Here is a 288358-nt window from a genome sequence, read left to right as displayed (position 1 = left end):
TGCTGGAGGGCAGGAAGGATCTGCAGAGGGATCTGGACAGGGTGGATTGACGGGCTGAGGCCAACTGTATGAGGTTTAATAAGGCCAAGTGCAGGGTCCTGCACTTCGGTCACAACAACCCCATGCAACGCTATAGGCTTGGGGAAGAGTGGCTGGAGAGCTGCCCAGCGGAAAAGAACCTGGGGGTGCTGGTTGACAGCCGGCTGAACATGAGCCGGCAGTGTGCCCAGGTGGCCAAGAAGGCCAATAGCATCCTGGCCTGTATCAGAAATAGTGTGGCCAGCAGGAGTAGGGAAGTGATTGTACCCCTGTACTCAGCACTGGTGAGGTCACACCTTGAATCTTGTGCTCAGTTTTGGGCCTCTCACTACAAGGATGTTGAGATGCTGGAGTGTGTCCAGAGAAGGGCAACAAAGCTGGTGAGGGATCTGAACAAGTCTTATGAGGAGCAGCTGAGAGAACTGGGGTTGGTCAGTCTGGAGCAGAGAAGGCTGAAGGGAGACCTTATCGCTCTCTATAACTACCTGAAAGGGAGTTGTGGCGAGGTGGGTGTTGGTCTCTTCTCCCAAGTAACTAGTGATAGAACAAGAGGAAATGGCCTCAAGTTATGCCAGGGGAGGTTTAGACTGGATATTAGGAAAAATTTCTTTATGGAGAGAGTGGTTAAGCATTGGAACAGGCTGCCCAGGGAGGTGGTGGAGTCACCATCGCTGGAAGTGTTCAAAAAACTTGTAGAAATGGCACTTCAGGACACGGTTTAGTGGGCATGGTGGTGTTGCATTGATGGTTGGACTTGATAGTTTTAGATGTCTTTTCCAACCTTAATGACTCAGTGATCTCAGTTTTTGACTGGGCCCATCACAGGTCTGTCCAAGTGCCTGGAGAAGACATTGAAGTGATGATATTTTTAATAGTGAGGGTATTTAACCCCTGGCCTGCGGGAGAAGGATGGACTTCACAACTCTATGAGAGTTATATTCCGAAGCCGTTTATTGTCTTGTCTGACTCCAATATATATCATAATCTTTGTTTAGTCACTGCGCACACACTCATGATTGGTTACAGCTTGTTACACACACTATTGCAATTGGCTATATACAAAATATCACGCGCTGTCCACGCTCCCCTCACACAGTCAGGATTCGCTGCCTGCAGGTGTTCCTGTGCTCCTTTGCTTCCTCTTAGTTGTTTACCACAGCTCCTTCTCCTCAAGGCTGAGCTGTGCAGATGTCCAGCTGTTTACCAGCTTCTCAATGCCACAGCTCCTTCTCCTTAAGGCCGAGCCATGCAGGGTAATCCCAACACTGGCCCAGCTTACCAGAAGGTGATGGAGAGTCTCTGCCTAAAGGCAGTATCTTTCCGAATCATACATAATTCTTCAAGTAAACCTTCATGGGTTTGCAGGATGGGTCAGGAGGAAAGAAGGTGCATGGGCTATTATCAGGGTTGTTTGACCTTCTCTCTCCTGGAAAGACACCGAGTTTGGCTATCTTCATTTAACCTCAGCTGGCAACTAAGCACTATGCAGCCGCTCGCTCACTCCCCCGCAGTGGGATGGGGGAGAGAATCAGAAGAGTAAAAATGAGAAAACTTATGGGTTAAGATAAAGACAGTTTAATAGGTAAAGCAAAAGCCACGCACGCAAGCAAAGTAAACCAAGGAATTCATTCACTACTTCTCATGGGCAGGCAGGTGTTCAGCCATCTCCAGGAAAACAGGGCTCCATCACACCTAGTGGTTACTTGGAAAGACAAACACCATAAGTCCAAACATGTGTGTGTGTGTCCCCTTCTTCGCCCCAGCTTTATACACTGAGCATGATATCATATGGTATGGAGTATCCCTTTGGCCAGTTTGAGTCAGCTGTGTCGCCTCCCAGCTTCCCGTGCACCTCCAGCCTTCTCGCTGGCAGGCCAGCATGAAAAGTCAGACAGTCCTTGACTGCTTAGCAACAAGTGAAAACATCAGTACCTTATAAATATTTTTTTCATCCCGAATCCAAAGTATAGCCTCATACTAGCTTATATGAACAAAATGAACTCTATCCCAGCTGAAACCAGGATATCAGGTTTCCCCTCTCTGTTCTGTTATGCTACACAAGGGCAGGTGCCTCGAATTACTGTGAACTGTATTGAACAATATTCTTCACTCACATGTTTTGGCAGCTAGAAGAAAGAGAGAAGTTATAAATATATAATGACATGAATATTGCAGACCATGGGATCTGACCCTTCAGGAAACCCTACTTGAAAGCAGAGACTAGTACCCAATGCATTGTTTATCCTCTCATGTGGTAATTCCCTTTTGTCTCCCTAAATAGCCTCAGCAGTTTCACTTGAAGAGGTTTCTTGAACCTCTTTACTTCCTGGACAAAAAAAAAAAATCTTGTGTTATGGACACAAATGGCTACTGTGTTTCCCTCCAGAATGGACTGTATTTCAGGGTGAGCAGGGAGCAGTGACCTCCCAGAACTGTTCTAATGTGGGTGCTGCAAGTTTCAGTGAGCTGCACACCACCATTCAGTGTTGCCAGTTCAGATCAGACAAGGAACTCACTCCAAGCAATGAAAAGCAAGGCCATCATGCCTAATGTTACTTATATGGAAAATCCTCCCAGGTGAATCATCAGCTGTCTAGAGGGTCTGGGTTGTATTTGTATAATGGATTCTGATGACTTATCATTTCAATATATTTCCTTCATGACTGTTTAGCAGAGCCTGCTTGTTGGAGACACTGAAAACTTCAGTCTGAGCATAACAGAAAATTCTCTCCATCTTTGCAGTTCAACTTAATAGGGATGAGAAAAAATCCCCTAACTGACTGGGCATCATCAGGCACCTGATAAGTCTTATGAACACTTTCAAGAGCCAGGCACAAGAGCTCAAGCATTTACTCATTTTTATTGCTTTGATATGAAAAGCAGAGAGTCACAGATATTAAAAACAGAGAGTCCCAGAGTACAGGGGAGATAGGATCCATTCTATGTATCAAAATAGCCTAGCTTCATGTTCTACATGGTGCTTCAGATTACAAAAAAAATCCTTGTAGAGTCCCATCTGTCTGGGAGCTTTTCTGCGAAATCAACTATGGAGCCAAAGCAATAGAAAAGCTTTCAGATTTCTCTATTCCAGGCTGAGACAAGTTTGTAAATACTTCCAGAAATTGCCAACATGCCTACAGGGCAAGGTCTCTAACATTCATCTATGAATGGAGGTGAATAGAATGAATGCTATGAAATGCAGAGCTCCTTAACTTCTTCAGCCCTCTCCCAGTCACAACGAGCTATAAATCCTGCCCTTTGGTTGCTGGAATATCTCATCATGAGGGATGCTTTTTTTAGGTTGAGAAATACAAATCCACCTTGACAGAGCCATAGTCAGGCATATACATGGGCTATGTTGCTGATATATTTGTACAAAGCACTCCTAGTGTGGAAATAACTTACAGTGACACTAAGCACATAACATTTTTGCACACTGACTTTTTGCCAGTATAGTTTATTCCAAAATTCCCACGCTTCCCCAAGAGAAACAAGCTGTACTGGCAGTAGCATTGTTTGGATGGTAATCCTGCATCTGTACTAGATGCCTTTGCAGGCACAACTCTCCTCCCTTAGCCAGCTAGTCTAAGTAACGTCCTTGCAAAGGGAAGAATTGAAACACCCAGCCCACATGGATGAGGGGCTCTGTGTGGGAGCTGCCCTTCTGCCAGGAGGCTGCAGGTTCAGGCAGCACAGAAGGGCAGCGTAAGGTGCTCCCACCGACAAGTAAGCTGGCACCAGAGAGGCTGCATCAGGAGGAACCTGTCATCAGCAGAAAAGGAGTGCTATAAATCAGCCAGTATAAGTTACTGGAATGTGGAGAGCTGATACTGCCCTGAGGGAAGGCTCCTGAGACCCACGTTTTCACAGATCCAGTGGCTCAAAACACAAAAAGAGGAAGTGTGGAGGAACAGGAACATGCAGCACTGAGGAAGCAGGGGCATCAATTCGCTACAGCCTGTCTGCAGCAGCTTTCACATCCCCAGGGCAGACCCCAGTTCCACAGGTGCAGGCACATTGCACCATGTGCTCAGTGCTCCTCTCCTGACAGCAATCTCAGATCATCCCAATCTGTATAAAAAGTTTAGGAGGGTGAAATCTAGAAAATTTATGCTGGACTGGAGTAAAGAGCCCCTATTCCCACTCCACGCAGGATTCTGAACCACAGTTCAGAATAAATGAAGGACTTCATGTGTTGTGCTACTGAGAGAGATCACCATGAAGCAATAGCTCAGGCTCACCCACCGCAGTCTCCAGGGAAGAAGCTCACAGCCCTGCTGGGGTTAATGTGGCAGTCACCAAGACTCAGTAACTTGGTGTTGAGGTGAGTTAGATCTGGCATTGGCTATACAGCAAAACCAATGACGTAGAGAGGTGTCTCTCAGCACTCAATGAAGGGAGAGAAATTTCCATGAGGCTGGGAAGGATTTCTGGGGGCTAATCTTGGTAGTCCAAAAAGGTCTGTACTGGGAAATAACTTCCATGGGAATGCTTCTGAGAGGTGGGGGTGGAGAGGCTGTACTGAAGCCTTGAGCTGTGGGAGAGTATCAGGTGAAGACACTCAATGCTACCACTGGTCAGAACTTGCCTGAGCCAGAGGGTGCCTATGTGTGGCTCGGGCAGTCGTCCCAAGCTGTCCTCCCTGCAGCAGGTTGTAGCTGCATCCCCTCTACCAGCTGCAGCTCCAGCCATGGGAGGAGGCTCCCTCTTGCCCCAGAAAGCACTGGTGGATCTCTAGGTGCTTTGAAGCTGTTGATAGTTTCGGGCTCTGGTGCAACGGAGATTTGCTCTGCACCTGCTTTGTCAGCCTTCCTTGCCCAGCAGAGATTGTTAGCAGAGGCAGGGCCCCTCAAGTCCAGCAAAGGCAAGCTGTGTCCAGAAGAGTAAAGCTCCCATCTGCTTCCCCGTGATCCTAATCCTATCAAAGCCCATTAGAGTTTGGCCTTTGACTTGAGTACGAAATAACTTTCACTGCAGGGGAGAAATCTTGAAGTCTCTGTTCAGTCCCCATTTCTTCTACCTTTGATGGGAGGAATTACTGCTGCCTGCAATGACAGCTACCCCTCATCACCAGGAAGCTGGGTACGGGGAGTCAGGAGAGGAATGAGAACAAAACCTTCACTAGGCTAAAATCAGTGCAAAACACTAGCAGCTAGGTATTCTATGAGCCTAACTTTGTCAGGCAGCTAAAGTCAAGTTAGTATAAGAAACAACGTAGGGAAGCCAGAAATTATTTTGTTATCTTTTTACTTGCTAGCATTCTGAGTTGGGACAGTGGCCAGCTCTCCCTTCCCCGGTATAGGGCTGAGAAGCCTGGAGACTGTTCTCCTTTATCTCCAAGCTGCTCATTACAATGTCTGCAAAGCAGAAACAAGACATCTGATTGACCCAAATATATCCGTGATCACAGTTTCAGGAATGCTTAACATGCTGTATATTGAACAGCCCATCAGCTTGGCTGCTATTTAACCTACTACCAATCATCTGGTTTTAAAAGCTTGTAAGCAGGACTATTAGCCAGTGGGATGGCTCAGAAAAAGTCTGGCTTGTTCTCATTCCAAAGAGTGTAGTTAGGAGGTTGAATATTTGGAGAAGATGCTGTTTTCCCAGCTATTGATTTAAGGGTGTAGTCAACAGTATACACTGTTGATTAGCTGCTTAGCTTACAAGAGGCAAGCTGTAATTGAAATGAATGTCATGCATAACTTGGAGCTTATATTCACCTTCATAACAGGAAATCCACGGCAATGGTACTTCTCCAGGGGGGGCTTCCCAGTGCAGGCACTGGCAGCTGGATGCTCACTATAAGCATAATTCACCCTGAAAGAAATGTGGAAATAATTCACTTAAATTAAAATGCATGTCCAACCTATGAATGGAATAAAATTCGTTTTCTGCTTTCAGTCCTTTTCCAACAACCTGTGAGTTTTCTTAAAGCTGCAAAGTGGCAAGAAAAGAGGCAATGCCACGCCATTTCTTTGATAAAAATATTCGGTCTACCATTGGATGAAAGCCTCCTGCTTAAGTGTAATGGTATTGTTCTTATTGGCTACTGTGAATTGTAGCAATCATCAGCTCCAAATCACACACCTGGTGTTCACCGTGCAGCTCATGTGGCTTCAAGGGTGGAAGTGTAAAGCATCATCTGGCAATAAGACTTCAGGGTCGGAATAGCATGAGACCTGAATTCATGGGTAACAAGAGGAATGATTACAGCTTGTATTACATTTGAGGGAAGCCAGGATGGTGACTATTTCTCATTATTTCAGCAAGTCCCTATGTGCATGACAAACCCAACAGCACTAGTGCTCCCAGTTGCAAGTGTCACAATTAGGTTTGAGGTCTTTTTGTTAGAAAAGCCATCAGCCACAATTTTTGACATGCACTGGCTGTCCCTTCTGTGCCTGGCACTCCTGTTTCTTGCCAAGAGACCCCTCCACGCAGGAGTGAGGCCTTCACCTCCGAAGGGCTTCTTACAAGTCGGTGTCCTCGGCCTGGGCCCTGCTGGAGTGCGGGGGGTGGGGGTGGCGGGGCCAGGCTGCCCGCCCGGTCCTGTCGGTGTCGCCGGCTGCAGCGCGGCGCCGGGACCGGTGGGAGGAGCTGGTGCGACACGACCGCTCGGCTCCTCGGTGGGGCGGGAGGAAGCGCTCAGTTTCGCACTTCCCGGGCTCGGGGGTGGCCGGGGCCGCCCTCCGCCATGTGACCGCAGGAGAAACGCTGCCGCCCGCGAACTCTGCGGTGCCGCGGCGCGCGCTGGAGGCAAGGTGGAACAAGGCATTGGTGTCTTACAGCCGGAGCTTCCCTAGGAAGGCTGTGGAGCCCCGGCTTAAAGGGGCGTTTGAGGCAAAAGACAGGGAATTGAGCTTCTGCTTTTTTTTTTGTTTGTTTTTAAGTTGTTAAGGTGGATTAGGAGAGTTTGAATGTTTTTAACAAAATCCTGGGAAAGAGAGAATTCCCTTTTTCTTATATTAAAAAAAAATAAATTGCATTCCATCTACCCTGGAAGACTGTGGTGTGGTTGGAAAACTGGGAGTTGTGTATCTCAAGAGAGCAGGAAGAGTTGAAGAGGTGAGAAAAAGGATGGGATTTTCTCTTTTGTAATGTTTAAGATTCTGTATGTGGTGGTTTTGGTTCGCTGATCCAACTCCAATTTTGGAGGATAGCCACGGCACTGATTGAAGTAAGGAGAGGTGTTTAATCTAACTTGGCTCACAAACATGTGTTCCCCGAGAGACGTGTCCAGTAAAATACAGAAAGAGCAGAGCTAAGCTTCCTGTCCTTGGGAAGGCAGGAAATTGGAAAGGGGCGGGGAGGGGGAGAAATAGCTGCTCTTCTAATCATCCAGGATACACCCTAAAGACCTCAAAGGGAGAAAATTTGAACAGAAGGGCTGGCGGTCGTTCCCTCGGGCAGGAAATCCCGCGGGGCGGGACCGTGCGCTGCCGCCGGCTCCGCAGGATTGAGACTTCCTCTCGGGGGTGTTTAAAATGCCAGGAAAAGCTGGTCCGCAGCGCACACGCGGTGACACACTTGTGAGCACGCCGCGCACACCGACGCGTAAGGACGCGAACTGCCCTCCCCTCCGTGCAGACAGGCCCCGCACCGGCTGTCCCCTGTCGTCGCCGCAGAGGGAGGAGGTGGAGGGGTAGGTGATGCTCCGTGATACTCTGACGACCGCGCCTCGCCCACGGTCAGCAGGCAGCCCTGTGTCCTGATGCCACAGCCTTGGCATCACGCCGCTGTGTCTCGGCTTGGTCCTGGGCGTTACGGTCCTCGGACAGGCAGCTCTCTGTGTCCGTACATGTACCCATACGTACACATGCTATACGGGCGCAGCTTGGCGCGTGTGTTTCGGACGATCCCCTTGTGCAACCGGCTGCCGGCCCCCGCTCCCGGCCTCCCGGGGCCCCGGGGGGAACGGAGAAAGGTGCCGATCCACGGGTGACCGCGGCGCGACGGGTCGCGGGAGTCGGCGCGGCTGCGCCCGGAGGCTCCACAGGAGCCCCACCACCGGCGTGGGGGGCGTCCCCACCGGCGTGCGCGCCGCCTTCCCCTTTCCCCTCCCTCCCCTGGTATGCAGGCTCCTTTGTGCTGCCTGCAGCGGAGAGGAGGAGACGGCGGAGCCGAGCGCTCCCGCCGCAGCGCTCTCCCTCCTCGCGGGCGGGTGGGCGGTGCGGCCCCCACGCCACCCCCACGCCCTTCTACGTCCTGGACGGGACGTCCCACCACCAGGAGGGCATCGCCGCTTTAAGCGGAGGGCTACGCCGGGAGACGGGGCGGGCCGGGCGCGCCTCCCCAGCTTCCCCACGTGGTGCGGGTGCCCGTGTTTCCCGGCCGCCGGCAGAGCTGGGCGCACACAGCGCGCGGCTGCCGCCGGGGCTCACCGGGCGCGCCTGCTCCCGCTGCCGCTCGCCGGGCGGCTGGTCCGGCCCGGCCCGGCCCGCGGCCATGCGCCAGCGCCGCGCCGAGCGGCCGAGCGGCGGGGCTGCACCGCCGCCGCGTCCCGCGGCAGCGGCGTGAAGTGGCGCGAGGATGAAGTGGGCAAGGCGGGCCGCGCCGGGCCCCGTGCTGGGGCTGCTGCTGCTGGGCGCCCTGCCGGGGCTCTGGACGGTGCTGCTGCGGCGGGAGGCGGCTGCGCAGCGGGAGTCGGAGCCGCGCCCGTCCGCGGGGCCGCTCCCGGGGCGATGGGGCTGGGGACGCTCCCCAGCGGAGCGCGGCGAGCTCGGCGGCGAAGGGCAGAAAACTTTCCGGTCTCTGCTGGCGGTGCCGGCGGTGGCGGGCTGGGAGGAGCGGGGCGGCGAAGGGCCGTTCGCTGTGGCCGGCTCCCCGCCGCCAGCCGGCGCCGCCTCTCCGGTGGAGAGGGGCATCTTCTGGAGCCGTGAGCTGGAGGAGCAGGTGCCGCCGGGCTTCGCGGCGGAGGAGGCGGCGGCATGGCTGTCGGCCGCCCGCGCCGCCCGCGTGGCCTCGCTGGAGCGGGGCGGCTGCGGGCGCAGTTCCAACCGGCTGGCGCGGCTATCGGACGGGAGCCGCGCCTGCGTCCGCTATGGCATCAACCCGGAGCAGATCCAGGGCGAGGCGCTCTCCTACCACCTGGCCGGGGTGCTGGGCATGCAGGAGCGGCTGCCGCCCATGGCTCTCGCCCTGGTGGAGGCCCGCGGACGGCAGTGGGAGCCGGTGCGGGAGGAGCTGCGCGGCTCTCACTGGGCCGAGGGCGCCGTGGTCAGCCTGACCCGCTGGGTGGACAACCTCACCACCGTGGTGGCCCCCGCGCCCTGGAGCGCCGAGGCGGGTGCCGGCCGGCGGCTGCAGCCGCTGTCGGCGGGGGAGCTGGGCGGCCTGCCGCCGTCGCAGCTGGTGGAGCTGGTGCAGTGGAGTGACCTGATCCTCTTCGACTACCTGACAGCCAACTTCGACCGCCTGGTCAGCAACCTCTTCAGCCTGCAGTGGGACCCGCGGGTTATGCGTCGCGCCACCAGCAACCTGCTCCGCGCTCCTGACGGCGGGCTCGTCTTCATGGACAACGAGGCGGGGCTCGTGCATGGCTACCGCCTCCTCGCCATGTGGGACCCCTACAATGAGCCGCTGCTCCGCTCCATCTGTGTCTTCCGCGAGGGAACAGCGCGTCGCGTCGCCGAGCTCCACCGCCGCCGCAGCGCCGCCGCCGAGCTGCGCCGCCGCTACCGGGCACGTGAGCCGCTCTGGGCACACCTTGGCTTCCTCTCAGAGCGGCAGGCCGAGCTGCTGCAGGCCCGTGTCGACTTCGTCCACCGCCACATCACCCACTGTCGCGCCCAGGCCTCTGTGCTCTGACGGCCCTGATGTGGGCGGAGGGTGACGGCGAGAGCCGGCTTCCCACATCGCTCTGGGTTTTCTCCCTTCCGAGGAAGCGGGATTTACTTGCCCCGGTGGCCGCTGAAGGCTGGGGAGAACCCTGTCCTGCCGCCACCTCCGTGCTCGGTGCCCCATAACCGCCGTGACTGCCGGGTCTGACCCTGCCGGGCAGGGGGCAGCCGCCAGGAGCGGGCAGTAACTGACTGCCTGCTGGGGCTGTCAAGAGGAGCAATTAATTTGCGTTTGTCGAGATCCCTGAAGATTCGGAGCGCGATTGGTATAATTATAGCCGAGTTCCACTCCGGGGCTCTGCTCCCAGAGCTTGAAAAAATTAGAAGATTCAGCATCTTGAGTGCTTTCCATAACACACTTGGTCCAACGCGCCCTCATAAGAGACCCTGTAGGAAGGCAGTTGTCTTTGTCTGGATTGGGGTCGACTACCTTTTTCTTCTAACAGACGCAGGCAAAAACATTTTTTATATATTCTTCCTTTTTCAACAGCGTATTTAAGTATGAATGTTGATATTCATAGACCAAGAACTGGTTGCACAATAGGAGACCCCCTAACTAACAAAACTGCCCTATTTATGAAGCTTGTGTTTTACTGATTAACGAGAGTGAACCTTTCTGATGATTGTTAAATCTTGTTGATGAGAAGTGTATTGGAAGCCCATATTCCATTAGCTCTTAGTCTTTGTTGTGGATATATCTGGTTAAACTGTTTTGATTCTTATGAGTTTGTTTGTAATCATCACGGTCATCGTTTCATCTGGGGAGTAAAGTAACTGACTAATGGGTGACACAAGAGGATCTCCCAGGTTTTAAAAACATTGCAATGTGCTAAGACTTGGACGCAGTACTTAAAGTGGAGGAAAAACTGTTTCATGCACTTTACTTTGACTTTTTAATTTTTTATAAAAGAAGACCTTTTTATTTTACAAAGTTTGCCTTTTATCTGCATTATATATGTTCATAAGCCTTTCTGTAACAAACTAAAGAAACTGATATTTCAGTAAAGTGTGTTAATGTTTTGCTGCCTTTGTCCTGAATGTGTGCCTGAGCTTTGACAGGGAAGCATGCACCTCCCTGGTCTTCCCTGATGGGTGACAGAGACCACCTCTTTCCAGCTTCTCACTCCACTGAACTGAAGGAACTTTTTCTTGTTCCCTCCAAGGCAAGGAGGGGTAGGGTTAAGTTTTCAAATGCTATCCTCCTCTCTCTCTCTGTCCTGGCTGTTGTTTCACTGATAGGGCAAAAACTCTTCAAGTGGCTAAAATAATGTGACTGTTACATACTTTAGCTCAATAGACTTTTGCCTAGTTTTTAAAGCCTGAAATGAGCTGCCTTGACTAGCACTAAGATAACTGAAGCAGTTAATTTCAGCAAACTGAAATGGATAGATGGTGTGAGCTTAGCTGCTGTCACCCTCTTTGGGTGCTGGGACCGGGTACCAACCTCTTAATACAGGTCACATCAAGTGTCACTGTACCAGAAACATCCCTGGAGGTGGCAGTTGGCTTTCAGTGGATGTTTATACTGATTCTCAGTCCTCTCTTCCCGTTTTGGTTATCTTTGCAAGGGGGGTTGAGGCAGAATTGAAGAACAGGAAAGCTTCCAATCTTGCTTGGTGGGTTTTGGTTTTTTTTCCCAAAAGTTTTGTTCTAGGTAGGGCAAAGCAGTGGCAGTGTGTGTACAAAATAAAATGTCTGCATTTCTTGGTTGCCTTTGTTACATGCACTGGTATTCATAGAAGACACCGTTGTATGGCTCAAAGTACAGCCAGAGTAAGGACAAAGGACAAACTAATTCTCTTTAAACCCCTAATGCCGGTATATATCCTGCTATAATCAAACAGCAGCATAATCTCTTCTGTATCTGGACAGGCACCAGGCATCTTCTCTTCATGAAAGCAGCAGAGTGCTCAGTGGCTGCAGTGCAACTAGGTGCTGTATTCATTAAGCCAAGTGCTAACCTTCCCCTGAACTGAGAGGGCTGCGCATTCATACCTGCAGGAGGTCTTTGGTCTGTTAATATTTATTTATTTAGATTAAACGTCACATAAAGACAATTTTCTTTGGCCATTACAGTGTTGGTTGAGGTTTTTTTTTTAATAGGACAAGAGTTTTACAAATAACAAAATTAATGGTTGATTAGTTAGCTATATTAGATACTGCAACTGTGTGTATGAGTATTTATTTTAAAATGTATCAGCAGCCTCCAAGACTGGCTTTCATTCAACTGCTTAACTGGCAAGGTTCTCTATTGAACTTGTATTTATAGTTCACTGCATTTATCTCTCCGAACAATGCACAGAATCCCATGTGACATTCATTTTCCATTTACATGATAATACACAATTTAACTGTGTAATTCTTAATTCTTCTTTAGCGTTGCTTTGTAACTTGAATGCAGCAACTCTGTCACATTCACCTAATGAAAATGCATTTAAATAATATACTGCTGGCATAAATTTTAAACCACTGTGAAGAGCAAACTGCAGTGCCACAAATATCTAAGGTTTCATTTCTGTTTAAGTATTTTTGTAAGTATGGCACAACTGTGGTTTTGACGGCTAGTGGGAAATAAATCTCCTTTGCAATGTCGTTAGAGCCAGAGCCTAGATAATTGCACCTTTTGAGAAGAAACATGGTTTTCTATTTGGTGACTGGTAACTACCTCGAGTTATATATAGGTTACGTGTTCAAAAATGGTGTAGTTGTAGGTTGGTGTGAAACTAGGGAAGCTGTGCCCTGCTGGGAAACGTGTTTATTTGAAGAGGACAGAGCAAGCTAGCTTGGACTGCATTTTATTCTTCTGGTGCACATCATCTGCTTCTGTGCCAGAGAAAGCTTTGAATTACCATCACGTTAAGGAAAACTTACCTTCTTCTGTGTGATTTCTTTAAAGCAAACAGTGCTTTGTACATTAGCGATCTGGTACACTTTTTGCATGCCATTTTAGCTGTATATGCTGTCTGATGTTTGACTATCTTCCTGGAGAACCAAGGGGTGAAACTCTGTAATTCCAATGGCACTAGTCTAACTCTGCTTTCTTCCAGTGGAGTTTCTTTTGAGTTACAGTAATCGGACAGGCAAGGAAGACTATTGCTTATTTGAGAACAAGAAGATAAGCAGGATCAGACAGTTCTGGCTGTGCATTGCTGGCAGCTCAGCAGAATTTTACCTGAGGCTCAAGGAATCAGCTGCACAACTTGTATCAGAATGGGGCTGTAGGGCTTTAGGCCTCATTCAGCGGAACACTTAAGGATGCACTTCCCACCGCTTTTCACAGGCTTTCAGTGAAGTATGTGCTTACAGGTTGGCTGTACTGGTGCGTCTGTCAGATGTGTGCTGTTGCACTGATCTGAGAAGGGTCTTGAAAAGTTTGGGTGGGGTTGGCAGCATGCTGTCGCTCCCAGATGCGAGACAGGAGTCTGGTTTTCAGCTCTGTGGACTCATGTGGTTAACTGATAACACTAACTTCAGAAAAAACCAGGAAAAAATATCTAGAAGATGTTGTAATTTGAATGCACTTCATCCAGTCCCACATTTCTGTATGTTTTCCTGATTAAATTCAGAATGCCTCCCCCAGATTTTTTCAATGGAATCTAAGGAGGCTGGTAGGGTAGGGGGTTGTTGCTGCTCCCAGCTTGAGTTCCTAGTCACTGAGATGTTACCTCCAAACTGTACTAGTGTGAAGGGAAGACCAAGTTCACAGTTTCTGAGAACTGCCCAAGGGGTATCAAAATTGTGCTTGCAGTGGCTACTGCACCCCCAGGGAGCAACAGACAGCAGAGCCTGACTGAATTCAGTGGGGTGAAAAAAGCAAGACTGCCATTTGAAGCACAAATCTCCTTTGCTTTTGTTTGCTTGCATCTGAAGTAATTTCCAATCTGGATTTATTTTCCTTGTGGGTTTCCCTTTGAGAATTTCCCTCGCGGCTTGGGAAGCTCTTCGCAGGAGCAGAGTCCCTCACCTCTCACACAAAAAGCCCCTGCCCTGGGGATGGAGCTGAGTTGCCGCTGGTGCTGCACTTTGCTGCCCGACTGAGGCCATGTCAGCCCATTCAAAAATTCAGGAAGTAACTCAGGGCCAGTGGAAGGCAGTGAAAATACAGTTAGTTACACTTTGACTTACTGAGCGTACAGCATGCTCTTAACATCAACACCATAGTTTTTGTGGTTTGCTTTCCCTTTGAAGTTCGGTGCATTTTTCTACTTAGAATTTTCTCACTGATGTTACTAGGTGGTCCAAAGCTACCTTGGAGATGAGATCATGTTAATAGTTAATCCCATTTTGCATGTTATTCCTACGTTGCAACGACAGCATAAAATTTAATCACTCCTTCAGAGCTGCACTCCCTGGGTTGAATGTGCTGAAGCTCCCATGAAAACCGGCTGGGCTGCAGGGTGAGCAGTGCCTGGCAGGTGCCTGCACAGCTCCTGTAACGCTCAGTGACCTAGAAAACCTTTTACCTTGCCATCTCAGGTGCTAATGTAGCTCTCCCCACTGAAGTAATGCTCACTCACCTGAGCAGAAGCTGTTTCCCAACATGGTGACTTGCATCCACAAAGAGTATTTTGTTATGCATCAACTGTTGTTTTATCAAACATTAGCAGTTCCACTCTCAGGAGCTGTTTAATCTGACTCGGTGTGTTTTGTGTATGGGACAGGAACAAGGTGTTATACAATGTTTTAACCCCCTCTTGTTCTGTGGTTTTCCATTGCCTGCTCCAGGTGGAGGTGCAAGATGAGTTTATGGGAAACATGCACACAGGCCCATGTGAATCGGGACCACTGCTGTGTGCAGATGTGAAAGGAGCTGTGCAGGGAAGGAGAGTAATCTCATCTGAAAGCAAGCCAGTGCTGCACTCAAGGAAAAGAGCTCTGGCTGGATTGTTGGAGGATGAACGACAGTAATAGGACAGCCAAGAGGATCTGACACTGCAATCGGACTGGCTATTTTTGAGTGATCCTGCTATTCAGCCTCTTCTTGTGAGTTTTGGGTTGTGGGGTTTTCTGTGTGTGGCACTCAGACCATTTCTGCAAGGAAACAAACCCAAGGCTAACTGCAAAACGCAGCTATATCCAACGCAGGGAAAATGGAGTAGGCATCCTGAAGATGCAGACCCCTTCAGTTCCTATCCCAGGAGGGAAACACAGGTAGGGGCATTTCAAGTGAGGTGCAAGCAGAATGCAAGCTGGGGAAGAGTGAGTTACAGCATACTGTAATACAATTAATACAGGCAGGTTTAAATTGCACCGTTACATGTACTGCCAGGATATCATCACGCTTGTCTACCCTCTGTCACCTGGGCTTTTTTAAGTGTCACAGTGTCAAGCCAGTCCTCGGTGCAAGCCAGCAGGAGGTGTTTTCAAAGAAATAGTCAAAGTCATGAAAGTTTAGAAAAAGATTTTGAGGCACTTAAAAGTAGTCAAATTCCACCCCAGCTATGTTTGCAGCAATGGGACGCAATGAATTCAAGTGTGCTACCTTGCAAGGTATAGAAAGACACAGGAATGGAGGAGAAAGCACTCCAGAAAAGAACAGAGAAACAGTTGAAACCTTGCGGATGCTGGGAATGGCAATCAGCAAACATCCTTTGAGGAAATTGCATGGGTGCAGAGGCAGCGTGTCCCCCGCAGCCCCTTTCTCCATCTTCTGTGACAGGTTTCCCGCAACAACCCCTGAAACAGGTCTTTTCTAGGCAGCATGTGTCACAGAAGAAGGAGAAAAATGTGCCTACCAGGAGGCCTTCAGCACATGAGTACAAGGGACCTGCCCTTCCCCTCTGTAGACTGCTGATAATTTGTGATCTTGAAAGCACAGGCTCATTTTCCAAACCCATCATTAAATGTTTTTTTTTATCGGATGGATTTCAGCCTGCATAACATTATGTATGTTCAATAAATCTTCCTGCTCTCAATATTTAATTGAACCCATTCAATATTATTTACCAAAACTTATGAAATGCTGAAAATGTTTTTACTTTCCCCGTTCTGAGTTGTGAGCAGTTCAGAAAAAGCTCCCTTTCCGTGCCATAAAATCCACATATGTAATTTAATATCCAAGTATGTAACAGTGCAGGGTTTCCCAAACTATTTGGACTAGGAGATGTTGTCAGCCTTAAGGCATCCTCAAAGCTTATACTTACAGCTGTGTGATGGTGAGGATTCACAGAGGTTTGGGGTCAGTGTGGTTTTGGGTGAGGAGTGAGGCCGGGAGAACACCCTCACTGCTGCTACTCGCTGCTCTTCGTGTTCCCCAAAAGCATGTGCAGGTGTTAAAATTGCTGTTGATCTGTATGGACTGAGTTGAAGTTGATTTTCCTCTTAGCTGAAATGTAGCTGAAGGGCTTTGTTCCCAAAGGTGTCTCACAGAAAGCAAAAGGCAGCTGTGAAAGTGTCTGTGTCCATTCCCCCCCACCCCCACAACTACCCCTCCCTTAAACTTAAGTCTTCTGCCAAAAGCCTTCTCTCCTCATGGCTGCGATCTTAAAAAAATGCCTTGTGGTAAGGACAGACAGGCATTTATCTCAAATGATAAATGCAACCTGGTAATGAGGTAAGGAATGAACAATTTTTATATCAGTGTCTTCAATGCCAGCACAAAAGATGAGGTGTGTATTTCTGTATATCATATGTTTCGGTCAGAGGAGTCATTATTTTTTAATGTGCCTGTCTTGCTGGTTTCCTTTTTGTGTCCTGCTTTGGGGAAAAGGGCATTAATAAACTATGGTTTAAAGCTGCTGTTGTGAATTTTTTTATCTATACATGATTTCTTGTAGACGAGCTAGGAATTGGCTCTTGGTATTTATTTGTTTAAGTGATTGTAGTTAGTCAATTTGCTTTAGTTTAGCTGGGTCACCTTCATCATCCCCAAAGTTTTCAATGCCCTCTAGTATGTTCAAGCTGAGGAAAAGTAATTGCTTCCTTTGTTTTCTTAAAAACATACAGAATTTGCTTATCTGACAGAGTTATTTTTTATTTTTTAACAGTGCAGTGCAAAATAAGATGGCATATGTTATGGATGAACCTGAATGCAAGGATCTGGAGGATATTAATGGTATTATTTCCTTTCACACCAGCTACCCAGCAAGGCAACTGCTCAGTGGAGATATTCCTGGTTTGATAGCCACCAGAGATCAAAACCAGGCTCTCCGTTTGCAATTTGTTAAATGCAAGTAATGGCCTAAATTCTTTTCTGATTTACAGCCCTGCAGGGGTAAGAGCATGAATTTGCCTGCAGTTTGGATGCAAAAGCTGGTGATGAGTATATCCATGATGAGCATTATTTAAGATACCGCTTCGTTCCGCTTTTAGAAATGATGAGGGGAGTGACAGTGATGCTTCTTGCTGCTTTCTTTGCCAACCGAGCCAGCAGACTGCCCGGAGCACAGTGAACCAGAGCCTGCTGTGACAGTGTCCTGGTTTCATTGGGGATAGAGTTACTTTTCTTCATAGAAGCTAGTAGGAGGCTGTGTTTTGGATTTGAGATGAAAATAATGTTGATAACGTGCTGATGGTTTCAGTTGTTGCTGAGCAGTCAAGGACAGTCCAGCTTCTCGTGCTGGGCTGCCAGTGAGCAGGCTGGGGGTGCATGGGGAGCTGGGAGGGGACACAGCCGGGACAGCTGACCCAGGCTGGCCAAAGGGATGTTCCATACCATACGATGTCACGCTCAGCATATAAAGCTGGGGGAAGAAGAAGGAAGGGGGGATGTGTGGAGTTATGGCATTTGTCTTCCCAAGTAACTGTTCCGCGTGATGCAGCCCTGCTTCCCTGGAGATGGCTGAACACCTGCCTGCCCATGGGGAGTGGTGAATGGATTCCTTGTTTTGCTCTGCTTGTGTGTGCGGCTTTTGCTTTACCTATTCAAGTGTCTTTACCTCAGCCCATGAGTTTTCTCACTTTTACTCTTCTGACTCTCTCCCCCATCCCACCAGGGGTGGGCGAGCAGCTGTGTGGTGCTTAGTTGCTGGCTGGGGTTAAACCATGACAGCGAGTCAGGATGACAGAAGGTTTTATGAACTCCTCTATCAAGGAATACTTCAGGTTGCACCAAAAATGAGGCAGTCATCTTCTGTATTATTAAAAAAATTACCTGTGTAGAAATTTATCAAAAGTAGCAGCAAAGAAGAGAAAAAAAAAGTATAATGTCACACAGAGTCCAGCTATATTACTTTCAAGGCTCATTAAAGTGGTTGGTAGATAGCATTGAGTCATTCCCTTCCCAACAACATGGCACAGTGCAGAGGGGGATGGAAACAGCCTGGGGACCAGCACAACACATTACGTTCAATGCTGTCCAGTGACAGAGTCTGAGGCTCCCAAAATCACAAATGACAGAGCCCAGTGCAGTCATTTATCCCTCCATTCAAACCAGCACAGAGGAGCTGCTAACCAGGCTCTTCGGGTGCCTGTCAGCTGTAGAGCAAAGGACCACAATCAATGACTGATAGTTTTCTAACCAGTTTATCATTTATTGTGAAGCTGATGAAATGTCTGACACTGTGAAGATGAGTGGTTGGAGCTGATACAGATTGGTTAAATGGATGCTTCTGGGTTGTCTCCTGTTTTTCTTTAAGAAGATAACCAAATCATTTCCCTTCCTTATGTTTCTGTTAGTGCTTCAGATGCCTGTGCTTGTCAGTGAATAGTCTAGATAGTTATTTTACTTGTATTTTGCTCCTCCTAGTCAAGGCACAAAAATGAGGCACTTTTCATCAATAATGAGTCTCCAGACAGTTTCCTTTTCTCGACCTCTCCAACATGATCAGGACACTGCACTAATTGTACTGTATACTCTATGACTGGTGTTCCTTGAAATTAAGCTATTCCCATAAAAATAATTAAAATTATTTTTCCTATATTTTGTAAAAGAGAATATTTAGGATTTTTTCCTTGTGAATCTTAATAAACCAGGCTACAATTTTTTCCTCTTTCAAACTGTCAGGTTTAGCTCCTTTATGCCAAAGGGAAAGCAGACAACTGCTTCATGTGGCAACATCTATTTGCTATAAAACAGCATGGCAATCCCATCTGTCTTAACAGTGCTTTTGGTGACATCAGGAAAGCTGTCTCTGATTAAAGTGGCATAGGACAGGTAGGTTACATACTGAAGTATGGATCTAAGGCTTGGTTGCTTCATGGGTGATGTGCTGATGCTTTGCGAAGGTATGGGCAGCTTGTGTTAGTACATAGATCACAGATGCATACACAGTGTCAGCACTGGTGAGTGCAAGTGTTAGACAGGCTTTGTGTGGCTCTGGGAGAGGAAAACCCTCAAGGATCAGCCCTAGTGCAACCATCTCCTCCTTTGCCTCCCACTCCCCATCTCCTCCTTTGCCTCCCACTCCCTTCAGTTGAAAATAGATGTTTAAGCCACAGAGTATCACAAAGCACATTCAGACAGGATCAAAACAAGTGCCCTGGGAAGCTACAAGATCTGTGCTAACCCCACTGATCTAAGTGTAACCCAGCATTGGCAGACTGGCAGCTGGCACAGGGGACAGATCCGGGCTCCTCCAGGAGCAGTCCACCCTGTCTGCCACAAGCACCGTGCCATGGCTCCGTGCGCCAGCTGGCCCCAGGCACAACCTGCCCCAAAGATCTGGGGCCACATGTGCCGTGTCACCGGCTGTGCTTGGGGCCAGGAGACAGGACAGGCACAGCTCTCATCTGACATAAGTAGGAAATCTGACATGTGATTTCTAATAGGTACCAAGTAGCAAAAAAAATTATGTTTCTGTATATTTGGTTCAACAAGGCCAAGTGCAGCATCCTGCACCTGGGTTGGGGCAACCCCCAGTATCAATACAGGCTGGGGGATGAAGAGATCAAGAGCAGCCCTGCCAAGAAGGACTTGGGGGTACTGGTGGATGAAAAGCTGGACATGAGCCAACAATGTGCGCTCACAGCACAGAAGACTAACTGTATCCTGGGCTGAATCTAAAGCAGTGTGGCCAGCAGGTCGAGGGAGATGATTCTGCCCCTCTGCTCTGGTGAGACCCCATGTGGAGTACTGTGTCCAGCTCTGGAACCCTCAGCACAGGAAAGACATGGACCTGTTGGAGCAAGTCCAGAGGAGGGCCACAAAAATGATCAGAAGGATGGAACACCTCTCCCATGAGGACAGGAAGGGGTCTTATGAAAAGGGTAGGGACAGGCTTTTTAGTAGGGCCTGTTGCGATAGGACAAGGGGTAACGGTTTTAAACTGAAAGAGGACAGATTTAGACCAGATATAAGGAAGAAATTGTTTACAATGAGGGTGGTGAAGCACTGTCACAGGTTGCCCAGAGAGGTGGTAGATGCCCCATCCCTGGAAACATTCAAGGTCAGCTTGGATGAGGCTCTGAGCAACTTGATCTAGCTGAAGATGTCCCTGCTCATTGCAGGGGGGCTGAACTAGATGACCTTTAAAGGTCTTTTCCAACCCAAAGCTTCTATGATTCTATGATTTGCTAATGAAAACTATTGCCTTGCTCCAGACTTGGTGCATCTCCTGCCAGGATCATCCTCAGCACTTCAGCAGCTAAGGCTGCTCTTGAGACATAGGGTTCAACCTCAGAGCTGGGGAGCAAAAGCAGAAGGATCCATCAGGAAACGGAGAGAGGCATCCTGCAAGTCAAGGCTGCAGCTGCAGGCTGCTCAGCTGAGGTTCATGGCCCCTCATCGTGGAAAGGCTGGGACAGGGGCACCGCCAAAACACGGGAGTGGGACAGCTGCTTCCACAACAGACTCAGCAGAATCTGGCCAGCAGGAAGGAACATGCTCCAGCGAACTTGTCTGTTCCAATGGCACTTAAAATGCTTAAATCCTTATTTACAACACCCTGGCAAATTTGAGTGCCTTGCCACGGGCTAAGTGGTAATGAGCAAATTCCATATCTGGAAAGGGAACTTGAGCATATTGACCTCTCGCTCTGTTCAAACTTCTCAACTCCTTTTCTTTACAGTCCAGATAATTTTTCCTTCTTTCAATGCTTTGCTGCAAGTTCTCAGACACCACTGACATTCGCACACGCTGGTACACGTTACACCATACACAGACAAGTCTGCCCTCCCCATGGGGCATGCTACCTCCTCTTTGCTACTCTGGGCTGGAAGGATCTACGCATGCTTACACATAGTACTGCAGAAACACCAGCTAGGGTGGTAAGAAACACATGACGTGTTTCAGCAGTGTTTCTTTCATTTTAGCAACTATTGGTATGTTGATAGTCATCAAGATAATTTATTTTCGGAAAGAAAAGTTCACTCATTGAAAAACTTTAAAAGTTATCCTGCCTGATACGAATTACTCACAAAGATCACTAACATTTCAGTTCTCAGTTTGCATAATAGCTGAAAAATATAGGTGTGCCAGATGGAGCTTTTTGTGCATTAGAAATGACAGAATTTTGACTTTTAACATTTCAGATGTGCATACATCTTCCTGAAATTGTTGGGAAAGGGTGAATGTAAGAAAAACATTTACAGCATCTCTGTACAGCTGCCAAGGAGCTGAGATATAGCATAGGTAGATAATAAATAATAATATTCATGTTTAATGATAATGACATGGACCATTCAGAGGTAGCAGTACAATAAACACTGTGGTAATGTTGTCAATGTTCCACTAGTGCTTTGGACTTTTGCAGAGCATTTCATTATCAATTTGAAGCACTTTACAAAAATGAGGTAGGCATCACAGTGCTCTTGTAGAGAGAGTCTTTTATTGCCCTCATTACAGAGAGGAATGCAGGAATGGAGAAGCCAAGGGCATGTTGCATAATGCTGGGAGAGCCAGAGCACCTAACTTAGCAGGAAGCAAAGCCAGTGATGGGTGACCTCTAGCAAATATTGCATTGAAGGTAAGCTAAGGCAAACCTCACACTAAAGCCACCAAGACTTCAGCACAGGTTTTCTTCTGCGCGGGCAGCAGCACGCTCTCACTTCAAACATGTTCTTGATGCTGCAGGCTGGCGGGACCCTTCACCATCTGCCATGGGCAGGAGGGGCCCCTGTTCATGGCCCCTCAGGGACCTGCTTCCCCCAAGCTGGCAGCTGGCAGCTCAGGCTGCCTGCGGTGCCGCCGGGAGCTTGCTCCCACTGCTTGGCTTCCCCCGCGCCTCTGCCCGATGCTGTGTTGTTGCCCTTGCAGGAGCAGCACAGCCACGTTGCAGAGCTCACCTTGTTTCCCAACAGCGTGAGGTAGGTGCTTTACTCTAAAGTAAAGAAAAGGTAACACAGTCCTGGGATTATAGTTACAAGCCTCAGGGTCATAATTGCAAGTAAAAGAAAGCTGTGACATGGTTATAGGCTGTATTTAATGTGACATCTTTGTCGGTCTCATATTTCTCCCAAAGTCCTTGTGTGACACATGCCTCAAAGGGCAGTAAAGTGGATTTAATGGAGTAACCGGACTGCAGACATTCCTCAGTATCCAGATTAATTATTTATCTCTTTTCCTACATTTACACTAGATCTTTCTGTTCTTAATGAGCACAAATGTGACATCAATAGCTCACATGCCTACATCTGTTGTCTTCTGGGATCCCCACCCTGGGGAGATGATTTAATATGCAACCTTAAAGTATGCTGAAAATCGGTAAGGTTTTACCCAACAGTGCTGTATTTACAGTACAAATTTTCTGTTGAGATTATGGTCTTTGTGCCTTCCTGCCTTTGCTAGCAATAAGCTAGAGCATCGTTGGATGCATTATTAAAAAGAGACCGGGAAACAGCTCTGTGCTGGTGAAGTCTTTCAGGCCAAGCTCCTGCTTGTTGACTCAGGAGTGTCAGGCTTGCAATGTGCAGGTATGAGTTTGCACAGTGGTTACTCTGATGCGACACACCGTCCTCTCTGGGGTTGTCTCTGGACTTGCTTGTAGCAAGTGGCACCCGCTACTACCTGCTGGCTGGTCCAACCCCACTTAGCAGGAGCACAGACAGCCTCACAGCACACCTGATTCAAAGGCATTCCTGGAAGAGCAGAGCTTTAAAATTGAAATTTGAAACTGTTTGCTTGGAGGAGTCAGTGTAGCACTATATATTAGCATAGGTATATGCACATACCGGGGCTACAGTAATGACTTTTAGAAAGATTTGGGATTTCAGTGTTGTTTTTTTGTGTGGATAGACACATCACTAGGAAATTATTTTTCCACTGTCTTGCTGTTGGCATAGGAATTTGCGCTTTTAAAAGCATGGATCATAATTATTGTAAAATTAAGCCATACAAGAAATGTATAGTTTTATGCATTTTATTCACTCTGTGGTTGTGTAAATAAAACCATAGGGACACTGCAGAAGAAAATCAGGCCATTGTATGCTGTTGACTATGTCATTTAATTCAATAATAAGTTAATTCAATAAGTTCAACCCAACTTCAGAATAACTGTGTTTGAAAAAAAGAAAATAAATAAAACTTTATTAAGACAGAAAAGTAATGAACTTAAATCATTAGACATAGGTAAGGCTTCTGTAGATCATCAGATATCAAACCAAATGTAATCACAAATGCCACCAAGTATTAGCAACACTTCTAGGGTTCAGGAAGAACTTTCTTTTGATTTAAACCACTGCAACTTGAAAACTGATTCTCTAGCTTTCTGCCAGTAGAAGTCAAATCAGAATCAGGTTTGGTATGTGATTAGTCCAAAAAGTAAACATTTGATCTTTCTTGGTGTGTTTTTTTGGGGGGGGGCTGGGTGTCTTTTTTCTATTATTACTTTTTGAGAATGACTTGTTTGCATATTTGTCTGTTGAGGGTTGGTGATATCTCTATTAGTTTGCTTTAGACTGCAAGGAGTGTCATCTGAAAGAAGTCTGGCATTCATATGCTTCTCACAGAGCCTCAAGTTTTGCTCTCAACAATTTTCTTAAGTGCATTGCATTAAGGATTGTGTATGACACATTTGCACCTGGAGGCAAAGCCTGTTCCTCCCCCTCCCCACTTCCCTGAAACCCCAAGTCTTTTCACATCAATTTTCCTTTGTTCAGAATAAAATAATATGTAAAGTATGTGTTGCCATGGATGCAAAACTGAGAGCCTATTGATCATCCCCTTATCCAGGTAGATTTCAAGCAGGATATTGAACATCAGAGGGCACTACAGCATGGATGGCAAGAGAGAGACAGATTGGGGCAGGGAGAAACAACTTTAAGATTTAAGTTCCCATAGCTCGAAAGTGTCTTGTTGAAATAAAACAAATCTTGTGCCCCCCAGGGGGTTGCTGGACTTGTTCTCCGTGTGCTCAGCAGCATGCCTCTGCCAGCATTTGGTTTTCTCCCTCCCCTCCTCAGTGTGCCTCCCACCATGCAAATGGCATGGATCATTCCCATTTTCCACCCAAACCCACTCAGATTTGAGCTGTGTCCCGGATAAGTAATTTTTTGTCTATGCCACAGATTAAGGAGCGATGGCATTTTAAATATTGCAGGAGATTGGTGTGAAGATGAATGTCTGAGAGTGCTCCGGGAGGACTCCTGACTGCTGAATTACCCAACAGGTTCAAGCTGCTCATCAATCTAGGGTAAGCAGGTAGGGAGAGGGGAACACACAGCTGCTCACATCTCAGGGACTTCTGGAGAAGACACCTCTGCCTCTGTGTTTTCCTCTTGCAGCAGGTGAGGGTGTGCACCCAGTTTTCATGAACAACACATGGGGTAATGTCAAGCCACAGGCGAGAAGCTATCATCTCACAAAAGTGCTCTAGTACCAGAGAGGGACTCAGAGGGGGTGTGGTATAAATAAATAAATTTCGAAAGTGGTTTACAATGTTCCCCAAACTTAATTTCAACCTTATTTTTTAACCTATTGTATTTGCCATGGCTTCATATCCTTTCCTTTCAGCAGCAACATGCTTATATCAGAACATCAGTTTGCCATTGTAATCACATTGGACTGTGGCCTCCATGGAACTCCACTAAAATTCTTTCATTTAATTTTGTCTAAAGAGTGTAGCATTGCCTCCATAGACTTGCACCAAAATTAGTTCATTTTGCTTCAGATTATCTTTTCCCCACAGGATTGCATTATTATGGCCTGCACTTGTGCCAAAAGCACACACTTTAATCCCGTTCAGGTCATGAGTTAAATGCCTTTTCAGGATTTTTTATATTATTTAGTGGGGTGACCTCTGCATACTTGTGGGCAGGGCACCACCAGACACCTGCTCAGCGGTGCCTGCCATGTAGCGGAGGGGGCCAGAGAAGCCTGCAATTGGGTGAGCATGAAGCTGAAATTAGCTTCTGGTTCAGGCAGCCCGATGTCTCTGTTTCTGGGTTGGGGAAAAGGTGAGGGCATCTGCAGAAACAGCAGAGACCATCGCTTCCCTTGTTTCCAGTAATCACCCTGTTGTAGGACCCTCTCTTCTTTGTCATTCATAAGAGCTACCGCAGCAGAAAGGCGCTTTCTTTTTTCTAACTGAAAAGGGCTTTAATAAAGCTATTGTATTTGATCACTGGCTAAGGAAATAATAATTCAGCATAATAGGAAAAAATCATTAATGTTCAATGAACCTAACATTCTGCTCCAGTTTTTGCTGCCCTAGAGAGATGGAATAAACTCTTCTTCCTTAATTGAAGACTAAATAGAGTGTGTTTCATTTTTCATTTCCAGCATTTTTTCCAATAGGCTTGTGATGTTCACTCATGCATGCTGAAAGGGGTGGACTGACTGGCAGCAGGGGAAAAATTTGGGTGGGAGTGTTTAGAGCACACAAAAACTTGCTTGCTCTTCATCAAATAGCTCTCTAGGGCCTTCAACTTCTTTCCTGACAAGCCTCATTTCAAAAGCCCCCAAGAACCGTGCCAAGGAGATGCGGTGGTCCACTCTATTATAAAAGAGAGAGGAGCAGAGAATGAGTCTCATGCCTCCTCTCCACTGCCATCCATCCACCTATGGCAGGGAACTGCACTGCTGATTTTTCTACCAAGGGATTCCCTGGGGCATAGAGGGGTTTTCTGAGCTGCCAGGTGAGTGACTTTCCTGCTGCCAGGTCAGATGGAGGACTAAGGGCTAAAATTGGTGTCTGGATGACATTTTGACTGCAACTGCAATTTTGTATGAAAGCAAGCTGATAAATGCTCACAGGCACGAGGATTGCACTGCTGCAGCTTGGGATTCGAATGCCACAGCCCACTCCTGTGTGAAGCGCAGCCAGTGTACTTTGCACGGGAGGAAGTTCAGGGCTGCATCTGCCTCCGCCGACCATTTCAAATGCTTCAGGGCCATCATTCCCAGTCACCTGCTGTCACCTCCCCTCCAGAGCCACAGCGCAGTGCCTGACCTGAGTGCTCCCCTCATGTGGGTGGGAAGGTGCTTCTGCATCCTTGGGTGTGAGGCTGGCTCTGGCTGCCATGGCTGGTGTGGGAGTGTGCTCTGGCCACATTCACCTGTGTAATACAAGGAGGTGAAACACACTGTTTCAGCTCTGCCCAAGGAGCCACTGGCTTGCTCACTGCCTGCAGGCAAAAGGTGAGCTGCTGGGAGCCTAAGTGCTGGGCCAACTGGATCTGATCGAATAAAATGCCTGAGCGCAGGTGTAATGAAACAAAGCGTTTCCACAGAAAAGCTGGGACACAGCTAATAGCATCACGTTAGCCTCCATTTGGTGCAATAAAAAAGGGCACTGCTAACAACTGTTTTTCCATAAGAGTTTTCCTTGATGGATTTTGCCATCGGAGGATGCACCATCCTCATGCTGTGCTGTTCAAGAGCAAAACTAGAGGACATGACGATCAGGGATAAGCATTTAGAAGCAAATGGGTAGCAGTGCTGCAGTGGCAATTTGCCTCAAGTAAATAATAAAAGATTTACAGTTCATATGGCCACAATGCCTAATGTTCGTGTCAGACATCACTGATAACAACCATGCCAACTGAAGTGATAATTAACAACAAGATTAAGGATAATAGCTTGTTCTGCAGCAACAGCGAGTCCCTAGTGATGTTGAGTGGATTCGCTGCCACTGAGGAAACTCTCCGTGTGCATTGCAGAACACCACGTGTTTAGGCCACCAATGGGCACCATTTCACAGGTGTTGGGCTCTGCCGGTCGGCGGCTCCGCACCGGTCGTGCGGCAGGTCCGCCTGCCGGCGCCCCACGGTCAGCATCGCCGCTTTAAGGCGCCGGAGGTCCGGCCCCGCCCTGCCGAGGCCGAGGGAAGCCGAGCAGTGCCGGAGCCGAGGCCCGCCGCGCTGCCTGGGTTGTGGGCTCGGGCGGGGGAGCCCTGCCTGTCCGGGCGCCGCTCGGTGTCGGCTGCGTCTGCGGTGCCGTCAGTGGTGCTGCCCAGGCGGTAACCGTAGTGAGGAAATCCCGGGCAATCAACCCCCCTGCTGACAAAATAGCCGGGAAACAACCAGGGGTCGCGCCGACCCGTTTGCGTCTTTGACAAGGCACAGCGGGAGCCGCCAGGACACACTTGGACCAGCTTACATACTGTTATGACTTAGCATATTTTGTATGTAAAGTTGGGATTTTAGTCTCCGGAGTTTATAAACGCAGCTTTTATAAAAATTTTGTGCCCGGGGGTCCACTGTAGCTTCAGTGGAAATTCGGCATGTTAAAGTTTCTGACAAATGAGGGCTACTATCTAGGGGAACGGAAGAAATGTAACTTCAAGTCGTCGTCTAGGGAGTAGCCTGTGATCTTTCTTTAATGCTTCAGGTTTGTCCTGAAGATCATGGCTTTCCTTTTTTGTAAAGGAAGTGTTGTACCACAGACCTGGTCATGCAACTAAGGTTGCTAGATAGCTGTGGTTGTTCTTGTTTGTCCATGTTTGTTTTCAGACATTAGGCAAAGCAAGAAATCCAGAAAATCATGAAGAGACATGGCTAGCTGAGTTTAGTTTGGTCTCGAGCATCCCTGCTTTTGGAGGAGGCAAGAATCCCTTCTTACATTTTGTGCTTTCGTTCAAGCTGCTACTAAAAGAAAGTACAGGTGCTTGAGCCCTTGACACAACTTCACCTTCTTAACATCTTCTCTGGACTCTGGTTTGGAGCGAAGTGGTCTCAGGCTGGCTTGGTGTTACAGTGAGATTACTGACAGTCCTTTCTGTCACTGCATGACCCACTCCCTGCAATTTGTGCAGAATCTGCCCTTGGTCCATGCTGACTCGTGTATATATCATAATGCACACAGGTGAAATTAATTGAATATTATTGGCTTACATTTACCCAAATCTAATCATGATGCTCCCATCTCCATCACTGACAAGATAAATACTTGGAAGCTAAAGCCTTAATTTCCATGGAGGACTACTTTTCTTGGGCTAGCAAGTTTGTATTCATTGTGTGTTCTGCTGTATGCCCTCCCAAGCACTTGGTACCTGACTGCACCATCTGTGTGAGGTGGACCTTGGCTGCGGACACCTGTACAGGTAAATTTTTTGTGCCTTGCAGGAGAGCATCCACATCTATGCATCGGTAAGCTTCCTGCTGCATGGAGGGATCTTGGGTCAGGTGAAGGCCGAATAAGATAGATTAGTATTTGTGTGTATTTCAAATTGTTGGCTTTGTCCCGACTGGAAAGGCTTTGATGGCTAATGTTTTTTGGCACTGGGATAGATCACATTGGCTATAATGTGTGTGTATAAGCCTAAGGACTCACCTCCTGCCCCTGCAGAAAAAGCTCCCTTGTGTGTTGCCATTGTGCCCACTTATTAGTTTATTAATGCTTCCTTAAAAGAGAACAGTAGGGCAAACCAGTTGGGACAGGACTCACCCTGCAGAAGAGCCATATAGCAAGGGAAACAAAAAGACTGCCCCACGCTGACCAGTGTTCAGAGCTGCGGAGCTGCCAAAGTGGAGTCAGGCCACGGCTGAAGCTGGAGTCAGATAGAACTTGTACATAAATCTCTGATTTTGTGTTCAGTGTCTGCTGTATCTCTTGAGAGAGGAAAAAAGTGTTCCTGTTTTCTGCCTTTAGCAGTTCACTTCAGAGGGATGCTAATGGACTACTGGGATGCTTTTTGGCTTAAGTCATTGTGCCTTCTGTCTTGAGTATTATTAGTCCCTCAGGACACTTAATGCTGATGCTGCTTGGAAAAAAGTTATGTGGAAGCAATCCTGCCAGCGTACCGTGTGAATTTACGGTTTCCTTGTTTGGCAACTTGGGGCACCTATGTGAAAACATTGTTGCTTTTGAGTTTTATCTCTTGCTGCTGTTTATACTTGTTATGTCACAAGCTGATTGCTCAAGAGATAATTGTGCTGTCCAAAGTGGAGGATGTAGTGATTGGCAGGAAGTCAGTGATTGGCACTCCATAAAAGCATCACGAGATTGAGAGCAAGAAAGGAGGATGACGAGCAGGGGAAATTCATTAACTTCCATGCACCAGAAACCAAATACATGTGAAATAGGATTTGGGTTTTTTTTGTGACAATCTGTTAAATGGAGTTTAGAGGGTATCTTCAGCCGTGGGATGAGTACCATGAAGTGAAAAAGTCTTGAGGTAGTGGTAGTTGGTGGTATGGCATTCACCTGCATCAGAAGGGATGCTGTTAGGGTCAATCAAGGTGCATCCAAAGAACCCACATTGTTGGTACTGTTGTTGGAAGCCATCGGTGCCCTTGGGAGGTAATGTCCTTTCCCACCTCCCCTTGTCTCCAGTGGTACAGTTAGTTTAGCCTGGTCTTTGCCCCATGCTCACTTTCGAAGGCTTCTGTACTAGCATTGACCACTTTCATGGTCCAGGGTCCATGTCCCTGGACCGGAAGGTTGAGATCATGGCTAGATGGGATATCTGCATCACTTCGTTTGCAGTTGGGAGTGGAGGTCAGACCCAAAGTGCCCGATAGTAGGTGGTGCCAGTTTGGTGTAGCTGTCTTTCCATCCCTGGTGGTCTGTGGTGAAGGGTGGGTATCAGGATAAAGCAAAAATAGCATCAACTTGGTGTCAAAATCCAGCAGTTTCACTAGTACATGGGGTGGATGTCTGGGCAGAAACACAGAGGGGACCTCCTGTATTCTTGCGACTCTTCAGTATGTGAGCAAGAAGGAGTTTGTCAAGAGGGGTGTCTGTGAGGGGCTAGATTTGGGAAAGAGCCTTAGCGTCACATCTCACAGATTTGGAGTCATCAGAAAACTACTGTAATACCAAATATTCCTCCTATTTAGGGCCTACGCTTCCCCTGTTATGTGTGAGAACAGTTACGGACTGAGAAGATGATTTAGGAAAGCCAGGATGCGTATCCATGACATCAACAGAGAGAAATGCTTAGGAGAAAAATATAGTTTAAGTTTCATCCTTTGTCTTCCATGCCAAGGACACCACCTATTTCAGCTTGGGATACACAGCAATGAATCTTCTCCTTTTTCTGTATTCTGAATTATATCTAATTATTTATGCAGAGAGGAGGAGGTATTGAGATACCAAATAATTGCACATCTAAAGAAATGTGGCCAGCAGGTCGAGGGAGGTGATTCTCCCCCTCTACTCCACGGTGGTGTGACCTTACCTGGAGTACTGTGTCCAGCTCTGGAGCCCTCAGCACAGGAAGGACATGGACCTGTTGAAGCAGGTTCAGAGGAGGGCCACAGAAATGATCAGAAGGATGGAACACCTCTCCCATGAGGACAGGCTGAGATAGTTGGGGTTGTTCAGCCTGGAGAAGAGAAGGCTCCGGGGAGACCTTATTGCAGCCTTTCAGTACTTAAAGGGGACCTATAAGAAAGTTTGGGACAGGCTTTTTAGCAGAGCCTGTTGCGATAGGACAAGGGGTAATGGTTTTAAACTGAAAGAGGATAGATTTAGACCAGATATAAGGGAGAAATTGTTTACAAAGAGGGTGGTGAAACACTGTCACAGGTTGCCCAGAGAGGGGGTAGATGCCCCATCCCTGGAAACATTCAAGGTCAGGTTGGATGGGGCTCTGAGCAGCCTGACCTATTTGAAGATGTCCCTGCTCACTGCAGGGGGGTTGGACTAGATGACCTTTAAAGGTCCCTTCCAACACAAACTATTCTATGATTCTATGAGTCTGTCCTGCCCCAGAAGGGGCAGCAGACCAAGAGTTGGAGCACATCTCTTGATAGGACCTGGCTTCAGGTCTATTAAGCAGACAGCATCACTGAGCCTGATCTTTGTTAGAAGGGTGCTGGCACAGGGTGTTGGTGCCTGTGGCACAGGCAGAATAATTGTAATTAGATGGGAAACAATGTGCAAGGCTGCTGCCAGGCTGTGTGGTCTTTGCGGCTTTGGTGGTCTCCATGTACTCCATGCTAGAGGTGGGGAAGTATTTTGTTGGCAGACACTCAAGTGTCTTTAGGATTAGGTGGGAGGTTGAGGATTGACATTCTGGATGTCAGCATTTGAGTCAGGTGTTAGTTATCTAAGCCTCCCTCTAGCAAGATGTCAGCACATTTTTTGGATTCTCTTCTGTTAAATGCCATAGATAAAATCAGAAAATGCTTCTCAAAAAAAGCCTCTATTAGACTCTGCCTCAACTCTTTCATTTGTCAGCGAGCTTCTGCCTCTCAAATAAGAGCAACAATTTTTTGCAGGGGGTAGTTGAAGTAAAGAAAACAAATATTTCAGGTATTCCTTAAGTGCCTCACAATTAACTTTTCCTCTCCTGAAGCATGCATCCTTGATTTCTTCCTTAATTAATACTTTTAAAATATCTCTCTATTCCCATTTATAAATAAATCAAAATAGAAGTTCAGAGTATTAATTTATCAGGCACTCAATGTGCCTTCTAGAGAGCAAATTTAACACCTGTACATGCAAGGACTGAGTGACCTCCACAAGCTCCTGAGCCACTGACGTTGGTGGTGGCTGTGGAGCATCCAGGAACATCTCATAGCCCAACTTCATTAACAAGGATGCAAAAAAGCCATGAATTGCCTGTGCAATTGCATTTAATTTTCATTCTAGCAGGTTTCCCGGTTCACTTGGCAACTATTTTTTTTTTCCAATTCATGCTTTTTTTTCTTTTTCTTCATTCTTTCTTGGTCCTTTTGACTGAACAAAAGCAGTCCCACAAGGGCAGGCTAAAGTATTCATAGTTTTGCTGCAACTTGTCTGATAGAATGAGCTGAAAAATTGCTGCCTCCCATTGTTTACTGAGAATCTTCGTTGTGCTTTGTAGAGTCGAAAAAAGTGCTGTCTAGTGCCCTCTGCTCCCCATCCTTACAGAATAGAGCCTGTTGCACTGAATCTGCTCAGGCTGGAGATGGTGGAAAGGCTAAAGTTCAAGTTCACAGGCCCAAAAGTAAGTTACAGCAGTGATTGCTTGTTTCAGTGTTCACTTGCTTGCTCTTGCATTTCACCCTCCTTGATCTAAGCACAGTGTATTGTTAATGCCTATCTGAACATTGCATTAAGCTCTAGTTAAGCCTGCCAATCAAAAAAACCCCCAGAAATCAGGCTTCTAATGTGCCTGGTAGTAAGTCATATTTTCCCCCTCAATTTTCTGACCAAAAATATGTAACTGGTAAGTGTGGGTTCGTTGTTGTTTTGGGTTTTTTTATTCTGAACAGCAGACAAGTGCTTAATGAACTTGTACCACAGTGTTTACCTTAAGGGCTAGCTTTCGTTATAAAATGCCTTTGGACAAGCATCACATGAAAGGTCCAGACTGTAGCTGCGGTCATACTGGAGCATCATAGAGAAGTCAAAGTTGTTCTCAGCTTTTCACGCAAGATCAGAAAATGTGATAGAAGTAACATCATCAGGATGAGTGAAGATAACAAAGCTGCCTGGGTGGTCTTTCTGGAAATAGGAGAGAAGGTGCAACATCTAGAGTACTGGATCCTCTATCTGGATCGATCTGGACATTGGAGCAAGAGCCACCAATGGTTACAGCTAATGTAAATCCTAATTTGCTAATCAAAATCCCGAAATGGTAGTATCAAATGATGTGGCTTTGGAGCTTCCACTGAGGCATCGGGAGTGAGGAAGCTAGAGGGCAAAGCCACAGTCTAGTATTTCCATTATATAAACAACCATAAACAACCATGTGTCTTCTAATCCACAGCGTATTTGTAGAATAAAGCATATTGTTAGGATTGAGATTACAGTGTTTTGTACAAGAAGCTTTTTATGACTATAAGGAAAAAAAATTGGGATCACACATTACAAACAAGTCGCAAACCTCAAAGTCAGTAATAATCTTCCTTTCAGGAAGACACCAGAAGTTTAGCTGCCTTATATTGATGTAAACTGAATGGAATAAAATAAGATCATAAACCAGAGACGAGAGTGACTAGCTGAGATACCCCAATAGGTCTTCCCATCTCTAACCTACAGCATTTATTTTCCTGTGGAGCATGATGATGGTTTCTGCCCTCCTGAGCTGCTGAGTCACATGCGTTAGCGCTTGTGAAGTTTGCATGAAATGTGGAAGTTGTATAGCAGTGGCAAGCCAATGCTAGACATCTGAAAGGCTGTGGAGGAAAGTTGTGACTGAAGACATGCAGCTCCTAGGTAGGCTATCTTGGCTTGTGGCTCTTAATAAGAGATCTCAGACTAATTAAGCTTTAATACTGTGGATAAGCAAGGCTGACAGCTCTGCTCTAGCCTGACTCACTTCTCAATGTGCTTTTGTGCCTGCTTGATTTTTTTCGCCTTCCTTCCCCTGCTGTAATCCTTATGGAACATCTGCCCCAGCCGGGAACAAATGGCAGCTTGTTCTCTGGACAGTACGCTCAGGTCCTGAAATCCTTCCGCCCTTTGTTCCTCTGCTGCTTTTTTCCCTCCTCTAACACTGCAAGTCTTGATTAATCTAAATGCTGAAAACCCGCAGGCACTGTAGTTATTTTTAGCATTAACGTTAGAGCTCTGCAAAGGGTGGATGAAGATTTATGATTTTGTTTCCTACAAATCTCATGGTCTTTCCTTTCTCTACTACAACTTGGATGGATTCCAACATTCCCCCCAATGCCCAAAATTGCCTTTTATTTCTTTAATTAAAAAGCTGTGAGGGCCAGCAGTCTTGCCTCGTGACTACGGGGCAGCAGGGGTCCTGCATCCCTTCTGAAGTTCAGCACATCTGGAATTTCTGCTCTTGTTTGTGGTCATTAAAACTTTATAAATCTTCATCCTGGAAGAAGCCTTTTTAGCACTTTCTGATGCAAGCTGGGAGAAAAAGGTTGCTTAAGCATGTGAGCACCCAAACGGAACTTTCTTGGTGGAAACTTGCTTTATTTTCTACTTTACTGTTTTCATCCAGTCTTCCATTTTGTCCTGCAGCTAACAAATCTGCGCTTGACTTCAGTGTGTTGTCTTCAAACTGCAATTAAGTGTCAAATGAACTGCAGTCATGTAGCCTTGAGAACCCCAAGAACAGTTTGGTAGGGATGATTAGTTGTAAAATATTGTAACCAGTTAGAAACTTGTATAAAAACTGAACTGTGAGCGACTTATCCTTATTAACACCTAATTAACATCTAACTGAACCTGCCCCTGGGCGGGGAAAGCCCCCTACTCACAAAAGCCCCTTCCTCACTGAGCATGTGCAATAAAAAAGAAGGATGCCGTGACTTTAATTGGAGACGAGGCTTGCGAGAACGAATGGGCACAAGGGCAACTGAGCAAACTCTTTAGAATACTGATAACTGTTGCTCGAAGTGTATAACTATTTTCTGTGTGTTAACTGAGGTATGCTAATTTCATCTAGCATCCAGACTTGCGCAACTCTAATAAATCAATATCTCATCTCAATGTGTGAGATCGGTCATTGCACGAACTCACATTTGTGACAAGTGGGCACCGAGCTGGCCTTGTGAGGGCATGGGGAAAGTTTTGTTTTGTTTTTTTTTTAAAGAAATGTCAAGAATTAATTTGGGTCTCTCTTCACTTGTGTCTCACGTGTTACTCTCCTTCCTGGGCTCAGCACATCCAAGCACGACAGCGGTGTTACAGACTAACCAGGATACAGTCGTTCCCACGGATTTTTTTTTCCCCAAGTCAGGCGTGCTGTACACCATATCTATTTCCTGGCACATCGAAGTCTAGTTTCCAGTTTAAACCCCAAAATCCCACTTAAAATTAATTCAAAGCATCAGGGAGGCATCTCTAATTACCATACATTTTCCAGCATGGGCTTAGGCATGAAAGTGTGCCCACTTCTGCCAGCTGTGTCCTCCTCCTGCTTGCAGTGTAGCTCCCCTACACTGTGAGGGCTGTGCTCTGGGTCTGTGAGGGCACAGAATGCTCCTTGTTGACAGAATCAGGTGCTTAGGAAAAGTTACTACTATCTAAATACTCTTTTCTGAAGGCAAAATTTATCTCTTTGGTGCAACATTTTCTAAAATCTGGATGATGATCAGCAATTCCTAGTGATGTGCCTTTGCAACAATGCTGTAGACATTGGGAAGTTGTTTTTTTTGTGGCTCTGGACACAGCAGCAGTTGCTGTGTTAGAGGATCCCACCTTTTCCTCCACCAAGCGCAGCAGTGAGTGAGCAGTGTGGCCATGGCACCAGCCACTGGGTGGCTAACCAGCTAGGGGTGTCTAGCTATATGTTTCCCCATACAAATGTGAAATCAATATGCTGATTAAGCAATTAACTGAACTTCATAAACTTCAGCTGGCAAGCTTTCTGGAGTCTATTCAAAAAGGCAGCAACAGTTCCTGGGTTGCCTAAGAAGGAAATAAGCTCAGGGCATTTCTTTTGTTTAACTAGAGGACATAAGCGAGCTGAAAGGGGAGAAGATTTAATGACTTTGTTTCAACCTCAACTTAAAAAAAAAATTAAAAAATTTAGACATTTCTATATCTTCTTCTGTCCCACTGCTACAAGTGGAGAAATCAATCTTTTCAACATCTGAATTGGATTAAAAAATTGCCCTTACTCACTACCATCACTAGCACCTCTTTTTGGTAGGCATTAGTGAGCAGATTCTTTTTGTTTGGCAAATGGTGGTTCATTTGCCCAAAGAGCTGAATGAGGCAACTGCTCTTTTGACTGGAAGAGCAAAGCTGTCAGGTTCCTTTTCCCTGTAGGTGACTATACTTCATATTGCTGATGCCAGATAATATTTGACATTTAATTTAAGACCCTCAGAGCCTGCATATTAAAACTTTACTATGATAATAGTGATAAAGCATCGGAGTGTTGTGTTTGACAGTCTTTTCTTCCTCTCTCCTGGTTCATCCCCATGCTCAGCTGAAGGATCTGACCTGAAGTAAGGAGAGGAGGACACTCAACCCTGAATTTTTATGAATTGAGGAGACCTGACTTACAGATAAAGATCTAATCGTGGATCTTATTCTGGCTGTGAGATCTTTCACTGGCTCACTCCTAAGACGCCAAGCAGAATTTATGCAGAGGAGAAGGAATGGGTAAGGGATAGTGTCAGCAGAAGAGAAGGGCCTTCTGTTTGTAATTCATCCAATTACTCATCTTCTCAGAAAGTAGCTCATACCGTATTGATCAGTAATGCATTTCCCACGAAAAAAAATAGCACTAATAGTATTGACAAGGCTGTGTTTGTACTGAGGAGAAGATAACTGGATTTTTCTGAAATCATGTTGAGCTGCATCTGCACTGATGGTGCTTTAGTCTATCCTGCAGGCAAAAGTAGGTCAGGCTGGTGGCTTCTGGGAGGAAAGATCAGGGATGGCATGGCAGCTTGTCCCCTTTGGGGAGCATGGCCTGCACTCTTCTGCACGGTGTCATGGGGTAGCAAATGACAGGGACAATATGTCTGTCTCTCATAAGCAGTCAAACTTGGTAAGAGCTGAGGTGATAATGCTGGGGCCCTGGCTGTGTCAAGTCAGTCGTGCTTTGTCCATGCAGTTTCCCTCCCCGGTGCACTTCCACAGGCTGGCGTATCCCACTGTGCCTCTCTGTGGCAGCAGGAGTTGGGCCTCACGGTGTCAGTGCCTCAGGATCTTAAATACATGTGTTATTTTTCATGCCTAACGTACAAGTGGTAGCTGTCCTGTCCTCTGACTGCACCATGAGTCCTGGAGAAGGCAGGCTGATTCACCCGGCAGTCTTTTGATCCTAGACAAGGTTGCAGAGAGACAATCCCTGTCTCAGCAGGGTGCGCAGTGGAAACTGAGCTAATATTTTTTTCTCCTTTTGCCTTCCCCCATTTAAAAAAATGCACCAATTCTTTGTCACTTGTGTTAGCTGAGTGGGGAGAAAGAGCCATTGTGAGTCATACTTTGAATATGGAGATTAAAATATTAGTCATAAGTATATGTTGAAGACAGTATTTGTGCTACTGCTGGTAGAAAAAAATGTTTTATAGAGTCTCTGAGATCTAATGTGCTTCCCATGAAGAAGATATGTACCCAGTCCTACAACAGAGACTAGAAAGAGTAGATGGATGGTGTTTGAAGTCTTTCAATTTAGAGTGGGCATGGCACAGTACGGGGGAATGGATGTCCTCTGAGTTGAACATTCCACATCAGGGTTTAAAAATAGTGCCTGCCTGCACAAAGGCCCCCAGCTCCTTGTGTCACTTCCAACCACCCACTTCCTCCGTAACTGTCTGGAGTGCACTTGTTTCTCTCCAGCTTTTAGCAGTTGATAAGACAGCTGTTTAAAAAAAGCCCAAACACCCCAAACCCAAAACAAAACAAAAAAACCCAACAAATAAACCCAAAATTGCCCTGTTATTCTTGGAGAGTCCTGGGGCTATATTAGGATATATGTGATGGAGAGGGTGTGCAGTTGTTTATGATGTAGTTAAAGCATGGCGAAGAGACAGCTCACATGGGGGATAAAAGTCCACTGATGAAATGTATCTCCAGTGCATACCGACATCCTTGCAATTGCGAAAAGCCAGTGAAGGCTAACCACAACCCCCACCGCCAGTCCACATGGTAACAGTCTGTGTCCATGCTGATGCTGCTTTTTTGTACATTTTCTGTGTCGAGATTGCTTAGCCTGGATTCCAGGGCTTTTCATATCTTAGCAGATAGAGTTGCCTGAGGGATGCCTGGCAGGGATTGCCCTGCCTCACTCAAACCACACTCAGGAGTTGGTTTTGACCCACCACCGCCTTTTTACTGAAGCTGTTGTACGGCATACTTTGCAGTGTTATGGAAGAGTAGCTCTTGACTGTGGCTTAGGCTTTTACACTTGAGAAATTAGCTCTGGTGATATCAGGAGCTTAGGCAGTGGGGCTCAGAAGGAGCTGTCGGCAGCAGGTTGCAGCCACTGCCACAGCCATCCCGTTGGTGCTGCCAGAGCAGAACATAGAAACCCACCAAAAAATGCTGATGGAAAGATGCTCCAGGGAGCATCAAAGTCTGCCCTTCCCTCAGGGCAGGATCATTTGTATCTGCCATTTCTAACAGATGTTTGTCTAACCTTGTAATGCAAACCTTCAGCAGTGGTATTCCACAGCCTGTTTGGCAAGTCAGTGCAAGCCTGTTACTACCCTGAGCATTAGAAGCTTTTCGTAACGTCTGTTTTAAATATTCCTTGCTGTAATTTAAACCCACTGTTATTAACTCTTGAGTACTCCTACCACTACCACCTTCCATTTTTCATTAAGAATAACTATTGCAAGTACTTGTTCCTTATTAATAAGTGGCTTGTTCAGTGTTCCTGCTTACAAAAATGGTTCATACCAGACGCTTTGACATGAATTTCAGACTAATACATTAAGTAAAATGGGGGAAGGTTGGCAGGATCTCGCTGAAGCAATCTAGAATAATCAGCTATGTTATTAGTTAGAAAATATGTCAGGCCATAACAGCACTGGATGATAGCACCATTCATGAAATAGGAAAGCAGAAAAAAGACATTTGCCAGTTTTTGGCATAATTGTGCAGACTGTTGTAAGATTTTTCATTGCTTAAGTGGGCAGCAAAAAGGAGGTGAAGGGGCTGATGAGTTGCAAGAAGAGGCAGTTTTGGGAGGGTTACCTTACTTCAGGTGCCTGCTGGTCACTCTGATATTCTGCTGCTAGAGGGGTCCTCCTGCATCACCTGCAAGCTGCGGGAATGCTAAGACGATGCTCTGCTGGAAGGCAGGGACTGCCAAGAGCAGATGATTCACATGCATCTTGCTTATTTCTGGCTCTGCAGCTGGGATAGCGTGCCAAAAATGAGTGAAACCAAAGATCACGTGAAGGGGTCTAGAAGGGTTTTTTACCACTTGATGCAGCCATTGGGAGCTATGCCTCATACAGTCAGAGATGATGCTTTAAAATTTGCTCTAGATCTATATAATTCTGCTGGTGTGACTGAATTACTAACAGCAGTATTTGAAGAGGTGCATTCAGCTGTCAACTTGCACCCCCACTCCCTTTTTCTTGACTGATATTTGAAACAACGATAATAAAATACATAGTTCTTAAGTTTTATTTATTTATATTATTACTTTACTTTTAGAATTATCTTGAACCCCTGTCTAGTGGGAAGAGTATGCAAAGAGGGAACAAAAGGGGATGTGTGGTATAGTTTATGTCCTCACTTGGAGCTAGACCTGGTTAGCAGGACGTAATGTACTCTGTAGCAATCACTGAATGTGTTATAGTATACAAATTTCATCTCTTTGCGACTGCTTCTGCTGCACTAATAGGCAAAATGGTGGAGGAGCCACTATTTTGGGCCTGTTCTCAGGCAGGATGGTTAAAGTGACACCCAAATATTCTGAGTTTACAGCTTTGTGAACTATGACTCCATCGTGTTATGCTGTAATCTCTTCTGCTGCTGTCTCTGGACTTTTCACCTTGTTCTCTAATCTGAAACAGCCAGTGTCTGTGTTCAGGATCTGATTATTCTGAAAATAACTCTCCTCATGGCCATAAAAGGACCTTATCTCAGCCATCAAAAGTAAGGGAAGTCACCAGAGTGCTGGCTCTTTAAGAAGCTTGAGGTGGGGGTGGATTGTATTGTTTTTCTAACTGATTTTTTCTATGTTAACCCGAAAAGTAAGTAGGAATCCATATGGGGCGGTCGCTCTCAAAGAGCAGGCTGGGGAGAAAGCAGCCTGCTTTTTAGTGAAGCTAAGGGTAAATGGTACCAGAAAATAAATTGGAATTTGGGGAACAAAGATTAAGTGTCACAGAACAATAAATACACTGAAAGCAGGTCTAAGGAGGCAGGAGATAACAAAGTAGTTACAGGGAGGTGCTGAGAGCACAGAAGTATAGGGACTGTGGTAAAGATGCTGGAGAGTTTCTCACTGCCAGCCCATGAGCCCATGCTTTTGCTGCAGCTGCTGTACAGCAGAGCAGGAAGGATTAGGTACAGCTAATCTCACACTGAACTCCAGACTGTTAAACTGCATTGGTTTGACATGTGCATTGCCATGTTTCAAGTGTTAATTATAAAATGGCTGGACAACATCACACTGCAAGCCTGCTGGGCAGGGTTGCTCTTGGTCCATGTGTTTCTATCATTTCCTTATAGGGGTTTATGACTTCACAGTGGAGAGACTAGCACCTGCTCCGGGATTTTAAATAAATAGATGTGCACTAGCAAGACACAAAGTGTTAACTGAGTATGTGTAGAAAATTAAGTACTCTTCAGCTGTGTTGAAGAACTGTTGTTCATTAACCCTCGTTTATACTGGCCAATGTATCTGGCACTCCAAGCAAGTGGCCATCAAAAGGTAAAGTGCACATTGTGCTAATGAAATGCTAAGCTATTATTAGAGGCATCATTTCTGAGGGAACTAAACTGCATGTTAAACAGATGAACTTGGATATTTGTGAAGGACTGTTCCTGAAATTGCTGAGAGGGGGAAATGTGGTTTTAATTGCCTGCTTTTTACGCTCATGAGTGTCTGGACTAGGAACAGAGAAGTGTGTTTGTCCTATCCTGTCAGCCGTCTGAAAGAGCAGGCGGGCTCACTCTGCCTTCCATCAAGGACTGCACGAGGTGCAAAGCAACAGAACAAAGTAGGAGAGTCAGGAGACATGAACTCAGTGTCTTGTCAGCCATAAACTTGATCTGACCCTGAGCAAGACATTCATACCAGGTGCCTGTGTCCCCCTTGGCTGCTCAGCACTGGTCATCTCACAGCACTGCTGATGAAGGAAGGGCCTGTGGATTAGTCCTCCCTAGTCTTGCAGTTGCTTATGCAGCTGCTCTATGCATCACTCCCTGTATTACGTGATCTGTTGTTCTCAAGTGAAAACTTTCCTTTTCGTAAAGTACAGTGGTGGAAATCTTACAGAGTTGCATCTTACAGAGATGCATGAGTATAAACCTCCCTTTGTACAGCCAGAATTTTTTTAGAACACTAAAGAACCGTTAAAGCAAGAACTGTTAAAGCTATGTTTAAAAAAACAAACCAAAACACCAAAACAGGATAAGTCAAATATCCATCTGGACTTTTTCTCTTTGAGCACCCAACAAGTGTCCTGCAAAAGGCAACGACAGTTTGAGAGCAAAGGAGAATTTGATGTCCTGATCCTTTGCCAGTGCTGGTATGTTTTCAGTAAGGCTTTACTGTATTTTCAGGGGCTTTTGGGAAAAGGCTGAGATCTTTCTCCCCTCATTAATTCCCTGATCCACTGAGGGGCTAAGACCTTTTTAAGAATTTTACCTGGTGTGTGGAGACTGTAGATCAAGGTGGCTGTAGCATTTGTTGTGGCATGTGGATTAAAATATCTGCTTATACCAGTGGGTATGGTTGTTACCCCGAGGGAAGAAAGGGAACCCTTGGCTCCAAGGGTCAGCACTCTGTTGCCACCCTTCACAGCAGGCTACTTTCTCCAACTGGAGATTCCCAATGTGCGTGGTCAATGAGGCCAGGTATGGATCTGGTGTAGAGGGGGCATCTCCTCACCCACTGCTGGCATCTGCCTGCCTTCCTGATGGTGGAGCACAGAACTGCTTTGGCAGGACAGACCCAGCACTTTCCAAATTTTTTTTTTTTTTTCTTTTTACGTTCAGTTATTATTTGACAGGCTGACATTGTTTTCTGAGGAACATGAACAGGGGAAAGGAAGTTGCTTTTTTTCCTGCTGTTTATAAAGCAATAAAACTTGGATGGTACTTCAAGGAGTAGGGAAAAGGCACTTTGCTAGCTTGAGGGCTTTCCTCCATGACATTAGAAAGATGGATCCTTTCCAGGGAGGCATCAGTGCCAGACTTTTCCTAACAAAGATTGAGTTAATCTCTCATTCTGGAAAGTCCCACTTAGCCAGCATAAAGGGGAAGACTGCCTGCCTTCTTTCTGTGAATTTTGTTTTAGGTGTAAATACTCTCTAATTTCCCAAGGCAGTGCTGAATTTAAGCATGCAACTGTTGATGAATAATGTGGCAGTCAAAAGTTGTTGAAAGTTGCAGCAGTTTGGCTATAGTGTTGGAAGTAGGTAGCTCTACAGTTAAGACATGGTGCTGTCATGTTGTTGCCATTTCCCTGACTCCGGAAGCTGCTTTACAGCAGTCTGCACACAGTGCCTCCTGCAAGAGAGACATTAAATTTAAATTCAGATTGGAAATGCGTAGTTATTCTGCTATCCCCCTGTGCAAAGAAAATTTCCAGGTAGGTGCTATATGGGCACCTGAAGCTTCAACAACAATTAGCTGATAAGCAGATACCCAGTAAGTGCCACAGAAATACCAGCATCTGAATGGTTTCTACTTGTTTTTCATCTTCCCAAATGAATGAAGAGAAAAGCTGGACTGAAAATAGTGTGAGGATTGCAAATTCTCTCAAGGCGTGGCCCTTACTTACAGTAATCAGGTTTTATTTTGGGAAGAACTCTGTGCAGAGGGTATTTTTGGCACTTGGTTCCAGTCACCTCATTAAAGTTCTCAAAACAACAACAACAACAAAGTGTATCACCCCTGGAGCACGTCAGAGCTTTGGAAAGCAGCCAGATAAGTCTGCTAAAAACAAAGGGAGAAATTCCCAGTCCAGGCTTATAAACTTCAAAACCCAGATGGGGTAGCGCTCCAGTGACTGTTGCTGCTGTACAGACAAGACAGGGCAGACCCTGGCAGGAGGAGGATGTCCCCTTGCTCTTTTCTTTTGCTTCTCTCCTTCTTCTTTTCAAAACAGCAACCACTCAGATAAGTACCTGATATGATGCTCCTGACCTGATTTTTATTATTAGCACTCCACTTCCAATTCCACCTTTTCAATCCTTGCCTCATAAGGTGAGGAGCAGAGCCTTTGTACCTGGCAGGATGGCTGGTAATAGGATAAGTGCATCTGCAATGAGCGTCCCGGTTTGGCTGCCTGCTTGTGCTGCTTCCTTCCCTTGACCCTTGCGAGATTTTGCTGGAGGATGCCCTCTGAGCAGTTTTGAAGAGAACTTTCCGCACAGGCTTCCACCGATATCTAACCAAGTTAATTAAAAGGAAAACTATAGCATAGAAAGCTACCTGCTGGCACCAGCTTTGCCTATCAATCAGGGTTAACCTGTGCCAGTTCAAAGATGCTGCCTGTGGATGGTATTCTAGCATGAGTTGTAAAGGATATATATTTTTTCTGTCTCTGTGCTAATTGCATAAGAAATTTTGACAGTACACCTATCACCTCAGCTCTCTGTCCTAAGCAGTTCTCAATTGATTATAGTGTTACCAAATCATTAAAATTTTGCCTGAAACTTTCTGTCTGGGCTATCTATCTCACCCAGTTATTATTTTTAGGTTTTCATCCAAAAAAAGTCCAACCTTTTGCAGGAACAAGACTAGGAGGAGAGCATTGCTTTACATTAAAACAAACGAGCAAACACATCCTGGCAGCTGCCTTCTCCCTGAGCTGGAGTGCCCCAAATGCTTGGAAGCCAGTTTTGGGATTTGGCAGAGGGGTGACCTTTGGGCTCATGAGTGAGCGTTTCCCTTTCTGTGAGAAGTTATCCAGTTTTAAGCCCTATCATGTGTATGCAGCAGTGACTTCAAAGTTTTCTTGCTGAACATTTAGGTTTTCTGTTCACTGGAAGGCTAAACCTGTCCCATCGCTTACAGCTGACCAGCCTGCTGGTGAGCAGAGCAAGTGAAGATGGATATGCCGTGCACTAGTTAGAGACAGGAGAAGAGACAGGTCAGGAGGAATCAAGCAAGTAGGAGGAAAGGCAGGAGGGTCTGTGCCCAAGAAAGTGTGCCATATCCTACACCGTCTGGAAGGGAACCCATGGTTGCTGTCAGCCAGGATCTTAGTCTACTCTGCTGCTAGAGGTGGCAGCCTGACTCTCCTTCTCTCCTTTGGCATGTTCCTACGGGGCAATCCAGGAAAAATAACCCAAGTTTTCCCCTGCATCTGCTGCCTGACCCAGCTCCCCATGAGGTGACAAGTGTTCATAGCATTTCAAAGGAAACAGGAGGATGGGATGAGGAGGGCTGCACTTCCCTGCAGACAGATGTTCTGCAGAACTTGCTGGCAGCTAGTACATCTGAACGCTGCTGGCAGTTTGCTTTGTTCCTTCTGAGGCCGAGAGGGTTATAGAGGGATGAAAGTTCATAGAATCATAGAATAGTTTGGGTTTGAAGGGGCCTTTAAAGGTCACCTAGTTCAAGTCCCCTGTAATGAACAGGGACATCTTCAACTAGATCAGGTTGCTCAGAGCCCTGTCCAACCTGATCTTGAATGTTTCCAGGGATGTGGCATCCCTTCTTGTTTGTTGCAGGGGCTGTACTGTATGGAGTGGATGGAGCATGCAGGGAGAAATAATATAATTATATGGTTAAAGCAATTAGATTGGTTAGTATAGTGATTTTTTTTGTGTACCCTTTCCCCCAAAAAACCCTATTGGATGCTTGAAGAATATATCCTCCTCTGATTAATCTTAATTGAAGCAATTCTATTATTATAAACATTGTAGTCCTCTTTTTAAATTTTCAAACTGCTCAGTGTTCTCAAGTAGCTTCTCAGAAGCTCACACAAAGATACTCCTTTCATTTGTGTCTCAGTTCTTAAAGTGAGAAGGGGACCCTGTTGGGAGGCGATGTCCTTTTGTCCAGAACACTGAGTCCTAATATTATTACTCCTTTGTCCTTCTGAATAGACTCTGAACAGATAAGATTTTACCTCATGTATTCTGCTCAGCTCAGGTGCATGTAGGTAAAGGAAGAAATTAGATCAAAGCTTCTGTTTTGCTAGGTCTATGTTCTTGGTATGTACAAGACATAAATAAAGACAGTATCTGCCCTGAGGAGCACTGAAAACTCCTCTGAAGCAAGGTCACAGTCCTTTTGTCTGTGAATTTTTCCCTGAATTCAAGTATCTTTTCAAAACACACAAAACACTGTAAGATTGCTGTGGTGTGCCCTTTGTGGTGTGACCCATGAAGGTAACTCAAACTTTATAGAGGGAGAATGGTGGTGCTTGCTTTGTTAGTGGTATTTCACGTGGAATATGCTGTACCAGAGCCTGGTAGTGACAGTTAGCTGAGTGTTTTTTCGATAAGAGGATGGTGTTGTCTTGACAGAGAAAGCCTTCTGGGGCTGGACTCCTGGGCTCTGAGATGACTTTTCTGATGATGATGATGACAAACAATAAGATGTCCATTTTGGTACTGTTGCATTGGAATTGCTCTAGTCATGCTACATTTCCGTGAAAGTTGCCCAGTTTTGGCCAGTGAAATACTGGTAAAACTACATATTGGCAAATCTGCTCCCACCACTTATCTGTGGATAATCATAGAATTGTTTGGGTTGGAAGGGACCTTTAAAGGTCATCTAGTCCAACCCCCCTGCAGTGAGCAGGGACATCTTCAAATAGATCAGGCTGCTCAGAGCCTCATCCAACCTGACCTTGAATGTTTCCAGGGATGGGGCATCTACCACCTCTCTGGGCAACCTGTGACAGTGTTTCACCACCCTCTTTGTAAACAATTTCTTCCCTATATCTGGCCTATATCTGGAAATCTACCCTCTTCCAATTTAAAAACATTACCCCTTGTCTTATCGCAACAGGCTCTGCTAAAAAGTCTGTCCCAAACATTCTTAATAGGCCCCTCTTTAAGTACTGGAAAGCTGCTCTCCCCGGAGCCTTCTCTTTTCTAGGCTGAATAACACCAACTCTCTCAGCCTGTCCTCACAGGAGAGGTGTTCTATCCCTCTGTTTTTGCGGCCCTCCTCTGGACCCTCTCCAACAGGTCCATGTCCTTCCTGTGCTGGGGGCTCCAGAGCTGGATGCAGTACTCCAGGTGGGGTCTCACCAGAGCAGGGTAGAGGGGCAGAATCACCTCACTCAACCTGCTGGCCATGCTGCTTTGGATGCAGCCCAGGATACGGCTGGCCTTCTGGGCTGCGAGGGCACATTGCTGGCTCATGTCCAGCTTTTCATCCACCAGTACCCCAAGTTCTTCTTGGCAGGGCTATTCTCAATACCTTCGTCCCCAGCCTGTATTAATACCGGGGTTTGCCCCGACCCAGGTGCAGGACTCTGCACTTGGCCTTGTTGAACCTCATGAGGTTCACATGGGCCCATTCTTTGAGCTTGTCCAGGTCCCTATGTCAACACCACCACTCAACTTAGTGTTTTCTGCAGACTTGCTGAAGGTGCACTTGATCCCACTGCCTATGTGGATAGCAGCCTCTCCAAGTTTGTCAAGGATATCTGATGTGAGAATCTTTTGACAGCGAATTCTGAGTTCACGGGGTTCAGAAGAAGTGCTGTTGCCTCTGCAAGCTCTTTCTCTTCTTACAGAGGAGAATCTGAGGCTGTGCCTTTCTAGGACATGTAATGCCTGCGGAAGGAAAGGTGGGCATTGTATATAGGTGCTGGGTGAAAACTCCCCTTCAGGGACTGGGATAAATGAAAAAAATTTCTGAGTGCTGGTCATGTTTTGTGCTAAACAATTTGAAAATCTGTCATTTGGAGGCATTACAAGAACATCTTGGCCAGAAAGTTTTACAAATAAGTGTTAAGTCACTTACTCAAAGTCATCCTGGTGTTTTACTTTAAAACCTGAACTATTCTTCAGATTTTCCTTTTGCTACCATTTCCTGGATGGATAAACCAAAAATGTTTGCTTTGACTGTTGTAAGGCACTTGTCACTTGTGTACTATTGGCATTTAATTAATGGTGGTGTTAATGGAATCTAGTCCTATTAAGTCACAACAAAATTAAAAACAGTGAGGTTAGATGTGAGGGGAAAAATAATAGCATCAGTTATCAATGAAACTTTCCTTGGAGGTTCAGAATAGGCCAGCTCCACAAAGGTCACCCTGCTTTGCAGGACCAGTATGTCTCTCAGATAACTGCTTGGTGGAAAGGTCGCCTTTTTGTGTGTTGTGGCAGAGTCCTGTAGATCATCTGTGGCAATTACTATTCTGTTACTCTTCCTGGTGATCCTATTTTCAGTTCCTACCTTCAGTGATTGGTATTTGGTGATCTTCTTCCTCTGGTAGGTTCTTCTTTCCACAAAGAAGAAAGTTTTGCAGTTTACCCCTAGGATCTTCTGGATCATGAGAATGTCTGTCTCTTCAGGCTTCCATGGTAACAGTGAAGACCCACAGCATTTTTGCTTTATTTTGTGGGCTACACCAATCCTTATGGGCTGGTACTGGCTACCCGTTAAAAATTGCGAATTATTTGCTTGTATTTCCACTAGAATGTTTGTTTTGCCATCAAATGCAATTAATTACAATATCTCAAGGAAGTGTTTTATGGTATGAACAGTATGTGTTAAGGGAAGAAAAATACTTTTTGTTCCTGTGTCAGTGGTATGTGTATGGCCTTAGTATTGAGGCCTGAACTTTGAGAACACAGTGGTTTTCTTTGCTATGTATATATAGCCATATGCAGGTAATATTTAATTAATTGAAATACAAAGGACAAGCCAAAGTTGAAAAATGAGTGGAGAATGTTGTATTTTGATGACTTCCAAAAGATGTCACGTTTAAGAGGTGTGAATTTATGCATTGTATTTCAGACTCCTGCTCAGAGGAGAGTGAATATTCATAGGGATTAGCAGCATATTCTGCATGAGAGGTGTCAAAACGGCCTGTCAGCATAATGAACACGTTCCTGTTATTCTCTAGTTTGAGATTCACTCTGTCAACTCAATGCACTTTTTAAAAACTTCTTATTTATTTATGTGATGCCAGTTACTGTTGAGGTCTGTAGAGACAGGCTAGATCCCAAAAAATGAACACTGTACTCAGGAGTGGTTCGATACTATAAAGAGCATTATTCCTAATTTGCCTCTGGCAGGGCAAATTCACCTCCATCAGTCTAGGGCAAAAGAGGTTTAGTTTGGTGTTGCCCCCGTGCTTTCATTTCCACAGATGTCAGGACCGAGACCTATGTCTCAAAGACAGACCTTTATTTAGAGATAAAGGCAATAAATTAAAAATATGTATACTAGTTTTGCATACTCTGTCTTTTATGGGGAGGGTAGAGATGATAACTAATTGATAAGAAAAACTGTTTGTTTATTCATATCAGTCACTGTGGTGAAACCAGAAAATCAGTCATGAAACTAAACTTCACGTCCCTGGTGACTTTGTGACCAGTATACTCTGTCCAGGAAGAAAATCAGTTTAACAGGCTTTAAATTTAGGAGCATGCTGAACCTGTAACTACTATCCAGTTTTTGTACATGATTTGTTTTTTTCTATTGATTATTTTTGTTTGACAAAATTTTGTGACAATCTAAGGACATAGGTAATCCAAGTTTTGTAGAGATAAGGTATTGTATTAAATCAGCAAAATAAGCTGGTGCTTTCAAACACACAGGCAGCACCTAATTACAATTTCTGTGCCCAAAAGCCTCTCTGCTTCTCCCAGCTCTACTGTTTGGTCTAATCTAAGATAGATAGTCTGACCAAAAAACCTGTCCTACCTGGTCCTTCACTGGTACCTACAGGCCACAGAAATGTTGCCAGGTTGTGCTGGTTAAGGTACACAGCTTGTCTCTGCTCACTTGCATATTTTTTTCCAGGAACAAACGAACAAAATGGATTGTTCACCAAACAATTTTTTTGTAGGTAAGGTAGGAAGCCTCAAAGCAATGAAGGAATGATACAGTTTTGTTGGAAAAATAGTCCTCCACCCTGCTGCTGTAGCTGTTTATAGCTACTTTTTAGTATGAGCCCATTTTTTAATATTAGTTTTTGAAACCATCCCAGTTAAAATCTGCTTCCAGGCAGAAGAAGGGGACCTAAGAGATGAGGGGAAATGGAAGCAGGTCCCTGCTCAGAGAGGCAGGCGAATCCCCTCCTGGCTTCCCTCACCGTCCCAGCTGCCCTTACACAACAGGTATGGGGCTCTGGAACGTGAGGGACAGGAATGTGAGGACCCTGATGAAGGTCCGTCCAAGGGGGTGCCTAGGGTGAGTCAGCCAGCCCCACGCATCAAGACATCCTCTGTTAAGAAAAAAAGGAGGGTAATTGTCATAGGTGACTCCCTTCTGAGGGCCCAGTACGTTGACCAGACCCAACCCACAGGGAAGTCTGCTGCCTCTCCGGGGCCTGGGTGAGAGATGTCACTAGGAAACTCCCTGGTCTGGTTCGGCTCACTGATAACTACCCACTGTTGGTCATGCAGGTTGGCAACGATGTGGTTGCACTAAGGCAACTAAAAGGGAATTCAGAGCACTGGGGCGACTGGTCGATGGAGTGGGAGCACAGGTAGTGTTCTCATCAATCTCTTCAGTAGCAGGGAAGAACACTGAAAGGAATAGGAAAGCACATCTGATCAACACATGGCTCAGGAGCTGGTGCCGTCAGCAGAATTTTGGTTTTTTTGACCATGGGGTAGTTTACAAGGCACCAGGCCTCCTGGCAACAGATGGAGTGCAACTGTCTCCAAGGGGCAAAAGGATTCTTGCTTACGAGCTGGCAGGCCTCATCGAGAGGGCTTTAAAGGGATTTGAAGGGGGAAGGGGATAAAACCAGGCTCACTAAAGATGAGCCTAGGGGTGCCGTGCCAGAGTTGGGGGTGAAATCGATAGCCCAGCTCAAGCGCACCTACATCAATGCATGCAGCATGGGTAGCAAACAGGAGGAGCTGGAAGCCACTGTGCAGTGGGACAGCTATGATGTATTTGCCATCACAGAAACATGGTGGGATGACTCTCATGACTGGAGTGCTGCAATGGATGGCTATAAGCTCTTCAGAAGGGATAGGCAAGGAAGGAGAGGTGGTGGGGTGGCTCTGCATGTTAGGGAGTGTTTTGTTTGTATAGAAATCAATGATTGTGAAGACCCACTCGAGTGCTTATGGGTAAGGATGAGGGGGAAGGCGAATGAGGCAGACATGCTGCTGGGTGTCTGTTATAGACCACCCAACCAGGACGAAGAGGCAGACAAAGCATTCTACAAGCAGCTGGCAGAAGCCTCCCATTCGCTGGCCCTTGTTCTTGTAGGGGACTTCAATTTACCGGACATCTGCTGGAAGTATAACACGGAAGAGAGTAAACAATCTTGGAAGTTCCTGGAGTGTGTGGAAGATAACTTCCTGACAGAGCTGGTGAGTGAGCCCACCAGGGGAGGTGCCCCGCTTGACCTGCTGTTTATGAACAGAGAAGGACTGGTGGGAGATGTGGTGGTCAGAGGCCGTCTTGGGCTTAGCGACCACAAAATGACAGAATTCTCAATTCTGAGTGAAGTAAGGAGGGTGTCAGCAAAACTGCTACCATGGACTTCCGGAGGGCAGACTTTGGCCTGTTCAGGATGCTGGTCAATGGAGTCCCTTGGGAGACTGTCGTGACTGGCAAAAGGGTCCAGGAAGGCTGGACATTCTTCAGGAAGGAAATCTTAAAGGCGCGGGAGCAGGCAGTCCCCATGTGCCGCAAGACGAGCTGGCGGGGAAGGCGACCAGCCTGGCTGAACAGGGAGATTTTGCTGGGACTCGGGGAAAAAAAGGAGAGTTTATCACCTTTGGAAGAAGGGGCAGGCAACTCAAGAAGAGTACAAGGATCTTGTTAGGTCATGCAGAGAGAAAGTTAGAAAGGCAAAAGCCCAGCTAGAACTCGGTCTGGTCACAGTTGTAAGGGATAACAAAAAATGTTTTTACAAATATATTAACAACAAAAAGAGAGGCAAGGAGAATCTCCATCCCTTACTGGATATGGCGGGGAACATTGTCACCAAGGATGAGGACAAGGCTGAGGTGCTTAATGCCTTCTTTACCTCAGGCTTTAATAGCCAGACCAGGTATCCTCAGGGTATTCAGCTCCCTGAGCTGGAAGACAGGGATGGAGAGCAGCATAAACTCCCCATACTCCAGGAGGAAGCAGTTAATGACCTGCTATGCCACCTGGACACCAAAAAGTCTATGGGCCCAAGAGTACTGAGAGAGCTGGTGGAGGAGCTTGCCAAGCCACTCTCCATCATTTATCAGCAGTCCTGGTTAACAGGGGAGGTCCCAGGTGACTGAAGTCTTGCCAGTGTGACAGCCATCTACAAGAAAGGCTGCAAAGAGGATCCAGGGAACTACAGGCCTGTCAGCCTGACCTCCATGCTGGGGAAGATTATGGAGCGGTTCATCTGGAGGGTGCTCACAGGGCATGTGCAGGGCAACCAAGGGATCAGGCCCAGCCAGCATGGGCTCATGAAGGGCAGGTCCTGCTTGACCAACCTGATCTCCTTCTATGACCAGGTGACCCTCCTAGTGGATGAGAGAAGCCTCTGGATGTTGTCTACCTGGACTTTAGCAAAGCCTTTTACAGTGTCTCCCACAACATTCTCCTGGAGAAGCTGGAGGCTCATGGCTTAGACGAGTTTACTCTTCACTGGGTAAAGAACTGTCTGGACGGCTGAGCTCAGAAGAGTTGTGGTGAATGGCATTAAATCTGGCTGGCAGCCAGTCACAAGCGGTGTTCCCCAGGGCTTGGTTCTGGGGCCGGTCTTGTTCAATATCTTTATTGATGATCTGGATGAGGGGATCGAGTGCTCCCTCAGTAAGTTTGCACATGACACCAAGCTGAGTGGGAGTGTTGATCCACTGGAGGGCAGGAAGGCTCTGCAGAGGGATTTGGCCAGGCTGGATGGGCCGAGATCAACTGTATGAGGCTTAATAAGGCCAAATGTTGGGTCCTGCACTTCGGTCACAACAACACCATGCAACGCTACAGGCTTGGGGAAGAGTGGCTGGAGGGCTGCCTGGCGGAAAAGGACCTGGGGATGCTGGTTGACAGCCAGCTGAACATGAGCCAGCAGTGTGCCCAGGTGGCCAACGCTGCCAACAACATCCTGGCCTGTATCAGAAATGGTGTGGCCAGCAGGAGTAGCAAAGTGATTGTACCCCTGTGCTTGCTTCTGGTGAGGCCACATCTTGAACCCTGTGTTCAGTTTTGGGCCCCTCACTACAAGAAGGACATTGAGGTGCTTGAGCGTGTCCAGAGAAGGGCAACAAAGCTGGTGAGGGGTCTGGAGCACAAGTCTGATGAGGAGCGGCTGAGGGAACTGGGGTTGTTCAGTCTGGAGAAGAGGAGGCTGAGGGGAGACCTTACTGCTTTCTACAACCATCTGAAAGGGGGTTGTGGTGAGGTGGGTGTTGGTCTCCCAAGTAACTAGTGATAGGATGAGAGGAAATGGCCTCAAGTTGTGCCAGGGGAGGTTTAGATTGGATATTAGGAAAAATTTCTTTATGGAGAGAGTGGTCAAGCATTGGAACAGGCTGCCTAGGGAGGTGGTGGAGTCACCATCACTGGAAGTATTCAAAAAATGTGTGGATGTGGCACTTCAGGACATGGTTTAGGGGGCATGGTGCTGTTGGGTTAACAGTTGGACTTGATGATCTTGAAGGTCCTTTCGAAACTTAATGATTCTGTGATTCTGTGATCCTGAAATTACTTTAATGAAGTTTCTTTTTACTGCTTGTAGCCTAACTGTTGGTAATTGAGATAAGATGTTTGGAAGTGGCCAATTTTCTGGTAATTGTCCACGTCAGTTTTGTTACGCCTCCGTAGCTTTAGCTTATCCCACCTCTATATCCACCAGTCTCAAGTCATACATTAATTCTTAAAGGGGATTTTGTTTTTCAGAATCTCTTCTTCACCAATACAGTGCTCATCACACTCTACATGTGGTGATGTTCTTCTCGGTAAGAACAGAGACTCAAAAGTATCCTGGAGCACAGGAATATTATGGATTCTATACAGATAATGGGTTTGCTGCCTTCTGGGTCTGGTAGCAGATCTGTGCTGTATCCCAGGAGCTGTAAATGCTGTATTTCTAGATCAGGATTCCCTCAAGAAAGGGGGGAATGAGTTTCAGGGTGAAACTCGCCCCTTCAAGACATGGCCGAGTACAGACCCTGTTCTGAGGCCATGTCCAGGAGTATAGTCAGAGTTCAATTATTGAGTGTTTTCTGAGTGTTTTCAGTTATACTCTCTCTGCATCCAGGCAGTCCTTTGAGGATGAACAGTGTAGACTTTGTAAAAAGATTTTTTTTCTCTCCTGAGATCTGCAGGTAACCAGGAGAAGCAATATGTGTATTCAACAGGAGTTTGATAAATCATGTCAGCTGGTCTGGCAGAAGCAGCAGAGTGCTCTCTGCCTCAAGGACTTGCAGGAAGCAGTGGCTGCGGCTTGTCTGTCTGTGGTGCTGGCAGAAATCCATGTCCACATGGCAAATCTGATCAGCAGAAACCTAAAGGCAATGGAACACCTGCCTTCAATGAGCTGGCCTTGCTCAAACCTGAAGTAAAACCTAAGAACAGGTAAAGTGGATTACTCTTCAGCTTACTCTTCTGTTGCTTATATCAGCATTAAGTATGTTCATAAATGCCACTAAGTATCCAGGGTGATAAGCCATGGTGTGAGCAATAATGTGGGACAAGTTGTGCGATTACATTTAGATGCCCACATATTTTCAGTGGCTATAAGGGGCAAAAAGCCAAATGTCTTCAGCCACTTAATAATGGATTTCTGGCATATTGTACATAAAATTGTTGAGAAATGCTGTTACTTCATAAAATGTGAAAGAGCGCTTTATCATTTTTATAACTCCGCTGACAAATAGGGACACCCAGCTATTCAAAGCCCCTTATAGACCAATCACTTCTCTGCAATAATGCTTTTTGAAAGCAAGAACTGTTGTAGATGCAATATTGTACGTGTGTCTCTCAAAAAAGAGACTGTTGTTACTATTACAGACACCGTTCTTAATTCATCTAGATCCCTAAGATGTGCATCTCTAAGCTTTCTCCTCATTGCCCGGGTCCTGGATGGCTGTGCATGGGGGGTATAACAGTGAAGGATTTCCCTTCTTGCCTGATACAAACCAGATTTTGGGTATAGATTTGGTCAGTTGTAGTTTGAAGTCTTTATATTCAAAATTCTGCTTAGGTACATTGTAGGCTCTTATTTGGACAAAGCAACCATGTTGTTGAACACCCTTAATGTTATAGCTCTTCACATGGAGGCTGTAAGTCATTTTGTGTAATTGCACGTTTAGAAACTCAGCTTTTGGCACAGATGCGCATATGGAGAAATTTCAACAAAGGCAAGAAAGACAAAAATGAAATCAGTCCCTTAGAAAACAGAGATAAACCAATAAGAGGGTGTATTAAGAGTGATAATCCCAATTGCATGGAGTTACAAGCTGCTTTTGATTTTTGGGAGGTCCGAGTCTGTGTTTTAAAGCCCTTGCTTCCTTGATTTGTTGTACTGAATGGTACTGATACTAGGCAGAGGTGAGTGAAGAATAGCTTAATTTTCTCTTCAACTCTGTACCACATAGGAGTACTGGCAGAGGTATATTGAATTTTCACTCAAAACAAAGAATTTTGTAGGGACCAGCAACACTAACAGCTGAAACAACTGGATTTCTTGTTACTCTGCAAATAGGCATATCTGCTAATCATCTTCCATTAGTAAACTTGTCCTTAGAGCTAGCAATATACAAACAAAAACCTCACATGTCCCAATGTTATCCTTAGTTATGTTAAGGTTTCTGCATATGTCCTAGAATGTATTTGTTTTTCTTTCTGTTTTCTGAAGGATAAATGTTATACTTTCATTCTTTTTTAGTGCCTGCCCACGTTGGTGCTAAGTGTCGGATAGCTAAGGTTTGGGTTGGATAAACTGCCATCCAAAATTCACTTATGGCCAAATTTCATAGTACATGCACCTGAAATAAGTCTCATATGACACCTCTGGTTCTACAGTCCTGTTCTGAATCCAAAACACAAATATGGTTAAGAGAAAGTGTGGTTGTCGAAGGAGAAGAAAAGCCTATCCAAACATTTGGAAAATGTACAGATTGTAATTTTTGTGTAAACTTTAGAAACCTGTGATGTCGTCTCTGTTTTTTCCCCAGACAGCTTTCACTTTTCCACTTTTTTTACTCATCACTTTGTTTTCCTTTGTCCTTCACTCAGCAATAGCTTCATAAAACCCTTGCTGTTTATAGTTTCAATATTTGTTGCAAGGTGAGGAAAATTGTTGTTCTTAGATCATAAAGTAACACAAGTGCTGGATTACACATGTATCAGTCAGGGCTTCAGGTTTCCAGCCAGAGATGTGGCGCCTGTTCTTCACATGGGACTCCTAAATAGATGCTGAAATTAGTGCTAAACCCATAAAATGACTGTTCACATGCTTGAACCTGTGGTGTCAGTATGGAATTTAAAAAAAATTTCATGCAGTCAATCAGAGCTCCATAGGTAAGGTGAGTACCTTGTGTGCTTAGCACTGCATAGGTGCTTGGTAAGAGACTAAGTGAGTTTGCAGTTCAATATTGGTATTTCCTGAAGGCTTATGTATTTCAACGGGAAGCCTATCACCTCAATATATACATTTTTAATTCACATAATTCTTTTAACTCAGTCCTCCAAAACTCAGCTCTGCTGAAATTCAGTTCATTGGACATTCAGTTCATTGGTGTTACAGCAGGGAGGAATTTTTAAGAAACTCAGATTTGAAAGAGCCCAGGAAGTCTGCACTGAAACTTTAATTTTTTTAATGCTCTAGGGAGAGATTAATTCTGCTCAATCACTTTTGATTCACCTGCAGCATAAAGGGAACTGCAGACACTTTAATAGCTAAATTGAAAGGTTGTTGAGTCACCATTATCTCTCTGTAGTCTTTGTTCTCTTGCTATTTTGCAGCTGCTTTTACCTTTATTCACTAAGTTGCCACAGAAATCTCTGATAGTGGTACTATGAGATTTTCATTTCCCTGGCAGTGGGAGAATCACAGTGCTAATCCAAATCATTACTGCTAGCACCAGGGGACTTCGCATTTAAAATGCAGGTTGTGCAGTGGAATGTGTAGCAGCAAGTGACTGTCTCCAAGTGTTAGGGAAGGGTATATTGGGTTTTGTGTATGAAGGTTCCTACACTTTTGAATCAGGCTTTAGAGAACTTACATGAAATGTGTCTCATCTGGGACTTGGGTCCTTGGGTACTACCATATTGTAAGTCATTAATAACTAAGTAAGTATGTCATCGTATCTCTGCATTTCAGCTATATGAACTGAACTGGATTCTCTCTTATGTTGAGGCTGTAATTTGTGAGTAGCACCAGATTAAGTTGCATGATCCTGCTCGTTTCTCAGGTTATCATGGAAGATGACTTCATGGGTCCTGAAGTACCTTCTAGACTTCAGAATGGTACACAGCATGGAGTGCCAAGGAAAAACAGAATTGGTGTTTGCTACCTTTACCTTACTACACCTGCGCAGAAACTGTAGGGGCATAGGTTTTGGGTCGTGAATGTGGGCCAAGAGGTTTGCAGTACAGAGGCATGGGCTCAGCTGTTCAGTGCATCAAGGCCCTTGTAACTTGTCATGCCATAAAGAAATGACTAAAATGAAATTCTGAGGGGAGTTTCCTGGTCTGACTGAAACAATGAGAAAAAGTTGATCCTTAATTCTGCTTTTCTACCCAGAGTGTATGAAGAGAGGAGCAAATCAGAGAAACTGTGTGCTACACAAGGTCTCCCAATTACCCATATGGCTGCAGGAAACCATAGCAGCAATGTTACACAGTAAGTTCAAAAGACACTTTAAGCAATTTTTTACTGTTCAGATGAGTAAAATTGGCTAAAAAAAGCCACCGTTCTGATCTAGGAGTTTGATAATTAGTCTATTTCATCATCACATGTCATTTCATAATCAGTTTGTGCAACTGAGAGCTTAAAGCATGTTGCATCAAGTCAGACAGACCTAGTGCAGCTTTCTGACAAAACACGTTGGTAAGCTTATACAGGAGCTGGCCTGCTCTTTCCAAAACCAATGGAGCAAATCAGTACATGCTTTAAATCTAGACACTTCAGAGTAGTTATACCAGTGTCACACTAACTGGCCTCAGATGTGTTAGGAGTTTGGATTTCCTTATGCTACACATACCCTTTGAACAGGTATTAAACACATTTCTACCTGGTGCCTCCTTTCTTTGGTGTGCAGTTGATGCACAGGATTACTCTTTTTACTGCTGAAGGGGAAAGGAAAATTATTTCAGAATGGTGTGTGTGTTTGGAGAGGAGGTAGAAGCAGCAAATATTTTGTATTTTTTTCCTTTTTGTTCAAATAAGTCCATCAATGTGATGATTGCAATGATGCTTATGACCCAGGCTTGAGTGTCTCTGTGTTAGCACAGGTGAAACAATGAAATGGTTTGCAAGCCTGGATCTCACTTGTGCTCTCCTCTGAGTTCAGAATTAAAATGAACTGTAAACAAAAATAACAGTGTTCCCCTTACCCATTGCTCCTGGGAGAAAGTGAAATAAGAAAGAGACTGCATAATAATGAAAAAATCCCCACATTTTTAGAATTGTGTCTCTCATAGCCAGCAGTCTGGTGAATAGTCTTGGAGAAGGGATTTGCTTTCTAAGAGCCTAACTGGTTCTTTTCTTGACCACAGCCTTTGTGTTTTACTCTGTATCTCAGGTCTTTTGCAAGCCTCTCTCTCATTGTTGACCGCAAGGGTGATAGACAAGGGTGAAAAATAGTAGTGTGTGTGAATATATCTGTTCCAGATTTCTGTCCTTGCCCTGATGGATGGTGAGGAATTAGCAGCAAGAGGAGAAAGCAATCTGCATTGCCATAGTTCATGTAAATGCCTAAATAACAATAAGAAAATTATCTGTAAGCAAAGGTGTCTTAATATAATGTCTTTCAAACTGTTATCCACAAGGCTTCAGTTGACCTACAAGGCAAATGCTTGAAGTGGTCTGTGGAGTGCTGAGGTATGCTGTAGATATTTAGTTGCTTGGTTATGCAAAGCATGTTAAATTTCATGACCACTTTGGTTTTTGTAACATAATTCCCTTCAAGATTGTCCAAGCAATTAGAAATCAAAGCTTGCTTAGTACAGTTTTGTCTGTCTGCTTTTCTCTGGCTGAAAGTAGTGGGGACGGGGAAAAGGTGTTTTTTACATGTGCCCATTGCAAAAACTCCAGTCTGCACAGATCTTGTGGGATTGATGTAGTTACGATCACCTGATAGAAGTAATCTTGATGCCTTCTGTAACATATATGGCTTTGAAGAATATTGATTCTCTTCTGATACGTGTTTTACACCTCTATTTTTGTTGACTTGACTGGAGTTCATTCTTATTGCAACGGTTTGTGAGAAGAAAGAATCTGTCCCTATGTGTTTTGCAGCATTTGCAGTTTAATTTAAATTCTGCTATGAAAAAGGAACAGGATCTGTGAAATGCTAGGTATCGTTAGGCTCCTGGTATTTACACACCATCTGCTTCAGTACACAATGCATAGCTGATCAGCTACTTTCTGTAGCAGGAGGTACCGTAGTGTTACTGTGAGTGGGTAATATTGGTCTCAGTTCTCTACTAGTATAAAAGGAGAGAAAACAGGTCTTAAAGAGGGTATACATGTATTTTAATCCTTCATAAACTGCTGTGAGCATATATTGTTGTGCTATCTAAATGCAGTAATAAAAGCATTTGGCCCATTAGCTTCTTCTTGACCCAGTCATATGTGAGGATGATGCCCTCAGCCATCAGACGGTAAGGTCTTGTCTCCCCTAATGACAGGAGGTGATAGACTCTCCTGTTGCTAAGTGTTTGGTTCAAAAAGGATGGCTTTGTAAAGTGCTGAACCTAACACCCTCGGGGTTTTTTTCTTTTTTGTTTTGGCCTGCACAGTCAAGATGAGGAATGCAGGCAAGTACACTTTTTCCCCCTGCTTTTCTAATCCTGCCTTCTTTGATATCTGAAATTCAGTCTTGAGAGCAGATGCTTTTAGAAATTTGTATGAGCCAGTGGGTACTGTTCACAGCATTAATGGTGAAAAACCTCCTTCTAATCCAGTTTGTGCCAAAAGGTGCTTGTTGTTAAAATGCTGAAACACATGTATCTAAAAGCGTGAGGAAATGGTTTGTTCTTAGCATGCATCCACAGCTCCCCTTAGCTTTGACTGGACCTGTACTTTGACTTTTGTTTATTTAGGAATGAATTTTAACACTACATTCTTTTATGTCTGTCAAGCACATTTAGTGCAGAAGAAAGCTTGTAACCATCAGATGAAGCAAGTTCTTGACCAAAAGAAGCAAGAGGAAAAGATACGAAAGAGTTCTAGTGGTGTTGTGTTTATTAAAGGAATTATGTGCTTGAATCAAGAAGGAGCTTGGGCTGCTGGCAGAGGGAAATATAAACTGGTGCACACGTAAGTTTTAAATAGCCATGGTGCAAAGGCAAAATTTAGCAAATAAGGTTATTCAAGTCTTAGGTGTTAGTGGATATGGGTTCTTCAGCTTACAGTATTATTTTCCTTTTTATAGCTATGAGCCAGAAGCTGGGTAAACTGTGGATGCTGACCAATTGGTTACTAGTATTATGTATAACCTATTCAGTCTGAAATATTTTCCCTTAAAAATGAGGAAATTAATGAGCACAGGAATGTGAGAAACAAGCATTGAATATGATGCTTCATACTACTTTCTATTTTTTATCTTATTTTTCAGCATCTCCGGCCTCTTAGTTATTTGCTTACAGAATTACTTGTGCACAAGTCTATCTGCTAGGTTGCATCTGTGAAAAAACGGGGATTCATTTGGGGAACATCTGATGCGACACTTAGGAAGCATTTTTTTTCTTGACTAATGTCAGCTAGTCAGCAGTATTTAAGCTGTAATCGTAAGGTGACATGCTGAATGGCTCTTTCTAGTTCTTCTTTTCCCGTTCCTGCTGGACTTTTAGAACGCCTTGCTGTTCTGCACTGAAGCTGTCTAGTTTAATGCTGCACCAACACCCAATGTTCTTAGATTCCCCAAGGAAACTGGTAGCATTTATAGACTGTCAGTCCAGCTGAGACTCAGGAGGGATGTGTACCTTTTTGAGGACCTACCCTCTCCAACCTGTATCAAGATCTTGAAGATCTTTGACTTTTTGGATAGACTGAGTTGAATGTTGTGGTGACAATGAGTTGATGAAGGTAACTGGGTGATGGAGAAAAAGCAGATCTTCCCATTATCTGGTTGTGGGACTCTTGGTCTGGTGGCATATGTTCTAATGTCATTTTGAGACTAAAGCCAGGAAACAAAAAAGAGTGCTAACTTCTTAGAAGCCAGTGATGGAGTGCTGCCTCTGCAGAGCTGTGCTGCTACACTTGTTGGTGCTAATTAGTTTGTGTCTATTGAGCTTCCTTGTGACTCAGTCTGTTCTAATTAACACTTCCCTGTAGATTGCTGCTGAACTCCAGAAATCTCATTCATTTGTGACCCACATTTCACCATCCCAGGGAGACAAATATATTTTGTTGACAAAGGTGCTGATAACACAATCGGACTGCAGTTTAATGTGTGTGTCTCAGAGATGGAGAGAAGTGACAAGACAGCCTGAGTGGTAGAACAGAGTTAAAAATAACACTGAGAATTGCAGCTGCAGTTTGTGTGATACTCTATCTGCTACAGACAATTATAGGCAATGTTTATTTCTTCTATCTCTGCCTCTTTATCCTATGTAGTAACATGAAAAGATACAATTGTTATAAAGAGAAGCTTAGGAATTATATATCTACTGTGTATATATTTATATATAAACACATATGTAGTCTGTCTTTCTATGTAGTCTATATGCATAGTTTGCTTTAAAAAATAAAAAATCAGGAGCTACTCTATTAGTTAAATATAAACCTTGCAAATAGAATATACCTGAAACTACTGCAAAATTTACATCAGAGGCTGTAGCACCCAGGGACCTTGCAACAGGTTTTAGAAATAATTTGCAACGGAGTATGTAAGACCTTTTTTCCTTGGGCTGTGGCAGCTGTCAGTGAGGCTGTGTGCTGCAGCAGAGAAAGGAGTAACTGCAAAAGGCAGTCTGACTCTCTAAGTACCAATGAAACAGCATTGGGCAAGGAGACCTGTGCTATTTCCATCCCAGCAAAGGACCCTGGAAATTCTGGAAAGTTTTCCTCTGCCACTATAACTCCTCCTGCACCCTCTCCATAGACACAGTGTATTGTCTATGGAGACCAAAACCTATCTGCAGTTGGGAAGTGCTGGCCCAAGAGCTGGGGCATTTGGTTCCGTCTAGTAGGAGGAGGCACCAACTAGAAAGCACCACCCTTCTACTCTGTGTAGAGATCTGTACCTTGTAGTTAAAACCTTTGAGGTCAGACATTTGTATGGATGTCCAAATGTGCCCTTTGTGAGATGGACTTTTCCCTGATGTTCTTGGTCTTTCCCTTTCTCTGCATCCAATATCGTTGCCTTCGGTGTGGGCTTTTTCTTTTACTGCTGCGTGAAGAATGCTCCTCTGGAAATGCAAAAGGCAGTTTTTCTGCCTTAACGTCTAACTCACAATTACTTTGCTTTTGCCATTTATCTTCAATTCTCTCTGCAACATAACAAATGGCTCATCTCATAGCATTGTTTCCTTTAGCCGTTTCTGAGTTGGCAATGCTAATATACTGTGGTATGCCAGAAACTATACTTTCTTTCCACATTGCTCATTGTCCCAGGTCCAGTTACTAGTTATTCTAAGCATCACTAAGAAAGCTGAAGAGACAGGCCTAAAATTGACAAGGACAAAATGAGCCTTGAACACTCTGGTAGAGCATGTAGTGTATGGAGCCTGCATAGAGTTCTCTGGATTTTGGTGATACTGGACTCTAATTCTGTTTTTTATGACCATGCGTTGCTTTTGCAGCCTTACTTACACGGAATCTTCAATTTTATGTATCAAGGATGATCTCTGTTGTTAAAATAACTTACAAAAGTGACTTTGGGCACCCATTCAACCCAGGACTGCCTTTGGGGAATCCAAGCTGAGTTAAAGCTGTCTCCATCACAGTAAAGAGATGTTAACAAGATCCCAGCAGAAGAATAAATTATGAACCAGAATAATCTGCTCACCTTACACAGATCAATACTGAGCTAATAACTTAGGTTTGCCATTGGGGGCTAGTTTTCCATTGTCTTTCCATCTGCCCTTCTTCTGTTTCAGCTTGATTAGAAATGGCTTGAGTGGGGGCATATTGGATGTGGCTGGAAATGGAGATTTAACTAATGTGTAGTCATTTAAAAAAGTTTTTTGTAAAGAATAGGTTTGAAGAGTGGATGTTTAAACAGGAAGCTTCCTGTTTTGAAGAAACATTTTTCTGTTCTCTTTCTACTCTTCCTGAGTTTTCTTTCTGTTCAGCTTGGCTTTACCATTACCCTGATTAATCTGAAGGGAAAATGTTAAACTATGGCAAATGTCGTGGAAAAGCCTACCAGCCCAAGCACAAAACCTTCCTGGGATGATGAAAAAGCAAGTGGTTTTCTTGATTTGACAGGCAAGTATTTACCCTATCTTTCATCTATCAAAAAGCTATATTATAGCTTGCAAGCTCCATATAATGCTCATGTCACTTTTCAAGTCCCTAGTATAAGCCATACTTTATGTAAAGCTTTGGTAGTAAGTTGTATACAAAAAAGAGCACAACATAATTGGAAACTCGAGCAATAACATATTTGCAGTTTGCAGTTGCTAAAATACAGACCTTCAGTGTTTCCTATGCCAGGACTCCTCATGGAGCCTAGCTTTAGAAATACCTGTCTGCTCTTGTAGAGCTAGATCAGCTTTTCTATACTGGCAACAAAGGCCTGATTCCTCTCACACTGAGGTGAGAATAGCGTAATTAAAAAACTAATCAAAATAGTTCCCAATTTCCCTAGGTATACGTAAGAGGAGATTCTGGCTTCTGTTTTCACTTTAACATAAGCATTTTTACTAGAGGCAGTTGGCACTGAGTAAAGCATCCATACTGGTGACCTGAGCAATATCTTCTGCTTTGAAGCATCTGTTTCATAAATCCTCTGCCCACTGCTGTGCATTGGACACAAAAAGAGCTTCTCCAGCCACTTTGTGGCTCAAAGAGCAAGAGCATTACTTCAGCTACTTCTTCCCTTTTTTCAGTTACTGGTCCATTGCTCTGTTGTTGCATTATCTTAATTTTAGTACACTTTTGAAGAAACACAGGCATGTGGCATGAAGCTAGGGAAACATGGGATGCGGGAACGTATAGCCATTCATCATTCAAAGAGATGTTGGGATGTTGTTCATGTAGGACTGATGCATGAAGTCCTTTCACAGTGGAGATAAGCTGAATCTTTTTCCTTTTCTCCTCTCATGTAAGATGAGAGTGTTTTGTATGAATTTAGGCAGTTTTTATTTTGGTTTAATTTCTAATTAAACAAAGTAGTAATAAATTTTCAGAATAAACAGCTCAGTAATCATGGCTCTCAGTCTGTAAGCTTCAGCATGCTCCTGACAGACTCTTCTCCAAAACAAAACATGTGAAGTGGTCTGTTCATTGCTTTTTGTATTGATTTAATGAGGCCATCTTAATTTATGACAGTTTGGATTTAACAGCAATCTTCTTCATAAATCTTCATGCTTTCATTTTCTACTATCATCTTCCTAGCATCTTCAGTGGACTTGCCTACATGCCATGTACTTTTTAAGCATAACTTTTGCACATTAATTAAAAAAAGGGAAAGAAGATCAGCGTTCAGAACAGGCCATAATAAAAACCCAAGTAACAATACTTCACTCCGTGTTGTGTGTATGATTTGAGGCATTTCCCAAAAGACATATCTCATCCATTTGACGTATAGAGAAATGGAGACTAGGAAGTCTTGCTAAATTTGTAGAAGTAACAGTAGCAGAAGCCAAACGAAGATTGGAGAGTTTCTTGGCCAATTTCTCAGACCAATAGCCCTGTTATTACTCCTGTATGTTCTTGGTTATGTTGTTCAGTACTGTCTTTGAGGAGGAGAGATATTGCAGAAGCCACAGTTGGTCAGTTGTCCTTCTCCAACACGAAGGACCCTACTCTGGTTGTGGTGGTGTTCTTGTAGTGAGGAGGTGAGAGGGTTGTTCAGAGCAACAGGCAGCCAGGCAGTGCATTACGCTGCTTTTTGGAGAACAACAGGGCACACAGGGAATGCAGCCATGTCAAAGGGTTTCAGTAAATGCTTCAGTGCAAGTCCCTCTGGCATGTGTGGGCTATCTTCCTTTTTGATGTTGTTTATCAAGAACAGCTCAGGTGTTGGGAAACAAATAACAACTTCTAGTCTGTTCTGTTACAGAGTTTTTGGTAGCTGTCTTCAGGCTATGCTTACATCATCTAGGCTTTGAAAGCAACTGCTTCAATGTCCTGAGAGCACCCTAGTTAGTATTCCATGGGCAAGCCTCAGGAGTGCTTGATCCATCCCTGTGTAGTATCCTCCAGCATGGTCTGGATGACCCCACTCCAAGAACATGCGCTCTGCAGACATACTCCACACATTGGTGGTGCAACTGTCGCAGGCCTCCTGTGTCTGCCTGTAGAAACACAGAATATCTGGAGTTGTAAGGGACACATTAGGAACATTGAGTCCAACTCCCTGCTCCTCTCAGGGGAGCCATGGCAGGTTTGAGGTAGTGTGATACAATATAATCAATCTGCCAGGCTTCCCTATATTGATATTTCAACCACTGTCCTCCGTACCAGAGAGGCTTTAGCCACTTGGCTATTTGATTATGCTGCATGTTTTGCATTCATGGATAAGCTGTGCAATGGTGTCAATGGTCAAGTCCCACAGTGTGCCAAGGATGGAAAACAGATCTACTGCTAAAACCAGAGTGAAGCCTTGTGCTGTCTCTATTCTGAGCTTCAGCAAGGTCTCTTTGGTATTGCCAACCAAATACTGACTGTTTTGCCCGGAGCCCTCCCCAGCCTAGTGCTGAGTTCCCACACAGCCCCGAATGGCAAGAAACAGGCTCATGAACATGTTTGAAACACTACTGAGAAAAGGGTGGGTTGTCCCAGAGTGGCATATACTCCAGGAACAGACACAACACTGTGCTTACAGGCATAAGTTGAAGGGACAGGGTGAAGGTATCCTTCTTAAGGAAGGCTGAGCACTGTGGAGACCTAAAAGACATTGACAGAGGGGTGCTGCTGCTTGAGGGATTTCCATGCAGCACTAAGTGCTGTTATTGATCTTACCAGTGGCAACATTGCCTGCTTGAGTGTCACCTTTCAGAGTAAGACAGGCTGAGCAACAAGACAAACTCCTCTCCCTCCAGTCTCTCTATATTAGATTGTGGAGGCAAGTGCTTTTCTTTGAGTAGCAGTGACAACGGCCTTTTCTTTGCACACAGTTTATGCAAGTGGGGATAGACAAAATGTTTTTGTTTTTGTTTTCCAGGCAGCCATAGCAGTAGTTCTATAATCTTTGTAGAAACAACATGTGAGACTTTAGAGCATCTCAGCCCTTAGTCAGACAGCAGTGAGGTGGTAAAGGGGGATTGCAAGACATGGAAATCGGTATGTTCTGGTCCTAAAGACTTTGGAAAGAGCCAGCTGTGCTCCACAATGATGGAGCACAGTGGATATGGACCAAGCCTGAACAAGACTTGATGGTGGACCATGCCTGAACAAGGGAGCTACCGGTTTCTCTGGCCCATGTGAGCTCCTAGAGATAGGTGCACACAGACTTTGGGAGAGCAGAAGAGAGGTACTGTAAGGGTTCAGCTCCTGGGCTTGTTCCCTCCTGCCCATGGAAAGCACCACTCAGGTAGCGAGCCTTACTCAAGGCTGTGGGGTGAGTCACTAAGACGTGATGGAGCAGGTAAGTATTGGGTAGGGTGACTATTTGGAGGTCTCTCCTCAGCTGTGCTGCAAAGTTTTGTGTGTAGAAGGTGGGGTTTTGGGGTACCTAAGCACTGCCCTGGGCAGTCTGGAAGACCCTGCTGTGTGGAAGCTCTGGAGGGGCTGCTGGAGCACTCATCCCTTGTAGGGGGTTTCCAGTGTTTGCTGGGGATGTGGCTGCAGAGTTGTCAGTAGTGGTTGGAGGGAGAAGAGGTGGGGCACAGGCATAAAAATTTCACAGTAAATGTCTCTCTCTGGGTGTGTACAGTGACTTCCCCAGAGGCTTGACTTATGTCAGAAAGCATCTGATAATTATTTATGAAAACTGGGAATTACTTATTAGTAAGAATAGCTCAGTGTCCTGATGCAATATCCCTCTGGAGTCACTGAAAATACCAACATCAACTGTCCTACCGTCCCTTTCAGAGCTGCTGGTAGTGCCTTTTGGTGCCATTGGCATTAATGTCTGTTGTTTCACCGTAGGAAAGCAGCAGGAATCAGTGAGCTACTTTCTCAGCCTGATTTAAAGGTAGGATTTTACTGAGGAGTTATAATATGGTGCTCCTTTCTCACCTCACAGATGGTTAGCTGACTGAAGCACTTTGCTCTGACCTAGCTTTCTCTTTGATGTATTGTCAATTTTAATAGTTGAGTAGAGTTTTAGCAATAAATGATCAGGCATTTAATCCAAAAATAGTCAATACATCAGCTGGGAACTGAAAGCCCACAGTTCATGCAGATAAAATGAACGTCCTTGGAGAGGGTCATGTTTTTATTGTTAACTTTATTTTTGCCAGAGATGTGATTGACTCTTCAAATGCCCCAGCAATTTTTTCATGACCACGTCATTTTCAGTTTTCGAATGTTGCTTGACCCACTTTGTGCATAATTAATGAAAAGTGTTTTATAAGGGCTCTTTCAGTGGATGACCTGTCAGTATGGATGGTGCAGAAATCTGTAATGAGGGTCTGACCCATTTTAATTATTGGTCAGTGGACTCTTGATTTGTGTGGATTTGGTTGTGAGGCTGTTCCTGTTAATAGGACATCACTGAAGTGATTGTCAAGCTGGGCAGGCTGAAGGAGATCGCAGCTTTAGAAAAGCCCAAGAAAATAAATAAAAGAGAAGGGGAAAAATCTGATCATTCTGAAATAGCAAGTTTTCCCATCTGATATAATATGGTAATTAAAAGCAAAAAACCCCAAGCCCCACAGATTTATCTCTAAGTAAGCAGTTGATGAGTCAGGTGCACAGAAAAAAGGGCACATTGAAAATACTTCTATGCAGCCATGGTGATTCAAAGCTTGTGTCAGTGACCCCCTGCCCCATGCCAAGAAGTTCATCTGAATTTGGGGAATTTGATTCCCCAAACAAAGGGTCTGGACTCAGGGGTGCAAAGAGTTGAAGGGCTCTTTGAGGAAAGCTGTTGTTTCTCCTACCTAATCCAAATGCTGCAAAAAGAAATAAAATGGTGGTCTGCCTCCAGCTTTGCTCCTGTATTCAAATCCTGCTCCAGACCATGTATTGGCTGAACTGGGGTCTCTGGCCATGTCAGAATTATTTCTGTAGTATCTTTAAAAAAAAAACAAAATCCAGCTATTTAAAAAATAAATAATATTTGCGTGACAAAGCAACAGTTAATGTTGCTGACCCTGTTTTTTGAGAGCTGGGTGCTCTTTTCTCTGCTACCGAGTCTGTCTGGGCTTGGGCAAGTATCTTATAAAATCCCAGCCATGACTTGTGCAGCACCCCTCAGAACACATACACAGCTCATCAGCATGACAGTCTCAAAGATGCTGCTGACAGCTGGACGTCAAATAGCAGAAGGAAGGAAGGAGGGTTGCCCTCTATCAGAGCTGCAGGGACTGACCTGTTGTCCCGGGGGCAGGAAGAGACAAGTGTGTACAGCCTCCAGGAAGCAGGTGGTGTAGGTCACTGCCAAAATCCCTCCTTGGCCCCAACCTGCCTCACTGGATCATCAGTAGGTTCCTGTGGCTGCAAGAAGTTGCCTGCTGCGACACTCAGCAGAGGATTTGTTCCTGTCTTCCTAGCTGAGTTTCTGTTTTCAGCTGCCTCCCAGAGGCTGAGCAGCCGGGCACAAAGCAAAGGTCATTTGTCACCCTGTTGGTGCAGGGTTTTCTTCTCTTCCCTCCTCGGGGGTTATTACACATATAGTGTAATAAAATGGGATATTGCTGGAGAAGTTAATGGGTGGGTCAGACCCTCTCAGTGAGAAGGCTTTTTTGATTAAAGGCTGCTGCTGAGAAACCTCTCAACTCTCACCCAGGTATGCCCTCACTAGCAACTTGATCAGCACCTGCAAAAAAGGACTATAAAAAGACAGAGGTGGGAGGAAAATAGGCTTGGTGGTGTGTCCCTCAAGAGGGACGTGTGTGTCTTCTGTCTCCGCAACTTCTTTACTAAAAATGATTGAAGTAGAGAAATTTAGCATCCTGCAATTGATGTGGTGTTATGTATCTTGTTGAAGTAGCTTATTTGCATATAAGATGCATAAGGATCTTGTGTGGTAACACGGCAGGGACATTGGGAAGGTTGACTGCTGCTCGGCTGCAAGCACTAGTGATCAGGTTGGCCTGTCTGTCTTGAGGATCTCACATAAGATTCACAGTGTGGCCAAGTTTTGCTCCTTTTCCTTCTTCAGTTGTTCTTCTTGACATAGCAAACTTGCTTGAGGTTGTTGGCAAAGATCATATGGCACAAAAAGGAGGTTTGGGTACATTTCTTTTTTTGTGTGGCTGCTTTAAAGTCACATAGGAACCTTGGGATGTCTAACTGCAGTGAGTGGGGTGATTCCACCTGTGTATGTGCTGTGGCTGTGTGGGACAGGTACTGGATGGCACTTCTGTTTTTTTACCGACAGCTTTCATGGGGTAAACTTTAATGAAGAACAATTCCTTTGCTTTTGGCAGAACAGAACCTCAACAATTAGTCAATTTGACTAGAAACCTCTTAGCTGGGTTGTTTGTCCCCGTTCAGAATAAAGCTGTTCCTTGCTGTGTAATTTTTCTTTCTTATAAAAGAATAATAATTTCTTTTTTTTTTTTTCCTTGTCCCTTGTCAAGTACCTTGGTTGTTAGGGGTCTCTTTATTCCTTTCCTCTCGGATGGTTGTTTCAGGGCCCCTATTCCACAAACTTCTCTGCAGACAAACTTTTTGTTGCTGGGTAAGTTTTCTGTTTGTTTGTTAACATTTTGCAACAGTTTCCTGTTTTCACCCTCAGTGTAAAGTGATTAAACAGATGTAATTCGGTTTCCGGTTTCTTAGCCCCTTCTTTCAAATACCTTCTCGGTCAGATATATGTATATATATTTTTCCCCCCAGAAATCTTACTTTTCCTTCTCCCACCTTTGCTTGTCCATTGGCAAATAAGTGCTCATTAGAAATATGTTCTTTCCTGTGTACTGTTTTCCAGGTTTATTGGGGTGGGAGGGAGCTTGCTGTAAAGCACTAGGTGTGTACGTAGTATCGGAACTATTTCTGCAATTACCCAGTCTGGGGAGCTGGCGTGTATCAGTTGGAGCTAACTAACACTTCTGCTGAACTAAAAGTGATGATCTGTCAGTTATCCTTAAAGACCCCTGTGGTGGGGGGAAAGGAGAACCCCTCTGCAGTTTTGGCGGCGATATACAGGTGGTTATCGCTGTTTGTGCTGCACAAAGCACCTGAGAAATGACCCAAAGCTGTTAATATTTTACTAAGGCCGAAACTCTGACTTGTGTGTTTGCATAAAATCTTCTCATGTAAACCCATTTTCTGATAGAGGCTCTGGAAGACAAATATTTTATTGTTTTACAATGTTTTCATTCTCAGACAGAGCATTATGGTTTTATTGCAGGTGAAAGTACGGAGAAGTTACGGCTGTATTTTTCACAAGTAAGGTGCCAGCTTTATCTTCCTCATTCACACTTGGCCGTGTTTAGTTTCTCATTCACTCCCTTCTGTGACCAGATGGAAAGGTGGGAGCCGACCACCTTTGAATTTTATTTATTTATTTAAGGCAAACTGGAAATGCCTCCAATTTAAGAAGGGAGCTGAACGCCCTTACTGAGTGCAAGCAAGTTGGTGGCAGGGCTGCAAGTGCCAAGTCACCCCACTGTCATTGGGGCACAAATCCTCTTGCTGTGGTAGGTCTTGGTCCACACACACACTTCCCCCCTGCCCCCCGTGACAGCTTGCCTCCCACCTCTGCCCAGCAGCATCCCTCCTCACCCTCCCTGCACCTTCCCTGATTCCCTACCCTGAAGGGGTATTAAACACTTTCTAGGAAGCAGTTCTCTTGGTCACATCTCTGTCTTTGTGTCTTATGTAAAAGATAAGAGCATGTAACTCCTTATTGTTGCCCTGGTCCTTGGCTTAGTGCTGAGCAGAAGGACATGGGTGTCACCTTCCAACTTACCACACTCCCCTTTGTAGAATTGGTTTCTCCTTGGCCAGCCCTCTCAAGATGAGACTGGGCTTGACCCTGTCTCATCTATGAGACTTGACAGCTTGCAGAGGGGAGTTGTTTGGCTTCACAGGCTGCTGCTGGGGATGAGCTCTGCTGCGTGCCACTATGGTGCCCCAAGGGCTGTGACTGGGATGGTCTGGGCGGGAGAGGTTACAGGGAGGAGATGTGGCAGATGGATGTGCTCTAACAAAGTGCCCTAATGAAGTGACCTACTTATGACCAACCTGCTGGGACATCTGCAGCTCCCACTGTTAAAACAGACTCCAGCCAGGCAAAGCCTCATAAGAGCTGCTGTTGGTTTTACTTAATAAGATGAACTGCCTGTGTTTCTTTCTCCCTCTTCTTCATGGAGTTTTACTGTTTGACAAGAAGCTGTTGGAATCTGGAGAAAAGCAATTAATGATGGAGTTGGGGTTTTTGACTGACATAGTAATTACGCTGGAAAATGTAATTTTCCTTGCATATTAGAGATGGGATTATTTCAAGGAGATCTCATTAATGTGCTGTTCACCAACAAAGAGCCCAGTAACCTCTCTCTTAATAAGATTAGTGTGGGGGTCATAATGCAGAAGGCTTCTAGGGTGATATATTCAAGGTTTTGTTCTAAAGTAATAAATTATCTATCTTCTGCTGTCTGGTAAGGGCATACAGGAGTAGATTTCATTTAAAAAGTTGGAGACCTGACTTTTACTCATTTCCTGATAGCTAGTGGATAACCTGTGTCCATCGTCCTTTGTCCAGATGCTGTACATCAGCAGTGAAACCACAGCATTCGGGATGGAGCCTGGAGCAGAGGTCAGAGCAGGCAGAAACTCTGCTGGCACCCCTGATTAGATCAGTGACTTACCTCCTGTATGACTGTGTGAAAGCATGACTTTATACTGTCTGCTCCTCTTTGTCTATCTATAACATCTGGATAATAATTGTCCAGACCTCATCTAGATTAATGTCTGTTTCTGCAGTGCTCCAGCTCCTTTGGAACAAGGTCTGGACCCCTTATCAGGGAGTACAGAGGCTGCCATCATGTACGACCTGTTGTGCTCTGAAGGGGAGGGAAATTGTAATACAGAGGAATGGAAAGAGATGCTGTCAATTTGGTTGTAGTTTGATCAACTAGTGAAAATTGACATCTTTCTGGGACACCATGGAGGTGATACAGATACTTTTTCTGGTTGTGCAAGACTTTGTCCACTCCCTGCTGATGCCTGTGGGGTGTTTTTGGGTAAGCCAGAGAGTGACATGGTTAAAAACCTTTTCAGGCAGCTTTCCCCTTCCTGACACTGCTCACATCTGGCTACCATCTGTTTTGATTTTGTCTCTGCTGTGCTACTTGTAAACATCCTCTTGAAATATCCGGGTCATGGAAAGCTTGGGAGCCCCCCACTTCCAGCACCACCCCCGGTGAGGAGTGGTCTCCTGCTGTGCATAAAACATGACAGACACTGACCAGTGCCGAAGAGGAAAACCAGCTGGTATTTATTATGGGCACTGCTGGTCTGCGGAGGCATCCCAGTTATGGGTCAGGAATCCCTGTCATTTAGCTAAATGTGTAAAAAAACCCCAGAGTCCAGTCCCATAGTGTCCTGTGCTAACCTTTGTACAGCAAGCTAGAAATATTTTTAAAGTTAAAACCACAAGTCAACTCTACCCCACAAAGGGAGATGTGCCAGATGGTAGAGTCTTTAATGTCACTATTGATTTTTACCCGAAAGGCACTGATTTATTGTAATGGAGTGCAGTGGTGTTAAACCCCTTGATAGTTTACCAGGGGAAGTCAGAACCTCTCTTGCATACAGGCTGTTTGTTTAACTGCTTTAGCATTAAAATAAGTAAATAAAGCATTGCTTGTCCTCTCAATTTCATGATATCTCATTTACTGTTCAGAAAATATGCAGAAATAGAAGTAGGGAAACGCTACTTCACATTTATGGAAGGTGAAAGCTTTTTCAGCACAGTGGTAATGAGCTGTGGTTAGGAAGTATATTTTTATGGAATTTGCTTATGACCTAGATAGTGCCAAGTTGTAACATTATGTTTATTGTTCTTATGCATCCATAGGTAGAAGCAGTGCAATAAATTGCAGAGTCATGACACTTTTGCTTCTGCATACACTGATAATGTATTTGTGCAAGATATTGTGTGTTAAATGTTATTAATTTATGGTTTGAGCCAGGGGAAGGGTGGCATGCCTGAGAACGTTGCTTTGGTGGACTTCATGAAAATTGAGAGCACAAGATTGTCCCTATGCCCAAGAAATGCTTTTTGAAGGTTATCTTATATAGCTGAAATATCTTACAGTGTAAACAGATAAGCACACTAATGACAGGGCAAAAGAGCTCTGAGGTGAGCAGAAGAGGGCTTTCATTCATCTTCTTGGTGCCACAGTCACATTTCTTGTGCAAGGGCAAGTAATAGTTTCTCTTTTTCCCCAAAATACCTTTCTTAAAGGCCACAATGAGTTACCAGTTCGGAGTGAAGCAGTCATGTAGCTGAAAAATGTCATTTTATTTGAAGTTTTTTTAATATACTGCTGTGTCTCAGTTGAGTTGCAAATATGATTTTGATACTTCTGGAAAGAGAAATCATGGAAAGTGCTCTTTTGGCCTCACAATAATTGATTGCTTTCTTTTAGGCAGTTGCAGGCGTACTGGAATCCCAGTTATGATGTCGTATCTGCTCATCCTCTCTTTATTAAAACAGCACTAAATATTGAAGACTGATGGTCAGGGGCTCCTTGGTGAGTATGGAAGGAACTGATAGCCAGTATAGCTTCTCACCGCTCCAAAACCTCAATTCCAAATTTTAGATGTTCTCAGTTTCTTCCCCCTAATGTATTGCTATTATGTCTGATTTTTAAAGTCTCTCTTTGCCAAGGAGTAAGTAATGCAATTGCATTTTCAGTGTAGAAAAACCAGGTCAGAGTCTGCATCAGCAGAGATAGCACTCCACTTTAGTAAGTGAACAAAACCACTGAACGTGTTTCTTCAGTCTGAAATCTGTAAACATTTATTCATTATCTGCTTGAAGACCAGAGTGTTATTTATGGCTTAACCTATAATTTCAATGCTAAGGCAAAGTAACTCTGCTGCTGTTTGTTAGGTAATCATAGAATCAGAGAATCTTTGGGTTGGAAGGGACCTTTCTTTAGAGGTCATCTAGTCTAACCCCCCTGCAATGAGCAGGGACATCTTCAACAAGATCAGGTTGCTCAGAGCCTCATCCAGCCTGATCTTGAATGTTTCTGGGGATTGGGCATCCACCACATCTCTGGGCAACCTGTGACAGTGTTACACCACCCTCTAGATACAAGGAAAAATTTCTTCCTTATATCTAGTCTAAATCTACCTTCTTTCAGTTTAAAACCATTACCCCTTGTCTTATCACAACAGGCCCTGCAAAAAGTCTGTCCCAAACTTTCTTATAGGTCCCCTTTAAGTACTGGAAGGCTGCAATAAGGTCTCCCCGGAGCCTTCTCTTCTCCAGGCTGAACAACCCCAACTCTCTCAGCCTGTCCTCACATCAGAGGTGTTCCATGCCTCTGATCACTTTTGTGGCCTCCTCTGGACCCTCTCCAACAGGTCCGTGTCTTTCCTGTGCTGAGGGCTCCAGAGCTGGACGCGGTACTCCAGGTAGGATCTCAACAGAGTGGAGTAGAGGGGCAGAATCATCTCCCTCGACCTGCTGGCCATGCTGCTTTGGATGCAGTCCAGGATATGGTTGGCCGCCTGGGCTGCGAGTGCATATTGCTGGCTCATGTCCAGCTTTTCATCCACCAATATCCCCAAGTCCTTCTTGGCAGGGATGCTCTTGATCTCTTTATCCCCCAGCCTGTGCTGATACCGGGGTTTGCCCCGACCCAGGTACCGACCCTGCACTTGGCCTTGTTGAACCTCATGAGGTTCACACGGGCCCATTCTTTAAGTTTGTCTGGGTCCCTCTGGATGGCATCCCATCCCTCAGGCATGTGAACCACACCGCTCAGCTTGGTGTCATCTGGAAACTTGCTGAAGGTGCACTCGATCCCACTTGTCTATGTCACTGATGAAGATATTAAAGAGTACGGACCCCTGAGGGATACCACTCATCACCGATCTCCATCTGGACATTGAGCCATTGACCACTACCCTCTGGATGTGACCATCCAACCAATTCCTCATCCACCCAACAGTCTACCCATCAAATCCATACCTCTCCAATATAGAGAGAAGGATGTTGTGGGGAAGCATGTCAAAGGCCTTACAGAAGTCCAGATAGATAGGCAACATCTGTAACACTTCCCTTCTCCACTGATGTGGTGACTCCATCATAGAAGGCTACTAGGTTGGTCAGGTAGGCTTTGCCCTTGGTGAAGCCATGCTGGCTGCCTTGAATTGCCTCCCTGTCCTCCATGTGCCTTAGCATAGCTTCTAGGAGGTCTCTGAGATGCATCTTGTCAGATTCCATAGGCCTGTGTATGTTGAGGTTCCTCAGAACCTGATCTTCTCTTACAGTGGGAGGGACTTTGCTCCTCCAGTCCCCTGTCTTGCAGTCCCTCCACTCAAGAGGTGTGGGAAGAGAGATTGCCAATGAAGACTGAGGGAAAGAAGTTGTTGAGTACCTCCTCATCCATTGTCACCAGTCTGTCAGTCTTGCTCATCAAGGAGGGTACGCTTTCTTTCACCTTCCTTTTCTGGCTGACATACCTATAGAAACCCGTCTTATTATACATTGCATTCCTTGCCAAGTTCAGCTCCAGCTGTGCCTTGGCCTTCCTGACTGAATCCCTACACAATCAGGCAGCGTCCCTGTACTCATCCCAGGATACCTGTCCCTGCTTCCACTGCCTGTGCATTTCCTTCTTGCCCTTTAGTTTGACCAGCAGATCTCGACTCATCCGTCCCGGTCTCTTGCCTTCCTTTCCTGATTTCTTACACCTGTGGATCAAGAGCTCATGTACTTTATGGAAAGCATCCTTCAAGATCTCCCAGCTCTGCCAGAAAACTCCCTGAGGGCAATTTCCCAGGGGGTCCTATTGACTAACTCCCTGAAGAGCTGGAAGTTTGCTTGGCCATAATAGTTTTGCAATGCTTCCTTAGAGCAAGACAAGTGTAAAGGCTCCACTGGATTGCAGCCGTAAGAAGTCAGTAAGGAGAATGGCATGATTTCAGTGAGTTACCACACGTTAAGGTTAGAAGGGATCATCCCTTCTGGCATCCCCAGAAGTCAAGGTTGGGAATTTCATCTGGTGCTGCTGCACTGGACCCATAACTTGTGCTCTAGCATGTCTATCCAGCAAGATTTCTGTGTGGGGTATGAGGGTTTAAGGTACCTGTTTAAATTAATTCTAGGCTAGTGGAGACCAGAAGCTGTTACAGGAGGGTGGCTTGTTGGTAATACAGGATGGGGAGTGGTGAACTGTCTCATAACACAAGTGACGTACCAAACTGCCTGCCTTCTGCTCTTGGGTTCCTATGTATATTAAACTGCCAGTCACACCACCCCGATCCCCTTTGGGTTTAACCCTTTCTCTGGCTTTCACAGTATCACTTTTTTTTTTTGGAGGTATTTTTTTTTTTTAATGTGTGTCTCATGTATTGTTAGATGTTCTCTTATTGGAATTTGACTGTCTTGTACACAGTAAAGCAGAGGGAAGGCCGTTACAGGAAGGATGCATGCTTAGAGTTTCAATTTTTTTCCCCACTAGCTTGTTTTACTGTCACAGTGAGATAGATATTGGGGGAAATGTGCAAAATGTATACTCAGCCATTGTTGTAGTTGGGTTGTAATAAGACTGTAGAAGATTATTGTATTTGAAAGACAGAACTTTTCAGCTGATTGTAATTTGACATCCAGTTTGAGTACCTGGCAGGTTTTCCAAATTAACTTTTTTTCTTTTTAAAAGTTTAGCAGTTTGACTCTGCAATATCTGCAGTTTTAGTGTGATATACTACCGTTGGTGCCTGCCTGTGGTGAAGTCTGTGCATTTTTTTTGTTGCACTTAGGAAAGAGCATCTTTTGCCTGCAGTGGAGCTGGCCTCTGAAAGAAGAACAAGAATTTTAAGATTCTCCTTCCGCATCCAAAAGCCAGACGCAGACAACAGGAGAAATAAATCTCAGTGTGGAAACCCCACAGTTTGGGCTCAGCTGGGCACTTGGGCGGCTTCTAGGAGAGGTCACCATCAGCCTCTGCCTAGGTAGAGCAGAAAGCCTGGATCAGGTTTTTCCACTCACTAAGGTGTTCAGAAGTGGAACCTGGCAGCTTCATGGCTGTATTTAAACACATGGTGTGGGAACTGTGTGACACACTGTTTTCTCTTATACTAGTTTTGGAAGCCAGCAAAAAATCACAAAACAGGATACCTTTCTTACAAATTCACCGTAGCAGTAATTTTGTGTATTATTGAGCAATAGCAGCGATTCTGCAGCTTGCAAATGAATTTCTTGGTTGCTTTCTGATTCCCTTTTCAGAAACACACAACAATGTCTCTTTGGGCCTGATGCATAGCTTGGGCATAGTGTGATATTTTCCTACAAAAACATTGATGTTGAAGTGAAGTAAAAAAAGCAAAGCACAAAAGCAAAGCTGCTGAATGAGAGTCTCATGTGTATTCGCACCCTGTAAAAAATATGAGGGAGATGTTTTCAAGTTAGTTTACCAAGTTCTTGTGAAATTGGTTGTAGATGGAGTCACATTTTGAAAACACATAGAAACAACTTTCTAGTCACCTATTTCCAAAACCAGTTTAAAACATAGAGACCACTAACTTTTATAGAAATTTAATGAGACCTGGACATAGAGATTGCTTTTGTGTGTGAGAGCTCAAACCTATTTGTTCCTAGCATCTGAGCTTTTAATTTTTTAGTTAAAATTGCCAAGGTTATAAATGCTTTTGCTGTCAAAGCATTCTCAGGAACATCATCTTAAGACAGCACCAGCAAATGGTTCTTCCCTTTTCAAAGAAGAAATAATAAAGAGTTTCTAGTTCTTTTTCAGTTTATAGGACAAACCTTAAAATGTAACTAACTCCATCACCTTGCTGTGGCCTGTCCATGTTAAAAATGGAGTTTTTCATCACAGGGAGGAGGTAAGGGACAAGATCAGAGGATTAGGAAAAAGAGCTGTTTTACTGTGGATTGTGAGTATCTCTCAAACCTGAGGTGGCTCACAGGAGAGCTGACTTTATGTCCTCTGTGGGAAGGGGCACAGGGCTTCCAGTTTCCATAACGTGCTGAAGGCACTGAGCCAAAATCGACACCAGTGGTAAGAGCAATGCAATCACCTGGTTTTCAGCAGTGCTGCATTCATTTACTTCAGCAATTCCATGTGCTCTGTTTCCTATTGGGTATTTTTTCCTTAACTTGTGATGAATAGCTAGCTGCCTGAGACGCTTTTAATCTTTCATCATAGGGATGAGAAAAAAGGGAATTGCCAAATGCTGGCATGACTTCTCATGGTGGTGTGATTTGGTTACAGCTGTTGCTGAAAGCTTTGCCATCGAGTAGTTGTCCCCTTTTCCTTTCTATGCCTGAGAGCTGTCACACCCTGCACCGCCTTCAGCATGAGAACCAGCCTGTTGCCACAGACCTAAAGGCAATGCAGGTATGGGGCAGTTCTTTCTAGGCTATCTTTTGTTGTTCTTGGTGGAAAGCCTAAAAAGCTGAGCTTGTGTCCAGGCTATACGGGTACCCACAAGGGCCACAGGCTCCTCCCTGAGAAGGAGAAAAAGATGAAACAGAAAGATGCAGAAATTGTTCATCTTCCCTGCCTTTTGTTCTGAAGGCAATTGTGTGCTGCTGAAATGGGGTGGTGCAAGTGCAGCGTGCTCTATGCCCTGTTACTGCACCTTTCCTGGAGAGACACCTATTACGGCGGCTTTCGGTAACAGAGTTGAAAGGTTTCAGGTTGTGAAGCTGAGACTGCCCCAGCTATGGCATTTGTAGGAAAGGTTTTGGATACCTGTCCCAGGGAATGTTTCTGACCTTACTAGTCTGTACCTGCACACATACACCCCCCTCACATTTTTTTCCACTTAGGTGAGCTTGATAGTAACCAGTGCTTTGCCTTTGGTGAGATGACTTTGCTCTTTGCTGGCTGATTTGATGTAACAGAGGAAATGAAATTTGTGTGCCTTAGACATCTTCCAGATCTAATCCTGACTGTAGATGAACAAATTAAGAAAAAACATTTGGGTTCAGTTACAGGTGCTTGTTCCAACCCTTAACCTTTCTGAGACTGTAAAATTTTCCAGGGGAATGGTTGAAAGTCTTTCTTTTCAGGTGTCTGAAAATTAGATTGGATAAGGCAGTAGCAAGTATCCTGTAGGGAACATTTCTGCACTGGAAAGTGGTCTTAGCTGGCTCAGATTCAGAGATGGAAAAAGATCCGTTACAGTACAGAGCAACAATAATTTTGCAACTGAGGTGCTAAAAACCACAGGCACTTGTATATCTCTTTTGAGCTTTTGAAGCAGTAGTGTGCCAGTGCCTGAGTTCCTCTTAAATTTATGTGATGCATCCATTTCCTTATCACTTTTATAGACAAGGGATCCAGCAACACATCACTTCTTAAATGTCCTGCCATTATGAATTCATTTGCTGTTCATTGTAATAGCGCAAATCGTGGTGAATTAATTTTGCATTCATGTAGATGTCATGAGGACTTTGGATTATTTTTTTTATAATTTAAATCAGTAAATGGATACTTAAAAGCATTATCCATATGCCCGTTGCTCTACCTAAGGAGCAAGGGAAAAGTGTGTCTGTGGATTCAGGTTTGCATAATCCCCTGCATAGTGGGGAAGCTTCCTCTGGGCTAGAAATTAGCAGCCAGCCTTTCTGGATTGATTGACTGTTCCTTGTGACAGCATGGACCTTAATCAATTTGTTGCGTACACAATGGGCACATCTGTTCATGCTGTAGGCGTTCCACTGTCATTTAGCAGCTGGCTCAATTTAGTGGCCTGCTTACTGCATCAGATACCTGCTTTAAGGTTTTTTTTGAAGGGAAAAAGCTCTCTGTATTTATCAGAGGAACCATCACCTTTCTTTTTTGGCAGAGTGCTTTCCCTCACAGAAGCACACTTTACCTGTGAAGGGTTGGTGCTGCCGTGATAAGCCTGTTGTCGGTGGATAAACTCTGCAGTTCAGTGGTGCGGAATCCCTGCTCAGTGAACCAGGAAAAAGAAATATAATTTGGTGGCAGCTGTTTGGAGTTCAAACAGCACCTAACTTCCAAGTGCTGATGTGAATTACAGAATGTGTGGGCAGGGTACAGAAGGAGGCAAGTGCAAGGGGAACAGAGGGCTTGCGCAGACCCAAGCGCAGAGTGAAGAGTGTTGAAGGAAGATATTTAAATGTCTCCACAGCTCTCGTACATGACCCAAAATCTACTGGGTCTGTCACACCACCAAACACACACATGCAAGTTTTAATATACTACGCATTAACATTGTTCCTTGATGCTTTACAAGTCTTTTGAAGACCTGAGTGCTCCTGGTGGCTCTGGGAACTATTCTGTGTATCACTGAGCCTGTAAGGTGCTTGAGTTTCCTAACACCCTTGTGAGTCAGCTGAGAAAACAGTGGCACTGAGGAACGCTGTGATCAGCTGAGGGTCATTGATGAGGTAAGCTGCAGGAAGGACTGAAATGTAGAAGCCACAGTTCCCACATTCCTTAGCCCTTTTCAGTCTCCTTTATTCTTTCCCCATATCTTGGTAGGTAAGTCTGAAGGCAGGAGTCCCTGGTGCCATTTTACCATATCAGATCCAACTGGCCCCAAAATATCTGTGACTTCACACCATGACAGGTTAGTGTCCTGAGGATTGTGTCACCAAACCGAGCATTCAGGTCTCAAACTGGTAGGCTTTGTTTTCAGAGGTTGGAAGAGGGAAAGGCTGAAAGGCTGGAAAACCAAAGAAGAGGAGACCCGGTTTCAACGAGAGCAGCAAAATTAGGGAATACTGAGTTGAGACATGTAGGCTTTTTTGATAATACAGTCACAATCTCATCATGAATAAAACAATGTGTTTTACTTGACTACTCCATCTAATAAGGACTCGCCTTCACTGGATTCTATCATTTTCAAAGTAATGAAATCTCTGCATCACCTTGAGAGAGATCATTTGACCCCTGTATTTATATGCATGTACATGACAGCAGTTTCTAGGTGGCACCCAGTAGGTCCATTGCTGCTTATATTTTTGATGCAGGAGAAAGGTTTCTCCTCAGATTTATTGGTTCAGACAGGTAGCTGGGAATCATGGTTTTGAAACGACCATTCTGCCTCCACTGCATTCGCTCTTTTTCCACGCTGAGAAGGTTGTCGTGTGGTTTAGGCATATAGTCACTTCAGATGCTAAATTGCAAAGAGGAATCCTTAATGTGAAAGGGAAGTGTGCAGATGGGTAGTAAAAGCAAAATAGCTGTTGTGCCTCAGATATAGATTCTTAGCTGATTTTGAAACAGTTTTGAAATATTCCCTTATTGATAAGCTGCACAAAAGAGGGAACTCTATATCCTACTTTTAGATATAAATGTACCCACTTTCCTCATTTCTTAAATACATTTCTTTGACACTTAATAGTGGAAAAAAGTATTGTTCAATTTTTCTTCCCTGCTGACTATATGATGTGAGTTGTCAGTTGCTGTTGGAAAATAAGCTCCACTGAATTCATTGTTTCCAGAGGGGCCTGAAGAAGAGTAAGCTGAGAGCCTGGGGCACCACAGGGTGCGAGACAGTTTAACTCTGACATTGGAGCTGTTGCCCATTAGAAGCAATGGAGAGTTGCCAGAGCTCGGGCTTGCATGGGAGCACCTGGTAGAGAGCGGCCACAGGGTTTGGCCCAAGCTCCCTGGCTAAATGGAGGCCTCACTGCTTCAGTGCAATGCAGCATCAGAAGGCCTCTGAGGACAGGGAATTTGCTTTGACAAAAATACCTCTTTGGCCCATTTTGTTCAGTGTATCTGGAAGGCAAATTGCTAATGAGTCATGGTAATGGGTGTGAGCTCCCAAACATTTAAGCAGAGCTAATGATCAAGCAATAACTGTAACCTTTTGTCTTCTGTTTTTTCCATCTCTTTCAATGTGTATTTAGCAGAAAAAAATGTTCCTAGGCCTTGTCATCTTTTGTTATTGTTGTTCATTATCTGGGTCCCCGGGAGGCATTCCTGTCTTTAATGTGAGCCAATGTATTACTTACTTAGCAGATAATTATGGAACTCACTCTTGGCCTCTGAGAAAAAGCCGAAGAGTTAATTATGGAGACAATCAACTGTTCAAGTTCTAAGACTGAAACAATATCAGAATGTGATACTTAATGAGGAGTGAAGCAACATGAATGGGTTTTGTTTTGGGAGTTTTGCCCGTTCTCAATCTTTGGGGCAATTAACTTGGAAAGATCTTATTCAGGATAGATGTTTAAACTATGGTGAACATGATCATTGGAGGATCTCAGCCTTAACATTTCTCTTACCCCAGAAGGTGATTCCCACTTTTGACATTAAAGAGTTCTAAAAAGCAGAAGTAGAATTTTTAGGCCCCAGGTCTAAATTAATGGGGTAGCTTAAATAAGGAAAAAAGTTTAAAACTAAGAGGGAAATATCACATGGCTCCCTAGAGAGAAAGAACTGTCAAAAAAACAGCTTGAGCTAGACTCAAAGCAAAGGGAAGTAAAGCAAATAATAGAAAAAAAAGATCTTGTAATCAAATAATTACAAAGTAAAGAAACAGTGAGGAGATGGGAGGGAGATGCTGTCCTGGTTTCAGCTGGGATAATTTTCTTCACAGAAGCCAGTATGAGACCATGCTTTGGATTTGGGATGAAAAAAATGTTGATAAAATACAATGTTTTGGGTTGTTGCTAAGCAGTCAAGGACTGTCCGGCTCTTCATGTTGGCCTGACAGCGAGAAGGCCGGGGGTGCACGGGAAGCTGGGAGGGGACACAGCCAGGACAGTTGACCCAGACTGGCCAAAGAGATATTCTATACCATATGACATCATGCTCGGTATATAAAGTTGAGATGAAGGAAGGAGGGGAAGGACATTCAGAGTTGTGGTGTCTGTCTTCCCAAGAAACCATTACGCATGATGGAGCTCTGCTTCCCTGGAGATGGCTGAACACCTGCCTGCCGATGGGGAGTAGTGAATGAATTCCTTGTTTTGCTTTGCACGCACAACTTTTGCTGTCCTTATTAAACTGTCTTTATCTCAACCTATGAGTTTTCTCACTTTTACACTTCTGATTCTCTCCCCTATCCCAGTCGGGGGGAGTGAGCGAGCGGCTGCGTGGTGCTTAGTTGCTGGCTGGGGTTAAACCACGATAGATGAATTATGCAGTAAGGATGGGTTACAATTAAATGTAATGTAGGCAAAGCTCCAGAACTAAGAAACTGCTTTGCCTTTCTGTTTAGGAAAGATGATGCGGTTGGACCTGATCAAGCCAATACCTTCCCACCCTGAGGTGAACAAAGGGAAGGTGACTACTAGCTCTGAGGAATGAAGGAGAGGCACCTACCACATTCAAGGTGGATGGAAAACTTTGAGAGGTTAGTGGATATGCCTAAGGGGTTATATCTTTCCCAGAATTCTGCTATAATGTGTACATGAAGTCCTGGTGTGGAAATAAGGATTTATTTTTTTTTTATATAAATCTATAATATCTGAAGAACAGGACTAAAGAACAGGAAATCTCAGGGACAGGCAGATAGGCTAATCTAACCTCAGTACATATACAGGACTACAGACCAATTTGGGAAGCAGAGGATGAGTGAGAATAAGTGCAAAGTAGGAAAAAATGCAACATAGAGTTTTCAGGGATTGTGTCAAATTCATATACCTTTAAGTAATGAAATAACAGATCTCCTTGGCAAAGAAATGCAAGAAACAGATTCTTTGATGCCATGATTCACAGGGAGTTAGATAAACTGGAGAAGACAGGGATTAGAAAGTAATACAAGCACTTGGGTAATGGGGAGATGGCAGGAAGTGATATTGTAAAGGGAAGAAATGTTGGAGGGAGGTTACTAGACTTTATCAAGGAGCAGTCTTGGGACCAATCTTACTTAATATGTTTATTAGTGACTTTGACTCTCTCTACTTCCTGAGCCAATGAAATAACTTTCTATTGCTGACACAAAGTTGTGAGACATATAAATAAAAGGAAGATCGAGATATTGTGCAAGAAGAATTGGATAACCTTGAAGATTAAGCAGTAGAAATGTTACAAAATGGAATGGTACCAAGTACAAGGTTATTCACCTAAGGATTAAAGATAATCCACTTTGCTGTAAACTGGGCTCATAATTTAGAAACGAGTAAGACAGAGAAAGATGCTAGTGGCTTGGGCCAGATAAGACTCACTGCATTTGCTTTGTCTACAAACTCAGTTATTTTATTGCAAAAAAGGATTGGGCTAATCATGTGCAATATATTTTTTGAAAACATGTACTGTATTTTGCAACATGAGATGCCAATGTGATGCAGCTGGGGAAAAGGCAAATGCATCCCATCTGTAGAGTCAATAAAGAGGGGCATTAAAGCTGTTGTGTATTTGGAATGAAGAGTGCAGTTCTGGTCACGTTCAAAAAGTATGAACTTAGAAATATGTTCAGTGACGGTTTGCTTTAATGAAAAGGTAGTACAAAGGGAGAAGAAGATTTGTGTCCATAGTAAAATGATGGTGAAGAGGCAATATGATTGCAACCCACAAAACCAACAGGGGTTTGCCCCGTGTGTTGAAAGGAATAATTTAAGCCAGCAGACAGTCTTGGCACAAGAACAGCAGGGGATAGGCTGGTGGTGAATACATTTAGGCTAGAAATTAGAAGAAACTTTCTGACTGTAGAAAAAGTGAGGCTCTGAAGCAGACTTCCACTTAGAGAATTTGGAACAGAGGCAAAAATACAAGTCTGAGATGGGGCCTAGTCTGGACGGGATGTATTTACCTGTGGTAGAAGGAAAAAGGGCTTGGGTGGTTCAGGGGGAGTCTTTGCATCCAGGGTTCTGTATTTTATCCCAGGATGAGTGAAGAGTGAATGAAATTGCCCTGAGACCCTTGAGATCTCAGTTTTATATATATAAAGTAGGACTCATTCCACATTTGTGCTGAAGAGTGCGATTTGACTTGGTGCTGCACTCTGAAAGCTTGAAGGGAGAGGAAGCCATTCGACTATGGAGGTGTTCGGTAGAGAAGGTGAGATGAGCATGCCAGCAGGTAGGAATGTACTTAGCAGCAATGAAATGACAAGATTTCCAACAGACTTTTTGATGAGCGCATCATAGAATCACAGAATCATTAAGGTTGGAAAAGACCCTTAAGATCACCAAGTCTAACCATAAATGCAACACCACCATGCCTACTAAACCATGTGCTGAAGTGCCACTTCTACACACCTTTTGAACACTTCCAGTGATGGTGACTACACCACTTTCCTGGGCAGCCTGTTCCAATGCTTAACCACTCTTTCAGTAAAGAAATTTTTCATAATATCTAGTCTAAAACTCCCTTGGTGCAACTTGAGACCATTTCCTCTCGTCCTATCACTAGCTACTTGGGAGAAGAGACCAACACCCACCTCACCTCAACCTCCTTTAAGGTAGTTATAGAGAGTAAGATGTCTCCCCTCAGCCTCCTCTTCTCCAGACTGAACAACCCCAGTTCCGTCAGCCTCATGAGACTTGTTCCCCAGACCACTCAGCAGCTTCGTTGCCCTTCTCTGGACACGCTCCAGCAACTCAATGTTCTACTCCTGCTGGCCACACTATTTCTGATACAGGCCAGGATGCTCTTGGTCTTCTTGGCCACATGGCACACTGCTGGCTCATATTCAGCCGGCTGTCAACCAGCACCCCCAGGTCCTTTTCTGCCGGGCAGCTCTCCAGCCACTCCTCCCCAAGCCTGTAGTTGTTATGACTGAAATGCAGGACTCAGTACTTCACCTTGTTAAACCTCATACAATTGCCCTTGGCCCATTGATCCAGCCTGTCCAGATCCCTTTGAAGACCCTTCCTACGCTCAAGCAGATCAGTACTCCTGCCCGACTTGGTGTCGTCTACAAACTTACTGAGGGAGCACTCAGTCCCCTCATCCAGACCATCTATAAAGATATTAGACAAGACTGGCCCCAGAACCAAGCCCTGGGGAACACCGCTTGTGACCGGCCGCCAGCCAGATTTAATGCCATTCACCACAACTCTCTCGGCCCAACTGTCCAGCCAGTTTTTTACCCAATGAAAAGTACACCTGTCTAAGCCATGAGCTGCCAGCTTCTCCAGGAGAATGCTGTGGGAGACGCTGTCAAAGGCTTTAGTAAAGTCCAGGAAGACAACATCCACAGCCTTTGCCTAATCCATTAGGTGGGTCACCTGGTCATAGAAAGAGATCAGGTTGGTCAAGCAGGACCTGCCTTTCGTGAACCCATGCTGGCTGGACCCGATCCCTTGGTTGCCCTGCACATGCCCTGTGAGCACCCTCCAGATGAACCGCTCCATAATCTTCCCCAGCATGGAGGTCAGGCTGACAGGCCTGTAGTTCCATGGATCCTCTTTGCAGCCTTTCTTGTAGATGGCTGTCACACTGGCAAGACTTCAGTCACCTGGGACCTCCCCTGTTAACCAGGACTGCTGATAAATGATGGAGAGTGGCTTGGCAAGCTCCTCCACCAGCTCTCTCAATATTCTTGGGTGGATCCCATCAGGCCCCATAGACTTTTTGGTGTCCAGGTGGCATAGCAGGTCATTAACTGCTTCCTCCTGGAGTATGGGGAGTTTATTGTGCTCTCCATCCCTGTCTTCCAGCTCAGGGGGCTGAATACCCTGCGGATACCTGGACTGACTATTAAAGACTGAGGCAAAGAAGGCATTAAGCACCTCAGCCTTGTCCTCGTCCTTGGTGACAATGTTCCCCCCTGCATCCAATAAAGGATGGAGGTTCTCCTTGCCTCTCTTTTTGTTGTTAACATATTTGTAAAAACATTTTTTGTTATCCCTTACAACTGTGACCAGACCGAGTTCTAGCTGGGCTTTTGCCTTTCTAACTTTCTCTCTGCATGACCTAACAAGATCCTTGTACTCTTCTTGAGTTGCCTGCCCCTTCTTCCAAAGGTGATAAACTCTCCTTTTTTTCCCCGAGTCCCAGCAAAATCTCCCTGTTCAGCCAGGCTGGTCGCCTTCCCCGCCAGCTCGTCTTGCGGCACATGGGGACTGCCTGCTCCCGCACCTTTAAGATTTCCTTCCTGAAGAATGTCCAGCCTTCCTGGACCCTTTTGCCAGTCATGACAGTCTCCCAAGGGACTCTATTGACCAGCATCCTGAACAGGCCAAAGTCTGCCCTCCGGAAGTCCATGGTAGCAGTTTTGCCGACCCCTCTCCTTACTTCACTCAGAATTGAGAATTCTGTCATTTTGTGGTTGTTAAGCCCAAGATGGCCTCCGACCACCACATCTCCCACCAGTCCTTCTCTGTTCATAAACAGCAGGTCAAGCGGGGCACCTCCCCTGGTGGGCTCACTCACCAGCTCTGTCAGGAAGTTATCTTCCACACACTCCAGGAACCTCCTAGACTGTTGCCTCCCTGCTGTGTTATACTTCCAGCAGATGTCCAGCAAATTGAAGTCCGCTGCAAGAACAAGGGCCAGCGAATGTGAGACTTCTGCCAGCTGCTTGTAGAATGCTTTGTCTGCCTCTTCATCCTGGTTGGGTGGTCTATAACAGACACCCAGCAGCATATCTGCCTTTTTGGCCTTCCCCCTCATCCTTACCCATAAGCACTCGACTTGGTCATCACAATTTTTGATCTCTATACAATCGAAACACTCCCTAACATGCAGAGCCACCCCACCACCTCTCCTTCCATGCCTATCCCTTCTGAAGAGCTTATAGCCATCCATTGCAGCACTCCAGTCATGAGAGTCATCCCACCATGTTTATGTGATGGCAACTACATCATAGCTGTCCTGCTGCACAATGGCTTCCAGCTCCTCCTGTTTGGTGCCCATGCTGCGTGCATTGGTGTAGGTGCGCTTGAGCTGGGCTATCGATTTCACCCCCAACTCTGGCACAGAACCCCTAGGCTCATCTCTAGTGAGCCTGGTTTTATCCCCTTCCCCTCTCGATGAGGCCTGCCAGCTCGTAAGCAGGAATCCTTTTCCCCCTTGGAGACAGCTGAATTTCAGCTGCTGCCAGGAGGCCCGGTGCCTTGTAAACCACTCCATGGTCAAAAAACTCCAAAATTCTGCCGGTGGCACCAGCCCCTGAGCCACGTGTTAATCAGGTGTGTTTTCCTGTTCTTTTCAGTGTTCCTCCTTGCCACTGAAGGGATTGATGAGAACACTACCTGTGCTCCTGATCCTTTGAGACCTCGTGGAAGCCCATGAATGCATGATAAATTGCAGCTCGGTTCTCTCTGGAGAAATGGACCTGTGATGAGCCAGTGCATCACAGTGCATAGTGTGTTTCTAGGGAGGGATGGCTAGGTGTGCTAGAGGGGTTCACCTCACTGTCTTAATTATGTGGATTTTTTTATTCTTCTCTGTCCCTCTTTCTGTAGTTTCCTGTCTGTCTAGTTTTCAGATCACATCATGAAATTTCACAGCTCCCCATTTTTTCATGGGTATATTTATAATTGCTGTAACACAATTTATAGGTGTTCAGTTTTATAAGAGGCACCTGAGCATGAGCCAAGGGCAGCCTAAGTACTCTTCTGATCTGATAAAGTCAAGTGACTGTTCCTGGGAACAAGACCAAATATTCATGATTTAGCAAACAATTTATTTTCCAGGCAAAATGCTTTTAAAAAAATAATCGCATTTTTTCATGAGCAATTTTGAGATAAAAATGAACAACTTATAGAAATAATGATCACAAGTCATGCTTCTGTTGCTGATTTTGAGCAAAACCTTGCTTTAAAGTGTCTTTGTCTACCACAAAGTGATTTTCAACCCACTGCAGGCACAGCATCCTCTCATACACTGTCACTTCCACCATTTGAGGAATCAAGTAAGCTGACATTTCATTCAGAAGCACAGTCTGGTCATGTCTATGTGCTGGAAATCTAACAGGGTCCTGAATATTACAGAAACAACAGTATCAAGCAGTCAGTTAGTTGAGTGCCTGCATCTTTCCCTTAAACTGTAGGAATGGACAAAGACACTGTCTTTGTGTAATAATTCATTTTTCTGCCAGCCCTGGCACCCCGATCAGAGGCATCATTTCAAGATCCTGAGTGCAACGTTTGGAACAGCACTTTTTTGTTCTTGTGAAAAATCAATCTTGAATGGCATAGAATAGGGCTGTCTTTCATGAAGCAATGAAATGACTGCTTGTCAGCTGTTTGTCGCGGGTCACTTCTGTCAGGCAGTGAGAATGAATTCAAACTAGCTTGACATGCACATCACGGTAAAATGCTACATGGTGCTGTGAGGTAGGAAGCACCACTGGGGGAATGTGTGGGGCAGTGGGGTAGATGGGGGCCTTGTGGGCATCCAGGACCTTCGCCACCCTGCATGTCTCCTTGCTTCTTCTTAATATGCCTCTAGTGCAGATGGTTGTGACTGTTCCAGTCTCTCCTCTTTACTTTTGGATTTTTACATGCATCTGTGATACGGACTAAAGGCTTTCATGCTTGTGTTGGAAGTTGGCTTGGTCTAAAGGAAGCTGCCCTTACAAGAACATTCTGCTGTTGAGAGTGACACAGAAGATGTTTCCGATCATTAAATGTGGCAGCTGTCCTTGTCCTACTGCAGCTCCAATGCAAATGGCTAAAAATGCTCTTGCACAGGTTGCATAAGGGGGAATGACTGCTTTCACTGGCTCTGAAATCATGTTACTTGTGAGATGCTGTGACAATATGGAAATACAGGTAGTATAGATGTTATTTTCTACAGTTTGCATAACAATTCATGTAGTGGTTCAGAGAACACAAATGGGAAAGAGGCAAGAGATCTGACTCTTTAATGCTATTTTGTAAGTACTTTGAAAAGATGGTAGCCAACCTCCATACAAAAAGCTCTAGCATTCATATTGCCTGCACTTTGCATCCACACTGTCTGCTTTACCTGGAACATCTATTTAAATTGCAGAAACAATTAAAAAAAATTCAGCATTAAAACCGGAAATGTGGGCTTTTAATTACTTTTGTCCCCTTGAATAATGAACACCAGCAGCACAAGTCCAGGGAGTCTATTTCAGCATACTTTCATATTCCCCTGTAATGTGTCTTCTAAAATCTCCTATCAGCTCCTTAGCAAGCCCACCTGAGGCTTCTTTCTGTGTACAGAGCAGTTAACATCATGTCCCTACCGTCAGTATTTGGACACTTCATCATGTAATGATGCTCTGCAGGGCTGTTGAGAAGTCAAGATTCCCAGTCCTGTGATGTCCAGAGGTTTTTCATAAGCTTGGTCCTGTGTTCCCTGGGGAAATTATTGCTTCCTCCTGATTTCTCCTGGTCCAGTCTCAGCTTAGGGCTTTGTAATGCTTAGGAGACAGTGTCTACTTCATATTATTAACTATTGTTAATGATACATGCTATTGGTGCATTGCCCATTGAAGTTGGAACTGGTTTCCATGGCTTGGATCACAGTGCACAGTAGAGTGCAAAGTTGTGCTGGCCACCTCGCGTGCTGGGGTCCAGTTCTTTCAGTGTCCCTCTCAACAGCTCTCAGGCAGTGACATGTCCACGGCCTTTTGCTGCGGACCAAGGTCTGGGTTCTTAGGTCCTGGCTCTTAAGAATTGCTCATCATGACATTGGATGATCTGGCAGTGCTAGAAGTGTACTGGAACTACAGAAGTTAGAGCTGACTTAACGGGTTATTAAAAGCAAACATCCAGCTTGCTGCTTTCTAGGTGTGTATTAATCAAACTATATCTGAGCCCAGTTGTGGAAGGTGTAGATTCAGTATGCTGGCTTTTATGTTCAAATTGCATTAAAAGTAGCAAAATAGGATACAAATTGCTTCCTGTAGACATGTGTGGTTTTTCCCCGTAAGTAGTTTGAATATAATTTCTTAGTAGCATTTTTGTCCGTTTTCTGAGCAAAATTGTTTTGTCTTTCATTTAGTCTATTGTGCCTCCTATTTCAGCTGCTTGCTGTGATGAAGCACCACTTGGATATATTCTCAATGCTGACTCCACCAAGAGGAGACCAGAAATCTCATTAAAGAATTGCAAAGACTTTGTGAGGCTGAAATGTCTCCTGCAAATCCATTAGTGTCCATATATAATTTAGTCTCTGTGTTTCTCTTTTGGGGCTGTCAGATATCTTGGATGGTATCTTCCTTTCTCTAAAAACTTAAACATGACCCTATGTAACTACTTATTCTTAGAACAGTGAAACCATTTGGTCTCTCATGAATTTATAAAATGTTTTTAATTATAAATCAAAGTAATTCCTTTTCCTTGACAATCCAAGAGACAAATCAGTCAGTTGACCTCATGTGCTTGGCAAAACAAGCATCTAAAGGAGAAGCAGTATCCTCGGTGTAAACAGCACCACGGAGCATACTTGCTGCTTGCATGTCTACCAAACGACCAGCCCTTCAGTCAAGGGCTAACTGAATTTCAGAAGTCATGGTGTCACAAAGGTATTGATCTCTATACTTTGCTTTTCTACCTAAAACTTCCCTCAAAGGAAACATTTTATGGGATACCAGCAGTGACAGTTTTGGTAGAGAACAGCTGCTGCTCTTGAATGGTGTATGGACCAAACTGTCAAACTGAGGTCTTCACAATTCTGGCTTCCTTTTTGTCCTTCTTCACTGGGCAGCTCCTACTCCTCAGCAGCACATGAAAGAAAGAACAAAGCTAGACACAAGTAAGCAATCAGTCTAATGCAAACAATGCAAGGGGTTAACCAGACCCTAAAGAAACAGGTCTTTATAGATCTTTGTAAACCTTAGGACAAGGAACAACAGGCTGGTTGAATAAAATGGTCATCTTAAAATGAGAGATGAGGGTTCCCTCTGGGAGAGAGCCTGTTAGCTGTGACTTCTTCCTATGATTCGTATGAAAGGAGTCTGTGGCATCCTTCTGGTTGCCAGTGAGATGCGAATCTAGATAATAAGAAGAAAGCAGTTCTAGCAGACACAGCATGAGGCAAAGGGTAGATGCTCTGCATCACAGGAAAGATTCCTCCTGGCCAGGTCGGAGGTGAATTGGGGGAAAGTAAGCATGGTTGCGGAACCTGTAAAATGAATTATATGGGGACTTTGCCCTTTTTCCTCCCCTCTTTTCTCATTGTCCTGTTTTAATTCATTTCAAGGTATCTGCATGCATATCATAGTCTCATCCCAAGAACTTGCTGTCCAGCTGTGCAGAGCCTCTAACATTGTCTGTCTTTGTGAGGAGATGGTAAGATTTGTGTGCTCAAATGAGTGCTGCCACATATGCGCTGTGGCAGCTTATAATGAGATAGACCTTAGCCATCCATTTGTCTTTCATAGAGGATCTTGCATATTTATTCTCTTTTTTTCACAAAAGAAACCACAGACAAAATCATTCCAAGGTTTCCCTGGCTTCCTGCTCTTAATCTACATTCTCAAGAACGAATCAAAACTGTGAGAGGAAATGGTGTTTTGTCCTATACCTTTTAGAGGCCTGGAGTAGAAGAGCAGGGAAGAAAATAAATGAGATATACTTTTAAATGAAAAAGAGTACATTCATTTGACAGTTCAAGGTCTTACTTAAGCAGACACACTGATGTAAAGAAAAGGTATGTGTGCATTGTGTCCCTTATTACTCTTTCCTTAATAAAAGGTTACAATGCTGTAGCTGCTATTCCAATTGACTTCGGTATGTTTTTCCTATTTTATCTTATTCTTTTGCTGCAGTGTTTTGTATGCAGTTGTGTTTGTGTCGAACCATATATTTTTGTAGTTCCTTTGTAGATTAAAAGAGGGAAAATGCAATGAAATAAGTTGCTAGTAAGGCTGTTACAGGTGGGTTTGGTAGACACTCACCACCTCTGCTGCTGCTGCTGGGCAGGCTCTTAACAAAACCTGTCACAGGACTGTCCACCACTTGATACTGTCCTTCTAAATGCAAAGAAGCTCTGGAAGTCAGGTTGCCTATGATCATTTGCACTGCTGAATAGCCAACAGCAACAGAAAAAGCTAAGGGGGGACATTCAGTAACTGGGGCTTTGGACTAGGAGTCCCTTCTTGGGACCCCGGTTAACAATCACAGTCTGTTTTAGCTGCGGAGGCTGAAATGCTGCTGCGTTAGCCTTCCTCCTGCCAGAGCGTCATGCTAAAACAACTGCTGAATGGGGCACGTTTCTAGTTCGCAGGCCTCTGTTTCAACACAGATAGAAAAGAAACTGCACAAGCCAAAAATAAGCTGCAGCAGCCAAGGAGCATATACATGTACCTCTCAGCCATCCCTGCTCTACCGGCAGCAAAGCCTTGGAGAGTGTGAGATGGACAGCTGAAATTAGAAACCACTTTAGCCAAAAGGCAACTCTGCCTTTGGCCACAAATGCTGTGAAATGGAAACGTCCCTTTTGTTTATTCCCCTTTCAGGCTTCTTCTCCCAGCTTGTTTGTTAGGAGTCAGGCCTCTGAGTGAGGGACTGTTGTGTATGGTGCTTTAATACAACTGAGCCCTGATCTGCATAAGGGCCCTTCAGCACAACTGTTGAACCAGCTGCTCTATTTAAACATACTTGTGACAGTTTCTTGGGTGAAAAAATAACATTTCTGTACTTTTATGCAAAGTGACTGTTTGTTTCCAGGGAGCGTGCTCATGTCTGTATTATACATATTTATACAAAGGTGTGTAAACAAGCGATGCATGAAACCAAGATTGCATTTCATCTACTGAGTGAGAAGAAACTTCGCTATTGGTGGGGTCTGGGGTTTTTTTCCTGATACTGATTGGACACTAAAGTAAGGAGGAGTACAGAAGAAATTCAGCTGGCTTCCATGCTAAATCATTCCTGATGTTGTGATCAGGGAAGGTGACAGAATCTGAATTTTCCCAAACGAGGAGGCAGATAATGGTGACAATTCTGGAAGTGGAAGAGGGATTTTATTATTGGCTTGTCCTTGAAGATACCTCTCCCAGCGACAGCCCAATGAGTGGCACATGTGTTATCATTCCAGCCACTTTCTCACTTGAGTGCAAGGTGTAGGATAGCTTTGAGAGCCCCTTGAAATGTGAATGCACCTCACTTGCATTCAGACATCCATGTTTTTGCTGCCTCCAACAGGATCACACTAAAAATGTCCCAGATTATTTAATAGAAACCGGGAACTACTGAACCTCAGATTTCTTTCTTTCCTACAGGGCCGTTGGTCCTGCTTCGTTTCTCTGCAAGATAAATAATATATTCTTTTCTTTGAATATTTCACCTCTTCTTTTTGCTGTTTTTTTTTGGTCTGTAGTCATCCTGTGCCAAACATCATGGCGTTCAAGCTAAAGCTAGGAAATTGTATTCAGCAGTGCTACATAAGTATAAAGCTGAAACAGCACATGGGGCAGATTTCTGTTAACCCTAATGTCTCCATTACCTGAATGGGTGGGAGGGATACCAGAGACAATCTTTTCCTGGACTGCCAGATGGAAAGCAAAAGTTTGTACTGTTGGAAGAAATTGCTCAAGCTTCTTCCTTGCTGCTATGCACACATCCATCTGAGAAAGGGCAGCGTGTCGGACAGAAGTGAAAAGATTAGTTCTGGATGAGATATAGCACAAAGCAGTTGGGTAGATTTATTAGGCATAGTCTCCAGTGTGAAATTGTCACATGAGCTTTGGAAGTGTGTGGCTGGCACAGGAGATTTTGGTACTGTGTCTGTTACTTCTGCTTTGGGGTTGCCCATCAATTAAGACTGCACACAAGCTGATTGAAATAAGGCTTGCCACTAGACAAATGGGGAAAATTTGCACCCCAGCTGCCTTGGAGGTGACGGCCTTTGGGATGCTCTTCCCAGACACAAGCTCGTAAGACAAAGGTTTCATTCACAAATGACCAAGCTGGCCTCCTTTCTCCCCAGCTGCATTCCCCCCACCAGCACTGCCCTATTCCCTTCTTCCTTTTGCCCCCTACCCCTGTCCGCCAGGGAAGCTCCCAGTAGCTCTTTCGCTGCATCCTCTGCCCTCACCCCCTTGTACAATGCATAAAATGTGGATTGACTGTTTGTGTTTGTTTTCCTGCTCCCCACCTCCCCTTGCCTTTCAGATGATGGATGGGCTGCACAACAGACACTGTGGAAGATAAATACGCCAGGGAAATTTCAGCATGTGCCGCAAAGTGGAGATGATTTGCTGAGATTCCCCGGCCAAGCAGTGAGCCGCTCTGCTGCCACTCACCACAACTGCTCAGGACAGGCCTCAAGCTTTCCCTCATGACTGCCCATGACCCCCCTTTAGACACATACGTTGTCTTGGCACTCGATATTGCTGCAGTCATGCCTGCAGTAATTGTATGTGTGAAGCACCTGAATGTCCTGTTCGCAGTGCTGCCACCACTATTAAAAGATATGGCTAACAATAAAAATCTCCATATTAAAGGAGTGGGAAAGGCAATTGAAATGGTAGCATTGTTAGAAAACAGAGGATTAAAACGCAGGAGGTTTCTGGAAGCAGTTCTGTTTTCTAAACATGAATTTTCTTTGTGTTGAATGTACTTTCTACAGCAGTAGCAGCTATAACTGGTGAATGGAAAAGCAGTTAGTACCCTTTCTGTGAACACATTTAATAGATATGCAATGGTATTGAATACAACAGGCAGTTTTTTTCAGCAGAAGCATGCTATACGGAGATACTGGTCTGAATGTACATACATGCATGTAATCAATATTTTCTGTGCACTTGCATGACTGTCCCTTACCCAGAACACAGTGTGGTGTAGCCCCACACGTTCACCCACAGCGGACTAAGACATCTGCTGGGTCTTGAGCTTTTCTGAGCTCTGTGGCTTACTGAGGAGGGGTGAACTGCTCATCAGGATGGCAGAGCCTGAGCTGTGCCACTCTTTGTGGTTTGTGGCCTTAGGAGGTTGGTTGACCTCCTGCCACTTTGGTCCCTTTTGCTGCAAAGTAGAAATGAGGGTGCATGCCCTGTCTGTAGTGCTGTGGTGGACTTTGCCAACATGCTCACAAATCTTCTGCTGAAAGGCCCAGCAAAACTGCAGAGGCAGAGCTGTCTGGCTTCCATGCCTCATGTCCCCAGACACCCTGGAAACAGAGCAGACAGGAGAGGTTGTGGAAACTTGGAGGGCAGGATAGCTGGATGCCTCAGTATCTCACCTAGTGTTGTTTGTAGAGGTTTGAACAGGCTTTCTTGGCAAGACCAGAGTGCTAAGAGAAACAGCTTTGAAGAGTTTCATTATTGCACAGGGACCTAGCTTGTTTTACCTGTAGCATGCATGACTGGAAGGGACTAAAAGATGGACAACGTAAGGTCTGTTTTGCAGAACTTGTGATTTTTGCCATCAGAGTCCCATCATACCAGCACTCTGGGTGACCTTCATCAGCTCTTGGTAGCCACCCCAGAGGGACTAAGGACTGAAAGGTCCTGGACACCCGACCCAGCTCTTACCAACAGGACTTTCTGCAGGGTGGGAGGTGATGCCTGTTTTGAGGCTTAATGGGGCATCAGCCTCCAGAGCTGTTTCAGCAGCAGGTTTCAATGACTCTGAAATCAGGCATCAAAAGAAGCAATTGAATTTGTCATTTCACATTAGAAGTTAATTTCAAAGGTACAAATTGCAACTATATTCATAGCATGAAAGGTATGGGCCACGTCTCTTTTCAGTTGTTAATTGGGACTCTGTTCTTACCGGCATCTTTCTTGCTTCTGTTAGTTTCCATTTTCTTTCCTCTGCATGTCTTAATTAGACATGTAGATGCATGTGGATGTGCATGTGTGTTTGCAGCTGAACAGTAGCCAAGCTGGTACATGGGTTCACGCAAGCTGCTGAAGCCAGGATGCACACTCCGGGAGGTTCCTATTCATGCACAGAGTGTCTGCGTGTGCCTGCTTTTCTTCTTTTTTTTACTGCTGATTTTTTCCTAGCAGTAATGCAGTATTCTTTATTGTCAGCCCATCACCCACTTGTGTTGCTAGTCCTGCTTGTTCATGAAAAAAAATTTCTCTGTCTAATCTCCTCCTTACTGTGAAGGTCCAGTTCTTTATTTCAGTGTGTAATGTGTTAATGACTACAACAATTTGGTAGTCCCTGCTCAATATCCCAGTTTTGAGGATGTTTTCAAGAAAAAGAGGAGAGAAAGAGGAAACCAAACTCTCATTTTACCTGCCTCTTGGAGAAATCACTGGACAGCCAAGGCTATGTCTTTGAAAGCAAAGGGGCTGCTAAGGTTATGAAATTCTCAAACATTAGCTCAGCATGGCTGAGCTGGGGCATAGGGAGATGTATGAACCCATTAATCATTGTGGGGCAGCTGCCAGCTCCCTCACTTTAATTGAGCCCTTCTAATATTTACACTGTTTGGAGGTTTTTTTGGTACTGCTGATAAAGGATTTCATTTCTTTCTCATGAGGCCGTGCAGAGACAGCAGAGGTGTGAGCTTAATTCAAGGTTGCTGAATGACTTGCAGCTACTGGCCAAAATGATGTTACTCAGCATTGTTTTCCTTCTGAAATTGCTGCCTTGGCAGCATCTCGAGGAGTTTTGCATATTTGTCTCTTTAAATTTCCTGTTCCTCACACTGTTCTATCTTCACAGTTTCCAGTCACTGCATTTTTATTTAAGATCTCCAGGGAAGGGGGCACATCCTTCCAATATCCCTGGCTTGAGAGGAGAAAGCAGGAGTGGAAGCATTTCTTAATAACGGGAGGAGGGGGAGATTGGAAACTATGCTACTACCAGTGTAATAGGTTGAAAAATCATTTGTCTGTACTCAGATTACACCTCAAGTAACTTTAAAAGATTATTATGCTTAAAAGAGCTCCTTTCTCTCACCATGAAGTGTCTGTTTGTCTGTCTAGGGACATGCTTCAGTGCTCACTTGCAAACAAGCCACACACAGAATTGTGAATTTTCATGCCCGCTTTTGCCTCTTTTATCCTTTCCCAGCTGTCACTCACTGACTTCTTCCCAGCAGGAAAAAGCAGGAATGTTTGTAGGAGGAAACAGAAAACAGGCTCATCCCCCAGTACTTGCAAGGTGATGGTGGCCTACTTAAGCTCTGCCTTCCCATGGGGTGGCAGGTGAACTGAATTTTCCAGGGGGACCTTTCTTTCAGCTTCACCCAGCTGCATAACTGCAAATACAATGACTGACATTTTGTGGAAATTGCCTTCTCATTTTGCATTTAAAGTGTTGCAAACTCTATTACCAAGCACATACAAGACAGTGGAGCTGAATCTGGGTGTTTATGCCAATGTATCTGTTTTGATTTATGTGGCATTGATCATCTTATTATAATAGAGTTAATGTGAGGGTAATCTTCCCCCCTCAACACAGTTTGATTCTGCATTGCTTTTGCATCCAGTTACTTTATTAGCTCAATGTGCAGCCCTTTGTCTACACCGAATATCCTTTGTAGGTCAACTGCCATGCAGGGAGCCTACATGTGTGCAGTGCTTAATTGGTCTCTCAGCTCTTTCCCATTCTCTACTTTGTTTTGCTTACAGAGCTCATCCTTTCTCTCCTATTTTTCCTTCCCAGGAGAAAGGCAAAAAATGATGATGGTGATGATGCATCCTCTGCTAATGGACCCTGGTGAGACAGTGATTTTGGATGCAAGGGAGACTTTACAGGTATCTTGCACTTCACTTACCAACCTCCCTCAGTGGAAAAAAAGGAAAAGAAGGATCACATGCTTCCAGTGATTTGACCTTCTTCCTGCCCTGGCAATAACTGTAAATCAGCCCGGGCTTGGTTTTTATCCTGTGACGCTGCAGCATCTCCCACAATACATGAGGCAGTGTGATCGATCTGTGTTGATTTCTCAGAGCTTCAGAGCAAAGAAAGAAAACATGAAGGTGCTTAGCTGGCGTTTTTGTAAGGTGTTACATTAGCTAGGTTTCCAAACCCTGTGGAGCTGGAAGCGATTTTTGGAAGGGGCTTAATTCCTCCTAAAAATCTCATCCTTACCTAGTATATGCTAGTTAGCAAACAGTAATATAGACTTGATATGACTTCATATGATGAATGAGCAGGGGCTTATTGTTAGAGTCTAGGGATAATCTCCTCACCGTGTTTAAGCGCTTTACCCCCTCTTACTTTCTGTGGTACTCTTCTTGCCATATTAATGCTAATAGTTTTTTTTTTTTAAATGATAATAAAGTTGATTCGTATTCTGGGAAAAGTGCAGCTCGGACCTAGTTGATTAGTCAGTTATTTTTAAATCTGTTTCGATTTAAAAGTAGCAAAAGGAAAGGAAAACAATAAGATCTCACTTTAGGTTTAATACCAGTGGAGGCTGTGGATGCAGTTCAAACTCTGCAAGGCTTCTGGTGGGAATGTTTCACAAAAGACACTTTGTCTCCTTTGGAACAAATGCCACCGAAGAGTGGAATTTATTTCTTAATTATTTTTGCAGGGCCCCTCTGTTTCCAGCATGCTCACAAACACTTCACACAGAGATTTGTTTCTTTGGAATGGCATGAGGGAGGACCAGAAGTGGGGATTTGCTTTCTATGCATGGCATGGTTTGCCTCGTCTGCATGAGCTCTTTCTTGTTCCTAGGATACACTTGCTTGACTTAATTTATAGGCTTGCTTTATTATTTTTTCCCTTTGGCTGAGATCTGTTTTGACTTTCCCACTAAGGTCCTTTCTGAGCAGGGGCAAAACCAACAACACTGAATTTATTTAAGTGGAATTAAAGGGCAGTCCTTGTGCTGAGGCTGGGGCTGGGCTGCTAAAGCATGCTCAGCCTCCTGAGGTGCTAAAGAACCTCATGTTTCATTCAAAAGCCAACTGCACTGAATAGCAGAGAGCCACTTCTACGGACTGCAATGGGTCTCTAACACAAGCAGCACAGAATGAAAGATGGGGTTTTAGGAAGTGATGGCATATAAATTAAAGACAAAAGATTTGACCAACCACGTTACTTTAAGGGCCCAACTAGTTCTGTTGCCTCAGAAGCAAGGGCTGGAAGATGATGTAGTCCCTCTGCTCCTATGGTACAATAGTGACTATTAAAAACATATTGGGATACTTAATGCATATACAAACATGAAGAGCCATTTTCATTAGTAAAATTAAACTCACTTTCTTCAGCAGTATTATGAATTGCAAAGAGGAATCTTTCTGTATTGAATCATCAACTGATGGCCCTTGAAAATTCAGCCCTACTTTGTGTCTTTGCAGATGTTTTTCTTGTTCATATACATGCTGTGTTTTGATTTTCCTTGTCCCCTTTTAAAATGAGAAGCAAACTGAAGATTTCGTCAGCGCTATATAGAAATGTAGAGACTGGACAAGAGAGCACAGTATAAAAACACGTGGCTTTTGTGAGCATAGCAAGGGTAACAGGCATATAAGAAGCACATGTACCAAAGCAAAAGAAGGCGTTTCTGATAGCGTTCAGAGCAGCTCTGATAGCTGGTTCCTCAGTGTGACCCTGATGCTAACACTTATGCAGTAGATTGAAAGCATTTAGCTGGAGGACAGTCTTTTGGTGTAGTGCCTGTTGCATTGGTGAGTGGAAGGAACTCTCCATGTATGTGGGACAAGGTCTATTTCTTTTCTCCTTGTTTTTTCCCCTAGAAGAGAAGCGCCAGAGGTGGAGTTCAAGAATTTACCTTTTTTCCCTCTTAACTGGTAGGCTAGAATTATTCTGGGAAACAATTTGGGGCAACATGATTGTGTTTGTTTATCAAAATTCAGTCTCTCTGCCTGATGCTAAATTAACAAGGCAACAGGTAACATGAACCTTCCAAACCTACCCTTGAAGGGCACAGATGGCTGAAGATATCCAGTAACTCCAGAGAGGCAAAGGTTTAAGATCCCATTTCATGCCTAGAGGAGGTGGCTGTTGGATCAAAACTGAAGCTGGTTGATTGGTTGAAAGTTGTATTTCCCATCCTGTGCTACTCCTGCCCTGAAGACTGCAGTAGTGGTTCAGCCTCAGGGCTGCTTACTCCTGCATTTTCAGCTGGCACTAGATTAGCTTGAAAAACTAATAGGACCTTTATACCAATCATGTGCAGAGTATCCTTCTGGCGGTAGATGTCCCAGAAAACCACTTTTCATAGGGCCTTTAGTACAACCACATATGCTGTGGGTTAAAAGTTTTTGACCCTGTCAGATGCTGGCTGTGTGCAGCTGGGCTTGTGTTTGTATCTTCTTACTAAAAAGGTTAGAAGGGGAATAAGAGGTATTAATGTAATACATTATTTGCCTTGTAAGGAAAAAATCCAGCGTGGTCTCTAGAGTCTTCCCTGCATTTTCTAGTTTATCTCTATTTGCTGAAGTCATTGTTGGTCCCAGGATTTTTACATGTAGTGAAATTGAAAGCACACAAATAAGAAAGAAACTAAACAGGAAATGAATGATTCTCATTGTACTAGGTGGAGGTGAATTGAAAAAGATGGTGGCTGGATACATTGCTGCTCCCTGAGGAAGAAAGCCCATTACTGTGGTTGAGTTTAGGATACTTTAGGATAATGAGTGCTGGACATTTTACTGTCTCCTCAAATGTGCTCCAACTTGAATGCTGGGAATAATTATTCTCGATCATCAGCTGACAAGAATTACATTAGAGAACCTAAAGCACATTTTCCTGCAAGGCAGTGCCCATACCCGTACCCTAAACCTATGAGATGTCACAGCTGGTGTGCAGGTGTGTCCGCACAACAAGGCAGAGGAGTGACTTTGATACAGGCAGCTGGCCTGGGTAGCAAAAATTAAAATGTAGTATGAGAGGCATCAGCATGGGCTAACAACGAAGGTAAGGACATCAGTTTCCACACACCAGTGTTTTCCTGTCTCTTTTTAAAGTGTGTCTTCTGGTTAGAGAAAAGCTAACACAGCTGGCAACCCTATCTCAGAACAAACCCTTTGGTTTCCTAAGGAGACCTTTCTAGTTGCCTTGACCAGCTGCCAGCTGTCAGTGGGGTGCTCAGAAATGGATTGGGTCACACAGATGACATTCTTCTATCATTCCTCAGTTACCATTGCTGCATACTGGTGCAGATGAGTTTGTATGGTAGCCCTCCACCAGCTAGACCATTGACAGACCTTGAGGATGTGATCTTCATGACAAAGCATCTGCTCTTTGAATCAGAAAAGGTAATGGCAATCAGTGGACCGAAGTAGTTCATTGTTAGGAGCCATTGGCCAGATGAGGCTTACTTTGGGCTGGGGTGGTTGTTTGGGCATCTTTTGTGGTTTTGATTAGATGTGATCTTGATTTCTTCATTTATGAATTTTATCTGGGGAGCCCTTGTTATCCTTTAAGTGCACAAACTTAGCCATTCTTACGCAAGATTTCTTTTCTCTTCACAGAAAAATTTCTACTCAGTCTCCTCCTGGTAATGAACACCAGAAAAGTGTCCTGAGTGAGACATATCTGTGGCAGGAAAAGCAGCTGATGTTTCCTCCTGTTACTTCACTTTGATGTGTCTTTGGTTCACCTAGATAATGTGATTTTTTCCCCACATACTTCTCCTTCAAGAATTCGCTGCTTGTCACAGCAAATGATTTATGCACTCGTCAACCTTTTTTTAGGTTGACAAATATCCTGCAAAGATAAGGCACTGGCCTTTGAAAATATGGTGCCAGTAATTAAAATGAGGAATGCATTACAGTAAAAAGTAGAAATATGGGTCTAAAAGCCACACTGGTATTTATAGTGATGGGAGTAATTGAGGATTTCAGTTTAATAATTCAGTGCAGCTGAGATTAATAAATGGTATGAGGTAGAAATGGTCTTTCAAGAAGAAGGATTTCAGGAGTATAGTTAACAATTTAATTTAGTATATCCTTGAAGATGCTGCTGGAATTACTGTATAATAACTCAACAGAGTCCTACAATTTCTAAGGCTGTTTTGTAAAAGGAGGAACATGCATCCTGAGTGAGGATTATGTAAAGTGAGTGAACCCATCTGAGAAGAAGCCAAAAAGCCTAGAAATCCCACTCCTGACACTTGTTCCTGCCATAGTCTGCAGTGGGTCACTTTGCATCGCTACCTGTTTCTGCACAGGTGGCAGCAGAGGGGAGGCACAGCACGCTGTAGGGAGGACCAAAGACCTGCCCGACCACGAGCTCCCACGATGAAGTGCCTGTTCATGACGCAAGCCCTCCAGGGTAGGCCAGAAGGAAACCCTCTCCTTGTTTCTCAAGGGTAAGACGATACAGAGGGTGGGGGAGGAAATCATTGATGTATGGGTGAATTACGGCAGGCCAGTGAGCAGTCCCACCTACTGTTTCCCACAGCAGAGGGTTGCCAGAGGGACCTCTCCCCAGGTACAAAGCTCTGGGTAGGTGCAGTGGTTGTGATCACTTTTATCTTCCTTGCTCCATCTCCCAAAAGCCTTAGGAGGCTCCAGGCCAGCTTTCCCCCTTATTGAATAGGTTTTAGGGCATCAGAACAGCTTCAAAATTAAAGGGCCATGTGTATCATTAGAGTCCAGTCCTAAATCTTACTTGCAAACACTATAAACAGGTGGCTTCCTACATGTAGTCCCATGGGGTTTATGACCTTGCTGTCTTTGCAAGTACTGTGCCAGAGAGCATTTTCAGGCTGGACCCCTTAGTTCTCATCATGTCCTACTTACACAGGAACTCTCCCAGTATGGAAGCTGTGAGCTTCATCTGTTTATGTTCCTTGGCTCAGCAAAATTACTTGAAAGAATTAACTCTGAGTAGCCAGTAGAGCCACTTGTCAGGACAGTTTGCTGGGTGTCCCCTTTAAGCATCAAGGATACGTTTGATGAGAATTTTTCTCTTTATTATGAAAAGACTAAACCTGATAAATGATTGTGTTCTCCACTTAAGGTGTGAGGCCAAGCAGCGCTGAGCTGTGGCTAAGTGTCAGGTTTACAATTTTCCATTCAGCTACAGAATAGCTCTGCTTTGGTGTTGTCCTCTGAAAATGGAAAAGATGCTACTACCCTGCTCCCTTGCAAGGATGCGCTCATTCAGGGTTATAAAGTAAACTGGAAATCCAAAGTGCTCACTAAGGGACAAGGTCTTGGGAAATTTCCATCAACTGGAAATGGCCTCCAGGAATGTGGTGTGTCATGCTGCCAGATGTAAGGCCTATGGCATTTGCTTAGTGTGCTTCTATACAGAGATTTGTCCCTATGTATGTGAAACCGGGCTGTGGTTTCTGGCTCCCCTTGGATGTTTTAGGTGCCCATACAGTCTGAGCTGCCTCCCTCTTCACGGCCAAAATGTGTCAGCGAGTGTCCTCAGGCACAAACTTGAGGGTTCTTGTGTTTCTGCTCTCTGAATTCAATCTTTTGCTACTTCTAACTAGAGTAGCCCTGAAAGAGCTGCTTCAGTGTGCAGCAGCGGAGCTGAGCAGCCCAAGCAGCTCCTCCATGCCCTGAGCTGGCTGCAGGTGGGGAGTCCACTCACAGCTGTGTATAGGCTGGTCCTGAGATACTTTCCACTTCCATGTTCATGTCTCCCCACAAGAGCTTCCTTCCCTGGTAATAATGAGGTTGTCATCCTGTGTGAAGAGACTCTGAAGATAATAACCATGATCAGAAGCTGGTCCTGGACCAGCTATTTTACTCCCCTGCCAAAAGATGAAAACACCCATCAGCTAGATTCAGTTCAGATCCTGATTCAGCAAGATGTCTTAAGCATGTGAACAGTCTTCTGGGCTTCTTCCTGGTCTAGTACTGGTGTCAGTAGGGTTAAACTCAGCTGCTTTATCTTGTTATGCTCAGACACTGGAAAAAACTTATTTCCTGTCTATATATTAGGTGGGTGAGTTACACTGCAGACATGTATTACAGCTGGAATGCATGTGTTGTGTGAAATGTACTGCTCTGACTTTGCAGTGATGATTATACGTATGGAAATTATTCAGGCTTTCTCCCATTTGCTTTGCAAGGTTCACTGTATACCTTGCTTATACCACTAACTTTCTGTTGACAGCGATGGATGAGTGGGGAGCCAAGCTCTCTGGCTGCTCTTTGAAGTCATGGGGTGATCCTACATGACTGGTCGATTGGTTTGCATATAAAGTACAGTTTAACAACTTTCTATACTTCTGTTTCTCGTTTCAGTTTCTAGGACAGCCTGAAATTATGTGGAAAGGTTGAGGGGAGACAGTTATAGCCACTCAGATGATAATAAGATCAATGAAAGCAGTGATGGACAGCGGGGAGGAAAGCTGGAAATCTTTTAGGGAGAATCTTCTCCTCTTTCCTTCCAGTGCCAGATTCAGTTACGGGCTGTTGGGTTGTTTTGTTTTGGTTGTTTTTTAATCATCTGCCTGATTGTGATTTTTTTTTTCTTGTTAGCTTTAGCTTTGTGATATCATGATAAATTGCAAAGAAAATAATGTTTTCAATCCAGAATCAAACCTCTCAGCTTCCTCTAAATCAAAATTTGCCTAACACTAAAGATTACAATCTAGAAACTCTCTGTAAAAATCACTAATCCGTAAAGAGGCACCACAGTATTCTTAGGGGGAGTTTGCGATCTTTTTTGCAGTTTAGTACTGTCTAGGACACCTGATAAACTGGAAGCAGCAAGTACGTTAAATACAGCACAATTGCTTGTACAGAACAGGCCACGGTTTCTGGTTTACTTATTTTATGAGTTTAAATCCTATGATATTTCCCCTGATCACTATAACAGGTTATACATAGTGTACATATATATATACACACACACAATAGGCTACACAGTGCCATCTTAGCCCTTAGCATGAAAATCACACTGTTTCCATTTTGTTCCTAGAGTGTGCTGCTTAGGTGCTGCCGCATTATTCAGTTGTGGACTGAATTATGTTTTGATTTGACCTGCCCTGCATGCACTGCTTGCCAAAATCCTGAATAAACCTTTATCAGGCAGGCAGGTAACAGCCTCAAGTGGCCTGCTCTCCTGTTCTCAGGATCAATGACCAAGTTTTATCATTGAGATTATTACTGTTGTCGTAGGAGCATAGGAACCTGCTCATGAACCCCAGCTCGGGTGCACTGGAGCTGTGCAAGCGTGGGACAGAGCTGACCGCTGCCCCGAGCAGTCCTCAGCCTGAGTGAAGTGCAATGGTGTTCTCTCAGCACAGCAGCCACTGAACTCCCCCAGACTTCTCTGCTGCTGAGTTAGGCTCGCAGTAGAGACAATACCAGAGGAGAGTCTGAAAGAAAAACAGTGATGCCACTTTTTAAATGAAACTATCTATACCCCCTGATTCACACCTGGCAATACTGAGCTTGGCCACTGCTCGTGTGCAGTACTTCTAAGCGCACAGATGATACCGTACAACTTTGTTCAGGCATAGCATAACAGATCTTAACCATCCCATTATACTATTGTAGTCTTCCACGTAGGTACATATATTTTTGTCTCTCTGCCAAAAAGAGCATTCCTCCTAAATATTTCCACTAAAAAACACCTTAAACTTGCAAATACGCATGGAACTGAAATTCTGAAATGGAGATTTTCACCATCTCTGTGCAGATGTTATGACTCTCTCTGCTCATTTAGCTTCTGAGACTGTTGATTTGAACTCCAATTAATTTTGGTAAAGACCACAAATCAGGTTCTGTCATAACTAAAGAGCATGGTGTGATATCATTATTGCTTACCTCTGAATGAACCTGAAAAGCAAGGTTATCAATCCAGACATAATTGCCAGTGTTGCCAATTAATTGTTCCTGAGCAACCGGGGGCCTCTTTCACTGGGAGCCTGTCAGTCCCAGAAGCAGCAATGCAATATGGCAGCCTTTGGGTGGAATGAAAACGCCCTTTCGAGCAAATGTCAGTTATCAGCAGTAGGGTGTTCTTTCAATCTTTTGATGTACATCTCTGATTTCACCATGACCAGATGGAGATGCTCTGTGCAGTCTGTACCTTCTTGGGTATGGCCAGGATCAACCAGTCTTGGCTAAGCCCTATGTCAGCTATATGCTTAAGCAGGTACTTACAGTAAAGCATGAGGTTAAGTCCTACTGAATTCAAAATTACTTAGATACTTAAGGGTGGTATTTAAAAATTACTCCAATAAAACCCATCCTTGCTTAGCTCTTAATCACAGAAGTTGCAGGGGAAAGCAACCACATCGAAGCAGCATCTGGGCTGCTAGAAAATTAACACATGAAGAACACAGTATATTATTCGTAGAAGGTTTTAAAATATTTTTGCCACTTTTTAGAATGAGGGCTAGCCTTAGCAATGAATGTTAATTCCAGCTAATTGGAGTTAATTCCAGCATTGATCTCTGTAAGCCCTCGTGTCTCCCTCTGTACAATGGAGCATAAGGGACTTTTTATGAAAGTGGTTTCACAGTAACCCATGTTACTCTAATGTAAACTTTGGGGTTGATTTCACATTTAACCTTTTCCATCCTTCCATCTGTTGAAAACAAATCATTTCTGGCCAAGGCTTACAGAGTGAGGGTCACTTTTTCATAACACGACTGTTTAAAAAACCCTTCAGATTATGTCATGTGGCTTCAGTTTAAATGTAGTTCTCAGCTAATTAATCTGTTAAAGTATCTATATTTGCACACAAAGAAAAACTATAATATTATCCCACTGGAGATCAGCAAAGGAATTTGGGGAATGCGAATGTTGATAATTGCAGTTCCTGCACTATAGTTAGCTGGAGCAGACAGATGACTGCCCTAAAGCAGACGTCTCTTGGTGCCAAGAGTGTCACACATGGGACAAAAGGCAGTAGATCCAATTGCAGGATGAAAAGCCAGATTCTGATCTCCCGCCTCATTTTATTCAGTCCTTTCTCAGTTAAAATTATCATGGGGCATTTCCCAAAGAAAGACCAGGAAGATTCCCAGAAATCTTAAGTAGATAGAGACCAGGGTATTTAATTTCTTTTCTGAGAGGGGGCTCTAATTGTTCTTTCCTTTTTTTTCTTTATTTCTTTTTTTTTTTTTAACCTGTGCCTGAGTTGCTAACTAACCAACACCAGTAAGGTAATTCTGCATGACTGTAGAGGTATTCCTGTGTGTGCATTTAGGTGCTTTTGGTATCTTGAAGAACTATGCATTTATTTTTAACACTTGCCATTCCTATGGCTTGGAAAGTAAAGATAACCTTGTTTCTCATTAAAAACACACACCAATACCACCACCACTTCAACCTTGATGATAACTACTGTTTTGGCTTTGTTTGCATTGAGCTTTTACTTCATAACATGGATTTTACAAAGCATAGGATGATCTGCATGTCCCAGATGACGAACAGTACTGTGCCAACTCAGTCAGATCGTATTTTCAGAAGGGTGTGAAGGGTCCATCAGACTGAAGTATTAGCAACATCAGTATTATTTTTAGTTGACTTACAGACTCTTGAGGGTGTATTTGGTTTGCATGGCAAGGTTTTGGTAGTGGAGGGGTCTGCAGGGGTGGCTTCTGTGAGAAGCTGCTAGAAGCTTCCCCTGTGTCCAATAGAGCCAATGCCAGCCGGCTCCAAGAGAGACCCACTGCTGGCTAAGGCCAAGTCCATCAGTGACAGTGGTAGCACCTCTGGGATAATATATTTAAGAAGGGGGAAAAAAAGGGCACGCAGCAATTGAGAATATGTGAGAGGAATGGCTCTGCAGACATCAAGGTCAGTGAAGAAGGAGGGAGGGAGGTGCTCCAGGAGCCAGAGCAGAGATTCCCCTGCAGCCCATGGGGAAGACCATGGTGAGGCCAGCTGTGCCCCTGCAGCCCATGGGGCTCCATGGTGGAGCAGATCTCCACCTGCAGCCTGGGGAGGACCCCATGCTGGAGCAGATGGATGCCCAAAGGAGGCTGTGACCCCTTGGTAATCCCGTGTTGGAGCAAGCTCCTGGCAGGATCTGTGGATCCATGGAGAGAGGAGCCCATGCTGGGGCAGATTTGCTGGCAGGACTTGTGACCTCATGGGGGACCCACGCTGGAACACTCTGTTCCTGGAGGACAGCACCCCATGGAAGGGACCCAGGCTGGAGCAGTTAGTGAAGAACTGCAGCCTGTGGGAAGGACTCACACTGGAGAAGTTCATGGAGGACTGTCTCCCATGGGAGGGACCCCACACTGGAGCAGGGGAAAGAGTGTGAGGAGTCCTCCCCTCGAGGAGGAAGGAGTGGCAGAAACGTGTGATGAACTGACCACAACCACTATTCCTGTCCCCCTGCACCACCTCCGGGAGGAGGTAGAGAAAATCAGGAGTGAAGTTGAGCTTGGGAAGAAGGAAAGAGTGGGGGAAAAGTGTTTTAAGATTTGGTTTTATTTCTCATTACGCTACTCTGATTTGATTGGTAATAAGTGAAATTAATTTTCACCAAGGTGAACCTGTTTTGCCCATGATGGCAATTGCTGAATGACCTCTGCCTGTCCTTACCTTGACCACAAGCTTTTTGTTATGTTTTCTCTCCCCTGTCCAGCTGAGAAGGGGAATGATAGAGCATCTCTGGTGGGCACCTGGCATCCAGCCAGAATCAATCCACCACGGAGGATAAAACAAGATTTTTCATAGAAATTACTTCAAAAACTGTGAATTGTGGGGCTTTGCATTGAGAACCTGCATGTTGCTGGTGGCTGCAGGCTGGTCATCCAGAGGTGCCAGCTTTTGCCTTGGTTTGCTCTCTGAACTCAACAGGCACTTTCTCTGACACTAGTACAAATTCAAAGACTCATCTGCACAGGTAGGCAATGAATGAAGCACACCAGCAGTCAGTCTTAATGACAGAAGTAGAAATAGGGAGAAATATTGCTTGAATAGACCCAGTAACAAGCTTTCAATGGGGTTTAAATGCTGCTGCCCCCATTGCTGCCCCCATCACAGCCAGTCTCACTCGGCTTCTGCACTTGCAGTCTGAGCGTAGACATGGGCCTCTGCAAAAGCAAGAGGTTCATCTCAGCCTGATGCTCCCTAACCATCTATTTTATTGGAATGCAAAGAAAGAGTGTGTTGTAGATTTATACTGTCTTTCTTATAGCAGAGGAAGAGGGGATCTCATTCACACACCAGTGCAGCTGGAGCAACCCCGCTGGTATTGATAGCATGTGAGGAGATCCACCGCGAGCTCAGTGCCCTTGGGTGAAGCTCTGGATCCTGAACTTGTAGTGCTGCAGCACTCACTCAAGACTGTACTTGTGCTCCCAGGTGCTTGTCTGCCTCCCCTTCTTTCCCCGCCCTCCTCGCCAGGCTTTGGCTATAACTGCAATAGGAACTGACTCTCGTGATGGCCACATCAAATCTCTTTATGGCAGTGGGAGCTGAATGCTGGCTGAGAGGTCTCCCCTGTCTGAGAGCCTTCACCCTCTTCTTTCACTAAGCCTTAAATAATGAAATCTTCCAGCAGAGCGAGCTGGCAGGATTGTCGCATGGATAAAGGCTACTGTTGCTCCTTCCTCTGTGTGGATGCAATTTCTGATGACTTTCCACACATTTGCAGTAGCATGAAGATAGTTGGGTTTCTAAGCCTGTGAAATACTTTGCACTGAGAGGGGTGAACATGGGCTGATGAAGAAGTGCTGTGCTGTGAAAAGATGCCAAAAGCGACAAAAACAACTCTTTACCCAAAAGCAGTGGCATGGCTAAGCCCTGCTTGTACCCTGGAGTGCCAGAGGAGGAGACGAGATAGGAGATGATGCTCAGGCACCAGCTCAGCAGACACCTTCCCACAGTGCCCAGCCTGCCATAGAGTGAGGAGATCACAGACTTCCTGGGGACTCATCTTCCCCTGATGTCAGCTCCTGCAGTATAGCAGGGGGCAGGGATGGTTTTGCTTCCCATCTCATCACAGCCCTACAACTTCTGTCCTGAGTAGACCAATGGGTCAGCTGAGGCAGCATCCTGCTGGTAGGACCCACAGCTCTGGCTACTTTGAAGGAAGATGCAGCTTCGTCAAGGGGATCTTTTTCCTACCTCTGGCTTGTGGTCAGCTTGAAGTCCTGAAGCCTAAGAACTGATGAACCTTGTAATTTTATCTCAGCTGTCAGAGCTGCAGATACTGTTCTGAATCACCTCGATGTGAGATCTTTGTTTAAAACTTGCCTGCATGCTTTACCTCCCTAATAGCTGATGGTTCTCACAGGTCACAGAAATCGTCTGCTACAGCAATACTCAACCTGTGTCACTAGTGCCTCCAGTGCATCTCATGCAGCCTGGCAGTAGCTCCCCTCACATCTGTTCTTTGTGAGGCAGGCAGAGAGCTGATCACAGGAGGCTGCGCGGGAGAATAACCCCAGGCAGAGGAGTCATGCTTGCCTCCGCTTCTGTTACAGTCAAGAAGGAAGAGAAACATGCTCCTTCTCCTCAGGCAGCTGAAGAAAAAAGAAGCCACAGAGGACCACAAAACCATCACAGGACAACATCTGTGAACATTGTGCACTGCCTCTAGCAGGCCAGGACACAAGCACATGAAGATAACCCTGTGTGGCAATTTTGCACCAGTTGTTCTGTGGTTTGCTTTCATATGAGAAGAATTAAATGGAAGCTGACACAAGATCAGAGCCAACAGAATTATGTTTTCAAAGGCAAAAAACCCCACAGAACATCTCACAGGCATGTTCCTTCTCACACAGCTCTCACCCCACTTAGTGCTCTCCCTCCATCAGGCAAGCAGGGGTGACTGAAAGCAACCTTTATGCACCTGAGGCAGCTAGTTCCATTAAGCAAATCTTCCTGAAAGAGAGAGTGAGAGCCCAGCTGGGGAAAGGTTTTCTTAGGCTATGGATTGCAGGTTCTTTATTTCTCTTTAAAGTCTTATTAAAAAAAAAAAAGAAAAACAAACATGGAGTTTTTATTTCTTTTTAGGGCCTTCTCAGTTTAAAATAAGCCTTCAGCCTGATCCTGGCAAGAAGCAGGCCAGACTAGTAGGTGATGAAGAAAACCAGAGGAACATGTTTTCCCAGCCTATACCCATTACAGATATGTGATTGTTTCTTTTGGAGAGATGTGTAAACCAAGCCCTGGACAAAGTTTTATAAGGGCTGGTGGATCATGTATTTCTACAGCTTGCAAAACTGACAAAGATAGAAGTGAGGATTATCCATTGCTCTGAAGGATAAATATAGGAGTATAAACAAATACACCTTCTCAGAAGAAATTTTTGCTTTCTGTAGCCTTAACTGCCCATCAGAGAAAGAAGTAAAAAGTAATAGAGAAAGCTGACCACTTCTCTCCTAGCAGCCATATTTCTACAAGCCAACAGCAAGAAAACCAATATAAACACCTGCCTTCGATAGCTGGCTCACAAGCACCTTAATTAGTCCTCCAGGCTTGTGCTCTTCTGCCTGAACTTGTAGCCAAGGGAACAGGATGCACCTCTTCACCTGTCCTTTTGGTGCCCAGTCACCTAATACATAAGTGTTTCTGTGCTATATGTGTTTATTTTTTAATATAACACTCCCTTGCATCTGTGAAATTGTGCCTGTATTAGAGCAGCTCTCATCACAACGAGCTCTGCTCTCAAATTCTATATTAAATGTAACTTTATGTGCTATTAGAGGGGTTAAATTGTAATATGGTCTAGTGACTGTACAACCAGTGGTGGAGAGAAGAGGCGGAGCCTGACTGAGCTCCTATTTTTGCTTGGTATCTGCTTTCCAGGGCACATTCAAACTGCACCCAAAGGATGCCAGGCACCTCTGGAAGCTCTCCAAGAGCAGGTGGCAGCCCGTGTCACAACTGTAATTCAGCAAAAGCCAGGGTGCACAGAATGCGCGTCTCCTTGGTGAATAAATTCACAATCTTTCAGCTTTTCCCAAGACTAAACACAAGTTTAATAGCTGCTTCCGCAAAGCTGAGAAAGGGGAGGGCCTGAGAGGGGAGCAAGTTAAGGCAATATTAAATAGCAGCTCCTGCTCTTGGGAAGTTGAAATGAGGTTTGGACCCACAAAAAAAATACATGGTGATGCCAGAGGTATCTGAAGGAAAACCTTTGGTCTTTAACATCGGTGCTCAGTGGCTGCCATGCTCCTGGGTTACCTAACACAGGCTTTTACATTTCAGCTGGGAGGCTTTGTAAGCAGCTAGCTGTTTGCAGATGTATGTACCCAAAACAGTAAAGTCCTGAGCTGCCACGAGCTGAGCTCTCATGTGAGCCCTGTGGTGCGTGGTTAAGTCTGCAGGAGCCGCAGTGTAGACGCACTTGGCAGGGCTGTCTGCAAAACAGAGGAGCATGTGCTGGTGGTGCCAGTTCTCTTTTCTGTCTAGTGCTTCTGTTATAGTTCCTTTCCGGGGGCAGGACTGAGTTGAGATGAGTTTCCTCCACTGCTTTAGAAGGTCTGACCTGCCCACCTGTAAGACAAATGCTGCAAGCAACAAACTGGTGCATATGAAAGCAGCTGCTGAAGCTTTGTGCTCCACTTTGTGCTCTCTGTTTTGGGTCAGGCCATGCATTTGTGGAGGTACCAAGATCAGAGCTGCTGCCTTTATTCTTTTTGTGGTTGTAGTCCAAAATGTGGTTTGGGGGTTGGTTTTGTTTCTTTGTTTTCTCCTTACAAAGCTGTCTACCCATGAGTAGTTGTCTCCAATTAACCCACAGAAAAAGAGACCCTGGTTTCAGGGAGGCAGTGCAGGAAGATGAGGCAATGCATTTCAGCTCCAGGACAGGAATTCAGGGTCTTAGTAGCTGGTTGAGTGCCTAAACCAGGCTAAAACACCCACTGAAGCTGGGGAGGAGCAGGGTTGGGATCATATTCATGCCCAGCTCCTGCTGTTCCCAGAGTTTCAAAGTATTTAATCCTCTGTGGGCTGAGACTTGAAAAGATTGTGTTTCGCCTCCTTTGAATGAGAAATGCTCCTAATGGGGTACAACGGAAACAAAATCAAGTTCAAAGAAACCACAGGAATGTGGCTTGCTGGACTTGTGATTCGACTGCATGGATTTATAAGGATGTATCCCAGCCTGCTATTTGATCACTACCATGTTGCAATGAGTGCTGAAAAGCACCTACCTGTGGTCACCTTTTCCTTCTGCAGCATTGGGGGGCCTCCCAGCAGCATGTCAGGAGGCTCTACAGATCACAGCAAAAGAGATCTCAGCCTTTTCAGCCTGGACCCAGCAGGTTTTAAATGCAAATATTGCTGCTTTAAAATTTTAAATTCCCTTATACTTTGGCAAAGGCCAAATTTGAGTGTTGTTCTTCAAGCCCCTGATGGTGCTCCAGTGGTCTGAGTGAGCTTAAACAAGAAAAAAATCAGGTTTAAAAAAGCAGCGGTACTGAGCAGACCTCGTACATAGTGTGAATGTATTTTCTGTACAGCCGAATGTCAGAACTGCAGGCAAAAATATTTATCTCTGTACAGTACGTGAAAAGGCCATGAGGAATCACAGCTTATCCTTACTGCTTCTATTCAGCAGCTCTGGGGAGGGTAAACTCCCTCCAAGTGCAGATGCCCCAGCTCAGGCCACTGAAGGAGTGTCCCCTCAGAATATTATCTCCCTGCTGCAAAACTGCATTGGTAACCAACATCAGCTGACATCTTTCCATAGGCAAGTAAATAAATGTCTTTTTTTTTCCCCTGACTTGTTGCAAAAAAACCACCCACGATGTGTTTGAGGGGAAAAAAAAGAAGTTAATTCCCTGATGTGAAAATCCAAAGCAATTGAAAATGATGAATTCTTCCCTGTTGAGGTATATTGCAACCAAGGGCTTGTCTTCCAGCTTTAGAAAAGGCAGTGTCTTTCTTTAGAGCAGGTCCAGCTTCTATTGGCAGAGGGGTGATGGCAAGGAACAAGGGGGTGAAAGCAAAGCAGCCCAGCTGGGGGCGGGGGAGGCAGCCTGTCCCCCTCTATGGTGGAGGTAGAGGCAGGGGATGCTGCCGTGGTTCAGGCAGGGCTGGGGGGCTGCCAGAGCTGCCCGCTCACATGCCCAAGGAGTGCCACAGCTGGGAGGGCAAGGGCAAACATCCAGGGCCACTGCAGCTCTGTCCGCCACGCACGGTCTTGCCCTGGTGCTAATTTAAATTTATAGTCTGAACTCCAAAGCCCTGTTTAATATTAGCAGCTGCGTCCTGCGGGGCACCACTGTGTGTGGCCCTAGAAAGATGCACCAGCAGATGGTTCCTGTCCCTGAGAGCCATCCAGCAAAGAGGCAAAACATCCCAGAAGAGGCAAAATAATTCTCTGTATTTCTATGTGGGGAAAGCGAGGCATGACACAGCAGGCACTGCAAAAATGTCAGAAATAAATCCTCTGCCTCCACCAGCAAGGAAACAGGGAGCACAGCCGTGTGTGGGGGCACGCTGTGGGGAAGCAGCAGCACCATCGCCCTGTGCCTGGGTCTTGCTGCAATTGGTTTGGGTACGCAGCAGCTGGGAAGCATTTGGGTTCAGGTCTGGATGTGGCCCTGGTGGCTTCCCCAGGTCCACTGCGACCTCTTTGCTGGTGACTGTGGAGAGGTTGGGTCCCCATTGTGTGCAGGGAGGTGGCCAGGGAGCCAAGACCTGGTGCTTGAGCTTTGGGAGCCCACACCATGTGTGAACCACAGAGGACATTCTTCCCCACTTTGCTCCCTGCCATCATGCTGGCGTCTCGCTGGCAAGACCCTGAGAAAAGGGCAAGACAGAAAGTGTACCTGAGCACTTACCCTCTCCAATAAATTGTCCAAACAATTCTTTGGACCCCTCCAGGGCTGAAGAAGCAACTGACATGTGGGGTGTGCTAATGTGTTCTGATAGATCTTTAGTGAGAGGCAGAAAAAGTAGCCAGTCACTTCCTCGCAAGGAGAGCCAGCTGCCTGCTCAGCTGAAAGCAGGGAAGTGATGGATGCTGCTGTTCCTGCTGAGGGAGGCACAGCCACGCAGGAGCACTAAAAGCACTGGGAGAAACAGGAAGGTGGAACCAGCAGGATCAGGCAAGGGTAGCTGTACCAACACTCGGAGGTTGCTGCTCTGACATATACCAGCTCCTTCTGGTATGATGGGACTCTTTTAATTTCTAAAGTTGCAGTCATTATTTGCCAAACCTGAGGGCATCTCATCTCCAATACCGATTTCCTGCCTTGGATGCTGATCCAGGCCATAATCACTTTGTTTTTTTTCCCAGGACCAGGCAAGAAGTACACTGGAAATGAGTCCAGAGCCGGGTCAAATGAAGAAGTATGATCCCCTGAGGAAAAACATTTCTCAGCTAATGAAGTGTAAACCCAAATGGCAACGAGGGGATGAGGACCAGCAAGCCACTAACCAGTATTCATTAAACCTCCAAGTACTCTGAAATATAATGATGGCCACAGCAAACCTGGCTGGGAGACATGGTGTGGGGCAAAGGCACCACCCTGGTGCAGTGAATTAATCTGAGGCATCAGGGTCATGCATCTGCCCATTTCTTGTGTTCCCTGTTAATTTCTGTCCCACTTTAAGAAGAGGTAAGGCAGGAGAAAAGGTGGCACAGATGCTTTTTCCTGGCGGGAATTGCAGTGCCGCTCTAGTTCGTCGTAGGTAGTGTCACAGAGCTGGGAGGATGAAATCCCAAAGCCATAAATCCCTCTGGCAGGCAGCTGAGTGCATGGGGAAAAGGCAGGCTGGCAGGCAGCTCCTGCCCAGTGTCTGTCGCCTCCAGGGTGTCTTTCGTGGTTGCTCTGGCAGGGTTCTGACAGCCGCATTTATCACATGCCAGGGCCCAAAAGAAAAATGTGCCACTCGTCTTATGGTCAGGAGTAGCCTGTTGATCAGTAATGCATCCTATAAATATTGTGTCCCTTCTGCTAACAGGGAGACCAGCAGTAACCAGTCTCTTAGTCTTTTGGGAGATAGAGTAGGTCATGAGATTAGTTTCCTTTTTTGTTTTTTTTCTTTTGTTTTTGGATACCCTTGTCAGCAGTAAAGTATATTAAATATACTGTAAGCAAAAGCTCTCATGCTACCCAAGAAAATATATTCATTTTGAGAGCTGCTTCATGCCAGTAGGTTTTCAGCATCTGTGTTTACTGCTCACTGGTTCTTTGTAGGCATAGAGACAGGTCACAGCCACTGGCAAATCACTTGAGCTCCAGAGAAAAGCTTTTTCAGATAATTGAAGTCAGCAGGAACTTATATCCTCCCTGAAACATGGAGGAAGCTAGGTGTCGAACCAGGGGCATTGCTGGAGTGGCAACAGGGACCCAGAGCACCCCATACAACATGGGACTTCCCACTCTGAGCTCCTATCCAGGCCGGGGCACCCCAGGGCCAAGCTGAACCCCTGCGGTGTAAAGACACACCCTGGGGTTTGCCTGGCCGTGTTAGTGTAAGCCCTCCTCCACCACCACTGCGGTTCCAGAGGGAACAGTCTGGGGGTGAGCAGGATCTGAAGAGCAGGTCATACCTGGCACCTTTGGAAGCTCAACTCTGTCAAGCTCTGACCCTTAAAAACCAAAGCTCCTCAAACTGGTCTTTGGCAATGCGGTGGCTGTACCCAAAGTTGGAATAGAGTGATGTCCCGGGAGGGATTTCAAGCACTCACCCTGGAGGAGTATTTGCAGAAGGTGATGAACAAGCCTGAGGAGGGGAATCGGAGAGCTATTTCCTCCGGCTGTGTTTTCTAATGCAATTCAGTCCCTGGGGAGCAGGGGACTAACACCTAACAGTCGCTTTGTGCCGTGTCCTGAGAAAGAGGCAGCAAGTCTTTCTGAATCTGCAGGTGGACTTGGGTGGCGATTTTGTTGTTGCCACAAGTGTCAGCTTCGGTTACAGCCACGCCTGCATTTGGACTTCCCTGCCAACGTGTTTAATCCACTGAGATACTGGCCTGCTCCCACCTCCTTTCTAGCCTTTGTATTGCTCCAGTGGCTTTCCCAGATTTCCTGGGGGAGTGGGGTTTGGCACATCCCAGGGTAATACTGCCTGTGGACATCTGCCACCCCTGTATTGGGAGAGCCATAGTGCTGCTCCCAGCTTAAGGGGATTATGTGGTTCTGCAAGACGAGGGTGAGCAATGGGGAGTTATGAGGATACTAAGGCACTACCAAGGTGTATGGACAGTAAAACACGCATCCTTGCTGGGTGGGAGTGAAGCAGGGGTGGAAGGAGGGTCCTGCCAAGCTAAACCCTGCCTCCTGCAGGCAGAAAGGCTGTGCATTACAGACAGTCATATGGGCAGCTGTCAGTTTACAAGAGGGCAGGAGAAGTCATTGGCAATCCTAAAGGATGCGGAGTAAACCCTTCCCATGCCTCTCCTCTGGATCTAGTGGGAATATTAGCAGGGGGAGAAATAATACATAAGGCAACTGACAACTCCTGCCAAAAAACAATAAATACATTTCCAAGTAAAAAGTGTATTTCCACGGCTTCTTCCCCATCTGCAGAGCAGACAAGACAAATATGGCCTAGTTTTCACAGGTGCTGGGCACCCATGAATCCCACTAGCTTTAGCAAGTGCTGCAGATGCTTGGCTCCTCTGGAAAACAGAAACCAGGTCATAAATCTCTCTCCCTCTACCTGCATCATTTTCAAACTTTTTAATTAAAACTGCCTTATATTGTTTCTGGGATCTGGAAATTAATTGTCATTAATACAGTTTAAGGCTCAGTTGCTCAGATCCTTTTGTCCTTCAGATGTGTGGTGTGCCCAGAAATCTGGTGCAGACCGTAATCCCGCTGCCTTAAAGGAAAAAAAACCTCCATTTTTGGAATTCACTTTGCAAGACTTGTGAGCCTTGTTAAGTTCAGTGCTGCAGCAGCTCCCCTATGGTGGCTAGTGGAGTTTCTGGCAAGATGGCTTATGTGATTGTACTAGATCCACACCACTATTACTGCTAAAGCATAGTCCTGTGAATAAATGAGAAGAGGGAAGAGGCCAAGTAAAAGAGATTGGTTTTCAGTTTGTGAACCTGGACAGCTATTTTCCCAACATTTTATATCCGTATTAATATCTTTCTTTTTCTCTCTCTTTTTCCTCTTGTTCTGACTATATACACATGCATGTAATCAACAGCTCTTTCTGCATTGCTTGGCTCCTTCATGTTTTCTTTTGCCTGTCAATACCTCCCAGGCAGAGGACTCTCCCCTGACTCCTTTCTCTCCACTGCTAAGTAACCATGAGTAACCATGGCCATGGCTCGCGGTCTGTCCAGCACACTGTTCCCTGAGCCGTGTGTGGTCTATTTGGTATGTAGCCCTTACAGTCTCCTGCATTTGTTCAAAAGCAGCTGGTGAGCAAAGAGCACAACAGCACACACTGGGCCGCTGTGGCTGCATTTCTGTTTCTTGCCTGCTTTTTTGTGTATTGTGGGAGGATTTCTTATTTGCATGTTCTCAACTTCCAGGCATGCTACATGTGCGCAGACATACACATTCAAATGAAAGACAGTCGTGTTTAATGCATGTTCTGCATCTCCATCTGAAATCCAGCAAAAAAGATAATCTCAAGAGTAAATGCTCCCTTGGTGTATATTGTAGCTTGTCCAGATACAGCTTTTCTTCACCAGCTTTTCCCTGTCTCTTTGTGCTGCCATCTTATACCGCTAATGCGCTGCTCTGTGCCCTTGCAAAAGGGCACCACATTAGGGATGTAGCTACTGTTATTCATTAACATCTAATCTTTTTTTGACATTGGTAACATCTGCAGCGTGGCAGGGAAAAATACACAAGACTTGGGTATGGAGTGGATAAAAGGAGAATTTCCCCATTGCCCTTCTGGCCTGCTTCACTGCCTGTGAAACAGAAAAGAGCAGGCAAGGTTGCTTCTTGGGAGTCAAGGTCTGAACCACACAAATATTGGATGGCCCAGAAAAACAGACGACACATTAGCGTTTTCACCACCTTCCAGGATCAAGTCCACATGTTGCATTAAACCATATGGACTTGTGCGTCGCAGTCTGATAAACACAATCACATGCTTCTTTCAGTCCCTCTCTCAAACACAGCCCTGCTCATGCTCGTGTGGAGAGCATTGCTCGGACCATGGGGGTGTCTGTCCACCAGGCAGAGACTGTCATAGGTAGCAAGGGCAAAAGTGGAACTAAAGCTACATAGCTCTGTTTGTTAGTTTCTGTCTGACATTGAGACTGTTGAAGAAAAATGCCTAGATTTGAGCAATAGCTTGAGATGTGATGTATTAACGTAGATTTTCGAAAACGCTTACAGGAAAACAAGCACCTTACCCCATGGTTTTTAGGTAACAGTACATAACCCTCAAGAGAGAATAATGTCACTTTCAAAAGCTACATGTTAGTAAGTTTACATGGGAAGTGTATGAAGGAGGATTATAAAATATGCTTATCTGTAGTTGCAGGAAACTGGCCTTGGTGGTCCATCAAGTCCCTTCTTTGTACTCCTAGTAATCTTCAAGATACTTACCTCATAGCTAGTAAAATGTCCCAGCAGCTTGTGAAAGATTGAGCAGAACGTTATGGTTGCCCATGCCTGTATCCAGTGGGTGGGTGGCTATTCTGAGCACTTAGCAGTAAGGATCCAGGCTATGTTTTCCTGTTAGGCTTTACTGCAAATTAAGTAACCACATACACAGAAATCATTACAAATACCTCTAAAATAGACTACTTTTTTTTTCTTTTTCTTAATAACTAAAATGACTGGAAATGAGCAAAATGCAATCCCTGAGTCAGTTAGGGATACAATTCAGATCAAATCAGCCAAGTCATGAATTGGCAGCAGTACGAAATAAAGTCAAGAGCTGATCAAATCATCAAACCAATGCACACAAGGTTTGAGTAATGAAGGCACACAACATATGGCAAATTTTATGAAACAATGAGCACTGCTCATCTTTACTCCAGTTACACTTGGCACTTGCCCACACATATTTTCTTTCTCTTTGCCTTCCTTAAAATCTTTGGGTTTTTTTTCCTAGGAAGTAACTGGAGAAGCAAAGGTAACTTTCTTTATTCTGATCCAGTAAAGATCACCTATTGATGATGGATCTTTTTGGTGTGAAACCAACTGAGGAAATACTAAGAGCTTGCAAAATGAGAATGGTTAGAGATTATTCTTGTTATTATATACAACATGATAGCTTTATTAGATAAGCCTATTTCACAAGATGGAAGATCAGAGTTGTTTGGAGAAGCAGGAGAGGAAATCTCCTTCTCTTGAAAGCTTAGAGAAGGTCCCGACCACAACCAGCTGTTGCGACTTTTGCCTTGGCCTAGCTGCAGCCCCTGAGCTGCTCTGATGCAGCCAGGGTTATGTGGGCTGTGTTAGGTGGTGAAGGAGAAGCAGCACAAGTTAAGCTGAAACCCAAAAAAGTGTGTGGAAAAGGGGGCTGAAGCTGTGAAAAACTGATTGCCATACATGCAGTTTGACTTGAGGTGTTCAGTGTGGGGATATGATGAGACATCTCATAGTTATTAAGCTAAAGAAAGTAGGTGTGTGTCTAAAGGTGGAAAAGAGCTGGATGTATACAACATTTATGCAATATGTCATCAGTCAATCTCAAATTCTTATTGGCATAAACAGCAGCTTGCTATCATACTATCTACTTTTTCCAATGAAAATTATGTTAGCCATCTATGCATAATGTTTCTTCTCTCATTCAGATGATCAGAACTGTCCTCTGTGTGTGTGAGAGAGAGTGAGCTCAAGGATTTAAGATTTGTGGGGAAATTCAGAAACAGCATTTTAGATGCCATATATCCGCCCTTGTACTACCTGTGTAGTTTGCAGGCTCTTTCTGTCACAATGAAGAACAGCCCCGCAAAGGCCCCTCAGCCGTCCTAGTGCCACAGAGGTTTCTTACTCCTTCCAACTTGCATGTCCTATTTGCTCAATGTGACATATTTATTACTAGCTTCAGTCTTGCATGGTCAACCTACCTTATGGACTGTGTAGTGCAAAGGAAGAGAGAAAATTTAATGAAGGCAAGTTAGATGGTAGATATTCCTCCAGGCTTGTTCTAGGGTGAGGGAGAGACGTTAGACGCAATCTCTGCAGGTAGGCTAGCAATGCACCTGCCACTGTTGCTTGCTGAAGAGCTGGGCTGATGGCACTTTACCAAAATAGGCTGCTATTATTTACAGTAGGAGATTGCCCAGATGCTGAGACCTTGTCGGCTTCAAGTGCCTTGTTCAGCAACAGGACAAAGGAGTGAAAGTCAGATGAGAAGACCACTCATGTGAGTTTCGTGGGGAAGCAGCATTGCTACGTTCAGCCAGACTAGGACTGGTCTGAAAGCTCTTGCTGTTAACTCACCACTCCACTGGCATTACACAATGAGCTCACAGCTCTGGATTGTTTATGGTGACCATATGTCAATGCAGAAAGCATTTTACCACTGCGCTTACTGTTAATTAGCTTCAGCAATGCAAACAATCCAGCGACTAAGTGGCAGTAGAGTCTTCACCCTGCAGGGACACCAGCATGCCCCAGGGCAGTTGGCCACCTACTTGGAGGCTGCTCCCTCCCATGCTCTTAACACTGTTTTCTGAGGAGGCCCTGGCAGATATCTCCACTGTCCAAGGAGTTCAAGATAACTAACATGGAGCTGCAGTTTGCTTCCTAGTTGTGCAAATGAGAATTTTTCTTTCCAGAAGAACTTGTTTTCTGTTGTCTGATTCAAAGGAGGTTTGATTCCTTTCCAACAGTTACAAGATTCCTCAATATGTATATTGGAAGTTATTTGGCATACTGGGGAGGTGCAGCTTCAGGACAGAAAGGGAAGCACCTTCCTAAGAAAGTCTGCTGCAGCAATATAATCAAGAAAATTTGGTCCAGAAACAGAAATTAAAAACACCCCTATTGGAAGTGTGTCCTGGGAACTTTAATGATCAGTGATGGTGCTCTGTTTTACACTTCACTTGGGAAACAGCTGCTCTCATGGCAAATAGTCACCCGTAAAACTGCAGTGAATCAGGAAAAAGGCATTGCTTCCTCAATCAGGGGCTTTGGCAAAGGGAGGCTCTGGAGACAACTCTAGAAAGTGGAGGAGGAAAGGGTGAAGGAGGAGGTAGTCCATAGTTGTGTGTATGTGCATACACACCCTTCAGCCCCTGAGCTGCATCTTGGCTCCATTATATTCAGTCTATTCAGATCTATTCTGGGACAACTTCTCAGATACGCTTTTATTTGCAAGCGTGAGCTGACCTTATTCCCCTTTATATTGCGGCTGTCTGAATGAAAACATCAGTGGAGAAAGTAAAGCAGCACAGTGGGCTGGAAAGTAAATTGTGTACAATACGTGCTCCTATCCTGAGCTCCTAGGCCATTCTGCTTCAGCTGTGCTCTCTGGCCAGAGAGTTGTGAGACACTTGCATGTTGAGCTGCATCCTGCTGCCTCGCACCAGCCTCCTCCCTGAGAAGATGGTGACAAGGAAAACTCCTGGTGTCAGCACACCCCAAATGGCTGTATTTCCTCTGCGAGTGAGAAAACAGTGAGATCCCTTGGCAGGCACTTCCCAAAGGCCACAACCCCAACAAACTCAGTGACCAGGTGATCTCGACGTGGTGTGATGGGAAGCCTCTCAGCCCAAGTGTCACCAATAAACAGAGTACAGCTGTATGGTCTCATGTTTCAGGCAATTTGGACACAGGATCAACCAGCACTCGAGCTGAAAAGATGTTTTGGTGGTGAGCCTGTCAGCTCAACAGCCAGGGTGAGCACAGCTCCTCCCTGACTTGCCTATGTGGCTCTGGCCCCTCTGTATGTGGTCTGGGCTGCCATCAGGCATCTCAAAACCCGCCTCTGTGGATGTGCATGTGTATGTGTGTGTGTAAATCCCTGGGAGCACAGGAGCTTGATCTGGGGAAAGACAGATGCACCAGGGGAAGGCAGGAAGGATTTAGGGTGCAATCATGGAACTTCTTGAGTCTGGCATGAATGGGGTGGCTTTTGTGGACAGAACCTTACCTCTGCCTACTTGCTGCCGCTTCTTGACAATAGTGGTTTTGCTAACATAATGCAGGACACAGCTGGCCAAACATACAGCCAATCCTGTGCTGCTTTGTGGGGATCCTGAGCACTTTGCTGGATGCCACTGTATGTCCCCCTCACGCCCCGTGGTGCTGCTGAGTCCTGCTCTGGCTACCAGTGCTCTTCTGGGACTCTCCAAAGTTCAGGCTCTGGGCAGTGAAGGAGTGGGTTGATCCATCGTTTATTTCCGGCATTTGTCAGCTCCGACTCACTGTGCTGTGAAAACATGAAAAAGTCAGGTCCTCATTGACCACAGGGCAGCAAACTCAGGGGTCAAAGGCATAGCAACAAAACTAAATAAAGCAAAGAAAAAAAGGGTAATACTGCACCAGAGGCAATGCAACAAGGCATTTTCAGGAAACTGCTATTTTGAAAGAGTTTGAGCGCATGCTGGAGACTTCATCTCTTAGGTCACTGTCTCAAAGACAACCGAAAACTAGTAGTGATCCAAAGCCATTGCTACTGGACAACAGCTTGTTACACACAGTGAATTGGTTATAACAATTTCCCATTGTTTGGGTCCCCCCGCCACCAGTTGTGCCCAGGTCAAGGACAGCGACTTCCCTGCACAGTGGAAGTCACAGTCACAGACTGTGACTGCTTGGGGACATGGCTGAGGTTTTCCGTGGACGAACAGTTGCTTTCGGGGTGCCTGTGTCCCTACGTGCACTGTATCCATGGTGCTCAGTGGCTTTAAATAGGATTCTGGGTGTTTGATGGCTCTCAAAATTAACATCTGGAGGTGATTTAAACAAAGGCTGTACTGAAATCAGCAGGACTCATGGTGCAGCTCACAATTCCATGTGGCCGCCAAGGCTCGCAGAAAGCAGACATGCCATAGCGCAGGCTAGCAAACTGGCACAGCGTGCCATCTGGTCCCATCTTTCCTGTCTTTGAGCTGGATTCTCACCTCCAGTGACATGGTAGCCATTCCCTTTTCCTTACAGGAGTCCCTCAGTGTTTCCATTTGTCTCACTAAAATCAGTCTGGCTCTAGGTTTTGACATCTTCGCTTCCAAATAGGAGAACCATAAATTTCTCCTCACCATTTTTGCAGAGGGCACATAACCAGAACACCACAGCCTTTGGAGGTAGTCCTGTTAAAAAGAAGAGTGAGGTGATGGTGTGTTAGAAAAGACCCCCAGGTAAGCCTTCATCACTATCAGCATTTGAAAGATGGTCAGCTGTTGGAAAAATCTCACATAAAATATCACGTAGTCCACTTAGGCCAAAGTGGGTTGGTCAAATGTGGTAGTAAGGATTTGCAAAATGTCCTTTCAGGTTTACAGGCTAACCAGACAAGAATATGAGGTAGAAAGTAGTGGGAGTGGAGACTTTAAAATTTGTGCTGGCCCAGAAAGCACAGACACAGCAGTGTGCCCACCCAGAGTTTGCTGAGGATGCACTATGCAAGAAGGTATTTTCATGTCTCCAGCTGCTCCTGCCCTCAGTGACTGCATGCCCAGTGTGTGCCACATCCTTGGGGCAGGGGCAGGAGTGCTGGGAGAAGCTTGCTGGAGACAAGGAACACCTCCAGCCAAGGGAACTTCAAAAATGAAGTTAAAGATTTGGTTTAAGTGAATCTTGCATCCCTGCCCGATTGCCAAGCCCTGCCCAACTGCCTGAAGTAATGCCATTTTCATCAGTGTCTTTTTCCACCCAAAAAAGAGGGTGTAGGGACCAAATGTGTGAATTTGATTTGGGTAATCAGTGTGGCTGAGGAATCATGCTTAGATCAGAGAGGGAATAGGAAGGTAACAGAGGGGAAGAAACAATCTTTGAGCGCTGCTTTTTGTAATCAGTCATTGGGACTAATGCAGCCTCTTTCTCTACCCTCGATATGATCATTGCATTTACACTTCTTGCCTGAAGATACAACCAATTTCAGGACACATTTATAAGCTGATTATGCCTGCCTCTCTGAGGTAGGTACAGGACATTTCCTCTGCTGTGAGAAGGCAGCCAGCTTTTTCCAGCAGTAGGTACACTGTATACTGGGCAGGAGCTTAGCCAGGCTCTGGCTGTCTGCAGGGGCAGGTACCAAGAAATCTGTGGGGTGAGGAAGGTCCTCAGCCTGATGGGCAAGTGGCCAGCACCAGGATGGTAACCTTCTCATCTTCCTGGGGGTTATTTCTAACATGGGTTTAAGGCAGCATTAAAGGCACAACTGCGTTACTGGGTACAACGTGCACTCAACTCCTAACTGTGGGGGAAACCCACAGTAGTGGCTTCCCTGCACAGGCGCTGCTGCCGTTCCTGTGGTAGGGGAGGAAAACAGCTGGAGCGGCCACCTGCCTGGGGTTTGTTTGAGCAAAATTACCTTTCCAACTTGGCTGAAGCCTTCCTGTGTGACCCTGGCACTCGATTGGCTCTGAGTGCTACCCAGGTATTGATGGATAAGACGCTGATGTGATGTGAGCTGAACAGCACTGCCAACAGATGAACTCTTGTGAGGCCAAGTAATCCCCTCACCAGGAAAAGGGATGTTCTTTCTGTTCTATTGAAAATCAGCTAGAAAATATCTTGGAAGAAATTCTGTTTCCATGAAATACATGGGAAAAACTGTTGCCTTTTTGGAGTCTGCTAGAATCTGCCCAGGCTCCAGGTTCTTACACTGGTGAGAAGTGGCTTAGGAAAAAGCAGAGCATCTCTCCTCTGTGTCAGCCCAGTATAAACTGTTCTTTGTTCTTCCCCCTCTGCTCTTCACCCTGCTGCACAGGTGTCTTGTGGTCGGGCTCCAAAGGAAAAAAATATTTTGTTTTCTTCTTGCTTTAATTGTGCTTTCTGAGTGTTTGTGTAGAGCCGAAGGGCAACATGCACCTACTTGTACAAACTTTAAATAGGCCCATTTGCTCTCACTGTTTAAGTGAGAGATCCAAGCAGTGTCAAATGTGGGCATCTGTTATTCAAAGGAAACAGTGGTGTCAACTTGTCATACTTCACTCCTGCTCCTGCATCCTGTATAGCGAAGCGGCAACCCATGCACAGCTGAAATTCCTGCCAACAGAAGAGCAACAGTCAGTAAGTGAAATCCACACAGTGCTTCATCTGGGTCTTTGAAATCGGACTCTTACAGGGCTCTTACAGTGTTGTGTGACCTCTTGCTAGGCTGCCAGACAGAAGTGAATTTTTCTCTTGTATGAACACAAAGAAAAAATCATCTGACCTCAAAGGATTCATTGTCAAAATGCTTTCCATCTGTGTGGTATTCTGTTTGTTATTTGCTTTTGTCTCCTGTTCCTGAAGGGTTAATTAAGACAGGTTTCCTTCCTGGACCATTTCTTCACTGTAGAGAGGCTGAAAACACAGATTTGTTTTTATCTATGACAACATAATTGTATGTCCTGAATCGCCACTGGCAGAGATGGAAGCAGCTTATGAGAGCAGCCAATATATCTTCCTCCTGATGCAAAGTTCCTTCTTGAAGGGCAGTCCTTGTGTTTTATTCAATATGATATATAGGAGCTTCGATTACTTCCCATGCTACTGCCCATTTCTCTGTTATTCACAAATCCTAGAGTTACCTGGAACCCTAGAAGATTTTGACTGTGTTTATAGTTTTGGCAGTCCAAGGAGGTCTAATTCTAGTTGCAATTAATGCATATTAAGACACATACATACAGATTTGTTTCACCGTTTGCTTTTGACTCTGGACAGGCTGGGCTGCTCTGCCCATCAGCCCATGGCTGCTGATGAATGAAAGATTATATCCTTTGAGTTTTATCTCAAACAGTGAAGTTCAACATTTCCTGACTCTATAAAAGCCAATATGCTATTTTGCAGCTTATGGAGATGCTGGGTGAGCACCTAAATACCCCTGCTTGTCCTGGTTTCAGCTGGGATAGAATTAATTTTCTTCACAGAAGCTAGTATGAGGCTATGTTTTGAATTTGGGTTGAAAATAATGTTGATAACATACTGATGTTTCTAGTCGTTGCTAAGCAGTCAAGGACTATTCAGCTTCCCATGCTCTGGCCTGCCAGTGAGAAGGTGGGGAATGCATGGGAAGCTGGGAGGGGACACAGCCAGGACAGCTGACCTCAGTATATAAAGCTGGGAGAAGAACGAGGTCGGGGGGACATTCGAAGTTATGGCGTGTCTTCCCAAGTAACCATTACGCATGATGCAGCCCTGCTTCCCTGGAGATGGCCGAACACCTGCCTGCCCATGGGGAGTGGTGAATGAATTCCTTGTTTTGCTTTGTGTGCACAGCTTTTGCTTTAGCTGTTGAAGTGTCTTTATCTCAGCTCATGAGTTTTCTCACTTTTACTCTTGTGACTCTCCTCCATCCCACTCGGGGGGAGTGAGCGAGAGGCTGCATGGTGCTTAGTTGCTGGCTGGGATTAAACCTTGAAGCAGTCAAGCCCTGGTTGATGCAAGGGCTTTTGCAATGCGTTGTATTCACTTAGAGCCTCTCTCTTTAAAGAAACAAAAGTAGGAACAAAAAACAGAAGTAAGGGAGGGAAAAGGGAGAAATCAAAAATCTCCAGAAAGGCCTGTGGGTCAGAAAGAGGTAGAGGCAGGTGAACTTATAGGCCTGGTCCAGAAGACCAGAAAATTTAGTGTGCTTTGGCTTGAGCGTTGCATGTAGAGCAAGCTATATGACCTCTGCTCCAGTGCGGAAAACAAGGCTTTTGTCTCCAGACTATCATTTGCAGCACAAGTACTGATTTTGCGACAGCAAACCCAAACTACAAGGACCCTCCAGGTGATGCCAAATACAAGACTATGGAAGACATCAAGAGCCATACCCGCTGCCAGCCAGCTCCGAGTCTGAAGATCTTTCAGTGGAGTGCCATGGTGGCAGGTTGTTACGGTCCTACTTGCCAATGACCTCTTCCTTGCTGGGCCAAGACAGATTTCTTATTTCAAGAGAAGGGGCTGTATCAGGACTACACGTGGGTATGTTTCTTTAAAAGAGTAAAGGCAGGCTGTCATCAAAAACAGCCTAGTCTATTCTGAGATCTTAAGAAGAGTCAGTGGAAAGATAATGTCAGTGTAAGGATTTCTACAGCTCCATGAAGACCATAGGCCCCACTTTCTAACTCAGTGAGCAACATGGAAGATAAGGGCATTGTATCTCCATTGAAAAGATTAATGTAAAGCATGAGGGTTAGTTCTCTGCAGTGCAAGACATTAGGTTTGAATTTTGCAAGCTTTCCCATTATTGGCTTTCTCCCTAGACAATCCCCATAGGCCTGTACCACCCTCCCTGGCCAACATTGAATCTCAGGGAGTATCTCTCATTCAACTTTATTTCCTTTTGCTCCAACTCCACATTAAAGCAACTGTTGCATTGAGACTGTGCTTCACTGTGCAGATTTACTGGGCCTCTCCCACACACTTCCAGGGATAAAACTTGCTTTCTGTATTAGAAAGGGAAGAGAAGCATGTTTTCTCCTGTCAGGCAGAGGGCTGTGGCTACAAGTCCCATCCCCCATCCAGCTGTGCCAGCCAGAGGTGGTACCTCCTCCTCCAGCTCATCAGGTCTCCTGGCAAACTGGTTTGTGTGAGCACTCCCAGTCCTGCTCCAGGCAAAACCAACCCAAATAACTCACAGCATCTACTTACGTTGTTTAAACTAATCCAGGTCGTTTTGCTTGAAGTGGATTAAGGGGTGCTCTGACTGGGAAGTCAGGGGAGAAATCAATTTGTCATCCCCTCTGAACCTGCTGAAGGAAAGGCTTCTTCTATATTCAGGCATCTGTGCTGCCAAGAGCCAGGAGCAAGACACAGGTGTATGCCAGATGGAGAGCTAAGGGGATGTGACAGCGAAAGATGTGCTGACAGCCTTGAACTGCAAAGTGCCTATGGCCTGACTTCACCCAGGAGCGTATGCTCCAGCAGCTGCGGCTGTTTCAAATAAGCCGGAGTTCAGAAGGTTCCTCAATTCTTCTGCTCTTAGAGATAATTTCCAGCAGTGCTTTTTGCCTCACCGACTTAATAGCCCCCACCTGACACTCCTTCACTGGAGCACAGGGTGCAAAACCCACGCTGCAAGTATCTCCAAGCATTTTGGCATCGTGCTTTGCTCGGCTCTGTTCTTTGTTCTGTGTCTGTGTTCCACTGTCTGAGCAAAATGCATAGAAGAACACTTCTTCCTATTTGTGTTAAATGCTTTAATTTCATGAGGCAGAGACCCTGAACTGGAGGAGCTCTACCTGTTGGCAAAACTGCACTTGAAGGAAAATCGGGGCTTTGTTTGGGAATCTGAGAGCTGCTTTGATAGTTTGTCTAGTAAGGCTTCATATCGTAACAGGATCAAATACGCTTTACAGACAGTAAAACTGAGTCACAGAAAAGAAACAGAGATCTAACTTTACACAGGAACACACACCAAGCCAGAGAACATGAATCTTGGTGTAGAAAAGGTCAGGCTTCCAAAACAATAAAGCAATTTAATTGTCTGACACATTTTCATTAATTACGTATTTCTGTGTGAACTTGGGACCATTTTTACTCTCCTTTAAATTAACGTTTTGGCAAAAGGCAAGTACTTCATGCTGTGAGGTTGGTGGCTATCTCTGATTCTTGTGCCTCTCCCTTTCACCCATGTAAATAATGGCAACAGAAGAGCACAGTGGCTGCTCCAGCCACTGCCAGAAGTCCCAGGTCCCTCCTGCCACACTTGCCCCACTGTCTTCAGCAAAGTCTTGGGGCTCCTCACAGGCAGGGATATTAGCATGCGCTGACCTGTGTCTCGTTTCAAATGATGTCACTCTTTTTGCGTACTTAATCTGTAGGACCCCACTGACTTGTAACCTGACCTGGAAATGCACTGAGACTGTACAGTTTATGCTCTGTCCCTACTGAACTGGTGATGAAGCAATGAAATCTAACAGCTGTGAAAAATGCGTTTCAAGTTGAATAATCAAGAAAGTGTTGAAGGAAAGGTCCCATTTTATTATGACCTATAAAATACTAGAAAAAGGCTCCATTCATTTTCCCCAGTATTTTTAATAGATTACTTAATTGGTTGCTGCTGAGGTAAATATAAATGTGTATAAAGAGAGTTTAAAAATTATTGTGCCCATACTAATGGCCCCTCACAATATTAAAAAAGAGAGTATGTGAAAATGCAAATACCTCTATATCTTTCTTGTCAGTTTTTATTTTGTACCTTGCAGGAGCCCCATTTAATCTCTAAGAATAACTAATACCCCTGGGTTTATAGCTTTGAGCTTCCTGCCTTTAATACCAGATTGGCAGCCCAGTCACAAATAGTTAAAAGCAATATCATAGTGTGAATATAATCATGGCCAGTAACTGGGCAACTGCCCGCTTGATCTGATTGTTGGCCTGTGATGCACTGTAGCCCGTTAACCTTGTTTTTGACTAGCTTCCTGGCACTTGTGGCACAAATGAAGTGTGACGTGATTAAATGAGACTGATCAGTTTTGCTCACCAGGACAATACCCAGCAGCTGCTGTGCTTGGGATTTCAATGCAGTAAAAGCTTTGAAGTCCCATAATTTAGCTGTTAGGATTGCTTTCCTCTGGCTGGAGGCATGACTGTCCTCCCCAAACACGTGTAGTTCGGTGTGGACACAACAAGTTTTCTATGGTGGTTCCCTGCAGATCTCTGCAGGGTCCCAGCTCATCCCCCAGAGGTATGTCTGCAGGGCAGGTGTGGCTTTCACACACACATGATGTAACCAGGAGATGATAAACTTACCACATGAGAGAAAAGCAGAACAGTGTGATGAGAGAGAGAAAAAGCAAATGCAGCTCTATAAACATTTGGTATTCTAACTATATTTTAACATGTTTTCCTGGAGTAGTTTTCAGCCAGATTTTTTAAGAGTACAAGTATTAGCCATGTAATAATCCAAGTACTCTGTGTTAGGTTGCTTTCTAATAGTGTGAGCTACATTAGGTGATGATAGCCTTTCTGCTGCAAAAGGATCGTTTCCCTTACTTGAAGATTTGCATATTTTAAGGCCAGAAAGATAATCATCCTGATCTCTGCATAATGTTTTGGAGCATTTCCCCTGGGCGCTGGAGCGACAGTGCCCTTGCCAGGGAGTGCACTGGGCTGCGTGCTGCTGGTGCTGCTGGTGCTGTTGGTGTGGTGTTCTGAGCAGCTACAGATACGTACATGTCTGGTAAGTTAATGTGCTGATGTGCCCTTCATAAAGTAAAAAAAAAAAACTCTGCTAACCTTGCAAGCCCTCTATTGTTTACTCGAAAAGACTAATAGGAAAAAAGGAAGGAGATAGAAAGAAACAAGAATTAAGATGAAAATAAAATAATTACCTTGGATGTGTTATGAAATCAAGGACAATATTTTTCCTTCCTGCTATGGGCATTTATTTTCACTAGTACAGTACTGGGATAAGGAGACATTGTTCTCCTAATATAGTCAAAACAAATGTAAAATCCTAAGTCTGCCGTCGAAAATTACTTATGCTTGTGCAGAAGGCTGGGCTCAGGCAATCCAGATCATATTGCCCTATCTTCTCGTGTATAACTTTGCAAGTTTCAGTCCACATAAACAAATCCTAAATTCCCGCTCAAGGATGAGGCCTGTCAAATAAACACGCATCTGTGAGTCAAAACAAAATGCATGCAGAATAAAAATGCCTGAAATTAGCAGTATAATACAAGATTTTCTTATTGACTAGATTAATTAGTAGAGCTTTAGGAGCTACAGAAAAGGCTGCATGTGTGCACAGGCACAGGATGGCATGGGAGAGGACCAAGACACTGAGCTCAGTGGTGGCAGGCTGGGGGAAACACTCTCCTGGAAAACAGTAACTCAGCCGTCAGTTTCTGGTAATTTTGGGAAAGATTTCATGGCCAAACACTCACATGTCAGGATTACCTAGCACAAAATTATATGATGGTCAGCAAACAAAGTTGTTTTGAATTAAGATGAACAAGGCACGTAAACCAAGTTGGAGAACTCCTGTTAACTAATCACTTCTCTTGACCTTAACTGCTCTCTAATTACAGTGTCTAGGTCCTGGGTGCCTTAGATAAATGCTTATAATAATATAATGCCTGTTACAGAAGGTCCAGCAGTACTTTGTATGTAGACACATCAAGTTGAGAAGGGTATTAAGTCCTGTGAGATGAAGTGCAGGCAGGTCTGGTGTCTGCTGCGGGCTTCTCCTGCCTGCCCACTGCCTGGGGTGATGCTGCCACAGGGCCCAGCATGACTTGGGGGGCCACCCCAGTCCCCACTTCCCCTCCATCCACCCTTCCCGTCTCCCCAAGGTATGCCACCTCAGAAGATGAAGCCTCAGATGGCCCAGACGTGGATGGGAGCAATTCATTGCTCATGTGACACATTATTAGTGGGTGCTGGCAGTGCCAGGGGCAGGCAGCAGGCCACAAGCCTGTTTTGCTTGGAAGTAGCCACCCCACATTATGGCATTTTTAATGTATAAGTACAGTACTGCATCCAGCTAATGTGCCAGGCTGCTTGGCACTGCCAGTCGTGGCGTGGATGGGGCAGCCTGAGGGACTGGAATGGAGCCTCTAATCTGTGAAATCCAGGTCAAGACAGGACAAGTCCCATCTGATGACCCCCTCAGTGTGAGATGAAGCCCTGGCAAGCTACCACCAGGCACCAGCCCAGGTTTCTCTGCTGGAAACCACTTTGCTTGTTCAGCTGTAGGGGAGGAAGCCCTGAACAGGTACTAGAGGCAGGTACTTAGCCCGCGATAGCAAAACTACAGCCTGGGGGCTTCCCAGAGCCTGTGCCCGGTGTTCCCTTTTCTCCCCCAGGGAGGGACTGGTTTCTACCATGTTTGTAGCTTTTGACCATCTGAGACCTCACACTGAACATCACTCAGCTGCAGCGGGAAGGCAGCTGCCTGCCTCCCCAAAAGCAGAAAGGTCATCTCAGTACCTGAGGCAAATAGCCAAATGCTGCACCGCACTCACAAACACATTTGTTATAGCAGTCATGGGTGAGGTCTTCCTCGGGCTGAGCACAGGGCTTGTACATTGGGAAACTATCACCCAAACAGGTGAAGAACAGAGGGGAAATGTTGGGATCACCCTGCATGGCTCGACCTTAAGGAGAAGGAGCTGTGGCGTTGATCTGCATGGCTCGACCTTAAGGAGAAGGAGCTGTGGCACTGAGAAGCTGGTAAACAGCTGGATATCTGCACGGCTCGGCCTTGAGGAGAAGGAGCTGTGATAAACAACTAAGAAGAAGTGAGGAAAACAGGAACACCTGCAAGCAACAATCCTGACTGTGTGAGAGGCGCGTGGACAGCGCGTGATATTTTGTATATAGCCAATTGCAATACTGTGTGTAACAAGCTGTAACCAATCATGAGTGTGTGCGCAGTGCCTAAGCGAAAATTATGATATATATTGGAGTCAGACAAGACAATAAACGGCTTCGGAATATAACTCTCATAGAGTTGTGAAGTCCATCCTTCTCCCGCAAGGAAATGATTGCAAAGAAATGCTAGGATTAGCTGTTGGCTCACAAAAGTGAAAATGAATGGAATAGGATATTCTCTTGGTCAACTAATTTAACTCATGCTGGGAATGGAGGCCAGAACACTCGTACTCTGCCAAGGTAAAGGCTTTCTGGGCTGTTCCTACAGTGTGAAATTACTTTCATATTCCTGGTGTAAGTCCTCATTCTCTCTTCTGGATGCAGGTTAAATTCAAAGATGTATTCTCTATTTTTAATAGCCGCCTTGTTTGGTTTTTTTTTCCAGGTGCCTGCTTTTGCATTTCTCTGATATTTCCTGTAGGGATAGTCCTCAGTGATTCCCTATGACAGTCACGAAGACAGACTGTTAAATATGAAACACAGATGCCTTGAAGAATTCCCTGATAACGCTACCAAAAGGGAGGTGGAGGAGGTAAGAGTTAAGGGCGAAAAGCAGTATCATAGCAGAAGTTTGTTCAATCCTACATGCTGCAGGAAATAATTTTGTTAATGTAGTGTTGCAATCTTTTGAGAGTATTCCTCTCCTGGAAAGATTTCTTGGAAGCTCTTAAGTGCCTTTGGTAAGTCTTTGCATTTAGGCCATACATCTCTGGTACAGATGATTTGGAAACTCGAGCTTCTGATTCAGAACAATAGGGCAGACCCTAAGCATTGGTTTAATTATTTATCTTTTATTTGGGACAGGATTAATGCAAGATAACAGTCTGTAATAACATGCTGTTATTGTCTTGACCCAATGATTTTAAATTGCCTGATGTTAATAGCTGCTTCTTAGCATTCCTGTTGTCTGGCTTCCTGTTTACTTACCATTTGCTTTAAAGTATCTTAACAGACCTGATGTGGTATCAATTCATTAACTTCTTCTTCCTCTGTACAGAACAGAAAAAAATTGTGTCCTCCTGCCTTAATGATGAAGACAGGAAATTTGTCATGATGGACTAATGCTATTGCTAGGATCCCACTCACTCTTGAAAAAAATACTTTTACAACTTGTTTTGCTCTTTTAGTGTCTGCAACTCTGCTTGCCATAGGGTTCTCCTGGTTTTATTTTTATTTACTTATCCATTTTCTACACTTTACAATCTTGACTGACTGTATAGAACAGAAACTTATACTCAGATATGTTCCTAAGCTGGAGCTTTTGTCTCGTGGAGAAATTAGAGTATGGACAGCTATCTTTTAAATTACACCTCTCAGCTGGTTTCAGGCCACCTTAATCTGATTTGCTACAACTCAGTGCTAGTTGCAATTTAGCCATTAATAAGGCCAAACTTGGAAAGAATTGACTGACTCAAAAATAAAGCTTTGAAAAGAGGGTTAATAAAGATAAATCCCATTTTCATGCCATCCCAGCAAGTTTAGCTGACAGCATTTCAAACAGCTCCACTAGGGCCTGACTTTTGCTAACGTCTGCAAGCTCAGGGAAGCACTCCCTGTTTATATCACTAAATTTTTAGAAGCTGACCCAAAGGAATGCCTATACAGTGCTCTAGTCAACCTTAGGAGGCTTCTAGCTACATCGAATACATAAACACTCGGCTGTTACCAAACAACCCAAATCAATCAGCCCAGTGGCCATGTAAGTGCAGGACAAGCCCATGCTAAGTATTTGTGCAACATCTCACGCAAAACTGTAAGTGTTATATAAACAGTAATGAAGCTATTTCACAGGCATTAGCACCAGCTTCTAAAAAATGAACCCATTGGACTTTGGAGACATTTTGTTTTCGGATCCAAATATGCACTGGTTTTGTATGAAATTCCAAGCCAGTGAAAACTAGCTTTTGTTTTCAGTTCAACTCTGACTGACACCTGTGAGACACTTGTGTCACCAAAGCTGATTCAGATTCACCTGAGCTCAAGCAGAGTGGTTCTTGGGGATCTGAGTATACGCTTCTGACTGGTGAAACCCAAACCTTCCCTCATGCAGGATATTCACTTTCTGCACAACCCCTGTTATGCAGCCACATGCAAAGAAACAGGGATCATTGCTGCTTTCTTCTGTATCTGCTTCTACACCTACTGTTAAACTGGTACCTTTCCTCCAGACTTAGCTTGTGCTGAGGTTTGATTGTAGGCCTACATGATAGAAATAGCTTCTCTATTAGTGATTCCATGGTGTTTCCCTACATCCATGAAGGCTGTACTCTCTTGAAGTCAGCTGGATAGTCCTTTACCTGATACCTTGCCATTCGCTTGTGTGACATGAGCCTCACCTTGGTGTCCTACCATGTGTGGATGTGTGGCTTTGCACAGTGTTAACTCCGGCTGGAGTATGAGCAAAGATGGCTTCTCTCGTAGCCAGAGAGACCAGAAAGAACATTTCACAAACATAAGCTGGCGTGTACTGTGACCCAAACCTGCTCCTTCTGTTGGACAGAGAAAGAGAGGGAGAGTTTTTTGCTGAGGGAGACAGGCTGGCCAATGTTAGGCCAGAGGGATCTGCTGTCTGGAGAGTTTCAGGTGTGACGGGAGCTGCTGGCGTTCAAATTCGGATTCTGGGTTGTGGCACAGTCATTCATCTTGCTGTTGGCCCTGCTGATGCTCTCAGCAGCCTCTGGACCTAGAAAAGTCCTTTTTGCTTCTGGCAGGTGAAACAAATACCAATGCATTCATAAGAGAGGTAACTTTGGATTTCCATACAGACAGGTTTTCTCTTTTTTTTTTTTTTCCTTTAATGAGATTTCAGGAGAGGGTGAGGGAAGGTGGCTGATAGAACATTGTTATGGAGCTTGTAATTGCTTATACAGCTTTCTAACCTACCTGTATTAACAAAAGCATGATGGAAGAGAGGCAAGGGGCCCGCTGCTCTCTGGAGCGTGGTAGGGAAGGGCAGGGATGTATGCAGGGGTGGAGAAGGGCTCTTCTGACATTGCATGCATAATCTAATCTAGGCCATAATAATTTCCTACTGGCTCAGCATCAGTCACATCGTTAGCCTAACACTGAAATTAGATCTTGCTTGTCAGTGACATTTGCTTTCCTATCTGGACCATCTCTGTACTGCAGTACTTCCTGGCTCAATTCATGTGGGACCAACAATCCCAGTTATGTCGATCCAGACGTAGCAGAAAGCTTTTACTGAGCACTCCCTGCAGACCAGGGAAACCATCAAAGTGAGTGTTTCAATATGCCATTGCTCTCTTGTGTAAAGTAAGAACAACTCCATGTTACGACTTGGGGTCTTATTCCCTTCCAACTCCCTGCATTGATCACAAACAAACAAACAAACAAAACATCAAATACTAAAAAGATATGTGAAGCATATCCCTTATCTAAAAACATACTATATCTATGTCTATCCTATGTGCAGTCCAGCTGAGACAACTGAGCTGGTGGTCCAAATTCATTCAGCTGTTGCTCCTCTTTCCCTGTAGGCACTAGTATTTCTGGCCCCTGCATCACACCTCTGGTCATACAAGTTTGTGCTGTGATCTTACATAGTAAACATGGTTTAGCGAGCACATTTCTCTGTTAGGAAGCCTCAAAGTGTTCAGAAGTTGTGGCAAGGAAACGGGAGGTGTGCTTTCCTCAAATCAGGGCTGCCAGAGCCACTGCACTAATAATGCTGCAAACACTGAAGTTTTCCCTTTTCCTCATGCACCCAAAATGACATATCATTAAGGGGTCCTTGCAATAACGAGTGAGTTCTTCACACTTCTGAAAACTAGAGAAACCTGGACAAGTTCCTGTGTCGGTCATACATTTCTACTGACCCTCCTGTGCTTCCCAGCATGCAAACATCCCGCTGTACTCACTACTGATGGTTGCACCTCAGGGGTGGGAGGCTTGACCTGAGCCCCAGTTTGAGCACCCCCTCTTGCCCCAGGAGTGCTGCAGCTCTCAGGGTGCTGGCTCTGGATCCATAAAGAGGACATGCTTCACTTCAGGCACTGTCTGACTGTAAATGTATGATCTGTCCCATTGCAGGGGGGATTCATCTCCTCTTAGCTCCAGACATTTCCACTGCAGTTGTTTCCACCGGAGCCAGACATTGTGGGCTTCTTTCATATCTGGTGAAGAGAAACAGGCCATTCTGGGGATTTAGCTCATCCTGAAGCAGACGTTTCAAAAGTCTGATGAACCCTAGAAGTGCTTTCTAGGAGGACTTTATCCCTGAACATCTTGAGGAACATTAGTCATAGAAAAGACTGAATTCTGGACAAACTCCAAATTCCAGATTACCATTTTAAAATAAAACATTTTAAACAAACATTTTAATGTAAGCAGACATTAAATTTACCCTTGTTAGTAAACACAAAATTACTTAATTCACAGTTCTTCAAGTACCAGACAGGTTCCCAGTTAGGAACTGCAAACACCATATAGATTATCTTCTCCTGCCATCTTGTTGCCTTGCATTTCAGGAGGGCTTAGAAGAGATAAGACGGGTTCCTTTCTTCACCTCTTAACTAATCACGAAGTCATTCTGTGGTCAAGACCATTTGTAAAGGTGTCTGATTAAGGACCTCAGGATTCAATTCCAAAAGAACTAACTTAAGATCTGTCACTCAGAAAATTCAGTTTTAGCTTAGGTCTTATTTTCCTATGAGGTTTTAGTATCCTGGCTATTGCATTCCCTCCCACCTTGTATTTTTAACGACTTGCCTGCTTCTTGTTACATTTCCTCTACCCTGTGTACAAAGGCATCAGTGTAAGATAGCATCAAATTTTGTGAAAATAGAAAAAACCTAAAAATAATTCCACATATGCACCTAAAAGGAGGCTTTCATGATGTGTTTTTTCATGACCTGGAGCAAAAGGGAGGTACTCTACTTTTAAAATAGGTGTTAAACCAGAGGCATGAGTTAAACTCTCAGACCTTCAGGTGGCATAGACACCAAAGATGGTGTAACATTTTATTTAGCTGGGGATTAAAACTACATTACATGCATAATGTAGTTTTATGGCATTTTCCTGTAAATTACAGCAAATTTTCATCAAGACATATGAATTTGACTTTTGTTATTTATTTGTTAGAATCTCTTTAAGGGACAGCTGGTGCTAAACTGCTGTGGTCCTGCTAGGGAATATGTATTGATCTGGGCATTCATTTATTGAATATCTGCTTTACTGCCAAATAATCCTCTCTGTTAGCTTGTCTTCATCTACTTTAGATTCTGGAAGCAGCCTGGAAATTTCACACACTGCCATTACAGTTGTACATGGAAGTACATCAATGGAAAGTATTGATATGCTAATTGTCCAGGAGGTGATCAGAAGACCTGGGTACAACATAATCATCTTGCTGTTCTACATGCTGTCTATGATTACTTATTTTGAAATCATTAGCTGAAAATATTGACATGTTAGCTGATGAATAAAATTCACATCAAAGAAACAAAATTACTTTTTGCATTAAAAAGAAAAAAACACCTGAAAATGCAATGGATTTCTAATGAGTCCCTCCAGAAAACACAAGTACTCACAAGGTCAAGTATAATAAAACTCTGACCTGAGTCTGTGCAGAGTGGGGAGTGAGGAGCTTGCAAACAACTCTGACTGGCTTTGTAGTTAGAGAACTGTAACAATAGAACTGCCTAATTTATATGTACATTTATAAATACATAAAATGGAAAGGATGCAATTTTTTTGAAAGTGCTTTTATTTTGTAGTTAAATCTGCTAGTGTAGCCCCCTGCTGCTCCACAGAGCAGGATTAAAAGGTAAAACAGGCATCAGAACTTTCCACCAGCATTTCTGATCTTGAACTTTGTCCTTTGTATCAGAGTAGCTGGAGCTGGGAATTTGCTTGGCTTGAGCAAGGGATGTGGGGATGTGGAATTGTCTAGACAGACTGGGGCAATGTTGGGGGGGGCTGCAAGTGGGAAAACTGCTCTAAAAATGGTTCAGCTGAAATTTAACATAGCTCGGAGTAAAAAGAGGAGCAGGAAAAACAGCTGTGTGGCACCTAAGCAATACAAGTCAGGGGTGGGATCCTGTACCTTTTGTGTTATCAAGGAAAACATAGACATCATCCACTAATATTTGCAAGTTGCCATCATGGTGGGCAGAGTGATTGATGAGCTAAGCCCCTTGCCCTGCTGTCAGGCTATGCCCTAGGACATGTTGCTACTGCTGTGGCATTACCCCCTCCTACCATGGCTTTTGCAGTAGGAGCAAGCTCAAAACCAAGTGCATCCTGTTGTGCTAACAGTAGTGCACCACCACTGATGCAATTTACGCTAAAGGCGGGCAGGACAGGACTGAAATTGTGAAGTCCAAGGTTATGCCTGTAGCACAAAAAAGAGGAGGAGAAGGATTTTTGCCCCCCGCTCCTCCCCAGTCCCAAAATCACAAGCGAAGGGTAGATAGGCGATTGGATGGAGGAAGTCATGCAGATGAGCCAGAAAGAGTGGACGAGGGTCTAAACATGCTCTCAGAGCGTGGGGTAGTCTCCTGGAGCACAGCATGGCAGCCCCTTCACTGTGGGTCAGTAAGAGGGACCTAGGCAGGGAATGTAAAGTTTTACTGGGCAATGGAGAACAGTCCCACATTGCCCAGGGTATGGACAAATTGACCTTGCAAGCCTTTTCCTTCTCCAGTTTCTGAGTCCCAAATAGAGAATGCCATTACAGCTGCAGCTCAGGCCAAATGGGAGCTGTGCAGCAGGGGACTCTTTGCAGATTGTGAGAAGAAAAAAATGAAAATGAATGGGCCAGAGCTTCAGGGCCTTCCCTTTCCATAGCACTAGGACAGAAAAGCCAGCGGCTATTGTAAAGCAAGGAGTTTCTGTGCATTTTCTCATGTGCTGAGCCCACAGCCTCACAAGGAGGAAGAGGATTTAACACTTAAGCTAGCTTAATTTGTACTAGCAGAACATGCCAGATTGCATCCATCATAACACACTTTCTGGATGCTCATTAAAACCCTTTTTGCACACAGAATATAGAGTAGCTTGAATCTGCAGAGACCAGTCCTAGTATTAACCGTTCACATGCCTCAGGCAGCTGTGAGGAGAGAGCTCCTGGGAGCACAGAGGCAGGCCATGGCAGCTGATGCCTGAATCCAAGCCTGGCACTTCTGGAGCTCAAGGAAAGGTGCATTAGTTTGCCCAGGTGCTTCCTGTCGCTGCAGGCTCTGGAGTCCACAGTACGCAGGGGACAGGGGAGGCTTGTCTCACTCACTCTTTGAGCTTTGTTGTAGTTCAATCTGTTTTTTTGAGAAGGCTGACAGTGTAATTGCACACGTCTGAGAACTGTTCCTTACTTTTGATTCGATCCTTATGTTTTCAACTGGCACAGTGATGAGGACTACATCAACACATACAGTTAATAACCCTTCACATGTTAAGATATTATGAGAGAAGCATACAAGTGATATGAGGGAATATGAATGCCTATTATGACTCCTCCTTTGAAAACTGATCTCTGACTGTTTTCTAATGACAATAATGCTGCAACAGTCAGGAGAGCTTCAAGCTTGATGCAGAGCTAAAGATCAAAACATTGCAAAGCCATAATGGAGATGAATTCTAGTGGATAGATGGATATAGACTGATATTCTAGTATACCTGTTTAACTTGATAGATGATGATGACAAATTTATAAATGTATTTGGATCTACATTTATCATTTTGCTGCAATATATTAAACATGGGTTTATTATTATTTTGAATCCATCAAAAAGCTGTTGCTAAGCGCAGTGCCAAACTCCCTGGCTTGCTAAGTGGCAATTCAGTCATAAACAAAATATTACAATATATTATTACAAATTTTCATCTTTAATTAACACAGTCCTGACTTTTCATCATCATCAATTCTGTCACTGGGTATAACACATATAAACGACTACAATTAATTTTTTTCAAAGCACTATTTCCAGACTGAAGCCAGAAAATTTAAACTGCATATAGAGACATTATTGCATTTTGCTCTTTTGCCTCAAACCAGTGTGAACTCCCTAAAAATCAACATCTAGCTTATAAGAATGATTGTAAAATTAAATATACTGAGCTGGTTAGAAACAAGAAATGAAAAATCTGAGCTTCAGCTTAAATCATGCTTAGCACTGGTACCTCCTAGAGGTCAGGTTCTCTTGGAGATGAAGATCCTCTGCAATGTACTTACGAATAATCCTTTGTCCCCCAGAGTAAGAACCAGCAAGTCTGCCGATATGAGTTGAAGAGACTCTGTCATCCACAGTAACCTAAAAAGGGCACTCTTTAGGTTAATAATTGGCAGAGGTTAGTTTCAATAAACATCTGGATCATTTTTTTTTCGTAGGAAACCCTTTATGTTATTGCTTATCTTTCATCTGGGCATCTCAAATGAATAAGTAACCAAAAAGGGGTTAAATCCCACAGTCCTGCTGGCAGGTTTGCATTACAAAGATTAAACGCCTGTGCCTTGACAGCACAGTAACAAGGAGAGAGAACTTTATGCCAAAGCCAGATATCCTCACATGTACTGTCATCAGACACCCAAACTTTGACACACCGTTTGCTGAAAGAGCACCTGATTTCGTCACAGATTTGCCACAAAGAAATTTCTAAGCAGGACAGAATACAGCTGTGATGTGGATGGAGACAAAGATTGTGTATCTCTTACTACACCTATTTTGGCACCCACACAAGACAGTATTCATGCAGGGCATCCCCAACCTCCTTAATACTTTCATTACATCTGTCCCTACTTCAGCTTCCCTGAAGCCACCTGCAACCTTCCTGTGGAAGAGTGCAACTATGTGAGTCATCACATTCAGTTTTATTAAATGCTGTTTGATGTCAGGAGATTGGGATGTTTCTAAATTAGAAGATTGATGATTTTATTTCAAGACAGGGGAAAAGGTGAAACTGCATTTGAAATTAAAATCCAGCAGCAAAATCCCACATCTTTTAGAGCAGCAAAGGAAGCGCCAGAAACTTTGGCTAGTAGCAACTGTGCTAATATAAATGAGCCTTCTTTGACAAGCTTGTCTCTGAAGAAAATTTTTTTTCTAGCCCTTAGCCATAGTGCACAAAGTTACAAGAAGTGGCTTTCTCATAATGGATCCTGCCAAGACCACAAGCCAGGCACAGCTCTTCATTACTCTGGCATAATTTACTATGAAGCTAATAGAAGCAAGAAAATAATCTTTTTTTTGGAGTATATTCCTTGTTTGTCCTAATCATCGGCTGGTACCCTGCATTACTGGTAGCCATTCAAAATCTAGCCACATTCCAGGCAACCTGAAATTGTTTATCTACCCTTGCAATATCTTCGTGGTGTAGATGGCCTGTAGTTTCATCAAGAATCAAAGCATGGGTTGACAAAAGCGACTTGCTCAAGGCCACACAAAGTGTACAACAGAGCTGGGATCACATCTTTCTTCCAGGTATAAAACCAGAAATCCACCATGGTGATATGATGGCAGTTCATATGAGGGTAAAGTGAATCCGAGTGCGTATTGTTGACCTGAGGTCTGTGGTCCCACTCAGTTACAGATACTCAGACCTCTTGTTTGCGGCTAATCTAGTTTGAAGTTTACTGGTGTTCACACATACCCACTCAGAATAGACAGTGCACCTACATGTAAGATAGCTAAAACCAGGATTTAATTAGAATATAGGATAGGCTGTGGTGCTCAAACACAGGGCTGTTACACTTGGCCAGCCCCTTTAATCCCCTTTTCCCTTTATTTTCTTATGTTTTTTCCTCCTTGATCCACCTCAAACCTTCCCTCTCCCCTCCTTTGGTCTTTGCCCTAAACATTGTATAATAAATCTTTGCACATTCCCAAAATGCCGTTCCCATTACATCCCTTAATGTGTCCTACACCATAGGTGATTGATAGCCACCTTTAGTTTGCAAGGCACCTGGGAGACAGTTTCTCGGTTGACTTATCTTGGCAGGCTTCACACCAAGTAACAAGGTCTAATCAGTCTTCTGTGATGTGCTTGGGAGTAGCCAGTGTTGTGTACTCCATTTTCCCTGATGAAGTTACTGAGGTTTCTCTGCCTGTCTTTTTGTTCTCCCTGCATCTTTGTGTTTACAGGGATTACGCTTTTATAATGTAACCCAACACCCACAAGGTTACAAGGGATCACACTGGACCCTTTATCCTGTCCTGAGAAATGGAGGTGCTCTTCCCTTAGCGAACTAGAAGATCTTGCTTTCTGGTAACTGCCAAGGAGGCACCCATCCACCTTGCCCTCACCTCTTAACCCCTAGTGCTGCATGCAATCTGGGTGAGTTGGCTGGAGCCCGCTGAGTGGTGAGAAGGGTCGCACTGGGTTGTCACACTGGGAGGCCAGGCAGGAAAGGCAGTGGCTGGGAAGCGGTGTCCTGGCAGGCAGAGAATATTCCCACAGCCGCATGTCTCAGGGGTCAGAAACCACTCTTCCATCTCAAACCCCCTTCTGGAAACTAGTTCCCAAGCTGACTTCCATGTGGAAATTAGCTATCAGTGGTTAAAATGCCATTAAAGAACTAACAGAAGCTAAATCTAGATATTAAAATAAAAGTCTTATTTAAAAAAAAAATTAAATTTATCCTTCCAAATGATGTGATATCCTTATCAATAAATCTCCTCAAGCTCCTCTGACTATATTAAACATGAATTGTAAGAATTCTGCTTGAAACAGTATTTTTATGCAGATTAGCTGAGCACAGTTTTAGAAATCATTTGGCAGCTTTTTACTGTTATAAACTGGCTTTAATTCTTAGCTAAAATACCTTCTGCACTAAGCCTTCCTCTTCAGCTATTAAATACATGCTGCAAGCTTTTCAGAGATTTAAACTTTATTCTATACACATGCAGATCTACTTACGTACTTGACACATGCACGGGGGAATACTTTACAACGAAAAGGTACCACTTAATGAACAGGCAGCGATTTTCCCATAAAAGCAGAATGGCTCAGATGCTAATGTTGGTTTCCTTACTCCTGGTCATATTTTATATACTAAAAAATAATGTTCCTTAAAACAATGCCTGCCCCTCCTCCCATTGAAGCCAAGTGGGATCAGGATTGGGCTCCTAGACTGAAAATGCAATTTAAGTTTCCTAAATGCTGGATTTCAGACCTTTACAAGGCTGTTAAATCCCACAGGCTAGCCCTGATACACTGGCTATAATGAAAACGTCTCTTGTCTTCCAGTTAGGGAATGAAGACGAGAGGAGCATGCATCAGAAGATGGAGAGGGAGGCTTTTTGAGAGCAACATACCCCTTCCTCATTGCAGAAGGGGCAGAGCGAGTATTTATGCGCCTCATGAAGGTACGGCCTGTCTGCAGGGATGCATCTCTGACCCAAACTCTTCCAGGCATCACTAAAGGGCTCCTGTCTGCTGCTACACGGCAAGTGGGTAGGGTTTGTTGTGTGACACGCTAACTGCCACCACAACCCTGGAGGACGTGGATGGTCCTCAAGACTGGCTGTAGGTGTCTCATGAGCGACAGATTTGAGAAAGATGGGGCAGCTCTCAGTGGTTCGGTGTGCTGCCGCGGTGCGCGGAGGCCACTGCGCTGGGGGTCACCAGCAGCAACCTCCCGGTGCCAGCAGCTAGGATTGGAACAGTCGTGCGATCCACCAGCACGGCACACGACAGCCGTGGAGCAAGAGGCCGGGTCACCGGCACGGCCTGCAGGGCTGTCGTGCTCGGTGACAACCCGGGCCGCGCTGCCCGCTCTCCCGAGCCGGCTGCCCCCATTCACCGGGGGTCCCGGCTAGGCTTTCCCGGGTGCGAGGGCGGGCAGCGAGGCCCACAGGCCTGAAGACCCCGTAACACTTCCCGGCCGGTTCCCGGGACCGGGGCGTGGCCCCGCACTGGACCCTCTGCCGCGCCCCGGGGCCAGGCCCCTCCCGGGCGGGGGTGCGGTGAGCCGCCGGCGGGCCGGGGCGGTGGCAGCGGCTGGGCACGACCGTCCGGCGGGGCGGGGCGGTGGCGGGCACCGCCCTCGGGCCCTCCCCCCGCCCTCCCGCCGCCCCCGGCCGCAGGCTCCGTCGGGGCCGGACTGGCAGAGCAGCCGCGAAGTTTGCGGAGTGGCCGGCACTGGAGCCATGTGGCTGCTGTGGCTGCTGCTGGGATCGGCGGGTGAGTGCGGGCGGTGGCGGCGTCCCGGAGAGCTGCCCGGGAGCGAGGGGGCGTGCTCCGTTCGGCGGAGGAGGGCGCTGGGGCCTCCCTGCCTCCCCCCGCCTCCCCTCGGCGGCTCATTGCGGGCCGGGCCGGGGGCGCTGCCGGCCTGGCCTCCCCTCCCCTCCCCTCGGCTCCTCTCCCCTCCCCCTGGCGGGCCGGGCGCGGGGCACCGCCTGCCCCGCGGCTCGCTGGGTGGGCCGGGCCGGGCCGGGCCGGGCCGTGCTGGGTGGGGATGCCCACCGCGGGGGTGTGCGCGCGTCTCCGTCCCCTCCCTCCTTTCTCTCCGGGCGTGCTCGGGGGGTCCCGGCGCCCCCGCTGGGGGGTGTGTGGGGCCGGTGAGAGGCGAGGCGCCCGGAGGGGTTAGCGGGGCCGGGGCTGGCGTGAGGTTCCGGGGCGGCTGCTTGGGGTCGGGCGTCCCTGGGCCGCGCCGGGCATCGAAGCCGCCGCTGGGCCTCAGGGACCGGGGCCCCACTGGTACAGGCCGAGCCGAGCCGAGCCGGGCAGGGTTCCTTTCTCCCTTCCCCCTTCGTGGGGCAGAGGAGGCCGTCGCGGGTGCAGCTGACCGTCCGCCGGTGGGCAGGCGGGCTGGGCTGGTGGGGCCGCGGCGGGCTCGGGCCGGCGCAACGGCGGGATCCGTGTACCCAAGTGAAGCTCTCGGGTCCTGCCTGGCTTCGTTTGGGGTGCTGAAGAGGGATTTCCCACTTTTTATTCATACTAATTTTTGTAGAAACTCTTCCCCCCCCCCCCCCCCCCCCGGTCGGTATATGTCCATCAAAGTCGGCAAGTTGATGATGTTTTGTGCAGCTTTGCTGCAGGTGTGAATTATTTCTGCAACATGATCTTAGCGGGCACTTTTCCAGACAGTGTAAGTAGCCTGGCTGCATGCTGCTGTGTCTGTTTCCGAATCGCGCCTTGGCGATGAAGTGATGACACACAGTGGGTAAAACTTGGATTATCAAGTTCAATTTCCTTTTTTTCTTTTTTTTCGAAGAGTATTTGTTGTCATGAAGAACTGGTAAGTTTCACAGCTTCCATGATAAAAGTTTGTTTTGAGATTGGTGTAGATGGGTAGGAAGGAGAAGTGTAATAATACTTGCAATGTTTTGAAATTACATAACTACAAAGTTCATCTGCAACATCTGTAATTCTTATGTAGGTTTGAGTGTCTTCGCAAAAGTATTTCAGTAGTTCCTTTTTTGAGTTTTGCCTGAAGTTTTCCAGGTTTATCTGGATTGTGATATGTTCTTCCTTATTAATTTCCATTTTACTACAGTAATGTTACCAAAATTTCACCTAATTATTCATAGCACAGTATATGTTTCCATGTGTTGAATATATTTGCTTGTAATATCACCCTTAGATTAACACGGAGGGTTCCATGCTACAAGATACTGATCTTTACATATGAAGATTTCCCAGCCACCCACACACCATGTTCCTGCTCCACCTTGGCCTGGGGGCAGTGACCAAGAAGACCTGTTTCTCATATGGAAGTTAGTATTTCAGCTTTTCGACTGCAAACTGCCACTCTTGCCCAACAGTTACCCTGCAGTTATTTAACCAGAGGCTCTGGCTTACTTTGGGGCAGATTCAAAGAGCTTTCTGAAACTTTTTTTTTTAATGTGTTCTGTTATTCTTTTGAAGAATAAAGTATGGCGTCTTTGGGGATTTGTGTTTTAAATGTTGCTTCCTCTGTATATTTTGGCACCCCTGCAAGCTTCCTACAGGGAAAATTAGTTTGTCTCTGCCTGGCCTTCACTCTGTTTTGAATTTTAGTTCTGATAACTCCTGAAAATATTTATTTTCCTACTGAGTCTATTTTGGGTACAGATGGGAAACCTTGAAACCCTGGGGATCAATTCCAGTTAACAGAAAATACACACTGTATAGTGTCTCTATCTAAACAGTTGATCTGTTAGCATGCAGAAGTAACTGTTGACTTGGATTGTGTCAGTGATGATTTACAAGGCAAAGTTTGATCTTTTATTTGCATCTTTATTGTTAATATTATAGTTGGATCAAAATAGTGCTTTTGATCCTGAAAGACCTTATCTGCATGGGAAAGGTTTTATCTTGTTATAAGTGTGGACTTATACCAGAGTAGTTTAATTTCTATTTGTAATTGCAACTGATAATTGATCAGAAAGAGACTACTGATCTGAAGCTTTAACCCCTGTTCCCTGCACAGGAGCTCCCCAATTCCTTGCTTTCCTTTTCTAGTCCCCACCTCATTTCAAGTCTTGTCAGGCTCTTGGGTGTGTGCACGCACATGCACACCCAGTCTCTTTCATCTTGCTCTTGCCCATATAAGCAGGTTGTGCGCAGCTCTTATCCCCTGCTGCTGCCCTGCATGTGCCATGGTCTGACCCAGTTCCCAGCGCTTTACTTTGGCTCAGCGTCAGCCCAGGAGTTCCTGGATGTAGGTTAGGTCCTGCAAGGATTCCAGTTACAAGCTTAGGCTCTAACATCATTATTGGGTGAAGTTAATGTAGAAGAAGGTTTCTTAGTTAGAAAACAGACACCTGTGTTTATCTTCTTCCACAGTTTGTATTACTTAAGCAATACAGACTGAGCAATACAAGCTGAGTGAGTTTAGGAAAGGATGTCTTCAGAGAATTGCAAGTAATTATAGCTGAATAAACCAATAAAATGTAAACAGTCCCTAAAAGAAAAATGAACTCTGTAATCCTGACTACCACTGGGCTGTATCTTCAAGGTGATTTTTTTTATCCAAGGAAACCCGAATCTACTGAATATGTTTTGAAAATAGACTTGTGTAATTTTTTCTTCAACCTGTGTATTGTCCATTAAGGAAAGAAATGATGGCAGGAGTCACAAATGTTTAGCTAAATGAACTGCCTTTAAAATGTATGATTACAAAGTGAGCAGAAAAGGAAGATTACTTTTTTCCTGAAAACTACAAACCTTCCTGTTTTAGCAGTGAAGTAGGTCTTAAAAATGTCAGTTTTCAGCTGGCTGGAGAGTCAGAATGCTGTGCACGGCTGGAATTCCTGAGTGTGGTCCTCAAGATGTCACAGTTCAGTGTAAGGACCTTTCTGATGCATAAGCCTAATATATAACGTAGGTATTATACCTCTGAAAATGTATTCAGCTTGCTCTGTATTAAGGGGAGGCTTTTGGTCTAATACTGTTGGAATCGGAACCCTGTTCCACAGACAGCATAAGCACGCAGGGCCACTTGTGTTTCATTGCAATTTACAACTATCTCTCCAAAGCTTCGGAAAAAACAGGACATCCCCAAAATCAAGCAGGGGTAGATGTTGTTTGAAGAATAATGATGAATAATGTTTGAAGAATAATAATTGAAGAATAATGTTGATCTGTGTTGTTTGATGTCCACTAGCTTAAAACTTCCACATGCTACTAAGGAAATACCTAGTATTTCCTTACATGGATCTTCATTTGTACTGACTTTAGAGGTATTGCTTTTAGTAGAATTTCTTTGCTGAAAACTTCTATGTACTGTGTGGGAAGAGCACTGCTGAATACTGTTCTGCTCTTCTATTGTGTAAGTAGAGTGAGCAAGAAAACCAGTCTGTACTTGGACACTCGTGTCTGTCCTGTGTATACAGTAGATCTATTTCATATTTTTGATGCAGTGCTCTTAAAAACTCTTACTGGATCTAGTGCTCTGTAACCAGTGTTTGTCTCAGTACACAAGTCAGCTGTGGGCTTGTGTAGCACATCAGTGTGTTAGAGACGGAAAAGGATTTTTGTAGTAGCTTTGGCAAGTCAAGAAACTTCCAACTTGGCAAAGTAATAGAAGAAATAGGTGATGCACAACAAGCATTGGATATTTGCTGAAGACTTAAGTCTGCCAGTGGTTGTGATGAGAGCAGCCAGGGTGTACTAATCTTAGTGCAAATCTCCATGTCCATGCTGAGGAGAATGTTTGGGATTTCTCACACGAGCCAGCACCCCCAGACAGGTTCTCTCAAATCAGTTTCTGATTACTGAACATTTGATGTGTGAGGCTGTTAGACTTCACTCTGCCAAGTACATTTTTGATGCAGGGACTGAAGTAAGCAGATTATGATTTTGTGAGTTTCATGTAAACTTCAGGGATTTTGAATAGTTCGAATAGGGAAAGGGATGTGTTCTTGTCTAGACTTCGTGGGGAGTTTCAGGGCCCAGGAGCTTCCAGCTGTCCCATCCCACTTAGGATACCTTTGCCACAGCAGCAGCCTGCAGTTGCCAGGGGCTGTGAGGGTAAAAGCATGATTGCAATGTTGCAGTCACAGGTTGTGATAGGAAATGGAGATTGTTAACTATAAAATAGGTAGTAAAAATGCACCTTTCATACACTTGTGAAGTAAAATGTTACAAGCTTATAGTAGCCTGATACAGTGGGAGACTAGCAAGCTCCATACTTCTTTGGATGAAAAGATTTTCTGGTGATGCTGTAATATGTTTATTGTGACAGCAGTAACCTGGATCCTACTTCCATTTGTATGCTGATTATCTACCAAGTGAGGAATAAAATGGCTCCCTTTGCTGTAAATCTGCTAGACTAACAGGAGGTGATGGTTTAACAAACAGCAGCAATGATGAAATGAACTGAGGTACAAGCATATCTCTGTTTCAGGGCAGTAGTATAGGAGGGCCTAATACAGAATTAATTTATCATCTGGGAACAGACTTTATTTTGTCTTTGGGTTGTTTTTTGGTTTTTAATTCTATTTTTCCAAAGTGGTAAATCTTATCAGAATAGTTTCTGTGATATATCCTGTCCTGTGGTTGCTCTCTCTGTGTAAGCAGAAATGCAGTAATGGAGCAGGCCTGAATCTGTAGTGTGAGATCTGCTGTGATGATAGCAGTGCTCTCCATTTCAGTATCTTGTCTGTTGTGGAAGCTAATGATGAGTTTTATGAATTGCTGGGAAGCCTTGTAGACTGTCACTGTTCAGTTGTCCTACCTGCTGCAGACTGAAGCTGTGGATGTCCTACTTTTGGTGGAAGGCACTGTGTGATAAGTATTTAAACTGGCATTTTCAGGGTTTGAACTTGAAAACAGTTTCATTATCAGCAGGTAGATTTTTGAATGTGAGGAGGAAGAAAGATTTTTATGTCTCAATAGTTGTTCTTGGTTTGGGGCATTTTTGTCTTTTCGAGCATTAAGGCAAAACTCTTCTGCTCTGGCAAGATCTTGTAACAGGATATGCTAAGATGCAGAATGGAATATTTCAAGTGAAACCAGTTTTAATGATGTTTTTTACGGTATCTCTAAAGTGAAATGTTGAGTGATAGACTGCCCTTTTGCCTGAAATGTAAGTAGATCATGGCTGGAGGTAATTGTATAGTCAGCCATTAGTATAATCAGTTTATCATAAATTTACTGACTGCTGAAGAATTTTGGGGGCGGGGGGGGAAACATATGTGTTTAAAAAAAAACCCCAAGATGAAAATTTAAACAAATAGCTTAAGAAAAACAAACCAAAAAGCTTGGCAAACACCCCTGCAGAAAGCAATTAACTAAATTAGTATCTCTGATAATGAAACTTGTAACTTAAATGATCAGTGGAGATTTGCATTTGCCGTGGACTGAATGTGTATCCAGATATTTGCTTATCTGACATGTAGAAACTTGTTAAACTGCAGTAACTTGATCATGTTTGAATTATTTTTTTTCATGCAGCCTCTTGTGCTAGTAAAACTGTCAGATTAAAAGGCAGTTTAAGCCAACCTTACACTGCATGCAGTGTTGGGTATCAGCACAGAAAAGCCCTCTTGAGGGAGAAGATGGTGTAATACTAATCGGTTTTTGTGTGCGTGTTTTAATTTGCACATGGGAAATGCTGAGGCAGTGAGGAGATTTCTAAATGGAGCCATTGGTGTCTCTGCTCATTCTTGTTCTTGGCTGCTTGCACTGATATCCACATCTTGATTGCAAAGGAGCTTGTGGAATCAGATACCTAATTTAACTACAGCTTACAGAGATACATCCTCTTTGAAAGTTTGAGAAAAATAATAGGTAGTTCCTATTAGTGTGAGAAATGTGTTGAAGTACTGGGCAATCATGTGGGTGGATAATCAAAAGGGCACAGATGAATAAAATCAAAATGGAAGCAATTTGTGGGAGGGTGGCTGGTGAGAAATTTTTCCTCTGTGAACCTTAAGTCTTCTTCCTGCTATGGCCTGGATGGCTGTGAACTTGGGCACAATTAAAACATAAAATGCAAAAATGCTTTTTGTGTATGAGTAAATGGTTGTATAAGTTGCTATGCCACAGTGTGTGACATGCCACAGTGTGTGACATGCCACAGTGTGTGACATGCCACAGTGTGTGACATGCCACAGTGTGTGACATGCCACAGTGAACAGGGAGCTGAGGTAATGAGTGGAAGGTGATGTAGCTGTGAAACTTGGCTAAAATGATCTCTGTACCATAAGAATGAGCGGGTAACCCATTGTGGAATCATTTAGGATTAAGGGGCTGATGAACTCATGGCAGATCTGGATTTCCTGATACTGTGTCCTCTTAGCCAGGAGGCTTCATTTCTAAAATCGATTTAGTGTCTCTCAGGCAGCCTGAGAGGCTTAATTTATTAAAGGTTGGGAAGTATATGAGTTGAATATGGTTGAGGTGTGCTGTTGTGTTATGAAATAGTTTGTTTCAATAGGGCAAAAAATACAAATTTTCAGGTTTTAGTGCTATATTTTGTATTGGTCTTTCTTTGTTGAGTAGGGATCCTGATTTGTTTTTTCTTTTAAAATAAAGGAAAATCCACAAGTGCCATGCCTTGCTACGAGTCTCTGGTGTTCAGGATGTTACTTTTCATCTCCTTAGGCAGATTATTATTCCAGATGGCTCCTGGGGAACGTGATGGGGGTGATTCCTGGTTGGGGTTCTTTTATTGAAGATTTGAGATGGAAGTCAATTACATCGGATGAGATAGCTTATGTTGGTCTATTTTGAAACAGCTGGGATTGTTGTATGAAAAATTCAATTTTAAGTGACATTTTCCTGTGGGAATTTATCTATGTTTTTGATAAAATGCATTAATGTTACTGCAGCAAGTATGTTGTCCTATTAAACATTAAGATGTGAATTCTGGCTACTAAGTATCACTTTGTGCTCAGATTCCTTCATTCTTTGGAGTCCTTTCCTTGCTTTATAAATTTTGCACAAATTTATAATTTCAATTGTTAACAAGTCAGATGATGCTTATAGCTTCAGCGAGAATGCTGCTGCCAGCCATATCTGTGTCAACTGAAGACTTGTACTCAGCAGGGCAAAACTGTTCAGGATCTTAGTGCTGCAGGAATCTACTCCAGGTTGTATTATTGATCAGCAGCATGACTTTGGGTAAGATCTATTTCTTTCCTCACTCTACTCACTTCTGTTTTACCTGTTTAATCAGGTTTTTTTGGACACTAATTCTCTTTCTTCCCATCTTTCTTTTGTGCTATTAGTGCTACCCTAATTTTAGTCAAGAGCTTTATGCTACAAAAAACAGCCATATCTTTTCTACAGTTCAGAATAGCTCTTTGCCTTGAAAAAAAGTTCTGTCTTGCTGGTAGGGGTTGGATGCAAAATAAGTAGATTTTTCTTGATATGATGAATTTTTCGCAAGTATTCCTATTCTTCCTTTCTCTTCTTTTTGTTGTTAAAATCATTAAGATTTTTAAAACAGAGGAGTTTTAGGTTTCACATTTTTCTAAACATGACATAGACACAAAAATTGATATAATTATGAAAAGCCATGTATTTGGCAATTTGCACTTTTCTTCCCCTTTTTGTAAGGCAGGGCAAGAGTTGGCAACTTGTTGTACTGTTGCTTGTCCAGGGTGCTCTTCACAGGTAACCAGTTGTGCAGTACTCTATTGGACCCGCTAGCTAGCGGCTGTTTCACAGGGAACGTGGTCATTGCTTACACATGACTACAGAAGGTAATACTTCTGCTTGAGTTTGGAGGCTGCAGATACACTCTTGAGACTTGCATTCTGCTGCTGTTCTGATGCACGAGTAAGTTATGCCACAGGCTATTAAATGTTTCTGCTGGTCTTTCTGTAAGCTTAGCTAAAATTCTGCAGCTAAAAAAATAGCCATTATTTTTCCATATTGTGAATCCCTTTCTTGTCAAATTCAAAGTTCTTTCCTTTTCCTTCTTTGTCTGTATCCTTGTTCTCATGTTCTGAAGCTGCATGCTGATGACTTAGTTTACACTTGCTTCTTTCCACACCTGGTTTGTCTTACCTCCATCCTCTTTGCATCTCGGTACCCTTTCCTCTTTTTTTTTTTTCCACTGTGCCTCATCACCTCACCTGAAATTGTACCCATTGGTGCATAGTTCTAGCTGTGGATTTCATCATCATGCTTTTGATTCTGTACTTATAAAAGAAGGAAGCTGGTATGTATGCTTATTATACCCATACCTACCTGCTAGTATTGTATGCTTTGTAGGCCTAGCAATTGTCATCTTTCCCTTGCCTCTATCTATTGCAAATGCTCTGCACCGTTCTGCTGCCTGCCTTTGTCTGCAGTCTTTTGTCCCAGTTTGTATCCCTATTCTGTAGTGGGTGCCTTTCCTGTGCTTTGTGGTCTACTTCATCTTTCTTCTGGATTTGGATCTTGCATTCAATGGAATATCACAGAATCATTAGGGTTGGAAAAGACCTTTAAGACCATCAAGTCCAGCCGTCAACCCAACACCACTATGCACACTAAACCATGTCCTGAAGTGCCGTGTCCACACATTTTTTGAGTACTTCCAGTGATGGTGATTCCACCACCTCCCTGGGCAGCCTGTTCCAATGTTTGATCACTCTCAATAAAGAAATTTTTCCTAATATCTAGTCTAAATCTCCCTTGGTGTAACTTGAGGCCATTTCTTCTTGTTCTATCACTTGCTACTTGGGAGAAGAGACCAACACCCACCTCACCACAACCTCCGTTCAGGTAGTTGTAGAGAGCAGGAAGTCTCTCCTCAGCATCCTCTTCTCTAGACTGAACAACCCCAGTTCCCTCAGCCGCTCCTCATGAGACTTGTTCTCCAGACCCCTCACCAGCTTTGTTACCCTTCTCTGGACACGCTCCAGCACCTCAATGTCCTTCCTGTAGTGACGGGCCCAAAACTGAACACAGGATTCAAGGTGCGGCCTCACCAGTGCTCACTACAGGGGTACAATCAATTCCCTACTCCTGCTGGCTACACTTATTTCTGATACAGGCCAGGATGCTGTTGGCCTTCTTGGCCACCTGGGCACACTGCTGGCTCATATTCAGCCGGCTGTCAACCAGCACTGCCAGGTCCCTTTCTGCTGGGCAGCTCTCCAGCCACTCCTCCCCAAGCCTGTAGTGTTGCATGGGGTTGTTGTGGCCGAAGTGCAGGACCCTGCACTTGGCCTTATTAAACCTCATACAGTTGACCTCAGCCCATTGACCCAGCCTGTCCAGATCCCTTTGGAGAGCCTTCCTACCTTCAAGCAGATCAGCACTCCCACCCAACTTGGTGTCATCTGCAAATTTACTGAGGGAGCACTCGATCCCCTCATCCAGATCATCACTAAAGATATTGAACAAGACCGGCCCCAAAACTGAGCCCTGGGGAACACCGCTTGTGACTGGCTGCCAACTGGATTTGACTCCGTTCACCACAACTCTCTGAGCTTGGCCGTCCAGCCAGTTATTTACCCAGCAAAGTGTACACCTGTCTAAGCCACGAGCTGCCAATTTCTCCAGGAGAATGCTGAGGGAGATGGTGTCAAAGGCTTTACTAAAGTCCAGTTAGACAACATCCAGAGCCTTTCCCTCATCCACTAGGTGGGTCACCTGGTCATAGAAGGAGATCAGGTTGGTCAAGCAGGAACTACCTTTTATGAGCCCATGCTGGCTGGGCCCGATCCCTTGGTTGTCCTGAACATGCTCTGTGAGCACCCTCCGGATGAACCGCTCCATAATCTTCCCTGGTACCAAGGTCAGGCTGACAGGAAACTTTGATGCATAGGATGATCTTATGCTGCTGGACTTGCTCTTCTTCTGTCCGTCCTTCCCCCTATCCCCTGCTTAGCTGTGCTATGTCTTAACGTCCAGGTTTGGGCTATGTGGAACTTCTGCTGTAGCTGAGTTTGGAAGGTTGTGCTTGGTTAGAGCAGTCTGCCTGGGACTTGGTCCCTGTAGGTTCTTGACACAGTTTTACAAGGTAATTGTGCATCTTGAGCAAATTACTCAGTTTCTCAGGGATCATTTATGAAGTACAGTTAATATTTTCTTGACGGACAGTACAAGGTGTGCATGTATAAATGGCTAAATAATTTGTGAATGTGGGCACTGTTAGAGAGACTGAAAGGAAATATGTTAGAGCAGTTCCTCGTGGTGTTAAATATGCAGAGTAGCTCTACTTTGCTTCACCTGCCAAAGCACATCAATTCTTCACGAAATTGGTACAGTCAGCACTTGACCACCAAAAGAAACACTGCAGTCAATAAACTTCAAAGGCAAAATAACTCCTCTAACTTGTGAACCCATCTTCTGTCAATGGCACAAGCTGCTCTTGTGGCTAGGGCCAAAACTGTGCAATCTTAAGAGCTGGGTGGAACTGCACACTACTGATGTTCATATATGGTCTAACTGGAACCTTAAGTGCATGTGTATTGTCTTGAGGAGAATGGCCATCTACCAGAAGTGTTTGGGGCACTAATGCTTATTTTAGATGGGTCATCTTCGGGATGGGGAACTAAATCTTCCTTGATCTGAACAACAATACAAAACATGTCTTATCAAGGACTGGCATCATATAAAATAGTCTACAGCTTTGCTTGTTTGTGTAACTGGAAAGACACAATACAGATGCTGAAATCAAGATCCGTTCAGGCTGGCAGAATGCAAACTGCACTTGTGAAATCCTGGAGACTGGAAGAACTGTACTTGCTGCTCAGTCAGTTTTAAAAGACTAAGTCATTAAACTAATTAAGCATAATTCAAACTTGGCTAACAAGCAACAACAGTGTGTTTGTGGTGATTGCTGTCTATGTAAACTCAAAAAAGGCTTTTTTATTTTTTTCTTTTAAGACAAGCTTTTGAAAAGTGGAAAGAAGGCAGAGAGGGACAAAAAAAAAATCCATGTGTCTGATGTTAGTCACATATCTTAATAAAGCTCTGGCTGAATTTCAAATACCTGACTGTGAGCAAAATAAAAGCCTGTATGGAGTTACAGGTAGAATTGTACAACTTCCCCCTCCCCCTCCCCCCCCCCCCCCCAGCACAACCATTGTGAACTTTTAAATTAACAGATCATTCACTTTACCATGCAGCCGATGTTCTGCATGCTAAACTTGCCCTTTATTAAATCAAGTCCTGTTGGAATTCTGATTTACATTCTCTAAGAAATTTTTGTTTCCTAGTCTTTTCTTAGAAGGTGAGATCTACCTCCAAGTATTAGGCATATTCAATCTTGTGAATGTACTGGCTTTGAATATCAGCAAGCGTGAAGGTAAGAGAGAAGTGAAGCCCTGTGGTATTCTAGCCTGTGAGCTTGTCCTGGTTTCAGCTGGGATAGAGTAAATTTTCTGCCTAATAGCTGGTATAGTGCTGTGTTTTGGATTTAGTATGAGAATAATGTTGATAACACGCTGATGTTTTCAGTTGTTGCTGAGTAGTTGTAGTGCTTATACTAAGTCAAGGACTTTTCAGCTTCCCATGATCTGCCAGTAAGGAGGTGCACAAGAAGCTGGGAGGGGTCATAGCCAGGACAGCTGACCTAGGCTGACCAGAAGGGCATTCCCTACCATATGACGTCATGCTCAGTATAGAAAATTGGAGATGGCCAGGGGGAGGGAATCACTGCTCAGGGATGGGGTCTTGATCACAGGGTGGTGAGCAATTGTTGCATTGTGCATCACGTGTTTTTCTCTATTCCTTTATCAGTATAATAATAATAATTATTATTATTATTATAGAATCATAGAATAGTTTGGGTTGGAAGGGACCTTTAAAGGTCATCTAGTCCAAGCCCTCTGCAATGAGCAGGGACATCTTCAAATAGATCAGGTTGCTCAGAGCCCTGTCCAACCTGACCTTGAATGTTTCCAGGGATGGGGCACCTACCACCTCTCTGGGCAACCTGTGACAGTGTTTCATCACCCTCGTTGTAAACAATTTCTTCCTTATATCTGGTCTAAATCTATCCTCTTTTAGTTTAAAACCGTTACCCCTTGTCCTGTTGCTACAGGCCCTGCTAAAAAGTCTGTTCCCATCTTCCTTATAGGCCCCCTTTAAGTACTGAAAGGCTGCAATAAAGTCTCCCCGGAGCCTTCTCTGGAAAGCTGAACAATGCCACCTCTCTCAGCCTGTGCTTCTAGAAGAGGTGTACCATCCCTCTGATCATTTTTGTGGCCCTCCTCTGGACTGTCTCCAACAGGTCCATGTCTTTCCTGTGCTGAGGACTCCATGGCTGGATGCAGTAGTCTAGGTGGGGTCTCACCAGAGCAGAGTAGAGGGGCAGAATCACTCCCCTCGACCTGCTGGCCATGCTGCTTTGGGTGCAGCCCAGGATACGGTTGGCCTTCTGGACTGTGAGCGTACATTGCCAGCTCATGTCCAGCTTTTCATCCACCAGTACCCCCAAGCCCTTCTAGACAGGGCTGCTCTCAATCCCTCCATCCTCCAGCCTGTATTTATACAGGTGTTTGTCCCAACCCAGGTGCAGGACCCTGCACTTGGCCTTGTTGAACCTCATGATGTTCACATGGGCCCATTTCTTGAGCTTGTCTAGGTCCCTCTGGATGATAGGACATCCCTCAGGCATGTCAGCTGTACCACTCAGCTTGGTGTTGCCTGTAAACTTGCTGAGGGCACACTCAATCCCACTGTCTGTGTCATTGATGAAGATACTGAACAGTACAGGTCCCAATACGGACCCCTGAGGGACATCACTCATCACTGGTCTCCATCTGGACATTGAACCATTGACCACTACCCTCTAGGTGTGACCATCCAACCAATTCCACATCCACCGAACAGTCTACACATCAAATACGTATCTCGCCAATTTTGTGGGAAGCATGTTGTGAGGGACTGTGTCAAAGGCCTGACTGAAGTCCAGATAGATGACGTCCGTAGCATGTCCTTTGTCCACTGATACGGTCACTCCATCATAGAAGGACAGCAGGTTGGTCGGGCAGGACTTGCCCTTGGTGAAGCCATGATGCTGTCTTGAATCACCTCCCTGCCCTCCATGTACTTTACCGTAGCTTCGAGGAGGATCTGCTCCATGATCTTCCTAGGTACAGAGGTGAGGCTGACAGGTCAGCAGTTCCCAGGGTCCACCTTTTGACCCTTTTAAAAAAATGGGTGCAATGTTTCCCTTTTTCCAGTCACCAGGGACTTTAACTGACTTGCCATGACTTTTCAAATATCATGGAGAGTGGCTTGGCAACTACATCAGGACTCAGGACTCTGGGGTGCATCTCATCAGGTTCCAGAGACTTGTGTATGTTCAGGTTCCTCAGGTGGTCTGAAACCTGATCTTCTCTTACAGTGGGAGGGACCTTGCTCCTCCAGTCCTCATCTTGCAGGCCATCCCCTTGAGAGGTGTGGGAAGAGAGATTGCCAGTGAAGACTGAGGCAAAGAAGTTGTTCAGTACCTCAGTCTTCTCCTCATCCGTTGTCACCAGTCTGCCAGTCTTGCTCATCAAGGGGGTTATGCTTTCTTTGACCTTCCTTTTCTGGCTGATGTACCTATAGAAGCCCTTCTTGTTACTCTTGGCATCCCGCACCTTAGTCTTCCTGACCAAATCCCTACACAACCAGGCAGTGTCCCTGTACTCTTCCCAGACTGCCTGTCCTTCTTCCACTGCCTGTGCATTTCCTTCTTGCCCTTTAGTTTGACCAGCAGATCTTGATTCATCCAGGCTGTTCTCTTGCCTTCTTTTCCTGATTTCTTACACCTGGGGATTGGGAGCTCTTGCACTCTATGGAAAGCATCCTTCAAGATCTGCCAGCTCTGTTCTGCTGCCTTGTCCCTGAGGGCAGTTTCCCAGGGGGTCCTATTGACTAACTCCCTGAAGAGCTGGGATTTTGCTTTTCTAAAATTTAGGGACCTGACTTTACTCTTTGCCTGCCCCATATCCCTCAAGACCGCAAACTCCACCAGCATGTGATCATTACAGCCCAGGCTGCTTCCAATATTGATGTCACCAATTAGCTTAGTTGCGTTGATGATGCAAGTGATTATTATTTCCTCTTCTTTTGCTGTCCTATTAAACTGTTTTTATCTCAAGCCATGAGATTGTTTTTCTGATTCTCTCCCCCATCCCATCTTGTGTGGGGAGGTGAGTGAGTGGCTGCATGATGCTTAGTTGCTAGCAGGGGCTAAACCATGACAGAACTCTAAAACGAACTCTAAAACAAACCACAAACATCTGTCCTTTTACAGTCAGGTGGAGGGCTTCCCCTTAGATCTCCAAGCAGTATGTGAGTTTCAGGAACCAATTCTTTTTTGCTCCTCTCAAAAAGAAGCCACCATGTGCAATGAACAAATCAGGAGTGTACTTCTGGCCAAAGATCAAAGTGATCTGGCTAGAACATCAGCAGAGTACCTGCAAGAAAAAAAAGGACATTGCTAGTAGAATTCTTAAGAGTATTTATAAACAATATAAATTGGCAGTACCAGTTGTACCCTAAAAATCTTCCATGAGGAGTGTTAGCTTCTAAATCACAAGTTTGAGGTAGTGTTGTCAGCTTTTTTTTTCCTGTAAGGATTGGTGACAGCATCACACTTTTATGAAACATTTTCTCATTGCAAACTCTCTTCCAAAAAGACGAGTCCAGAATAGTTTCAGTGACCCTATTTCATGCTTGAATTATATGTCCATTAAGGGTGAGAGCACAACAGCCATTTGTCTTCCAGTTTTCATAAAATGTAAAACCAAAATGTTTTACAGCACAATTTCCTATTTTTACTGCGACTTCAAGTGATTTTCTTTTTTAAATGCCTGTCCTTTTCAATAACTGAGATGATAGTAGGTATTTCACAGAGAACTCTTGATTCAGAGTTCCTGGATGTCGGCTTTTTTGAGGTAACATGTAAAAGTGTGTGTTTGTCTCAGTTATATCAATAGAGTCCACCCAAAAGTAGTGGGTACTTGATGACATTGGTTTGCAGAGCTATACCTTTTCACCAGTCTCACTTTTTAAATATAGTATGGAAAGCTTTTGCCATTCTTATGCAAAATGATGCATATTAGTTACAGCAGAAATGTCCAGTGTCTATTCCTGCAACAGCATTGATAATGTTCAAGCTTTCAAAGTTAAAGGCTCTCAACTTATTAATGATTTCTACAGGAGTTAGACTTCAGTGTCTAATCAGATTGGGTATCCTTAAAATTTCTAATGGGATCCTTGAAAATCTGCCAGTGGACTATGTAAGTTTTCTGATTAATTGTTTTAATGGCGCTCTGCCTTGCTCTTTGGTTAACAGTCTTCACAGTAGCCTCAGGCTGCTTACTTTCCCGTTGCCTTTTTCTATCTGTAGATAAATGTCCACCTTATTGGAGCTTAATGGCCAATTAGCTGAGTCAAATGAAATCTGAAAATACAAAAATCAGTTCTGATCACTGGCAGGATATTCTTGTCCTAACTGAGGTTGAATCCAGAGTTGCTGACCTGCTGACTGCCACTGCTCCTTTTAAGTAGTCTTATGGGGAAACTGTGTTCAGCCTGTAAAGCATGGTTTAGGTATTTTTTCCCTGCAATCTTGGTGCTTCATTTGTTTGCTTATCAACTGCTGCAAAATTAGGCAGCCCACTTCTGTGAACAGACTTTCCCATTTAAAAGTTGATCAATTTCCTTTGAGCCTGTATCGAAGAGACCTGTGTAAGCCTGCCAGATCCTGCTGAAATTAAACCCACATGACTTAGACGTCTAAAGTACCTGGCCGTTATCTCTGTTTTGAATGGGAAGAATGTCTGATATGGGATATCTCAAAGGGGCAGTGACTTTTGGGAAATTGGGTGCTCTTTCCACCTTTCCCAGTCTGGCCCTTGAAGGTGGGATGAGTTGTGTGTTTGCAAACACCAGCCTTCCAAGCTACTTTACACATCCCTATAAGAAAACTGACTTGGCATAGCTTTAGTAAACATTCCAGTTTTGTTTACTTCAGTTTCAAAGGACTATGTTGGCCTATTGTTTTGGAAAAAAAGTGTTATTGAAATGTTGTAGTAAATGTTTTGGTTAGAGAACAGTTTGAGTGAGCTCAACTGACATTAATCCTCCTCCTCCTGAAGCTTACATCGCTAACATTCCTGTCGAGGAGTGGACTAGGAGTCAGCACACTAGCATTAAACAATTGTGTTTTTTAATGTGGCATCATGGTGTTTAACTCCAGTTAGATGACATATGGCTGCCAGTTTGTAAAGCTGAATCTGTGTCTGCCTCCACTCTGGCAACTTGTTGTTGTGGGTGAAAGCTCTAAGAGTGTGAGAGACTTGCATTTAAGTGCATGTAGACAGTACATAGGGCTGTCTGCTTGATAAGCTTGATGAAGAATTGGAAGGGGCAAGATAGATAACAATGTACAGTGAATGCTCATGTCCTCCCGTGTCTGTTTGTTTTTTAATAGTACAGATAGATAATGGCATCAGTGAAAGCTCAGGTGTAGGAGTACACTGAGTTCTCTTTCCTAGGTTACTTTTATGTGTTAGTGATGGGAAATGTGCCTGTGTGGTATTACTGATAGCCTTGAGTGGCTGGCAAGAGTGTTTTAAATCCAAGACTGAATTCCTTGTCTTTCTACTGAGCTCCTAGTTGAATTTATTTGCATTGGCAAAAAAGTTGGCTGACTTGAAGACACGCTATGCACAGACTTAAAGTGTCTTGAAATAGTAGGGTTTGAAGACCTTTGCTTTCTCAGGCCAATTCTGCCACTGCACATATGTTGTAGATTGCATTTTAAAGTGTTTTTTCCCTGGCTCCGATTTTGCTGCCCTTTACTTTGAACACAGCATTTTAATTTTTTTTTTTTTTTCCCCTCTGAAAAGGTAGTAAGATGTGATTACTGAAATTATTGAATTTTGTACATGGAACACTCACTGTCCCTCTCTGAAGTGGGAATATTTTACATGTGGGTAGGGTGGGACACAAATCAAGGTGATGTGTGTTCATGTACAAATAGAACTAAGATAAGATCCTAGCGATAACGGTGATCCTTGGCAATGCATAACATCAGGCAAATTGTTTGCTGTCTGCCTTGCTTTGTACCTTACTTAAAATGGAGATGCCAGTTACCCACCTCAGTTTCTTTAGTTTCATAAATGCTGGTAAGTGCTCAATTCCCCAAAGTGAGTGTCATCTTAATTGCTGGAGTTGATTTCTGATTGATTTGGTAAGTAGGACGCTAGGAAAAGGTTTCCCTTGTCAGTTCCACTTCACTGCTTTTGCCAGCGTTTCATGGGGGAGTTGTCCACATGCCTTTTCACTCTTCTTCCATGGATGCCTTGCCCTAGGGCCACAATGAAACTGGAGGAGCTTACAAAACAAATGGGACAAACAGCATCAGATGGGGTTGTGGATTTCTTTTTGTGTCAGCAGCATGTCCAAGAAAGGCTGAACTACAGGCAGGCTGGAGTTGGAGGGCTCAGACCTGCGTGTATGACACACTGTCACTGTGTGTCACTTCCATTATGCTTACTTGTTCAGATAGAGAGGCTTCTGGACTGCTGTCTTTCCTTCTTGCTGGTGCTCAAAGTGCTTAAAGGTCTCCTACTTTTGTCAGATGCTGTTGTTTATAAGCTTGGCTAAGACGACTGTTTCAGTTGTCCCTTTTAGATCCTTACTTTGAATCACGTGAGCTATTTCTGATGGTTTTCCATCATAATGGCAATACATAGTTTTGGAGTGGATGGCTGTTGTAGTTACGTTTTGCTTTCTTTATGTGAGGAATGTACTTTAAATCATACCATCAGAGATGAGGATTTGGAATTACAAAGGTTCTCATTCCAGTGTTTCTGGACTGCAAAAGGGTGAGGTGCATCTAGTCTCCCAGGGTGAAGTATGGCAGGTATCTTTTCTTGCAGCAGTTTGGACACTAGAGAGGGGAACTTTAAAACAGATGTCATGGAAAAATATGTGGTGCTTGTTTTTATTAGCATCGGATAGTCTCTGTTCTGTGTAAGATATGAACTAAAATACAAATGAGGAAACAGTGCAGTATCACAGTCTTACATACCTAGAAATGAGATGTTGGGAAGGACTATTGGTTTATCTATATAATTTATCCCCTAGGGCCACTGTAAGCATCTTTCATCCACTTTCTTGGATGAAGGTCCACAGGTGAGTAACTATAACAGCACTTGAATCATAATGGTGGGATGCTTCTCATGACTGGAGTGCTGCAATGGATGGCTATAAGCTCTTCCGAAGGGATAGGCAGAGAAGGAGAGACGGTGGGGTGGCTCTGTGTGTTAGGGAGTATTTTGATTGCATAGAAATCAAAGATTGTGAAGACCAAGTCGAGTGCTTGTGGGTAAGGATGAGGGGCAAGGCCAATGAGGCAGATATCCTGCTGGGAGTCTGTTACAGACCACCCAACCAGGATGAAGAGACAGATGAGACATTCTATAAGTGACTGGCGGAGATCTCGCATTTGCTGGCCCTTGTTCTTGTAGGGGACTTCAACCTACCGGACATCTGCTGGAAGTATAACACGGCAGAGAGGAAACAATCTGGGAGGTTCCTGGAGTGTGTGGAGGATAACTTCCTGACACAGCTGGTGAGTGAGCCCACCAGGGGAGGTGCCTTGCTGGACCTGCTGTTTACAAACAGAGAAGGATTGGTGAGAGATGTGGTGGTCGGAGGCCGTCTTGGGCTTAGCGACCACGACATGATGGAATTCTCTCAATTGTGAGGGAAGTAAGGAGAGGGGTCAGCAAAACTGCTACCATGGACTTCCGGAGGGCAGACTTTGGCCTGTTCAAGTCACTGATTGAGAGAGTCCCTTGGGAGACAGTCCTGAAGGACAAAGGGGTCCAGGAAGACTGGACAGCCTTCAAGAAGGAAATCTTAAAGGCGCAGGAGCAGGCGGTCCCCATGTGCCTTAAGAAGAGCTGGCGGGGAAGGCGACCGGCCTGGCTGAACAGGGAGATTTTTCTGGGACTCAGGGAAAAGAGGAGAGTTTATCACCTTTGGAAGAAGGGGCAGGCAACTCACGAAGAGTACAAGGATCTCGTTAGGTCAAGCAGGGACAAAATTAGAAAGGCAAAAGCCCGGCTAGAGCTCAATCTGGCCACAGTCGTAAAGGATAATAAAAAATGTTTTTACAAATATATTAACAACAAAAAGAGAGGCAAGGAGAATCACCATACCCTACTGGATATGGCGGGGAACATTGTCTCCAAGGACGAGGACAAGGCTGAGGTACTTAATGCCTTCTTTGCCTCAGTCTTTAATAGCCAGTCCAGGTATCCGCAGGCTATTCAGCCCCCTGAGCTGGAAGATGGGGATGGAGAGCACAATGTACTCATAATCCAGGAGGAAGCAGTCAAGGACATGCTAAGCCACCTGGACACCCACAAGTCTATGGGGCCTGATGGGATCCACCCGAGAGTACTGAGAGAGCTGGTGGAGGAGCTTGCCAAGCCACTCTCCATCATTTATCAGCAGTCCTGGTTAACAGGGGAGGTCCCAGAACACTGGAGGCTTGCCAATGTGACGCCCGTCTACAAGAAAGGCCAGAAGGAGGATCCTGGGAACTACAGGCCTGTCAGCCTGACCTCTGTACCGGGGAAGATTATGGAGTGGTTGGTCTTGAGAGTGCTCACAGGGCATGTGCAGGACAACCAAGGGATCAGGCCCAGCCAGCATGGGTTCATGAAAGGCAGGTCCTGCTTGACCAACCTGATCTCCTTCTATGACCAGGTGACCCGCCTAGTGGATGAGGGAAAGACTGTGGACGTTGTCTACCTGGACTTTACTAAAGCCTTTGACAGCGTCTCCCACAGCATTCTCCTGGAGAAACTGGCGGCTCGTGGCTTAGACAGGTTTACTCTTCGCTGGGTGAGGAACTGGCTGGATGGCCGAGCCCAGAGAGTTGTGGTGAACGGCGTTAAATCCGGCTGGCGGCCGGTCACAAGCGGTGTTCCCCAGGGCTTGGTTCTGGGGCCGGTCTTGTTCAATATCTTTAGTGATGATCTGGATGAGGGGATTGAGTGCTCCCTCAGTAAGTTTGCAGATGACACCAAGTTGGGTGGGAGTGTTGATCTGCTGGAGGGTAGGAAGGATCTGCAGAGGGATCTGGACAGGCTGGATCGATGGGCAGAGGCCAACTGTATGAGGTTTAATAAGGCCAAGTGCAGGGTCCTGCACTTCGGCCACAACAACACCATGCAACGCTACAGGCTTGGGGAGGAGTGGCTGGAGAACTGCCTGACGGAAAGGGACCTGGGGGTGCTGGTTGACAGCTGGCTGAACATGAGCCGGCAGTGTGCCCAGGTGGCCAAGAAGGCCAACAGCGTCCTGGCCTGTATCAGAAATAGTGTGGCCAGCAGGAGTAGGGAAGTGATCGTGCCCCTGTACTCAGCACTGGTGAGGCCGCACCTTGAATCCTGTGTTCAGTTTTGGGCCCATCACTACAAGAAGGATGTTGAGGTACTGGAGCGTGTCCAGAGAAGGGCAGCAAAGCTGGTGAGGGGTCTGGAGCACAAGTCTTATGAGGAGCGGCTGAGGGAACTGGGGTTGTTCAGTCTGGAGAAGAGGAGGCTGAGAGGAGACCTTATCGCTCTCTACAACTACCTGAAAGGGGGTTGGGGTGACGAGGGTGTTGGTCTCTTCTCCCAAGTAACTAGTGATAGGACAAGAGGAAATGGCCTCAAGTTGCGCCAGGGGAGGTTTAGATTGGGTTTTAGGAAAAATTTCTTCACTGAGAGAGTGGTCAGGCATTGAAACAGGCTGCCCAGGGAGGTGGTAGAGTCGCCACCTCTGGAAGTATTCAAAAAACGTGTGGATGTGGCGCTTCAGGACATGGTTTAGGGGACATGGTGGCGCTGGATTAATGGTTGGACTTGATGATCTTGAAGGTCCCTTCCAACCTAGTGATTCTGGGGGGGGAATCTTCTGATCACTTCTGATCACTTTCTTACAGTTTGGGACATTGTCTTTACCTTGCAGAATCTGAACTGTTTTAACAACTGTGCAGGGTTTGGCAATGTGGAACATTCTCAAAGGCTGTGCTACATGCTAAAAAAAAGCACACAATTTGTTGGAGCATGTCCTTCATCTGAGTCTGGTTTGCCAAGGAGGCATCAGAAGGGAATGGGTTGTATTTTTTGGGTTGTGGGTTGTTTTGTTGGTTTTTTTTTTTTTTTGGTATAAACATCTATAGTTTCCAAATGGATTCAGTTCTATCCTAAACACATATTTAAGTGTTTAAATACCTAAAAAAATTTAAAAACTTAAAAATATTAAAAAATTTAAATAATTTTTTTAAAAAATTAAATACTTAAAAAAAAATTATACATTTTTGAGGCTGTGTGTCCAGATTTTTCTCTTTACATGAACTTACATGGGTATGCTTCAGAGCATTAACTCTGTTTTAAACTTCTATGAATACAAAAATGAATTGACAACCCAGTTCTCAGAAATAAATCTTTGTTTTGAGGTGTTCTGATGTCTTTAAACTTCATTGAAATGATAAGGCTGGAAAGAACATCGCTGTTGCTAAGCTGCTTTATGGCCATTCCCTAAAGACTACTTCATTCTTGTTTCAATTTCTACTTAGCAAACTTTGTTTTGAAGGTGTTTGTTTCAGAATGAAATTTCAAAGGATGAAATTTCATTAAAACTGAAAGAAGTTAATCTTTTCAGCCAGCGGAGGAAGAGGAGAAGGAAAGGAGGCTTCTTTCCTCTTCAGTGGAAGAGGAGGAAAATAACTGAACACAAAAGATTCTGTTACTTTGAGTGAATAGTTTTCCATGAAGGAGTTGCTAAAACTGAGAGTTTTGACTTGAATTCATTGCAGCTAGGTTATCTTGAGCAGTTGTGTACCTGCACAATATGTTCCTAAATCTGCTCTTTAATGTCTCACAGACAGATTTATTATGGACTTTTCTAGGCAGCAAAATGAGAAGGGGAAAACAGTAATTTTAAGGTCTGAGCGCAATCACTGAAGCCTTCACTTTCAACAAAGAAAATGCTTGATTCTGTGCTCCTTTTCACCAGTGAGATTCTAACAGCTTCAGAGGAGCAACTCCAATGTAAAAATGGTGCAACAAAAGGAGGACCTGAGACTTGGGATGGTCTATGGGGAAGGAGTAATTAGATTTCAGTTTCCAGTGGCACACTGAGTTTTGTGCTCTGGTTGGGGGATGCATGGCGGGAAGGAAGCTTGTTCTGTCTATACATTTAAAGTTTTACTGTGGTTTTCATCTTGCCATGCAAATTTTTTTGTGCTAAATAAGTGTTTGATCACAAAGCATCTCTGTTAGCATGTGCTTCTTGCTGACAAGTTGCTTCTGAAACACAGAAGGTATATTGACGTGCTGGAAAAGTTGTGGTGTCACCTGTCTGTGGCAGTCGCTGTGAATGACATGACAATTTGCTGTGTCTGAGCCTGATGAGAAATGTCATCCAGGTACCCAAGCCTATTGTGTCAGTATTGTCTGGCTCTTCCTGAAACATTGTTCACAGGGTTATCTGATATACTCTGAAAAATTCTTCGTGGGCACTCAAGTAATGACAGTAACAAAGCTGCAGTTACCTTGCTGGTAGGAGTCTGTGTGAAAAAGTCTTCCTGCCTTTGGAGTGAATTTTCCTGGCTGCTGGAGGATACAGTGTACCATTTGCAGTGGCTTTTTAGAGGAAGTAAGAAGTTAATTTTCCATGGAGAGCTCATTTCTTTGGCCTTGGATTTCTGATTGTACCTTCTTTACAGCCACCAGCTAGCTGAGAGGACTCGTGCTGCCACTGCTACTTGTTCCTTGTGTGTTGCTCTCCCCCCCCCGGCCCTTTTGGAGTCAGTATATGGAATGTTATAGATGAGATCATATGAGTGATCTTAGTGACTGTGTAAGTGGAAACGAAGCAAGGACTTTCATTGTCAGCTTAAGGATGTCTGTTTGGAATATTAGACATGTTCAACTGTTCTTCTTTGAGTTCACACATGGAATGAACTAGTGTTATTTGGAGGTGGTAACACTTCAGTTAAGTTTGTCTGTGCAGTCATCAGCTGTAATGCAGTCAATACTTAGTGTATTCCTTTTAAATTTATTTCTTTGGAAATCTGGAGAAAACACAGCCATAGTGCAAAGAGCTAGTGGATAATTTAAGTGCTGCTGACTGAGCCACTTCATCTGCTTTGTGTATGAAACACATGAATATGGTGTAGGACACTTAGAGCCGGTGTTGTGTTTACCAGGAACAAAGTTGTTTGGTGCTAGAGTCCTGGGCAAGTTTTAGCATTGCATTATATTTTCTGTATCTTAGTTTTCCCTTTATACTTTCAGCTAATTCACAGAATATGGGTCAGTGTACTTGGTCAAAAGTAACTATTTTTGTGTTAACTTCCTGAATTAGATATATCCGTATACATAACTTGCGGTGAAGCAACAAATGCTTTCCTTTCTATGTTATAAACTATATTGTGTTCGAATATGTGAAAATTAATTACATAGGAAATTAGGAAAATGGGAAAGACCTATAGTAATCACATTCAGCCCTTTTTGAGTGATTAAAAAATTTAAGTTAAATGAGTTATATTTATTAATTGAGCTTCACACCTTTTAAAAAAAGGGACTCACCCTTGAACAAAAGAGAAGCCCTGTTGCTTAAGTAGAAAGCAAAGACAGTGGAGAGAAGTGCTTTCAATATAGCTATACAGTTCATTTCTCCTGCAAACACTCCAGTTACATGGCCATTAACAGTTAAATTATTAATGAAGTATTGCTCCTGACTGTCGGCTATCCTCTTTCCTCTGTGCTGGTTGCAAGGGTCACAGGAGTCTCATTCCACATGAAGCAGTGTGAGATGCAGACAGGCTTTCTTCCAGACTTGAAGTGGAGAATATGGCTGAGTTGTCAGTCTTTCACAAAACTCAGTTCTTCTAGTTTTTGAATGCAAGGAATTTACTTTCACATTACAGTGAATGACGAGCATCCTCTTACATACTGGCAAACGAAGGCCTGTCTGGAATGAATCGGTCTGGGAGGCACTTGCATGGGTCTCTCTGAAAACAGAGCAGCCTGATGTATTGTGTAATATATTAGGTCACAGGTTATCCAGTGACATCATCTGTCTCTCATGATGGTGCTTGTCGTGTGTCCTAGACAGTATGGCTTATTGTCTTCTGCTAATGTGTAATGTCTCCTGCTAACAGGACAGTATAGCTGAACTGTTAAATTGCTCTGACAGGGTGTCACTAAGCATTGGTGTTTATAAAGAGGAAAGCACCCTTTTTTGGAAGCATCATGAAGGATAGCGATACCCTTTTGTTTGTAATAAAAAAAAGATTAAAAGAGGTCCTGAATTCATGGTCTGTATGATCTAAGTGCAGGATTAATCTTCTTGGCCAGATATTTTTGCCTTTGTAAGAGTGGCTTTTATGCTAGAGTACTGATCTCCATATACTTAAGTAAATTGCCAGTACTGGGAAGTGTAAATGAAGGGGAAATTTAGGGAAGGGAATTGTGTTGAATGAAAGCCCCCCTCCCACTTCTTTTGTAGGAGGAAAGTCATTGCTCTTTTAAACTTTTTTTTTCCATTTGCTTTGCATCTTCTCTCCTGTATGTGATCTCTTTCTGAAGTGTTTAACTGATTTTTCCAAAGTTATAGCAGGATCTCTTACCTCAAAGAGCTTTGTACCTCACTTATGAGGCTTATTTCTCTGATCCTAATGAAGTGGATTGAGAGAAGAGAAAACCTCAATGTGTGGATGATTGCAGTTTACTGGGCTTTCTTACTGGGAAAGTGGGAGCTGTGACTCTGCAACTGTTTGACAGAAGATCTGAACAGAATGTGTCAGCTTGTCTTTTAAGAAAAGTTGAAATTATTGCAGTAGCTGGGAATCAAAATTAAAGAAATGAGTCTATGAAGAATCTCGGGTGCCTTTTTAACAACCATTATTGCTCCCAGGTGTTTTCAGTTCAGATATAGCCCAGGAGAAAAATGAGTTTTGAATGTTCAGCGAGATTCCTGTTCTCTTAAATATGGGCCCATGTGTTTAAAGCAAACGTATGTGTGGCAGCGACTCCAGTGCTGAGACTGAAAATCTTAGCAAGTCTGGAGTAGGTCTGCTTAGGTACTTCATTAGAAAATCTAAATGAAATGAGCACCAGCCAGTATAGGCTGCAAGTGGGTTGAGACATTGTTCTGTCAAGTAAGAATTAGTTATCGTAACAGCAGTGATGCACAGACACGATGGCTCATGGAAGTGCAAAGGCTGGAAACTGCTTTGGTTGGTCGCTGCTATTGCACACTTGTGTTAAGTGAAGTAGGAGAAACCTTGGCTGGTGCCCGTATGTTGTTACACTAGTGGTCTATTTTGATGGCAGTGGCTGTCAGTCTAGCATCTAGATTACCTGCCAGAGTGTCCTTAAAAGTATCTATTATGTACAGTTTTCATTGTCCTCTGAACTTCATGTAGTGTGTGGGAGGGACAGAAAGGAATGCACAAATGCCTATGTGAGTAGTGCTGTAAAGAAAATGTGAACATGGTTGTTACAGAGAAAATATGTTCAGGTTGTTCTTGTATTCCAAAGATGTCTCTTCCTGCTTGCCTTATCTTACCCAGATTTGATAGCTGCTTGGCATAAGTCTTGGCATTGCTTGGCACTAGCAATTCTTGCCCATTGACCTGAAGGAAATGACTGTTGAAACTCAGAAATGCACAGTTTTGAGCTATGCTGCCTTTGTCATTATCCAGTCAATACAGTCTGATTTTACTTATTTCTTTCTTTCCAGAGATTAGGGGGAAAAATAGACAAACTTTCATAAAGAGTGGTATCTTTCTTCTAATTCTGATTAATCAAATACAGTCTCTACCTGTAAAAAAGCATGATGTGAGAGACCCGCTATGATAAATTTACACTCTGCAATTTTCAGACATTAGTTGTCACTACATTGGCAGAGTGACTGGAACCAAATATACTTGCTTTGCAATTATATCTGCTGGGTTGGTGTTTATGGGAATGGCCAACTAGGCCAATGAGACTCAAAATTAAAATTAACCCATAATGGCAACACGATGAAACTGCTGTTTCATTAGTGCATTCATCAAGGCTCTTGAGAACCTCCATTATGGCCAGTCTCAGGTGCAGTAGGAAGTGATAATGCTTGCTTCCCTAGAACCTTGAAAAAAAGATTGGCAAATCTATGAACTTACTGCATCCTAAGTTTCAATTTGGGTTTTGTGTGAAAACAAATGTATCCTGCCTTGGAACCAAGTACATATGCACTTTGGTAATAAAAACTTTATTATTGAATATGTAGAAGCCATTGTCTTTTGCCTGGGCATTTTGCATTCTCTGCATTACTGAGATATTAAGGACTTTTGTTTTTGTTGAAAGTTTTCATTGAATTTCTAAGCTCTTGCCATTCCTTCTGGTCTAAATCTGTGTAACTTCGTAGGTGATTCCCCAGTTCATCGTTTTTTTCCTCAGCCCTGCCAGCATTTGCCAGTTTGGCATGCTCTGTCTGGACATGTCTTTGCTCCGGGTTCTTCAGAAAGTACACTTTGTAGCATACATAAGTGTGATGAATGCCAGGAGGAGTGTGGAACTTTCAGAGTTTGTTTAACCAGAAAAACGATGCATGGGGTTATAGCAAGGTTTTAGAGATCTCCTGAGTTTTGATTTGACTCAGGGGAAGAACACCTGATGCAAAAAAAAAGTTAAATGAAGCCTTAAAAGACAAGAATGGTTTTGTACCAGAAACTTACTAAAATTTTGTTAACTTGGAGTTTGTCCCAGGATTGACCCATCTGAGTAAAACATGTCCAGGTTTGGAAGCTGCAAGTGGCTCAAGTGAGACACCCAAAATATTTGGATTAGGAGCTGAAGTATATAAATGCTTATTCTTTCTTAAGTAGAGTGTACTGGGAAGCTTCTCTTTGAGACTTTTTGTGTAATGGGCACTTTGAGTAGAGTGGCATAATTTTTTTTTTTTTTTCTTTTGAGGCCAGGATAAACTTCTAAAAAGCAGGTGCTACTTTTCTTTCTTGGAAACTGTTCAGAGGATTTTAGGAAGTAAAAGAAACAGCATTGGCAGGAATCAAAGAAGAAGCAAAAAATGTGAAAAGGAAGAAAGCTGGTACACCACATAGACTAAGTCCTGGACTGTTTCTTGTGTGGCCCTTTCAGGAGACACTGACCACAGTTGCCTCTGCTGCTGGAGAAACGTTCCTTTTTCTCATGCACGCATCAAAAGTTTTTCTGCTTTTTGCTAAATCTTCCTCTATCTTCATTTCAGTATTCTTCACTCTTCACTGTGCTGTTAAACACAGCAACTGTTTGAAAGAGCCAAAATCCAAGATTGCCTATATTGCAAACAAAGCCCCGATTTTACTGCTAGCTTGAAAGTAGTTTGTAATACATAGTGTACGTGTACATATCTTGCTGTGGTGGTATTTGCTGGAAAGAATTGGTCACCAGTGCCTTGCACAAAGATTGTACAGCCATACTACACACCCTGCATTAATGTCTTGTCTGTGTGGGGGCACTGTATACATTACTCTGCAATGGAAAAACATCATTGCTCTGGGCTAGGGATTCTGGTACGATGAATAAGTGAAATAGATACGGTGAAACTAAACTCTTGTGAAAAGAATGAGTCTCTCACTTCAGTATAATTCCTGCCGTGTATCTTCTGAACAGCATGTTTCCCATTGACAGAATGCAAATGCCATTTGTTTTTCTGTTATTGATTTGCTTACAGAAAGCAGCAGAAATCTAATCTGTGCAGCAAACACTGAGTGACTTTATACAGAAGATAAACTTTTATTGTTACTGTATAAAGCACATCAAAGAGCTCCGTTTGAATGGGAGAAAAATCATGTGTTAGGTAGGTGGTTATAAAAGCTGTTATTTTTCACCTGAAGTGATTATTTTCTAGGTCTCTGGTAGTGATTATGGGAAATTCCCAACTTCAAATAAATAACCAATTGTTGTGTACATCTGTCATTCCTGAGCCCCATCTTCTGTCCCCACTTAACTCCTTTGAGGCTTGCCTAGTGGAGGACATGTGACCAGAGCTATGGGAAAAGGGCAAATGCACACCATCTTTTATAAAAGAAACCTCCGAAGTCTAAAGTAATGGCAAAATCTCTTCAAATAGACCTAGGGCATGACATTTGAAGAGGCTTGTGTCCTGTGATATTTCACTGTTGAATTAGACCAGTATATTAGCAGTGATCTCCAAAGTATTGTGAGTGATGTGAGGTCCTTGATGGTCTAAAGGGTGTCACTGTGGTTATCCCATGGCTTGTTGTGTTTTCAATATAGGGTGGATGAAAATTGGCTAATTGTAACCCAGACTGGTGATCCTCGACGAATCAAGGCTCTAGTTTGGCTTGTTATGTTGAAATTGTTTTTTCTAAAGGTGTGTATGTCCATTCCTGCATTATCATTGCAGCTGGAGTGGAATGAGTTAGTTGCCTTTGCCCTTGAAGATTCAGGGATGCTCTAAGTTCACTTTGCACCATGTTTTGTCACCCAGCTCACATGGTCTTCACGTATGCCCTCTTTTCAGTCTCACTCTTACCTCTTTGTCAGATTTGCATTCCGATTTGAAGAGGTTATCATCTATTTCCAGGTGATGCTTCTGTTTAGGAAGCTTTCTGTTCTGTCTTCACTGGCCGTGTGCTGTCACTGGCACATAGTACAATCATTCTCCTCTTCTTAAACTGTTGCCTTTCCTTGACTCTGATTGTCTTCTGCTAATTCTTCATCTAACTTTAACTGTTGCTTCAATGTATTGTTTGGAAAAGCATTCTTGTTTCTCTTCCAGATTTTTTTTTAGGAGCCTCAGGAGAGAGGTTTCTGGTCGTCTTGTTTTCTGTTCTTAGGGCAAGACTTCAAAGCAGGAGCTGAGTTGCCTTCCCAGGGTAGAGAAGTCTGCAGATCTCTCTCTGTCTAGATTAAAATCATGGTTATCTGTCATCAATCTCCTCACACTTGGAAATTAGCTCAGTGTTGTTGAGTGAGAGGTTATGAGCTTTCTCTTTATTGTTAAGGACATTGTTGATGTTTTGTTACTCTGGCCTGCATCCTGGCCTTTCTTGGACTTGGCCCCTCTGTGGAGCCTTACATCCCAGCTGTGCCTTGCAGGCTTTTTCCAAGGTGTGGCATTTTCATGTAGTCACACAGCCCGAGTTCTCCCCTTGTTAGCAGTACCACGTCTTACTTTCCCCTCCTGATGTGCTGTACTGACATGCAGTTAGATCCTAAATGCATAAATTACTCTCTTGATATCATCAGGAGGATATCATTGTCATAACTTCATCTTGTTTTGCTTTCTCCACCATGCTTACACAGTGACTTTGCTTTCAGAGCCCTGCACATCTGTAAAATAGTCATTCACCAGTAAGATGTCAGCATGGGATACCGGCTTTCACCACCTACCTGCTTGCTGGGACACAGCATGGCATGTCTGGTTCTGACATGCAGCTTTCCTTACTGGGGAAGACTTTGATATGCAGCTGCCATGACCAATACTGCTCTTAAAAACTTTCCTTTGCTGCTTAAAGAAGGAATTGTGGCATAGTTGTTAAGGCCAAACAACTTTATTAGACTAAGTGATGTCTGTTGGAGTTGAAAAGCAGAAGTGTTTTGGTTTTAGGTTATCTGGTTTAGCCTGAGAAAAGATTACAGTGCATGTCTTGCTCTTAACCTAGGGGTGCATTTCCACAGCAGCATAAGGTGTTTGGGCTGACCCTCTGTCCAGCAGGGCATGTGTGTTCCTTTCCTTCTCTTCTGTGATGGCAGATGTTCTTGAAACTTGGTGGTGGTTCGATTCAGACAGCGCTAAGAACTAAAGGCTTTTAGGTTAACTTTTTTTAAAGCTTGTTGCCCACCTGTGGTGCAGTTTATGCAGCTGCATAGTAAGATGGAAGACAGGAATTTATAGCCGCATTGGAGAAAGATGGGGCTGTTCGCTCTGATTTAGATCAGCTTAAGCTGTTGAGGAGGTGCACCTTTAGCTATTCACAGCTATGTACAAAAAGCAGCTATGGTTGGTTTGATGTAGTACTTCTGCCACTGACCTATAATACTACTCCATATTGTTGTCATCTTATGTATTTAGACTCTAAGGTCTCTGGAGGTGCAGAGGTTGTTTTTTTGTTTTTTTGGGTTATTTTCCTCCTCACTGAGTGAAACATTCTTCTGTCTACCAGTTAACAATTTCTGTTTATAGGTGTTTTTTTCTGTAACGTGTAGCTCTTGCTTAAACTGCATTCATTTGCAGAGGTTGATTCTGTGTGAGATCTGTGTAGTGGGACAGAAGACTGCAGAAATAATAAATATTCTTATAAGTGCTGAGTGACTACTCACTGGATAAGGGGCAAGATGATACCTCCTTAGTATCCTGCTGAGGGTTGAGATTGGCATTGTCCTTCGTAGTTACTGTTTTTCCCTTCCTTTCCTCCCGTTCCACGTTTCTGTATTACTGCATATTTGGCCATTGCTGGTTTTGTATGTTGGGATATAGAGAGGAATAGTGTGTCCAGTATCAGCCACCAAAGGACTTCAGTGCTTTTTATGCCTATAAGTTACAGCATACTTTAACCACTGCCATAGTGAAATGCTCCTAGAGCAACTGACATCATAGATATTTTTTTTTTAACACTGACATATACAGCCTCACAGTTAACTGCTGTCACTCTTTGTGATTACTTCTCATTGGAGCACCCTTTAAGCCATCATTGTATGGCACAACAAAACAGCCTGAAGTAGCACTTCCATGTGGGGAAATAAATAGTGAACTCAGATGCTTTCTCCAGACAGAACAACTGTGGGATTTTTCTTACATCGGGTGTAAGATCCAAAAGAATCTGCCCAGCTAGTAAGGCTGAGCATCCCAGAGTTTGCACATCTAACCATCATCCATGAAGGCCCCTAAGTACAGGTAATACAGTACATGTTTTTAAGCAAGAAAATGTGGTTAATAGCAGCCTTTTATGACCTCTTGCATCTACATAGTGCAAAAAAAGTCCTTGCAGAAACAAGTCACAAAGAGCAATTAAAAACCTTTCATCTTTGAAAGTAAATGTTCAGGTTCTGTGATTGGGAAACTTAAACTTAATTGTGCTAGGTATGTTTTTATTGACATAGAATAGTGTATGCAGAAATTTAAACCTAGCCCTTCCAATTGTTAAAAAAACAAGCACCCCCCCCAAGTGCTTGTTGTTAAGATGGAATTTCTGTTATCACCTTTGTTGTAGTTTATTCCTTTAAATGTGATTAATTTTGGACATTGAATTCACTTTTGTTCTGGACCTTCAGCTTGCTAAGTATTGATTGGACAAATGCTTTTTTACCAGCTCATCTCAAATTCATGTACCTGAACTGAACTGACAGGTTTTCTAATGGTTCTGCAGCCACCCTGCAAAATCACAAATATAATTCACTTCAAACTTTGTAGTTCTTTATTCCTTTTCTTGCCCTTCCTCTCACTTAATTGAATGATACATTCTTCTTTAATTCTGGCATTCACTTTGTACAAGATTTACTGTCCAGTTCTGCCATTTGTCCTTACTGGTTTATACAAGCTTATGATTTATACTGGGTGATGCTGTCGGAAGTATTCTGTTGCCAAGGAAAACGTTAGACAAAGAGGGCTGTGTTTGCTGAGAGAACAAGTAGCTAAAACCTGGGCATAGCAGCAGAAAGTAACTATATACAGATCTGTATGTAGTAGTTTTGTTTCATCTCACATGAATATTTGAAGGCCAGATTTATAGGTGACTCATTAGGCACTGCATTGTGGGAACATTTTAAAATTTCATGTTCTATTGTGTTTTGCAGACGGAATGTAATTGTCTCAGCAGCTTGTGAAATAAAGGCAAATTTGTATTGAGTCCCTAGGAAAGATCCTTGAATAAACTAAAACTGAATTTGTAGTACTCCTCCCACCTTCAAGGTGTTTATCTGTCAATATGATACTGTATTTTTTTCTTTTTCCTCCCTATCAATAGACCATTCAAGATTAGTGCGCAGACTTCCTCCTCTTGAAGAAAGAAGATAAGGTTCAGCTTGAAATCTTATCGCTAGGTGGATGTTGGCCATGAGTACATTTCTCTTATCCTATCTTTATCACCAGAGTAAGCAGTGGGATAAGACTGGTGGAGGAAGAGTTTCAGCATTAAGAGTTGTTGTAGACAGAGGAATGTAAACAACTTCTTTGGCTGTGGTTGGTATCATTTAACTTTCCAGTCAGCTCCCCCTGCCTGCCCTGATAATGGGTGGGTTTGGTTCCTGCGGTGGGTCTGACCAGTGGCCAGAGCTTATGTTGCAACCTGCAACAGTCCTATTTCCTTAGAGAGAATTGCAGATATCTCTGCTCTAAGGAAGCTGACGCTTACAAGCTGTGAAGATCAAGTAGTTTTTATCTTCCAAAATGGTGGTGAGTAGTAATTTGAGCATGAGGTCTACAAATCCAAGATCTTCTGCAGTCATACATGGGATGGGGGGAGAAGTTTGATAAAAGGATTTTATATTGATGGTAGTTTAGGACATGAGAAACAAGACTGAGATTACTTACTCTCTATTTACTCTCTTTACATCCATGCCCTATTGAGAATAATTTAGTCTGTGTTTTCAGGGTGACTAATACCAAATGACCAGATAGTGCAGGCTTGATACAGACAGCCTATCTGGTTGGTTTGGTGAGATGCAGCAGTGTTGTTGGTGAGAGGATGGATGATACAATTGATCATAAAGTTTACTAAGGCAAAATTAGTCCTCCTTCCCTTTTTTAAAATCCATGCTTTTAAAGTATAACTGGCAGACTAATCTGAGGTTCTTCACTGTGTCAGGTACTTGTACTTTTATTCATCTGACACTAGTTGTGGTATAACTTGATTTATTGTCTCTTCAAAGCATGGTCTGAACCCATCCAAGAGGAGGATAATATATCTAACTGTGTCATAAACATGCTGCAGAGAAATCTTTCCTCGAAGGTAGAGAGGCTGAGCAAAACAAGATAAAATACTCTCTTCTGAGTATTTTTCTGTCCTCTGTAGGTGTCTGTAGTTTGTAATGTGATCTGTGAGGTGATTCACTGTTGCCCTTTATTATAGGGTAGCCAGTGTGTAGTGATGAATGTATTACATACATGGTTCATGGAGAAGTTGGATTCTTTTCTATATACACAGGTTCTGTCTTTTATTAAGAAGTGTGTTGAAAGTTACTGAGTATAGAGGGTATAAAATCAATAGGATTCACTTTGCTTTTAGCATGTTTGAATATGTAAATTACATCTTTAGATTTTTGTTTGTTCTTGCTGATTTTGCTGCTACCCCCATCAGGATGCTTAGTTGTGGTTTTTGACGTGTATTTATATTGCTTAACTTTTTGCCACCAATACATTCATGTTCTTCCATCAAATTAAAACTTGAAGTTAAATTCAAAAGGTATGCATTTCTAGCCAGGGAAGATCTGGAAAAGTATTATACATCAGACACTAACCTGGTTGCAGCCAAAGCAAAGTTTCATGCAACAGTGTCATTCCAGAGGGTGTTAATTAAGAGTTCTTTGTAAGTGCATGCTCATTGCACAGTAATGCTTTTTTTCATAGTTTGCTTGAAATCACTGGGGGTGGAGGAACTGGAGCGCTCGAGTCTGAGATAAACAAAACAATCCTAAATTTGGAGTATTGATCTTGCTCTAAGCGTTGGGTGGATGAGTCAGTCTGAGTTGATCTTCCACTATAAGTTATCCTGGAGGAGTGAGGGCAAGCAGGATAGGGAAACTGTTTGGTACAGATAACCACTTACTCATGTGGCCGTTTTAGTCAAAAGAAAGAAGTTGGGGGTCATGTGCTGACCCCTTTTGCCATGAGTATGCGGGAGCCTCCACTAACAAAATTAGGGAAAAAGTAGCCATGTGATGACTCCATTGCTTTGCGAAGGATCATAAATGTTATTCACCAGGGGATAAAAAGGGCTCAACTCCATCATTTGTTTGTTTTTGTCTGGAGGATCATATGTACTTCTTGGAGTTAAATGTTTAAATTTGTAAGTGAATGAATCGGACTCAGTCTTGCTGCTGTCACGGTTCAGGCATGATCTCTGTATTTTCCAGGCAGAATGTCAGCTTGGCCTGGTTATCAGGAGTCTGGAGTAGTGCAATGGGGCACACAAGGTTTTTGTCTCCTCCTTCAGCCCTACCCCCCATTTAATTTCTCTTAGGTACCGCTCTTTGATACAAACACTCCTGTTTGACTCCTGTTGGCACGTGGTTACGAGTATATTGCTAAAGCAGAGACTGTGATAATGAAATCTAAATTCTCTCCCAAGATCTGTTGTAGGTCTTCTGTGCTATTGTGTGTAAATCCTTTAGTCTCTTCTTTTTGTGAAGACAAAAATAATGTTGCCCACGGGGTGATATTATAGTAATACATCCCTCAAAGTATTAAGAATAAGATATGTTTATCTCTGCAGCTTCCATAAGGGAGTGATCTGGTTGGGTAGCTTTACTTTGGATAAGAGCATATAATCTCCATTTGACTTTCTTGCTGTGGAATGCTTCTCTTTCGTGGTGCACCTAGTTCAGTAATCTAAGTACTTCTTCCTCCTTCTCCTGTTTAAACTTGTTTTAGTTTGGAGCTGTGTTCATTCTGTACTATTAATGGTCTATAGCCTGTTTCTCTTCCACCACACTTACTGTGCTGAGAGCCTTGCAGACCTAGGAGATTTATGTATTTTTGGTGTGTACTTAAGCAGTTGCACTGGAGGCAAGCAAATGTGGGGGCTCTAGTGAAATGCCCAGTCCCCCAAATATAGAATCCAGCCACGAAGGCTGTAGGATTAAAGTAAGCCCGTTCACCTCATCTCACTTCCTGCACATGGTTTTGCAAGGAAAAAGCTAATGGTTGTTTATTAGGGAATGATTTAGAAGATTATATTTAATTCACGTGCTTGCATGAAGAAGTGCTGAAATGCAGCCACCTGCTATAGGGAATGTGCCAATTGCTTAAACTAACACTGTAGGATATTTAGAAAAGGATATTCTATTCTATGCGTATTGTATTATTTATGGTGGAGATCATATGTTAATTGCTCTCTGGTTCAATAAAGGCAGCTTTTGCTGTGAGGAATTAATGGATGAAGGATGGGCATCCGATAGTAGTCTGCATTCCCCACCACTGTAATTTTTCTGTCTAAATTGAAAGCAGCTATCATTTTTAGTGCTCTAAAAAGTGTTTTCCCATTGACTTCGACTTGCCTCAGTAATATTTAGTGTTTCATTGGAACTAACTATAGGAGTTTCTGCTCTTTTCACTAGGCCTGATCCATTCTAAATCTTGAAAAAGCTAGATACTGAGTATGTCGCATCTCATGGATCACAGCTGGAAAACTGGAGGAGCGGAAGTTGAACCTGAACAGTGAGCAGTTCCTTGAATAATCACTAATTTACCTGCTGCTTCAGAGAAGAAACATTTTTGACCACTCTTATTGCAGTGAGTCTGTCAGTCTGCTTTTGCAAATAACCCTCATAACTTCTAATGTTGCATAAGCAGTGTAATCATCAGGCAGTTTAAATGAGGATAGGGGAGTATAGGGCTTAAAACCCTTGAAGGTGATTTAAGTTGACAGATAATCACTGGCAGGTGTCCTTTACTTTGTGACAGATGGCTTAGGTGTTCACGGCAGAGCAAAAGAGAGCTTGTCTTATTCTTTGCTTCCCAAAGCCAGCCTGAGTGTGTGCTGGGATGCTTTTCTCTGGCTCTGGCAAGGCACCTTTGCAGTAGTGCATAGGAAAGCAGATCAAGCTGAAGACTGGCATTTATGGGGATTTACACGATACACTTATGAACATGCAGCTGCAAAAAACTTTCTGGGTGATATCAAAGGTGTTTATTTAAGAGATGGAAAGTAAACTTAATCCTCATTACTGTGTTTTCCTTACCTATTTGGTGCTGTTAATGGGCAATCTTTTTATGCCCTACATGCTTGAATTCAGTATGAGAGTGTTTTCATTTTAACAATGGGTAAAGTGTAGTAAAGACATTGAGTAAGTTTCTTGCCACAGACTCTTTGGGTGGCTGCAGGAATCCTGACTTTGATGCTCTCTCATAAGCACAAATTAGCTCTGCCTTCTGTTTCAATGCAGTGAGTGTTAAGCCTACCTTAATTCCAGTGGTGTCATCTTGCTGACAACATACCTCTATTGCCAGTGAAGTTTATGCATGCGCATGTTAAACTGTAGTTTATAGGCAAAGCATAATGTTTGGAGTTTCTTCATGCTCAACTTTTGAATTCCTTTTCTGGGTGCATCATCTGTAAAGTAGATGTGGCGTGAGTCAGATGCTGCATGTCATCATGAAGAAGTATGATAAGATAACATCTGTCCTTAGTGGCTAAATTTACAGAAGCAACTGGACCTGAACGTAAGCATTTGTAAATAGTTTTGCAGTCTCTGAGGAATCAAATCCTGTAATATCCTACCAGGCACTTAGCACTGCTGATTTGCTATCTTTTACGATGATGGAGGAAGATCAGAAAGTGTTTATTCAAGTCTGCCATTATCATTCACTTTTTTCTTTAGTTGTGATGTGTTTTGCTCATGAGCAAATATTGGCACGTATTGAAGGTATGTCTTTTTGATGCCATTTCACTGCAAATTCCAGCTACAGACTTGCGCCTCTTTTTGTCCACAACACATTGCAAATTTCAGTAGAGTGAGCACAGATTTCTGATGTGCTGAAATCAAACCCAATTTACATCCAGCAAGGGGATAAGCAGAAAGAAAGAATGAATTAATTCAAGTATGGAGCATACTGTGTTCATCGTGTGGGAGGAAGGTATCATGAGTACCCCTCCAGCCTCACAGCTACATACCAGCCTGGATCAAAATAATTATCTTCACATTTGGAAAACTTTAAGAAGCAATCCATTGAAAGTATCCAGTGAATATCCCAGGATTCCCGCAAAACACATGCCAAAGATTTGGCAGTGAAGAGTTCATACTTCATCCTTGGCAACTGATCCTCTTTACAAAGAGGCTGAAGTTACTTGGCATTGTTCATGAGGTTGTTGAACACAAGTGTCTTGTATTACTTCCTCAAAACCTCCTTTGCCAGGGTGACTGCCTACTCTTACTGATTATACTTTCTGGTACAGAGGCAGCAGTGTTACCGGTAGTGATCTGTTCTGTAATGTGCACCCTGGAGTGCTTTCAGGTAAGGGGGGGTGGGGCTTGTGAAAGATCCTTGACTTGCTTTCTTAATACAGTATGGAGTGCTCAGTATGACTTGTCCTTTTATTTATTTTTGCCTGATTCTTTTTCAGCAAGTATTACATATTTAGATGCCAACATTTTTGGTAGTGGCTGGTAAAAACAGATTGACTTTCCTTACTCAGTCCTCTTCAAAGTGAAACACGAGTCCCTTTTTTTATTCAGCCCAGATGGTATGCTTCTTAAAGTGAGCAATGTGTTGCAGTGAAAATGGACTACTTCTTTCCCCTTCTTCCCTTCCTCCTCTACTTCACTGAACACATCCATGTAGCTCATATTTGGGTTAAATTCAAAATTAGTCAGAGCCTGCAGGGTAAATATGTCAGCCAGCTCTGCCAGATTGAAGGAATTTCTGACCCTGCCAACAGGTGGTATAGCAAGTTAGCTGCACAAAACCTGGCACCTGCATGGACCTTATTAGAAAAATGGACAAGGTGATTTAGTTTGCTTGTTTCCATGTCTGTCTTTTGCCTGTCCTCACAATGCTGCTCCTCATGTGCATGCACAGAGCCTCCCTGAGTCATGCAGGCTGTGTGCTGAGTGGGCAGGAACACTGCATTCCTGGGTTGGGAGGTGGTGACTGCACTGAGGATTTGCTTGAGGGTTTTTACATCCAATAGGAGACTTGCAAAGTGAAGGAGCAATATGATTTAAGGAGCAATACAATTAAAAATGGTTTCACATGTGCAATTGTTTTGACAATTCTTTATCCACCAATGGATTTTTTGGAAGTGGAGTAATGCACATAAAAGTTTCTAGATGTATTGGCTATGACTCTCAAATGGCTCTCTGTAACCTGCAGCTCTCTTCTAGCAGCTGATGAAGGTCATGTTTTAAGAGAAAGATCTGTTGCTTTGAAATTGGATGGAGTCAGAGTTCCATGTTGCCATTCCGCGCAAAGCATAGGGCTGTTGGCAAGTAACTTGATCTGCCACTCTCTTTTGTTTTCCTGTTTGGTGAAAAGGTTAGTGATACATCCTTGCTTTAAAAGAACATTGAGGATAAATTTATTGTATGACAAAGGAGGTCCCATAAACAAACAACTTAGAGGGTAACAAATAAAATTTGGTATTTGTTCCTGGAATGTTGCTCAGTTAAGTAGGGTAGAAGTATAGCATTTATTTAAAGGAGTTGTTAAAAATAACAGGGACTTGATAGGGTTTTTTTGGGTGGCTGTTTCATGGTTTGAGTTTTCTTAAACTCCAAAAATTTCTTAAATGATTTGACTTGGTCAAGATTTTTTCATTAAGTATGGAGATCATGGCTAAGGCTTTTCAGGCAAGACAACAGCAGCAGATCTGTGAGGAGTGGAACTTTGGTTATTCTGCACAGGAGGTGTTACAGTGCTTGAAATGCATCCAGTTAACCGTGTCTTTTCAGGAACACCGTGAAGCTTGGGGGGAGAAGACAGTTCTGTAGTTAGGACAGGTAGCTGTGAGACCTGGTGTCGGTTCTTAGCTAGCAACTTGCCCAAGTCTAGAAGAGGTCTCACTTAAGTGTTGACAGCAGGATTTTTCATTTTGAGTAGGTCCAGCTTCCATGTGGAAGGGGAGCAGGTTGGATGAGAGATGTAGGTGTGAGGTTAGACAATAAGGGAGCGCAGAGCAACAGAGGGAGATGCCATGAGAATGGCACTTTTTGATATTGCTGCCTAAATGTACTGCCTAGGTGCTTAGGTTCTGAGAGAGCAAAAGCCTCAGTAATTCTCAGTTCTCTTGTCAAGCTTGAAATAACTCCATTTTACATCAGAGATTTATTCTTAGCCAGGACATTTCAGTTTTGTAATACCTGAGAATTGTACATTCTCTCTAATAAAAGTTATGACAACTACCAGGAAAGCTTTCCAGTGGTACCACATTGACCTGAAAGCTATTTTCTGAGGGGAGTGTGGAGAAAGGAGTTAGGTTCTGCTTTGAAGCTCTTGAATGCTTTATAACGAGTTGAGAACATGGCACAGCGACTGTACCTTTACATTGCAAAGAATACCCGGCTATCTCACCTCTTTCGTATCGTGATCTGGTGGCAGCATGCTGTAGTTTTGTAATACCACAGTAGATTTTCTCCACTTGCTGGCAGAAGCTGATGCGTGCTGGGAGTTGTTTGCTAATAGGAGGTTGCGTAACGCTGACAGTTTCACTCTCTGTAGCTGTTTGAGAGTGTTGATTTTGGTTTGGCGATTACTTGCCAGGTACAGGTCAATGATATGAAGATTGATCTGAATGTGTTCAATCACTGGTTTAAGGAAAAACAAAAACAAAACCACCAACAAAAACACACTTGTTGGTTGAACAGAGAACTGCAGAACTTAGTTACCAGTTAAGGCTGCACTAGGCCGGGGTGGTTATTGACAGCGCCGTATCTGTTCAGTCCTGTCCATGGCAGGACTAACTAAGGACAAACTGTTTCCCACTGCCGATTTAGTTTTAGGGACTCAGGCCTGAAGTAGCGTTGGATACAGTGTTTCCTGGGGAGCTGCTGGGAGCTGTGAAGGCCCTTCCGGAGTGGGCTGGAGCTGAGCTTCTTCCAGTGTGCTCTAGGTTGTAGCCTTTTCCCATCGCAGTGTAGAGAGCAAATCATTCTTTCTTGATCAGAAGAGCAGCGATGCAAGGAATGCAGCTGCTAAAAGCAAAAAGACATCAAATTGGCAGCTGTATAGTCTGGTCTTGCCATTTGCTGGCTGTAATTTTCTTGCTTTAAGGTGCTACAGCAGGAGAGTTATGGGTGGCTCTGGGTGTGTGGCCAGTGGCTGGGATTGCCCCATCTGCCTCAGAAGACCTTATTTCCACCTTTTTCTGAACTAACTTGTCTTTTAACAGCTCAGGGCAAGTTTCCATTAAGATATCTGCTCTGTGCTGCCAGATTGTTAAAACATTCCCAGGAGACTCAGCCATTGCAGGGGGTTGGACTAGATGACCTTTAAAGGTTCCTTCCAACCCAAACTATTCTATGATTTGCCAGAAATAATATTTGAGAGTAAATATGTTGTTTGGGGCAGACACAGGCATAAAAAAATACCTCCTTGAAGCATTCCTATTGTGTCTTTTGAAACAGTGATGTAAAACTTAGCAGTTTTGCCTGTGTCAGGGATGGAGCATTTTGCTACACTGAGGGAAGCGCGGGAAGGGAACTATCTGCATTTGGCTGATTCACGAGTTTCTGGAAAGCCTCGTGCATAGAGGCTTCTTGTTTTGGCAACTGAGTTATCCAAAGATGCCTGTATGGAGCAGTCCTGCCTGGGACTGCAGGAATGAGTTAGGAAAGGGTCTTCCCTGAAACTGCTGAGCCTGGCAGATGTGATCTGCACTGTGCCCTGTGCAGCATCAAAGAATGGGGTGCATTCCATGCTGTGTTTATAGTGCTTCTCATCACCCCTGGATCTCAGGCCTTCCTGGGGGAGGAAGGAGTTGGACTCCCAACAGGAGCAGAAGGCAAGCTGGTGTAGGGTGTGAGGGAACTGACTGCAGCTCTGCCACTCCCCCATGGTTCCAGAAATCATGCAGTTATCCTCAAAATAGGTAAACAATTAAACTGCACATCAGGGACTAGTCTGGAGCATGACAGAGGAAGATGAGGGGAAGGATATTCTTTCTTTCATCCTCTGTCTTGTCTTGAAGCTTCCCCCAACAGCTCAACAACATGACATGTCATTTTGGTGCTTATTAAAACTATTGAGTGTCATTGTCTTCCGTCACTGAAGTTTGTGTTTCTGTGATGTTTCATTCCAAAAACAATGCACAAAGTGAGAAACACAGTAGATTAAAATGACTGACTAGCGCTGTGTTTAACCTTGAAGGCAAATCTCTAGGTTTCCCTCTCACACTGTTCTCTTGATCTCCAGTATCCTCCTACTAAATCCCCTCCACTTGGCAGACTCTTAGTCTGCCAACTGCCTTTACTAGCCTGTGGACAGATGTATGCCAGGGAGCTATGTTAACACAGAGAAGCTCAATTCTAACTTTGATCAGCAGCACTGTGTTTAAAGCTTAGTTGAAAACCCAATATGAATTAGTCAATGTGTTACCTAGTTCCTAGCTCTTGGGTAACAAGAACAACAAAAAAAAGTATTCTGCAAGCTAAGTACTGATCTGACAAAAGCATGGGAGCATGGAGCTGAGTTCTTGTAGCCTTGTCTGTTTTACTTGTGTTTAGACTGACACTGTGAAGGAGAGATTTTAAAACAAACTTTGCTTTAACCTGAGGATACATAAAAGCCTGCATATATGCTTCTAGAGAGAAAAAAACAAGAAAGAAGTCTGTAAAATTATGAGTGTGAATTGAGAACAAGTAAAATTATCAGTTTAGGAAAATGGAAGTACTACCAAGTACCATACTCGGGATACAGATAGGATAATTACAAAATAACTGGGGGCAAGATCCATTTGTCTGATCTTCATTCAACCACTGATAAAACAGCTTACTCAGTGACTGCTTTTGCTGCCTTTTTTAAAAACCCCTGTAAACCTTTATCTTTTTTGTTTGTCACAGAGAGCCAACTGTTACCTGGGAATAACTTCACAAACGAATGCAACATTCCTGGAAACTTCATGTGCAGTAATGGGCGCTGTATCCCAGGGGCCTGGCAGTGTGATGGGCTGCCGGACTGCTTTGATGACAGTGATGAGAGGGAATGCCGTAAGTGACCATTGCTATGACCATAACATGCTTAATATCACAAGACTTGGCTAGGCAGTGTTACTGGTGTGTTCTGTAGTGTATGTTAGGTAAGTAACAAAGCTGCTGCCAGTTTCTTAATTTAGCTATCGTTAGAAAAAAGGTACAGCCTTTCTTATTACTTCAGGTCTTCAAGGTTCTTCAAATTGTCCAATTTTAATACAGCACTTAGTAGCATGTACCTAAACCCTTACTCATAGATGGATAATTTAAAACAGACCTGACTCACAATTCTTCCAATGGAAGAGTGATGCTCAGTGATTATCAGGGATCCTGCATATACTGCTTCAGCATGCTGGCCTAGTGCTATAAGTTGATCTCCACTCAAGACTGGTTCCTTTCATGTCAAAATTTTTGACTGTATCATGTTATTTTTGTTTTCTCCTGTCAAAATCTAATTCTTAACTCTTTGAAACTTAATACTAACTTTCTTTAAAATAGACCAAATGAATTGACTAATAATGTTTACATGTTTTAATTGTCCCTACAGAACTTCCAGTTCTAGAGAGCTAAAAAAGTCTGATCTGGTTCTCTTCTGTGATTTCATCTTTTTCTTAGCATTAATTAAGCTTTAGTTAATGTTATTCAACCATTAGTAAGCATAAAACTTTCTAGCCTACACGTTTTACCCAGACAGCAAGATTATGCTGCAGCATAACACTATGATTTGAAATCCAGTTGGGAGTGAAAACCCCTCAAATTTCTGGTGATTCTAGAGTGACTGAGAAATTCCTGAGAAGTTACTGCTTGTCGTCTAACCTTTACTTACATTACTATATACTTTATGGAGGTTTTCATTAAACTGAATTATAAGAAGCTTACCTTTTTCAAGACACTTGCAAGACATCATTAGCTTTGCTTATGGAGCAGAAGGAAGAAAGAATAGCTTCTTCCAGATTAACTGACTAGAAATACCATGTTTTGTTAAATGCTCTTGCTTTTTTAACTTGATGCCTCTTCTTTAACCCCAGTTATCCATCCCTTTTAAAATAAGGGGACTTTAATAACTGTGCTGTGGAAATCTCCATACGTAGTTCTGCTTTAAGCAAGTGAGGTATTCTCCCTTTCTAAGGCATTAAAAATATCTCTATAAATATCTGATGCTTTGCAGTCTTTCTAAAGCATCAGGCTTGTGTTACAATATTGAAGACAGGTTAATTTTTTTTTTCTTACTTAGATTTTAACGTCTTAGGAAAGGATGGACCTGTTGTAAGGACTGATAATTGTCATGCATGACTGTTTAAACCCTAGCAGAATTTACAACAGTGGGAGCTTTGGCAAGAACAAAAAATGTCCAAAGTTCAACCTGTACTTTTTAGTGACATGTTCCTGATGAGAATACCTGTGTGACTCTCAGGTTCCTCAGTATCTGGCTCCTGAATATGCTACTAGCATGACTTTTGGTGTGCTGTTTCTACTTCTTAAAATAAACTGAATGATGGCACTTCTTTATTTATAAGATGCAAACCAGGAGGTATTCTGTCTTTAAGAATGTTGTCATCCTCTGTCTTGCGTGAATTTTGTTTCATCTGGTACAATTAGAAAATCTTAATGAAGATTTTCATTAACCTTAATGAAGATTTTCTTAATGAAGGCTGCGCTGGGTATTTAGCCATGAATCAGTAACAGGAAAATTGACTTTGTGACTCTGTTCAAAAATTTCCTTACCAAAACCAGTTGCATCTAGTGAATTGCAGACAGTAATGAACATAGTAACTGAGAATAAAATATAAATAGCTGCAAAATCACAGTTCATAAAAGCTGTTCTTGTTGTGACAGACTCAAATAAACCTCACTGATCTAGGCTTTGAGGCAATTATGAATTTAAGTTTCTGCAGAATTGTCCTTTGGGCTTTTTATTTAAATATTTCCAGCCCACTTGATTGGCTAACAGTTTTCTGGATGAGCATCCTTTTGATCGTGCCCAAATTAACGGAGATAATTAGACTGTCTCTCCTCTTCCCATACGTCTATTTGCTATCTGATCACCTTCATAAATGTAAAACTAGCATGGAAAAGAGACAACAGGGAGAGCAAAGGATTCATATCCTCTGCTGGCCTGCTGTTAACAGGTCAGATAAGCCAAAACAGAATGGAGATAGAGCTCATTTGAATCTCCAAACAAAAATTATTCATGCAAACAAGGTTCTGTAATGCTTCCAGAAAACTTCAAGCTGCCTGTTCTGCATCTCCATCCTCTTCATTTTAGTAGGCAGCTTTTAACTCTGTGTATGCTGCCATGAGAAGCATGCCTAATGACGCTGTGTGGGATGCTGTATATACCTGTCTAGCTACAGTGTGTGCACTACGGGGTGTGAGAGAAGTCACTGGGAGAAAGAATTAACAGCATTAGTAAGGAGGCTGGGAAGTTTTTGCATTGGTAGTTGTTGGCTTATGTCTGAATTGAGGATGTTGGCTTACTGTCTCAAGGGTGGATGATCCTTCTAACAGGAAACATCCTTTTGAATCCTGCTAAGCACCTAGCATTACTAATAGCTTCAGAGGGACAAATCAGTCACTTACGTATGTGAGTATATACATATAATGTGTGTAGCTAAAAACATTTGGTTTGCTCTTTTGATGAATTTTGAAAACGGTCCCATTCTTATGGTGTACAGTTATAGTGTTACCAACCAGTTTTTTTACATCAGAAAGTAAGCAAAATTTGGATGGGCTTATACAGCCCAAATCTGGTGTTTAGAGGCATTTCTACATCAGATTTAAGGCATTGAAAGGCAGCCCTAGCATCTTGTCCAAGAAGGTCAAAGGAAAAATCACTTTTCTCTTCTCCCCTCTCCAGCTTGTGTCAATCTGTAAAGATAGGCTCCTACATTACTTTAGGCTGGAAAGGACTCTGGAGGTCGTTGGTCCAGCTGCCCGCTCAGAGCAGGACTAACTTTGGAGCAGGGTTGCTCAGGGCTTTGTCGGGTCAAGTTTTGCGTGTTTCCAAGGATAGAGAGCCCACAGCTCCACTGAGCACCTGTTCCAGGGTTTGAATATGCCCACTGGGGATTTTTTTCTTCCTAGTACATTATTAGTTTCCAGTGATGAGATGGAAGTTGAACCAAACAATTTTTAAAGCTGTGCAATGCAATTAACATTCAGATCCTTTGGCCTTATTGAGTGGGAGAGGGGAATGTAGGAGCCCAGGAATTGTTCTTGACTGCAGAAGCAGCAGCTGAAAACTAAGAACAGTTGACATTCAAAGTGTGTTAAGTGTTGGCATCACATCTGGTTGTGTCATTGTATGAGTGTGTTATTTGTGTCCACCAACTCCAGTGAGGACAGCCATACTTGAAAGTATCATGCCAGCATTGCAAGGGTTGTAGCGTCTGTGTATATAGATATAGGTGTAAAACGTCTTTATTTTTTAATCATTTTAGACTAGGCTTTGTTACCTTCCTCTTTGTTACCTTCAAGCAGGGCTCTAATTACTAAAACTTAACTTGCAGCAAATTGGAGTCCTTTGTTTTCTGCTGTGATACTGCTTTGCATTAGCTGAGCTTTTGATAGTGAAGTCAAAGCCACAGCAGTTGCATTAGCAGCATGAGATGGCTGAGTTGCCAGTGTGTTACTACTCTGAGCTGTGCTTTAAGCTGCTTTGTCTGTGATTCCTCATCAGCTAACTAGTTCACATTGAAAGGCTTTAACCTTGCTTTAAAGTGTTTGTGTGTGAGTTTGGTTACAGGATGAGTTTGGTACGTGGACTGGTATTTCTGTGAAGACAAGTATGCTGTGTTTTTGCCTGCCCACTGAGGGAAGTTTCATGCATGTGCGTGTGTGGTTATGTGCAAAGTCTTTCTCTCTCTTTTGGGCTGGCTTATGGTTGAATGTGAATGTCCAGCTATATTTTATCAATTCGTTCCTGTAGCATCTCATCTTGTCTGTCCCTTTTCAAACAGGAAAACTTAAAACTCATGGTCTGGGTCTCATTTTCTGTAGCCAGCAAATGAAAAGTGCTGGTCTGGCTGTGAGGAGGAAAGAAGATGCAAAGCAGAATTACTTGTACCTTGTCCATTCATGTCTTATCTCTTCCCTCTCTTCCTTTTGTCCCTTTTCTGTCTCCTGCTTTGCAGGACCATCTCTGTTAACCATGCCTCTTTGCTTGTGGGTTTTTCCTTATCTCCCACACTTGCCAGAATCCAGAATTGCCAGAATGTCATCTTCCTTGCTTCATCTGTGCTTTGACTTGTGATGTTTAACACTTCCCATGCCAGCTGTCTGTATGCTGTTTAGTGCACAGAACATTTCTTGTATTCTTGCCTTCCGTCATGGTGATGTGATGACAGTTTTATCTGGGGAGGAGGGTTGAGAAGAGGCATAAGAGGGAGAGAATAAGCTGAGACAGTGACTCCTTATTGTTATAATTAAGAACTGCTTCTTCTTGAAGCAGACTATCTCTTTGGCTTTTCCTCCAAGCCACTAATTGAGCTTGAAAAAGAATTATTTGGCTATAGCAGTGTATATGTTTTGTGAGTATTTCCAGTTCTCTATAGTTTGAGTAATCTGCTATTGTCAGTGCATCTCCCAAAATGGAGAACTCTTTTGTAGTTCATTCTCCCTGGCTCTGCTGGTTCTTGTCTGTTGGATTGCTCATCCGCCTTTGTAGTCCAAGATCTGTCATGCAGGTTTCTTTTAGATGTTAGTGGACTTTTAACTACTACTACTGCTGCTTGTTAACTGTGTAGATGATTTATAATGGATGCTGAGGCTCCTCTTGACAAATGCAGAATCTTTAACAACAGGACTTTCCTGTGGAGTGTGTAGGTGTTCATTGCCTAGCATCTAAGTCCTGCTCTAGTTGCATACCAGGCATATATATACCTGGGGTTAGTGCTTGCACTGGTCAAGGTGGGAGCTGCGTGCTGTTAGCCACTCTGTTCTCTGTCTGTTATCAGATATGGAAGATCCAAAATGGCACAAAATAGAGAACCTGAATGGAAAGAGTATAGAAATGTGTGCTTGCATGTTTCAAAACATTTTGAGGTAAATGGCTTATCTTTAGTGTGGACCTTTATAAGCTACATGCTGACATACTTCTTTGGGGCCAAGACCTGTATCCCACTATTGGAAGGATTCTCTCCTTGTGATTTCAGAGTACACTACTGTTCTTAGTTAAGCTTATAATTTACTCCCTCATCTTTGTTTCCTCTTTTTTTTTGCTCTTTGTACATCTTTGTATTAGATTATTACAGAAAGAACAATGTGAACACTGAAAATGGCTTTTGTCAGCTAATGAGCAACAGCGAGTGGAGGGACGGCATGTTGCTGCCTTTGTCAGCTAACAAGCAGCAGATGGTGCAGATTCAGAGCATGGCACATCATCCGTGCTAAGTGCCTGGCATGACAGCAGCCAGAATTAGAGACATACCAAATACCCAGAAGTCTAGCTTTTTCTTCATTGCTCTTCTGAGAGCCATTTCTTACATGCCAAGTTTGTGTGTTCAGCTATGAGCAAATAGCGGCACACAGTGAATACAGTAATTAGCTTTGTTAATCTGAGGGCTAAAGAGTATAGGCTGCGGGCTAGAAAAAAAATCCTGTACAAGGATAGCCTTGGGGCGATGTGTTTTCATGTTAGGAACTTCTGTCTCTCACATGTTTCTGTTTCCAGTTGCCACTGTTGTTCATTCAACACAAACTTAAAGGTAAAGCAGGTTTTTGAGTCAATGCTAAAGGCCGTGTGATTGGAGTGTATAAATGTCTGAGCAACAGGGCATCAACCGTGCTTCTAAGAATATGCTGCCAACACACTTCTGCACTGGCTAGCAAGAGCTGGCCTCTGTAGGAACATCTGGAACTGCAGTAGTAAAGCTCATTTCATCACCAGCAATCCATCATCATCAGCCCTTGCTCCAGTGGTCCTTCAGACAGGCTTTTTATGAACAAGTCTTCTCCATGGGGGAGAATGTCTGCATTAAAATGAAGTGCTGCATGAAAATGGTCAATTTCTAATCACATTCCCCAAGCAGGTACCACAGGCATCTGCCAAGCAGGCTTCTGCTAGAGGTCAGCTTCCTCTCTTGCCTGAGACACATGTGCTTGCAGGGGACCCCTTGCAGTCAGAACTGAAGGATTTATCATGCCTGCAGTACTGGGTTGCACTCAGCATGGTGTGATGAGCAAGGCTTTTCCGGAGTCCTACACCAGCAGGCTAACTCTCATAGCCCTGAACACTGTGACTCATATTTGGGCAGTCTGAGAAACCAATTTCACCAAGGTAGTGGTGACAGATACCCTAGGAACTCCTAGATGTAGATGCTGCATGCTGTAATGCGAAGAAGGCAGCCTGAGAAAACTTAGAAACGTAAAACTTTTCTTTTTAGGTTCAATTTCTTGAAGTGTTTTGAGGGGCTTTTTTTAATGTGTAGTGGGACTGTTTTCTGATCTGTGTTTTTATGGTTGTAACCATGCTTCTATTGTTGTTTTTGCAAGCATTTTTAATTGTCTTTGGCAGGTTAGTAGAATAATATTTGATAGTGCTGTAATTACTTGTTCATTGCTGATATGTTGGCATATTAATCCTTGATTTCATCTTCTCTTATGTGTCTCTTAGCCACGTTCATGATTTTACCCAGTAGAGCTTGAACTGTGTGTTTATATATAAAAGAAATGCCCTATTTTTTCACAAACTGTGTGTTTATATATAAAAGAAATGCCCTATTTTTTCACATTCCATTCTGTATCTATTGTTTTTATGTTGGGTATATTTTCAGTTCATGTAATCTGTCTGAATGCACACAGTGTTTTATAGAAATGCTTTATAGTCTCAGAAGACTTTATAAATTTTCTGGTGTCATCAGGAGGTGGAGTGAGGGGGTGAGAGATGTGGCACAACTAAATTTGCATCACTCAAAGTGTTTCTATCTGCAGACTTACTCTTACTTGTATCTGATCTTACTCTTCATTGACCCTGCACTGGTGGTGAATTAGACTGGATTAGCAATATATTATAGTTTGAAAATACAGCCCACGATAACTATTTTTAAGTTTCCCCAAGGTTCCCTGTATGTTATTGTTCCATCTCCAATTTAAAAACTGCCTTCCAGATGAATGTTTACTGCTCCCTCTGGTGTTCACTTACAACAGGTTTTACTGCTCGACATATTCAGGAATGGAGAATCTGCAGGAAAGTGCTGTAACAGTTACACACAGTTGTGGATGAGATATAAAGAGTCTTTTCACAAGAATGCTAAATGAAACCCACACTCTGCAATTAGAAGCCGGGGTTTCCTAGATTATGTGAAGACTTTTCCTGTGCTTTAAAACCTTTTGTTTGGGAAACTGGAACTCTCACAGAACAAAGGCAGTTTGGTTCGGTTTTCATCTTAAGACAGGTACTTCAGGTGCATTTTGACTGACTTAATTACATCCAGTTTCTACAAAAGAGGTAGTTTTTTTAAGAACTGTATGTATTAAAAGCGTTGCAGCATCAGAGGAGTGGGAATTATTTTAAAAAGAAAAAAGCTTACTGAAATGGAAGTCACGGTTGAAGGAACTTGCACTGTCATTGGGGAAGCTCTTGAGTGCAAGAACTCCTACACTGCCTGGTGTAACCTGCAGTGGGAAGGAGGAGGATTGAGTGCGGGCTGCACCAGCTTCATATGCCTGGAAGCCTCAGATGAGGACTGTCAGACTGCCTTGTCCTGCCCTCTTTGATGTGGGGTAGATTTCAGAAGGCGGCCTTTAGATTTGTTGCTGTTCACTGCTTTAGGGAAAAAAAAAAATCATGGAGTTTGCCCTCAATCAGGAGAATCCTTCCAGTCTGCTCTACAGGAAGTTTACAAATATTAAGGCACATTATGTACCCGTACGTTTTCCCTTTGTAAGTCCCAAAATTAAAATGGAGGCACAGACAAAATTTATCAATAAATGGTCATTACTATCAACCCAAATCATTCTGGTGACAGTCTGAATTTAGATGTTTGTACTGCCTTTCCTTATGCCTTGCTGTGAGAGCAGGCACATTCATGACTTCCACACTGCTAAGAATAGGTAACCAGATCTAGCAGCCACTTTAAAAGACAGAGAGAAAAGCTTGTAGAAACAATGAGTTCTGCAATCTATATAAGCTATTTAATGACTGCTTATTATGATGGTACAACTATTATAGCTGAAGATATTTTGCTTGGGTTTAGGCACTCAGCAGAGTTGGTCTAATGAATGGCTTTCATGTACAGGAACAAAGGGCACAAAATAACTGTGGCTGATATCCTTTTAAATACTAGGCTTTAGGCTCAACAAGCAGAGCTCAGTGAAGAGTGCTGCACTGCACTTCAGAGCTGCACTGAAGAATGAGGTGCAGCATTTTGTTAGTAAGAACTGGCTGCCCAATTCAGAAGTAACATCCGTAAGCTAAACCAGCTGAGATGTCCTAGAAATACAGCAGCGGACCAAGAGCCTGGGTAGGACTAATCCTCCCCATCTCTAAAGATTACTGACCTTGAATTGTTTAAAGTGGCCTCAAAATGTGATTCTTAAAGCATCAGTTAAAGCCTGGTGTTAACTAAGGCTAATGCTATAGATGAGAGGCAGGGTGATATTTTCAAGAGGCGCATTCAAATTCCTGGGATTAAGATCCAGCATTGCATATCTGCCTGCAACAATTTTTTGAACTGCCCCATCATGTGTAAAGGAAGTCAGCTCACCTCCTGCAGTCTCTTGCTGCTAGCCAGGTGCACTTTTAGCTTTGAGAAGTTTCCAGTGCTGGTTTCTGATAAGTTTGTATTCTCTCTTGCTAGCTACCAGCTTATAGTAGTGTGAGCTAAATAGCTGTGAAGTGTGTGTTGTATCAAAGCTCACACATTTTGGAAAAAAATAAATACCACTTGCAAGCAAGTGATTTAGCAACCTGTCACTTTAAAAATAAAAAAAGGGGGGAGGAACTGGAGCATCAAAATCACTTTGTCATTGTTTGAGGATTTTATCTCATGATTCTAACACTGTTCAAAAGTATTAGAGCTCAGCTTGTACTCTTTAGTTCATCAAATCTGTATCTGCTACTTTGGCAAGTGTGGAGTGGCTATGACATGGCTCATGGTACTCACCAGGGACTTAGGTGGCTGTGAACTTTGGTCATTGTGTGCAGTTTTGGAGATGGTGACAAGCCTCTGCTTGTGCCCGAAGACAGCTGCATGGTTGATAAAAATACCTGAGCTAGCTGTTAAATACTAACTGATTTAATGTGCTCTGTGATTCCCCCATGAGCACAAAGGAGGACAATACAGGCATAAGGAACAAGATAAAGGCATAGAGATAGATGTAAAAGCAGTACATTAAAATAACTAGTATAATTACAGCAACTTGGATACTTTAAAACTCTGTGTTCCTGCTAAAATCTATGTGAAATGGTGGAAGTGTGGGGCTTGTGGGGTTTTTTTTGAGAGTATGATCTGGGAATTTAACTCTCCCTACAAACAGGACTAACAGTCTACCTTTGTGGTGCCCTACCTTACACTGCATCTCTAGCTAGTGCATTTTAAATGTCTATGGAGAAAGCACAAATTTGTAAGAAAAACCTATAAGTAGGTAATTTTTTTTATTGATTACTTATGGCAGGGGGTTAATATATGGAAGGAGAAAATCCTAACAGCAGGGCCAAAACTAAGGAAGAGAGAAGCATTCTACCAGAGCTTGCACCCTGGAAGGATCATGGCAATGAAAAGCTGCAGTCAAAATAGATTTTGTGTATTCATGTTAATGGAGTAAGCATTGTCATGTTCCAGGCTGACAGGTGTTGTGCAAAAAACAGTATTACAAAATTATGCAAAAACAATCTTTAGTGGTCCTGTTTTTATTTATAATCCAGTAATAATTTGTGTAAAAGGCTAATTAAATTAACCCCTTTTTTCTAAATAACTAAACTAGAATATATAGTAGAAAGCTAGGAATTCCTCTATAACAGTAGTTGTATGTTTTGTAGTAGTTGTACCTATACCCATGGAAGACTTCTGGACTCCTATTATCTTCACTTATCATCACTGAGTGCTTTTAAGTCTCTGTTTTTTCTTGCTGCTGCCTGTTATCTCCTAGTTGACCAGGAATATTTGTTGCAGGTAGGTGATAAACATCAGAATTCTTAAGCAAAGCTGAATATCAAACAATGCATGAAATGAGCATCTGTATTAATTGGGAAGATGCTGTAAGTCAGCTGCTGATCTTTTTGTCCCTTTTTCAGATGGCTTTGAAACTTGGAATGTCAAACTGGAATTAACTCTTGTTTTCACTCATGGTTAAGCAACCAAATACTTAGTAGTTAAAATAAGATTTATAATGAAGTGACCATGGTGAATGTTTCATTAGAAGCTCAATTACAGAAAGTTACACATGAATACGGGCAAGTGCAATAGCTACTTATATTTGATAGCTTCTTATGCAGGGAGATCAAGAGGGTTTGTAGTGCTAATTATTTAATCCTCTTGATGGTCTCCTCGAGATGGAGGTTCAGTAAAAAGCCTGATCGGAGAGCTGGGAATCAGACAGATTTAACAGTTGGATGGAATCAGCGGCACAACTGAAATAAAAAGATCAGATAGCCCAGGACTGGGTGAGGGATCGTAGCCCACCAGGCACACTGATGCCCTCTGTGGAGGGTTGCCTTTGCTACTGAAGTCCCTTAAGGGCAGCTTTCTGCCCTGCCTGGATGCATCCTGAGTAACTTAACAACTTTGAAGGTGTGCTTAATTTGTATGGTTGTAACAATTGATTTAGAATTTGTCCTTTTGTATATTATTATTACAGTTGCTTAATGAGTAGTAACTTCTAAAATACTACTTCTAGTGAGAAATCGCTTTACTGAGTGCCCGAAAAACAAGCTTTTTATCTGTGCTCTCTTCTGACATGTGATCTGATTTGTGATTATTTTGAAGGAGTGAAACAAAACTTCTAGACCATGAAAGATTACTTTAAGACCTTATGGTCTGTCAAGAAGTAAAGGCCACTGACCCATAGTAGTCCAACTCTGAAGTGCTTTCTCTTTTTCCCTCTTTTCAAAGGAAGCAGTTTACTCTTCATGGAAGCAGACTCCATTGGCTTTTTAACTTTAGCGTTGTCCTTTCTCTCTCACTGTAAACTATAGTGTAAATATTGCCCATGTAAGTGGGTGATAATTTTACTATGTTGGAGGCGGCCTCTGATGTTTCCTGTGAGGCTAATTTCACTACAAAGTACTTTTTAGGCTCACTTTCTCTGAGTTTACATAAGCGGTTTATGACTAGCAACTCTGTCATCTGAGTGGTTAAACAGGAAGCTAAAGTAGGAGTGATGCAAGGGCTTTTTGTAGGTCCAATGAGTACTCTGCAGTTGGCTGTGTTTTGGATCAAAACTCGTTAAATTAAATAGTGTTTTCGTCTTGAATTGGAGAACTTCTGGCATAGTAGACTGTTGGGTGGATTTTATACTGGGAATAGTACTCAAGTGCTAGCTTTTTTTCTAGGTAGGAAAAAGCAAGCAGAGGAAGTGAAACTTCTCCGTGTCATTCTGCAAGACAGCCCTGTTGAAGAGCTCTGTGAGCCAACAAATGATGCCTTCTGTGCTGAGGCAGCTGAATGACTGCAGGTAGTGGTGGCTTTACTACTGGGAACTGAACTGAAAATACTGTAGGGTCCCAACAGCAATCAACTAAACCAAAATAACTATTAATATTAACTGGGTTATAATCAACCCAGTTTTGCAATGAAAGGGATCATATCCTAGTGCCATCCTACTTGTGTTACATAGTGTTGTAAAATCAATTCTTTTCTTCTTTGTAAATTGAAGTTAAAACCTGTTTTTCAAAGAACAGGGACAAGTTAAAAAGATGGCTACCTTTAATGCATTCATGTAGAATCTTTGCTGAAATGTTGCGCCTCACCACACATTCATCAAGTAAGACTGGATTTACAGTGCTGTCTGATGTGGCTGTGGCATCTCTCAACATAAATTAACAACAATAGAGAAGTTTAAGGTGGTTCATTATGAAAACCAGGAAAATACCTGTTTCTCTGCAGTAATGCAGCATCTGCACACAACAGTTTCTGTCTGGAGAATTGCTCTTGTTGCATGCAAGCAATCAAGTTTTGATTAGCTGAGTAAATCATCATCTGTTGTTGGATTGAGACACATGGGTGTTGAAGCAGCGTATTTTGCCTGATTGCTACCTGGAGGGGTTCTAAGGTTCAAAGTTGGTGATGTTGAAATGTGCAGTTTACTTGTAGCTGCAAGTTGTCACAAAAAGTCTGCTGTCGGATCTGTTACATCCCATTTCCCTCACTCCAGGCAGGAAAATAACTGAGGAGTATTTTGAAATAGAAGTATTTGTAGAGTTAAAAGAAGGAAATGGGCTTGTCCTAGTGCCCTCATTGTGTGGGGTGCCTGTTGTGTGCTATCTTTGCCTCTGTTGCATGCAATAAGCAGTGCCTAAGTTCACTAACTAGGTGTGAAATGCTGGAGGTGTGGACTGGCTGGCTCAACAGTAATGACTCAGAAAGTTTCTCCCCTAAAGTTTCATTAGCAAGACTATGTACTGGCTCCTGTAAGAGAAACTCCACCTGTTTTAAATGTATAATATCTTCTCTTTAAGCATTGTGTCATTAGAATGGGACACAGCTCTAGAATTTTACTGTGGTATATATCTTTTTTCTAAGAAGCTGGGCCATGCCATCTTGTCCTGGCTGTATTCCTCAGATCTGTAGTTCACAACTGCATTTTACTTGCTGATAATTATAGAATACATTTGATGTCTTCTGCTTTATCTATGGAAAGAAAAATCACCTACCCATCACAACATCTGTTGTAACCTTCCATTCTGGTTTTAAGTCCTTGTAGCCAAGGCAAGAGTGTCAGAATTGCTTTTATACAAGGAGGTATCTATTTACAGTATAAGGTTTTACACCATATGTGCCAAATCTGTTTTTTTTTTTTTTCCCTGCTGAGAAATAATAAAATGGATTATACTTTTTGAAAAATAGTGCTGTTTCACACTTGGTACCCTAAACACAGTGAAATGTTTTTCTGTTAATGCTGTAGAGCCATGCCTGCAAACTGTCACATCTTCAGTGGAATGTACAACTGGTCCTGATTGGAAGTTACTATTTTTTTAGAGCCTTAAAAGAAGAGGGTGGGAGGATTGGTTTCTGCATAGCATAAGGAGCGACTTCACACACTCACACATACAACTGCCAAAATAGTTTTCTTGAACTTAAGCAAACCAACCTGGGGGGTAATGTTTGGCAAGCTTATACGGTGGCCAGCAGTTCTGTCAACATCTGCACCACTTGCTTTATGTTTCAATTTTAAAAGATGACAAGAATATTTGTGAAGAGCAATTTCTTTCCATGGTTAATGTGGAGTCGGAGGAGGCTCCTCCAGTACATGGTGGTTCACTGATACCTCTTTCTAAATACCATGGCAATTCCCTTTTATGTAAAGTAAATACAGATTCATGTTAATGTTTTGGTCCTGGATTGCTTCTGGCATGACTAGATAACAAATGAAGAGTGGAACTGGAGTGAATCAATCCTTTTCTGCCATCAGTTCACAAATTGGTTGAATGTCAGTTTATCTGGGGTGGTTTTTGTACTTGTTAGAACTGTAATTCTATCCAGACTGGATCTGCTATTTCAGTAGCCTTTCTTCAAATGCAATTTTATAAGTAGCTGTGTGATTTCTTGCTGTATTTCAAGTGTGTCTGTCAGTCCTTATTCCTTCCCCTCCAATGTGTGGTCTCTCAGTTTCTTAGGTTCTGGAGACCTGGGCTCAGGAGGACTTGCCAGTTCCTTTAAAAACGGCCAACTTCTCCCTTCCCTTTCCTTTAGCTGGTTATAACACCAAGGCTAAATAAGGTCAGATGATCCACACAGGTCTGTGTCCTTTTTCACTTATCTTTTCTCATTCCCTGATATCCTGGTAGTTCTTGATTACCCTGAGCCCATTTCAGCCAAGTGTAGCAGGATATAGATTGCAAAGATAATGCTGTCCTTGAAAGCTTATCAAGGCTAACGTCACAAAAGGAGCCAAATAGGTAGCTGCTGTTAAATAAACGTAAAAGCTTTTCACTTACAGATCTGCCTGAAAACTTGAGACCTGTGCAGAAGACACAATGATGAGCAAAGGAGAAGAAAACCTTTTTTGTAAGAGTCATGTAATGGGAGTAGGAATTGCAGGAGTGCTTGTGAATGGTGCAGCACATGACTTGAATCTGCTACAAGCAGTTGTGATCCTGGTGTACATACCTGTTATCTTGTGAGGGTGCCGAAGACCTGAAGAAAATGGATAGCCCCTTCATGTTAAGAGTATCTCCAGAGATCGTTGCAGAATGGGAAGATGCATTTCTGCTTAGGAAGAAATGATTGTGCTTTCCGTAGGAACTTCATGAGCAATGGCCAAACAGCACTTGCTTGAAAACCTCAGGAAAACTGCCAGAGGACAAGGATGTCAAATTGAAAATAAAGCAGGAATTCCCCAGTGGAGTTCTCCATAGTCAGGGGATGTAGTTTGGACTAACGTTTTTCCTGCATTTATGCACAGCATATGAGAAATACACTTCATGTCTGGAATTGGAACTTGGGAAACTGAGTTCTGTTTGGGAGCGAGACTTGTTTCTAGTAAACGGCTAGCAGTGTGACTAATGAATCACTATGGCATTTGAAATGCTCTTTTATGTTTTTGGGGTGTAAAATGTAAATGTAAGTTTGAATTGGGATTGGTTTGTGTATATATCTTGCCTGTTGCAAATATTGTATTTGTGTTTTGTTTGTTGTTTTTTTGCTTCCTTCCAGTTTAAAAAAAAAAAAATCAGTGGACTATGTAAAATGGTAACATAGAGATAATTTGAAGATGGTTAGTTTGTTAGTTTTTGGTCTGTGATTACTATTGTGTGCTCTTTCAATAAACAGTTATTCTGGCTGCTGTTTCAAGAGGAGGAGGAGATAGAAAAAGGTCTGGGGAGAAAACGTTGAACTTAATGTTATATAGCCACCTAAGTAATACTTCCATTAAATCATTGTCCTGAATGGTTTCTCCCTCTTTTTGATGGCGTGATGCTTTGGACAGAAGTAAGAGTGCATTTTCCAGAAACTCAGCTTTGTTCCTGGTCACTCCAGCACATTTTTCCTCCAGATGTGGTCAAGCATTAAATACTGCTTATGGCTTTGCTGTGGTAGCTCAGGGTAGTGCACCAGATGTGCTTTGGGCCTTCTTGCCTTAGGGCCAGGACAGCTGAGGTTGCTGTGATGTGAGTCCATTGTACCTGAAATGGGGCTCCTGCAACATTCACCAGCCACTTGTAGTTCTGGTCAGGAAAGTGCAGGGACATGGCTTCTGTTCTTCAGAGGGTCAGAGGCTCAGGTTTTGATGATTCTCAGTCTGAAGTCTTTCTGGAAGAGTAGGGCTGTAAGACTAAGACATGGTCCATATTAGAAATTTTAGAAATAAATAATTTTGAAAATTTGGCAGGATTTTCAGAGATTGCAAAGGGCATATCAGAATATGATTTGCCAGAGAGTCAATAGCCTTTGAATTCAGACCCCAAATGACTGAAGTGAACCTGCTTTTTAGAAATGGGATCCAGTAAATGTTAACAGGGGCAAAACCACAGTTGCTTCCTTCTTTTCTTATTTATTCTCCTTCTCTTCTTGGAACTGTTCTGGCTCAAAATACATCTCTAAAATGACTGCCTCTGGACAGTTTCCTTTTTGGTCTGAGGAATGTAAATGCACTTCATGGTTTCAAAAAGATGTTAGCTTTTAGTAAAAGAACAAGAAAAATATAACACGTGAAGCATTGGGCACCTCTTCATATGTATGTGTTATTACCACATGCTCCCAAGAGCAGCCTGGCTCGTTAGTGTGCTGAATATTGGTCAAATGCTAATACAGACTGCTTGCTTCCATGTCAGTCTGGGAATCTGTTGTAGAGGTGCTTGTTTTGTTGCTTTTGTTTAAAGACTGGGGGTATGGTACCTCAGACGTTGTGGTTACTGTAGATCCGTCTGCATCAAAACTCTTAACACAGAAGTTGCTCTTTGAAGTTGTGTGAAGAATTGCAGGGGCTTGGATGTCTTGGCTGAGGGTTTTCCATTGCTGGTGGTGTTAAATATGGTAGCTACTTCAGAGTAATTTATCACCTGTTTTTCTACAAAGTAATGGTTCACTTTGTTATTCCCCAAGTGGACCTTGGATACTCTTCAGAAAAAGTGGTAGTTGAATATGTGAAATTCAGTGATACATCCTATTTTACACTTCATAATTCTAACTGAAAATCTACTGGTATAATAAAGAAAAACGTAAAAGAGGAACTGCAGGAATTTGCTTTTGGAGGACACTAAATCAAGTGAGAGTCACTGTAGCTGTGGTTTAAAACAGTTCATATGCACTCTGCTGAATGATGGAGGAAGGCTTTGCTACATCTGCACTTAGTTTTTAACCCTGGAAAAGACAATTCCTTCTAAATTAATGCTGAAACTGTTTGTCCCTGTTGGATAGACTTTTTTTTTTGTCTGTACTCTGGTTGTCCCTGACCTTGTCCTGGCCTTATAAAACTGCACAGGTTGGCCTATTGTGTCATATGGCTACATAAAAAGACTGCCTGTCGCTGTGATCTCCAGGTCTGTCACATCTCAAAACCTGGGAGCTGTAAACGCATCTTGTAGATTTGGTGGAGTAGGAAACATTTACTCAAAAGGCCCATAAGTTATGGAGCTGGCTTCTTTTCTGGTGTTCTCACATCACTGGTCTGTGCATAGTATTACCAGGTGTTCGCATTACACTGTACACACCTCCCTGCAGTTACCAGCATGCTCTTCCCCCACAGTGACTGGCTTTGCTTTAGAGTGGACTTTCTGAAGAGTTCAGCATCCTGTCATGTGGACTATCTTGTCATGTACTACTTTGAAAAAAGCAAAAGGGAGAAAAAAAATCTAACCACATGTCTCATTAAATTGTTTTTTACTTTGTGAGTTGCTTTGTTCTAGGCTGGTGTTACAATAAGACTTAACTGGTGCTTGCCTTGAGCATTGTGGTGGAAGCATTTGCATCACTCTAGCTGAGGGCAGTGTTCTCTTCTTGCCATGAAAAGTTGCTGTGCAGTGAAGTAAAAAATGTGAAGTACTTGAGATCATAATGAGATTCTGTAATCATTTGTTAAACACATTTTGATGCTATTGTTAGTATTTAGTGTTATATGAATAGCGGTGCTAGTACTATGGAATAGATGTAGATTCTGTCCTGCAGAACTGTATAATGGATGATGGAGGTAAGTACAGCAAGAGATGCAATTAATATAACTTATGTTCCTTTTGCACCCAATTTTGTATAAATTGTGCTGAATAAAGGCAGCATTAATTATAGCATTTTCTTTTTTGAGTTTGATTTTTGCAGCCTGAAAAATACTTTAATGAAGGTCTCTGGTGTTTCTTACTCTAACAAAAACACTAACTCGCTTGGTATCTCTGTATTCCTCCTTTCCTTCTCCAGATGTTTCCTTACTCTTTGTATGTCTGTCTTTGCCTAAGTTTATCTCCAGATCCCAAATTCTCTGAGCTTGCTCCCATGTTCATTTTATTTGTGTACTTTAGGCTCTTCACTGTTTGGCTTCTCTGAGCAAGCAAGAGAAGCTTGATGGTGTACAAACTCTAGATTTTTGCTGCTATTTAGTGTTTGTGGATTCAGCATGACATAGAGGTGGGGGGGGGGTGTGTGTGTGGGGTGTGTCGGTCTATGACCAGTCCACCTAGACCTTTGCCTCTGAGGGTTGTTGTCTGCTGCCTGAGGACCTGTTTAGATGTCTGTCTCCTGGACTTGTGCTTGGGGCAGTGACATTTACAACAGACTTCCATGCAAAGAGGAGATAGTTGCTCTTGTTTTCTCTGAAGTATGACCCTACGTTTTAATACTTTTCCTCCAATGCTTCTAAGTTGGACAAATTCACATGGGTCTTTAAGGGACAGTTAGGAGTACCTGCTTGCCAAATTTACAAACTTGTACTCCAAAGCATTTGAGGAATTTAAATTTGTTTTGAGCAATTTAAATTTGTTTTGAGAGGCCATTTGGCTTGTTTTAAATTTGAATGTTTCAATCATTCTGGAAATTGTACAAATTGGAAAAAATTCAGCTGAAGCAAGTGAAATCTCTCAAAAAAACCTTAAAGCAGTGGAAAGCAGACCATAGGGAGCTTGGAAGGCACCTAACATCAGTGTCACCAGAGTTGCTTAGAATACCTTAACCTCTACTGCTCAAAAGTATCTCTAACCTTTGTAAATTGTTTCCTTCATCTTTGTCCTCTTCTGTCTATATCTTCTCCCAGCGAAAGCGAAATCCAAGTGTGGTGCCACATTCTTCCCCTGCGCTAGCGGGATCCACTGCATCATTGGCCGTTTCCGGTGCAACGGCTTTGAGGACTGTCCCGACGGCAGCGATGAGGAAAACTGCAGTAAGTATGAGCCTGCTTTCAAGTGAGGGCACTTCTTTTTCTTTCAGCTAATTAATACTACATAGAAAGGAAGCATTTGTTAGCCTTTAGTTTCTGAGTTAAATATTCTCCACCATTTACAACCTAGGTGATCCTTGTGCTTTTCACTTTGTAAATGATGGTCTCTCTTTTTTTTTTTTTTTTTTAAGATCCAACTCAGTCTTGTTTTGTGTATAATGCCTGTATGATACTTCAAGCCCCTTTGTAACTTTGAAATGAGATTTAATCTGCATGTTTGCTTTGAACAGGTTCTCTGTACTGAAATGTAACTCAAATTGGGCAAATACTAAATATGAATTAAAATTGTTTAATTTTTATTTGCCTGTTTCTTGTCACTGAAAGATATGACATTTGTTCATCAGCACATTTAAGTTTCTCTGCTTATACCTGTTCTCAAATGACAAAAAAGCAAATAAAGGGTTATTTAGTGAAACAGGTTATTGGAAGGAGAAGGAGGTACTCAAAGTCAGACATGCCTGCCAATACACTAGCTTGAACTGCTGTTTAGCAGCTTGCAGGGAAGTCGCAGCAGAGAAATCATCTGAAGTACTACTTGACTTGGACTAAACCCCCTGCGTGTGGCTGCACAGATTCATTTGTATCTGTAAATCTAGCAGGGATATTATCATAGCAGCATGGAAAGGTTATGTTCGATCCAGCCAGCTCTGTTGCTGTTATCACTAGCTGGTAAAAGCATGGGTCTGTAGGCAGAAGCTTACAGCAAATACTTGCTCATTCTCTTGTTGGAGCTGAGTTTTTCCTTTTAATGATATTTAAAGGTCAGGAGGAGGACAACAGACACCAGCTTTCAAAGATAACAAAAGCGGTGATCTTCACAGTGACCTATCACTGTCTGCTTCTTTGAGGACTTGCCTTTTTTGTTTGTGTGCTTTCCCCCCCAGCATGAACATCTCTTAAGGTGCCATCTGTTGTTGGCCTAGAGAGTCTGGTTTGGGCCCTGAGAGTACTGGGGCAGGGAGATAGTACCTCTGTGGAGCAAGTGAAGCTAGAGAAAGAAGATTGAAAGCCAAGGAAACGACTTTGGGTTATGCTTAAACAAGTGGACTAGAAAGAAGTTTTGACAAAAGTGCTTTGAATATCCTTGAGGTGGTGGACTTACATGTGGCAGGTCTCAACTGAAAATTCACCAGCTCATGGAGTTGGTTGTGAATGACATAATTTCCCATGCGCTTGTAGTGTGTAGCTCCAACAGGACCTTACAGCTGATGATCTCCCTGATTTTCTATGTAATTTAAGCATGTGCTTGGTATTTTCTAGCATATCCAAGTGTCTAGTCACTGCTTTGCTTATGTAGAGGAACAACGCTGTAGGCCCTAAAGTGACCTGGAAAATCAACTTGCTATGCATATGTGCAACAGTTTGAGACCAAAGGAGATTTAGCGTGTTCATGATAAACATGCTTTTGGGGAGCTGGAGGAATTGGGAGCATTTGTTATTTATATTGCAGGTTATATGCACGGCAGACTTCAAAGTTATATGGGTGGGTTTTTTTAAAGGCTCTTTAAAGGCAGCTTTTACTTTAAAGAATGAAAAATAGGAAGCCAGTTAATATTGGGAACTGTAATCCCCTTTGTTATGCGGCAGAGAAGCACTTTGAAGCAGACAAGGCATCTAAACAGCTTTTTTAAGGTTTTCAGTTGGAAAGTTGCATTCCATTTCAGTCACCTCATTACCAAAAGCTGGCAGGAGTTCAGAGAAGAGTGCCAAAAATGATTAAGGAACAGAGAGATTGGTTTATGAGGAGATATTAAAAACTGCTAAATAATGCATATCTCAGCTAAGTGATGACTATGTTGGAAGATAAGGCTACATATGCTGCATATGAAGGGTGCAGACTCTGTTCAAGGAGGGATTATGTACTTATGTATACTGGACTGTAGCTAAGAGTAGAGGGATGAAATTAGAAAGAAAAAGATGAGTATCAAGGAAACCTCCTTGACAGTGAAATACCTTGAAGCTATGATGTAATCTGCTAGGAGAAGTGGTGAAAACTGCACTGCTTGAAGCTTTAAATGAAACTAGACATCACATCTTATAGCATATTTACTGCTGGGTTTGGCATGGGTGAGAAGACTGCTTTACCTAAATTGAGTCTGCTTCAATATTATTCTGTTTCTGCTCTGTGTGCAACACTGGGCCTTATGTGAGAGGATTTTCTGGGTGGTGTTGTAATGTGCATACTACCCTTAAAAAGGAGTCAAAATTCAAACACTGAGAAGTTGAGAAATGTCAACATTGCCATTGTATCAATTAAAAATAATGAGGAGATGGGGAAGGTAGAAAAAGACAGAAGCAGAGGTAAATAAACCACTGCCCGGTAGTTCTCACTCAGGGTTCTTGGCTTATAATACGAAACTTGAACTAAACTGAGTTTGTTGTAATGGGTGTGAGCAAATGCTGAGCACTGAACAGTGATCATGGCAGGGGTCTCATGAAGGTGAACAGAAGGCTTATCACAACTGTGGGTGGACTAAATCTCTGCTAATTTTAATGAATCTTGTATGAATTAGAAATTTTGTGCTCTCTGTTTAGCGAGACAAGGTTAGTTTGATTGCCAAGTTACTCCCACATATTCAGCAAATTGACTAACTGTTGAGTTGTGACCTGTTGTTGATTGCTTAATGGCTATTTCATGCCTGGGTAAGAGAATTCCTAATGAAAGATCTCACTTTCTCTTTTTGCAGCGGCAAATCCCTTGCTTTGCTCTACTGCCCGATTCCACTGTAAAAATGGTCTTTGCATTGATAAAAGCTTTGTATGCGACAGTCAAAATAACTGTCAAGACAACAGTGATGAAGAAAGCTGCGAAAGCCCTCAAGGTAGGCACAGGGTGTTTATTCTGTTCTGCGGTATTATACCAACTCTAATTAATGTGGAACAGGCTCAGTAGAAAATACAATTCTGTTTGCTTGCTCTGTGTTGGCTAGAGCCGTGGTTTCCTAATTTTGCAGATAATGAGAGTGCAGCATGTAGAGTGTGTGTGCATACGTTTCATCTCAGTGATCAGAAGATTGTTACATTTTTCAGATTAGTAAAAATGCATTTTTGCAGGAAGTGCTTATAATCTGTGATCTAGTGTTCACTGAAGTTGCTGGGAATCCATTTAGTGACTTCTGTGAGAGACGAATCAGACCTGGAGGGATCAACAATAAAACTTCAGTTTGAAGTAGTTCAGTGGTTTGTTTACCAGATGAGTAAATCTGTGTAGGCTTAAAGCTTTAGATCCTCATTCTTAGTTACTTTCTGAAAGGCATGGACGGTCTGCAGTGAAAGGATTTATTCCTACCCTTCCTTATTTCTGTATTTAGAGGAAAAAAATGAGGACAGGGAAGAAAATTTTTGTTTGAAAATTGTTGTGTATTGAGTCTTGTGAGAATCTCAAAACACAATCTCTGACTTTTTTTTCTTTTTTACTTATGCTGTAAGTCTACATCTAGTGCTCCTCAGCTGTGGGTTTTTTTCTGTAACTTAATACCATAGTATTTTATAAAACATGAAGTGTAGATTAATGACTTGAGGTTAATAAATGATGTGTATTGGGTATCAGCTGCTAAACATTTTCACATCTGAGTTACTACAGAGAGATGAGAATAAGCAAAAAATGGGAGGGGATGGTGGATATTTGCAGGGGATGCGATGTGCTTGGGCCTATAGAAAGCAGGACACATAAAGAGAGGCAAAGCAGGGTATGAAGGAAGAAGAAATTAGGGAAATTGAAGGAGAATTACTTTAATATCTAGCTGCACTGATGATTTAGTCCTTTGAAGAGAAAGTAAGTCTGAGCTTGACATGGTGATGAATGTTCTTGACAGCTCACAGGGGAGCAGCAGCAGCAATGCCAACAAAACAGGCTTTATAGAAGTGGTATGTGACAATCTCTTCTGTGCCATTCTTCTGCCTAACCTATGAGCTCTTTCCTTTGGCTCCATATGTAAGGACTGAAGGGGTCATCCTGATAACACACCTGCTTGCTGGGCTGCATTGCAGCCTGGGAACATGGCTCTGCTAACATCAGAGCCTCAGAGAGGGGCGTCTGGCCTGCCCCTACCCTCTGTCTGGGCGGGAGGAAGGGGCTGGTGAGGAACTAGCACATGTGTACTGTTGCTGCAGCAATGCTGCTGCCTCTGTGCCAAGGGCTGAATTGTTTTTCACTACAGGCCTAAAGCAGATTAATAAGATTAATGCGGGTGGTAAGTTTTCTTGTTCTTGCTGGGTTTCTTCTTTTTTTTTTTTTTTTTTTCCTTCTGAAGCTTAAAGCACCAGTATTCTTTTCCAAGGTTGGGATGACTGCTTCCTCTGCAGATTAATTGGCTGGATTGCCTCCAGGTTGTTTGTTGTCATGACAATCTGCTTTGGAAGTGACTGTCAGGCTCAGGAGAAGAAAAGAGCTGTATTTCATGAAGCTGTTACTTTTGTCTTTATGTTTAGTCCTTCTGGAAAAGTCAGATTAGTAAAAGGGATAAGGAAAGTAATTCTGTCTGATTCTATGCATGAAAGAGCCCTAAACAAAGAAGAAGGAACTCTCTGTCATTAGGACCAGAGCAGCAATGGTTTGTGGGCTTTTTTATTAAAAAAAAGAGTCGAAGTACAGGGTTGGAAATCAGGAGTTCCCAAAGTGAAATGCTGGTTGTGAGGAGTGTGTGTGATTGCCTTTGCACTTTGGCAGCTCAGAGTCTCCCTGAATTGCCATTTCGCCATCTGTAAGTGGACGATGCTCGTGTACCTGTCTTTCAAAGCAAGGATTAAACAGTATAATGTGCTCAACATGCCATCTGAATGTAAATGACTATTCCTTCTGGAGTTTGCAGCTATGGGTATGTCTGTCCTGGCTTCCAAACACACCAGCTACTTTGTGTTAATTGAGAATTAGAGGCTATTGTGGACAGTCTTTCCTTTCTCACAATTCTTTCTACAGCAGACCTAATTACTGTAAATACAATGAGTTTTGTGTTAACACAGTACCCAAGAATCCTGGTCATTAACTAGACCTCAAGTGCTCTGGGTGCTTAGGGACAGAGCAAAGCAAGTCTGTAGGGTATTATAAAATCAAGATAAAGGGTTTTCTTCCCACTAGCTATGTTGTCATGTTGAATTTGGTAGCTTTAGTTCAGTGTAATTGACTGTAGTCTGATATACAAGATTGCCCTTCTATCTAAAATTGTGTTGATTTAGAAATCACTAAGCTTCTGAACCACTGTATGGTAAGTGTCATTATCGCCACTTAACAGATAGGGAAGAGGGGGCATAGACCAGCTAGACAAAATGCTCCCAGAGTGACATCCTGGCTGGTAGGAGTAGAGCTTCATCTGTGCTTGTGTGCTTCAGGGGGATGTCGTGAGACTTAATCAATGTTTGCAAACTGTTTTGAGATACTATGATAACATGTGGAACAGAAGTGTGAATTATTAATGGATACTTTGCTCTCCGTCTGCTCTTGGATATACTGACAAGCTTTTTAAATTAACACCTCTTTCTACTCCTCCATGAACTTCAAAGGCCTCCTTTATCCTGCTGTCATTACTGTAGCATATTGGTTTGGTTTGTGTCAGATACTCCTCCATGCATAAAGATCCTTTCAATCAAGAAGGGTCACTCTGCAGGCTAGGAAAACAGGAATGTGACCCCCTGCTGAAAAACTTACTGACCCAGCTTTGACATAGAACACTTCAAAATGTGCTGTCCTTGATGAATAATAGCTTTGCTTGCATGCTGCAATTTGAGATGAGCTTGAAGCCATGCATTTATAAAGATTAATTTTAGCCATAAGATTCATTTGAGGGGAGGGAGACAGAGGCCCCAGGATTTAGTTGTGAAAATGGGGGAAAGGTCAAATTTTTGAGAACAAGTTCCCGCTCCCCCTTCTACTTACCACTTGTAACTGAGTGTTGCACGTCTTATAGAGGTTTGTATGTCATGGAGAAAGTGTCAGTTTAAAAACTTAAACCGTGACAATTTATCAGCAAGTAAAACAATTCTGCTTTAAATCCTGACAGTAATTATTTGTAGCTTTTGTAGCTGCCATGGTAAACTTCAGAGGTGTTCCTTTAACACACCCCAGGTATACTTTGGTCATCTCCGGTTTCCAGCATGGAAGTAATATGGCCAGATGTTTCCCTTAGTCTAGAATGTGGTGTATTCATCAAAGTGTATGCCTGAGTTTTGGGATTGGATGGAGAATATAATTGTTTGGATTATCCATGAGTTGCATATATGAATTGCTCTTCCTAGGGCATTATCCCAGTTTTAACAACACTTGTAGCAGCTGGAAATTTCTGCTTCTGTTCTATACTTAATGGATCTTAATCCAGGAAAGTTCCTCTCCCCCATACACTTTTTTCCCCCTATTGCTTTAAGATCTCTCCCTATGCCTTGAATTAGCTGACAGTGCTAGTCATTCACAGCAGCTACTCTGGGTGTACTCCTTGGGCCTGCCTGTCACTGGGGGGATTTCTTGCTCTTCCACTCAATTGGAAGGGAATTCCTCCTTCCTAATATTTTTCAACAACCATGTAAATTTTTTCAGTTCTAGGACTGTATTTTATTTATTCTCTTAAGTGCTTTTTATCTAAATGTGTCTTCACAGTGCTGCTTCTTTTAGTTTCTCCTCCAGTTTGTACTTTTAGTCTAGAAAGCTTTACTACCAACAAAAGCATACTGGATATTTTAACTCAAACTCCTTTTCCTCTCCTGGCCCTTCTTTTCTTTCCTTCTAAGTCTGCTAAATACCTTTATTAGCTTTAACCTTGTTGCTTAGGAAAAGGGGTTTTATTGCTGCAAGTCTATATTCACTCTGGTGCTGTAAAGAGAGGCTCTTGGCTTCAGTAATGTTCCTACAATTCTGGCTCTGCAGTTGTTAGTAAACAGTACCACTGTGGTCAAGTTATAAACCAAATGTTTTGCAAGTGTCCTGAAGTTGATTCCTGCCCTATGTTTCTACAGTATATTTGGTACTGTCCACTGTTGTGCATGTGGGTACCTCCTTTTTTAATTTTTTCGTATTTTTTCATTGAAATTGCATTCGAATTTTGATAAACCCCAATATTCTAAAACAGATTTAGAAGCATACACAGTTGTCAGAAGTCTCTGTTCATTCCTCTGTGGCATCTATAAATTGCTTGTATAAAAATTGGCAGCATATTAAAAAATGGCAAATCTGACACTGTGTCAAACAAGTGGAAAACAGTTCACAAGGTTGACTTATTGAAATTAAATTCTGTAATGATAATTTGTGTGGATTTAGGCGTAGGTGAGACAAAGTTGGAAGGGGACTGGCTGTAATGGTAAACACTATAGCCCATTGCTGATGTTTGCACGATTGAGTTGCAATGCAAAGTGTGTTTTAGAACTGACAGCCAAGTGGAACAGACATAATCTAAATTTCAGTGAAATACTACAAAACCTAACTTATGAAACACAAATAGCTCCCAGAATATCCCACTCCATCCCCGTATGGAGCTTGTAACCAGCCCTTTGCATGTGGCAAATTGAAATTCTGAAATTCCCAAATGCTGTGGTATCACTTAGACATCCCAAAGCTTTGTAGTCTCATCCTGGCTGCATACGTTTCCTTTTATTGAGTCTCTCTTTGACTCATTATTGACTCAGTCTGTAAACTGAAGCTGAACTTGCAATTATTGTGCATCAGCTTAGCCCAGATTCAGCCTACAGCAGGAGTTCAGTACTCTGAGATACACTGAATAGAAGCAGAAACTTAAGGAAGGATACAAATAAAATGTCACTGAGAATGTTTTATTAAATGAAGATTTTACCTGAGCGTATTTAGCTCTCTAATATCCCTGTTTTATAATAATTGCTAGATGGAAATGTTTTTGTCAGCTGTGAATTCTTTCTTTCCTCTGTTACTCTATTCCCTGATTAAGTCCAGGCTTCCTCTTCTCTCCTCATAAGATTATTTATTTGAGAGGGTTGTCAAGAAATAAAGTGTCTATGCAGATGAATCAATAAGAGGTGTAAGGTGAGTTACAGTAGGCAGATGTTCATATTAGTTGGTACTGATATTTCAGATGACCAGTAAGCTCATTTGTGCACTTATTTCAGCAACATGTGGACTCCACCATCCAGGCTGCCTCCCAGGCCAGTCTGTAGTTTGTAAAATTGATTATTGATCACTTCACTTAAACAGCAGATAACAACACAGGCATTATTGTAAATGGTCCCAGACTCATTAAAAAGGGTGGTAACTTCTGAGTGGGACGAAGAGAGGCACTCTTCACTGTGCATCGAGGCTTTGCAATGAAAGTAGTTTAAAATAGATGTGGGGATCTCAGGGAGAGGTTCAGGCAGCTGGTACAAGTGGATTTGAGTCGCTGTGTCTTGCAGCTACCTCAGCTGGTAAAGATGCCAGGGTTCTGTTGCAGAACAGGCATATGTACCTGTCTTCTTGTGGATCAGCATGTTGCTCTTGCAGGCACTTTGGCCTAGCATTTTGGCAGAATAATGATAGACATGCTGCCAAAATGGTAGGCTACCACTGTTTGGAGAGCAGCTATTCTATTAAGAGCAACTGTAATGTGGCAATAGACAAGCAATGACTTCAGGTCTTCAAATGGGCAACAAACTTACTTTAAAGGGGGTTTATACATCTGGGAGGTGTCCGGCCTCTTCATCTGATCTCCTGTTCAGCCTACCTTTGATAGCTTGAAGCTCAAAGCAGTTATCAGCAGATGATGACTTGGCTAGTGTAAAAATCAGTTTTATGACCTAGGTCAAATCTTAGACAAGGTGTTGCATCACTGGGGGCTCACCATGGTTGTCAACACCTCTAGCAAGGAAAAAAAGGAAGGAAAAGAGGATCTGGCAACAATCATCTTGCCCTGAACGCAATTCCTTGAAGACAGTAAGGACGGGGAACTGACTTTGTGTTTCCGGCTTGTATTATGCCTGTTCTGTAGATTTCAGGATGCTGATGGTAGTTTTCCCTCAAGGCACATCTTACTCCCATGATGGAAGTGCTGTTCTTATGGCAGTGCCTTATTGGACTTGTGCTGTAGTCCCATGATTTTTTTTTTGGTTGCTGGGGCTGAAATTGTGGTTCTCAAGCTAGTTACAGAAACAGTACATGCAGATAGTAACCATGTATCAGCTACTTTCCTTTCAGCTGGGGGCTGATTAGGGGGGCTGGGAATCAAGACTGTAAATGGCATGGTTTTTTCCTCACCTGTGCAGAAACGAAATATGAGCTCTTAACAGGTGTGTTCAGATATTTTTACCTTCACTTTGTGGCATTTATGCCTAATTAACAGCTCCAGGAAGAGGTGTTTTCATGCCCAGTTTCTTTGCCCATGCTTCAAAACCTCAAAAACACGTGATAAAATGTCACACTAGAGGAAGACAAGTTTAAAATAAAGGACATTTTTTTTCTCCATTGTTCTTGAGGCTAATTAAATTCTCTCTTGAGCTCTCATTAGTAAAAATCAATTCCTTTCAAATACATTTTCCACAAGTTTTTAACAGCATGTAGGTGTTTGAAATGCAACATATGTATTGGCATGTCACACCTCCTGGCTGCTGAACTGCATTAACTTTTCATAGATGTCAGTGTCATTAAATTGTGCAGAAGGCTCCTGTTGCTGGAACATAGGTGCCAGCCTCCCGCCTTTATGCTGTCAAAAAAGGGAATCCAAATAAAAGGCACATATGTTAATCTTTGACTTGCTGTAAAACAAAATCAATTCCAGGTAAGGTGACCAAGTACTTTTTCTGTAGTTATTGTAGGAAAGGATTATAGCCTTTGTATTTAAAATGAAACTTTAATTTTCGTTAGTACAGTTTCACTACTGGGACAACCTGGTTTTTGTTGGGAAATGGTAGCTGTAATAGCAAACGCATGTCAGGGAGGAGCCACAGCAAAGTTTTCCTGGGTTAAGTACTGAAGAGAAGCTCTTGTTAGCAGAACGGGAGTTAGCTTGGCTGTCTCTTCTGTTTTTATCCTAACCCTCATTCATCAGACCAGCCTGCCCCAACCTGTAATTCTGCTTCCAAGCCCAGCTGAGAGCTGGTCTGCACAGCTCTCCCACCAGCTCTGTCCTGTCAGCCCTGCAGTTTCAATCAAATGGCAAACCTTGTTCTTTAGCCTGATTATTAACATTAATTTTAGCTAAGTGATAATGCTTCAGCCTAAATCTCGCTTTGACACCTGCCTGCATTAACCAGGGCAGCAAAAAGTCTGAGGTTAATTTATACTTCAGTGCCTTTGCAAATCTTGGTCTGGCATTGTCGTGTCTGTAATCAGTAGTTAGAAATTGTTTCCCAAGGTGAACTATTGAGGAAACTCACTACATTCAGCAGTTTACACAGGGACTTGGGCAGAGAGCACAAGAGTTTTCCTTTCTTGGACTGTTCTTTTTGTGCAGCAGTGGAATTGAATAGAAGACCGGTTTGGCTGCTCAGACCTGTGTGAGCAGGAGAAACAGATCCCAGCATCCTGTGTGTCAGGCTTTAGGGTAGGTTTTTTATTTTGTTTTGTTTTTTCCCCTTGCAGCTGCCAGCAGTAAAGTTGGAAGATGTGGGTCCTAAAATGTCAGGCTGCAGCTCTGTCCCCAGCTGAAACCGGTTTTGCACATGGTTAATATCTGTATCTTTTCACAACTTCAGTTATATCTGTGAATAAGTTTTTACATGTGAGCTCTGTCAAAGCTCACATGTGTGTTCTTACTCCAATGTAAAGCCACAAGCAAAGCCAACGTGACCAGGTGTAAAAGTGTCTCTATTCAGATGTTGTAGCTGTTTAATATATAATCAATTATGTAATTGACCTAAAGCAGCATGTTTTCAGCGTAGACAGTCCCCTGAATCAGGGTTACCAAAGTCTGTTGAAAAGTTTTACCGACATCTGCTCTACAAGAATAAATGCAGCAACTCCAGGTCAGCCAGATGTCTCTGGAGCTAGAAACAGTGCTGGTGCAATGCACTTGAGAGGAGGGCAGCTAGAAATGCAGAATTGCTCTCAGAAATGTAGGCGACCCCATGTGTGCAGGCCCTCCATAGGTCTGTTTGTGTCTGTTACTTTGAGAAATCCTTGCTTAGAGTAATTCCTTTTTTCTCTAAGTGGTTTCATTGTGCTGGCATAGCCACAATTTTACTCTGCTTTACGGAAAATATGATTTTATATCATCTTATAGGAGGAATAAGGGTATGGAAAACTAAATTGGGGGGGAATACCTTACAACTGACGTGGTATTAACATCAAAGTGTGTCTACCAGACCTCACTATGTCTTCATCCCCACTCCTTCCAAATGCTGGTCCCAGCCAGGTCAGCAGGAGCGTTAACTTCCTGCAGCTGAAGCATATGGCATTTGTTTCTTTATCGCAGGTCACACTTAAGTTGCTATACCACTGTGCTGTATTCAGTGTGGAGTATAAATTGCTTCAGGGTGATTTTTAAAACCCAAGCAAGTTGCCAGCCACAGTTCCAGAGAAAGGTATTTCATACTACCTGATCTAAAACTAGCAAATGAAACTTGGTAAGCAAGTGGATTACCACAAAAAAGAAAGTTGCTTGCCAGGCTTTAGATTAAGCTGAGATTCATCCTCAGCCAAGCATTTCAGTACCTGAAAATCTGTGAAGGATGAGGCTGTTGAATTTTAGCTTCCCCCTCTTTGCTGCTCTTGCATTAAAACTTGTGTCCCAGAGTGTGATCAAGCTTCCTTGGAAAGCTGGGCACCGCAGTGGATTTTCTTCTGCCTGCTGAAAATTCTGAAGTAGTGAGAGACATCACGCAAGCCTTTAGTCTGTGTGCTGCTCCTTGAGCTTGCCAAACTAACTCATGTTCCCATCTCACGTTACCAGATATTCTGTGCTAATTTGCTAGAAAGTATTGTGTTAAAAATCCATGTTTATGAGGGATGCTTAAAACACAAAACAATTATATGGTTTTCAATTACATAAACATCAACATGCAATGGAAATTAGAAGCTGAATAATTAATTTTCTGTTAATTTGTAATATTGAGTCTATGCAAACAGTAAAACCTGGAGAACAAGCAGCAGGAGGAGTGTGGAGGGTACCATGCCATAAAGTGCTTTTAGTATCTCCGTTCAAATTCAGTTCAGATGTCAAAGTCGGTGTTGGCTGTTAAGGGAGGTAGCAACCAGGTGAGTGGGAAGCGTTGGGTGCAGAAGTCCTTTCGTACCTATCCCTATTATCCCTAGTGTTGCCACTAACATAGCTGAAGGTTGGGGCAATGGGGGTGCCTGTTCATGTGTCCTGAGCACAGAGGTGGCAGCAGCTAGAGCCACTTGATGCTTCCTGCTATTGGCGTCGTAAATTACCTTGGGCATTTTGGGTTGATGTCTGTCATATACCAGATTTCTATTTTACAGATGAATACCAATCTTCTAACTTTTGAAAGCTTTATGAAAGATTATAAAGTCATTTGAAGAAAATGAATATTATGAATAATTTCTGAATATTATCTGTCGCCTGAAGTGCACCAACCAGTCGCTGTGGGGTCTGGGCATTGGTGCTGAATTGCATTCTCCAAGGCTTCAAAGCAGAAGCTTTCAAGGCTTCATTTGTTCTAGTAGCATTATTGCACCACAGTAAATGCCATGATTACCAACTAGTTCTTAAGTGGAAGTAATTTTGAGGATCTGTTGTTTTTGTTAAGAGGTTAGGAAATGTGTTATACTGCACTAAAACCTGTGGGAATGAAAAAGTAGATTGTTCCATTTGTTCAACTGTGTACTCTTAGATTGTCATTTCCCTTTGCCTCCTACATGCTGAATAGCTAGCAAACACCAACGTCAGTTTAATGATGGCTGTCCAGGAAAACACTTTTAGACTTTTTGAGACAGGTTTTTCCATGGCAAATGGTGTTCATGATTTACCCCTCTACAGGAGAAGATTTAGGACTGTCCTTCTACAGAACAAATGTTAGAGCTGAGAGTTTTCTGCAAGAAAGGTTTTCTGAACTAAAACTTGAACTATTGTGTCAGTTAACTTTGAAGTGTATGGTGGCTGGAGCCTTGCTGACTGTTTGCAAGGAGGTGGCTTGGACTTGGCTTGAGGGAAGGGGATTGTTATGAGCAATTAAATGGAAGCTCTGCAAGGTATTTGGCACTGATGCTTGTAAGAACCCATAGCCGTAGGAATATTGTATGGGAAAGAGAGAGTCCTTGCGGCAAGTGACTAACTGGCTGTCAAATTTAATTCTCTCTTTTCACATCCTAGAAGCAGAAAACAATAAGCATGTGACTTCAGGAAAGCAATGCTGTGGGGGAAGTTATATCCTTGTTTAATAACTGGATGACTGTGATCAACCAGGAAAAGGCAGATGAGAAGACCATATGTTCTGTTCAAAAGCTAACAAATTCCAGGCTGATCTTTTTTGGTTGTTTTTGCTTGCTATTAAAGCCAAATTTGTCTGACCAGATTGGAACAGGTATGTTTGTGATTGGTTAGATAGAGAGATTCTTCAGAGATGGGCTCAGACAGCAGGGTGGCTACAGTAGGTATGGGAGGACTGAAGGACCTATTACGATAAAAATGAGACATGGTGGCAGTGAGCAGAGCCTGGCTTGCAAATAGGGGGTGGAGATCATAGGTAGGGGCTTAAACCATGCTGTTACTTAATTTTTAATTTTTTTTTTTATCTTATTTTTATGAAAGGATCACTTGGCCATAGTCTTGTCATTTGATATTGTGTGGGAGCCAGGTCAATAATTAAGACTGATATGGTGATAACCTTCTGCTCTTACACACACATGATCAGTTTTGTGATGAATCAGCTGCCAGGTTTTACATTCCTGAGCCCAAATTCTTGCTCTTTCCATTGAGCTCGCAGCACAAGTGTGATTAAATCACTGAGTGTTTGCAGAAGCCACTGCTGGTCTCTCCTTTGTTTTCCAGACTGCCTTTTCCACCACCTCTGGATATATAAATACCAGATAGTTGATGATTAGTTGGCAGCCATATGAGATCAGATTCTCGTCATGACTGATAATTGCAAGAAAATATCCAGAGAGTACTTTCCTGGCCAAGCTGGATGTAATTCAAGACTCTGTGTGAAGGTGCTCTGGCTGGACATGCCTGAGGAAATGTGCAGAAGTGGTATCATGAGCTTGCATATTGGAGAGAGATCACAGCGCGATGCCTTTGCAAGCTCTACAGCCTGTCTGAGGTGGAAACCAAGCAACATGGAAAAACACTGTGAAATGAGTTAACCTTCGAATAATGCATTTCCCAGGAAGGTATAGGAATACTTTTGGTCTGTGCCTTTCTTATCCGTACATCAGTAATATGGTCAGTCTTTCCAGAAAGCCTAGTGTAAATATGGAGAAAAAATACTGAACCTGTTCCTGTGCTCTTTCATTCATCGTTTCACCCGCACTGTATTCTCTACTTTCTCATGTCGGAAAAACTCTTCAAGCAGTTTATTAAGTTTTTGTTTGTAAAGAAATGAAGTCAAATTTGTGTTTCCCTGTTTGGTTTTTTTATTGCCTTTTTTCCTGTAAGCTGTCAGGGGCTTTTCCTCACTTGTTCCTGTTGTTTGCTTTCTGGTTTCTTTCTCTCTTCAGTTTTTGAATCGTTCTCTTCTGGCTTTTCTGGAGGCATCAAACGAGGAACTATACATTAAGCCATATTCAGACTTCAGACCACTACCTACAGTTAAAATACTACAGAGTTTTGTTGCTCTATTCAGGTAAATCCCTGAATTTCCCACTCCATCATTGTTCTCATATTTTAGTGTCACCCTGGGAGGGGCAGGAAGTGGTATAGGCTTAAAACACACAAACAAATAAAAAAAAAAAAAAACAAAACCCACATGTGGGAGAAGTCATACCCTGAGAAGACTGGGTATAAACTCCTTTCTGTTCCATCCCGCTCTCTGAGATGGACCACATCTCTCTGAAACCAGTGTCAGACAGTGGCCCTCTACAAGAACGTTGCCAGTTGGCAGTATTCACAGCAAATGTGTGTTTCTGGATTATAATTTCAGCAGAGGTTTAATAGTAAAAGTTTAATGGTGTCTGCAAGTCACAATCAGGTGAGAAAAGGAGTCCATTTCAGCTCCATTTCCTTTCCGCCTATTTTACCACATGATTTGTACTGCTTATATTTTATGGCCTTGATTTATAGCATATGTCATGAGTTTCTCTGACGCTGCTAGCAGTTCCCTGCCTGTGGTTTGCTAGGTGGGAGCAGTCTCCTGATGCTTTTGACATGAGTTCTGTGCATTGGACACCGGAACCCAGCCCTTGCAGTGGAAGGGGGAGTCTTGAAAGAAGTTACTGCGTTAAATGTCTGCTAGAGGAGGAAGTTGCCACAGGAACTGGGTTAATAGTCCACTTCTGGAGTGTAAGCTGAGTGCGACCATTCGGCCAGCCCCCTGCCACGTGGAGCACATGGCAGTAAACACAGCGTTGCAGCGGTTGGTGTGCGGACCAGGAGCTGCACTAAAGTTGCCTACTCATATATTAAAGGGAAGGAGGGAGAGGAAGCCTTTGCAGCTGGGTTGAGGACAGGCGGCTGCCAGCAGTTGTCTCAAAGCGTTCTTCACTGCTGTGAGATCCGTGAATGGTGCTTCAGAGAAAAATCTGCCCTGACCTTTTGATGCTTTTCAACCACAACTCTTTTGTCATTTGCAACATGGTGGAGTTCTCTGCAGCACTCTTCCCCAAGCTTTTGAGTTGTGGGAGCTGATTGAGGAGAGAGGGAATGGGAAAAAAAATAGTCAGACTTTTTCAATGCCTTCCTTTCCAGGGGCTACAGGACTGCTTCTCCAAAATTGTTACATTACTCTTATGGCAGTTGCCTCTGGAATGGCAATCGCAACATAGTCTGTCTCTTCTCCTGGTAGTCAGAGGGGCTTGTTTCCTTTTTTTTTTTACCCCTCTTTTCTTTTCCATACCTTTGTCCCTTCTACTTTTACTATGCAGTGAGAGAGCCAGGGAAATAAAGAGGCTGCTGCGCACCCCTGCCCTTTTCACATTGAGAAAGGAATGTGTTTGTCTTGTGTGTCCTATGGCTGCATCCCAAGAAAGCCAAAAACTATGCTGGTGGTTTTTTTCCCAAAGTGTCTATTTAGATGCACAAGTAAGGTTAACTTTTAGCAGGTTCAAACATGCTCTTAGGCATATTTGAAAAGATCACCCTTTTCATGTAAAGTCAATTTTTTTTAAAGGAGGTAAATAATGAAGCACCAAAGAGAACTTAATGCAAGCAACACTTCTCCCTGCTTTCAAGAACACTGACCTGAGCACAATACCACACAGACTTTGTTTTCACTTCCCTCCTTGTTAGAGGCTTCAGAGAGGACCTCCATTGCTTGACGGTTCACTTTGTCCCATGCAGCACCACTCATGTTGTGCTTTGTTCAGTGTAAGTTTCAAGGCCTCAGGCCACAAGATTTCATTACCTGGGTGATTATTGTATCTGCAGTTCTCACAACAAGTTTTCCTGTTCTAACTTCACTCTGCTCTAAAGCCAAGACTCTTCAAGTATTACATTCCCTACCTGGTTTCTGGGCCTCTACAAGCCTGTAGTGCAGGTTACTTATTGCAGGTAGAGAATGACTCTAACCTTTACCTTTCCTTTCTGTTTTTCATGTAGAACAAACTCTCTAGTTCTTTGATTTCCCAAATAGGGGTGGTGAATTTATCCCAGCTGTTGTGGGTGAAGACTGATGTTGAGATTAGAGAGCTCTGCCCTACACTGGGCTTATTCCGCTATCTGTGAACCGTACAATGAAAGCGTGCCCTTCATTTAATGAACACTCCATCCCATCTGCATTTTTTATGAAGACCTTGTGGACCAGTTGTTGCTGAGTCTTGCTAAAATAACTCTCTTGCAAGAAGATTCTGCTTGTCCTGAGGTAGGATTGTGTAGTGCTGAGCTTGTCTTCTGGCTTGTTACTTTTCCAGTGGTTAAATCAAGCTGAATTCAGGCCCATTCTGTCATTAGGAGCTTACTAAACTACTGCTCTATGGCTTCATCTGAAAACATTGACGTTTCTGTTAACATTTTGTGTGTGGTTCAACATGCCCTGATCTCCTTCTGTCCTCTGTGTTTTATCTATTGTGGGCTTATTCCCACCCCAAGTCTTGTGTGTTTGCATAGGTACTTCATTTCAGTAGTACAGGAGGGATGCAGATGTTATGACTTCATTTTTTATTATTTATTATACTGTTTGGGCTTTTTTTGATCTCTGGAACTCAAAACAATGATCAAATAAGGGTTCTCTTTCATTTTTCTTGGCACAAGTTTCTCTCTCCATGGATGGAAGTGACTGAGGTTGATTCTCACAGAGTCAGTGACTGGTAAATCACGTGACTCCATCCTCAGTCCAGCTGAATTTATTACCTATTTCTGTTTTTCCTGGATCTCAATTTCTAAACACATAAGTGTTTATGTCTGCCCTACGTAGTTAATATTTAGTGTTTCAGGCTGAAAATGTGTCTTGTGGGCCTAGGGAGAAAAGCTTGGGGCTTTCTCCCTTCCCGTTTTGCTTGTCCCTTGGGCAGCATCCAGTTCCCACTGGCGCTCCCATGATGGCACTCCCATCATGCCATGGAGATGCCCTGAGGAGCACGAGGGGAGCAGGGTCCAGGCCCTTGTCCCCAGCCTCGCCCACGGAACGACCAGGACCCTCTGCAGGGGGGACTGTGCCTGGTGTCCGGCTGCTGCGAGTGAAAGGCAGCTCTGCTGCAGCCTCAGCAAGTGTACAAAAGCATCTGTTTTCTTAGGCACTTTCAAACTGCATGAAAACGATTTCAAGAAGCAGAAATACGTTTTACTTGCAAAGTATTGCATGAAATGTCCAGAAAATAGATCTGGTTAGGAGGAGACAGAATCACAGAATCATGAAGGTTGGAAAAGACCTCTAAGATCATCAATCCCAACCATCAACCCAACACCACCATGCCCACTAAACCATGTCCTGAAGTGCCACGCCTCCACATTTTTTGAACTCTCCCAGTGATGTTGACTCTACCACCTACCTGGGCAACCTGTTCCAATGCTTCACAACCCTTTTGGTGGAGAAATCTTTCCTAATATGTAGTCTAAACCTCCCCTGACGCAACCTGAGGCTGTTTCCTCTCGTTCTGTTGGTAATTACTTGAGAAAAGAGACCAACACCCACCTCACCACAACTTCCTTTCAGGTAGTTGTGGAGAGTGATAAGGTCTCCCCTCAGCCTCCTCCAGACTAAACAACCCCAGTTCCCTCATCTGCTCCCCATAATACTTGTGCTCTAGACAGTTCACCAGCTTTGTTGCTCTTCTCTGGACATGCTCCAGCACCTCAATGTCCTTCTTGTAGTGAAAGGCCCAAAACTGAACACAGGATTCAAGGTGCGGCCTCACCTGTGCCGAGTACAGGGGCATGATCACTTCCCTACTCCTGCTGGCCACACCATTTCTGATACAGGCCAGGACACTGTTGGCCTTCTTGGCCACCTGGGCACACTGCTGGCTCATGTTCAGCTGGCTGTCAACCAGCACCCCCAGGAGCTCTTCTGCCAGGCAGCTTTCCAGCCACTCTTCCCCAAGCCTGGAGCATTGCATGGGGTTGTTGTGACTGAAGTGCAGAGACCTTCCTTGGGACAGTAGAAAGAGAAGAGAAAGATAACAGTTGTGGTTTTTTTACTGCTTTGAAACAGTACCTCTCACAGCTTACCACATACTTAAATCTGTCTGCTTACTGACTTGTTTGTTTCCGTTCCAAACCTGAATATAATTAATGTAATTTTATAAACATGAGTGTATAGAAAAAGGGTAATGCAACTTGAGGGACCTTGTTCTTCAGAGGATATACTGCTTTCTCTGGCAGTTCCTTTTGCAGAGCAGTTTATGTGCAGCTTCAAAGCATTTATCTTGTTTAAGAACAATGTTAAGTATCTTAGTTTGCTTGGAAGGTGTTCTGGACTTTTTTGTGCTTTAATATATTTTAAAGATATTTTCCATGGTGAGACTTCAAAGTGGTGTTTCTACAATTCCTTTGACTGTGCAAGCAGGCTGTCATATTCTCCAGAATGGTGTAAGCTACATGCTGACACTTTTTTGCTTTCAGGACATTTCATCAGATGAGATGAGGTTTTTGTAGATAGGCCCACAAGCCAGATTTGAAAGTGTCAAGAAGAGTTGGTGCCACATTGCCAAACGTTTTATAAGAAGAGGGAGGAAGAAGGCTTGAGGGAAGGCATATATGGTTTACTGGTGAGGAACACGTTGATGTGCTGTGTATGTCCTCCTTGTATGTGGCCCAAAGAAAAAGCATAACCTGCCAGAGGCTCAGGTGGGCACAGGCAGTACAAGCCCCATCCAGAGCTCAGCCAGGGGTGCTGTACCAGTTGGTAGGTTCTCTGCACCACTTGATTTCACCTCTGTGCAGCTGGTTTGATTCTCTTCATTAAAATCCATTGCTGGAAGAATCTGCTGGAATGTCAGGCAGAAACTTCTAAATCCCCGATGTCTACGCACTTAACAGCTGTTAGAGGGAGTTCAGTGAGGTGGAAAGGGGGATCTATGGCCAAAATGGTGAAGTGCATGAGAGTCCCCCTTTTCCTTTCTTCCCCCACCCCAGTATCTCTTAAAACTGAAAGTTGTTGGTGCTGCTTGTTAAAAGGTATTTTCCTTCTATTGTTCATTGCTCCATCTCACATTCATTCACTGGTGGCACTGCACCAATCTCCTGTCTCACCAGTGTTGATGAAAAGCCTTTCCTTTTCCCTGCAAGCAGAGTGCCTTGAAGTGCAGGCGGTTGTTTTGGTGGCCTGTGTTTGCTGAGTCAGGGGTGCTCTGCTGAAATGAGGGAGTATGTTAGCTATTGTAACAGCACAAAAAGGAGAGGTTATTACTTGTATTGGTAATTCTGAAGGCAGTCTGTTCTTTCTTTAACTGGGGAAAGTGCTCTGATGTCTTCACACCAGCTCATTTGGCAGTTTCTGGTGAATCTGAAAGGGATGCTGCCTGTCAAACAGCGTGTCTCAGTGACATGAGAAGCTCTGGGCTTTTCTGCTGGACCCTGCGAGCTTGGAGATTTGGTGTCACCCTTCCCCAGTGATAAACGGCCTGTGGGTAAAACCGCTGTTTGGCTGATGTGGTTTTGGTTCTGTCGGTGGAGAAGCTGTAGTGGGAAAAGTAGGTGTAAGTGGGAGATGTGCCCCTTTACCACCATGCAGTCTAAGGGAGGTGAGGGAGGGGGCTATTCTGTAACAGCAAAGTGTGAGTGAGGAATGTGTGCAAGCTGCAAGTGAATGCGTTTTCAGAAGAGAGTGTCAACCTGTCTTTTCTGTCTTGATTTCATGCTGCATCTTAGCCATATGTCTGTCAGCTCTAGAGAAAGCTGCTGCCTTTTCTTTTTTCATGTGCTTAGCTAAGGTTATGAACGTTCATTCCTCACAAGGATGAAACTCCTGTCTTGTTATTTAAAAGGATTTACTATTACGAATTACGATGCCACCTCTGCTCTGGCCACGTGTGCTTTAAACAAAGCACAGGTTTGGTTTGTTGCGGGAGAGCTGTCACCGCAGCAGGAGTCCTTCATGTTAATGTAGCGCTCATTCCTACAGGACACAGTGAACTTGCCACTGTGCAGACCCACCATCAGTTCATACAACCTATCACTACCTCTTTTGCCATGTTGCATATAAACATACATTTTTAAAATGCTTCATGTAGGCTTCCAGAGCTCAGGTTGTTCAGTCTGTGTTCTGTTAGGTGTATCCTATATTCAGTTTTTCCTTGCAAACTAGCAAAAGCAAAGTTAATTACAGCAGCTTCCTCAGAAGAGACATGTTCAAAGAAATTCAGAAAGCAAAGTAGGAGTCCTAAGAGCTCACACAGAGAAACAGCTTTGCTCTCCATGAACACTTAATGATGTGCTGGTGGTAGTTCTGGTTTTAGGTACCTTTCCAGAGGAATTGCATTGAGGGCACAGACTGAGGTAAGTTGTAATTTGAGTCCTGTGAAAAATGCCAAGTAAACAGCAAATCAGGTATTGAAATGTGAAATACTGGACTGTATTTCAGTCAGGACCTTGTGTTTTCATCTGAGATGAAGCCTTGAATGTTGCGGAATCTTCTAGCATGGTGGTGCAGCAGTGTTCCTGATAAAAGTGGGCACTTAACTTGCCGAATTCCTATTTCTACTGTTTGCAGTAGCTTTTTTCTTCTCTTTCTTCCTTTCTTCACACTGTCACAGGCATCTCAGGAAACTCATTTGCCCTAATCCTTTGTTTGACTCATGAGATCCAGTGAGCTAATTGCTTGAGAATAAATTGCCGTAGCAATTGCATTCATAAATATCATGAACAGCTTCCTTAAAGTGGTGTTTGATTACTTGAGACAAAGCTTTCAAAACATTATAACAGCTTAAGCATAATTACTTGGCTAAAGCAATAAAGTTCTGTGGGTACATTTCATTTTTCATAACCCTCTATTTTTTTTCCCTTTTCAGAAAATGGACAAGAAGCCTGTATTAAAAAGTAATTAAATCTGCAACCCAAGCAAGACACAGAAAATTCAAAATTTAATACTAATGCAGTTTTTTCATTTTGCAGATGATTGTTGCCCTCTCACATGCACTCAAGTATGCACATCTCTAGCATTGACAGAGCTGACTGTTGCCTTTGAAATTCTTGGTTTCCAGGAGTTTCTCTCACAATCTCATTTCATAAATGTCTTTTGTTTTTTTTAACTTGAGCAGTTGCCATAAGAATAAGTGTCTGTCTAGAGCACTGCATGAGATGCATCCTGCAAAAGCTAGGCAGAACTATCTGTTCTGTTGAAAGAGAGTCATGTTGCTTTGATTTATAATTAATCTTTAAGACTTTGAAGCATCTTGACAGTATAAAACAAAACGAATCTGACTGTCTGACAGTGGTGTTTGCCAGATGAGACAAAGTGTCCTGCATTGCATTGTATGCATCACACTGAGGCAAGAATTCACCACTTTAGACTTTCCTAAAGAAAAGTCTATGTTGTGTGAGGCCATGCTCTTGTTGAAAATGCGTAGAAAGGAATATGCTTTAAGAACAAGCAAAAAAAAAAATAGTATTGGATCCCTAATTTTGTCTAGTACAACACAGGATGTATTTGTTGGGGGGGTTGATATTTGACAAAATCTTACTGCTGTTTCTTCTGGAGGTCTGATGTATTTGTTGTTGATTACATGTCTGATCCAAAATGAGGGGAAGGAGAAGATCCAGTCAAGCACCTCACTGCCTGAAGCTCTTCTGGCTGGAGGGCAGCTCTGGGATTTCCCATGTCAGGTAGTTCACCGACCAAAAAAGTAGAAGAGAAGCCTCATTAAAGTCTACTTTGTGGGTGGTAGGCATGTACAGGCAGGAGCTGGTGGGACAGGTGATGGGCATGGGAGGATTTATTTGCACTGGGAGAACAGTGTACTTATGTGAAGCTGCAACGTGTGGTACATGGTGCCAAAATTACTTTTTGTGAACACTGTCAAATGCTTTTGGAAATAATGTACACAAACTTGTTCCATCCTTCTGTGAAAATAAATTCCTTCTAGTTTTTCATGGTGGGGAAGGGGATTGAGTAGGCAGATAGTTCAAGATCATACTTCAAGGCACTTTAGTTAACGTGTCTTTAACCTTAAAAGGTTGTTACTGTTAGTCCATGATTCTGACTTTGAAGCTTACAATGGGTGGCATGTTATTTTACCAATCTTGTCCTTTTTAAACAAAACAATACACCCTTAGGTGGGATTGCTGCTCAGGATGGGAGGTGAGGCTCACCTCTTAAATAGAGAATTTTATGTTTGGCAAAGAACTTTCCTCAGCACATCTGTGTTATGCCAAGAACGTGGAGAATGGGGCTTAGCACTACTAGCCTTGTACTTTGTTTGTCGCAGAATATTTAATAAGCGATATACGTATCTAGAGGTGAGTGTCAATTTTTTTAATACGGAAGTCTGTTCACTTTCATGTGGCTTTAAGCTTAGAGTGAAATGCAGTAACTGATCTGGTTAGAACACTACTCTTTTAGTCCCGATTCTCTAGTGGATCCTTCCGTTACTGCTTCACCTCCCTTCATCCACACACCAGCAAGGTAAATGAGTTGCATTTTGTTGTCCTGGCCTTTGCAGCCAGATACTGATGAAGATAATGCTTCATTCTGAAGAAGTGAACCATCTCTCACTGTCAGACTTGCTAGCTACAGTGTGAGTGTTCAGTGGTAACGCCTCCCTTCTTCTGCAGCAAGTACAAACTTGCGTTCCAGGGATCAGCAGATCCAGAGCATCTCTGCTGGTCGTGGTTTCATTTTCCATGATCTGATTCATGTGTATGCAACTCACCACTGTGGGTTTTAACACTCAAAACATTTTTTTCCTCCTGGTCCAATACAGAAATCACTTTGAAAGCTGAACTAATGTTTGGAATACTTCCCATATTTTGCCCCAGAGCTGTGGATATGCCTGTTTCATCATATTTTTGTGATTTGAAAATGGGCCACTTCAGACACTTCCCTGTATAAAAATTGAGCTAGATCTTTCTCCAGATGAACCTTTAAAATTAGAAACTTCACACTTGAATGTCAGAGTTGTGTATACTTTGCTATGATGACAACCACATGGCCTCTGTCATGGCAGAGTGAAATGTCTTGGGCTGTTTCTGAGTAAGTTTGTGCCTGTTTCAACAGCTTCTGTGCTCACATACTACAGATAAAGAAGTCATCTCTGCGTCGTGTTGTGGCTGAGCTTTTCTGGTGTGTTACAGTCACTCTGCGGGGAATTACCAGCCTTTCATGTATTTGTGCCATGCCAGGGTTATGCTAGTTATATTTGTAGTTTCTGTTTTGCTATTAATGGTATCATGTAAATGCTGAGTTTGGAAAGCAATTTGTGTTTAAAATTATTGGAGCAAAGAGAAGATCATTCCTCTCTGGGCTACATATGGAAAGCTCTGGAATAATATGTTTGATTTCCTATCAGAATAACTTGCCATCGCCTCTGTCACTCCAGAGGATAATGTTTTTCCTTCTGGTTCCCATTACTATAATTAGATGCATTCACAGCATTCTGTTTCTGTCTACTAACATGTAATCATGTGATTGATTCTTGCATGCCAAGTAGATACTTTTTCCAAAGGAAATACATATCTTACATGAGTTTTCAGACCAGCTATGTAAATCAGGTGCTTGAATGCTAGTCTTTCAAACTTCTGTCATCTATACTTCCCCCTCCTGTATGTCCATACTTTAATTGTTGGTTCCCCTACTATGATGCTTAAGTCAGATATTCAAAGCACTGGCTATTTACCTTGCCAAGAGAAGATGTTTCTGTATCATGTGGATTTTTTTATTGATCAGGATTCAGTGGGAGACTGACTTGCCTTTCTGAATAGATTGCTTGTGTCAAGGAAAGCTGCTGACCAAGGATATTTTTAGACATTGTTAATGATCCAGAGAATGTAACGTCAAATATTTTCATTCCAGTCTTTTTTCTTTTTTTTGGCATTGCATCATGTTAACATTCAGCTTGTTGTGTCTGCTTTCTTTGGCACTATGAATTCTTTGCATATTTTGGGATAACTGTCCATGCAAACTCTGTGGCTCTGATTATTTCTGTACCCTCTGTTTCTTTTGTTCCCTGATGGAATGGGATAATATTGCCTCTGAACTATAGTAGAATTTCTAGAAGTAGGCAGCAGCTGTAAAAATAAACAAACCTAAAACACCCATACAAACAACTCCCCTGTTTTTTGACCTCAAAGAATTCAATTATATGCACATGGATAAGGCATGGATGATCAATAATGTCTTCCTTCAAACTGCCTTGTGCCAGAGTATAGGACCACTCTGAGACTATGATTCCAGAATCGTTAATTCTGAGGATGTGTGCTGTGGTATTAGCCAGTGGTACAGATTTGACCAATATTTTTGTTGTTAGCCATGACACTGGGTTTAGGTTAGCTGAAGGAGCACAGATGACACCTATCCAGCACAAAGTCTTCAGACAGTCACTTACTTGTTTTTAATAAATTTCTTATCCCAAACTAGCACTTTGCGTAGTGTGGCCCAGGTGTGTTTGATTTCAGATTACAGTCTGTGGCCCCAGGACTGGTGCTGTGGATGCAGTGGCTCGACAACGCAGCTAATCTAGGACAGGTATTGAAGCCCCATAGGTGAGCAGATACTCACTGCGTGCTTCATTTACTACTATCCTGACCTGAAATAGACCTTCTCACCTAAAAGCAGGAGCTCTCCAAATCTTCAGAGATGTAAAGAAGGGTATTTTAATGTCATTTCTTTATCCTGAATTCTCCAGTCCATTATGGCTTCAGAATTTATTGTGGTTTTTGATATAGGCCAATTGCAAAATAAATGAGAGCATCCCAGCTGCAACTGCTAGCATAGCCCATTGCTGCATTGATGGACTCGGGAGCAGGATATTGGTGATAATTCTTGCCATCTTAATCTGCTGTTGTATTGATATTGTAATGATTCTAATGACCCCTCTGTAATAGAGCCTCTTCTTAGGGAATGAGCATAGCTAGGAGTATTTGTGGAGCTTAGCTTTGTGAATGCATCCCCCGAAGAAGGAAGAGAGTCTGCTGGAGGGAGTTTGACGTTCAGTCACACATTTGACAGTGTGACTGAGAGTGCTTGCTTGCTGAATATGTGGAGGTATTCCTTGCTGTTCAGCTCCTCAGCGTTAATAAAGAAGATCTGCATTGCTGGCAACTGATTTTGCAAGTCAAAGATGTCATTTTTATTTTTAAAAATACTTTTCTGCTATTGTAGCTAGAGCATAAATATAGGGACGATCTATCTGTAGGCTTCCTGGCATACTCTAATTGTCACCAGAGATCATAAAGGTAAAGATCAAAGAAAGCATCCTTGGCATTTGGACCATCCTAATCAAAGAATTGAGAGACTGAATGCAGTTCCTTGATCATTTGTGATCCTACTATGTGACTTACAGCAAGTTTCTGTCTCAACTTTTCCCTCACCCCCAATTTTTAAAATAGCAGTACTGCTTCCTCATCTCCTAAGGATGTAGTTGGCGATTACATAAACTATTAGTTGATTGCTTGCTTAAGACTCTACCTTAGGTAATGAGAGTCACAAAAGGCAAAAATAAAAGAATTTTTAACATTATTCTAAGACACTGAAAAGAGCGTGTCCTGGGATTGACTCATGCTTGCTTGGTGTTTTTCTCTATTTATTGAAAGATACTCTAAATACACCAGATTTCACAGTGTCTCTTAGTTCCTGTGCCGCCGTGCTTGTTCAGTGTTATCGAGTGACAGAATTCAGCAACAGCACAGGACAGCCTTTGCATTGTCCACCAGACAGACACAAGCAAAGCACAGACTGCCAACCCACCAATGCCTTTGTTAAGAAAAGTTTGAAAAGAGGCAAAGGAGAGTTGTGTTTCTGAAAGTGACATGTGTTCATGGCTCTTAAACGGGTAGGTGGGGAAGCATGCAAGTACCAAGACACAAACTGCAACCTGTATTAGTGCTGAGTTCTGCGCAGCTGTGGGAAGCTGTGTTGTGCTGCTGCAGGAAGATAAGCACTTCTGGTTTATACCACTGCAAAATTCAGCCATTACCACTACAGAATTCTGGTGTTTGATCTCTCTTTATTTAGGATGAGAACTTCACTCTCAAAGTTGATAGTTTTTATGTAATGCCTGTCTTCAGCAGACTTTTACTTGATCTTTGGAAGACTATGGCCATGGTGGTGGTTTATATGTGTGTAACATCTGCGTATTCTAAAGAAGTGGGGCTGAATTTGGGGATTTAACATAGCTATTTTCACTACTCTCCAAATTGTCAGAGAAGAATGATAGGTGATTGTCCTGGTTTCAGCCAGGATAGAGCTGGTTTTCTTCCCAGAAGCCAGTGTGAGACTGTGTTTTGGATTTGGGATGAGAAACTGTTGATAATGTGCTGATGTTTTGGGTTGCTGCTGAGCAGTCAAGGACAGTCCAGCTTCTCGTGCTGGCCTGCTAGCAAGGAGGCTGGGGGTGCACGGGGAGCTGGGAGGGGACACAGCCGGGACAGCTGACCCAGGCTGGCCAAAGAGATATTCCCTACCATACGACGTCATGCCCAGTACATAAACTGGAGTTGGCCAGGGGGCGGAAATCGCTGCTCGGGGACGGGCTGTCGATCGCCGGGTGGTGAGCAATTGCTGTATTGGGCATCACTTGTTCTTGTACATTCCTTTGTTGGTATTATCATTGTTGTTTCCTTCTTTCTTTCTGTCCTATTAAACCGTGTTTATCTCAACCCACAAGGTTTTTTTCCTAATTCTCTCCCCCACCCTACTGTGGGAGGGGGAGTGAGCGAGTGGCTGCGTGGTGCTTAGTTGCTGGCTGGGGCTAAACCACGACAGTCCTTTTTGGCGCCCAACGTGGGGCACGAGGCTTGAGATAATAACGGTTGCAGGTCACAATATCAGTTTATTTGATTTGCATGATGCTCTTGTCTTTGTTGTACATGTTAAGGATCGGTGTTGGTCTCTGCGGGCTGCTGTACTCGCCTGCGAGTTTTGTTTTTAGAGCACTGACCTTGAGCTTAACGTGGTATCATCTGAACTCTGTACTAAAGCCGTTACTGTATTTTGGCTACAGTCTTGTGGAGACGATTAGCAATTATACTTCTGCCTCTGAAAGGCTTTCTATGGAGGAAATGCAGAACGGTACCTTTGCTACCCTCTATCATAACGTCTCCTCCTTCATCACAGTAATTTTTCCGTATTTTGAACACCCTTGGGTAGTTATAATACCTCTATTGCTACTTCTGGGGAACATTGTTTCGGTTTTGTCTAAAGTTGGCAAGCGATTTAAGAATATCACCTGGAGATCTGCCCCAAGGCTGGATAGTTATGAATGGCAGGGTGTGTGGAACAGCATGGGCAAATGCCTGGGGCGGTGGGCACCTCCGGTGTTTTGGAACTTCTCTGCCGAACAAGTGCAGAATCCTGATAAACTAGCAGAATATTTGGAAGAAGTATGCTGTTGGCAGCTCCAAGGAGACACAAATCATTGCCATGTGCTGGGGCCTGGCCCATGCCTACCGAGCTCTATTTAACACTATGCAAAGGGGAGAGAGGCTTTCTGGGTCTGATGGCAATGCAACAGGCACTGTAGCTACTCAAACCCCTGCGGTGGCCACTGTGACTACTCCAACCCCTGCAACAGGCAATGTAGCTACTCAGACTGTTGCAGCTGAACCAGAGAACCAGCCCATCCCAGTATCAGTTGCCCCTGTACAAAAGAAGAAATCTTGGAAGCGGAAGTCAGCTCGTTTAGTAAGGGAGGAGGAAGATTCTGCTAAGAAGGAGGCAGAGGAAGCGAGTGAGGAGGCAGAGTGCTCTGAAGCAGGGCCATTACAAGCACGGAAGAGGGAAGAGAGTGAGTCATCACTTGAAGAGGAGGAAGAGGAAGAACTCATAAAAGAGACGGTAACTACCCGATCTCTATCCCTGAGTGAATTGCGAGATATGCGAAAGGATTTCAGCCGTCGTCCAGGTGAGCACATTGTCACCTGGCTGCTCCGATGCTGGGATAATGGGGCCAGTAGCCTGGAATTAGAGGGTAGGGAAGCCAAGCAGCTGGGATCCCTTTCTAGGGAAGGGGACATTGACAAAGCAATTGGAAAAGGTGCACGAGTCCTCAGCCTCTGGAGACGACTCCTGTCGGGTGTGAAGGAAAGATATCCCTTCAGGGAAGATGTTCTATGTCACCCAGGCAAGTGGACCACCATGGAGAAAGGTATCCAGTACCTGAGGGAGCTAGCTGTGCTGGAAGTGATTTATGGTGACTTGGACAATGGACAATCATCCAAAGATCCAGATGAAGTCAATTGCACGCGACCTATGTGGTGGAAGTTTGTACGGAGTGCACCATGATCATATGCCAACTCATTAGCAGTAATGGCCTGGAAAGACGGAGAGAGACCAACGGTGGGTGAATTGGCTGGCCAACTCCGGCAATACGAAGAAAGTCTCTCTTCCTCCCTACGGGCCTGCGTCTCTGCTGTAGAGAAACTGTCCCAGGAGTTCCGGCAATTCAAAGAGGATATGCCCTACCCTCCACCCGTACGGACCAGTGTCTCAGCCATTAGGAGTAAGCGCTCTTCTGTTCAAGAGAGAGGATGTAGAGGATACACACCGCGAGCCACCCTGTGGTTTCAATTGCGTGACTACGGAGAGGACATGAGGAGGTGGGATGGAAAACCTACCTCGACCCTAGAGGCACGAGTACGCGAGCTGCAAGGGAAAACAATTACAAAAGGGGGTTCAGGTTCCTCCAGAAAAATCGTCGCTCCACTTTCCAGTGGGCAGTTCCCCAGAAAGAATAGAAGAGCTGATCTCACCTCTGATCCTCTTGAGGGGACTTGTGATTCCTATTTACAAGAAGTGGGTAACGAGTACTATGAGCAGGACTAGAGAGGCCCTGCCTCCAGCCAGGCGGAGGAGAGGGACAACCGCGTTTATTGGACTGTGTGGATTAGATGGCCTGGCACATCAGACCCACAGGAATATAAGGCTTTAGTGGATACTGGTGCACAATGTACCTTAATGCCATCAAGCCATATAGGGGCAGAACCCACCTGTATTTCTGGAGTGACAGGGGGATCCCAACAGCTGACTGTGCTGGAGGCCGAAGTGAGCCTAACTGGGAATGAGTGGCAGAAGCACCCCATTGTGACTGGCCCAGAGGCTCCATGCATCCTGGGCATAGACTATCTCAGGAGAGGGTATTTCAAGGACCCAAAAGGGTACCGGTGGGCTTTTGGTATAGCTGCCTTGGAGACGGAAGAAATTAAACAGCTGTCCACCTTGCCTGGTCTCTCAGAGGACCCTTCTGTGGTGGGGTTGCTCAGGGTCAAAGAACAACAGGTGCCGATCGCTACCACAACAGTGCACCGGCGGCAATATCGCACCAACAGAGACTCCCTGATTCCCATCCATGAGCTGATTCGTCGGCTGGAGAGCCAAGGAGTGATCAGCAAGACTCGCTCACCCTTTAACAGCCCCATATGGCCAGCGTGAAAGTCTAATGGAGAGTGGAGACTGACAGTAGACTATCGTGGCCTGAATGAAGTCACACCACCACTGAGCGCTGCCGTGCCAGACATGCTAGAACTTCAATATGAACTGGAGTCAAAGGCAGCCAAGTGGTACGCCACCATTGATATTGCCAACGTGTTTTTCTCAATCCCTTTGGTGGCAGAGTGCAGGCCACAGTTTGCTTTCACTTGGAGGGGTGTCCAATACACCTGGAATCGACTTCCCCAGGGGTGGAAACACAGCCCTACCATTTGCCATGGGCTGATACAAACTGCACTGGAACAGAGTGAAGCTCCAGAGCATCTGCAATACATTGACGACATCATCGTATGGGGCAACACAGCAGAAGAAGTTTTTGAGAAAGGGAAGAAAATAATTCAAATCCTTCTGAAAGCTGGTTTTGCTATAAAACAAAGTAAGGTCAAAGGACCTGCACAAGAGATCCAGTTTTTAGGAATAAAATGGCAAGATGGACGTCGACAGATCCCAACGGATGTGATCAACAAAATAACAGCTATGTCTCCACCAACTAGCAAAAAGAAACACAAGCATTTCTGGGCATTGTGGGTTTCTGGAGAATGCATATTCCAAATTACAGTCTGATTGTAAGCCCTCTTTATCAAGTGACCCGGAAGAAGAACGATTTTAAATGGGGCCCTGAGCAACGACAAGCCTTCGAGCAAATTAAGCAGGAGATAGTTCATGCCGTAGCCCTCGGGCCAGTCCGAGCAGGACAAGATGTTAAAAATGTGCTCTACACGGCAGCCGGGGAGAATGGCCCTACCTGGAGTCTCTGGCAGAAGGCACCAGGAGAGACTCGAGGTCGACCTCTAGGGTTTTGGAGTCGAGGATATAGGGGATCTGAGTCCCGCTATACTCCAACTGAAAAGGAGATACTGGCAGCATATGAAGGAGTTCGAGCTGCTTCAGAAGTGGTTGGTACTGAAGCACAGCTCCTCCTGGCACCCCGACTGCCGGTGCTGGGCTGGATGTTCAAAGGGAGGGTCCCCTCTACACATCATGCGACTGATACTACGTGGAGTAAGTGGGTCGCGCTTATTACACAGCGGGCTCGAATAGGAAACCTTAATCGCCCGGGAATCTTGGAAGTGATCATGGACTGGCCAGAAGGCAAAGATTTTGGAATATCACCAGAAGAGGAGGTGGCGCGTGCTGAAGAGGCTCCACCATATAATGAACTGCCAGAGAATGAAAGGCAATATGCCCTATTTACTGATGGGTCCTGTCATATTGTAGGCAAACATCGAAGGTGGAAAGCTGCTGTATGGAGCCCTATACGACGAGTCGCAGAAGCTGCTGGAGGACAAGGTGAATCAAGTCAGTTTGCAGAGGTGAAAGCCATCCAGCTGGCTTTAGATATTGCTGAACGAGTGTCCTGGTTTCAGCCAGGGTAGAGTTAATTTTCTTCATAGAAGCTAGCGTGAGGCTATGTTTTGGATTTGGGATGAGAAAATGTTGATAAGGTGCTGATGTTTTGAGTTGTTGCTAAGTACTCAAGGACAGTCCAGCTTCTCATGCTGGCCTGCAGCGAGCAGGCTGGGGGTGCATGGGAAGCTGGGAGGGGACACAGCTGGGACAGCTGACCCAGGCTGGCCAAAGAGATATTCCATACCATATAACGTCATGCTCGGTATATAAAGCTGGAACAAAGAAGAAGGAAGGGGTGGAGGGACGTTCGGAGTTATGGCGTCTGTCTTCCCAAGAAACCATTACGCGTGACGGAGCCCTGTTTCCCTGGAGATGGCTGAACACCTGCCTGCCCATGGGGAGTGGTGAACAAATTCCTTGTTTTGCTTTGCTTGCGTGCACGGCTTTTGCTTTACTTATTAAACTGTCTTTATCTCAAACCATGAGTTTCCTCACTTTTACTCTTCCGATTCTCTCCCCCGTGCCACCGTGGGGGAGTGAGCGAGCGGCTGCGTGGTGCGTAGTTGCTGGTTATATGGTATGGAATATCTCTTTGGCCAGCCTGGGTCAGCTGTCCCAGCTGTGTCCCCTCCCAGCTTCCCATGCACCCCCAGCCTGCTCGCTGCAGGCCAGCATGAGAAGCTGGACTGTCCTTGAGTACTTAGCAACAACTCAAAACATCAGCACCTTATCAACATTTTCTCATCCCAAATCCAAAACATAGCCTCACGCTAGCTTCTATGAAGAAAATTAACTCTACCCTGGCTGAAACCAGGACATTATAAATCTCATCCCAAATCCAAAACACAGTCTCACGACAACAGCACGACAGTCCTTTTTGGCACCCAACGTGGGGCTCGAACCCACGACCCTGGGATTGGACTGTCGTGGTTTAGCCCCAGCCAGCAACTACACACCACGCAGCCGCTCGCTCACTCCCCCACGGTGGCACGGGGGAGCGAATCGGAAGAGTAAAAGTGAGGAAACTCATGGTTTGAGATAAAGACAGTTTAATAAGTAAAGCAAAAGCCGTGCACGCAAGCAAAGCAAAACAAGGAATTTGTTCACCACTCCCCATGGGCAGGCAGGTGTTCAGCCATCTCCAGGGAAGCAGGGCTCCATCACGCGTAATGGTTTCTTGGGAAGACAGACGCCGTAACTCCGAACGTCCCTCCACCCCTTCCTTCTTCTTTGTTCCAGCTTTATATACCGAGCATGACGTTATATGGTATGGAATATCTCTTTGGCCAGCCTGGGTCAGCTGTCCCAGCTGTGTCCCCTCCCAGCTTCCCATGCACCCCCAGCCTGCTCGCTGCAGGCCAGCATGAGAAGCTGGACTGTCCTTGAGTACTTAGCAACAACTCAAAACATCAGCACCTTATCAACATTTTCTCATCCCAAATCCAAAACATAGCCTCACGCTAGCTTCTATGAAGAAAATTAACTCTACCCTGGCTGAAACCAGGACAACGAGAAAAATGGCCAATACTCTATACTGACTCATGGATGGTGGCAAATGTTCTATGGGGGTGGCTACAGCAATGGAAGCAGAGCAACTGGCAATGCAGAGGCAAGCCCATCTGGGCTGCTGAATTGTGGCAAGATATTGCTGCCCGACTAGAGAATTTGGTCATAAAAGTACGCCATGTAGATGCTCACGTACCCAAGAGTCGGGCCACCGAAGAACATCAAAACAACCATCAGGTGGATCAGGCTGCTAAGATTGAAGTGGCTCAGGTGGATCTGGACTGGCAACATAAGGGTGAATTATTTATAGCTCGGTGGGCCCATGACACCTCAGGCCATCAGGGAAGAGATGCAACATATAGATGGGCTCGGGATCGAGGGGTGGACCTGACCATGGACGCTATTGCACAGGTTATCCATGAATGTGAAACGTGTGCTGCGATCAAACAAGCCAAGCGGTTAAAGCCCCTCTGGTATGAAGGACGATGGTTGAAACATAAATATGGGGAGGCCTGGCAGATTGACTATATCACACTTCCACAAACTCGCCAAGGCAAGCGCTATGTGCTTACCATGGTGGAAGCAACCACCGGATGGCTGGAAACATACCCTGTGCCCCATGTCACCGCCCGGAACACTATCCTGGGCCTTGAAAAGCAAGTCTTATGGCGACATGGCACCCCCGAAAGAATTGAGTCAGACAATGGGACTCATTTCCGAAACAACCTCATAGACACCTGGGCCAAAGAGCACAGCATTGAGTGGGTGTATCACATCCCCTATCATGCACCAGCTTCCGGAAAAATTGAACGATACAACGGACTGTTAAAGACTACACTGAGAGCAATGGGCGACGGGACATTCAAACACTGGGATAAACATTTAGCAAAAGCCACCTGGTTAGTCAACACTAGGGGATCTACTAATAGAGCCGGCCCTGCCCAATCAAAACTTTTACGTACTGTAGAAGGGGATAAAGTCCCTGTGGTGCATGTGAGAAACATGCTGGGGAAGACAGTCTGGGTTACTCCTGCCTCAGGCAAAGGCAAACCCGTTCGTGGGATTGCCTTTGCCCAGGGACCTGGGTGCACTTGGTGGGTAATGCGGAAGGATGGGGAAGTCCGATGTGTACCTCAAGGAGACTTGATTTTGGGTGAAAATAGTCAATGATTTGAATTGTATTATGTTAATTGTTACACAATACAGTATGTCATTACTACTATGGTTGCTATCTACCATATCGATGGTATTACAGTAAGAATCACCCAGACTGATGAAGAATGAGCTTCACCGAAACTAAGCAACATGCAGCAGTGATGAAACCAGAACTGGCTTCAGCAGCTTGCGCCCAACAATTCCCTCGAGACCGACATCTTCGACCTGCAGATCATGGACATGGACCGTGCCAGATAACGATCCAACACCACATACCATCTCCCCTGCCCTGAGAGACTGCTATGATGGATGAAGCCCAGAGTCATGGACTGACTGAACTCCACAGACATTTTAAAGTGATGGCCCATGGACTAAGAAAGTGATATCTGTGTGTATATATTAAAAGACAGGAAGAGTAATACTGAATAATTGGAATGTATTGAAAAGTACAGGACCTGGGCATGACGTAAATGGTATGGAATAAGGGGTGGATACTGTCCTGGTTTCAGCCAGGATAGAGCTGGTTTTCTTCACAGAAGCCAGTGTGAGACTGTGTTTTGGATTTGGGATGAGAAACTGTTGATAATGTGCTGATGTTTTGGGTTGCTGCTGAGCAGTCAAGGACAGTCCAGCTTCTCGTGCTGGCCTGCTAGCAAGGAGGTTGGGGGGTGCACGGGGAGCTGGGAGGGGACACAGCCGGGACAGCTGACCCAGACTGGCCAAAGAGATATTCCCTACCATACGACGTCATGCCCAGTACGTAAACTGGAGTTGGCCGGGGGGCGGAAATCGCTGCTCGGGGACGGGCTGTCGATCGCCGGGTGGTGAGCAATTGCTGTATTGGGCATCACTTGTTCTTGTACATTCCTTTGTTGGTATTATCATTGTTGTTTCCTTCTTTCTTTCTGTCCTATTAAACCGTGTTTATCTCAACCCACAAGGTTTTTTTCCTAATTCTCTCCCCCACCCTACTGTGGGAGGGGGAGTGAGCGAGTGGCTGCGTGGTGCTTAGTTGCTGGCTGGGGCTAAACCACAACAGTGATAAATGCACACAGTAATCATCTGATCATGGGCACTTAACAGATGCATTATTTGACTTGCAGTGTTTTCAAAAGGCTGCATAAATAATTTTTAATTGTCAAACTGATACATTAGTAGGAAATAGGTTTTGTTTTTTTCAATCCTGATATTTTCTTATACTGAGTATATATTAATGCTTTTTACTATCATGGCTGATTTATTTTTGACAGCATACATATAAAAGTAAGTTCATCTCTCTTCTTAAGGGCTCTTATAAGTTTTAAGGGAGGAGGGGAATCATTTATGTAATTTTAGGCTTGACAGAGTAGCTATAATGTCAGGTAGTTAAAAAAGAAAAAAACCCACACGAAACAACACAACAAAAAAACAAAGTTCTATTGTAAGTACTCAGTCAGTTGTATGCTGACAGTGGCAAAATCTCCAAGTCATGGTGTTTGGTTAATGTTGTTTGCACCTTAATGTGGTATCCAGAACTTGCAGTAGGTTACCTATTTGCTAAAAGATTGTATCTCTTTCTGCTTTTAGCATAAGCTGCAAAGCACAAAATTACTGTCTAAACAGAGCAAGACTTCTAGGAAATGGGGAAAGTATATTTTTTAATTTTTTTATGTGAATGGAGTAATACCCCTCATTGAGATATGAATGGGTTTGTGCCAGTGGTCTTAAACATGGACTTCAGATAAATTTTAGTGGACTAACCATCTGAGCATTAGTGTCTTGTCTTTTGGTATCCAGCAGGGCAGAAACACACTGTCACAAGTTCACTTGAAAGCACTATTCAGGAAGAAGCTGGGAATCCATTTCTCCTTTGGAGAACCCTTGGAAAGGTTAAGAGTTAATTCATGCAGGTCCCCAGGTGACCTACAACAAGGTGTTTTGGAATAGGGTGATCTTGACTGGATCCTGCTGTATGTTTTGCGGTTTGATTCAAATTGTGCTTCTCCTAGTACATTATTTCACTAGGAACATGAAGCTTGTGGTTGTGGAGTTGCCCAAAAGAAATCAAAACTTCTTTGCCCAAAAAGCTAGCAGAACTGCTGTCTGACCTCGGCACAGGTGAAGTGGGCGTCTTTATGTATGTGGAACATGTTTGTATCACCCAGCAATTTGAAGTGCAACAAAAAATGTAGTTCCCCTTCTGATCAATACAGTCTGGTTCTAGCCTTTTTATCTTTGTTTTTTAGCATGACTCTTTTATCCCTCATTAATCCTCTTGAGCAGAGAGAAGGACATTTAATACAGAAGACCCATTTCACCTCTGAAATCCTGGAAGCTAACACTTCAGAGTTGTATGGAAAAAAAATAATGTGGGGACAAGAAGGATATTTGTAAAATAAACATTTACATTCTGATCTCAAAATACTCAACTTTGACCACTAAATCTCCCTATCAAATGTTTTTTATTCTTCTCTAGCAAAATATGAGGACATACACTCACTTTAGCCTTTTTTATATTTATACACTTTCATTTTTAATGAGTCCAGCAGTTGGTAAATACAAGTATCAGAATATCAGAACATAATTAAGTCACTTTTTGTTTCTACTGTGCAAGTAAATAATGATGAAGGGAAGTTTATCAGTTGTCACTTATTCTTTCTATTTATTTTTTTTGCTTACACAGGTAAAAAATTTACCAGTTTGTGTCTCTTGAGAGGATGAAGGGCTTAAGTAGCCTTTTCCTAGTCTTGGCATACACTTCTAATGAGTCTAGATATGTTACCCTCTGCTTCCAATGAAGTCTTTCTCATTTTTTTTTTCTGATTAAGCTTGGTGTGTATTAGAAAGGCAGATTTTACTTCTTTGAAAGACTGCCTTTATTAATAAAATCCACTACTCATCAAGAAGAGAAAAATACCTGTTAGCTAAAACAATGCAATTAGTTAAGAGTGTTTTCACAGTGGTGTTCTTCAAGAGCTAAATTTATGCTGGTTCAGGGCAGCTCTTCTTAGAGTCAATGATATAGAAAGAGGATTTTTAGCTGTAAATCAGTGATGAAGGCCAAAACATGAAGTAAATATGACGTGTAGCACAGAGAAGGCACTGACTTTTTTTCATTTGGTAAAATGGCTTTTATTTTATTATAGGGATGGGGGAGGATTTTCACTGTTACTAATTAACAGCAGGAAGAAGCATCTGGTGTTCTACAGAGGGTTTTTACTTGGAAAGGAATTTCTTTGTTAGCATCTTCATAATGATCATGTTCACACAGTCTGTGTACATGCCAGCCTCTGTTCCCCTGAAGTTACAGCATATAAGCCCCTTGGAGTTTGGGGAATGATGCAAATGCTGTGGAGATACTAGGGATAAGAGACTCATTGCTTCTTGATTTTGTGTGTGTATGAAGATGCTCCTGTCCCCTCTCAACTTGACAAAGAACAGCTCTTGTTTGTTAACTGTTTCTAATCTATATGTGAGAAGACGCTGTTTTGTTTTGGCATCTCTAAAAGTTGTTTGAGTCTGAAAGGATACTTATAAACAATTAAATTTAAAAACCATTTTCCATTCTGAAGACAATTCTGAATTTTATATGTTTCTGTACATACTGAAAAGAATTAATACAAAAACCACATCATATAAAACATTATGTGGGATATTCAGTTCATTGGTGTGAATTCTGTGTTCAGTGCTGCTCATTAAGCTGCTTCTGTTCAATTTCTTTGCATAACTAAGTGAAACAGTCCTCAAGTTACCTAAATTTAAAAGATACCATTAATTCTTCCACAGATAAATGTGGTGGCAATACAGTCTCTACCACTTTAACTCATCAGTTCAAAGAACAGACCAGTCAAGCTGAAAATCCAGCAAATGGGGTCAGGACATTGTGTGAAGTAAAAACATCATTACATTAAAGAGTATGATTTTCTAAATAGAAAAGGCCAAGTGAGAAGAATAAAGGCTGGAATCATTATTAAAATGTATAGTAATCAATGAACAATTATTAAAATTTATAGTAGTCAATGAGCAATAAAGCAGTTATCTATTATTGCGTTTCCTCATGGTGGACACACTTTCAAATGAATATGATTTACCACAGAGCTTCAATACATAGCTCTGTAATAGTAAGCTAAGCAAAAATTGGAGCAAACCAGTAATCAGCTCCAAGGAGTATAGAATCATAGAATGGTTTTGGTTGGAAGGGACCTTGAAGGTCATCTAGTTCCAACCCACCTGCCATGGGCAGGGACACCTTCCACTAGATCAGATTGCTCAAAGTGACATCCAGCTTGGCCTTGAACACTTCTAGGGAGGGGGCATCCACAACTTCTCTAAGCAACCTGAACCAGGGCCTCAGCACCCTCATAGAGAAGAATTTCTTCCTTATATCTAATTAAATCTACCCTCTTTCAGTTTAAAGCCATTGCCCCTTGTCCTATCACTACATGCCCTTGTAAAAAGTCTCTCTCCAGCTTGCTTGTAGGCTCCCTTTATGTACTGGAAGGCTGCTATAAGATGTCCCCAGAGCCTTCTCTTCTCCAGGCTGAACAACCTCAACTCTCACAGCCTGTCCTCATAGGAGAGGTGCTCCAGCCTTCTGATATCTTTGTGGCCCTCTTCTGGACTTGCTCCAATAGGTCCATGTCCTTTTGGTGCTGAGGGCCCCAGAGCTGAACTGCTGAGCTCCAGGTGAGGTCTCGCCAGAATTGCCTCCCTCGACCTGCTGGTCATGCCTGTTTTGATGCAGCCCAGAATATGGTTGGCTTTTTGGGCTGCAAGCACACATTTCCGGGTCATGCTGAGCTTCTCATCAACCTGTTCCCCCAAGTCCTTCTCTTCAGGGCTGCTCTCAATCCATTCTCCACCCAGCCTGTATTTGTGCTTGGGATTGCCCCGACCCATGTGCAGGATCTTGCATTTGGCCTTGTTGAACCTCATGAGGTTTGCACGAGCCCAGCTCTCCACCCTGTGAAGTTCCTTGTGGAGGGCATCCCTTTCTTCCAACGCGTCAACTGCACCACACCGCTTGGCGTTGTTGGCAAACTTGCTGAGGGTGCACTCAATTCCACTGTCCATGTTGCCGACAAGGATGTTAAACAGTGCCTGTCCCAATACAGACCCCTGAGGAATGCCACTCATCAGTGGTCTCCACAACATCTGATGCTGTTGGTGATTGATAGCAGTTTTTCACTTACCTGGTTGGGTGCTGGTGGGGGCTATCCTGAGCTCCTCCGGGTCTTAGAATTGCCCTTTCCCTTGAAAAATAGATGTTTTTAAAATTTTTGTACCAAGAGAAGTTTTGGGACTTGCATAAATTGTATTTGTTTCATTTCGGTAGAGGTGTGGGAGAAGGGAAGGAGGAAAAACAGTGGAAAAAAAAATTAATATATTTAAAATTTCACGAATGCCAGATCTTGAGTCATGTTCTTTGTAAGTAGATCTGCAGTGCGTGTCATTACTTACTGATTTTCATTTCCTTTTAACCCAATTAGAAGAAACGCATACACTAGCAGTCCCTGTGTTTTGAGGGGAAATGTACTATGAGGAAGGATCTTGATGTTACTCCTCTTGCAGTCACTCCTCTCACAGGCCAGGTGAATTTTATACAGAGGGTATAGAAGAACTTTTTTTTCCAAAATTAAGTATTGATCATCTTAAGATAGAAACAAGTATTAGGCATTGCAAAATGGAGCCCAGAGGTGAAGGAAAATGGAGCTGTGTAGGCTTTTGTGTGTGAATAGATGCCCAATAATGTGATGCTACTGGCACGGTAAGTGAAACTCAGTGATACGGATATATATCTCAACTTAAATATTCAGTTGACAGCCCTTGGATCTCTTGATCTCAGCAGGTGGAGAAGAGACTGCTTTCTTTCCATTATCTAGATTGATGTCTGCCAAAGGATATGTCTTCTTATTCCCATGTCCTAACCAGAAACTATTAGCTAACCTGTAGTCTACAGGATCGGCATCACATTTAGATGGAGGGTGTCTTATTTCAACAGCATGGTATGTTAATAAACTTATATTTGCATCAGTCTGAAAAATGAAATGTCTCTATCATTTCAAACTTCAGCAAATGCTTGAAGTTCAGTGCTAATATTGGAGAATGAAACTGTTACCAAGTACTGATCAGTGTGACAGTATTTGTTGCGAGAACTTGTCAAACAATCTTTAGATTTTTTTGGTTGTTAAAAAAAAAAAAGGAAAAAAAGAAAGGAATGCCTAAATAGTTTAAATTGCTTTGTAGATGTTACTGAGATGAATGCTCCAAGACTAGTTGTCCTAGGGGAAGCAATATTAGGATTGTCAAAATGTGAAGTACCTGATCTCAATATAATATACTCCATTTTCAGTGGGTAGTAAGTCATCTGGTGTTGTACTAATTTATCTGGTGTAAATGAGATTAAAATCAATATCAGATTAGTGGCTAATTAGAGGTCTGTTATTGGTGTGGGTATGTCTTCAGGGGCTGGGGAGAAATTCCCATGGCCAATTCTGCTGTGCAAACTGTTTTCTTTGTTCTTTCCCACATTTGCTACTATGCTTTTACTCCATGCCTGAATTTGCAAGCTCTCATAATCTAGAGCACTGTGTAGTACAAATGAAGAGCTCTCCTTGGGGGAGAGTATTTCAAAATTGTCTGCTAATCTCTGCTAGGAAAGATAAAACTGAAACCAGAGCACATGGTGAAAATTTGTATTTATTGAGAAGTAGATGTTACAAAATTCAAATCTTTCTGCCTAATATTGTGCAATTGGCTTATATTCTTACTGTTCTTTGTCAAGTCCCAATTCTGTCTGATTTTCTCACAGGCTTGCTTTATTGTTCTGCGTCCCTTGCATTCAGGTTGCAGTACAGCTGGCTGACAGATGAAGGGGAATTGCATTTGGTTTTCTTTGAACAAACTCTATTAATTAAAATGTCTCCCACTGGGCTTGCAGTTAGCTGTTTGTAGCACATATCATTAGCTTTTAAAAACCAACAGGATTGTAAACTTAATATTATTTTAGTTTAAATGCTGTGTGATTTAAGATGCATAGTGTAAACCCAAGGCAGAACAGCAAACCTGGACACACAACTCTGGGTGTCCCACAGAAGAATGTATTTTTTTGTTGATGGAGAAGAGTCTGTATTAACTAGAAGGGGGAGAAAGTTACTTTTTTTAATCAGCAAAGCAGGTTAATTGTTTGACAAGAGCAATCAAACGTGAAAATTAATACAGTCTTGACAGATACGTTCTTTTTTATACACATGTGCTTATATTCTTTTTTATATACGTGTGCATATACTACTGGAGAATAGGGTGCCTGCCATGTTTTCTTCCTGCCAAAATGCTTTCAAGTAATGAACAGCAGGCTTCATCCACAGACAGGTTGTGGCTTGAAAAGTTTAGGTCTCTATCTTCTGTTTCCTGCTTTTCAGCCTGGGTCGGAATATTCTTCTAAGCAGCTGAAAGCATTTGCTTGCATCTTTTTAGGACATTGTAATGATCAGGAGTTTGTTGGAGTTACACTTAGAGTTTGAGAATCTTTGGATCCAGTAGGAAGAAATTAATTGATTTCGCTGTGAAGCAGGAAGGGGTGAAAGGAGAACTCCAAGGTATGTGGTTTGCTATAAGATACCAAGAACAAGAGTAAGGAACATGTACTGTGTGTTTTAGGAGAAAGTGTCATTAGGTACAGGAGAAAGTCAGAGCCTTGGACTATTTCTATACAATTCAGTCTGGGTTAGGGTTTATTGAAGTGACTCCTTGAACTGTTAAAAATGCACAGTATACAATGGATGAATGAATAAGAGCTTTCCTTTACTGGAAAAGAAGGAATTTGCATATAATATTTAAAATGTTTATCACACACCAGAAGCCCTAGCACTGAATGTATTGCTATGGCAAATGCTTATGCTTTGTGGCATGCATTCACTGAGTATAAGTAAATCGAACAGATGGAGTTGGTCTTGTTGGTCTTCAGATTAAGGGAGATTTCCCTTATTTAAGAAAGTATTGGCCTTGTGTGATGTAATACAATGTATTTTTTTTTCACTCAGCTGATTATTAAAAATGCAGTGCAGTATAACAGATTGTTAAATAAGGATGTGCAGTTCATTAACCGAAATGCTTTATATCCAGTTAGCGTGAAACAACAAGCAACTACTAAGCAAACAAATAATTGTATTTAGAGTTTCAGCAAAGAAACTATGCCAAAGAAAGTTTGTTGCTAGTCTGTCCCCCATAATTTAGAACTACATTGATGATAATGGTGGAGACATCAGAATGAGAAGGATGCATGTTTGAAAGGTCTGCGCCATTGGGATGTGGCAAGTAGTTGGTGAAAAAAATAGACCTAGATTGATGCAGTTCAAGTGTTCTGTCTGTCTCTGCTTCCATTTTGCAGGGCAAATCAGTTTGACTTTGGTTTCACACCTGTATCTGATTGGAATGCTCTCAGCAGGAGTTCATTTACCAAAGACTCTGAAGGTGGAGGATTCACATACACAAACAGGATTAAGTTCCACCAGAAATGTAGCATTTGCATCCACTTAGCTTAGAAAGGCCCAGAATAAGCTGCTTTTCCCTTTCATCCAGTATCATAGTTAGTTAAATCTTTGTCCAAGGGTATGGAACACCTTGCTTCTCAATCATATGATGATTAAGAACGAAACACCTTAAGAGCGAGCCTTTAACTGTACAGCTTCAGGCTACTTGGGTGGAAACACTCTTTTGCTTCTGGTTTGGTTTTTTTCTTTTGGAGGTGAGAATTTGAGAGTCCTTGGGCTGGTAAGGGGGAGAAAGAGGAAGGATGCTGCAAAAAGGAGCATGGGAGGAGGCAGCTCTGTATTCCATTCTCCTCCTTAAGTATGGCTTATGTATTTATATGTTGCACAGTATAGAAAAGCGTAAGCAGTCCTTGGACAAGAGACCTGAAATGCCATCTCCTGTTTCCCAGGTGAACTCTCTAATTGCTAGGCCATGACCTGTAGCCTAGGCAGGTTCAGTAACTTTGGGGAGATAAAAGAACATGGGTTTCAACTCCCTTGGCCAGGTAAGATCACACAACCCCAATTTCCTTTGCTATCAGATCCTAGTGAAGGAGGAGAACAGAATACTACTGCTTTTGTGTTAATTGTCATAATGCTGCAGTTCTGTTATGGAATTAGCATGCAATGAAGAACATGCATAATATTTGTTCTGTACAATGAGTGTCAAGTTTGGAGTCTTTGTGTAAGATGCAGCATTGAAAAGAGGGTGTGCATCACAGAAATTGTCATTGTTTTCTCATTCATCTCTACAGATTTTGTTACTTCAATAATATTTTCCTGGGTATGGTCTCTTGCTACTCAACCTTAAAGCATCATGGTTTTATTCCCAAGGGCAGAAAACCTTTCCTTTACTGAAATTTGGCAAGTCACTTTCAAAAGGATGCAGTTTTTCTGAGTCTGCAAACCTGATTTATTGATTAATCCCCACAGAGGATGTAGAAAGTGTCATATGTTATACATTCTATGATTTTTTTGGTCTAGACAGAGTATTAGAGTAGGTTATAAAGATACTCAGGAACATCTGCAATTTTTAAATGCAAGAGGACTGTATTACTAAGTACCTTCTCAGCTGCCAGTTGCTTTTCACTGAATACTTATGTTTTTTGAATAAATACAAATGCCTGCAGTTGCTTCTTACTAAACAGCTTTGGCCTGTGTTCAGCTACTCAGGTATCATTAAGCAAATAATTGCTTTCATTGCTTGGGTTTTGCCCAGAACCAGAATCACTGTCTCCATCACGCAGCCTTTTGAGATTCTTGGTCCAAAATCCTAGTGCAGAAAAAGAATGAAGATGTACACAGGTTTTTCTTTACAGAGGACTGGAAATTGGTGAGGTGGGTTTCAGATTGCTGACAGCTAGCCTAGAATTCCCTTTAGAACATACCTCAGGAGAGAACAGAATTTCTTACCGTCAGTATGTTGGGTGTGGTTTTGGTCTCTTCCAAACCCTTGATATGAACAGGAAGCTCTGAAGAGACTCTGCTCGAGGTGACAATCCTCATTTTCAGTGTTTGATGGGAAATACATTGTACTGATACTGTGTGGCCTCAAAGACTCTTCTGTACCTCAGTCACCTCTAGTCTCACTTCTGGCTCAAACTTGTTTCCTAGATTTCCTCTTTTCCCTTTCCTGTACCATCTATCAGCCCCTATGAGAGCTCACAACATTAAGTTGTGATTAAGTTGTGAAACGTTAAGTTTTACTTGAAGTGACCTGATCCCTGGCTCCTGTGCCAAGATGGCTGAGTGAAATGGTCGGTGAGAATTATGAGTCAGAGGAAAAAAATATCAATGAAACCTGAAGATGTTTAGGGACTTCTGACATCAGGTCCACTCTTACTGAGGCTGACAAAGTTAAGGCTGAACAGGCCATTTCCCTATAACGGTCTGGTTCATTTATTTCCATCAAATGTTCAGGTGTGAACATAGATCTCAGGTATGTTTGGATTAAACTTGTTAAACTAGTACTTCACAGAATCACAGAATCACTAAGGTTGGAAAGGACCTTCAAGATCATCAAGACCAACCATTAATCCAGCGCCACCATGTCCCCTAAACCATGTCCTGAAGCGCCACATCCACACGTTTTTTGAACACTTCCAGAGATGGTGACTCCACCACCTCCCTGGGAAGCCTGTTCCAATGCTTGACCACCTTCTCAGTGAAGAAGTTTTTCCTAATATCCAATCTAAACCTCCCCTGGCACAACTTGAGGCCATTTCCTCTTGTCCTATCACTAGTTAGTTGGGAGAAGAGACTAGCACCCTCGTCGCCACAACCGCCTTTCAGGTAGTTGTAGAGAGCGATAAGGTCTCCCCTCAGCCTCCTCTTCTCCAGACTAAACAACCCCAGTTCCCTCAGCCGCTCCCCATAAGACTTGTGCTCCAGACCCCTCACCATCTTCGTTGCCCTTCTTTGGACACGCTCCAGTACCTCAATATCCTTCTTGTAGTGAGGGGCCCAAAACTGAACACAGGATTCAAGGTGTGGCCTCACCAGTGCCGAGTACAGGGGCACGATCACTTCCCTACTCCTGCTGGCCACACATGATTCCTGATACAGGCCAGGACGCTGTTGGCCTTCTTGGCCACCTGGGCACACTGCTGGCTCATATTCAGCCGGCTGTCAACCAGCACCCCCAGGTCCCTTTCTGCTGGGCAGCTTTCCAGCCACTCCTCCGCAAGCCTGTAGTGTTGCATGGGGTTGTTGTGGCCAAAGTGCAGGACTCGGCACTTGGCCTTATTAAACCTCAAACAGTTGACCTTCGCCCATCGATCAAACCTGTCCAGATCCCTCTGCAGAGCCCTCCTGCCCTCAAGCAGATCAACACTCCCACCCAGGAGTACTTCTTTGTGAGCATTGTATGACTGAGAATGGTATTTAAACTATGCCATAGGGGACAAATTCCTGTGTCCAGCATCTTGCCAGACTGAAGATTTTCCTTTAGACTGAGGTCATCCTGCTAACTTTCACTGGCTTCAAGGGGAAACCAGCTCAGTTTAAACCACAGCAGTAATTAAATCTGCATGCCTACTTGACCAGTTTGATATTTAATTAAAGCAGAAGTATTATGGTGGGGTAGTTGAGATAAATGACAGTTAAGATTTGCAAGACTGACATAATCTGATTTTTCTTCATTTTTTTCCTTTTTTCTTTTTAGGTTTTAAAAATGTTTCTTAGTATAGTATGTAGGTATGCATGGAGAAATCCTTAGAAAATACGCACTAGCCTGGAATGTTCCTAGCAGGTATTTTTTCCAAGTTTTGAAAAAGAGCGTAGATGACTTCCATCCGATGAAAGATGCAGAGTACATAAAAACTTGAAGAATTTCACACCAAACCATTCCTTGTATTTTTGTGTATATATCCATGTAATGTATTGCTAGCCATTAGCAGAATGAAGACAAAAAATGTCTTTGATTAAGAAAACTTTAGACTTGTTTACAAAGAGCTTTGTAGTTTTTTGTGATTAGAAGTATTTAACTGTAGTCAGTCTATGAAAGTATGCAACTGAATTTATGTTTTGCCTCACTTTTTGAATTGGGCATGGTAAACACGTAGGGATTTTTCCCCATTGAATTGCAAATGATGTGTAAAACAGAAATCATTGCTTTCTGTCAGTGTACCAGTCTATTTTTTTTTCAGAACCTCCTAGTTAATAATACACATGTGGCTCACAGATTCAACAGCTCTTAGACTACTGAGACAGAACAAATACTGTATTCATTTTCTTTACTGGTAAGGAATCACTAATCACAGGTCTTTATGACACTTACTGAAAGTGCTTTTTTGGCATTCTTGGGCTCTTCACTTTCAGTGCTTTTTCTTTTTAATTACCTTTTTAATTACTCCCCATCCACCCTAGGAACTCACTATTGGCTCTTCACTCAAGAGTTTTTAAATGAGGAATTCCTCTTGGCTATTAAGTTTCCACCATCCTTATAATAGCTACTCTGGTGATTATGAAGTACACCTCCTCCTGACTTCATGAAAGTCCCTTTCTGTCTCTCACTGTAGATGTGGTCCAAGGCAGCTTTGTCTTGTTCAAGCCTTTAGCACTATTGTCACGTGCTCTAATAAGCAGTTTCCAACACAGGTGATGGGATTAAGTGTCTGGGATCTGATTCTTTTTGCAACAAGATTTTGAAACATTCCAGATGTAGTTGCTTTTACCAGTCTTTTGGAAACTCTCATTTATTGATGTTGTACCATATCTGAGATGTTCCTCTTCAGCCTTTTGCTGTTTGAGGACAGCAGTCTTCACTCCAGATAACTGTAAGAAAAGTTAGCGGTAACGATTCCTTTCCCGGCAAGATAGCCTGCACTACGGATTTTTGTGACAAATTTATTGTGGACAGATCTTTTGCCCTGTTGGAGCAACAAGAATTTTTGCAGAATTGATAAACTTAGTTTGTTCCATTTATGTAGCGTTGTCTTGCTCATGGAGTGTCGCTAAGTAGAAGCCACACGTTCAAGAACAACTTGCTTTATGAAGCAGTCAGCCTATAAACTGTCCACTGTGCATTGTTGCAGCTCAGTCTCTCCGGTTCTTGTAGTCAAGCCTGGAAAGATCATAAGAGAAAATTTACCCATTGAGTAAGATAAGTGGCTTACAGAGATTGTGGAGGAGTAAGGAACAAGTGTTCTGTTTGCAAACTTCTCTTGTCCTTCTGAAAATCTACTAGCTGATTAGACATGTGCAAGATTTCTTGACAGATATAAAAAATTTTATTAAACCCAACAAGATTGAAGCTTTGGAGTTAAGCTAGAAAAGGTGTTTGAAATACAAATGAGTTGACTGTGTTGTTGTTTTGGTTTAAACAGTAATGAATTATTTTAACAGGCAAAAAAACTAATATTGCCATTATTATAAGGTACAAAAGACATGGGTTTAAATGAAAATAACCTTAATAGTTGATTGATTTACATGAGGCTATGTGGTGTGGGCCTTTGAAATACCCTCTGGTTTGCTGAGACATATTACTGGTCCTGTTCGAGTATGAGTTGCGTTCTGGAAATTGCTGGGGGCCCCCATCCAGGGCTTCTGCATCTTGTGTCTGCTGTCACAGTATGGAGTTTAGATGCTTTTTAGAAGACAGCAAGTCTTTACATTGTACAGTGTCCTTCATAAAAGGCATATACCAAATCAGTAAAACACCACATGTACAAATGAAGTGGACTACCCTAGCAAATGAGGACACCCTGTTAAATGCTTCCTTATAGCTTTGAAAGACTTTGACCTGTTGATTTAAAAGTTTGCTATGCACAGCATGTATTCCTGGGCAATTATTTTTCTAGGCTAAGTCAAAATTTTTCAGGCACTTATTTTTCTAGGCCAAGTCAAAATTTGGCTTTCCTATTTGATTCATCTTCTTCTTCCACCACCTCTCAAGGGAAGAAATGTTTGTTACTTTTTTCAAAATCCATTGTAGAACTGGACATCCGAAATTATTAGTCACCCTTAAAATATTAGGCACAATGTTTGAAGAACAGTCAAAAAAAATTCCAGGTTTGAGCTTGATCTAAGCTAACTGTGGCACTGATGGCGTAGCCTGTGTCTCAGGACATGAGATGCTAATGTACTGCATGAGGTGCCAAGTGGCAGCGGGCGTACAACTAACAAGCATAGAGTATATATGTATTAGGGCAACACTCTCTTATTTTAAATGATAAAATTTACAGTACTCCTCTATGCTACATTACTAGTACTCTATGCTACATTACTAAAAGCAATTAAAAGAACATTTTGGTGTATGGCACCATCTGAGGTAAAAGCACCATGCTTACAAGAATGACTTGGTTTGAAAAATTTTAATTTTCAATTAAGCCTGAAAGGACAAAGTGCAAAATTAACTAACTTGCAATTAATTTCAGTAGTGATTATGTAAAAAATTCGAGGCATATAGAAGATGAGAAGTGTGGCATAATTAGTTGTAGAGTTTTTTACTGCTGTAATTACAGTGATGAATATGCATGAGGCTGGGGAAGGGAAGCACAGCAAGCAATTGTATTTAATTAAACTTTTAGCTGGCTTAGTTATGGAGGCTGTTCTTTGTTTTAATCCCTTTAAAACTGCTGTGAAACTCCTGAGGCAGGGTAGTTACAGAGCAGAGTGTAAAAATTACTTTTTAGGATCTATTTTTCCTATGTAGAGGTCTCCAAGGTCATCTGTGACTTCATGAGTTGTAGGTAACAATTATGTTCCAATTTTCCAGCTCTTAAAACTTCTGTGAAAAGCCTGATGAAAGCAAATTGCACCTTTTATTGTTTGTGTATTTAAAATGTTCAAAGAGAAAGGTGTAGAGTTGCACAGGTGAGCATGAGGTGGAGGAACCATCCTGGTCTTCAATAGCATGAGGCAAGAGTGACTGCTCTAACCAGTGCTGTTAAGATCAGAGTCAGGCCCTTAGCTTCCAGAGGTCTTTTTTATGGGGTCCTTACCTATAGAAACAGAAATTAGATGAACAATTAAAAATGGTTTGTAAAGAGAGCAAGGAGTCGTGAGGAGCGAGTATGTGATTTGTTTGGGGTTTTTATTCAGTATTTTCTAGATATTTGGTAAGTTTCACTTAGTCTAGAATCCAGTATGATTTTGTTCTTTTTTAAATTTTGTTTCCTGATTTGTGTTCAGTTAAGTTTTTAACATGATACATAGGCATGTTAAATCAATCTCTGTCTTGAATGTATGGACACTGTAGATCACTTGTTAAAATACCACAGAGTTCTGAGGGGGGCAGTACTGAGTCGCTCAAGGATAATTAAGTGCACCTTAAGAATAAAGCAATAATGCTACCTCTTTTATGATAGTAAAGAAAAAGTAAATAATCCATTAAAGTGTGTGTGTGGAGAGCAGGGTATAGCTGATGGCAGCTGAGAACTCCTGTTTCTGATCCTGGCTGACAATTTTTAGCTCTGCAGCTTTAGGTGAATCGTTTTATTAATCTAAGCCTTGCTTTTTAGGGAAGGAATATGCTTACCTATCTTCTTGGACAACTGTAACATTTCTGTGATTTGTCTGTAAACACTTGAAGGAAGTGTACTATAAAAGAAATAGTATAGTTAGTTATTTGCATCTGTAGTATAAAAAAGTAGTAGTAAATGTTTTTGTTTCTTCCTGTTCGAACTTAGGTAAACTCTTAACCTTTTCTGTTTTAAAAATGATTTTTTAAATTGCTGCAGATGCTGGTGTGTGTGTGTATGGAAACACATCTCAGCTATTACAAAAGATGCTCCCTAGAAGCTTTTCCTACATGATATGGTTATTCCCCATCACATTTTCTATACGGTCACCCAGCTTTTGTTTAAATATAGTCACAAAACATCATTTCATCTATTTTCTCTTCTTTCTGTGAAGTGTATCATTAAATTTGTCCTGCATCTATTCCCTTTTACCCTTGTTGCCTTTAGTTCTGGCCAACAACCTAAAAATGAGTGACTGAGCTTAATTTTTATAACCCATGGCTATTATAAATTCTTCAATCATGTCTCCTCTTAATCATAATTTCTCAGGACTAAATAAATCCTACTTTTTTCTTTCTTTATATTTAAGCCCTGTTTCTGCATTCATCATCTTTGTTTCTCCATGCTGTACTCTCACCAACCTAATTCTGTCTGTCTTCAAATAAGCTGTCCAAAATAGGTTGACAGTGTTCAAACATGGTTTCATTGGGGTTTTCATCATCAATCATGCATTGCTTGTGATAAGCTAGTTTTCTATGAACCTTCTTTACTACTGCTATGCATTACACCAAGATTCTGTCAATAAAGGTTCATTTTCATGTGACATATTAGCTATTTAAGTGCCTTTTAAACTCTGCTTAGCTGTAATAATCATTATTTTCCATGCAGAATGTGAACTGTAAGTATGCTACCAAAAATCTCTTCATTTGTCCTTGCATACAGTAATTATCTTGACATAGCGATTAGTAATTATGACTCTTGCCTCTTAATACAAATTTTAAAATACATTTTTCTTTCTTGTATTGTAGACATGCTTTTCATATTAAGAATTGCACAGTTCAGTATGACTAGTTCAGTTAGTCAGCCAGGGTCAAAGGGAAATAAATGTTTCCAAAATCTCTGTGGAAACAAAAACCAAGACTACATCTTCAATAAGAATAAAATCTGGCACTCTCACATTTATTAGGCTGCGTTTGTCAGTGCTGAATAAACAACCTTTCATCAAGTGCAGCAACTTTCTTCATTCTGTAATTAAAGATTTTTTTTGCTTAATTTATTTATATGAAAACTTAAGTCCATCAACAGAGGAAAACTATCCAAGTTTTCTCTACATATTAAAGGAGGACATGAGCACCTTCTTCCTTTATAAATGCATGGTTAGCTTCTAAGGCTTGTAGAATTTATAGATTTCTCAATTAAGTATGAACTTCTACTGAACTTGGCAGTAGGATGGGATCATGCAACAAGTAAGATAACATTCTTTAAAAAAGAGATCCATCCTCATTGTTAGAGGGTGTTTTCAGTCTTTTTTCTGTTTATCTGAAGACAGGCTTGGTAAAACTAATGCAGGTTTCTTGGAGAAATAACCCAAATTTGGGTTTTATGGGATGTTTTTTGGTATTTGATTCGCAAGGATGAAGGTTTTGGGGTTGTTTTTTGGGGGGGCTATAGGCCAGCATATACATTCAGGACTATCAGAGGTCTCAGGGTACTTCCACAGACATGACTACATTATTGTTAGCTTCAGACTATCTATTCCAGTGCTTCATCATCCTTGCCAGTTAGCAAGCTGCATCTGACACCAAAGCTACACACATGGCTTAGGAAGTTGATAGTAAGCTGATGTGGTGCTTTGCCTTTGGGGGTAAGTGGTTCAGATTCAGCCTGGCTTGTATTTACTTAAAATTTGTAGGATTTTTTATATTCTGCAGAAAAACTTTGGGGAAACTCTCATAAGGATGTGAAGGGATGATAGTCCCTATGATAAAACCACCAGAGCGGTCAGGGCAACTGGAAACCTAAAGGCATGGAGGCATGTGGTGCTACTACCGTTCACTCACAGACAAACGTAGCAGCTCTAATCAATTAATTAGATGTATGAAGTAAAGCTGTTATCTCTCATGTTAGTCATTTGGGATGCTTTCCTGCAGCTTTTGAAAGCACTGAGTTTATATTGTTAGTCAGAGCAGGGATTGTTTTGATTCTCTTTCATTTCCAACTTTAATATTTAAAAGTATTAAAAGCTGCTTTACCATGTTTTCTTTAGCCTAAACAAAACTCTGATTTTTACAACCTTTCCTGGTAGTTACTGTCTTATTATTATAGAATTATTAAGGTTGGAAAAGACCTTTAAGATCATCAAGACCAACCATCAACCCAACACCACCATGCCCACTAAACTGTGTCCCCAAGTACCACGTCTACACGTTTTTTAACACTTCCACTGATGGTGACTCCACCACTGCCCTGGGCAGCCTGTTCCAATGTTCGACCACTCTCTCAGTAAAGAGATATTTCCTAATATACAGCCTAAACCTCCCCTGGCGCAACTTGAGGCCATTTCCTCTTGTCCTATCACTCGTTAGTTGGGAGAAGAGGCAAACACCCACCTCACTACAGCCCCCTTTCAAGTAGTTGTAGGGAGCGATGAGGTCTCCCCTCAGCCTCCTCTTATCCAGTTCCCTCAGATGCTCCTAATGAGACTTGTTCTCCAGACCCCTCACCAGCTTTGTTGCCCTTCTCTGGAAATGCTCCAACACCTCAATATCCTTCCTGTAGTGAGGGGCCCAAAACTGAACACAGGATTCGACATGCGACCTCACCAGTACCAAGTACAGGGGCACGATCAGTTCCCTACTCCTGCTGGCAACACTATTTCTGATACAGGCCAGGACGCTGTTGGCCTTCTTGGCCACCTTGGCACACTGCTGGCTCATGTTCAGCCAGTTGTCAACCAGCACCCCCAGGTCCTCTTCTGCCAGGCAGCTCTCCAGCCGCTCTTCCCCAACCCTGTAGCGTTGCATGGGGTTGTTGTGACCAAAGAACAGGACCCAGCACTTGGCCTTATTAAACCTCACACAGTTGATCTCAGCCCATTGATCCAGCCTGTCCAGATCCCCCTGCAGCACCTTCCTGCCCTCAAGCAGATCAACACTCCCACCCAACTTGGTGTCAAGTTACTGAGGGAGCACTCAATCCCCTCATCCAGGTCATTGATAAGGATATTAAACAAGATGGGCCCCAAAACTGAGCCCTGGGGAACACCGCTTGTGACTGGCCGCCAACTGGATTTGACTCTATTTAACACAACTCTCTGGGCTTAGCTGTCCCGACAGTTCTTTACCTAGTGAAGTCTACATCTTTCTAAGCCATGAGCCGCCAGTTTCTCCAGGAGAATGCTGTGGGAGACGCTGTCAAAGGCTTTACTAAAGTCCAGGAAGACAACATCCACAGCCTTTCCCTTGTCCACTGGGCGGGTCACCTGGTCATAGGAGGAGATCAGGTCGGTCAAGTAGGACCTGCCTTTCATGAACCTGTGCTGGCTAGGCCTGGTCCCTTGGTTGTCCTGCACATGCCCTGTGAGCACCCTCCAGGTGAGCCGCTCCATAATCTTCCCTGGTACTGAAGTCAGGCTGACAGGCCTGTAGTTCCCAGGATCCTCTTTCTGGCCCTTCTTGTAGCTGGGTGTCACATTGGTAAGCCTCCAGTCGACTGGGACCTCCTCTGTTAACCAGGACTGCTGATAAATGATGGACAATGGCTTGGCAAGCTCCTCTGCCAGCTCCCTCTGTACTCTTTGGTGGATCCCATCAGGCCCCATAGACTTGTGGGTGTCCAGGTGGCATAGCAGGTCCTTAACTGCTTCCTCCTGGAGTATGGGGAGTTTATGCTGCTCTCCATCCCTGTCTTCCAGCTCAGGGAGCTGAATATACGTGGGAGCTGAGGATAACTGGTCTGGCTATTAAAGACTAGGCAAAGAAGGCATTAAGTACCTCAGCCTTTTCCTCATCCTTGGTGACAATGTTCCCCCCTGTATCTGATAAAGGATGGAGATTCTTCTTGCCTCTCTTTTTGTTGTTAATATATTTGTAAAAACATTTTTTGTTATCCCCTTACAGCTGTGACCAGACTGAGTTCTAGCTGGGCTTTTGCCTTTCTAATTTTGTCCCTGCATGACCTAACGAGATCCCTGTACTCTTTGTGAGTTGCCTGCCCCTTCTTCCAAAGGTGATAAACCCTCCTTTTTTCCCTGAGTCTCAGCAAAATCTCCCTGTTCAGCCAGGCCGGTCGTCTTCCCCGCCAGCTCATCTTATGGCACATGGGGACTGCCTGCTCCTGCGCCTTTTAAGAGTTCCTTGTTGAAGTCTTTGCCCTTTAGGACTGTCTCCCAAATGATCACCTGATAATTCATATTGTTCTCCACTAAGCTCTGATTCATCTTTGTTTTTTTTAAAGTGTGATGTTCTGAGCTGGATAAATACTCCAGCAGACACCTTGCTAGGGCTGGATACTGTTGGGGTTGCATTTTTCACTGCCAGTTAACACCCTGTTCTCTGCTGACACCTGACTACACATGATCATGACTACGTCTGCTATTTTCTGATCATTTTGAACTTTAATCTTGTCTAGCAGAGTGCTTGTGTTGCCTAACAGCAAACTGAGTAAGTATATTCTCTCTACTTTGTCATTCAGGTAGTTATGGAATAGTATCAGATTCAGAGTCCTTTGAGCCCCCTTGAATAACTTTCCATTTTGTAATGAACCGTTGGCAGCCACAGCATTTAAATTGTTCCGTCCCCCTACCTATTTTCAGTGTCATGTTTTCTGATCAAGTGAGATTTTTAGCAGAGGATGAAAAGCACAAGTTTATCTTCTTACTCGTGTTAATGCCTTCCAGATGCTCATTGGTGTCCCATTTGTGTACGCTAGCTTTCAAATGCAGCTTTTTTCCTTTTTTTTCTCTTTACTTCACTTGCTTCTCTCTTTTTTTTTCCTCCTTTGCTTGCTTCTTTTTTTTTCTTTTTTCTTCCCTCTCTCTTTGTCTGGCATTAGATAGTCTCTGTCTTGTGATCAGGAAGGCCAAACAATGCTATGCAATAGCTACTTTTGCAACCAAATGTTTACTGTTGTATTTTATACTTTATTTCTTTTTTTTATAATATTAAAGGAAAATTTTAGAGTTCAATTTGCAACCAAATATGATGTTTGTTAAGACCTTCCTGAAGGTGTAACCTGAACATAGTGAAGTTACTGAGGCCACTGTTTGGGAAGACTTTCTTGCTGTTTACACTGAGTTTACAGAGCTTATAGCTGGAAGGAAACATTAGTTTGTATGTCAAACAGTTGTAATGCAAAACCAGGATAACTTTAAGAGGCAAAGCATCTCATGATGTAGCTTCATGGAGGTGCTTTCTCTGGTTGGAACCAAGCACTGAGCTCCATCTTGGTTTGAACTGCTCATTTACCCAAATCAGCTCAGTTGTGGTCTTGCTTTCTTCTTGTCTCCTTTTGCTTCCAGTAGACAGGGCAACCTGGAGGGCTGGTTCTAGAATGGATTTGCCACCCATTTCTTCTTTTGCATCCCAGAAGTAGTCAGTGAAGGGACTGTGGGTAGATATGATGTGAAATGTGACCCTAGGAAAGGGATTAGATGACCTAGCAGGTCTTGTCTGTCTCTGCTTTCTGTTTTGATTCTTTTTTTACTCAAGATCACAACCTGCTATGTGGACTGTGTATCTGACAACATCTCTTCCTGTTCACAATTCTAGAAAAAAATAGGATTGATAATAGTCATATGTAAGATGGGGCATGGACTTTGTACAAACACTTTTTCAAAAAGCAGAGCCATTAAAATACAGTCCTTGAATTATTAGACTAAATTTAAAAGCTGATTAAAAACTTACTTTACGATATATCTAAATCACACTTGAGCAGTTTTTCTTGCCAAGTATAGCTGACTCTGCAGGCTCTGTAAACCCTACACTGCATCTCCTCAAGCCTTATCCTTCTTATGCACCAGCTGTCCATACCACTAATATGGCATCTAGGAAGAAGTTAATGTGCACATTCTAGATGAACAGTATGTGTCTCTTCTTACCAACCTCCAGAATAAATGGTGTGAAAATGTGATTAATCTGTCTGTCCTGTACAGATATACAACATATCCTATGTTCAGCTTTTCCCAGACATTCTGTTGAAATAACACGCATTTTTGCAGGCATGTAGATCACCCAAGATAAATTAGTAACAGTTTTGCAACATGGTGTAATTTAGTTTCAGCATTGATAGATAATAAAAACACAAGCATTTCATCCACTGATTTTCATTTGAATTAGTTCACTTTTTGTTTTGAGTTGGTTTTTTTTCCTCCTAGATATTCAAATGATTCCAAGGAATGTTGACGGAGCATGTCATGGAAACTTGGATTCTAAACTCTCAGGGTCAAACTGGAATGGGAAAGGCAAAGCAACCCCTAGCCTTTGACAAATCTATTTACCTTCATACTTTTGACTTGAAACTGCTTAAGATCTTTCAAAATTAATCAAGGTAGAGCATGCTTCTGCACTGCCAGGTAGCAGGGAGCTGATACAATATCTAGGCTCTAACCTACCTCAGAGCCCTGTTATTCCAATTAACCTTTGCAGAAGACAGGATGGTGCCCTTGCACGTAAATTTGCCAGTGTCCCTAAGGATATTTGGTAGAAAATATATTTGTTATGCCAGTAGTTAACGAAGTGAAGATAAAGCTGACATTGGGGACTAACTGTGAGCCTCGTTGGGTCTTGTTGGTTGAATTTCACAGTTCTGTTAACTTTTCCATTAAACCATTCTTTTGTTCTAACTTTCAAGACTATACAATAATACTCATTTCTTGTACCCAATGGATTACACAGCAACCAGAGACCAAAATCTGGACGTTTCCTGCAGTTGGGGAATACTGTTTGTGACTTGAACAAGGTGAGACTGGAATATTTCTTGGGAGATCAGGGGGGTGGAGCAGCCTGTGGTACAAGATCAATGGTTGTTATCTCCAATTTAGGCACAGTGTTTGTACTGGGACTAGAGCTTGGGATGCTGCTAGTTGTCATAGGTCTTGGCAAGAGCATCAAGAGCATGTTTATGCTATGAAGACAATACACTTTTTCTTTCTTTGAAGCACATTCTTGCTTTATTTTATAACCTTGGTCCAACAAAGAGCCTTTCAGTGGTGCTGCTATTTGAGATTTTCATTCTGCAGAACAGGTTTAATTCAGTGACTGGGAGGGGGATGATAGTAGTGGAAGCCCCTAGAGCTTTCAGTGCATCAGGGTCTTGCTGAGTGGCATGTTCCTGTCATAAAATGTTGTGAGAAGTGTATAGTAACTAAATTTTTGGCAGTCTCCTTGATGGTGACCCTCCATTTTCAAAGGAGAAAGAGGAGGCAAACAGAAGTCACTGAACCCCTCTATTTAGAGAAGAGGACTTCATTAGGAGAAAGTTCATCCTTTTTATATTCTGTCCCTGCTTTTGGGCATAGTTTCTGTACTGGCTGTGGATTAATCAAATTACACCACTAGCCTTCTGGGCTATCGCATGTCCAGGAAATGCTGCTGGGATCAGTGTTGGAGTGATCCTGAATTGCATTTGATTAACATTTTAATTTCCTCCTTGGCCTCCATCCAGCTACCAAGCCTGGACTTTTTGTTTCCATGCTTGATGGCAGATTTTGGCTTTGCAGGTTTTTACATTGCTGCCAAGTTAATTTTAGAACTTTAGTTGCCATGGCTACTGCTAAGTATTTCTTAGTTCTCTATTATTTGCTCTGTTTGCTGCTTTCCCTTTTTTTTTTCCCTTCATTTAAACTGCAGTGTGTGAAGTGTGTGGAATAATTATCTTACCCTGCAGAAGATAAAAAGGAGGGCATGTGAGAGGTGAGGCTCTTGATCTTCAGTCTGATGACTCAACTGCTCTTTCACCAGCTGCAAAGGCTTGAAAGCACTGTTCTTATTACACATGGTCAGGATGAGGGGTTTAAGTCTGGGAAGGAAGGCACAGGTAATGCACTCATTCTGATGCACTGAATGCACTGCTGCTAATTCTGCTGACTAATACTGTCTTGAACTTTATCTGTGTCTTGTTGGCTGGTTGTGTAGACTTATAACTATATACAGTTCAAAGTCTTAACACTTAGCTTTAAATTCTTTGGAGCAATGGCCATTGTCTTGCTCAGAGCCATTACAGAACATTATACAAAGAAACCCTATTTCATTACTAGAGCTCCAAGTTGCTACACTAATAACCAATAATGATTTTAAAAAATTATATAGATGGGTGGATAGATAAGAAGTTGTCCATATCAAGATGTCCTACTCTGTTTAGGCAGGCTAGGTCATGAATGTCTTTTCAGTCATCTGAAAGAATAGGCAAAGACAGAGCATCCAGTGGTATTTAGACTTCTGATTAATATTTGAAACACTGATGCTTTTAAGGAAAATGTAGTTCTTGTCAGTACAGAAGAGCTTGGGAGAATGTCCTTAGAGCCCACGAACATTGTTACCTAGTTTTCAGGTGGGGATAGCAGGGCAGGGAGCCAGGCAGATGTGGAGAAAAATGATCTAATGGGCAACTTCAAGAGCTGGAAATAGAGCCACCCGCTGCTCCAACTTCTTAGCTCAAGGGCTGTGCTGGCTGCTGTGGTTCTGGTCTGTGGGTATTAAAGACACTTGTGATTAGCACAGGGTGAATCACAGAATGACCTTGTGCCATTTCAAGCTATCTGTGCAGATCAGTGTTGTCTGGATGTGAAGCCATCTCTGTTGTAGACATACCTGGAAGGAGCTTGAGGTGTCATCCTGCTGCTTCCAGAAATCTTACCCATTTATCAAGTACCTGGTAAGCAAAGATGTAATCATACTGTATTACATTCGCCAAGTCCCGTAGATAAGATCTGTTTAGTATGTGTAACGTCTCTATTAAGAAATCTCTCTTCTGTGCCTGAAACAGAGAAAGCCAAAGCAGAGCGGAAACACACTTCGAATGCAGGTGAAAACAAATCCTTGAGTTTTCTAAGAGAAATATGAAGCTGCTTGGGGAGAAGAACAAATGGTAACTGAGCATGAAACTCCATGAAGTCAAGGTGTTATACTGTCTGGCCTAGATCTTGTTTGTAGCTTGGAGAAAGGCAGTGGGGAAAAAAAAATAACTGGGTTAAAAAGGACATCACTAGAATAAAGATATTCTGAAAGTCCAGTGCACAAAATTTAGGTAAGACTTGTTTTAGTGGATGTCCAGGTTTCACCTGGGATAGAGTTGCAAGGAAAACAATCACACAAGGGTGTTCTTCCAGGAAAATTGCTGCTCCAGTTTCCAGTGGGCAGATCCCTAGACAGAGCAGAAGGGCTGATCTTATTCCTGATTTTAATGAAGGAACTCCTAACTCATATTCGCAAGAGGGTAACGAACATTATGACCAGGTCTAGAGGGGCCCTGCCTCCAACCAGGTGGAGGAAAGGGACAACCGGGTTTACTGGACTGTGTGAATTCAATGGCCTGGCACATCAGACCCACAGGAGTACAAGGCTCTAGTGGACACCAGTGCACAGTCATGTCATCAAGCTATAAAAGAACAGAATCCATCTGTATTGCTGGAGTGACAGGGGGATCCCAACAGCTGACTGTACTGGAGGCCAAAGTGAGCCTAACTGGGAATGAGTGGCAAAAGCACCCCATTGTGCCTGGCCCAGAAACTCTGTGCATATGGGCATAGACTGCCTCTGGAGAGGGTATTTCAGGGACCCAAAGGTTACCAGTGGGTTTTTGGTATAGCTGCCTTGGAGACAGAGGAAATTAAACAGCTGTCCAGCTTGCCTGGTCTCTTGGAGGACCCTTCTGTTATGGGGTTGCTGAGGGTCGAAGAGCCTACTGCAGCGGTGCACCAGCAGCGATATCGCATCAACTGAGGCTCCCTGATCCCCTGATTCGTCGACTGGAGAGCCAAGGAGTGATCAGCAAGACTCACTCACCCTTTACCAGCCCCATATGGGCAGTGCAAAAGTCTAATAAAGAGTGGAGACTGACAGTGGACCATTGTGGCCTGACTGAAGTCATGCCGCCACTGAGACTGCCATGCCAGACATGCTAGAACTTCAACACAAACTGGAGTCAAAGGCAGCCAGGTGGTAAACCACAACTGATATCACTAACGTGTTTCTCTCAATCCCTTTGGCAGCAGAGTGCAGAACACAGTTTGCTTTCACTTGGAGGGGTGTCCAGTACACCTGGAATTGACTGCCCCAAGGGTGGAAACACAGCCCTACCATTTGCCATGAACTGATACAAACTGTACTGGAACAGGGTGAAATTCTGGAACACCTGCAATACATCATGATGTCATCATATTGGGCAACACAGCAGAAGAAGTTTTTGAGAAAGGGAAGAATAACAGTCCAAATCCTTTTGAAAGCTGGTTTTGACATAAAACTAAGTAAGGCCAAAGACCCTGCACAGGAGATCCAGTTTGTAGGATCAGCCAATGGCTGTGATCAACAAAATAACAGCCATGTCTCCACCAACTAGAAAAAAGGAAACGCAAGCTTTCTTAGGTGTTTGGGGTTTTTGGAGAATTTGGAGAATTCCAAATTACTGTCTGATTGTAAGCCCTCTCTATCAAGTGACCAGGAAGAAGAATGATTTCAAATGGGGCCCTGAGCCTTTGAACAAATTAAACAGGAAATAGTGCATGCAGTAGCCCTTGGGCCAGTCCAGGCAGGACAAGGTGTTAAAAATGTGCTCTACACCACAGCTGGGTAGAATGGCCCTACCTGGAGCCTCTGGCAGAAGGCACCAGGGCTCGAGGTCAGCCCCTAGGGTTTTGGAGTAGGGGATATAGAGGATCCGAGGATCACTATACTCCAACTGAAAAAGAGATATTGGCAACATATGAAGAAGTTTGAGCTGCTTCAGAAGAGATTGGTACTGAAGCACAGCTCCTCTTGGCACCCCGACTGCCAGTGCTGGGTTGGATGTTCAAAAGGAGGGTCTTCTCTATGCATCATGCAGCTGAAGCTAGGTGGAGTAAGCGTGTTGCACTGATCAGAAGGCGAAGATTTCAATACATCACCAGATGAGGAGGTAATGCATGCTGACGATGCAGCACTGTATAATAAACTACCAGAAAATGAAAAGCAGTATGTCCTGTTCACTGATGGGTCCTGTTGCATTGTAGAAAACCACTGGAGGTGGAAGGCTGCTGTATGGAGTCCTATACGATGAGTTGCAGAAGCTGCTGAAGGACAAGTGAATCAAGTCAGTTTGCAGAGGTGAAAGCCATCCAGCTGGCTTTAGACTTTGCGGAACAAGAAAAATGGCTGGAGCTCTATCTCTATACTGACCCATGGATTGTGGAAAATACTCTGTGGTGGTAACTACAGCAAAGGAAGCAGAGCAACTGGCAGCACAGAGGCAAACCCATCTGGCCTGCCACATTATGGCAAGATATTGCTGACCAGCTAGAGAATCTGATTGTAAAAGTACACTGCATAGATGCTCACGTACCTGAGTCAGACCACTGAAAAACATCAAAACAGCCGTCAGGTGGACCAGGCTGCTAAGATTGAAGTCACTCAGGTGGATCTGGACTGGCAACATAAGGATGAAATATGTATAGCTCGATGGGCCCATGACACCTCAGGCCATCAGGGAAGAGATGCAACATATCAATGTACTCATGATCGAGGGGTGGACTTGACCATGGACACTACTGCACAGGTTATTCATGAATGTGAAACATGTGCTGCGATCAAACAAGCCAAACAGTTAAAGCCTCTTTTGTTTGGAGGATGATGGCTGAAATATAAATATGGGGAAGCCTGGCAGATTGACTATATCACACTCCCACAAACCCACCAAGGCAAGTGCTATGTGCTCACAATGGTAGAAGCAACCACCAGATTGCTGGAAGCGTGCCCCATGCCACTGCCCGGAACACTATCCTGGGCCTTGAAAAGTGAGTCTTATGGCAACATGGCACTCCAGAAAGAATTGAGTCAGACAATGGGACTAATTTCCAAAACAATCTCATAGACACCTGGGCCAAAGAGCATGGCGTTGAGTGGGTGTATCACATCCCCGATCATGCACTAGCCTCCAGGAAAATTGAACAATGCAATGGACACTTGGAGTACTGTGTCCAGCTCTGGAGCCCTCAGCACAGGAAACACATGGACTTGTTGGAGAGGATCCAGAGGAGGACCACAAAAATGATCAGAGGGATGGAACATCTCTCCTATGAAGACAGACTGAGAGATTTAGGGTTGTTCATCCTGGAGAAGAGAAGGCTCCAGGGAGACCTTAGTGCAGCCTTTCAGTACCTAAAGGGACCCTATAAGAAAGATGGGAACAAACTTTTTAGCAGGGCCTGTTGCAATCAGACAAGGGGTGCTGGTTTTGAACTAAAAGAGGGTAGATTTAGACTAGATAGAAGGAAGAAATTTTTCATGAGTGTGGTGAAACACTGTCACAGGTTGCCCAGAGAGGGGGTAGATGCCCCATCCGTGGAAACATTCAAGGTCAGGTTGGACAGGGCTCTGAGCAACCAGGTCTAATTGAAGATGTCCCTGCTTACTGCAATGGACTGTTGTGGTTTAACCTGGCAGGTAGCTAAAACAACCACAGAGCCATTCGCTCACCCTGCCCCCACCAGTGGGATGGGGGAGAGAATTGGAAAAAAAGGTAGAACTCGTGCATTGAGACAGTTAAACTTTAGACAGTTTAATATGACGGGGGGGAAAAAGAAGTAGTAGTAGTAGTAGTAGTAGTAATAATAATAATAATAATAATAATAATAATAATAATAATAATAATAATAATAATAATAATAATAATTGTCCTGGTTTCAGCCAGGGTAGAGTTAATTTTCTTCATAGAAGCTAGCGTGAGGCTATGTTTTGCATTTGGAAGGAGAAAATGTTGATAAGGTGCTGATGTTTTGAGTTGTTGCTAAGTAGTCAAGGACAGTCCAGCTTCTCGTGCTGGCCTGCCAGCGAGAAGGCTTGGGGTGCACGGGAAGCTGGGAGGGGACAGAGCTGGGTCAGCTGACCCAGGCTGACCAAAGAGATATTCCCTACCATATGACGTCATGCTCGGTATATAAAACTGGGATGAAGAAGAAGGAAGTGGTGGAGGGACATTTGGAGTTATGGCGTCTGTCTTCCCAAGTAACTGTTCCGCGTGATGCAGCCCTGCTTCCCTGGAGGTGGCTGAACACCTGCCTGCCCATGGGGAGTGGTGAACAGATTCCTTGTTTTGCTTTGCTTGCGTGCGTGACTTTTACTTTACTTATTAAACTGTCTTTATCTCAAACCATGAGTTTCCTCACTTTTACTCTTCCGATTCTCTCCCCCGTCCCACTGTGGAGGAGTGAGTGAGTGGCTGCGTGGTGCTTAGTCGCCAGCTGGGGCTAAACCACCACAATAATAATAATAATAATAATAATAATAATAATAATAATAATAATAATAATAGAATTATAATAATGATAAGTGATGCACAGCACAATTGCTCACCACCTGCTGACCAATAGCCCGTTTATTCCCAAGCTGTTGCACCTCCCCTGCCAACTGTCCTCGTTTATACACTTAGCATGACGTCATACGGTATGGAACATCCCTTTTGCCAGCCTGGGTCAGCTGTCCTGCTGTGTCCCCTCCCAGCTTCCCGTGCACCCCCTGCCTTCTCACTGGTAGGCCAGCATGGGAAGCTCGACTACTTAGCAACAACTAAAAACACGTTATCAACATTTTTTTCATCTCAAATCCAAAACACAGCACTATACCAGCTATCAGGAAGAAAATTAACTCTGTCCCAGCCGAAACCAGGACAGTGGGACATAAAAGCATCAAGGATGAGAAATTTAAGAGCTTTGGAGACTTAGTTGGATGCCCTAGGAACTCCTAGCACAAAAAGTAAATAACGTGCAGAGGCTCTGCCTGTCTGTATGTGATTTTTGTCGTCTTTAACCTTCCAAGCTGCAGCTCTGCACTTTAACCAGTTGGAATTTAAATGTGTTGTTACAGTAGCATCTTTGTTGGAGATGGACCATGACTGGAGCTCATTAAGGCTACAGATGTCTACTCAGATTATGTATTTCAAAAGCTTTTTCTCTGATGAACTGTGAAAAGCCAGGCTTGAGCAGAGGATTGCAAAAGATAAAATAATAGCCTCTCATCCCTGTGTCTGGCAGACTTAATGCAGTTACTCTCAGATCTTTTTAAAAACTTTGAGACAGCAAATTTGTTCACAGTCAATAAGATAGCCCTCTGAGCACAACCCATTATGTTTCCTTTATCAGTCTTTTCCTAAATTATTCACAAAGCTTTTTACACTCCAAAAATCTCTAATCTGCGAATTCAGCATTTCCCAGATAATAAGGTTTAATAGGCATAAGTGGCATTGATAAACTGTTTATATGTGGTGTGATTAGAAAACATAGGTCTTCTTAAGGGGGGGGGAGAAGGCATGAAAGAATAAATACTCTGTGAATTTAAGGTAAATTAGGTTGTCCACCCACCTTTCTTGTGACTTTGCATTTAACAGCAGAGCAGATAGAATTTTTTAAATCTGCTTGGATAATACCTGCTTCTTCTGGGAGAAGGTGACTGAATGATCAAGAAATTCGGTTCAGTTACCTCTGTGATGTGTAAACATTTGCTGAAAGTTACTAGAGCAGAACTAGAGTTGTGGCTTTTTCTTTCTAAAGTAGTCGTGCATGTCTAGCTAAGATTTTTCAGGTGTTCTTATATCTCACCTTTTCCCTATTACAGTGTGCACAAAATGGATAGAGCTTCATCGGGAGGTCTTAGCTAGGTACCCATCATTCCCTTCCACACCTCTGTATACTCACCTGGCTCTACAAAAAAAAAAAAGAACATTACTAAGGCATTACCAAGAAGTTAATAATTTCAACATGATCAGATATATAGTAAAACGAAGAAGAAACTTGATGTAGAAGTCTCTTTTATGAAAAACTGTCTCATAGCTCTACTACTTTTGTTTTAGCTGTGCTATAGAGCAGTTTTCTTGCTGGAACATTATTCTGAAATACCGTTAAGGGCAGTTCATTACTTTACCTTGAATGGGACGTGCCCTCTCTAGGGCTACAAGCCAAGCAGTGCTGGTAGGCTCAGGTAAGGTTACTTTCATCTTTTTTGCAGGTTTGTATTTACTGACTTTGCTAGAAAGGGAGCTTAGATGCAGGCTGGTCTTTCTTGGTTTAAACTACACCACAGCAGAAGTGAAATACCACTGAACTTCACATGTGAGTGTGTTTTGCTAAGGGACCTTAAGATTGTGTCTTCTTGGCCCAGAAAAAACACCTGTAAGGCAAGAATAAGGTTATTGTTGTGGTGGAAGAAGACTTTTTGTTTTGATGATAGCTGAATCTTCCTAGGCAGAAGTCTCTCTCAGAAATATGGTGTACTCTGTGTCTGTTCCTGTAAAGGTATAAAGACTATGCATGTTTAGGGAGATGGATTCCTTTGCGTGGGGAGAGGGAGTATCTCCATGCAAAGTACTCTGCACTGCCCAGGGCACAAGAAAAAGCGCCAGATTCTTTCCTCTTCACGGGATATATCTGTATTCCTCAGTGCAGCTCCATGTTAAAGACTGTCGTGGTTTAGCCCCAGCCGGCAACTACACACCACGCAGCCGCTCGCTCACTCCCCCATGGTGGGACGGGAGAGAGAATCGGAAGAGTAAAAGTGAGGAAACTCATGGTTTGAGATAAAGACAGTTTAATAAGTAAAGCAAAAGCCGTGCACGCAAGCAAAGCAAAACAAGGAATTTGTTCACCACTCCCCATGGGCAGGCAGGTGTTCAGCCACCTCCAGGGAAGCCGGGCTCCATCACGCGGAACAGTTACTTGGGAAGACAGACGCCATAACTCCAAATGTCCCTCCACCACTTCCTTCTTCTTCATCCCAGTTTTATATACTGAGCATGACGTCATATGGTAGGGAATATCTCTTTGGTCAGCCTGGGTCAGCTGACCCAGCTCTGTCCCCTCCCAGCTTCCCGTGCACCCCAAGCCTTCTCGCTGGCAGGCCAGCATGAGAAGCTGGACTGTCCTTGACTACTTAGCAACAACTCAAAACATCAGCACCTTATCAACATTTTCTCCTTCCAAATGCAAAACATAGCCTCACGCTAGCTTCTATGAAGAAAATTAACTCTACCCTGGCTGAAACCAGGACAAAGACACACAGGCTAGAACTAGTTGAACTGATGGAGATGCTAATTCAAATCCCAAAAGCAATATTGCTGTGTTGGCCTGTTCAAAGGCTGCACCAGTTAGCACTGTTCAAAACGGCACCTTCATGACTATACTTCTGTTTCAGAGATCTCTACACAGACCTGTAGTCCCTAGTGTAGGCATGCTTAGATTGCTCTTGTTCTCAGAGATACAGTGAACTAAATGGGAATACAAGCAACAGATCTAAAAACCTGAAGAGGAGTAGAGAGTTACTGGTAAACAAATGATGGTTCATTAGCCACATAATCCCAAAGCTCCAAAACAGTGTGTTAACTGCAAATTTACCCCAAATCTCTGCAAGTTATGTGGGTTGTTGTTGTATGAAAAGGACCGTAAAACCAGATAAAATAGATGTTTTGTTTCAGACTGTCCTAAAACTGGTCATTAGATCCTGTCTGACTTTTGAGAAAATATTTTTTCTTCAGCAATCTGGTTAATCTGTTTGGATTAATAGAGGCTTTTCATGGAGGAGCTAGAAGATGCTAGCTCTCCTAAACAGATGGATAACCTTAAAGGTTTTGAAAAGAAGTTGATGTATATTTCACTTCGTTCATTTTTCTTCCCTTTTAATAAGACGAAGATTATAAAGAGAAAGGAATGTGCTGCTGCAGAATGATCCCATGGTAACTAATTAGGTCTCATCAGGTCTGCAAAGGCATCCTGTTCTGAGTCTTACGCCAGTGCGCTGTAACCAGTGAGCCAAGTTGAATTAAAATCTTGTGGTATTTTACTGGGATGTCATAATATATTTACCTTCCTTGCACTGAAGAATTACAGGTATCCATGGATCATTCCTTGCAAATAAATTTGTTAATGTTTGCATAAAAATAATCTGCTTGTCACTATACTCCCTGTGCTGGCCTTTGTCCATGATATGTGACATGAATTCATTGTTTAGCTGGTGAATTTAGGGAGCGTATTAAAGAAGCCACAGCAATATCTGATGAGTTGTAATTAAAATTACTAATGCATGTAAATTCTTTTCCTCCCTTCTGCTTTGATTTAAAAAATCAAAAATCTCTGAGCCAGAGACCTAGTGTTGACAATGATTTCTGCTTTGTCTCCAGCACAGTTGCACAGGGAAATAACTTTAGTAAGGATCCTTGCTGAGATATGACACTAGGAATCAAGGAAACTGTGTGGCTTGCAGCTGGACCGCAAGCTCCGGTCTTTGGTTGTAGTGGCATCAACAGTAAAACAGATCTACTTAAGAGTGAAGGCAGCAGGCGCGCAAATTACCCACTCCCGACCCGGGGAGGTAGTGACGAAAAATAACAATACAGGACTCTTTCAAGGCCCTGTAATTGGAGTGAGCGGCTGCGTGCTGCTTAGTTGCCGGCTGGGGCTAAACCACGACAGAGTGTTAGTTTTTGTAGTCAGCAGCACGACCAATAATCATGTTCTTTTAGTTCTGGTACAGTCTTTCTTTCCCATCTCATCCCTTCTTACTGAAATATCTATGATTTAAATTGGAGGTGTTTAAAGGATTAGCCATTTTATATTGTGTTATTTTACCTAAATAATGCATGTTAATTTTAGTCATGCTGGAAAATGTGGTTTGGTGTTTAGCCATGGACGTGCACTACCAAAATCAAATATTGAGAGAAATACCCAAAGCATCTTGATGCAGAACAATGGGTGCTTGAGGAAAACTGTTCTATTATGCCAGAAACAGCTGGTATATATTTCATTATTTTGTTGCTAGAGGAATTCGTAAGTGGCTCAGTTGTAATTCTGAGTGATCAAAAAAATGGTTTTGGTTGATAGGTGAAAGAAAGGAAAATTATATCTTAAGATTTAGTGTCCCAGCCTTCTGCAGTATGAAATGGAGAATGTGGATGGATAGCCCTCTTGTAATTGTGTGCATTTTGGAGGTCAAGGGGTTGCGTTTGTTTGGTTTTTACTCAGCCTCTCATTTTTCTTGAGGTAGATGAATGTCTTGTATCACAATAGTATTTTTCTTTTTGAGACTATAAGGAGTTACAGCCTGCACAGAAATACAAATTCTCCCCAAAAGAAGAAAACAATACTTAAAGGCTGCATGACCTTGTGAGCAGGAGCCTGAAGTGGAGTGAGGGAACATAGTTCTGTGGTGCTGGCACTGGCCTCAAATGTGGCAGAGTTGCATCAGTGTGTTTATGCCATTTTTCTTCTCTGAGCCTCTTTCCACCTAGGTATTTTGTTGCCTTTTATTGTGTTTTTTCATAAGATTTGCATGCAGTTCAAGATCCATTCAAATGTTGTCCAAAGTCATTATTCCATTATCTTTTTGCTTCTCTGGGCCCAGAGCCCGGGTGGGAATTCCTTCTCTTGTATCATGACTGAACAAATCTAATAGTAACTTCTCTTACAATTCTCAGTAACTTTGCCGATTCCTCAGTGCCTCCTGCAAACAAAACATACACTATGTACTATCTGAAGTACGTCTTCTGATCTGGTCTTCTCATCTCTTCTCATCATCCCTCTAATGCTGCTGTTTAGGATTGTGCTTCTGCTCCGGCTTCCTGCCACTCAGTTACCGCTTCCAACCATTCCCTCCACCATTTCCATCTCAAATTGAAGCTCACTTGTGTGATCTTTCATGGCCTCAGCCCAGCTCATGTTTTTCTTTTCCTCATCTTGTTCTATCCTAAACCTGTTTTTTTGTTTGGTATGGTTTGGGGGTTTTGTTTTGTTTCTACCATTCATTTATTTCACTGCACTCTGCTTTTAGACTTTCACATCCCTTACTGATATCACATCTAACAGGCTTACATCGCTGTTTTTGCTGTTCCAACACCCTTTCTTCTTTTGAATTTTTTCCAGCAGGAGGTCTTCCGATTGCAAACATCCAAATAGCCACCATTTACTGAGCAGCTATCTATATTTTCTCCCATACTTACTTTTGACTGTTAGATCTGTGGAGCACAGGATGTAGTTGCTGCCTTTTTTAATAAACTCTATGTAAACTTTGACTGCACCGCAAGTTATCATTAAAAGTAAAGATCAGGCCTTTTGCATCTCCAGTTCTAGCATGCTTTGCCAGGAACAGCTAAGGTGCTGTGCTTATGCCTCGGAACTGGGTGTCTCACCTCTAGAAACAAAAAGTTATGACTGATAGGTAGGGATGGAGGAGATACTCCCATGATAGTGCACATGCTTCCTACTATGGTGTGTATCTTCCTCCTTCTCAGTTTGTCTCTCCCTAGTAGTTTATCTGCTGGCACTTGTTGCAGATGAGGATGGACTGAGTGATAGTCAGCCAATCTCTGATTTGCATGTGTATGCTTTTAATAAACTAATTTTCCACAATCCAAAGAAAAAAGGAAAACTTGCTTTTGTCACACAGTGCATTAGCAGAAAACACAGCATAGGTTAAGAGCAGTTTTATATTGAAACAAATCTCAGGCTTACTTTTCCTTTTGTCTTGCAGAGGCAGGCAGCGGCCAAGATTACGTGACCTCAGAAAATCAGCTGCTTTACTACCCTAGTATTACCTATGCTATCATTGGTAGCTCTGTCATTTTTGTACTGGTGGTGGCCTTTCTTGCCTTAGTCCTACATCACCAAAGGAAACGCAACAATCTCATGACCCTGCCAGTGCATCGACTGCAGCACCCTGTCCTGCTGTCCCGGCTGGTGGTCCTCGATCACCCACACCACTGCAGTGTCACCTACAATGTCAACAACGGGATTCAGTACATGTCCAACCAGGCCTACCACCGGCCAGTGGACCTGGACTCTCCACCATCCTATTCAGAGGCTGTGCTCGACCAAAGGTATGTACTGGAGCTAATTCTGTGCTCACCAAATTTTCACACTAGTAGTTGCAGCTCTGTTAATCTATGCTTTTGCTCCCCATTTATCATTATTACTACTTTTGAAATAAGTATAGCATTACAATTCTGTTACATGCATAGGGCTAAATTCAGGCAAATTTGAGCTCCTCCTGATTATGAAAAATTCATGATCTTCAGGTCCTCTTACTGTTACTGGTATTAAAGGGATTTAAGGCAAACTTAAGTCATGCTCTCTTAGCACGTGTCATTGGTAGTAGAAATTTTGAGGGTGGCAGGAGAGTGTAAAGAAACACATCATTGTCTAGTTCTGATATCCTGTGCCATTCTGGAATCAAAACATGAGAATTGAATTTGGAGTTTTGCCAAAAACCAGCTACGTTGTAGGTCATATTATTTTAAAAAAAATTACCCTGGTCATATGTGAAAAGTATAAAAAGGTAAGAGGTCTTCAATTCTCGCATAAAGAAATTGTATAGTCTGCTCTGCACTGCTTTCCCTTTACCAACAGGAGAAAAGAACAGGACTCTGAAATGGAAAGCGCTGTTCTCATTTTAAATAGCTGGAAGTACTTTGAACTTTTGTGGGTGGGTGTGGTTTGGGTTATGATGTTTTTGTAGTTATGACACTGGTTTTATTTGTAGATAATTAACCTTTGTTTTAACCTCTGTCTGTAAAGTGTTTCCAAACAAAACTCCTAGACTGACACCCTCTGTACATAAAAAGGATATGGTATGAATTTAATGATCTGGATTGTTCACTGTCAGTATTTTTTAGTACAAACTCTGGGAGCTAAGAATGACAGTGTAATCATTTACATTCCTATTCTCTGCTGCAGTTGGCAGCAGCTCCCTTGTCTTCATGTCGACATTCATAATAATGATATCTTTTCATTAGTCAGGACAACTAAATGAGCAGCTGTCCAGATTGTAATCACTTCTCACCTGGGCTGATACAAACCATCAGCAATTTTAGAGCTAATTGCTCCCCAGACCTGTTATCAATCTGCTAAACCTTTCAGTCCCTTTACTTGTTAACTATCAGAACCAACAAACAGTTTTCCTGAATCCAGTACTCATCTTATCTATGCCTACTTAGCAGTTGCTCTGAATGTGATATCATGACAGCAAAAGTGATTTGTCATGTGGAGAATTCAGTTCGTTATTTATTTGTAGACCGTAAGCCATTAATCTCTGCCACTTAATGGAGGTTTCCTCAGACCTTTATTTTGTTCACTTCATTATCTATATGTGTAAATCGACTACTTACCTTATTTCTTGTAAAGCGGTTTCTCAGGTTCTGTAAATGTTATACAGGAAAAATTCTTACCTCTTGCAGCTGTCTTTGAGGGTGTTGGAAGTTCATACCCATGAAAATTGGAGTGTAGAGTGTTAAGCAGGATGTAATTAGCTATGTTGCATCATGACCAGAAACCTTGGTTCCCCGTGGTGGTGTGGATGTTTTGGAACTCCCTGAATAATGTAGGCAGGTCTGTCTGAGATCCCCTGATAGGTGTCATCATGGAAAAGCTGGAAATACTGTTTGTTTTTTTCATAATTGAAAACAATGTACTTTCTTCCATACCACTGTTTTCAGTAACCTCTTACTATGTTGTGTATCTTACAGCAGACCACCTTGGTTTGACCTTCCTCCACCACCCTATTGTTCTGAGTCTGAATTCCCTAATCAGCCAGATCTTCCTCCTTACCGATCTCGCACTGGAAGCCTGGTGAGTGCAGACACCCCCACAGGAGGAAGCACTCTGGACACAGCCAACAGTTGGACAAGAGACATCCACGACAGCATGGATGGCCACAGAACTCTGCTCGAGAGGACAGCAGATCAAAGCAATTCTCTGGTCAACCACATTGCTGAAAGGGAAGTGTAACTGCTCCAGTATTTGGGATGGGCAGGAAGGTATTTACTTTTTCAAGTCTGTATGGGTTAATCTGCTGTGGCTAATAGGTTTCAGGGAGACATGTGCCTGAATGATGACTTGATTTGAATCCACGCTAAGTTAATGTTTGACTTCAGCATTTTGGTCTCATCAAAGACAGAGCTGTGACAGCTAAACCTAGAGTCACATCAGCTCTCCACAATATTTCTGCAAGCAAGTTCTGGTTCAGACTAGTAAGAGAAAGATCAGTGCTGTGTCAAAGAACTGATGTGATGTATTTCTTGGACTGTTTACTGTATATGAATGTATATATGTGCCTGTATAAGATGTTGCACACAAAAACTATGCCAGAAGGACTTTTGTTTTCAGACTGCCTCCCATCCTATCGACATGTGAGCTGTTTCTTCTTAGTGCCTGGTGCCAACTGGTGGTCATTAAAGCACATGAGAGGCAATCTTTCTGCTTGGAGGTCTGGTGACCAATGCTAGCCCACTGGCAGTACTCAAATTGCAGAAAGTGTCCTATTTGACTCTTCTCTTCATGGCCTGGAACATTCTCACTATGAATGTAATTTTCAAGGTTTAAGCTGTGAGGATGCAACAACTCTCTAACTAAGCAAACGAGGTTTTTTTTCCCAGATGCTAATATCTAGGTCAAATTTGCATGGGTTTTCTCAGGAAGACCACAAAGGTTGGCTTATTTGTCAGACTTCAAGGCTGAGTACAGAGGCACTGGAGCTTCTCAACAAACCCGCGCAAAACTTCTTTTCAAGCGTGGCAAAACAATATTACTTCGTGTGTTCCTTCTTAACAAAAAACCCACAACCAAACAACAAAACAAAACAAAAAAATCCCAAAAAACCCCAAACTGTTTCAGCTAAATCTTGAACACCAAAACCAGCCTGAAGCAAACACCCATCACAGAAAGCTTTAGTGTGAATGACTAGTTTGTTATATTTGTAAAATAATTGAAAGCAGGTCACGTGGTGAAAGATGTTGGGCTTATCAGCCCTATCTACAGTGTGTATATGTACGTGCATGGATACACTGTGTTTAATACTGTAAGTATTGTATTGCATAGGTTTAGTTCTGCTGCACCAGCAGAACTCTAAAATGTCAAAGTTACAGTTCTCATTGTTTGTTATGGAGTTTGCCATTATTTGTGTTCATTTGATTGAAATTCTAGCTTCTGCAGAAAAACAGAATTGTTTGTGACTGTTTTGTCCTAACTCTTGGAATGGTCTCCTTTGAAGTGTGTTTCAGTGCACAGTGTTGAATCACCCGTGTGAAAGTATCTCAGAGGTAAAGGCAGTCAGAGTGTCAAGAGGGAAGGTAAGCTGTGAATTTAAATGCCACTGCAGTGTGCTCAGTATACAGAAAACAACGCAGTGTCTTTCTCTTGTCCAGAGGGAAATTGACCTTGAAAAATTATTTGTATTTGTCTACCAGACACATTTCCCAGTCCTTCTTCCATGTAATGAACAGTGTCATGAAGCAGACTTTGCTGTTTAATGGAAATGAAGGAAGCTGACTGCCCACACCTTCTGCTTTCTTCCTCCCCGTCTTTTTAAAGTAACTTCTTTCACCCAAAGGTGAAACCTTTGGCTCAGAACCCAAGAATTTTTGAGCTTGAGTGTAGGCAGGGGAGCAACTGGAGTTCAGTCTCAGTTTCTACACTGATTCGAAAAAGTTAAAGAAATTTAAACTCAATAACATCAAAGTGTTATTAAGCAGACATTTTTATTGCAGCGCTGGACGCATGGGGGCTATCTCCTCCGTAGTTACAATGTTAGCATTGAGGCAAATACAGCCTAAAGGACTATAAGAGCAGGCCATTAAACATAATCACACAGTTATTAGGCTAAAGAATTCTATACTAAAGTTAAAGTAATCACATCATCAGTAGCCTTCCAGAAAGTACATCTATTAAGAAATTTGCAAAACTTACAATTGATTAGTTACACATGCTAAAACCTTATAATTGTTTTAGATCCTTGTTTCAACACATACACCTGAACTTTTTTTTGTGGTATTTTTATTCATTTCCAGCTCTGGAGTCTACTGCCATGGTATGTGAGAGGCAGGGGCCAGATGGGTTTACAAGTACAGGTCATTCCAGGACTGAGAGAACACACTGGGAAGCACTGGAGAATTCTAATGCTGATGGGCTTGGCTGACTTTGGAAGCAGAATAATGGCAGCCTTTCATTACAGGCTTAGGCAGCCTGACTTGAAGTGCATTGGTGGAGATGCTCCTAGGTCCTGGTAAAGCAATGTACCAGACTGGGTCATGTTTCATCCTTGCTAGGAGCTCAAGCAATGTAATTATGCTGTCTTTCACAAAGCAGGATTTGGCTAGTTAATGACTCCGTCTGACTTGGTAGGCAGACTGTTGTCATTGTCACATAGCAGACAGTTATTCTTTATATTACAGGTAGGTTAAACTCAGGTACATAGCTGAGTTAATAAGAAAGGTGGGTGCAGGGGTGTCTTCTGGGAGCACTGGGCCCTGCTGGCCCTCTTGCCTTTCATTAAGGTTCTGGTTGGCCTCTGTAAGAGAGCTACGTAATGCTGTATCAGACTTTGCCTTGATGTTTTTCTGTTGCAGTTTTTAAAACATTGTATTGGACTTTAAAACATACTGTTGAAGAGTTTGTGGTAGTTTTATTAGAATTAGACATCTTTTTAATTTTAAAGTTGCCTAAGGCTATATTAGTGAAACAAAATTATTCTCTCCAGTGTAACTTACATGGCACGTATACCTCACACAAGCCTTCCAGGGGGGACTGCATTTCACCATGTGTATTCTAAGACACCAGTGTGTGTGCAAACCAAATATTGTTTGCCTATGGTATCTGGAAAACATTGCCTTGCATTGCTAAGAAGTAGGAAAAGAGTGGACGTAGCCTGCTTCTTCTGCCTTCTGTGTCAGTCATTGTCATATATGTACATATATATATATTAAAAAAAAGATACTCTTTCAGGTTGTATATATTCATGTAACTTTTGCATTAAGATAGTCCATTTGGACTTTACAAAAAAAAAAAACAAAGGAAAAAACATTCTAAATGGTGTGACGTTTTCCCTTCCAGCTAAGGGTGTATTTATCTTTGTATAGGAATCTTTTAGTTTTTGAGAACACAAGTTACAAAAGGAGATTGTGCCTTTCTGATTGATTGAATGTTGATTTGGGAGGCTGTTAACTACATTTCTGGGTGTTGTTACATATCATTGTCTAGAGATCCAAAAAGAGAAACAAGTCTTGTCTTCCTCTTTGTTGTTACTTACAGGCACCAGTGAACTTTGAGAAGTACAGTATCAAGTTCAGTATCTTGTTCCAAAAAGGCATGCTAAAACTTTAAAGGGGGAGCTTTCATCTTACTCCAGTTTTCTGGTTTGTAGAACAGATTTGCTAGCTGGTTTCTTTGGAAATTGCTGTAGTATCACACAGAAATTGTTTATAACGTGTCACTTGTAGTAGTGTTAATACGGTGTTATACTGCATTATTCAGTGGAATCTTTGGGAAAGCATGCTAGCAGCAACCGTGCTGATGAAATTAAATATTTCATTGAAAATCCTGCAGCTCGTAAGGCTGAAGTTAAATGTTCTTGAAATACCATGTGTTAGGATTTCTTTTCAGTACCCACTAAAATTGGAATTGATCATTGTATTGTTTGTAATTGCTCTTAACCTTTTAGTTTGAGGTTAGTCCTCCAGGAGCTTTCCTTTATACTTAATATTTAAACAAATTGATGTTATTTCAAATACTATTTGAAATATATTCTTTAAAAAGTAAAACCGATTAAAAAATGTTTCAAGACCGAAATTCTGATTCCCTGTCTGTATTGAATGGCGACTGCTGTAATGACTAGTTCTCCTCAGCACAGTTATTAATATATTTGATTCCAACAAAACAATTTGAAGAAATTACTACTTGAGGTAAATGAAGAAATGTGGATTAGTCTGTTGGAAATAATATTTGGGTTACTTAAAAATAAACAAATAAATAAATTTCAGGAGGTTTTGAGTGTCTGTAACCTCTGCTGAAGTCAGAGTGCTGTGTATTTAAAATTAGGCCATTAGTGAATCTGCTTGATAATAATCTGAAGTTCCTTGTAGGGCAAATTACAATTTACTTCCCTGGTATTGTGCTAATGGAAAACTGACAGTAATGCTTTTAAAAGGGAGCCTATGAATAATTTTCTCAGCTCTTGTCTACAGTGACATACACAACACCACACTGTGATTTTTAAATAACTCTGCATTCATTCTTCCTTTTCTTTTAAGTCAAATCATTTTTATTTACACCACTTCGCTTTGATACAGCTAATAGGTCCCTTGTGATAGATTTAGAAGCTGGGTGGAGGAAAGAGATGATGACTGTCATTTTAATTAATGCTGCAGCTTGTTAATCTTGTGTGCTTTACCTTTTAGACATCTTAGGAAGGACAAACGGTTGTAGTAGATAAGAAAAACTATTAACGATGAAAAGGATAGAGGGACACTGATTCTGAATTTAATTTTTAATGAATATTTAAAATTGTATAAATGAAGGAAGAATTTAATGCTGTATTTTTAACATGGTGATCAGGTGGCAAGTACTGTTTTTAAGTGTTGCTCATCAGAAGCTACTTTGCATATAATACATGGAACTAAAATGGTAAGATGAGTGTTGTTCTCACAGTTCATACCAGATCTGAAATATTTTTCATTAACACAAGGCGTATTGCACCCATGGACTAAAATGTGTGTCTGCAGAAAGAATTTCAATACCATGATGGACTCTGCCTGAATGTATCCCAGTACAGGACTATGGCCTTCATTTGTCCTTTTTTTTCCTGATTTGAGGGGTTTTGTCAACTTGGAGATGTTACATAAGAGCTTTAGGGAGCTTGTATGTTAAAACCCAACCTTGTCTTAAACTTTTGTAAACTGGAAATCTTCAAAAATGTGTTCTGAATAAAGTGGTGTTTTAATACTATTCACAAGTGATGATGTCCCCTGTCTCATGAAGTCTCAGTTGTTTTAGTTCTATAGCCTCCTACATGAGACCTCTTCCAACTTCTTTTGCATTCAATGTTAAGTTTTGTTAAATCTTTGTGGGTTTTAAACATATTTTTGAAAGGAAGTGATGTTGGAAACCCACATGTACATACATGTGTGTATAAAAATATACTGATACATATGTCTCCATATTTATACAAATGAAAATTGCTTAATTTCATAATTGCTCATTCTCATTTTGCCGTTCTGTTTGTATTATGAAGCAGTCGTGTTTTGGTGTTGTCTGCTTTGTAGCAAAGTTCTAAGAGGCTTCAGCAGAGATTAGTGCTCTGTGCTTGTTGCTGCGTATGGATTTACTAGCAGAGCTAAGTGGCCTTTTAGCATTAGCTTCTACTTCCCCCTTTCCACCTGCCACTTTCCCACCACTGAAGTTCCCAGCACAACATCCCTGCTTATCTTCAGGTCCATGATCCTTGTGCCAGACACATGACCCAGATTCAAGTGGAGATGCTCTGTGGAGGCTGTGTATCTGGCTCAAGTCCCATGCCAGGGGTCTTTCCCCAGCAGATGCCTCATGCAGGTACCACCACTATCATTGGAACCATGCAGCCCTGCGAAGTCCAGACCCATATGATGTCTGGATCATAGCCACTCTTCTTGTCAAGGTACTTCATTAGAGACAGTCCTGTCACTCAAAGGACTAGCATTAAGAAGTACTCCTTATATTATGAAGTTATTTTCACAGACTAGGGAGAATGGGTTCAAATGTTGTGTCTAAGTATTTCAATGTACATAAGTATATAGAGGTTGACATATTTCACTTACATGACTCATCTCCACTTGCTACCTTCACAAAGGCATGTCATTTTTATCATTATCCTGGTTAAGTAAGTCACATACCCTCACTGAAATTCTCAGATGGTAGTCTTTCTTTGATGCTGGCAAACTGCCCCAAAATAAATAGTTGTGGATCCAGAATTCACACCAGTGGCACAAGGGAGATGGAGCTGTTGAGGCTGCCACAACGGGCTCTCTGCAGGGGAGGGATTGCTGGGGTCTCGGAGCTGGCTCATTCAGTCATGTCCCAGCAAGAGCTATGCTTGAGAAATGTTGATTCAGAAGACAGCTGCTTATGAAAATAAATAGCATACTCTCTAGCTAAGCTCCCTGATTAATAATTTTTATTCTCTCTGCTTTAATTTGTTTAAATAACTTAATTTTTGCACCTTAAAGATTAAATATGCAGTTTATTTCATCAGTGATTTCTGAGTGCAGCATCTTCTCTTGCTGATTTGCAAGTCTCCTAATCATTCAGCCTTAGTTATCTATTGGTGAGAGAACTAAGTAGCTTTTCACTTTTTGGGGAGCTGTAGTCCAAAATGATGTGCTGTTATTAATTGACATAAAGGCATCTTTATGCGGAAATTCACAGCTCTTCTTTGTTTTCCAAAGCGAAGTCGAGGGCATGCATATTGCATAAAGCACTTGGGAAAAGTACTAGATTGATTTCATTAGGGAATTAACTTTTCTGTTTATCTGCCAAACAATAGATGAACCAAAATGTGATTCTCTGCTTCCCAAAATCCCAACAGAATTCCTTACAGCCTTACTGAGGGGACCATGACAGATGAAAAGATAGAGCAGTTTTGTGGCTAATCCGGCCTTCTGTGGGAATGGGCACAATAGTGCAGTTGCTTTGGTGCTGGATACCATGCAGAAGACCCCTTTTCACTGACAACTGATTTGGGACCATCACTTCCTACATGCTTCCCAACAGCCACTGTACAGGTAAGTACTTTTTTTTTTTTTTTTAATAGTAACTCTCACCTAAGGTTAATTCCTACCAGTTACCCTCAGGTAAAAAATTTCATATCTTATTATTTGATACCACAGCCTGTAACTCCTTCAAATTTAAACCGTGGTCATTTCTCAGCACAAAAGTACAAGAGCCTTCATCTGTGTAAGAACAATAGGAGTAATAACTTGGCTTGACCCAAATCAGCTCACTTCTAGAGGAGCGCCCTGGCAGTGTCAATTTGATTGAATGAATGAATGAATGAATGAATGGTCTATTGCATTTATTTGGAATACCTGCTATTTCCTTGACAAATGTGAGTCATGTTGCAGCACAGTGATGAAGTAGTATGATGTTTTATTTGACAGAGTAGATTTTTCTCCTCATTTGTTTGTGACAGTTATCTTAGAAAATGCTCTTTTGTCCAACACTACATCCAAAGTAGCACTAGCTTGCAGAGGTGTGGGATAAGGGGAGGACAGTAAAGTTGGCTGTTCGGTACAGATATAACCCCTTTGGATGTTTCTTAAGTGTTCCGGCTGTTAGATGGGAGTAAGAAATATTTAAATGCTGCACAATAAGTGTGTTTGCAGACTAAGGAAGCATGGCTGATATTTGGCTGCTCTTTTGCTAGTTTCTGTTTACTCAAATGCGATGCAAAGTCAAGAGCAAAACTTCTCCATGCATCTGTTGCTGTATTTCTTGTTCTCCCTTGGCAGTCTGTGCAGAGCAGAGGAGTTAGCAGAACCAATGAATTGCCCAAAGTGGATTTGGAGAGCACTCTGCTTCAGAAATAATGGAGCTGGCTGAAATATCCACTTTCAAGGTGTTGTGTTAGATATGCTGGTTAAGACATAGATTACATAAGATAAAATCATACGTGAGCTTCTAGAGGGAAAAAAAACCCCCACACCACCCTGTGCATCTGAGAGATGCAGCATATCTTCATCAGCAAAGCCAGTCGCCAGGAGCTGGCTGCAGGTCAGGGTTAGAAATTCCCGTGCCGTGAGCCAAGGTCAAGCTGGTGCTGATGCAGCACTCACAGCTGAAAGCAGTGGCTGTTACGGTTTTGGTAGCACGAGTTGGTCTGTCTGGAACCTGATACCTGAAATATGTGAAAATCATTCTGGACTGATTGTCACCTTCCTTCAGGAAGCTAGGTAGGAATCCTCTAGCTGTGTTGTCAAGTCATGTTTCTCAAGCAACTAATCACTGTTGTTACTCTCTTTCTTCCTTCTTACCAGTTGCAGGGTCGGGAGGAAGATTTGCACTGTTTTTTAGGTGGGGATACCTGAGACAGGGAGAGATATCAAGATGAGTTTCAGGAATAACAGAACCTGCATCTTCCAAGATCCAGTCTCCTGAACACTGGGTAGCTCTGTCTTATCCATCCATTTGTAATCTTTTAAATCCATTCAATTTTACAGAATATTTTTGCAGACTTAAGGGAAAAAAAAGAAGAGGTAAGTCTGGACCTGCAGGTAACTGTTTCAAGTTCTCTTCCTTTTTGCAAAAATTCAGGCAGTGATTGAAAAACAGAAAAGGATATTTTAATTCTGTATTTTTTTCTAACCTCTAGGTACTTGTTTGCTTTATTTATATTTGCAGATTTACTGAAACAGTTATTCTGTATAGCTCTTTGTGTGCTCTAGAATAAGTTTCCAGGCTGTGACTTAACCTAGAATAGTTATTTCTGTAGGTTTCCACAGGTTAACAAATATGTGGACTGTGAACGTCTCCCAGAAGGGAGACAGAGTATATTGGAAGTAGCTTGCCGTAAATGATGCTGGTTTAAAGATGCAAACTGCAATTGCAGTGTGTGGAGGGTAGGGGCACAGGTTCCTACAGGGGCTGTAGGAACATTTTGTCAGGTAGCTGGCACCAATATTTGTTGCTTTATGCAATTGGGAAAGGCAGGGGAGGAAGTGGGAGGGAGAAATGTCATTTTGACCCCATATGTAGCCCAAAGTGATACAGGAAACTACAGAGAGAAGAGAGCGCCCTGGCTGCCTTTTATTCTGGTATTTGAAAAATGAGTTCAAGATAGTGCTTTGAAGGGTGACTTGGTAATATTATTTTAAAAAAAAGTCCCCACTTTCTTTTCTTGATATCAGTATCAAGAACAAGATGACTAATGTATGGGGAAGAGAGTGGTTTGAAATGATTTTTGGGTATTTTTTTTTTTTCCTTCCTTTGAAAATTTAGGTGAAGTTAATTATGGAATGGCAGCAGCATCTGATCTGAAGCAGACGCTTTCATCTCGCCACCTCCTTTTAAAATAGCTGCACTCTTATCTCTGCTTTGAGGAAAGGGGTGCGGGGGGAGAGCACCCTGGTGCTCTTGCAGCCTGGCAGTCGCGAGATGAATGAAATGCCTTGTGAGATCCGAGGCCATTAAAGACTGCCAGCAAAGAATTAGTAAAACTTTACGAGCTAATTTCCCATGATGATGATGACCGGAGGAAGAAAAAAAAGCCATGATCTGCAAAAGACAAATGAAAAACATAAAATATTAATGAGCCCAATTACTTTAATATTGTCCAAAATATGTTCTGTGTAAAAGAAAGTGGAAGCAGAGAAGAACTTGGAGATATGATGGGTGTTTCCCCTAATTCCCACTGACAGCCTCAGTCACACAAATGCTGACATTAACCCTTCCCCTCATTAATCATGCCTAAGTTGCAACTATTAATCATTATTAAGAGCTGATAGCATTTTTTGTATTAATCTGATACGGTAAGGAGAGGAGCTCTGTTTCCAGCCTAGGCTAGGCACAGCATAGAGAAGCACTTACTGTGCTCAGCAAAGGTGGGCTTTGAGCATGTGCTTCAGTCTGTAAAGGGAAAGTGTGATGTGACATCAAGACAGAGGAACCAGATGCAAAATCCCAGGAGGATGAGGCGCTGGCTGGGCAGGAAGAGGGAGGCAGGGATCTGGCGAGCTTAGAACATTGCTGCCTGCTAATTGCATCAAAACAGAAATTGCCTTCACCCTTCTTTAATTCCTGGGGGGGTGTGTACACCACATGCGTGGTGAGATCCCAGCTAGCATGGGAGCTGAAATCAATACTGCTGCGTCAGGGTGGGCCTCCATTAAGCTGCTGGGTAATGAGGCTTATAACCCCCGTGCAGAGGTTAATACTGCTGCATGGTGTGCTGGGCAGCGCCAGCGGCGTCGGGTTATCCGTTACTTCTCAGTGACACAGAACTCGCCTGCACAGGCACACCTGAGGGTTTCACATTCTTTTGAATAAACAGGCACTTATTTCAGTGGAAGCACAGTCTGGTCTGAGCTTGATGGTGCCTGTCTTCTGAAGTAAGAGAGCCTTTAAGGAATTAATCACTCCTAGGATTTTTCAGGTCACCGAAGCTAGATCCATGTCAGGGGAGATCTTGAATTGGTAGAAATTCTCAAGATGAGGGCTTTGGGCTTCAGCCCTCTTCCAGTGACTAAGGATGATAGCTGAGCCTGCACAGCAGCCCCAGGAGTAAGTCTGTCTGAAAGCCCTTAAACTACTTTATGGGATCCAAGCATCCCTTTAAACAGAAGCAACACAGCTCATCTTTACCAAATGGACTGTGATGCGTCCAAAGGCAAAGGGGCAGGGGAAGGAATGAAGGGGAGGAGGGATAACAGCATGAAATGTCACCTGGAAATGAGCTTGTCCTGTACTCTTTGGAGAGCGTCTGACTCACACCATCAGCCAAGCAGGGGCCTACAAAGGATTCCGGAGGCTGTGGGAGGGACTTCCCCCCACCCTTCTCAGCTGCTAAGAAAATGCCACTGGGTCTGTCTGCCCTCATCTCTGTTCAGTCTGGGAGTTTATTAAGATGACCTGAAGAATTTCTTGTTTTATTTGTGCCTGTGATTAGATATCTTCCATCAGCTTCATGTTGCGTGTGCCTTTGGTAAAGGTCTGGTGCTTCACAGAATCACAGAATCATTAAGGTTGGAAAAGACCTTCTGCACGTGCTCAGTCTGAGAACTGCCTTCTGCCCTTGCTTTCTCTTCAGCTTACGTGACTACTATA

The 288358-nt window shown here is 43.4% G+C and overlaps 2 protein-coding genes across 2 annotated transcripts; both read left to right on the top strand.

Annotated features, from left to right (window-relative positions):
- Positions 1-8571: 8571 nt before the first annotated feature.
- On the top strand, positions 8572-10221 carry FJX1 (four-jointed box kinase 1; the record flags this gene model as incomplete). The annotated part of the gene is made up of 1 exon (XM_082000455.1): positions 8572-10221. The coding sequence occupies one exon, from the start codon at positions 8572-8574 to the stop codon at positions 9847-9849; it is 1278 nt and encodes a 425-aa protein (XP_081856581.1). The 3' UTR covers positions 9850-10221.
- Positions 10222-144755: 134534 nt separating this feature from the next.
- LDLRAD3 (low density lipoprotein receptor class A domain containing 3) lies at positions 144756-277698 on the top strand. The gene is made up of 6 exons (XM_082000725.1): positions 144756-145464; positions 187389-187535; positions 205854-205979; positions 208724-208858; positions 275271-275616; positions 277261-277698. The coding sequence occupies exons 1-6, from the start codon at positions 145431-145433 to the stop codon at positions 277520-277522; spliced, it is 1050 nt and encodes a 349-aa protein (XP_081856851.1). The 5' UTR covers positions 144756-145430; the 3' UTR covers positions 277523-277698.
- The last annotated feature ends 10660 nt before the right edge of the window (positions 277699-288358 follow it).

This window comes from Phaethon aethereus, assembly GCF_964289735.1.
Source record: "Phaethon aethereus genome assembly, chromosome: 5".
NCBI lineage: Eukaryota > Metazoa > Chordata > Aves > Phaethontiformes > Phaethontidae > Phaethon > Phaethon aethereus.
Note: the sequence above shows the minus strand (reverse complement) of the source record. Positions and strands in the feature narration are given on the sequence as shown.

Bases quoted from the DNA above. Each gene is read 5' to 3' on its own strand.
- LDLRAD3 (XM_082000725.1), top strand. From the start codon at position 145,431: ATGTGGCTGCTGTGGCTGCTGCTGGGATCGGCGG. The intron at 187,536-205,853 runs GTAAGTGACCAT...ATCTTCTCCCAG, and splicing joins CAGTGATGAGAGGGAATGCC to CGAAAGCGAAATCCAAGTGT. The intron at 205,980-208,723 runs GTAAGTATGAGC...CTCTTTTTGCAG, and splicing joins CAGCGATGAGGAAAACTGCA to CGGCAAATCCCTTGCTTTGC.